The sequence below is a fragment of the Halichoerus grypus genome, chromosome 3, assembly GCF_964656455.1.
Source record: "Halichoerus grypus chromosome 3, mHalGry1.hap1.1, whole genome shotgun sequence".
Lineage (NCBI taxonomy): Eukaryota > Metazoa > Chordata > Mammalia > Carnivora > Phocidae > Halichoerus > Halichoerus grypus.
The window spans coordinates 145,583,375-145,871,732 of record NC_135714.1 but is presented as its reverse complement, the minus strand read 5'-3'; the positions used below and the strand labels follow the sequence as shown (position 1 = coordinate 145,871,732).

The following is a 288,358-nucleotide window of genomic DNA, read 5'->3' as shown; positions in this document are numbered from 1 at the left end:
CAAATGTGGTATATCCATACCATGAAATACTAGTCAGTAATAAAAAGGAACATACTACAGTTACAAGCAACATATGAATCTCTAGAGAATTATGATAAATTATTTAAAAAGCCAATCCCAAAAAGATTAGATACTGTTATGACTCCATTTACATAATATTTCAAAACAAAATTTTTAGAATGAGAGAAGAGATCATCGATGGTTGCCAGGGGTTAGGGATGGGCCAAGAGGAGGGAATGGGCATGTGAGAGATCTTTATGGTGATGGAACTAATTCTTTAGACTCTGGTGATGGATACACAAACTTGCATGAAATAAAATTATGTAGAAAAAAATACACACGTGATGAAATTGTATAGAACTAAATACACATACAAATGAGTACAAGCAAAACTGAGGAAATCTGAGTAAGATAGATGGATTGTATCAATGCCAATATCCTAGTTGTGATATTGTGTCATAGTTTTGCAAAATGCTAACATTTGGTGAAACTGGATAAAGTGTACATAGGATCTCTACTATTTCTTTCAAGTGCATGTGAATCTATAGTTATCTCAATATTTCAATTAGAAAATAGCTATTGTAACATGAATGCTACACCAAGGAATAACCCAATCAAATTTCTCAAATCCAGTGACAAAGAGAAAATATTAAAAGCAGAGGGGAAAAAAAGACATGTTACATAAAAAGGAACAAATATAAGGGTAACTGAGGAGTTCTTGTTCAAAATAATTTAGCAAGAAGATAATAGAGTAACATTTTTGAAGTACTGAAAGAACAAACTGCCAACCAAAATTCTCTGCCTAATTTCAAAATAAAAATAAAATGAAAACATTTGAGATACACAAAAGCTAAAAGAATTCATTACCAGAAGACCCATATTATAAGAAAATTAAAGGAATTCCATTAGGAAGAAGGAAAATGATACTAGATTGAAATGTTGGTCTGCACAAAATAATAAAAAGCACCATATATGGTAAATATATGAGCAAACATATGTGATTTGATTTTTTTCTTATTTAAATCTTTTTCAAAGACACACTATTTTGGGGGCGCCTGGGTGGCTCAGTCATTGGGCGTCTGCCTTCGGCTCGGGTCGTGATCTCAGGGTCCTGGGATTGAGCCCTGGGATTGGTCCACGGGAAGCCTGCTTCTCCCTCTCCCACTCCCCCTGCTTGTGTTCCCTCTCTAGCTGTGTATCTCTCTGTCAAATAAATAAATAAAATCTTAAAAAAGAAAAAAAAGACACACTATTTTCCAAAAAATAATAGCAAGGTACTGTTGTGTTTGTAACACATGTAAAAGGAAAATGCATTAAAACAATAACACAGGGAGGAGGAGCTAAGATGGCAGAGTAGTATGAGGACCCTAGGCTTGCCTCTCCCTCAAACACAGCTAGATAAATATCAAATCATTCTGAATACCCAAGAATTCAATCTGAGGACCGACAGAACAAATTGCACAACTAGATCTAGGGAGAGAAGAGGCCACACCATGGAAGGTAGGAGGTGCAAAGATGTGGTTTGGGAGAGAAATGGATCATGAGTGCTGTGGAGAGGAGGGAGTCTTGGTCACAGAGAGTGGTGAGAGAGAGGAGCACACGGGATCACACAAGGAAAACACTTCCCCAAAGCCATTGACTGAGAAAACAAGAGGAGTTTTTGCAACCAGTGGGGCTCGAAGACTGGAGTTTTAGAGGTCTCTGGCATGGCTGATATGGAGCCCTGAGGGCACTGCAGTGCTCCTGTAGAGAAGGCAGGCAAGTAACCTGGGGGCAGATGGTGCGATCTGTGGATTGCCTGAAACACACTGGGAGAGACAGTTCCCCCTTCTTGGAGCGCATCTGAGAGAGGTGGCATTGCCTCTCTGGGGACAAAGGAGCCAGTGGGTGCCATTTTCCTACCTTGGCGCTCAGCATAGACACAGAGACATCTGCTGAGAATGGCAAACCTGGACACTGGCTGTTTAGTATGCTTTGCTCCAAATCCCACACTCCTGCACTCTGGTGCAACTGCCCTTCTGGGTCAAACCTGCATCAATACCAGCACAGCAAGACCCTCCTCCAGAAGACCAGCACAGGTCCTGGCCACACCAGGTCTTTAAAGTTTGGAGTTTTAAAACCCAGCTGGCCTGGCTAGGATAGAGCCTAAAGTGCACTGAGCAGCTCCAGGCAAACAAGCAAATCTAGACACAGACAGTGTGAAAATAGCAATCTGAAAAACACCCAGGACACACAAGGGGAAATTACTCATTTTTCTGGAGGGCTTCCCTGACAGCAGCAAATACAAACTCCCCTCTCCAGGGAAAAAGGAGCTGGCTGATGCCATTTCCCGCCCCCCACCCCTCAGCATAATCTAACTTCAGTAAACAGTACTGCACCAACACTGGCTGCCTAAGCTGCTTACAGCAAGCCCTGCCTCCCTGTGCTCTGCTGGTGCTGCTTTTCTCCAGCAAGTGTGCCTGAGAACCAGTGCCACGGGCCCCTCCCCCAGAAGACCAGCACAAACCCCTGCACACACCACATCTACCGACCATAGAGTTCTGCAAAGCTTCAGCTCTAGTGAAAATAGCATCAGGTCTCTTTTAACAAGCAGACCAGAGCACACCTAGTTAAAACTCACCACACTCTGGCCAAAGTCCAAACACTCCCCACTGCAGGCAACAAGAAACTGCAGAGGGCTGACCTGAGGGATAGAGCAGCCATAACACAGTGGCAGAGTGCACGCAGCAAACATGGGAGACACTTCCTGAAGCGCCAGGCTCTGGGCAGTATATGAACTCTTCATAAAGCCATTGTTCTCAGAAGCAGAAAATGTAACAGGCTTTCTGAACACACAGAAGAAAACAGTGACCTAGACAAAATGCCAAGACAGAGGAATTCATACCAAAAGGAAGAACAAGAAAAGGTCATGGCCAAGATCTAATCATAACAGATATAAGTAATATGGCGGATCCAGAATTTAAAGCAACAATATAAGAACACTAGCTAAGCTTTAGAAAACCATAGAAAACACCAGGAATCCCTTATCACAGAGATAAAAGAGCTAAAAAACTAATCAGGCCAAAATGAAAAATGCAATAACCGAGATTTGAAACCAACTAGATGTAATGACCACAAGGGTGGAAGAAGCAGAGGAATGAATAAGTGATATAGAAGATACAGTTATGGAAAATAATGAAGCTGAACAAAAAAGGGAAAGAAAAATCTTACTACAAAAGTAGACTTGGTTACTCAATGATTCCATAAATCATAATAATATTAATATCATAGGAAACCCAGAAGAAGAGGGAAAAGGGTGAAGAAGTTTTATTCGAGGATATTATAGCTGAAAACTTCCCTAATCTGGGGAAGGAAACAGACATCTAAATCCAGGAGGCACAGAGAAATCCTCTCAAAACCAACAAAAGCAGGCCAACACCAAGACATATTGTAGTTAAATTTGGAAAATATGAAGATAAAGAAAAAATCCTAAAAGCAGCAAGACAAAAGGAAGTCCAAAACTTACAGGGGAAGACCAATAAGGCTAGCAGCAGATCTCTCCACAGAAAGTTGGCAGGCCAGAAGGGATATAAACATGATATATTCAATGTGCTGAATGGAAAAAATTTACAGCCAAGAATACTCTATCCAGCAAGGCTATCATTCAGAATCAAGGACAGATAAAGAGTTTCCCAGACAAACAAAAACTAAAGGAGTTCATGACCACTAAACCAGCCTGCAAGTAATATTAAAGGGGACTGTTTGAGTGGAAAAGAAAGACTCAAAGTGACAAACACTAGAAAGGAACAGAGAAAATCTCCAGACACAATAAAACAAGTAACACAATGGCACTAAATTCATATCTATCAATAATTACTTTGAATGTAAATGGACTAAATGCTCCAATCAAAAGACGTTGATTGATTGGAGCATTTAGTCCAATCAAAAGACATAGAGTGTCAAAACGGATTAAAAAAAAACCCCAAGACCCATCTATATGCTGCCTATAAGAGACTCATTTTAGACCTAAAGACATCGGCAGATTGAAAGTGAGGGAATGGAGAAACATTTATCGTGTAAATGGATGTCAAAAGAAAGCTGGAGTAGCAATACTTCTACCAGACAAACTAGATTTTAAACCAAAGACTGTAACAAGAGATGAAGAAGGGCACTATATCATAAAGGGGTCTATCCAACAAGAAGAACTAATAATTGCAAATATGCCCCCAACTTGGGAGCACCCAAATATATAAATCAATTAATAACAATCATAAAGGAACTCAATGGTAATAATACAATAATAGTAGGGGGCTTTAACACCCCACTTACATCAATGGACAGATCATCTAAGCAGAAAATCAACAAGGAAACTGGCTTTGAGTGACACACTCACTGTACCATATGAATTTAACAGATATATTCAGAACTTTTATCCTAAAGCTGCAGAATACACATTCTTTTTGAATGCACATGGAATATTCTCCAGGCTAGATAACACACTAGGTTACAAATCAGGCCTCAACAAATACAAAAAGATTGAGATCATACCATGCATATTTTCAGCCATAACACTATGAAACTTGAAGTCAACCACAAGAAAAAATTTGGAAAGATCACAAATACATGGATGCTAAAGAATATCCTACTAAAGAATGAGTGGGTCAACCAGAAAATTAAAGAAGAAATTAAAAAGTACATGGAAACAAATGATACTGAAAACATGATGGTCCAAAACCTTTGGCATGCAGCAAAAGTGGTCATAAGAGGGAAGTATATAGCAATACAGGCCTACCTCAAGGAACAAGAAAAATCTCAAATACTCAACCTAATCTTACAGGTAAAGGAGCCAGAAAAAGAACAAGTGAAACCTAAAGCCAGCAAGAAGAAGGGAAATAATAAAGATTAGAGCAAAAATAACTGATACAGAAACAAACAAAAAACAACAATAGAACAGATCAATGAAACCAAGAGCTTGTTCTTTGAAAAAAATTAATAAAATTGATAAACCCCAAGCCAGAATTATCAAAAAGAAAAGAGAAAGGTCCCAAATAAAATCATGAGTGACGGAGGAGAGATTGCAACCAACACCACAGAAATACAAACAATTATAAGAGAATATTATGAAAAACTACATGCCAAGAAATTGGGCAATCTGGAAGGAATGGATAAATTCCTAGAAACATATAAACTACCAAAAATGAAACAGGAAGAAATAGAAAACTTGAACAGACTGATAACCAGCAAGGAAATCTCCCAACAAACAACTCCTGGGCCAGATGGCTTCCCAGGGGAATTCTACCAAACATGTAAAGAAGAATTAATACCTGTTCTTCTGAAGCTGTTACCAAAAAATAGAAATGGAAGGCAAACTTCCAAGCTCATTCTACAAGGCCAGCGTTACCTTGATTCCAAAACTAGATGAAGACTAAACTGAAAAAGGTAACTACAGGACAATACCCTGATGAATATGGATGCAAAAATTCTCAAAGAAATACTAGCAAGTTGAATCTCAGAGTACATTAAAAGAATCATTCACCATGATCAGGTGGGATTTATTCCTGGGTTGCAAGGGTGGTTCGATATTTGCAAACCAATCAATGTGATACACCACATTAATAAAAGAAAGGATAAGAACCATATGATCTCCTCAATAGATGCAGAAAAAGCTTTTGACAATATATAGCATCCATTCTTGAGAAAAACCCTCAACAAAGTGGGGATACAGGGAACATACCTCAACATCATTAAGGCTACTTTTGAAAAATACACAGCTAATATCATCTTCAAAGGGGAAAAATTCAGAGGTTTTCCCCTACAGTCAGGACATGACTGAGATGTCCACTTTCACCACTGTTATATAATATAGTACTGGAAGTCCTAGCCTCAGAAGAGAACAAAAAGAAATAAAAGGCATACATGTCAGCAAAGAAGAAGTCAAATTTTCACTATTTGCAGATGACATGATACTCTATGTAGAAAATCTGAAAGACTCCACAAAAAAACTGCTAGAACTAATACACAAATTCAGTAAAGTTTCAGGATACAAAATCAGTGTACAGAAACCTATTGCATTTCTATATACCAATAATGAAGCAGCAGAAAGAGAAATAAAAAAAATCAGTCCCATTTATAATTGCACCAAAAACCATAAGATACCTAGGAATAAACCTAACCAAAGAAATAAAGGATCAGTGCTCTGGAAACTATAGAACACTCATGAAAGAAATTGAGGAAGACCACAAAGAAATGAAAAAACTTTCCATGCTCATGGATTGGAAGAACAAATACTGTTAAAATAGCTATGCTACCCAAAGCTATCTACACGTTTAATGCAATCCCTATCAAAATACCATCAGCTTTTTTCACAGAGCTGGAACAAACAATCCTAAAATTTGTATGGAACCAAAAAAAGACCTCAAATAACAAAAGCAATCTTGAAAAAGAAACCCCAAGCTGTTTCTTTGGGTTCAAGCTGTATTACAAAGCTGTAATCATCAAGACAGTGTGGTACTGGCCCAAAAACAGACACATAGATCGATGGAACAGAATAGAGAACCCAGAAATGGACCCATAACTCTATGGTCAACTAAACTTCAACAAAGCAGGAAAGAATATCCAATGGAAAAAAGACAGTCTCCGTGGGGAGGAGCAAGATGGCAGAGGAGTAGGAGACCTGGATTTCATCTGGTCCCAGAAATTCAGCTGGATAGGGATCAAACCATTCTGAACACCTACGAACTCAACAGGAGATTAAAGAAAAGAATAGCAACAACTCTGAACAGAAAAGCGACCACTTTCTGGAAGGTAGGACGTGCAGAGAAGTGAATCCGAGGCGATATTCGGGAGGATAGATGGCGGGGGAGGGGGCCTCCATGAGCCGCTTCTGGCAAGTGATATAGCTGTGGAGCACAAAATCAGAACTTTTAGAAGTCTGCTCCGCTAAGGGATGTCGCTCCAGTGGCTAAGCAGGGGGTGGAACCCTCGCTGGGACAGTGTGGTCTCAGGACCCTTGGGGTCACAGAAAGACCAGGGGTGCCTGAGAGTGGCAGAGCTCCCAGGTATCAGAGTGGGGAAGCTGGCTACAGAGACGGAGCCAAGGAGTGGGTTCTCAGCTCGGGGTTGCCATAAACTGTGATCCACAGCACAATTGGGCCACTGCTCTTCCAGCAAAGACCCAACAAGCAGCAGATCGGGGAGACTCCCCTTCCTCCCCCCGGGAGGAGCGGCGCGGGAGCACACCACAGGCATCTGCTGGGTTTGGAGACTCCACACGGGGTCGGGTGCCAGAGATAGAAACGCTCGGACACAGGCTGGGTAAGCACTGAGTGCGGCCAGAGACAGGGAAGATGGGAGTGGTTGACTGCTTTTCTCTGGGGGCACACTGAGGAGCGGGGCCCGAGTTCTCGGCTCCTCTGCGGCAGAGATTGGGAGGCCGCCATTTTCACTCTTGTCCTCCAAAGCTATACAGAAAGCTTGCAGGGAACAAAAGCTCCTGAGATCAAACCCAAGCAGATTACTTAGCCCGGACCAGCAAGGGTGGGGCAATTCCGCCTCCGGCAAAGACATTTGGGAACCACGGCAACAGGCCCCTCCCCCAGAAGATCAGCAAGAACAGCCAGCCAAGACCAAGTTTACCGATCAATGAGAACGGCAGAACTCCAGCGTTAGGGGAATACTGCACATAGAATTCATGGGTTTTTCCCCATGATTCTTTCGTCTTCAGTGTTAATTTTTTTTTTAACTGTCTTTTTTTTTTTAATTTTTCTTTTTCCCTTTCTCAACCAACATCTTATCAATCTCTTTTTTAAAAATCTTTTTTATTTTTCATTTTTAGAGTCATATTCTATCCCTTCATAGTAGTTACCCTTATTTTTGTATATATATATAAGTTGTTCTCTCTTTAAAATTTTGGGATACAGTTTCTTCTAACAGATCAAAATATACCCTCAATCTCTAATGTATGGCTTTGTTCTAGTCTCCTGCCTGATCACATTCTCTCCCTTTTTTTTTTTTAATCCTCTTCTTTCTTTTTTCAACCAACTTCTTATCAATTCCTTTTATAAAATCTTATATAATTTTCATCTTTACAGTCATATTCCATCCCTTCATCAAATTAACCCTTATTTTTGTACATATATGTTATTCTTTCTTTAAAATTTTGGGAGGCACTTTCATCTAACAGACCAAAATACACCCAAAATCTAGTGTGTGGCACTGATCTATGCACCAGTCTGATCATATTTATCATATTCTTTTGTTTTGTTTTGTTTTTGTTTGTTTTATCTTTTTCTTTTTCTTTTTTTTCTTTTTTCTTTCTTTCCCTTTCTTTTCCCCTGGTTTCAGGTCTTTTCTGATTTGTTTACTGTATATTTTCTGGGGACGTTACCCTGTTAGCATTTTGTTCTCTCATTCATCTATTCTCTGGACAAAATGACAAGATGGAAAAAAATCACCTCAATAAAAAGAACAAGAGGCAGTACCGACTGCCAGGGACCTAATCAATATGGACATTAGTAAGATGTTGGACCTAGAGTTCAGAATGATGATTTTAAAGATACTAGCTGGGCTTGAAAAAAGCATGGATGTTATTAGAGAAACCCTTTCTGGAGAAATAAAAGAACTAAAATCTAACCAAGTTGAAATCAAAAAGGCTATTAATGAGGTGCAATCAAAAGTGGAGGCTCTAACTGCTAGGATAACTGAGTCAGAAGACAGAATTAGTGATATAGAAGACCAAATGATGGAAAATAAAGAAGCTGAGAAAAAGAGAGATAAACAACTACTGGATCATGAGGGCAGAATTTGAGAGGTAAGTGATACCATAAGAACAAACAATATTAGAATAATCAGGATCCCAGAAGAAGAAGAAAGAGAGAGGGGCAGAAGGTATATTGGAGCAAATTATACCAGAGAACTTCCCTAATTTGGAGAAGGAAACAGGCATCAAGATCCAGGAAGCACAGAGAACCCTCCTCAAAATCAATAAAAATAGGTCAACACCCCGACATCTAATAGTAGAACTTATGAGTCTCAGAGACAAAGAGAAAATCCTGAAAGCAGCTCAGGACAAGAGATCTGTAACCTACAATGATAGAAACATTAGATTGGCAACAGACCTATCCACAGAGACCTGGCAGGCCAGAAAGGACTGGCATGATATATTCAGAGCACTAAATGAGAAAAATATGCAGCCATGAATACTATCTCCAGCTAGGCTGTCACTGAAAATAGGAGAGATAAAAAGCTTCCAGGACAAACAAAAACTAAAGGAATTTGCAAACATGAAACCAGCCCTACAAGAAATATTGAAAGGGGTCCTCTAAGCAAAGAGAGAGCCTAAAAGTAACATAGACCAGAAAGGAACAGAGACAATATACAGTAACAGGCACCTTACAGGCAATACAATGTCATTAAATTCATATCTTTCAATTCTTACCCTAAATGGAAATGGGCTAAATGCCCCAATCAAAAGATACAGGCTATCAGATTGGATAAAAAAACAAGACCCATCGATATGCTGTCTGCAAGAGACTCATTTTAGACCCAAAGACACCCCCAGATTGAAAGTGAGGGGGTGGAAAACCAATTACCATGCTAATGGACACCAAAAGAAAGCTGGGGTGGCAATCCTTATATCAGACAAATTAGATTTTAAACCAAAGACTGTAATAAGAGATGAGGAAGGACACTATATCCTACTTAAAGGATCTATCCAACAAGAAGATCTAACAACTGTAAATATCTATGCCCCTAACATGGGAGCAGCCACTTATATAAGCCAATTAATAACAAAAGCAAAGAAACATATAGACAACAATACAATAATAGTAGGGGACTTTAACAAGCCCCTCACTGAAATGGACAGATCATCTAAGCAAAAGATCAACAAGGAAATAAAGACTTTAAATGACACACTGGACCAAATGGACTTCACAGATATATTCAGAACATTCCATCCCAAAGCAGCAGAATACACATTCTTCTCTAGTGCCCATGGAACATTCTCCAGAATAGATCACATCCTACGTCACAAATCAGGTCTCAACTGGTACCAAAAGATTGGGATCATTCCTTGCATATTTTCAGACCACAATGCTTTGAAACTGGAACTCAATCACAAGAGGAAGGTCGGAAAGAACTCAAGTACATGGAGGCTAAAGAGCATCCTACTAAAGAATGAATGGGTCAACCAGAAAATTAAATAAGAATTTTAAAAAATTCATGGAAACAAATGAAAATGAAAATACAACTATTCAAAATCTTTGGGATGCAGCAAAGGCAATCCTAAGAGGAAAGTATATAGCAATACAAGCCTTTCTCAAGAAACAAGAAAGCCCTCAAATACACAACCTAACCCTACACCTAAAGGAGCTGGAGAAAGAACAGCAAATAAAGCCTAAACCCAGCAGGAGAAGAGAAATAATAAAGATCAGAGCAGAAATCAATAAAATAGAAACCAAAAGAACAGTAGAACAGATCAACAAAACTAGGAGCTGGCTCTTTGAAAGAATTAACAAGATTGATAAACCCCTGGCCAGACTTATCAAAAAGAAAAGAGAAATGACCCAAATAAATAAAATCATGAATGAAAGAGGATGGATCACAACCAACACCAAAGAAATACAAACAATTATAAGAACATATTAGGAGCAACTATATGCCACAAAATTAGATAATCTGGAAGAAATGGATGCATTCCTAGAGATGTATCAACTACCAAAACTGAACCAGGAAGAAATAGAAAACCTGAACAGACCTATAACCACTAAGGAAATTGAAGCAGTCATCAAAAATCTCCCAACAAACAAAAGCCCAGGGCCGGATGGCTTCCCAGGGGAATTCTACCAAACATTTAACATTAAGAAGAATTAATACCTATTCTTCTGAAACTGTTCCAAAAAATAGAAATGGAAGGAAAACTTCTAAACTCATTTTATGAGGCCACCACACCTTGATCCCCAAACCAGACAAAGACCCCATCAAAAAGGAGAATTACAGACCAATATCCTTGATGAACATGGATGCAAAAATTCTCACCAAAATACTAGCCAGTAGGATCCAACAGTACATTAAAAGGATTATTCACCATGACCAAGTGGGATTTATCCCTGGGCTGCAAGGTTGGTTCAACATCTGCAAATCAATCAATGTGATACAATACATTGATAAAAGAAAGAACAAGAACCATAGGATCCTCTCAATAGATGCAGAAAAAGCATTTGACAAAGTACAGCATCCTTTCTTGATCAAAATTCTTCAGAGTACAGGGATAGAGGGTACATACCTCAATATCATAAAAGCCATCTATGAAAAACCCACAGCAAATACCATTCTCAATGGGAAAAAACTGAGAGCTTTCCCCCTAAGGTCAGGAACATGGCAGGGATGTCCACTATCACCACTGCTATTCAACATAGTATTAGAAGTCCTAGCCACAGCAATCAGACAACAAAAAGAAATCAAAGGCATCCAAATCGGCAAAGAAGAAGTCAAACTCTCACTCCTTGCAGATGATATGATATTTTATGTGGAAAACCCAAAAGACACCACCCCAAAACTGCTGGAACTCATACAGGAATTCAGTAAAGTGGCAGGATAGAAAATCAATGCACAGAAATCAGTGGCATTCCTATACACCAACAAGACAGAAGAAAGAGAAATTAAGGAGTCGATCCCATTTACAATCGCACCCAAAACCATAAGATACCTAGGAATAAATCTAACCAAAGAGGCACAGAATCTGTATTCAGAAAACTCTAAAATACTCATGGAAGAAATTGAGGAAGACACAAAGAAATGGAAAAACGTTCTATGCTCATGGATTGGAAGAACAAATATTGTGAAGATGCCAATGCTACCTAGAGCAATCTACACATTCAAAGCAATCCCTATCAAAATACCATCCACTTTTTTCAAAGAAATGGAACAAATAATCCTAAAATTTGTATGGAACCAGAAAAGACCCTGAATAGCCAGAGGAATGTTGAAAAAGAAAAGCAAAGCTGGGGGCATCACAATTCCGGACTTCAAGCTCTATTACAAAGCTGTCATCATCAAGACAGTATGGTACTGGCACAAAAACAGACACATAGATCAATGGAACAGAATAGAGAGCCCAGAAATGGACCCTCAGCTCTATGGTCAACTAATCTTCAACAAAGCAGGAAAGAATGTCCAATGGAAAAAAGACAGTCTCTTCAACAAATGGTGCTGGGAAAATTGGACAGCCACATGCAGAAGAATGAAACTGGACCATTTCCTTACACCACACACAAAAATAGACTCAAAATGGTTGAAAGACCTCAATGTGAGACAGGAGTCCATCAAAATCCTAAAGGAGAACACAGGCAGCAACCTCTTCGACCTCAGCTGCAGCAACTTCTTCCTAGAGACATCGCCAAAGGCAAGGGAAGCAAGGGCAAAAATGAACTATTGGGACTTCATCAAGATAAAAAGCTTTTGCACAGCAAAAGAAACAGTCAACAAAACCAAAAGACAACCAACAGAATGGGAGAAGATACTTGCAAATGACATATCAGATAAAGGGCTAGTATCCAAAATCTATAAAGAACTTCTTAAACTCAACACCCAAAAACAAGTGATCCAGTCAAGAAATGGGCAGAAGACATGAACAGACATTTTTCCAAAGAAGACATCCAAATGGCCAACAGACACATGAAAAAGTGCTCAGCATCACTCGGCATCAGGGAAATCCAAATCAAAACCTCAATGAGATATCACCTAACACCAGTCAGAATGGCTAAAATTAACAAGTCAGGAAACGACAGATGTTGGTGGGCATGTGGAGAAAGGGGAACCCTCCTACACTGTTGGTGGGAATGCAAGCTGGTGCAGCCACTCTGGAAAACAGTATAGAGGTTCCTCAAAAAGTTGAAAATAGAGCTACCATACGATCCAGCAATTGCACTACTGGGTATTTGCCCCAGAGAGACAAATGTAGGGATCCGAAGGGGTACATGCACCCTGATGTTTAGAGCAGCAATGTCCACAATAGCGAAACTGTGGAAAGAGCCAAGATGTCCATCGAGAGACAAATGGATAAAGAAGATGTGGTATATATATACAATGGAATATTATGCAGCCATCAAAAGCAATGAGATCTTGCCATTTGCAATGATGTGGATGGAACTGGAGGGTATTATGCTGAGCGAAATAAGTCAATCAGAGAAAGACATGTATCATATGATCTCACTGATATGAGGAATTCTTAATCTCAGGAAACAAACTGAGGGTTGCTGGAAGGGTGGGGGGTGGGAGGGATGGGGTGGGTGGGTGATAGACCCTGGGGAGGGTATGTGCTATGGTGAGTGCTGTGAATTGTGTAAGACTGTTGAATCACAGACTGTGCCTCTGAAACATAATACATTATATGTTAAAAAAAAGGAAGAAGAAGATAGCAGGAGGGGAAGAATGAAGGTGGAGAATCGGAGGGGGAGACAAACCATGAGAGACTATGGACTCTGAAAAACAAACTGGGGGTTCTGGAGGGGACGGGGGTGGGGAGATGGGTTAGCCTGGTGATGGGTATTAAGGAGGGCATGTTCTGCATGGAGCACTGGGTATTATATGCAAACAATGAATCATGGAACACTACATCAAAAACGATGTAATGTATGGTGATTAACATAACATAATAATAAAAATAAATAAATAATGGGGAAAAAAAGTCTCTACAACAAATGGTGCTGGGGAAATTGGACAGTGACATGCAAAAGAATGAAACTGGACCATTGTATTACACTGTACTCAAAATAAGTTCAAAATTAATTAAAGATCTTAATGTGAGACAGGAATCCATCAAAATCCTAGAGGAGAACACAGGCAGTAACCTCTTTGACATCATCCATAGCAACTTCTTATTAGACACATCTCTGGAGGAAAGGGAAACAAAAGTGAAAATGAACTATTGGGACTTCATCAAGATAAAAAGCTTCTGCACTGTGAAGGAAACAGTCAATAAAACTAAAAGACAGCCTACAGAATGGGAGAAAACATTTTCAAAAAACATATCTGATAAAGGATTAGTATCCAAAATCTAGAAAAAACTTATACAACTCAACACCCCAAAAACAAACAGTCCAGTTAAAAAATGGGCAGCAGACATGAATAGACATTTTTCCAAAGAAGACATACAGATGGCTAACAGACACATGAAAAGATGTTCAACATCATTCATCATCAGGGAAATACAAATGAAAACCACAATGAGATATCACCTCACACCAGTCAGGATGGTTAAAATTGACAAGTTAGGAAACAACAGATGTTGGCCAGGATGTGGAGAAAGGGAAACCTTCATACACTGTCAGTGGGAATGCTAACTGGTGCAGCCACTCTGGAAAATAGTATGGAGTTTTCTCAGAAAGGTAAAAATAGAAGTATCCTATGATCCACTGAGCAATTGCACTACTGGGTATTTACCCAAAGGATAAAAAAAATATTGATTCAAAGGCACACATGCACCCCAATGTTTATAACACCATTATCAACAATAGCCAAATTATGGAAACAACCTAAGTGTCCATTGACAGATGAATGGATAAAGAAGAAGTGGTATATATACACAATGGAATATTATTCAACCATCAGAAAGAATGAAATCCTGCCATTTGCAATGACATGGTTGGAGTAGAGAATATTGTGCTAAATGAAATAAGTCAGAGAAAGACAAATACTAGATGATTTCACTCATATGTGGAATTTAAGAAATGTAACACATGAATATAGGGGGAAAAGAGACCATAAACAAACCATGAACAGACTCTTAACTATAGAGGACAAACTGAGGGTTGCAGGAAGGTAGGTGGGTGCGGGGCTGGGTTAAATGTGTGATGGGTACTAAGGAGGGCAGTTGTTGTGATGAACACTGGGTGTTGTATGTAAATGGTGAATCACTCAATACCTATACCTGAAACTAATACTACCCTGTATGTTAACTAACTGGAATTTAAATAAAAACTTGAAACAAACAATAACACAAAGGTTTGGAAGGGAGAAATGAGAGTAAACTATTATGAGTCTTGTATGTGAAGTGGGAGAATATCACTTGAAGTAGACCATGATAAATTAAAGATGTATAGTATAAATTCTAAAGAAACCGCTAAAATAGCAAAAGTAATTTCTAGCTGATCAGCCAGCAAATGGAATTGCAAAATCACTTAATCCACAAGAAGTTAAAAAAAATTTTAAAAAAGGAATAAAGGGACAAAAGAACACATAAAACAAATAGAAATCAACAAAAAAATGCTATTTTTTTAAAGATTTATTTATTTATTTTAGAGAGGGTTGGGGGAGGGGCATAGGGTAAGAGAGAAAGAATCTGAAGCATATTCTGTACTGAGTGCAGAGCCTGATGCAGGGCTCAATCCCAGCACCCTGAGATCATGACCCGAGCTAAAACCAAGAGTTGGACACTTAACTGACTGAGCCACCCAGGCACTCCACAAGATGACATTTTTAAATCTAACCACACTAATAATAAACTAAATGTAAATTACCTAAATATCCCATTTAAAAGCAGAGATTGTCAGATTGTATAAAAAGGTAATAACTATATGCTGCCTATAAGAAATCTCTTCATATATAAAGACAAAACTAAAAAGAAATATCAATGATTGTTTGAATAATCACAGAAAAAAACATTTGAGAAAATATATCACCAATTCCTAATAAAAACTAAGCAACTAGAAATACAAGGGAATTTTCTCAACTTGATAAAAGTCATCTATGAAAAACGCTATAGCAACACCATACTTGATAAAAATTTTCATGTTTCTTCCCATTTGACATTGTACTGGAGGTTCTACTTAATACAGTTAGGCAAGGAAAGAAAGTAGAAGTCATCCCAATTGGAAAGAAGAAGTAAAGCTGTCTTTATTTCAGACAACGTGATTATCTATGTAAAAACATGATAGAATCTACATAATAGTTCCTAGATTTAATAAATTAGAAAGTTTGCAGGATCAAAGGTAATACACAAAGTCAGCTCTATTCCTATATTATAGCAACAATCAGAAATTTTTTAAACTTCCATTTAAATTTCATACATTATTTGAAATAGGGATACACCTGACAAGATATGTGAAACAACTATATACCCTGAAAAGTACAAAATGTTGCAGAGAGAAATTTTAAAAGACCTAAATAACTAGATAAACTGTGAATGCAGACTATTCTCATTCCTATTCAACATTGTACTGGAGGTCTTAGTGCAATAATGTACGAAATTTTAAGTTTTGAAAAGGAATAAAATCATTATTATTCACAGATAAAATCATTATATACATAGGAAACCCAAAACATCTCAAATATATTTTTAGAATTAATAAATTATTTTAGTCAGGTTCCTAGAGATAAAGTCAATAAATTAAAATAAATTATATATATATTTTAAAGTTTTCATTCAAATTACAGTTATTTAACATACAGTGTAATATTAGTTTCAGGTATACAATATAGTGATTCAACACTTCTTTACAACACCTGGTGCTCATCACAGCAAGTGCATAAATTATATTTTTATAAATCAGCAAGAAACATTTAGAAAATGAATGGTCCCATTTATAATAGCATCAGAAATATCAAGCAACAAAATATGCTCAAACCTCCAAAGGGAAAATTGTAAGATATTATTGAGTCATTAAAGAAAGCATAAATTAATGGAGTATCATATTCATGAATTAGAAGATTCAACATTATAAAAATGTCAGTTCCTACCAAGTTAATATATTGATTCAATGCAATCACAATCTAAATCTCAAGTTCATTCTTAAATTCATATGAGAACAGGAAAGGCCAGATATAACAAAGACACTTTTGGAAATAAAAGGGTAGATGGGCTTGCTGTATCAGATATCAAGAATTATTATAAAACTATAGTGATAAAGATATGAGGCAATAGTGCAGAGGAAAATGAGTAGACCAATGGAACAGAGGAGAGAGCCCAGAAGCAGATTCATCCATTGATGGATACTTGATATGTCTTAGAAGTAGCACTTCTGGACTGTGGAGAAGTACAGTCTCTTAAATGGTGCTGGGACAATGGAGTACCTATAAAGACAAAAGAAAGAAAAGAAAGAGCAAAAGTGAGGGAAGAAAGGAAACACACTGGACTCTCACTCCATGCAAAGATCGATTCCAGGTAAAATATTAATATGAAAAGTATCAGGAAAAGATGCTGTGTTTTGTCAAATGCTTTTTCTGCATCAACTGAGAGGACCATATGGTTCTTCTCTCTCCTCTTATTAATGTGCTTATCACATTGATTGATTTGTGAATGTTGAACCACCCTTGCATCCCTGAGATAAATCCCACTTGGTCGTGGTGGATGATCCTTTCAATGTATTGTTGGACCCTATTAGCTAGGATTTTGTTGAGAATTTTGGAATCCATATTCATCAGGGATATCGGTCTGAAATTCTCCTTTTTGATGGGGTCTTTGCCTGGTTTGGGGATTAAGGTAATGCTGGCCTCATAGAATGAGTCTGGAAGCTTTCCTTCTGTTTCTATTTTTTGAAACAGCTTCAGGAGAATAGGTATTATTTCTTCTTTGAATGTTTGGTAGAATTCCTCAGGGAATCCATCAGGCCCTGGACTCTTGTTTTTTGAGAGGTTTTTGATCACTCTTCATGTATAGGGATAGAGGGAGCATTCCACAATTTCATAAAATCCATCTATGATAAACCTACAGCAAATATCATCCTCAATGGGGAAAAACTGAGAGCCTTTCGCTTAAGAGCAGGAACACAACAAGGATGCCCACTCTTGCCACTACTGTTCAAAATAGTACTAGAAATCCTAGCAACAGCAATCTGACAACAAAAAGAAATAAGAGGTATTCAAAGTGGCAGAAAAGAAGTCAAACTCTCTCTCTTCACAGATGACATGATACTTTATGTGGAAAATCCAAAAGACTCCACCCCCAAATTCCTAGAACTCATACAGCAATTCAGTAATGTGGCAGGATACAAAATCAATGCACAGAAATCAGTTGCTTTCTACACTAACAATGCAACTGTAGAAAGAGAAATTAGAGAATCAACTCCATTTACAATAGCACCAAAAACCGTAAGATACCTCGGAATAAACCTAACCAAAGAAGTAAAGGATCTATACTCTAGGAACTACAGAACACTCATGAAAGAAATTGAAGAAGACACAAAAAGATGGAAAAATATTCCATGCTTATGGATCAGAAGAATAAACATTGTGAAAATGTCTATGCTGCCCAGAGCAATCTATACCTTCAACGCCATCCGATCAAAATTCCAATGACATTTTTCAAAGCACTGGAACAATCCTAAAATTTGTATGGAATCACAAAATACACTGAATCGCCAAGGAAATGTTGAAAAAGAAAAACAAAGCTGGGGGCATCACGTTGCCCGATTTCAAGCTATATTACAAAGCCGTGATCACCAAGACAGCATGGTACTGGCATGAAAACAGACATATAGACCAATGGAACAGAATAGAGAGCCCAGATATGGACCCTCAACTCTATGGTCCAATAATCTTCAACAAAGCAGGAAAAAATATGCAATGGAAAAAAGACAGTCTTTTCAATAAATGGTGCTGGGAAAATTGGACAGCTATATACAGAAGGATGCAACTCGACCATTCTCTAGCACCATACACAAAGATAAACCCAAAATGGATGAAAGACCTCAATGTGAGACAGGAATCCATTAAAATCCTAGAGGAGAACATAGGCCATGATCCATTGTTTGCATATAACACCCAGTATGCTCCATGCAATATGTGCCCTCCTTAATACCTATCACTGGGCTAACCCATCCCCCCACCCCCCTCCCCTCTAAAACCCTGTTTGTTTCTCAGAGTTCATAGTCTCTCATGGTTCGTCTCCCCACCCTCCGATTTCCCCCCACTTCATTTTTCCCTTCCTTCTCCTAATGTCCTCCATGCTATTCCTTATGTTCCACAAATAAGTGAAACAATACGATAATTGACTTTCTCTGCTTGACTTATTTCACTTAGCATAATCTCCTCCAGGCCCATCCATGTTGATGTAAAAGTTGGGTATTCATCCTTTCTGATGGCTGAGTAATATTCCATTGTATATATGGACCACATCTTCTTTATCCATTCATCTGTTGAAGGGCATCTCGGCTCTTTCCACAGTTTGGCTATTGCAGACATTGCTTCTATGAACATTGGGGTGCATATGGCCCTTCTTTTCACTACATCTGTGTCTTTGGGGTAAATAGTAGTGCAATTGCTGGGTCACAGGGTAGCTCTATTTTTAATTTTTTGAGGAACCTCCACACTGTTTTCCAAAGTGGCTATACCAACTTGCATTCTCACCAACAGTGTAAGAGGGTTTCCCTTTCTCCACAACCTCTCCAACATTTGTTGTTTCTTGCCTTGTCAATTTTTGTCATTCTAACTGGTGTAAGGTGGTATCTCAGTGTGGTTTTGATTTGAATTTCCCTGATGGCTAATGACGATGAACATTTTTTCATATGTCTGTTAGCCATTTGTATGTCTTCTTTGGAGAAGTGTCTGTTCATGTCTTCTGCCCATTTTTTGAATGGATTATTTGTTTTTTGGGTGTTGAGTTTGAGAAGTTCTTTATAGATCTTGGAAATCAGCACTTTGTTTGTAGTGTTATTTGCAAATATCTTCTCCCATTCTGTGGGTTGCCTTTTTGTTTTGTTGACTGTTTCCTTTGCTGTGCAGAAGCTTTTTATCTTGATGAAGTCCCAAAAGTACATTTTTGCTTTTGTTTCACTAGCCTTTGGAGATGTGTCTTGAAAGAAGTTGCTGTGGTCCATGTCAAAGAGGGGAGCGGGGTGGGAGGGATGGGTTAGCCCAGTGATAGGTATTAAGGAGGGCACGTATTACATGGAGCACTGGGTGTTATATGCAAACAATGGATCATGGAACACTACATCAAAAACCAATGATGTACTGTATGGTGACTAACATAACATAATAAAATAAAATTTAAAAAATTATTAATATGAAAGGTAAAAGTAAGCTTTTCTTTTTAATTTTTTTAAATTAAAAAATTGTTTTTTAGTTTAAGGTGTAGAATTTAGTGATTAAAACTAAAGCTTTTAGAAGTGACTATCTTCTGGACCTCAGGGTGTGGAAGAATTTCTTAAGTCCAAAACCATTGACCATAAAGAAAAGATTGATATATTCAAGTATATCAACGTTAAGAGCTCATTTTTCAGAAGATACCATAATGGAAGTGAAAAGATAAGCCATAAAGATTTTTGACTAGTATTTAAATACATAAAGAGCTCCTTTATGACCAATAAAGATATGAAAAGATGATCAATCTCATTGGTAAACAAGGAAATGCAAATTAACCACAATGCAAAGTCATTACCCATAAGATTAGCAAAAATTAGATAAATCCAATTCTTGGTAATTTTGTGTGGAAAAATCAATTCTTATATGTTGTGATAGGAGTATAAACGATTTGACATTATCCTGTAGATTGTTGAAGATATGCATATCTCTTGACCAGTATTCCAGTCCTAGGTATATAACCACAGAAATGTGTGCACATGTTCACTAGGATTCATGCCCAAGAGTGTTCATTGCAGTGTTGTTCTTAGGAGCCCCAAATTGGAAACAACCCAAATATCCATCAACATTAAAATGGCTCAATTTTACTGTGTTCATATGAAGCAATATTATACAACATTCAAAAATGTGATTGAATCTTATGTCAGAGGTTTTGAATGAATTAGGCAGGGTAACAAAGAATGTACCCAATAAGATTCCATTTATTTAAAGTTTTAAACAGGCTTAGGGATGCAGTCATAAAGGGTAAAATCATAGAGAAAAACAAGAAAATAAATTATCATAAAAGGGAGGAGGTGTTGTAATTAGGAGACACAAGGGCCAGCGGTGGAGTGGTAGTTCCTGCTTGCCTCCAATATTCTAGGCAAGGGGTTCTAGGCATGTGGCCTATGAGGTGATGACAGATATTTCCTTTGCAATCATTAGATAAACTTTACAGATAAGTTTCATGCACTTTTTGCAAGAAATGCTTTTATTTTTTTTTTTTTAAGAAATGCTTTTATAAAGAGAATGCTACTCAATTTTATATTTATAATGCTACTCAATTTGTATTACTAATTCACAGTAGGAGAGTCATAATAAGAACTTTGGAAAATGCTTTGCACTCAACTATATATGGTAAACCAAACAAGGTAAACCAGTAAAGATTGTGAGGTGATCCTCCTAGATAATTAGTATACATAAATACATAGATTTCTAAAGAATTCAAGAGTACTTGAAATAAATATTCTAATTTTAAATGAGTATTAACAAAGGCAGTACCTATCCACATTAGTGCAGTTTTGTACACTTAAATGCTTCTTATCCCTTCCAGGACTATAGTCCCTGACAGATACATTCTCCATGGGGCTGCCAGCGTCCTGTAGAGAAGTTTGGTTTGCAGAATGGTAAGGAAACTTAATTGGCTTCCTGCAAGCAATGCAATATCCTAAGCCCTACTCTGAAAAGTAATTTTGACACCATCTTATATTGGTTTAAAAATACCTCACTTTGCAGAATTTTTATAATCCCATTTCATTAAAATCCCACATACTCCCTGCCCATAGACTTAACTATTGTTGTATCAACCCATTTCCCTTGAAAAACAATAACGCCATACTCTTGTGTCAGAAAGACAAGAGAAGTAAACCTGCCAATTCAGAGATATATGGCATCAGAAGTCTCATCTAGTTATTTTCTTGTGGTCTCTTGGCATCTCCTGACATGCAGCACCTCACCTCCAAGGTCACTGAGAACTTTCCTAGATGGATCTGGGTGCTTCTGAGACCCTGGCATCAAATGTAATTCATAGCCCTATAAAGCCTTCCTTAGACTTTAATCCTACATCATCTTCAGCTTCATTTCCCACAAACAACTACTGCTTCACTCTGTGTCTCAAAGAGGGAGAATCTGATCGGCCTTGAGCCTAGAATTATAAATAAGATGTTGAATACTCTCCTGTGGCCCTAGGTAGAGCATCCATCCCTGTCCAATCAACTATGATGAGGAAATGCTATATGATATGGAATATAACATGGCCATACATAATCTGCAAAAGCAGTGGGTAGGAACAGTTGGAGTACAGGGTGGGGGGAAGAGGGTAGGCAGGAAACAGATGAAGCAGATTCACAAAGACATTTTGAGTACAAGGAGGTTTTCAAGAAAGACAGTGAGTTCAATTTTTGGCTTGTTGAATTTGAGAGAAGCCAGGTGAAATTGTCCTATTGGTAGTTAGATATATTGGAGTCTGCCTTGAATGTGAGCCAAGGTCTTGGATTTGTTCTAAGGATTGCGAGGACAGTCACATGTGAGGGTATGATCATATATACTGGCTCTAGAGAAACAAATTACAGAATTAAGACCAACTTGCTCTAATCAACATTAATCATGTTCAGGCAACCAGATTTGGATAAACATACTTATGCTTGTGACTATAATGTACTAAAATACAGAATAAGTGGTTGTTTATGCTAATTAAATTTTCTTGCTGGGCATGTAGTGAGAATATCTGAATCCCAGGCTTGGTTCAGCCACTTGATTAACTCAGTTGACCTAACTCTGTTACTCAACTGCCAATTGAGATGCTCCCTGGTGGTCTAGTGGTTAGGATTCAGAGGTCTCAACTGCCAAGTGAGTCCCAGGATGATTTTATCAAAAGAGAAAATATCTGTGGGAATATTTCATAAACTGTAGCTCAGTGAAAATGTTAGCAAATTTATCTCTCTTTTAAAAAAATTGTTTAAATGCACTAAAGACCTTTGCTTTGTTCCCATTTGAACTTTTGTTTTCTGGGTATAAGACAGAGATTTTGAGGAGTTAGAGAAACATTACCTTTAGCCAGGAGCAATGAGCAATGCTATCTTTCTAAAAACATTCTCTTGGGGCGCCTGGGTGTCTCAGTCAGTTAAGCGTCTGCCTCTTGATTTTGGCTCAGGTCATGATCTCGGGATCTGGGATCAAGCCCCACGTGGGGCTCCGTGCTCACAGGGGAGTCTGCTTGAGGATTCTCTCCCTTGCCTTCTGCCCCTCCCTTCTAAATAAATAAATAAATAAATCTTTAAAAAATAAAATAAAAATATTCTCTTAAGAATTGGTATCACACAATAAGGCAGACATTGGAGCATTAACTGCTCCTTCTGAGTGCTAAGGTTTAAAAAATATATAATTCTATCTCCAGAGGGAAAAATTGTAGACCATGTTTACCTGGTAAAGGTAAATTTAATGCAAAATACAGTTTCTTAAAATTGTGTCTGATATTCTATATCAAGATTTTGAAATGTACATTTAATGGGTTAAAAACACTCTTGTAATTATTTAATTATACTTAAATCATGGTCCCCAATAATTAGAAAGGAAATCAGGCATAATGGGGTTGGTTTTTATGATAATTATAGTAATTTTGTAAATTATTCAAAAGAAATCATTTTAGAGAATTAACAATAAAATGTTGATTCTGTGTGCTGAATCATGACTCTAGGCAAGATTATGGAGTATCTTAGCTTCCAAGGTAAATTTGCTTTTGCACTTAGTTTCTTAGTTTTGGAAATTCTAAACCTTGAATGTGTCCAGGGATAGAGTAAGCAACACAGTCTTTCATTTATCAAAGCCTCACCATTAGCACTGGAACATTTTTTTTTTCTCATTTGAAAGGAATGCAGGACTCTCATGTGTATGGTTTATTTCATTTAGGAGGGAGATCATCTTCTTCCATTTCCCAAATGGCTTTAAACATTCAAATTTCACAGCCATTACCAATATTACTTTAAGGTAAATAATTGAACTTTCTTGCTAATATGGATTATCTGGTATCTGTGGCTCCAGACCAGAGTATGGTTAAAACCAATTTCAAATGATGTAGACTTGCAGAACTGCAAGAAATTAAAAAATGTGACCTGTAAATATAAAACCACCTACTGTTCTTACTTACATCCAGCAAGGGAGCACTAAGATGCACAACCTGTTTTCTAAGGTTACACGTGGTCCTTCTCAAAGATGTTAATTCTCCTATTTGATGCTTTAGCAATCTGTACTATTCACAATGGTTTTACATAGAATGATATTTTGATGTATTTGTGGGGTGACAAAGTATTCCAAGAAGATAATTTTCTACTCTTCTCATCGTTACCATGTCTTTAAACTGAAATCAGAAATAGATTAGTAAGGATGTTTAAGTTAATAGAAATCAATAACATAATTTTGAAGTACAACTGGTATTTTAAAAGGCCAACATTGATGGGTGCCTGGGTGGCTCAGACCTGCCTTCAGCTCAGGTCATGATCCCGGACAGGAAGTCTGCTTCTCCCTCTGGCCCTCCCCACTCTCATGCTCTCTCACTCTCTCTCTCAAATAAATAAATAAAATCTTAAAAAAAAAATAAATGAAAAGCCAACATTGAGAAATAAGGCTCATTATCACCACTAGGTACAGAACCTAGATATAACAGGTACTCAGTAAATCCTGTCTTTTCATACTCAAATGAAAATGGGTTGAGTCCTCATTCCAAGCACTGTGGGAAACCCAACATGCACTTTCTGGGATTTCTGGGAACATACATTTCCCCTGATCAACTCTTGACCTAATTTCCTGTTTTGATTGGTTCCAGTTTTCTTCTCTGTTTTCTTGTGATTGCCTTCTTCTTTCTCGTCCTTCCTCCTTTAATTTCTTTTTCCTCCTTCCTTCTTCAACTTTTAAAAATTTATGAAATAACTCATAAATATGGAATATATGTAATTTATAGAATTTATAAAGTATAAAAACAAAATAAACATCTATATACTCAGCTTAAGAAACAAAATGTTGTCATTATAATTAAACCCACTTTGCCCTTTCCATATCACATTACCTATTCCTCCTCCAAAGACAACCATCCTCCTGAATTTTATCATCTTTTAAATTTGCTGCTTATATGCGATCTAAAAAATGTATTGTATAGTTTCGCTTGTTTTGAATGTTTTTTTTTAATTTTTATTTTAAAATTTTATTTAAATTTTTTTGTTTAAATTCAATTTAGGTAACATGTACTGTATTATTTGTTTCGGGGTAGAATTTAGTGATTCATCAGTTGCATATAACACCCAGTGCTCATTACATCAAGTGCCCTTCTTAATGCCCATTACCCAGTTATCCCATTCCCCTACCCACCTCCCCTCCAGCAACCCTCAGTTTGTTTCATAGAGTTAAGAGTCTCTTATGATTTGCCTCCCTCTCTGTTTTCATCTTATTTTATTTTTCTTTCTCTTCCCGTATGTTCATCTGTTTTGTTTCTTAAATTCCATATATGAGTGAAATCATATGGTATTTGTCTTCCTCTGACAAATGGTATTTGTCATATATGAGTGAAATCATATGGTATTTGTCTTCCTCTGACAAATTCCATATATGAGTGAAATCATATGGTATTTGTCTTCCTCTGAATGTTCCATTGGACATTCTTTCCTGCTCTGTCAAAGATTAGTTGACCATAGAGTTGTGGGTCCATTTCTGGGTTCTCTATTCTGTTCCATTGACTTATTCCACTTAGCATAATACCCTCTAGTTCCATCCATGTCATTGCAAATGGCAAGATTTCATCCTTTTTGATGGCTGAGTAATATTCCTGTGTGTGTGTGTGTGTGTGTGTGTGTGTGTACACCACATATTCTTTATCCATTCATCTTTTGATGGACATCTGGGCTCTTTCCCTATTTTGGCTATTGTGGACATTGCTGCTATGAACTTTGGGGTGCAGGTGCCCCTTTGAATCACTGTTTGTATCCTTTGGATAAATACCTAGTAGGGCAATTCCTTGGTTGTAGAGTAGCTCTATTTTTAACCTTTTGAGGAACCTCCGTACTGTTTTCCAAAGTGGCTGCACCAGCTTGCATTACTACCAGCACAGTAAGGAAGTTCCCCTTTCTCTGCATCCTTATGAACGCCTGTTGTTTCCTGACCTGTCAATTTTAGTCATTCTGACTGGTGTGAGGTGGTATCTTATTGTGGTTTTGATTTGTATTTCCCTGATGCTGAGTGATGTTAAGCATTTTTTTCATGTGTCTGTTGCCCATTTGTATATCATCTTTGGAGAAATGTCTGTTCATGTCTTCTGCCCATTTCTTGACTGGATTATTTGTTTTTTGAGGTGTTGAGTTTGGTAAGTTCTTTATAGATTTTGGATACCGACCCTTTATCTGATATGTCATTTGCAAATATCTTCTACCATTCCATAGGTCCCCTTTTAGTTTTGTTGACTGTTTCCTTTGCTGTGCAGAAGCTTTTTATACTGATGTAGTCCCAATAGTTCATTTTTGCTTTTGTTTCCCTTGCCTTTGGAGATGTGTCTAACAAGAAGTTGCCACAGCTGAGGTCAAAGAGGTTGTTGCCTGTGTTCTCCTCTAGGATTTTGATAGATTCCTGCCTCACATTTAGGTCTTTCATCCATTTTGAGTTTATTTTTGGTACGGTATAAGAAAGTGGTCCAGTTTCATTCTTTTGCATGTGGCTGTCTAATTTTCCCAGCACCATTTGTTGCAGAGACTGTCTTTTTCCATTGGACATTCTTTCCTGCTCTGTCAAAGATTAGTTGACCATAGAGTTGTGGGTCCATTTCTGGGTTCTCTATTCTGTTCCATTGATCTATGTGTCTGTTTTTGGGCCAGTACCATACTATCTTGGTGATTACAGCTTTGCAATACAGCTTGAAGTCTGGAATTGTGATGCCTCCAGCTTTGGGTTTCTTTTTCAAGATTGTTTTGGCTATTTGAGGTCTTTTTTGGTTCCATACAAATTTTGGGATTGTTTATTCTAGCTCTGTGATAAATGCTGGTGGTATTTTGATAGGGATTGCATTAAATGTGTAGATAGCTTTGGGTAACATAGCTATTTTAACAGTATTTGTTCTTCCAATCCATGAGCATGGAATGTTTTTTCATTTCTTTGTGTCTTCCTCAATTTCTTTCATGAGTGTTCTATAGTTTTCAGAGTATAGATCCTTTTGGTTAGGTTTATTCCTAGGTATCTTATGGTTTTGGTGCTTGTTTTGGATGTTGTATAAATAATGTCATATTGTATTATTACCCTATAATTTGCTTTTAAAATTTTATATTGTATTCATGATATTCATCCATGTTGATGGAAGTGGTTGGAGTTGGTTCATTTTACCTGCTAAAAAGTATCCCAATGAGGGGTGCCTGGGTGTCTCAGTCAGTTAAGCAGCTGCCTTTGGCTCAGGTCATGATACTGGGGTCCTGAGATCAAGTCCTGCATCAGGCTCCCTGCTCAGCCAGGAGTCTGCTTCTTCCTCTCCCTCTTACCCTCCCTGTCACTCATGCTCTCTCTCTCTCACTTGCTCCCTCTCTCAAATAAATAAATAAAATCTTTTAAAATATAAATATATAAAGCATCCAAATGTATGAATATATCAATTTAATTTTCTACTGCCTATCAATGATATTTGGAATAGTCCCAGTTTTTCCTTCTATTACAAACAATGGTGCTCATATACATCTCCTGATAGATACATGTATCAAGAATTTGTAATCCTGGGATGCCTGGGTGGCTCAGTCGGTTAAGTGGCTGCCTTCAGCCTGGGTCATGATCCCAGGGTCCTGGGATCGAGTCCCACATCCGGCTCCTTGCTCAGCAGGGAGCCTGCTTCTCCCTCTCTCTCCCTCTGCTTGTGCTCTTTCTGTCAAATAAATAAAATCTTAAAAAAAAAAAAGAATTTGTAATCCTATGGAATAAGATTACTGAGTTCTAAAAATATCTCAAATTTACAAGGTAATGTCAAATTACATTCCAAAGTATTTATATCAATTCATACATTTAACAATGGTATGACTTCCTATTACACCACATGACCAATACTTACTACTATCACTCTACCCAGTCTGAAATTTTTGGCCATCCTTTCTTTTTTCTGCCCCTTTTACTTTCTCCTTTCCTTCTGGGACTCTCATTATGTGTATATTGTTGTACCAACTGTATCTGCAGTGTTCACTTTTGAAAAAATTTCACAAGTGAAAGCAAACATACAATATAGGTAGTATATCAATAACTTATAAAACTAGTATGAAGGTTAAAAGACAAAAGTAGTAAAATCAATTGTATCTGAAAAATTAAGGGATTTACAAAATAAAAAATGTGAGATATGATATATACATAAAACATGGAGGAGGAGTAAAAATGTGGTGCTTTTATAATGTATTCAATCTCAAGAAATCATCAATTTAATATAAACTACTCTATGTTTAAGATTTTATCTATGAACCTCATGACAACCATAACCCCAAAACCTATAATAGGTACACAAAAAATAAAGAGAAAGTAATCCAAGCATAACACTAAAGAAAGTCACCAATCACAAGGGAAGAGAGCAAGAGAAGAAAGGAACAGAAAAGAACTACAAGAATAACTGGAAAACAGTGAACAAAATGGTAATAAGTACATACCTATCAATAATTACTTTAAATGTAAATGGTCTAAATGACCCCAATCAATTGGGATGCCTGGGTGGCTCAGTTAGTTAAGCGTCTGCCTTCAGCTTAGGTCATGATCCCAGGGTCCTGGGATCAAGTCCCGCATCGGGCTCCTTGCTCAGCAGGGAGCCTGCTTCTCCCTCTGCCTGCTGCTCTCCCTGCTTGTGCTCTCTCTCTCTCTCTGACAAATAAATAAAATCTTAAAAAAAATAAATGCCCCAGCCAAAAGACATAGGGTGGTGGAATGGATTAAAAAAAAAACAGTGCCCATCCATATGCTGCCTACAAAAGACTCACTTGAGACCTAAGGACACATACGAATTGAAAGTGAAAGATTGGAAAAAGATATTCCATGTGGAATATTCTAAATGGAAGTGGGAAAAAAAAGGTTGGATTAGTGATACTTATATCAGGCAAAATAGATCAGGTAAGATAAGGATGTCCACTCTCACCACTTTTATTCAACATAGTACTGGAAATCCTAGCCACAGAAGTTAGACAAGAAAAAGAAATAAAAGGCATCCAGATTGAAAAGGAAGAAATAAAACTGCCACTATTTGCAGAAGACATACTACAAATAGAAAACCCTAAAGGCCCCACCAAAAAAACTACAGTAAATGAATTCAGTAAAATTGTAGGATAGAAAGCTAATATATAGAAATTTGTTGCATTTCTATACAATAATAATAAAGTAGCAGAAAGAGAAATTGAGAAGACAATCTCATTTGCAATTGCACCAAAAAGAATAAAATATCTATGAAGAAGTTTAACCAAGAAAGTGAAAGACTTATACTTTAACAACTATGAGACATTAATGGAAGAAATTGAGGAGGACACAGAGAAATGGAAAAATATAACATTCTCATGAATTGGAAGAATTAATATTGTTAAAATGTTCAGATTACCCAAAGCAACCTACAGATTCAATGCAATCCTTATCAAAATCCCAATAATTTTTTTTCAAATAACTAGGACAAATAATCCTAAAATTTTTATGGAATCTCACACACACACACACACACACACACACACACACGCACACAAAATCCAAATAGACAAAGCAATCTTGTGAAAGAACAACAAAGCTGGAGGTATCATAATCCCAGATTTCAAGATATACTACAAAGCTCTAGTAATCAAAATAGTATGGTACTAGCATAAAAATAGCAGATCAATGGAACAGAATAGAGAGCCCGGAGGGGTGCCTGGATGGCTGTTATTTGGGTGTCTGACTCTTGATCTCAGCTCAGGGTCATTAGTTCAAGCCCTACATTGAAACAAAACAACAACAACAGCAACAACAACAACAAAACATTCCCTCAAAAGAAACTCCAGGTCCAGATTGCTTAACAGATTAATTCTATCAAACATATAATAAAGAAATAATAGTAATTCTTCATAGACACTTTCAGAAAAATTGAAGAGGATGACATACTTGCCATTTCTTTTTATGAGGCCAGTATTATCCTGATACCAAAACCAATAAAAATTATAAAGAAAAAGAAGTACAGACTTAGTTTAAAAATTTATTTTTGTAAATCAAATCCAGCAATATTTAAAGGGATAATAAACCATCTTAATTTTTTTTAAAAAAGGCCAGATGATGATCTAATTAGGTACAAAGCCAAGAGCTAAGGAATGTGGCAACTTCCAGACTCTGGAAAAGGTAAGCAAAGCATCTCTAAAGCTTCCAAAAGGAATGCAGACCCACCAGTCCATTTTAGATCTCTGATCTGCATGACTATGAGATAGCAAATGAGTGTTGTTTAGGCCACTAATTTTGTGGTAATGTGTTATATTGTAAAAAAAAAAACAAAAGCTAGTATAGATTTGGGTACCTGGAAGTTGAATGCTAGCATAACAAATACCTAAAAATGTGGGAGTGACTTGAAATTAGGCAGTGAGGAGAAGCTGAAAGAATTTTGAGGAGGATGGTGGTAAAAGTCTATGTTGCTTTGAGTAGACTGTTAATAGAAATATTGATGTTAAAGATGCTACTGCTGAGAATTCAGAATGAAATGAGGAACATTATGGAGAAATCCTAAATTGCCTTAGAGGAAGCCTAAATCACCATGAGCAAACAATAGAAATGTGGACATTAAGAATGTTGCTGGTGTGAGTTCAGAAAAGAGATGAGGAACATATTATTAGAAATTGGATGATGAGAGGCCCTTGCAACATAGTGGCAGAATTTAGCAAATTGTGTCTTACAGTGATGGGAAAAGGAGAACTCATAAATAACGAACTTGGATATTTAGCTTAGGAGATTCCCAAGCCAAGTGTTGAAGGTGTTTCCTGGTTTCTTCTTTCTGCTTATAGTAAAATGTCAGAAGAAAGAGACTGAATTAGGTAAGAATCATAAAGCAAAAAGGAATTAAGACTTGGTTTAGGAAGTTCTTGTCCAGTCTAGATGGCAAAGGATGCTAAAATCCAGAGATGGCTGCTGAAAGCATGGCATAGAAAACAAAATTATGCAAGTTTGGCTTTACAACCCTTTGCTGAGACCTTGGAATGATTAAAAGGTCAGAACACAAGAGATTAAGGATGTACCTCACAGGTCTTCTCAGTGAAACCAGAGCACCTCTAGGAAGCTTAAAAGCATTGTCTCTCAGTGATCTTAGTAGAAACCAACTATAGAGAAGGTGTTATCTCAAAAAGATCTGTGAATGTAGCTCTGCCAATGTTGTGAATCTACTTGAGATCCACAGGATTCTTGGGAATTTTGTATCAGCAGAAACACTTCCTGCTTGTACTGAAAGGCAAATGTGTACAAAATGGAAGAAGTCTGTCAGATCCTGAAAATTCTACAGGAATCCTGAAAAGCTGGCTTATAAAACTACTCATCTGGGAAATAAAAAAATGACTGAAGATGGGAATGAAGAGTGCAGAGGTGGGAGCTGAGAGGTCAGATGGCAGGGCTGAGGGACATGGAAGATTACTCCCAGTCCTTGTAACCTAATCAAGGTTCTTCAGGTACAATTTGCCCACCTGGATTTCAAAACTACATTTGACCTGTGACTCCTTTTTACCTTCCAAGTTCCCCCTTTTGAACTGGAAAGTCTATAACTGTTATCCTGTTTGTCACACCATTGCATGTTGGGAGTGTTAGGGGCAGATAACTTGTCTCCTCAGTTTCATGGGTGCATAGAGAGCAAGGAATTATATCCAAAGAGTTGTACATAATAGAGCATACCCAGAGCTTCATCCACATCTGACTTAGATGATTTAGATGATAAGATTTTGGAATTTTGAACTGTTGCTATAATGGGATGAGATTTGGGGGACCATTGGATAAGAGTTAGTGTATTTTGCATGTGGGATGGACATGGATTATTGGGAGTCAGACTATGGTAGCCAGACTTCTAAGAAAGACCCTCAAAAACCCTCACCCTTATATATTCCCTTCCCCTTTGAGTGTGGGTGGAAACTGAATATAAAGAAATATTACTCTCATGGTTATTTTACATTATACAGCAAAAGAGAGATTACCCAGGTGGAGTTAATATAATCATATGAGGGGTTTTTTTGTTTGTTTTTTTTTGAGAGAGAGAGAGAGAATCTCAAGTAGGCTTCACACCCAGTGTGGAGCCCAACTTGGGGCTTGATCTCACAACCCTGAGATCATGACCTGAGCGAAATAAAGTATTGGACACTTAACCAATTGAGCCACCCAGGTGCCCCCATATGAGCCTTTTAAAAGCAGGGTTTTCCTTGGTCACAGAAAAGGAAGTCATTGAGGCTCAAAGCATGAGAAAGATTTGATGTGCTTGAAGATGAAGAGAGCCATGTGATGAGGAATAGTGGTGGCCTTCAGAAGTTGACAGTGGTGGCCAACTGACACCCAACAAGAAAATAGGGACCTCATCCTTTCAACTACAAAGAATTGAATTCTGCCAACAACCTGAATGAATTTGGAAGTGAATTATTTCCCAGAGGCCCCAAATAGGAGCCCAGTTGGGCCAACACTTTGACTTCAGCCTTGGGAGATCCTAAGCAGAAATCTAGTTGTGCTATGCCAGACTTCAGATGTAAAGATCTCTGAGATAATAAATGGATTTTGTTTCAAGTTGCTAAATTTGTAGTACTTTGTTATGCAGCAATAAAAATAATACACTATAATTCTTTATTTGTCTATTAATCTGTTTCTCCTTGCTGTTCTATCAGGTTTCATTTCATGTCTTTTGAAGTTCTATTATCAGATGCATAAACATTTAAAAATTGTTATGTCCTCTTGAAACTTGATCCCTTTTTCATAAAATGACCCTCTTTTGTTATATTTCCAAGTACTTGTTGAGTTGCTTTCTAATAGTTTTATATTATTTTTGTTATTGTTCAACTTTTATTATTTTTGAATTGCCATTATTATTTCTTTTTTGACCCATGAGTTATTTAGAATTGTGTTTTTAAATTTCTAAACTTTTTTGCTTATTTTATTTTGTTGCATTGTGGTCAGAGAATATGGTCTATATCAGGAGTTGGCAAAATTTTTCTGTAAAGAGCCAGATAGCATATAGTTTAAGCTTTGTGGGCCTATCAGTCTTTGTGCTACTATTCAACTCTGACATTGTAGTGCATTGTAGTGCAAAACAGCCATACATAAATAAATGAGCCATAAATAAATAAATAAATAAATGTTCCAATAAAACTATTCACAAAAACAGGTGGTGGGCTGGATTTGGCCCACAGACAATAGTTTTCTGAGTTTTTGCCTATATGATACCAGTTAGTTGAAATTTGTTGAGATACAGTTTTGCCTAAAAGAATGTGCATTCTGCAGACTTGAGATCAACATTCTGTATACCCAGAGGGTAAACTGTTAATTTAGTGTTACTTATCTATTATTACCTATTGATTTTTATTGATTTTCTATCAATTACTGAGAAAGATGTGTTAAAATATCCCATAATAATGGTTTTGTGCATTTCTTCTTGTAGTTTTGTCCATTTTGCTTTGTATATTTTGAAGTGATCTTATTAGCATATATCATTCCTATAAATTGAATCTTTTGTGATAATATAATAATTTTCTCTTGAGGACATACAACACAAAAAGCATACCTAGAGTTAAAGAACCTTAGTAAATTGTAAAGTAAAAAACATTCTTAGAGTAAATTCTCTCATCAGTGTTATCTCCTTGGTGTGTTAGAGTGGCTCATTCCAACTTGTGAGATCTGACTGTTAAATATTTAGGACTTTTTGAGCTGGTTGTTAAAACACTGATAACCTGAAATCAAACATGGTAAGAGTATTTACACCATAGAACTTGGCAGATACTACAAATCATATGTGCCATTATTTTAGCACACCACCGAGTCTAATCTACTCTTTAAAACTTCCATTGAATTTTTTCTCCTTTAAGTAAACTTGTTATTGGAGGAGATAAGATGGAGGAATAGTAGGGGACCTCGTTTCATCTGGTCCCTTGAATTTAGCTGAATATCTATCAAACCATTCTGAACACCCATGAATTCAGCCTGAGATGTAAGAAAAATATATCTGGAACTCTACAAGTAGAAAAGTGACTGCTTTTTGCAAGGTAGGAGGTGTGAAGACATGAACCTGCGGGGAGATACCAGAAGATAAATGGAGGGGGGCGGGACCCTCCGTAAGCTGGCTGCAGGAAAGTGATATAACCCCAGAGGGCAAAATTGGAACCCTTAGAAATCTGCTCCAGTGAGAGACATCCCTGTCTCAAGGGGGCTCAGAGGATGAAAAGGGTAGAATTCTAGGTGTGTCATTGTGGACTCAGGATCCCAGGAGTCACAGAATGAATGGGGGTGCCTGAACTGGTAAAGTGCCCAAGCAGTGGATTGGGGAAACTGGTTATGGTCAGCGAGCTCAGTAGGGGACTCTCAGCTTGGGTCACCATAAACTGTGAGCTGGGCCAGTCGGATGACCACTCTCTGGCTGAGCACCCTGAAAAGGACTGGAATGTGGGGGCTGTTTGCCATCCCCCAGGAATGGCGAAACAGGTGCACCCATGACCAGGCAATAGCTCTCAGGGTGATGGCCCTGGAAATGACAGTAGGGCAACACCCGGGACCAGTGGAGTGGGGTATGCACATGAGCCCGCAACTGCTCTCAGTCCCAAGGCACACAAGGGCAGTGACTCAGGTCCCTCGGACTCCCCCTGGGAGGATTACAGTGGGCACGCACCACAAGAGTCTGCGGAGTTCAGCACACACAAAAGTGAAGACTGTTTGTCCCAGACGGTTTACTGAAGAGGGGGGACGGCGATCTTTTGGCTCTGGGGCCGGAGATTGGGGCATGGCCATTTTCATTCTGAACCTCTAAAGAGGAGCAGAAAGCCTCCAGGGAAAAAGCTTACACTGAGCCCAGCGCCCTGGCAAGAGGCAGTGCAACTCCACCCAGGCAAAGACATCTGACAAGCAGCACAGCAGGCCCCTCCCCCAGAATACCGACTGGAGGAACAGGTGGACAACTAGTTTATGGATCCCACAAGACTGTAAAACTCCAGCGCCAGGGATAAATAGTATATTGAGTTCAAGGTTTCTTTTCTCACGATTCCTTTATCTTTCAGTCCAAAATTTTCCATTTCTTTTTTTACCTTTTACCCTTTTCAACTAGTTTCTTATTTTGCCATCTTGTTTTTAAGTTGCCTTTTAACTTTTATTTTTTACATCTACATTTTATAGATATATGCTGCATTTTAGTCCTTTGTCTGTCTCTCTCTGTCTGTCTCTCTCCTCTCTCTCTCTCTCTCTCTATATATATATTTATATATCAGTTTTGTTTTCTTTGCAAGTTTGGGATGTAATGTCTTCTAACACAGAGACCAAAATTAACTCAGGAACAAGTGGATCACCCTACTTTGTCTACCCTACAAGATTAGAGTCTCTCTCTCCCACCCCCCCAATACTTTTTTTTATTTTGTTTTTGTTTGCTTTTCTGTTGAGGTTTCTGACCAATTCAGATTTTTCTAGGGTCTATTTTGCTTGGATTGTGGTTGATATTTTGGACTCTGCTCACTCACTCACCCATTCTCCTCTGGGAAAAATGACTAGAAGGAGGAATTCACAACAAAAGAAAGAACCAGAGGTAATGTTCTCTGCCACAGAGCTAATCGATATGGATATAAGTAAGATGTCAGAGATGGAATTCAAGATAGCAATTATACAGTTAACAGCTGGGCTTGAAAAAAGCATAAAAGACAGGGCGCGTGGGTGGCTCAGTTGGTTAAGCGACTGCCTTCGGCTCAGGTCATGATCCCAGGGTCCTGGGATCGAGTCCCACATCGGGCTCCCCGCTCTGTGGGGAGCCTGCTTCTCCCTCTCCCACTCCCCCTGCTTGTGTTCCCTCTCTCGCTATGTCTCTCTCTGTCAAATAAATAAATAAAATCTTTAAAAAAAAAAAAAAGCATAAAAGACAGTAGAGAATCTCTAAGTGCAGAAATGAGATCTAAGTAGGCCAAAGTTAAAAATGCTATAACTGAGATGCAGTCTAAATTGGATGCTCTAATGGCTAGGGTGAGTGAGGGAGAAGAGAAAGTAAGTGATCTAGAAGACAGTCTGATGGAAAGGAAGGAAGTTGAGGAAAAAAGAAAGACAACCCAGAGCCCATGAAGAAAGACTTCGAAAAATTTAATGATGCCCTGAAATGAACAAATGTCAGAATTATTGGTGTGCCTGAGGGGGAAGAGAGAGAGAAAGAGGGTCAGAAAGTATATTTGAACAAATCATATCTGAGAACGTCCCTAATCTGGCAAAGGAAACAAGCATTCATGCCCAAGAGGCAGTGAGGCCCCTCCAAAAATCAATAAAAATAGACCAACACTCCAACATACAATAGTAAAACTTGCAAATTTTAGAGAAAAAGAGACTATCCTGAGAGCAGCTTGAGACTGGAGTTTCTTTATGTACAGAGGGAGGAACATCAAACTAACATCAGACCATCAGACCTATCCACAGAGACCTGGCAGGCCAGAAAGGGCTGGCATGATATATTTAGGGTACTAAATGAGAACATGCAGTCAAGAATTCTTTATCCAGCAAGGCTGTCATTCAGAATAGAAAGTCAGATAAAGAGCTTCCAGGACAGACAGAAACTGAAAGAATATGTGACCACCAAGCCAGCCCTGTAAGAAATATTAAGGGGAAACCTGTAAGAAAAGAGAGACCCCAAGAGTAACATAGACCAGAAAGAAACAATCTACAGAAACAGGGACTTTACAGGCAGTACAATGGCACTAAATTCATATCTTTCAGTAGTTACTCTGAATGTAAATGGGCTAAATGCTCCAATCAAAAGAAACAGGGTATCAGATTGGATAAAAAAGCAAGATGATCAATATGCTATCTGCAAGAGACTCATTTTAAACCCAAAGACACCTCTGAAACTGAGGGGGTGGAGAATGATATACCATGCTAATTGACCTCAAAAGAAAGCTGGGGTAGCAATCCTCATATCAGACAAACTAGATTTTAAACCAAAGACTGTAGTAAGAGATGAAGAGGGACACTATATCATAATTAAAGGGTCTAGCCAACAAGAAGATCTAGCAATTGTAAATATCTATGCCCCCAACGTGGGAGCAGCCAATTATATCAACCAATTAATAACCAAAGTAAAGAAACACATTGATAATAATACATTCAAAGTAGGGGACTTCAACACCCCACTTACAGCAATGGACAGATCATCTAAGCAGAAGGTCAACAAAGAAACAAGGGCTTTGAATGACACACAGGACCTTTGGACTTCACAAATATATACAGAACATTCCAACCTAAAACAACAGAATACTCATTCTTCTGGAGTGAGCATGGAACTTTCTCTAGAACAGATCACATAATGAGTCACAAGTCAGGTCTCAACCGATACCAAAAGATTGAGATTGTTCCCTGCATATTTTCAGACCACAATGCTTTGAAACTTGAACTCAATCACAAGACGAAATTTGGAAGGAACTCAAACACTTGGAGGTTAAAGAGCATCCTACTAAAAAATGAATGGGTCAACCAGGAAATTCAAGAATAATTTTAAAAATTCATGGATACTAATGAGAATGAAAACACATCTGTTCAAAACCTTTGGGATACAGCAAAGGTGGTCCTAAGAGGGAAGTACATTGTATAATACAAGCCTCTCTCAAAAAAATTAGAAAAATCTCAAATACACAAGCTAACCTTACACCTAAAGGACCTGGAGAAAGAACAGCAAATAAAGCCTAAAACAAGCAGGAGAAGAGAAATAATAAAGATTAGAGCTGAAATCAATGAAATAGAAGCCAGAAGAATGGTAGAACAGATCAACAAAACTAGAAGCTGATTCTTTGAAAGAATTAATAAGATTGATAAACTTCTGGCCAGACTTATCCAAAAGTAAAGAGAAAGGACCCAAATTAATAAAATCATGAATGAAAGGGGAGAGATCACAACCAACACCAAGGAAATTCAGATCATTTTAAGAACATACTATGAGCAACTATATGCCAACAAATTAGACAGTCTAGATGAAATGGATACATTCCTGGAAACTTATAAACTACCAAAACTGAAACAGGAAGAAAAAGAAAATCTAAACAGACCAATAACCAGCAAGGAAATTGAAGCAATAATCAAAAACCTCCCAACAAACAAGAGTCCAGGACTGGATGGCTTCCCAGGAGAATTCTGCCAAACATTTAAAGAAGAAATAATACCTATTCTACTGAAGCTGTTTGAAAAAATAGAAATGGAAGGAAAACTTCCAAATTTGTTCTACAAGGCCAGCATGATCCCAAACCAGACAAAGACCCCACCAAAAAGGAGAATTACAGACCAATATTCCTGATGAACATGGATGCAAAAATGCTCACCAAGATACTAGCCAGTAGGATCCAACAGTACATGAAAAGGATTATTCACCATGACCAAGTCGGATTTATACCTGGAATGCAAGGGTGGTTCAACATTCACAAATCAATCAACGTGATAAATCACATTAATAAAAGAAAAGACAAGATCCATATGGTCTTCTCAATTGATGCAGAAAAAGCATTTGACAAAATACAGCATCCTTTCTTAATTAAAACTCTTCAAAGTGTAGGGATAGAAGGAACATACTTCAATATCATAAAAGCCATCTAGGAAAAGCCCACAGTGAATATCATTCTCAATGGGGAAAAACTGAGTGCTTTTCCCTAAGGTCAGGACCATGTCAGGGATGTCCACTCTCACCACTGTTGTTCAACATAGTACTAGAAGTCCTAGCCTCAACAATCAGACAACAAAAAGAAATAAAAAGGCATTCAAATTGGCAAAGAAGAAGTCAAACTCTCTCTCTTCACAGATGACATGATGCTTTATGTGAAAAACCTAAAAGACTCCACCCCCAAGTTATTAGAACTCATACAGGAATTCAGCAAAGTGGCAGGATACAAAATCAATGCACAGAAATCAGCTGCACTTCTGTACACTAACAATGTGACTGAAGAAAGAGAAATTAAGGAATTGGTCCCATATACAATTGCACCCAAAACCATAAGATACCTAGGAATAAACCTAACCAAAGAGGTAAAGGATCAGTACTCTGAAAACTATAGAACACTCATGAAATTGAGGAAGACACAAAGAGATGGAAAAACATTCCATGCTCATGGATTGGAAGAATAAACATTGTTAAAATGTCTATGCTGGCTAGAGCAATCTATACATTCAATGCAATCCCTATCAAAACACTATCGACATTTTTCACAGAGCTGGAACAAAAATCCTAAAATTTGTATGGAAACAGAAAAGACCCCAAATAGCCAGGGGAATGTTGAAAAAGAAAACCAAAGGTGGGGGCATCACAATTCCAGACTTCAAGTTATATTACAAAGCTGTGATCATCAAGACAGCATGGTACTGGCACAAAAACAGACATAGATAAATGGAACAGAATAGAGAGCCCAGAAATGGACCCTCAACTCTATGGCCAATTAATCTTTGACAAAGCAGGAAAGAATATCCAATGGAAAAAAGACAGTATCTTCAATAAATGGTGCTGGGAAAATTGGACAGCCACATGCCAAAGAATTAAACTGGACCATTTTCTTACACCACACACAAAAATAGACTCAAAGTGGATGAAAGACCTAAATGTGAGACAGGAATCCATCAAAATCCTAGAGGAGAACACAGACAGTAACCTCTTTGACCTCGGCTGCAACTTCTTGTTAGACACATCTCTAAAGGCAAGGGAAACAAAAGCAAAAATGAACTATTGGGACTTCATCAAGATAAAAAACTTTTTCATAGCAAAGGAAACAGTCAACAAAACTAAAAGGCAACCTACAGAATGGGAGAAGATATTTGCAAATGACATAACAGATAAAGGACTGGTATCCAAGATCTATAAAGAACTTACCAAACTCAACACCCAAAAGCCAAATAATCCAGTCAAGAAATGGGCAGAAAACATGAACAGACATTTCTCCAAAGAAGACATATAAATGGCCAATAGATACATGAAAAAATGCTCAATATCACTTGGCATCAGGGAAATACAAATCAAAACTACAATGAGATACTACCTTACACCAGTTAGAATGGCTAAAATTACCAAGACAGGGAACAACAAATGTTGATGAGGATGTGGAGTAAGAAACCTCTTACAACTGTTGGTTGGAATGCAAGCTGGTGCAGCCACTCTGGAAAACAATATGGAGGTTCCTCAAGAAGTTAAAAATAGAGCTACCCTATGACCCAGCAATTGCACTACTGAGTATGTACTCCAAAGATACAGATGTAGTGAAAAGAAGGGGCACCTGCACCCAAATGTTCATAGCAGCAATGTCCACAACAGCCAAACTGTGGAAGGAGCCAAGATGTCCTTCAACAGATGAATGGATAAAGAAGATGTGGTATATATATACAATGGAATATTACTCAGCAATCAGAAAGGATGAATACCTACCATTTACATTGACGTGGATGGAACGGGAGGGTATTATGCTAAGTGAAATAAGTCGATCGGAGAAAGACAATTATCATATGGTTTCATTCATATGTGGAATATAAGAAATAGTGCAGAGGATCATAGGGGAAGGAAGGGAAAACTGAATGGGAAGAAATCAGAGAGGAAGACAAACCATGAGAGACTCTTGACCCTGGGAAACAAACTGAGGGTTGCAGAAGGGGAGGTGGGTGGGGGATGGGGTAATCGGGTGATGGGTATTAAGGAGGGCACATGCTGTGATGAGCACTGGGTGTTATATGCAACTAATGAATCATTGAACACTACATCAAAAATTAATGATGTTGGTTAACTGAATTTAAATTAATTGAATTTAAATTTTAAAAAGTAAACTAGTTATTGAAATATAAACATACATATAGAAAAGTTCCCAATCACAATTGTTCAGCTCAATTACTTTTCAAAAATATAATATACTCATGCAGCAAGCATGTAAATAGAGAACATTTCTAGTACCCCAGAATTCCCATTCTATTATTACCTCTCACAAGTAATCTCCATCTTTTCTTCCAACATCACAGATAAGTTTTTGAACTGTATATAAATAGAATCATATAGTATATACTACTCTTTTCTGTCTGACTCCTTTTGCCCAACCTGTGTTTGTAAAATTCATCCATGTTGTTGCACTTTGTTTGTTAACTTTGTTGACTTTGTTCATTCCCATTGGTGTTTTCTACTATTAAGATATTCTAGGGGCACCTGGGTGGCTCAGTCGGTTGAGTGTCTGCCTTTGGCTCAGGTCATAATCTCGGGGTCCTGGGATTGAGCCCCAGGGGTCAGGCTCCCTGCTAAGCAGGGAGTCTGCTTCTCCCTCTCTCTCTGCTGCTCCCCCTGCTTGTGTGCCTGCTCTCTCTCTCTTGCTCTCTCTCTCTCTAAAATAAATAAATAAAATCTTTCAAATATTCCACAACTTTTAAAAAAAATTTTTTATTGTTATGTTAATCACCATACATTACATCATTAGTTTTTGATGTAGTGTTCCATGATTCATTGTTTGCGTATAACACCCAGTGCTCCATGCAGAACGTGCCCTCTTTAATACCCATCACCAGGCTAACCTATCCCCCCACCTCCCTCCCCTCTAGAACCCTGTTTGTTTTTCAGAGTCCATAGTCTCTCATGGTTCGTCTCCCCCTCAGATTTCCCCCCCTTCATTCTTCCCCTCCTGCTATCTTCTTTTTTTTTTTTTTTAACATATATTGTATTATTTGTTTTAGGTACAGATCTGTGCAAGACTGTTGAATCCACAACTTTTTTTTTATCTGTTCTACTGTTTCAGTGTTTGGATGTTTAGAATAGAGCTATAGTAACCCCTTGCCTACATATCTTTTGGTGAGATATATATGAATTTCTGTTAAGTATATACCTAGAAGTGGAATTTTTGAGTCATAAAAAACATATATGTTCAGTTTTAGTAGACAGGGAAAAAAGTTTTCCAATACGGTTGTACCAATTCCTACTTCCCAGTACTCTATGTATTCCAGTTGCTCCACATCCCTGCCAAAACTTGGTTATAAATAGTTTTTAATTTTAGTTATACTATTCCTTACCTATCCAATTTCTGCTCAAGTTTCAAATATGTTTATAAGCTTAAGGATGTGTATGAACTATGGGTAGAGAGTTTGTGTGTAGATTTTGTGTGAAATTCTAGGGGAAAATTCATAATTATCTATAATTGTATAATAACTAACAATTTACATTACTGGCTTTTACATAAATTTACAGATTTAATGTTTATAACAATCCTATGAGATTGAAGGAGTTTGTTATTATCCTCATTTTATTAAAGAGGAAAGTAATGCTCAGCACATCTGTGATGTGCACAAGACCAAGGCAAAGCTAGACTCAGCTTTTCTGAGAGGTCATCCTATGCACTTTTCACTTCCCTCTCTGACTATTCATATCAATGGACTAAAGAAAAATCACATGCACCAGTAGTGCAGACAAGCTTGACTTTACCATCTGATCTATTATTAATATACATATTTTGAGTATAATGTTGATTTGCCAAGGACTCTAGATCCTCAGAATTGACCAAGATAGATTAGGAATGGTCTATATCCTGATACTTTTTATTTAACGAAAGAATCACAGGCACCTACATAAACATGATAGACTAAAACAAAACACAGAAGGAATTAGAATAGAGAATTTAATTTGGAATCATGTTGTTGAAAAATTCTACACAATTTACTCAACAAATATTTGAATGCTTTTTATGTGCTGGGCCCTGTTTTAGGTATTGGGATATAGAACTAATAAGGTAAGCTAAGTCCTACTGTTTAGAGCTTAGCTTCTAGTGGGAGTAACAGAGAATGAGCAAACAAATACAAATATAAATACTATTATAATGATCTGGGATAGCTATAATACCATTAAAAATGACAAGGAATAAATTATAATTCATAAATATTACTAAAGGTTGGCAAAGGAAAATTGCTGCATTTTTTAAAAGGCAGGGAATTCATTTTCCAATTTAAAGAACAGTCAATATGTGCAAATGGGATTCATTGTGAGGAGTGGAGAATCAAACAGATGTGGCCTGAAGCAGGCAGGACCTCTGGACAGAGGGCTGACAGAAGATGGAAACAGGTAGCTAAAGGACAGGCAAATTAATAGAGTTGGGAAAGCTAAAAAGTAAGACTGTTTTCGAACAAGAGAATCAGTCTCACTAAATAGCCTGTTCCTGGAGAAGGATGTAAAGTATCTGCCACCATAACTGCATGAGTTTTCTGTTTAGCTGAATTTAACATGTAACAGCGTCAGATTAGTGTTCCCCAAGCTGTGTATGTCACTGAGATAGGTACCAAGATATTTTCTGAGTACAAGGATGAACATTTTTCCTTCTGTGGGGAGGGGTTTTAGACTGTCTTAAATCAAGTTTGTCAGAAGCATTATCCCAAGACAAGGATTTGTGTGCAGGTGATTTATTAAGGAAGTGCCTCTGGGGGAAGCTAGCACTGAGGAAGGTGGGGTAGGATCTGCAAGGGTACAGTTGAAAGCAAAGTTTTGCAAAGGGTAGCTTCAACCTAATCTCCCAGGGGAATTCTGACAAATTGTCCAAATCCAAGGTAAGGAAAGAGGACATTCATACTCCCAAATCTCTCAGGCTTTGGTTAAATGCCACCCCAACGATAGAAATTCCCTGGTATTGGGACTCTGCATGTGTGGTCAAAGTGGCTCTGGTCTCCCCTAGGGCAATTGGTCAAAGAAAAGTCATATGTGTTGACTGTTGGAATCAAAAGCACACTGAATCCTACAGAGCACACAAAATGCTCAAAAGTGATCTGAGGGAAACACTGTCCACTACAAAAGTTGTTGGGAAAATGTAACTAGCACATCAAAGACGGAATTTAATTAATTAATTTATTTATTTATTATTATTATTATTTTTTAAGTAGGCTCCATACCCAACATGGAGCTTGAACTCACAACCCCAAGATCAAGACCTGAGCTGAGATCAAGAGTCAGATGCTTAATTGACTGAGCCACCCAGGCACCCCTGAATTTAATTTTTTAAAATGAGACATTTAAAAGAATAACATCAGATAAACAGTGGCATAGATGATACTTAAGTTAATTATTAAACTGGCATAAAGATGACTACAGTTTGGCACATGCTGGCTTGGTTATCTGTTTTCATTTATATGGTACATTCAGGTGTTGAGTTTCCATCTAGTAATGGCCACTTCAATCTTCTTTGACTTTTTCCATGCCGTCCTAACTATTCCAAGACAGTGCTAATTCCCCCAACACTGTGAATGCCTCAATGCTATGAGTACTGCAAGATTTTGCACTTCTTATATTGCATAAAAATTATTGATTTAATATTCCTTCCCTAAAGACTTTGTGAGGTTCTTAGGGCAATGACTGTGTCTTACTCATCTTTGCATTTCTAATGTCTGGCTCCATGCCTGGCTTACAGTAGGTAGTCAGTAAATGTTTGCTGAATGGATTAATAAAGAAATCCTTTATAGCCTGTGGAAACTCTAGAAAATAAATTTTATCTTCAGTATAAAGTTTGTATCTTGTATTAATTAGACAAAAGCAACTAAAATTATAAACTACCACTAGTATGCCAATAAAAGTTACTGAGCCTCATCAGATAACTTCTACATTTGGCACAGAAAAGTTCTTACCTGAAAATGGAAACTTAAAACTTTAGTTGAGAAAAGCATTCTTGATTAAGAGCACTTGATTAAAAAGAGCTCATTAAGGAAAAACAATACGATTTTTATAAGGACTAAGCTCCTTTTATCTTGCCCTGGTTTGGTTTCACGCTTCAACAAATAGCACCTTTTGGCAGTCACGGCTCCTTGCACTGCCAAATGCAGTATTTGTGGCTGGTCATGCCCTTCCTTGACGTCACTCTAGAAGAGGTCATCAGCTAATTAGCTGCATAAGCTGGTCACCATTATTGCTTCCAAACTGCAAATGGTGTAGTCTGATGGAATCACAATGACTTTTAAAAAAATGCGTTGATTTTTTTTTTTTTCTCGACAGCACAAAAATGCTTCTTAGGACCTTGAAACTTAGGACAATTATAATGGAATGTATCTGATTAAAGCTGACCTATAAATATTCAGGAGAGCAGAAAAACTTGCTTGGATAGGATGAATACTCGGCTTTTTCTCCAGATCAGACATGGGATACTTGTCTGTTTTTCAGATTTTAGCCTCTCCCTCTTCAATTCCCAACCCCCAACAGTACAGTTGACCCTTAAACAATATAGGGGTTAAGGACACCAACCCCTGCACTGTCAAAATCTGTGTATAACTTTTGACTACCCAAAAACTTAACTACTAATAGCCTATTGTTGACTGGGAGCCTTACCAATAACATAAATAGCTGATTAACACATAATTTGTATATTATATGTATTATATACTGTATTCGTACAGTAAAGTAAGCTAGAGAAAAGAGAACGTTATTAAGAAAATCATAAGCAAGAGCAAATACACGTATGGTACTCTACTGTATTTATATAAAAAAATCTGCATATAAGTGGACTCAAACAGTTCAAACCTGTGTTGTTTAAGGGCCACCTGTATATCTGCTGTTCTTCCATATACTACCTACTGCTTCTTCTCACAGACTTGGAATCTGTCTTCTAGGCTCCTGTACTCACATCTCTTTAACTTTTTTTCTCTGAATAGTCAGCACGTTCACTCAGCTCCCCACCTGCCCCCACCTTCAGGAGGTCTTGCATGTCCTGTTTTCTACTTGTGGAGACCATGCCTTTGTTTTCCAAGGAAATACCTAGTCAGTTTGGAATCTGTCATTCATATCTATGTCAATCTCTGAATGGCCAACCTTTTAATCTTTTCAGATTAAAATTGCTCAAAGAAGCAATTCTGGAGGTGCCTGGCTGGCTCAGTCGGTTAAGTGACTGACTCTTGATTTCAGCTCAGGTCATGATCTCAGGGTTGTGAGATCGAGCCCTGCGGAGCCTGCTTAAGATTCTCTCTCTCCCTCTCCCTCAGCCCCTCCCCTCCCTCTCTCTCTTAAAAAAAAAAGCAATTCTGTATGGATCCTATGCTCTATTACAGACTAGAAGGGGAAGCATCATAGAAAAGGGGAGATTAGTTCTGAAGAGGTCCCTGAGTTATAGCATACATATCTTAGATCTTATTTCCTTGTCCATTCCTCTTTCTGGGAATGAATTTACAATATAGAGCTTTTAATTTTAAAGATTTAAAATTTAAAAAGGGTCAACAAATTCATGATTTTAGCCAAAAGCTGTTACAAAATACAATATAGTCTTTAAAGTAAGGAATAAACCACAGAATAAAGCCTTGAATTGTGGGCACAGAACTTTGTAACAAAATTCTCAGATTTATTTGAAATATGTACTCACCTAATCAAAATGTCACAAGGAATAACTCACTAAGGTTGAGCTCCATATTTGGAAAAGGGACTATATTAAGTTCCCTCTGGTTTCCCTTGGGTGTCCAGCATGGCACTTCAGAAATTTGTTGAAATGAAGTTTTATTAATATTCTTGAGGCAGGTAATACAAATAAGAGGCCTCTTCAAGTCACAGACTTTTACACAAAATAGTAATATACTCTGAGGAAGTAACTCAGACTTGATGAAATTTGCTCCCAAAAGAAGTGATTTCTACCAAGTAGTTTGGTGACATAGTTCAAGTTACCTCTGTTTCCACATCTGTAAAATAGGAATGCCTTGAAGTGTTGTTGAGGTTAAATGAGATAACATATAAAAGGTGTCTGGCCCACAGTGAGCACCCACTATAGGTAAGTTTCCTTTTTTCTCCTTTCATATTGTATCTTAAATAGTCCCAATGCATGTGTGACATGGTTGCAGACACATCAACAAAACAGAACAGAGTGAAAGATAGTCCCTTTACTCAGGCACTCCAAATATAGCTACTTACTGTACTAAAATTACCCTACAACCCCTTTTTGTTAAGATTTATGCTCATTTTATGATGCTATATCCTATTAGTTAAAGACCCTTGGAGAAGTTTATGGTCCAATCTTAATATTAGAAATAGATACATTAGAAATAGATACAAGCAACTAGTTTGTGTTTTTCATGAACTATGAATTGTGTACTTGATCACATTTCTCTCTGTGCACTAGTAGAAAGCTTAGAATCAAATTTGTTGCTTAAGTTTAGCGTATAGTATAAGTATACAGAAAGTATACAGAAATTCATGGTATATATTCTTGCATTAACTTCTTTCCTATTTTATATCTCTATCAATTTTTTTCTCTTGCAACATATTTTTACCTACATTTAATTAATGTGATCTTAGTATATTATATATTTCTTTATAAGCTGTCTTAAATCCTGGAAAGAGAATAGGAGACACAGAAAAAAATGTATATATATTTATAGGTATATAGATATATCTCCAGGGGCGCCTGGGTGGCTCAGTCGTTAAGTGTCTGCCTTCAGCTCAGGTCTTGATCCCAGGGTCCTGGGATCGAGCCCTGCATCGGGCTCCCTGCTCGGCTGGGAAGCCTGCTTCTCCCTCTCCCACTCCCCCTGCTTGTGTTCCCTCTCTCGCTGTGTCTCTCTCTGTCAAAAAATAAATAAAATCTTTTTTTTAAAAAAAAAAGATATATCTCCAAAGCCTTATCAGTCGCTACAAACAGCTTCATTCTCCTCTAGTTTGGGTACACCCTTGTCCCAGTAGTTTACAACGTATTTAAGTTTCACTATTAATAGAACAAACTACATAAAATAATGTAGAAAAGGGAGAAAGAAACTTTCAACAACTGAAAAATATAAGCATATATTAATTTAGTAAAAAAAGGTAGGTGAGTATTATTCATTGTATATATTGTACAGAAAAGCTATCAAGGAAGTTGGATAAATTTTAATCAATATAGAATTTTTGTATTCTATTAAAATTTACACACATAAAAACAGACTTCAAAACTGTTCATTTCCTGTTTAATATTTGAGTAATAACTCAAATATGGTTATGACTTATCAACAGAAACATAATTCTGAGCTACAGCTTGCTCTTTTTTTTTTTTTAAAGATTTTATTTATTTATTTGACAGAGACACAGAGAGAGAGGGAACACAAGCAGGGAGAGTGGGAGCAGGAGAGGGAGAAGCAGGCTTCCCACGGAGCAGGGAGCCCGATGCAGGGCTCGATCCCAGGACCCTGGGACCATGACCTGAGCCGAAGGCAGACGCTTAACGACTGAGCCACCCAGGCGCCCCTACCTCTTGCTCTTGATAAAATGTTATGTTTTATTGGGATTTATGAATTCATTATTCTCACAGATGATTTAATTATATAGTCCTGTCTGTTTTGCATACTAGATTTCAATAAGCAGGACTTCCAGCATCACAGGTGTTCAAAACAAAGCATAAAAGCTATGGTTGAATTACATAAATAATAACTTCTTGAAGTACAAAAGCCACATATATGATACCTATCTCCTACTTGGAATAAAATAGTCAACGCTCCTTTCTAAATGTGCAAAGTAAAATTTCTTCTTAAAAATTGTCTCCAGGGGCGCCTCGGTTAAGTGCCTGACTTGGGTTCAGGTCATGATCCCAGGGTCCTGGGATCGAGCCCCACATCCGGCTCCCTGCTCCACGGGAAGCCTGCTTCTCCCTCTCCCACTCCCTCTGCTTGTGTTCCCTCTTTCGCTGTGTCTCTCTCTGTCAAATAAATAAATAAAATCTTTTAAAAAAATTGTCTACAGAATTGAATAGCATAGGGCTCTGACTTCCTTTTAAAGTACTGGAATACCAGACACATTTCTATGTCTTCTTCTAGAGAAGTATTATTGTCACACATATTTAATTTCCTTCTGTGAATAAAACAATGCACTGGAACCCCACCCTTTTTAAGATTTTATTTATTTATTTTAGAGAGAGAGAATGAGAGAGAGCATGAAAGGGGGGAGGGTCAGAGGGAGGAGCAGACTCCTTGTTGAGCAGGGAGCCTGATGGAGGACTCGATGTGGGACTCGATGCGGGACTCGATGCAGGACTCCAGGATCATGACCTGAGCCAAAGGCAGTCGCTTAACCAGCTGAGCCACCCAGGCGCCCTCACTGGAACACTTATAGGGGAAAGGTGGAGTGAACCATGAGATACATAATCTGAACACCCTCCTGTAATGGAGGAGAATGAGGGTGAATAAGATGAGATTAATTTCCCAAGGCTACACTCTAGCATCGGCAACATTACCCACAGATTTTATGAGAGAGATTCCTATTGAAATCTTGGTCAGAGATGACAATGTTTGCAGCAGGTTGGAGGACAATGTGAGGCACAGTCCCTCCATGTAGAATTTTATCCTCTCATAGACCCACTAGCCCCCCATTTCTGGCATCCTCACCCCATGGAGAATACTGTGGTCCTTGGGTTGAAATGTTATGGGCCCATAACAAGGATAACATTAGTAGTATCTTATTTTTCAGAATACAATCAAAAATTTCATGTAGAATCATTGAATTTTTGAGGTGAATGGTGACTTGGACAGCTAGTCTAGAGGTTCCCAATCTTGGTTCTCAATCTTGGCTACATAGTGGAATCAACTGAGGAGCCTCAGAAAGCACTAATGCTGCTGTGCCCCCACAGATTCTGGTTTGATTGGTTCCACGTGTGATCTGGGCATTAGGATTTGAAAAAATATCCCCAGATGATCCTAATGGACCGGGGTGGAGGGGTAGCAAGAACCTCTGATGTAGTCTGACGACTCCCCAGCTCTCCAGGTTCATATTGTAGATAAAGTGAGATGCTGAGAGTCGGAGACTTGCTCATCACCAGCTGGTTATGATAGTTAGTTTACAATTGCAATTTAGCCCTGTGTTCCTGACTAAGAAGCAGATCCAGTGAGAGAAGGTGAGATGTTCACCAGCAGCACTCCTTGGGGCTACCAGGACACTGGGAAGCATCTTGTCCTTGGTGCTCCTGGAATGACACACACGACAAGCTTCCATTATTGGATCAAGACATCTCTATGAGGTTGGCATGAATTACCCTCATTTTATAGATGATGAAATTGGTGCTCAGATAAATGTTCATAAGCCCACATATTTATATTAGATTTTATGAGAGCTTTTGAATAAAATCCTATTATAATTACCTCTAGAGTACATTCAAATTATTTTGTTTTATTATTAGAAACCATATCCCTGTCTCAGTACTTAAAATTTAACTGGTTCCCAGCCTTACTCATGAATTAAATGAAAAAAAAATTCTTAAAACGAGAAATGAATTATTGTATGAAGGGATAAACACTTTACCCTCATGATCACGTATGGTTAACAAGCCTGGGTGTTTTTTTTTTTAATGCCAATAATTTATTTGTAATGACATCCATATAAGAGGATTTTTCTTATAGTAAAATCTCATAGGAAACATAAAATCTAATGGGAAATATTGGATTAGCATGAGTAAAATGCATGAGATCATGTGTAAAAGGATCATACATAAATAACTGCATTTGTAAATCCTGTTCTGAGAGTGGGAGGTAATTATGGTTTCATTGGGAAGGCTTGTCTGAGTCAGCATTGACCTATCAGCCCATTGGCATTTGGAATCCTTTTGGCAGAATGCCCCTCTCACCACCGGATCTGTGGCCAGGGCCCCACACTGAAGCAGGGAGGGTTACAACAGAACAATGCCTTTGGTTGATGGGAGGCAGTGAGTACATTAAAAAGGGCCACCGTTGACTGTGTAATTCACAGTGACTCACATTCTGACCTCAGAGGAGACAGTCACATATTTCACACTGTTGCTTCTAACATCTTTTAAAATCATAAACCTAATGATTATTGAAAATGTGCCACTTGGGGCAGGCAGCCACTTTCTCAGCTTTCCAGTCTCCTTCCAGTTGCTGGCCAAACCCCAAAACTAGTGGGCTTGCTCCTCTTTCAGCCCCTTCAGAAGCCCCTGGCTGATGGACAGTCCCTGTGCCTACTGTGTAGGGTAACTGTAATAGGTCATAGTCTTGGAGATTTGGCAAACTACCCATAAAACCTGCTACCCCCATCCTCTGTCTTTCTATAGTAAAGGTGAGAGTAAAAGGGCATAGGAATTGTCTCTTTCACTGATATGATTGGTTTCCATAATATAACAAAATGTATTTATACATAGATATATGGATATGTAGATAGATAAACAATAGTCCTCTCTCTCAATCTCTGTATGTGTGTCCCTCTCTCTCAGCAAAGAAAAAAGATTGAAAGTAAATACATTAAGCTGATAAGCACTTTTTTGTCTCTGGGCAGCAAATGACTTTTTCCCACTTCTTTGTTACTGTGCTTTCTAAATATTTTGTGATGGGCTATTTTATTTATATTTTCAAAAATAAAACATAAAATATTTTCCTGTTAAGTATAAACCATCTTATCCCTTTGGTCTGTGGCAAATAGTCTAATTAGCTAAAGCACTAATTTACCTTAAAATCAAGAAGATGGGTTACTTAAACCCTATTTCTTCACAGATAAAATGAAGGAGCGTGTTAGCTAAGAAAGTATATTTTGAGAAAACTGAGAAGCGTAAAAAGATATTTCTGGCTATAAAGAGGCAACGTGAGGGATCCCGGTGATGATGGAAATGTTCTGCCCTGACTGTATTTATGTCAGTGTCCCAGTTGTGATACTGAACTATAGTTTTGCAAGATTCTATCACTGGGGAAAATTGAGTAAAGGATATATAGGATCTGTCTAACATCCTAGAACTGCATGTGAATCTACAATTATCTCAAAATAAAAAGTTTAATTTTAAGAAGTCCCTAAAAGGCACTGCTCAGCTATTTCTTAGATGTGTTAAAGGCAGAAAGGCCTCATCATTTTATCCATCTCAGAGTCATTCTGGAGTATATATTTAATATTCTCTCCTCATGATTTTCATGATAAAATTTTTTGTTTCATTGTTTCTTAATACTTTAGGACACAGAAATACATTTTCAAAATAACTGTGAACGACTGGAAAAGTATTCTGTCAAATGAGAACATGAATTGTTGAGAGCCAGTTCTCCCTGGCTCTTTTGCATTTCTGCATGTCTTGTGAGCAAGGCACTGACTGCTCTTTGTTCTGGATGATCTCTTCAAGGAAGTTTGTTTAGTGAACAGCCTTGGAAGATAGAGTGTCTCTTATTGCCCGTTTAAAAATATGTAGATTCCTGGGGCGCCTGGGTGGCTCAGTCGTTAAGCATCTGCCTTCGGCTCAGGTCATGATCCCGGGGTCCTGGGATCGAGCCCCGCATCGGGCTCACTGCTCGGCAGGAATCCTGCTTCTCCCACTCCCACTCCACCTGCTTGTGTTCCCTCTCTCGCTGTGTCTCTCTCTGTCAAATAAATAAAATCTTTAAAAAAATAAAAAATAAAAAATAAAAAAATAAAAATATGTAGATTCCTTAAGCTCAGAGTTCCTCTCAGTACGCAGCCCACTGTGTGAACAGGTGTCATCTGAACCTCTTGGTGTCACTCTCTAGGACTTGGGGCTCAGGGAACTACTACAAAAATGCTGATACTCAGGCTGCTTCAGTTGCTCTAAGTAATAAATTGTCCTTTGCATCTGACCCAAGTGTTTCATGTCTTCTACCAGCATCTATGAAATTGTACCAGGCTAACTTGTTAGATTGCAAGTAGGGTAAAATCTTAGACCCTTAAGAGTTCTTGACAGTCTTGGTGATGAGGCTGGGATACTGAGAGATGTGACTTGCTGGATGGGGGCCTTGTAAGCTAGTTAATGGGATCTGAAGAAAGCCCATGAGAATTGGCAGGAAGCATGCTGATGCAATTTTATGGTCAACAAGGTAATAAATGGTCTTCTGCTTTATTTCCTGATAACGAGGGGAAATTGGGAAGGGGGTTACAGATAAGAGACAGGTTCAAAGATAGCTGCCCAAATGGCAGCTCCCTGTTTGTTGCTAACTATCCTCCAAATGGAGGATTTCCTTGCCTGTCTGATGGTGAGCCTCAGGTCCACCCCATTGTACAGATGAGAATGTGAGTTGTTGTTTTAGTAAGGGGGTAATGGTTGTCCCAGATTAAAGTGAGCCATGCTCAAGTCAAAAGAGGATACAAACCCCACTATCCCAGAAAACAATGTGGCTGTGGCTGCGGAGTCAAGCGTTCCCAAGGCTGTGACAAATGGTACCAACCATGAGGGATCGCTACCTGGCAAAGAGCACTGTGAGGGCCAAAAACAATGAAGTCCATTGGATTGAGCAATGAGACACGGCCACATAGTTTGAAACTGCAAGGAAATGAAAAGCCTTGTTTAATGGACAGAGCCACTGTATTAGTCTGCTCAGGCTGGCATAACAAAAGGCCATAGACTGGGTAGCTTCAACAACAGAAGTTTATTTCTCACAATCCTAGAGGCTGAGAAGTCCAAGATCAAAGTGAGCTCTTTTCTTTGCTTGTAGATGATTGCCTTTTCACTGTGTCTTTACATGGCCTGGGGAGAAAGAAAGAGAACTCTGGTCTCTCTTCCTCATCTTATCAGGACACTAATCCCATCATGGGGGCTCCTTCCTCATGACCTTATCTAAACCCAAATATCTCCCAAGGGCCCCATCTCCAAATATCTTCACACTGGGAGTTAGGGCTTTAACATGTGAATTTGGGGGAGACACAAACATTCAGTCTATAATAGCCACTCTCTACCTTCATGTCCCCTGATTTCTTCCTCCTCCTCTGCCTCCTTTTCAATCACTTTAAGGAGAAAAACAACTAGAGGTGGTGCTTGTATATACATATAATGGAATATCACTCAGCCATAAAAAAGAATGAGATCTTGCCATTCACAACAACATGGATGGACCTACAGGATATTATGCTAAGTAAAATAATTATGCTAAGTAAAAGACAGAGAAAGACAGATACCATATGATTTCACTTATATGTGGAATCTAAAAAACAAAACAAATGAACAAACAAAAATACAGAAACAGACTCATAAATACAGAGAACAAACTGGTGGTTGTCAGAGGGCAGGTGGGGGAGATGGGCAAAATAGATGAAGGGGATTAAGAGGTACAAACCTCCAGCTATAAAAGAAATAAGTCACAGATGTGATAAGTACAGCATAGGGAATATAGTCAATAATATTGTAATAACATTGTATGGTGACAGATGGTAGCTATACTTACTGTGATGAGCACTGAGTAATGTATAGAATTGTGGAATCACTATGTCGTACACCTGAAACTAATACAACATTGTGTGTCCACTATATTTTAATAAAATAACAAGAAGAGGCCATACACTGCAGCCCAAGGATACTAGGGATTTGGGGAAAGGGAGGAACTTGAAATGCCATGGCTTTGCTGGATATGGGTGTCCAAGTTAATATCCTATCTGGTCCTGAGGGAGGAAGGGGCTCCCAATTCAACTGATGGAATTTGGACAGTGGGGAAGGGAAACTAAAGGGGTCTTGGGCCAGGGTCCTTTGGGCCGATTCAGTGGACTGTCGTTGTGGATCCACTGCCCAGTGTATCAGTGTTATTGATGTTTTACATATTGTATTGTAAATGGCCCTAAAGTCCAAAGAGGATTCTCCTGAAAGAAAAGAGCCACATTTAGAGCCACATATATGTTGCTGCTCAATCCACCTCTCTGGTCCTCCTGGGTGGTCCAACAGAACCAGTATAAAGTTCCAGGAGAGAACAGTCTTTTTTTTTTTTTTTTTTTTAAGATTTTATTTATTTATTTGAAAGAGAGAGAGAGAGCATGAGAAGGGGAGGATCAGAGGGAGAAGCAAGCTCCCCTTGAGCAGGGAGCCTGATGCGGGACTTGATCCTGGGACTCCAGGATCATGACCCGAGCCAAAGGCAGTTCCTTAACCGACTGAGCCAGCCAGGTGGCCCCAGGAGAGAACAGTCTTGATTAAAGAATTTAAAGGCAACAGTGATTCTAAGAGATGCACTATCTCAATATAATAGTCCTGCCAGGAAGAAAAGCTAACAGAAGCTGGAGACCTCCAGTAGATTGTCACCAACTAGATTCAGTTGTTGATCCCATAGCCCCAGCTGTTCCAGACATTGTGACTGTCACCGAATCCCTGGCATGGGCCGATGGCACTTGGCATGCCGTCTTGGACGTTGCTAAGGCCCTCTTTGCCGTATCACTGGCACCTAAGAATCAAGAAGAGTTCCCACACATATTGCAAGGCCTCCAATATGCATCTGCAGTATTCCTTCAGGAGTCCCTAAATTTCCTGCCACTTGCCACTGGTGGGTGGGTCAGAATTTAGTGCAAATGCCTCCACCTCTGTGTCCGAAGTTTTCATTACAGGGCTGATGTCCTGTTGGTTGGCAAGTAAGAGCATCAGTCTCAATGGTTTTGACTGTGACGTTATTATATTTCTGGCGAGAGGGTGAAGCTGATAAGCCCTGACAAAATTCAAGAGCTAGCTCACCAAGTAAAGTGTCTTAAGACTATGTGGGCAGATTTACAATGCTCAGCCACCCCAGTAGTTAGGGGAAAACTGCTGTGTCTTCAGCCCTATCACCACCACCATTGAAAGATGCCCAGATCCTTCATGGACTCTGTGAGTACAAGAGAAAGTGTGTGCCTCACTGGGTATTCAACTTGCTCCTTTATATCAGGATACTTTGGGGCCCCAACAAACAGCCTGCATTAGAAGCTGTCCACACAAGCTGTGACACACTCTCTACCTTTGGGGTATAAATCTTCGAGCTAGAAGCCCCTGTTACTGGTTATTTGGCTGGTGGCAACCTCTGGCAATAGGAGGCAGCTTCCCTCCAGTTAGCTGGTAGGGTTTTGGACTTGTCATCTGCATGACATGGTGACCACGTACACCCATTTTGAGAAGACTCTTAGCTTGCTACTGGGCTCTTGATGAAACTGAATGCCTGGCCCATGGAGGCCTCGTGACTCTCCATCCGATATTCTTATTTTTGGTTGGATCAACGTTGACTCAGTATCTAACAAGGTGGGAAGGGCCCAATGAGCCTCACTTGCCAAGTGGAAATGGTACACACAAAGACACAGTTGGCCTGGCTCCCATGGCATGTTGGCTTTACATGAAAAAATGGCAGCTATTTCTTTGGGGGAAGCATCATCCTCATGCTACCACCTGAAGCAAGCTGCTGGCTCGGTGGGGCCCTTGACTCCTAGTGCTTCCTCTAAGTGCCTGGGCCTGGTTCACTGGTGGTTTAGCCAAGCCAGGACCTGATAGCGTCCCCTGGGTTGCCGTGTCTATGCTACTTTAGCATCAGCTGTACAGGAACAGAAGCAGATGTGGTTGTTCTACTCTGAGGGCAGAAATCAAGGGCATTTTCATAACTTGGGCCAGTATTCCTCTTGATGAAACTAGTTACATTTTTACTGACTCTTGGGCTGCTGTCAATGGCTGGATGCCACTTTAAAAACTACAGACTGTCGGATTAAAGACACCTGTCTTTGGGGCTGTGGGCTGTGGAAACGAATTACAGCTGTTGATTGAACCGTCTGGGTCCTTCACATAGATGCCAACACTAAGGGCCCATTCTCTGATGAAACTAGCTGGGATCAAGCTGCCGGCTGAGGCTGCCTGGATCCCTCATCATATTGGACATGGCAGCACATCCGCCCTGTGGTACAAAGCAGAGGATTCTGTTTCTGATGCAGAGGCCACCATCACATGCCAGGCCTGGGATTCTGCCATAAGTTGACCCATTGACCTTGTGTGTGGTGAGGAAGGTCATATTATTACTTCTGTCAACTCTTGGCAGATTGAATAAGCTGAACCTTTGATCCTTCTAGGGGCAGTTGGTGAGGCCTCAGCATTATTGACACTTTTTAAGGTAATAGTATTGCTCTTGTAGTTTGAACAGCTGAGTCTGCTCACCCCACTGTGGCCCTTGGAATTTATCTGTGGCAACTTTTTGGCTTTGTGGATGAGTAAAGTCTCATGACAGTGTACCTTCTATCACAAAAACTGTTCAATAGAGGCTGATAGTCAAGATATTCAATGGACCTCCCATGCTCCCTACAACACACAGGCATCTCATATTGTTGACCAGTGGAATGGCTTCTTCAACACTCAACTCAAAAAAAGATTTCTGACTCAACCTACCTCACATCATCCAGGTTTCTACACCTGTCTAAGGCAGTTTGCTAACTGAACTGGCTTCCCCAGAGAGTGATCTTCTTCCATTGGCTGCTTTCTAGGTAAAATGATAAAAGTGGCACGGAGATCTTTTTTGAAAACTCAGGATTCTGCCCTAACCATTCTTGGGTATGGAGCATCTTTCTTTCCCCTAAGAGAAACCCTAGGTTGGCCTGGTTTGTCCACTATCTGGGTGACAGCCTGTCCAAAATGGGGCCTTGGGAATTCAAACTAAATTCTTGTTCAGATACCTGGGTTCTCTTATTGGATGGACATGTCCTAGTACATCAGGATAATGACCACTTGGTTGAGTACACTGCTCACTGAATCTCCCTATGGTAGCTCACATGGGCCAAAGTGGAGGATATAGTGGGTCTCTGTAAGATTTATAAAAATGCACTTGTTCCTCTTGCACCTAACCTTTCTAGGCAAAAGGTCTGAATGCATATAGAAGATGAGTAGAACAAGGTATAACTACTGGAATGGACACACTGATTTTGTGGTGGTAGAAACTGGGAAGGGAATACTTCAGACCTTGGAAAGTAAAAATATGAAGGAGGGAAGGACACTAATTGTCTTTATCTTTCAGAATCACCCAGAAGCTTCCCCACAAAAGAAAGTGCCCTAACACATTAAGTGCCTTCCTTTTAACTCACTGCTGGGTCTGCCAACCCCTGCCAGACAACTCTGATCAGGATTTGATCTCTATTCCCTTTAACCCTACCAAAAAGTCTAAGAAACAGCAGGGGGGAAGTTTTTAGTTTGTTCAACAGTGCCTAACACAGAGCAAGCATTAGAAAAATGTTTGTAGAAATGAACTGAAATAGAGGAGAGGGAAGATGGTGGAGGAGTTGGGGACTCTAGTTTGATCTGGTCCCTGGAATTCAGCTGGATAGCTATCAAATCATTCTGAACTCCTGTGAACTCAACCAGAGATCTAAGAAACAAATTGCTGCAATTCGACAAATAGAAAAGTGACCACTTTCTGCAAGGTAGGAGGTGCAGAGAAGTGAATCCAAGGCGATATTTGGGAGGATAGACCGAGGGGGGAGGGAGCCTCTGTCAGCCGGCTACCGGCAAGTGATAGATCAGTGGAGAGCAAAATCGGAACCTTTAGAAGTCTGCTCCATGAGGGACAACCCTGCCTGAAAGGCACTCAGTTGGTGAAGCAGGGTGGAATCCTCAGTAGGACAGTGTGGTCTCAGGATCCCTGGGGTCACAGGAAGACCTGGGGTGCCTAAGTGTGGCAGAGTTCCCAGGCATCGGAGTGGGGAAGCCAGCTTCAATCAGGGAGCCCAGGAGTGGGCTCTCAGCTCGGTTTGCCATAAACCGCAAACCACAGCACTGGTGACCACTCTCTAAGCAGGAGCCCAACAAGTTGAAGAACCTCGGGGAGACCGCCCCCTGCCCCCGGGAGGAGCAGTGTGGCTGCATGCCACAGGAGTCTGCAGGGTTTGGAGACTCAAAGCAGGCCACATACATGAGATAGAAATGCTCCTTCACAGGCCAGGTGAGCACGCAGTGCAGCAGAAACCAGGAAGACAGAAGTGACTGACAGTTTCTGTGAGGGCACACTGAGGAGTGGGGCCCCAAGCTTTCAGCTCTGAGGCTGGAGATTGGAATGCCGCCATTTTCATTCTCGTCCTCTAAAGCTGCGTGGAATGCCTTCAGGAAACAGAAGCCACAGAGAGCAAATGGGAGCCACTTGCTTAGCCTGGCCCTTGGCAAGGGCGGTGCAATTCTGCACGGGGCAAAGACACTTGAGAATCAACAACAGGCCCCTCCCCCAGAAGATCAGCAAGAACATCCAGCCAAGACCAAGTTTATGGATCATAGAGAACTGCAAAACTCCAGCGCTAGGGGAAAGTAGTATATAGAATTTGTGGTTTTCTTCTCCAGATTATTTAGTCTATCCATTTTTTTCCCCCCTATTTATATATTTATTTATTTATTTATTTTTGATGCAGTGTTCCATGATTCATTGTTTGTGTATAACACCCAGTGCTCCACGCAGAACGTGCCCTCTTTAATACCCATCACCAGGCTAACCCATCCCCCCACCCCCCTCCCCTCTAGAACCCTCAGTTTGTTTCTCAGAGTCCATAGTCTCTCATGGTTCGTCTCCCCCTCCGATTTCCCCCCCTTCATTCTTCCCCTCCTGCTATCTTCCTCTTCTTCTTTTTTTTTTTAACATATATTGTATTCTTTGTTTTAGAGGTACAGATCTGTGATTCATTAGTTTTACACAATTCACAGCACTCACCATAGCACGTATCTTCCCCAATGTCTATTGTCAGCCACTCCATCCCTCCCACCCCTAGTCTATCAATTTTAATATTTTTCTTTTTCCTTTTCAACTAATTTCTTATTTTATCAACTCTTTTTATCAGGTTTTTAAATTTTCATTTTACAATTACATTCTATCCTTTCATTGTATTTAATTTTATTTTTGTATATATACAAGTGTTTCTTTCTTTACAGTCTTGGGATGTAGTTTCTTCTAACAAACAGACCAAAGTACACCCAGAACCTAGGGTATTGCTATGTTCTGTTCACCTGTCTGATTATATTCTTTCTTTCTTTTTTTTTAAGTCTTTTTAAATTTTCATTTTTAAAGTTACATTCTATCTTTTCATTGTATTTGATTTTATTTTTGTATATGTATAAGTTTCTCTTTCTTTACAATTTTGGGATGTAATTTCTTCTAACAAACAGGCCAAAATACACCCAGAATCTAGTGTATTGCTATGTTCTCTTCACCTGTCTGATTATATTCTTTCTTCTTTCCTTCTTTCTTTTTTTTGGGGGGGTCTTTTTTAATTTCTATTTTTACAGTTACAATCTATCCTTTCATTGTATTTAATTTTATTTGTGTATACATATAAGTTTTTCTTTCTTTACAATTTTGAGATCTAGTTTTCTAACAAACAGACCAAAATATACCCAGGATCTATTGTATTGCTCTGTTTTGTTCACCTGTCTGATTATATTCTCTCCTTTCTTCTTCTTCTTCTTCTTCTTCTTCTTCTTCTTCTTCTTCTTCTTCTTCTTCTTTGTTATTGTTGTTGGTTTCTGGTCTCTTCTGATTTGTTCAGTGTATAATTCTCTGGGGTCGTTGTTGCTATTGTAGTATTTGGTTCTCTCATTTATCTATTCTTTTCTGGAAAAAATGACAAGATGGAAAAACTCACCTCAAAAAGGAGAACCAGAGGCAGTACTGACTGCCAGGGACCTAATCAGTATGGATATAAGTAAGATGTCAGAGTTAGAGTTCAGAAAAGTGATCATAAAGATATTAGCTGGGCTTGGAAAAAAGCATAGAAGACTCTAGAGAATCCCTTTCTGGAGAAATAAAAGAACTAAAGTCTAATCAGATTGAAATCAAAAAGTCTATTAATGAGATGCAATCAAAATGGAGGCCCTAACTGCTAGGATAAATGAGGCAGAAAAGAGAATTAGTGATAATAGAAGACAACACCTCAACATATAATAGTGAAGCTTGCAAATCTCAGAGATAAAGAGAAAATCCTGAAAGCAGCTAGGGACAAGAGGTCCATAACCTACAGGGATAGAAACATTAGATTGGCAGCAAACCTATTGGCAGCAAACATTAGATTGGCAGCAAACCTATCCGGGACCTGGCAGGTCAGAAAGGACTGGCATGATATATTCAGGGTGCTAAATGAGAAAAATATGCAGTCAAGAATACTTTATCCAACAAGGCTGTCTTTCAGAATGGAAGGAGAGATAAAAAGCTTCCAGGAAAACACAGAAACTGGAAGAATTTTTAATCACTAAACCAGCCCTGCAAGAAATATGAAAGGGGATCCTTTAAGGGAAGAGAGAGCCCAAGGAGATGATGTCTGAGGCCCTGTCAACCATGGTTGTCATGAATCAACTGATGTAGATTCCATTTGAGTGGCACCAACAATTATGAACTCTTTCTAGGCCACTGTGTGCATTCTTATGTGGAACCCAGGCATTAACTTGCCTCCCTCCTGGAAATATAGTGACATGCACATTAGTAGCAGTCATAAAAGGTCTTCAAGTGTTTACAGAAAACAAAAGCCCTGAAGATATCAGTTCACTTGAACTCCCTGGCCCGGACTGTTAAGGATCATAGAATTGCCCAAGACCTCCTCTGTTGCAGTTGGTAATATGTACTGCGTACTTGAGTAGTGCAGCCAAGTGGAAAGGTCAAAACAGAAAGAGTAAGCGACCTGCATTTCCAAGGTAAACCCTGATGGTTTATAGGATTTGTTCAACTTGGGCCTGGGATTTTGGTGGGTGTGGTTGAGGTTGACATTTTAATTTGGCCTCATCCTGATGCTTGGAGTCTTGTTAATAGTAACTTTAATTAAATGCTGTATGAGACAATTGAAATGGATGTGGTCTTATCCCCTGTCAGTGAGACTAATGAGCATCGCTGATGGAGTGGCTTACTCATGGGAAAATTTGCCAGAAGCCAAGATAATTGGGTTGAATGGTGGCCCCCCAAAAGACATGCCCCAGAACATGTAAATGTTAATTTTTTTTTAGAAAAAGAGTCTTTGCAGATTAATTAGGTTAAGAATCTCGAGATGAAATCATCCTGGATCATCCAGATAGTCTCTAAATCCAATGTCAAGTGTCCTTATCAGAGACACACAGAGGAGAGCCACAGAGAAAAGGAGAAGGCTGTGTGAAGATGGGGGCCAATGATGGAATGACGCAGCCACAGCTAAGGCGCACCTGGGGCCACCAGAACCTGGAAGAGGCTAAGAAGGATTTGAGCCTTTGGAGGAAATATGGTTGTGCTAACAGCTGGATTTCAGACTCCTGGCCTCTGCATGAGAATACATTTACGTTGTTTTTAGCCCCCCAGCTTGTGGTAATTTGTCAGGGTACTCTCAGGAAACTAATACAACCATGTTGAAATGAAGGTTGGAAATTACTGGGAAACATTTTTCCACGAGAAACTCCTTTTTCTGTCTATCTTGCAAGCAAGGCACTGACTGCCCTTCGTTTTGGATTATCTTTTGAAGGAATAGCCTTGGAAGATAGAGATAGTGTCTCCCTTCAGAGCAACGGGCAGGTATGATTACTGGCCCTTATAGAAAACGTGGGTCCCTAAGCTCAGGCTTTCTCCCCTGGGATGCAATCCACTGTGTGTTCAGGTGTCATCTGGCTGCTCTTCATCACCTGTGAGGATTGGGGCTTGGGGGACCAGTGCAGATACTGATATTCTGGCTACTGCTGTTACCGGGCGGAATAAATTGTCTGCTGTCTCTGGTCCCAGGAGTTTCATATCTCCTGTCAGCATCCAGGAAACTGGCGGATTAATTTGTTAGTTTGAATGTAGGTGAGTTCTCAGCATCTTCACAGTTATTGACAGATATTATTCTTAGAACTTCTGTAATTAAGCCATGAATACCTCTTTCACTCTGTCTCCACCTCCTCTGAATGCCTCATTCAATTCTATCCTGTCTCTTATAATTCTCTGAAATTATGTGAACATTATTTGTCAAAGAAGCAGATAATCTGTAAAGAGATTGATTTATTATAACATTTTATATTTTCATCAGTTAATAAAGGGGAGTAAAGAAGAGGGAAATTCTTGCTTTTGAAAATCTGCTGAGTCAAGGAGTGGAGACATTGATGAACATGTGAGCATGAACAAATTTTAGTATCTTTACAAAGTCATATGGAGTCAAGAATGCTTTAGTTAGAATATATCATCTGTACTTGTCACCTCAAATTAGATGAAAAGCTGATTCGTTGACAACTTTTCTTCAGGCAAGAGACATGTATTCCACTCCCGGGCTCCCCCACCAGCCCCAGAGAGCTGAGATAAGGAACTGTATCAGTGCATGTTGAACTTTATGAAATGACTAATTGGTGCCATTTGTGGTTAAATGTTGTCAATGCATCATATCAACAATCCTGTCATCATTCACAACAAGGAAGAGAAAGGAATAGGAAGAATGTTTTAGTTAACAAGCCTAAGCTGGTCAGAACAGGCTGGAGACAAAGTCATGAGGCTGTTTAAGCTCATCCCCACTGCCATCCACTCCTTTTCTCAGTTTGGCACCTTTCACCAGGACCTTCGGCTGCCTCCCAGCTGCCTCCAGCTGGCATCCTTGGTGCCAAAATTCTGGGGCTCCCCCAGTCCCTAACATACCGTCAAACGTATCTGTCCAGGAGTTTCCACATTGTTCCTGTTGCAAGTGAACACCACCCCCATGTATCCTACCTTGCTTTCCAATTCGGTTGCTCATGGAGAGCCCCAGAAGACCCAGGCAGGACATTATAGACTGAAAACTGTTTGCCCAAACCTGGGAAACTCTATCTTTGATGGATTGAGTTGAGAAATAAATCTCTAGGTTGTGTACACCCTGCCTTTTACTTTGAAGAAAGTAGCATCCCTGCTCAGCAATTCTCAAGGAGAAAAGAGTGGTTTCCTTGAAGTGCTCCTATATAATCTCCAAGCTAAGGACTCTAAGTTCTAGCCTAGGTCACATACCCAATTGAGGACACTTTCTGAACTGGGCAGGCCTGGGTCACAGGCCTAATCCTTTGGCCAGGGTGGCCTGTTCTTTTGGGTAGCGGATGGGTGAAGGGGTGGGGGTGGAGATCCTAGCCGGATCCAACCATAGAGGCCCACGTCCAAAGGCTTATGTAGACCCAGCTCTGATATGGTTGTGAAGAAGCTGCGTGCTTCCACATCTAGACACGTGAGGGCTTGGGGAGCTCACCACTCAATCAGTCACACAGCTGGCCTGGGTTTAGTCTGCTGATTTCTGAGCTGTTGGCCAATTTCTGATCACTAGTGTCTGGGGAAAGCACTGTGCAAGACAGACCCGATGTCAAATAATCCCGGGTCAGGTGGAACTGTGTCCCCTATCGGCCTCAAGGAGGCCAGGGCCCTTCAAGCACTGCAGTCTATTGTTTTCTGTATGTTACACGGAGCCTGTTGACAGTCATCAGGATGGCGCAGCCAATATTGGCATTCATTCTGCCACGCCTCACACCCATGCCTCTAGCAGGTATAACTCATGAATCAAAGCACTCTTTCCCACTGAGCCAGAAAGCACCTCAGAATCGTTGTCAACAAAGTTGTCCAGGCAGTCACTCCTGGTATGCGAGTTGATGTCGAGATGAGACATATTTGTTATCCCTGCACCAGGCTGTCACAAGCCAACTAATTGATGACCTGTGTTTGCCACGTCTTGGCCATGTGTGAAATTTCCAGTAGTAAAATTGCATATAGACTACACCAGAGTGAAGACCTGGGTAGCTCAGTCGGTTAAGTGTCGGACTCTTGATTTCAACTCAGGTCATGATCTTGGGGTTGTGGGATCGAACCCCGCATCAGGCTCTGGGCTCAGCAGGGAGTCTGCTTGAGATTCACTCCCTCTGCCTGTCCCCCGACTCATGGGCATGCGTGCGCTCTCTCGATCTCTCAAATAAGGAAATAAATCTTAAAAAAAAAAAACAAAAAACAGACTACATCAGATTTTGCTGAGCATTGTGAAAAAGCCTCGCTCAATAAGGCCTTGGTGAAAATGCATACTGGAATGATACACAACCTTTCAGGCACAACAGTGTTATTCAAACTAATAGATATCCAATAGATACCTCAATATTTTCTAGCAGTCAATATACATATGATCTTTCCAGATTTCCTTATTTAAGAATGAATAAACTGAAACAACAACAACATAAAATTAGGAAGAGCATGGCCCTGAAGATGCAGAGCAAATTCATACTTTAAAGGAGATTCACTACAGGAAAAATGGAAGCCAGCTTTGGAAATCAGCTTCTCTGTGATCTCAACCAATTACCAGAAAATACTAACTTTATTATTTTTTAAAGATTTTATTTATTTATTTGAGAGAGAAAACAAGCAGTGGGGAGGGGGTGAGGGAGAGAGAGAGAGAGAGAAGCAGACTCCCGGCTGAGCAGGGAGCCCCATGGGGGATTCGATCCCAGGACTAAGCAGACGCTTAGTTCACTGAGCCACCCAGGTGCCCCATGAAAATACTAACTTTAAAAAATGATATGGGAGATACAAAAGAGCAACAGATAAGGATGCAAGTTGAGACAAAATAGAGCTGGATTAAAAGAACAAACCAAAAGTAAAACATAGGAAGGCAAGAGAGAGCAGCACTGACAGTGTAAAAAACTGAATTTAGGGCACCTGGGTTGCTCAGTCCTTAAGCATCTGCCTTCGGCTCAGGTCATGATCCCAGGGTCCTGGGATCGAGTCCCACATCGGGCTCCCTGCTCAGTGGGGAGCCTTCTTCTCCCTCTGCCTGCCGCTCCCCCTGCTTGTGCTCTCTCTCTCTCTCAAAAATAATTCTTAGTCTCAGGAAATAAACAGAGGGTTGCTGGAGTGGTGGGGGGGTGGGAGGGATGGGGTGGCTGGGTGATAGACATTGGGGAGGGTCTGCGCTATGGTGAGCACTGTGAATAGTGCAAGACTGTTGAATCACAGATCTGTACCTCTGAAACAAATAATACATTATATGTTTAAAAAGAAAAAGAAGAAGAAGAAGATAGCAGGAGGGGAAGAACGAAGGGGGGGAAATCGGAGGGGGAGATGAACCATGAGAGACGATGGACTCTGAAAAACTAACTGAGGGTTCTAGAGGGGAGGGGGGTGGGGGGATGGGTTAGCCTGGTGATGGGTATTAAAGAGGGTATGTTCTGCATGGAGCACTGGGTGTTATACGCAAACAATGAATCATGGAACACTACATCAAAAACTAATGATGTAATGTATGGTGATTAACATAACATAATAATAAATAAATAAATAAATAAAATCTTTAAAAAAAAAAGAAAACTGAATTTAAAGTGTAAAACACAAATTAAGAGTTTTTCCAAAAAACATGAAGGCAGAAAGATGAAGGACACAGTGATGATTTGAACAAAACAATGAACAAACTTCAGCTAATGGATATATATATGAACCTGCACTCAGTCCAGATAGTTTTATAAATGAGTACCAAACTTTTAAGGACTCTTTATTATGTCTACACTGTCTTGGAGAATAGAAAAAAGAGAAAGTTTCCCCAACTCATCTTATGAGACTACAAAGTTTCTTCATATCAAAACCAGACCATCACAGGAAGAGAAGACAAAATTATAAGCCAGTTTTACTAATAAGCATAGGTTTTTAAAATTCTCCATAAAATGCTAGTAAATCAAATCCAGCAATGTATAAAGCAATAAGACATCATGACCAATACAAGGATGTAGGTTGTTTTAACGTAAGAAAATTAGAAAATACAACTCAACACATTATCAGATTAAAGAACATAAACCATCTCAGTAAAGCAGAAAATGCACTAGATGAAATACAGCATTCATTCATAATTTATAAAAAAAGAAATTTAGTCAACTAAGACTAGAAGGGAATTTCCTTAAAATAATGAAGATATCAATCAAAAATCTACATCACCCATAATACTTAATGTTGAAATGATAAATCTTTTCTTTTAAAACTAAAGTACAAACATGCCAAGTATCAACATCTATTCAACATTGCATTGGAGATCTTGGCTGCACAGTAAGACAAGGAAAACAATAGAAGGGCCTAGAAAGGAAGAAGCCAAACCACCATTTATCACAAATAGCATTAGTTTCTACATTGAAAATCCAAGAGAATCTACAGAAAGATTATTCAAATTTACTAAACACATTTTGTCTTATGTATGAGCATGCCCATGTGTGTCCAGCGGATCTCATGCCTTCCCTCTACCAAATATGATACCACATGTGGTACAACCAGTGGAGAATGAAAGAGATAGGGACCCTGCCTTCACAGCTTACAACTAGTGAAGGAGACAGGCAGTTAAACAAAAGGATAATAATAAAGTGAATTAAGTGTTATCATAGAGGGAGAATTTGTAGGAAGAGCCTCTAATCCTATGCAGAGAGGAAGGGGGTCAAATAAATCTTCCCCAAAGAATTGATATATGAGGTGGAATTGAAATGAAGCTGAAAAGCAATAAGGCAAAGAGCCTGGAAGAGCATTCTAGCAGAGAGTGTTGGTCAGAGATGTAGCTAGCAGAGGATGGTAAAGAAGTTCTGCACAACGGATGTGGGAAGATAGGGGGGTTGGGAACAGTCAGGCAAAGGGCCTTGGAAACCATGGTGAGTAGTGTGAGCATTATCCTAAGGGCAGTGGATGCCGTCCAGAGCTTTTGAGCAGTTTGCATTTTAGAAAAACAACTCTGGCTGCAGTGTGGCAAATGAATGAGGAGAGGGTGTGCCAGACTGAAGCTAAGGAGACTGGTTTGGAGGAGATTGCAATATTCTAGGCAAGAGACAATAGTAGTCTATGCCAAGGTAGAGGCTGAGAAGAGCTGGATAGGTTTGGGATATATTCAGAAGACAGGGTCATAGGACTAAGAGACTGGTTGGATGCAATGTGTGAGGGAGGAATGACATTCAAGTATCTTGCTAGGGTGTACCAAAGACTGGAAACAAATGCACTCAAATGTTCAAATTATCTATTAGTTGTAAACTTATGGATAATTGTTGTGTTCTTCTTTATATTCTTTCTTTCCTAGTTTTGTTTTAAATACATTTTTTGGTGGGCGCCTGCGTAGCTCAGACAGTTAAGCGTCTGCCTTCGGCTCGGGTCATGATCCCAGGATCCTGGGATCGAGCCCCACATTGGACTCCCTGATGAGCAGGGAGTCTGCTTCTCCCTCTCCTTCTGCCTGCTGCTTCCCCTGCTTGTGCTCTCTCTGTCTGTCAAATAAATAAATAAAATCTTTAAAAAAAAATTTGTTTTTAATGTATGCTCCAGAAAAATGCAGGGCCTGAACTCACAACCTTGAGATCAAGACCTAAGCTGAGGTGCACCTGGGTGGCTCAGTCAGTTAAGTGTCTGCCTTCGGCTCAGGTCATGATCCTGCGGTCCTGGGATCAAGCCCCACGTGGGGCTCCCTGCTCGGCAGGGATTCTGCTTCTCCCTCTGCCCTCCCCCTGCTTATGTGCTCCGTTTGTCTCATTCTCTCTCAAATAAATAAATAAAATCTTAAAAAAAAAAAAAAAGACCTGAGCTGAGATCAAGAGTCAAACTCAACCGAGTGAGCCACCCAGGTGCCCCATCCCAGTTTTCTATGCAGTATTTATTCCTTTCATAATCAAGAGAAGATTATGATTAACTATTTTCTTTTCTTTCTTTTTTTTTTTTAATAACTATTTTCTTGTTCCTAACATCAAATCTGTAGGACTCAGCTCTCTTCTAGGAGAACTATTATAAGGCATACTCACAGAATGATGGGTTGGCCATGTGCTATTCTCCCATATAATCTATTTTGCTTTTTATTGGTGGTTGCTGATGGCAATTTGTAATTCTGAAGGACTGCCTCGTGTGGAAGCTGGCAACTAATATGAAAAAGTGGGAAAAGCCCAAGTTTTGCAGAGACAGGGAACTCTACTGCTTACCAGTTTAGTAGTCTTGGGAAAGTCGCCTAATGTCTCTGGAAATACCACCTCTCACACTTTCAGTGTCAAGTGTAATAATGTGTGTGAAAGCACTTGTCAAACGCCATACAGACGTTAGTAGTTATGTGGCACTGTCTACAGGTAAAGTCCAAACACCTTTCCTGGGATTTTGATCCTTGAACAACTTTCCTGAAATTAACCCTCCCTTTCTGTCTTCTCACACTTCATTCTTCTGTTCAGTATTCCCCATAACTCTGCTATACTCACTCTATACTCACTTTCTCAGCTCCTTGTACATTTAGGTATTTGCAAAGAGTGAGGTGGTGGTGCACATATTTTTAAGATAATGCCTTATAGTTTAAGTGTTCATATGTCCTGGATTGTCTTTTGTCCCGGCATCTCATACATTTTACATTTATCTTGAATAACTGTGTCCTTTACTGTGCTTAGCTTTAGAAACTTTAGACCTCCTTGGTCTGCTAAATCCTGGTGGACTTTGGACTTGATCCCACGGGGCTCAGGCCTCAAACAAATGCTCTCTCTGAACTTCAGTCTACTCATCTATAAATTGGAAGTAAGAATATCCACCTTGTAGGGATGAGGAATCATATTCACAAAGTGACTGGCACATAGTAGGTGCTCAATAAATCCATACCATTATTCCAGAGGTGCTGTAGTAATCAGTCTGATGATTTTTTATTTTCAGAAAATAAGCAAAAATATATTATTGTCATCAATATGACCAGCTTTTTGGTGAAGGAGGGATATGGATTTTTTTTAAGATTTCCTTATTTATTTTAGAGAGTGAGAGAGAGAGAGCACGAGCAGGAGGGGCAGGGGAGAGGGAGAGAGAATCTCAAGCAGACTCCACGCTGAGCACTGAGCCTGACACAGTGCTCGGTCTCACAACCCTGAGATCATGACCTGAGCTGACACCAAAAGTCGGTGGCTCAAGCAACTGCACCAACCAGGGGCCCCGGGATATGGATTTATATTTAAAAAATATTTTACATATTTTTACATAATGTACAATTTTCTGTGCCCAGTCTACATAATTCTTTCATAAATTCACTAGATTAACCCAAGTAAAGGCCAACTATTCAATTAAGACAAGAAGTCTCCCAAATCTTCAGCACCCACGGAGTAAGTTATCCAATGGAAAACCTCATCCTTTCACCCATTACTCCTCTCAACCTATTTTGTGGTTCATGCTAGGTTTTCAGATGTGATGGATAAAACTCAGTGAAGCTGGGAGGAAGGAACCAGAGGAAAATTTATCCATCAAACTTCATCACTTCCGGACGTAAGATGACATACACTTTCAATTAACATGTTTCCTGGGAAAGTATATAATAAAAAAGAAGCAGGCACTGTACAAATAAATATAAACTGCTTCTTTAAAGTTATATTAAAGTTAGGTTTCACCCTTTCAAACATCCAGACTATGAGCTGGGTCTCAAAATCTTCCAAAGCTACTTCCTCCCTTGGGTAAGAAAGTGTCAATAGTAGCAGCTGCTGAGGGCTTCCAAGGGCAGGCCCAGGGATCCTCACCCCGCACCAGTCAGTCACCAAGGGAGACCAAGGACCTGGAGGTGCCAACTGACTCTTAGCGGTGGGGAAGGTCCAGGGCTGGGCTTCTGGGACAATGTGACATCTTTCAATTGGCCTTTGGGGGAAACGGACATTTTTTTGCCCTTTTCTAAGACCAGGGAGGCAAAATTCCAAAATTCCATTGACCATTGTTCCTAGAATTCTGGCAAACAATGGTATCCTGCAGGTGCTCGTGTAGCCTGCCTCGTGGGGACATTCAACCGGGAAACGGGTCCATGAACAGGACAGAACCACACAGGCACAAGCGACGTGAGGAAAACCCCAAAGAATCGGTCAACACAGACATGATCTTTCTTTTGTAAGTAGAAATGTTCCTTTGGATTTCCTTTCTCAGGGATGATTTAACTTCATCTATAATTCCTTTTTCTGTCTCTGCTTGGGCAGCCCTGTGAAAGTAAGTCAGATTAATCTACTAATATGGCCATGTTAATTGTATCCTCATAAATGGCTTTCTTGCCCATAATCTACTTGGGTAATTTCAAGAACTTATTTCCCTTTTAATTTCCTTTTCTGCTTTCTGATGTCTTCCTCTGACACTTAAAAATATATATATTATTTATTTACAAACAGGAATCGTTTGCAGATGGTTTTCTTCCCCCAGAAGAGAAATTTCCAGGATAGGCTGTAAATTAAGATAATCAGATGCGGTATTTCCCGGAGATGAATCTCAGGGCTTTAAATGTTTTAGGGACTTTACTTAGGGCTTTTAAGACCCTCCAAACTATGTCTTCATCTCACCTCTATTTTTAGGTCTCGAAGGGTGAAGACACTTGTCTATAAAAAACGAAATGGGATCCAAGAGAATTAGATGTCAGTGGGTCTCCCGGAGAGTACACCCTGTAGAACGTGAGAAAGCCAGTCACATGCGCAGGCAGTGAGTCCGAGGCCTTTTGGCTGCAATTCAAGTGAGCATATCACTGGCCTGGAGCCAGAATCATGAGCTGCAGAAACCATTTGCACTTTGGACTGATTGGAAAGTGCGGGTGGATGTTGAAGCGTGCACATACAGGTCACCTCTGCAGGCCTCGCACGCTTTCTCCTTGGAGTCCAGGATCACGTGCTCTTTTTCTTCTCATTCAGTGGACTTAGGCATATTCCCATTTCTGTGCTTCAGTTTTTAACAGAAGAATTGGCACAATTCCTCTATTCCTACACTTCACTGCCAGAGAAGTATTTGCATAGATTTCATTAATTTATGAGCTGAAAAACCATATGAACTGTTTGTAGCTCCTTGGGTGAGACATGAAGTTGAGAGGTGACATTTTATATGCAGAGTAAGTCCTCTGGTTTTGATATCTCTTTGTTTTACCGCATCGTGACGGAACAAAGGGGCAGGATTTAAAAAGCACAGGCTTTGGTGACAAGAGCAGCTCTCCTGCTTATCAACTGTGAGATGTCCGGTAAGCAGCTCCTTTGTGCTCCCCAGTTTACTGGGGACAACACAGAATTTCCCTAGGTTATTAGGAGGTCCTCCCAGTAACAATACTCGGCTGATGAGAGGCAGTCAGTAAATATTAGGTTCTTTTCCTTACCCTCAGTTTTGACCCAACAGTTCTGAAAAATGTTCTTCCAGCCCATTCATGAAACAAAAACCAAACGATCCTTTTTGTACACGAGAAATGTACAAAAGCACAAACACAATCCCCACGGTGTGCTCAGTATTATTAGGCACAGTGAAGAATATTTAAAAACTATAAAATATATAAATAATACTTAAAACTCAATAATCAAAAGGCAACCCAGTCATCCAGAATATATAAAGAACACCTACAACTCAACAACAAAAAGACAAGCAATCCAATTAAAAAATGAGCAAGAGGGGTGCCTGGGTGGCTCAGTCAGTTGGGAGTCTGACTCTTGGTTTCAGTTCAGGTCATGATCTCAGGGTCCTGAGATCGAGCCCCATGTCAGGCTCCATGCTCAGTGTGGTCTCCTTGCCCTTCTCCCTCTGCTCCTCCCCCCACGCGCTCACTCACTCTCTCTCTCTCATAAATAAATAAAACCTTAAAAAAATGGGCAAGAGAAAAGAGACGTTTCTCCAAAGAAGACAACTAATAAGCACAAGAAATGATGCTCAACTTCACTGGCCATCAGGGAAATGCAAATCATAATCACAGTGTTACCACTTCACATCTAGGATGATTATCATTAAAAAAACAGATAATGATAAGTGTTAGAAAGGATGTAGATCATACCCATACACTGCTGATGGGAATGTAAAATGGTGCAGCTATTTTGGAAAACAGTCTGGCATTTCCTCAAAAGTTTAAATATAGAGTTACTATATGACTCAGCAATCCTACTCCTAGGTATATACCCAAGAAAAATGAAAACATGTCCGCACAAAAACTTGTACATGAATCTCCATAGCACCATTATTCAAAAGACCCAGAAGTGGAAACAACCCAAATGTCCACCAGCTGATGAATGGAGAAACCAATATGGTGTACACATGTAATGGAATATTATTTACCAATAAAAATGAACTCCCAATGCCTGCTGTAACATGGACAACCCTTGAAGACATTAAAATGCAAGATATCCATAACAAAAGATTACATATTGTATAATCATATTTATATAAAATGTCTGGAGTAGATTAATCTATAGAAATAGAAAGTAGATTACTGGTTGCCTAGGGTGGGGTTGAGGGAGGTTTGAGAGTATATATTAGTTTCCTAGACGTGCCATAACAAAGAGTCACAAACTGGGGGGCTTAGAAAAACAGAAATTTATTCTCTCACAGTCCATAGTCAGTGTTGGTAGGGCCATACTCCCTCCAAAGGACCTAGGGACGAAGGTCCTCAGCACCTACAAAAGAATCCTTCCTTACCTCATCTAGCTTCTGGTTACCTGAAATCTTTGGCTTTCTTTGGTTTGTAGAAGCAGCATTCCAATCTCTGTCTCTGTCTTCACATGGACTTCTTCCCATGTGCCTGTAGCTCTGCATCCAAATTTCCCTCTCCTTATAAGGACACCAAGTCATGTTGGATTTAAGGCCCTCCCCAATCCAATGTAACCTCATCTTAACTTGATTACATCTGCAAAGACCATTTCCAATTAGGCCACATTCATAGGATCTGGGGGTTAGCACTTGAACATGTCTCTTGGGGGACACAATTCAACTCACAACTTGGAGAAATGGGGAGTGACTGCTGATGGGTACAGTGTTTCTTTTGGGGATAATGAAAATGTTCTAAAATTCATTGTGATAATGGTTGCCCAACTGTATGAAAATACTAAAAACTGTTGAATTGCACGCTTTAAGTAGGTGAATTTGTTAGGTATGAGAATTATATTTCCATAAGGCAGTTATTTAAAAGCTAAACTCTAAAACATGGTCCCTGTCCTCCTATGGTTTACAGTCAAATTAAGAAAACCAGTTTGTTCATGTGAAACAAGTGAACAACAGAAGTCACAATACAATGAAATGTCGTCATGCAGTGTGATGATCGATCTTGTAGATGCCTAGAACAGAGGATGAATGAGAGCAGCATAATCCCAGAAAGCTTCATATGGAATCTTGAAATATGAGTAGGATTTAAAATTACTTCTTGGGGATTTAGAATGGCTAAAATTCCGCCACTGCTCAGTGCTCTTTGGTCACCAGCTATTTACACGGAGGGTCTCCTCTGCTCTGAACACTCCTCCCGCACTGGCTCCCAGGGGCCCACCTCTGGCTTCTGCACTGGGCCCCAGTCCCAGGCCTTTGCGGAGCCCCCGCCCCGCCCCCGCCCAGGGGCGGGGGAGGGGGTGGACTTGGCAGAAACAGACTTCGTGTGAGTCAGTAGAGCCTGGGAAGGTGGTTTGCTGGTCATTTTAGATGCTCCTCTGGGAAGAATCAGAGAGAAGGAAATTCTCTCTGTGTAAGCGGCAGTAAGGAGCAGTCCGGGCCAGTCTCCTGCCAGTTTGTGTAAAATGTAAACTCCTGAGTCCCACTTTTAGAGAGTCTGATTAATGTGTCTGTGGAGGGGGCCGGGAATGAGCGTTTTTAACAAACACCTACAGTGATTCTCATATAGGGGTGATTTTGAGAAACATTGCAATAGAATCCCCAAGCTGAAAATCAGGATCAAAGAGAAGAAAGCATATAAAAATGGTAGCTGAAGGGGTCAATGCAGTGTCTCTAATGCAGCTTAACTTTATTTGAGGTCTTTAGCAACTCTTGCAGAAAAAGAGAAAGATGATAATTTACATAGTTCTCATTATTGGAAAGGTGAACGTGTACTCTTCCTCAGGAGAAAAGTGTTTTCCTCACACTAGATACTGAAAAATATTTTTTAGATGCAGTCTTTCCAGAAGAGATGCCCAGGCTCACTCGTAGGCTGCTTGCAGGGCTGGGCACGGAAAGGGGTGTTGGCTGGGTGGGCGCTTGTTACCAGCGACTCCGCTCTCGGGAATGCTGCAGCAGGCGCCGCGATAAAGCCAAACACAGATAAGTTCTGTTCAATAAATATTGATTTGCCATTTACCATGTGCCAGATACCGTATGAAATGCTGGTGAAACAGAGTAAGATAGCCCTGCTTCTGAGAGGCTGATGGCCAAGGAACGCCAAAGGTTGTGAGCTGAGCAGGCAGCTCACTGACAAGCGGGCAGAGTTCAAGGCTAGGAAATGAGCTCGACACTGGATGGGAGAGTTGCCTGACCCGTGAGCAGGAAGTGCCCAGCGGCTTGGATGCGTGGACAGGGGCCGGAAACTGTGCCTTTTAGGAGGGTGAGCTTTTCCAGTGGGTCCTAGCTCAGCTCACTGAACCGGGGGCCTGGCCTGGCAGGAACGTCACCAGGTCAGAGAGGGCACCCTAAGTGATGATGTCAAGTGTGACCGGTCCTCCACATGAGTTAGGTTCCAGATTAGGGGATAGGAAAAAATTACATCTAATCAAAATTCTCTTACAAAATTCCTTATATTATTCATTAAATAAAGCATACAAACACACAGCATATATACACGTATGTGGTATTTGGTAAATAGAACATGCGCAAAATACAATTTTTACTTATTTTAAGTTATACCATTTAAATAATTTCTCTTTTCCTACTCACTGTTGAAGGCTGTATGGTTGCTTCGCATAAGTTAAAATCATGTATGATGTGAAATGGATGATCTTCAATAGGATTTTTCCCTTTTTGGCAACAAATACAAAAAAAGATTCCCTATGAGTGGTACTTACAGCCATCTTCGATAAAATCTGAATGCTAAAACTGGAAGTAGGGTAATTCTAGCATTGAGTTCATGGGGTTTACAATACAGTGCTCTGTGGGCTACCTGGACTTAAGGTGGAATTTAGAGCACCTAGAATTGCTGAATTCTAGAGACTTCATCCCTGTGACATTCTCCAAATACTGCCTCTTTGCAGGGCTCTTTGTAAGAGTTCCCGGCGAGCAGTGTAACCATTTGCTGCCAGACGTCTGCGGGGCTGGTCTTCTCCATTTCTGATTCAGGTCAGTTCCTCGAGGAAAACAGAGGAGGAGATGGTAGAGATGATGTTCAAGTTTGAACATTGTGGAGCCTAACCTATATTTTTGCCGGAGGAGAAAGCTATCCCACATTCACAAAGAAGGTGGCCATACAAATATAGATTTTTCACAATAGCTCTGGGCCCACCTTAGTACTTAAATACATTTTACCCTGAAATTCTGAGTTCTTCCCCCTCAAACAAGGCAGAGACAGTTTTGGTCTAGGAAACATTTCACAATTGATGCTACTGGTTGCCCACGAAAGGTAGAGAAGACCTTCAGGAGCGGCTTGTCTGATTGTGAGCAGCATGACCGACCTCATAGAGCCGTAAGGGTAAATTAGTCATAAAATGTATTAGGTTTCGGACCCTATTTTGTCTCCTGTGTGTTTTCATTCCCTGGCTGGGTTCTGGCCTCATGTGCACCCCCTTCCCTGCCACCTGAACCTCAGCGGTTCTTGTGTCCGGGCCCTCCCTTTCAGTGCTGACAGTTCATAGTGACCTCACTTGGCTCAACAGCAGATACAGACCAGCTCCTTTGAAGGAGATCAACTATGAATGGAATTCCAAGATAGTATTGTCCCAAAGAGCTTGGATGACAGAACGTAAGTCTCAAAGATACTTTAGGCCATCGTGGAACAATTCTGTTACTTCATACTTCTTAATACAAATTTTCCATGTGCAACATTATCTTATCCTGACAACAAAGAGTAGCTCTTCATTGTGATTTGGCTTATAGAAGGGGCTGACTTTATTATGTAATTTGAGGAGATTGTGGTCTCAATTTGCTTTCATGCTTGCACGTTTTTGCCAAGTCTAAAATGTACAGTCAGGTTGGCTGCTTTTGAAGTCAGTCTGCTGGGCCAAGGCAATGGTTTGTATTTCTATGGCACCTGTTTGAGGTACTCCTGGGTCTTTACTAATAAGGTTCCTGGGGGAGTCTATTTATTTCTTTATTTATATCAGTGCAGGGCTTGAACTCGCAACCCTGAGATCAATACCTGAGCTGAGATCAAGAGTCGGACACCCAACTGACTGAGCCACACAGGCCCCCCAAGGCTACTGGGCCAATCTTAAGGCAGAGTATTTCTTGGCATATAATCCAATACATATATGAGACTAGTGCATCCCAACAGGGGTATGTCTAGGCAGAAGTGATTCAGGGTTGTTCTAAAGCTATAAGCATTTTTCTAGGTTGCCATTACTATCTCAAACACTTTGTAAAAAGGGCACGGCTCTGGTGTTCCTACAAAATAGTGAGCCCACAATGTCCATGCATTGATTTTGACAAGCTTGGAAATACCAATTTGTACTGGGCTCATTCTGAGCAGACAGAGCTCCTGAAAGCTACTAGGAGGTGGCGCATGATCCTCAGAGGTGGGGATTGCCTGTAGACCTATCTGCTTTGCACACCTCAAAGGGGAAATGTTGATGTGAATTAAATACTTGGGCACTTTTTTTTTTTTTTTCTATGTCTGCCACTAGGTCCTTTACATATCAGTTCATTGAACCTAATGATAGGATCAGATCATAGGTCAGATCAGATGATAGAACCTCTGATAGATCAGGAAACTGAGGCTCAAGAAGGTTGGCAACTTTCCTGAGGCCATATACCCAGGAGGTGGCAGAAACAGAATTCAGATCTGGGACTGTCTCCACATTACCACATCAGCCTGTCATCCTGGGAATATTATGCGAAAATTATAATCACCTTAATAATTCCTAGAAGAAACTAACGGATACAAAAATTGTGTTTTTATGTGTGTGGATACATAGATGCTTAGTGCTTGCTCTACAAATGATTTCTGTAAGGTTTTACTCAAACGAGGTGTTAGGCATGTAAAGGGGTTCAGGCCTGAATTCTACCCTTTGTTTCCCTCTCCCTCCAGGGCTGTCATAAATAGAAAGTGTGGATGTAAGAATCAGCAGTTGAATGTGGATCAGAGTGTAACATTTATATTAGTTGACAGTTTTAATATAATAAATTGTTTTCTATGAATAAATGGCTGAGTAGGATTTCCAGGAAACCATGTTGGAGAATGAGGCTTAGCACTGAAGCCTGTTGGGGTGTTCTGCTTCCTCCCTAAATCTAGACTTTTGGGGCCCACTCTGTCCACTTAGAGAGCAGCTGCCAAGAACCTCAAGCTGGCCTCGTCTTCCTAAGGGACAGAAAGGAGAGGAAGGAGGGGAGGAGGAGTACTTTACAGGTGGGGACTTGAAGTGAGAGGAGGTTACGGGCCGCCTGATGGCCAGCAGGCCCAAGAAGGCCACAGGCTGGGCACCTGGGACCTGGGACACATAATCCTGTCTTCTAGTAAGGTAGGGCCCAGGAATGCCAGACGCCCATTCACCATGTGAGCCGTCCCCTCCCCTGCCAGGGAAGGACAGCAGGTGTCCTCGCTCCATGCTCCCCTCTCAGGCAGGGAACAGCAAATCCTGTCCTCTTTGGAAACATGAACAGGGATGATAAATGTTCTTGAGCATTTGAGCTATGTCCAGAGCATAACTGAAAACCAGAAATAAACAAGCAGCCTTGAGCCAAGATGAGGTCACAGTGACAATCTTGTTATCCAAGCAACCTTCTCGGGCTCAGAGGGTTTCGGGGCCTTGCGAGTGTCTACCCAGAAGCAGGGGACATCACAGCATTCTCTCAGGATCAACTTTTCCTTAATAGTTTTTGCTATAAATTTATATTCAACTTGCTCTTAAATGTCCTTAGTTTTGGCAGTGAGATACAGTGGTCTATTGGAAAGTAGTGTCCTATTTTGTATGAAATGACTCCAAATACATTATTTTACTGCTTAGTTTCCATCAATTTGCCTAGTCTTCAAGTAGGTGTGTCCACATAGCAAACACCGTTATAGCTACTACTGGGTCACAGTAGCCAAAGCAATTTTTGTTTTTGCATTTTATTCATGTCGTGCTATAATTTTCTTTTTTTTTTTAAGATGTATGTATTTATTTTTAGAGACAGAGAGAGAGCGTGAGCGGGGGCGGGGGGAAGGGTGGGAAGAGGGAGAGAGAGAAAGAATCTCAAGCAGACTCCATGCTAAGTGAGGAGCCCAATGCAGGGCTCGATCCCAGGACCCTGAGATCATGACCTGAGCTGAAATCAGGGGTCGGTCACTTAATCACCTGAGTCACCCAGGCGCCCCATTGCATGGTGATATAATTTCCTATAATAATTGCAAATTTACATAATTCTTCTTGCCAATTTGATTCTTGAGCTCACTTTTCCAATAATACAAAGCACCGTTGTCATTCATTATTTGTATTAATTGCCATGTACATGGTGCTTACTGTGTACCAGGCACTGTTTTCTATACCGAACTCAGTCAGTCCTCCCCACAATCCTTTCAAGTACTTGCTATTATTAGCTTCACTTTACAGATGAGGAAATCAAGGCAAGTAAAATTTTGAAAATTATGATGTGTTCATATATCAAGAGATGGGGATATAGTCTATATTACACACACACACAGTCTATTTTTCCTCACTAGCCAAAAATGTGTGTGTATATGTGTGTGTGTGTATTAGATTTTATTTCCCATGTACCCCCAAACCCATGCATGCATAGACTCCCTCCTCATCAGCCTCCCCATGCACCACAAGAATGGTATATTTGCTGTAACTGAGGAACCCACTTTAACACATTGTAACCCAGAGGTCATAGTTTACATTAGGGTTCACCTTGGTGTTGGGATTTCTATGGGTCTGGACAAATGTATAATGCCATGTATCCACCATTACAGTATCATACAGAATAGTTTCACTGCCCTAAAACCCCTCCATGCTCTGCCTATTCATCGTTCTCTCTCCCTAACCCCTGGCAACCACTGATCTTTTCATTGTCTCCATAGTTTTGCCTGTTCTTGAATATCATATAGTTGGACTCATACAGTATGTAGCCTTTTTGGATGAGCTGCTTTCACCTGGTAATATTAATTTAAGGTTCTTCGTGCCTTCTCATGACTTGATAACTCATTTCTTTTTTAGCGCTGAAAAATATTTTATTATCTGGATGTACTACAGTTTATTTATCCATTTATTTACCTATCAAAGGACATTTTGGTTGCTTCCAAGTTTTGGCAATTGTGAACAAAGCTGCTATAAACCCCATGTGCAGGTTTTTGTGTGGACATGCGTTTTCAACCCCTGTGGGTAAATACCAAGGAGTGCAATTGCTGGATCACGTGGAAAGAGCACGTTTAGTGTTGTAAGAAACCACCAAACAGTCTTCTGAGGTGGCTGACCCGTTTTGCGTTCCCACCAGCAATGATTGACAGGCCCTATTGTTCCACATCCTCCACAGCATGTGGTGTTTTCAGTGTTCTGGTTTTGGACTATTCTAATAGGTGTGTAGTGGTATCTCATTGTTGTTTTAATTTGCATTTCCCTGATGACACATGATGTGAAGCATCTTTTCATATGCTTATTTGCCATCTGTATATCTTCTTTGGTGAAGTGTGTGCTAAAGTGTTTGGCTCATTTTTTAATTGAGTTGTTTGTTTTCTTATTGTTGAGCTTTAAGAGTTCCTTGTATAGTTTTCATAATAGTCCCTTATCAGATATATCTTTTGCAAATATTCTCTCCCAGTCAGTAGCTTGTCTGTCATTCTCTTAACAACATCTTTCACGGAAAAGAACTGTTTATTTTAATGAGGTCCATCTTATCCAGTCTTTCTCTCATGGATCATGCTTGGTGTTGTTGTAGCTAAAAATCATGACCAAACCCAAGGTCATTTGAATATTCTCCCGTGTTATCTTTTAGGACTTTTGTAGTTTTGCATTATACATTTAAATCTGTGATACATTTTCAGTTAATTTTTGTGAAGAGTGTAAAGTCTGAGTCCAGATAAACATTTTTATTTTTTTTGTTTCAACATCATTTGTTGGAAAGACTACCTTTGCTCCACTGTAATGCCCTTACTCCTTTGTCAAAGATCAGTTTACTAGGGGCGCCTGGGTGGCTCAGTCAGTTAAGAGTCTGCCTTTGGCTCAGGTCATGATCTCGGCTCAGGTCATGGTCCTGGGATCTAGCCCCCTATGGACTCCCTGCTCAACGGGGATCCAGCTTCTCCTGCTCCCTCTGCCCCTCCCCTGCTCGTGCATTCTCTCTCTCTCTCTCTCAAATGAATAAATAAATAAATATCTTTTTAAAAAAAGATCAGTTAACTATATTTAGGGAGGTACATTTCTGGGCCCTTTATTCTGTTCCATTGATCTCTTGGAACCTATTCTCTCAGCAATACCTCACTGTCTTAATTACCATAGCTTTATAGTAAGCCTTGAAGTTGGATGGGGTCGTCCTCTGACTTTGTTCTTTTCCTTCATGTTGTATTGACTATTCTGGGTCTTTTGCTTCTCTGCACAAACTTCAGAATCAGTTTTTAAATAGCCACAAAATAACTTGCTGGGATTTTGATTGGCATGGTGTTGAATCTATAGATCAAGTTGGGAAGAATGACACCTTGACAATATTGAGTCTTCCTATCCATGAACATGGAATATCTCTTCATTTGTTTAGTTCTTCTCTGATTTCTTTCCTCTTCTTTGATTTCTTTGAAGTTTTCCTCGTATAGATCCAGACATGTTTTGGTACTAAGGTAATGCTGGCCTCATAGAATGAGTTAGAAAATATTCCCTCTGCTTCTATGCTCAGAAGGAGATTGTAGAGAATTGATATTTCTTCCTTAAATGGTTGCTTTTTGTATGTCTTTTAATTTTTTTTGATAGCTTGGCATGATATAATGGGAAAAAGAAACTGCTGTAAATGGGCTTTTAGTAATGCAGTGGTGAGGTGTGGGAGTAGGGGAAGCATTCTGTAGTACTATTATTAGGTTTCAGTCTTTCCTGGGCTTGTGCCTCCAGCTGTGAACTTCATGTGCTTTTTGGTTGCCCCCACCCCACCCCTTAGGTGGGACAGGATGGCTAATAGTGGGCTGGAGCTGAGTATTTCCCTTCTTGCAGGTCAGTTAGCCTCTGATAAAACTCAGCAGATTACACTGTGTTTAGTTTCTCCTGAGGGCAGACCTTGTTAAGAAGAGCAGAATGCAGGCGCCTGGGTGGCTCAGTTGGTTAAGCGACTGCCTTCGGCTCAGGTCATGATCCTGGAGTCCCGGGATCGAGTCCCGCATCGGGCTCCCTGCTCAGCAGGGAGTCTGCTTCTCCCTCTCCCGCTCCCCCCTCTTGTGCTCTCTCTCTCAAATAAATAAATAAAATCTTTAAAAAAAAAAAAAAAAAGAGCAGAATGCTCTGGCATATTTCAAAATGCTTACTCCCCCGCTTTTTCTACCTGAAGCAGAGGGGCTTTTCTCTATTTCATGAGAATCTAATAGAGCTCCAGGAAGTAAGACTGACAAGATTGTGACACCTCCCCCCATCTTGTCCACACTGAGCCTTCAGCAATTTGTCAATTACAGGGATACCTCGGAGATGTTGCAGGTTTGGTTCCAGACCACCGCAATAAAGCAAATATTGGAATAAAGAAAGTCAAATGAATTTTTTGGTTTCCCAGTACATATAAAAGTTATGCTTACCCTATACCGTAGTCTGTTAAGTGTGCAATAGCATTAAGTCTAAAAAACAATCTAATAGGGACGCCTGGGTGGCTCAGTCAGTTAAGCGTCTGCCTTTGGCTCAGGTCATGATCTCAGGGTCCTGGGATCGAGTCCTGCATTGGGCTTCCTGCTCAGCGGGGAGCCTGCTTCTCCCTCTGCCTGCCAGTCCCCCTGCTTGTACTCTCTCTCTCTCTGACAAATAAATAAATAAAATCTTTTAAAAATGTAATAATTTAAAAATACTTTATTGCTAAAAAATGCTAATCATCATCTGCGCTTTAAGCCAGTCATAATCTCTCTGCTGGTGGAGGGTCTTGCCTCAATGTTTATGGCTGCCGCTGATCAGGGTGGTGATGTTGAAGACTGGGATGGTTATGGCAATTTCTTAAAATAAGACACTAATCAAGTTTGCTGCATTGATTGACTCTTCCTTTCATGAATGATTTTGCTGTAGCGTGTGATGCTGTTTGACAACACTTACCCACAGAAGAACTTTCAAAATTGGAGTCAATCCCCTTGAGCCCTGCTGCTGCTTTATCAACTAAGTTTATGTAATATTCTAAATTCTTTGTTGTTGTTTCAACAATCTTCACATCATCTTTACCAGGAATAGTTTCCATCTCAAGGAAACATTTCTTTGCTCATCCATAAGAAGCAACTCCTCATCTGTTCAAGTTTTATCATGAGTTTGCAGTAATTCAATCACATTTTTAAGTTCCACTTCTAATTCTAATGGGTTTTCTTGTTTTTGTTTTTTTGTTATTTCTGCCACATCTGCAGTTACTTCCTCCACTGAAGTTTTGAACCCCTCAAAGTCATCCACAAGGGTTAGAATCAACTTCTTCCAAACTCCTATGAATATTGATATATTGACTTCTTCCTATGAGTCATGAATGTTCTTAATGACATCCAAAATGGTGAGTTTTTCCAGAAGGCTTTCAATTGACTTTGCCTAGATCCATCAGTGGACTCACTATCCGTGGCAGCTGTAGCCTTATAAAATGTATTTCTTTCTTTTTTTTTTTTTTTAAAGATTTTATTTATTTATTTGACAGAGAGAGACACAGCGAGAGCAGGAACACAAGCAGGGGGAGCGGGAGAGGGAGAAGCAGGCTTCCCGCTGAGCAGGGAGCCCAATGTGGGACTCGATCCCAGGACCCTGGGATCATGACCTGAGCTGAAGGCAGACGCTTAACGACTGAGCCACCCAGGCGCCCATAAAATGTATTTCTTAAATAATAAGACTTAAAAGTCAAAATAGCTCCTTAATCTACAAAACAGATGTTGTGTTAGTTGGTATGAAAACAACATTAAGGGGCGCCTGGGTGGCTCAGTCGTTCAGCATCTGCCTTCAGCTCAGGTCATGATCCCAGGGTTAGCGGGAAGCCTGCCTCTCCCACTCCCCCTGCTTGTGTTCCCTCTCTTGCTGTGTCTCTTTCTGTCAAATAAATAAATAAAATCTTTAAAAAGAAAAAGAAAACAACATTAATCTTGTTGTCCATCTCTATCAGAGCTCTTGGGTGACCAGGTGCATTGCCAATAAGGAGTCATATTTGTAAAGGAATCTTTTTTTTTTTTTTGAGCAGTAGGTCTCAACAGTGGGCTTATAATATTCAGTAAACCATGTTGTAAACAGATGTGCTGTCATCCAGGTTTTGTTGGTCAATTTACAGAGCACAGAGTAGATTTCCCATAATTCTTAAGGGCCTGAGGATTTGCAAAGTGGTAAATGAGCATTGGCTTTAACTTAAAGTCACCAGCTTCATTAGCCCCTAACAAGAGAGTTAGCCTGTGCTTTGAAGGCAGGCATTGACTTCTCTCTAGCTTTGGAAGTCCTAGATGGCATCTTCTTCCAACAGAAAGCTGTTTCATCTACATGGAAAATCTGTTGTTTAGTGTAGCCATCTTCATGAAGTATCTGAGCTAGATTTTCTAGAAAGCTTGCTTCTGCATCAGCACTTGCTGCTTCACCTTGCACTTTTATGTTATGGAGCTGGCCTCTTTTCTTAAACCACACAAACCAATATCTGCCGGCTTCCAACTTTTTTCTGCAGCTTCCTCACGTCTCCCAGCCTTCCTGGAATTGAAAAGAGTAGGGCCGTACTCTGGATCAGGCTTTGGCTTAAGAGAATGTTGTGGCTGGTTTGATCTTCTATCCAGACCACTCAAACTTTCTCCACATCAGCAGTAAGAATGTGTTCGCCAGAGTAGCACATTTAATTTCCTTCAGGAACTTTCCTTTGCATTCACAATTTGGCTAACTATTTGGTGCAAAAGCCCTAGCTGTCAGCCTATCTCAACTTTCCACATGTCTTCCTCACTAAGCTTAGTCATTTCTAGCTTTCGATTTAAAGTGAGAGACCTATGACTCTTCTTTTCACTTGAACACTTGGAGGCCATTGTAGAGTTATTAATTGGCCTAATTTCAATATTGGCGTGTCTCAGAGAGTAGGGAGCCCAAGGAGTGGGAGAACGATGGGGGAAAGCCTGGTCAGTGAAGCAATCAGAACACACACACATTTATTGATTAAGTACACCATCTTATATGGGTGTGGTTCATGGGGTCCCAAAATAACTACAATAGTAACGTGAGAGATCCCTGATCACAGATCACCATAACAAATATAGTAATAATGAAAAAGTTTGAAATATTGTGAGAAATACCAAAATGTGACACAGAGACATGAAGTGAGCAAATGCTGTTGGAAAAATGGTGCTGATAGACTTGCTCAACACCAGGTTGCTACAAACCTTCCATTTGTAAAAAAAAAATATTAAAATAAAATACAGTATCTGTGAAGCACAGTGAAGTGAGGTGCGATAAAGTGAGGTCTGCCTGTGCAGTTCAGGCTTTCCTACTTTGGTGCTGGTTTCTGTGGAAGCTTTCACTGTGGATTGCTGCTCCAGTAAGTTGTGATTCTCTGTAGCCATCTGTCAGTCTCTCCAATTTTGGAGGCAGCAATGTGCCCTGTTCCCTTCTCTTACAGATCTAAGGAGAGTTGTTAATTTTTCAGTTTGTTCAACTTTTTACTTGTTGTTAGAATGGAGTGGCAACTTCCAAGCTCCTTCCATGCCAGACCAGAACCCAAAGTAGATTTCTTAGTTTGGTTTCTCTCAGCTGGAATGAGTGGAGACAGAAAAAAAGTAGGAACTCAAGGTTTGAGATGAATTCTTTTGAAATCTCAGAGGTCTGAATTTGAGCAGAAGTTATTGCATTTATTAGCCTCTAACATATATTCTCTTATCTCCAGGGTTTGGTGTGATTACAGCCTGCCCCTGGGGGTATGAATCTGAATAAGACCAACTCTCAGTAAGATCCCTGATGGGAGCAGCTCTGAATGGTCTGATCCCATCTCAAATAAAATTAACTGGAAGGAAAAAAAATTGACTGGAAAGACCTAGCTTGTCTGTCTGGTATCAGGTCTTTACATTCTTCCATTATCTTCCACACAGTATTTAATGTATGAGTATCTCCCTTCTGCAGTTCTGTCCTTCTACTCCAATTTGGCCTGATTCCTCTCCAGGCCTGCTGCCAACTAGTACTCTGGAACTTCCCTTCCCTGCACTCTGTGGTTGGACCCACCCCTTTTCAGATCCCTCATCTTCTTGTTCCTTGTTTTATTCCCTTGTTTACTTGAAAACATCTTCCCATTACTTCTTTAGAAAAATACTTGAGAAGGGTGTCTGGGTGGCTCAGTTGGTTAAGCATCTGCCTTTGGCTCAGGTCATGATCCTGGAATCCCAGGATGAGCTCCTCATCAGGCTCCCCGCTCAGCAGGGAATCTGCTTCTCCCTCTGCCTGCCCCCACCCCGCTCACATTCTCTCACTCACTCTCTCTCTCTCTAATAAATAAAATCTTATAGAAAAAGAAAAATACTTGAGAGATAGGCTTTCTGAGCGCTTGCTGTTCTGAAAATATTTTTGCCTATATTCTACATAATTGCTAGATTGGTTGGCTGCAGAGCTCTAGGATAAGACTTATTTTCCTCGTACATTCTATGAGAGCTACCTAAATGTGTACCTCAGCGGCATTCTCTGCTCTTGCAACTAAGTGTAATTGTGAACAACTTCTTGAGTGGAGCCCCAGAGGTGGGAAGGGATATGCGGGGACCCAATGTGGTTGAGAGCCTGTACTGGATGTGGACCTTGACATCCTCCAGGCCAGAGAGAGTTTGGGGCCTCAGAAAGGTACCTGTAGGCAAGGGTCAGAGCTCCAAAGTTATTGGAGAGAGCTTGGCTTATGAGATCTATAGACAAGAGGAAAGATGACAGGGAGAACAACTCAGCTGACTAGGGTGGCCAGGTTGAGCCAAAAAGAGAGACAGAGACAGAGACTGAAGGAGAGAGGGAGATACAGGACACCTAGTTAAATTTGCCATCCTCTTTTTCAATACAATTTGAATCGATATAAATTTTGAGTTTGATATAAACAATACATTTATTAGCCTCTAACATATATTCTCTTATCTCCAGGGTTTGGTGTGATTACAGCCTGCCCCTGGGGGTATGAATCTGAATAAGACCAACTCTCAGTAAGATCCCTGATGAGAGCAGCTCTCAATGGTCTGATCCCATCTCAAATAAAATTAATTGGAAGAAAAAAAATTGACTGGAAAGACCTAGATTGTCTGTCTTGTATCAGGTCTTTACATTCTTCCATTATCTTCCACACAGTATTTAATGTATGAGTATCTCCCTTCTGCAGTTCTGAAAATATTTGATATTTGAATTTGATATAAACAATGAATAAATCTTTTCGTACAAGTATGTCCCATGTAATATATTTTATCTGGCAACCCTACAGCTAACACAGCTGCCCTTGGAAGGACCTGCTGGTCTTTCTGGCCCTCAAGAGTGGCTGGTGACTTAACAGGTAAGCTAAAGCCTCCGTGTCTTTGAGGCTGGAAGAACACTGACCTTTGTAGCTGAGGAAATTAGGATGCAGGAAAGCCTGGATGAGAAACAGAGAATTTTCCAGCTGATACCTTGTCTGTCCACAGGGGCAGAGAGCACTGAGCCTTCAGTAACCCATGGGATTGCTTAAGACTTGGCCCAGGGTGAATAATACTGCAGGTAGGCAAAGTCACAACCAAGCCAGAGAGGGAAAGAATGCGCCCAGCACCCTGGATGGGCAGCTGCCAGCAAAATCGAATGGCTGGAGGAGTACATGGCAACTTGAACCAAAAAAAGCAATTAGTGCAATCAAGGGGCTCCAATTATAACATTAAACTGCTATAACTGGAGCTCAAGAACATGATTTTTGAGTTTAAAAATACAGCAGATGTATTGAAAAAGAGGATGGCAACTACTGAGAAGTGAACACAGGCCTGGAAGAACAAGTGGAAAAACCTCTCCAAACAGCAAAAATTTAAAGACAGAAACCATCAGAGCAAATCTGAGAGCCAGAAGATAGACCCAGAAGTTGCAATGTATAAATAAATAGGAATTTCAGAGGGAGAAATAGCAATCGAGAGGAGAGGCGATATTTAAACAAATAGGTGAAGAAAATCTTGCAGAGCTAAGGAAACTGTTCAGATAGAAAGGAATCTTTGAGTTCCAAGGGAAGGAGCTACAAAAAAAGGGAACAAACATGACAGATTCCAGTAAAATGGGCTAATATCAAGGATGATGACAAAGTTCTACAGTCTTCCAGATGGGAAGGACAAATCACCAAAAAAGAACCAGACTGACTTCAGATTCTTCTATCTGCAACTCTGAAATCAGAAGACAGTAGGATAATATCTACCAACAACAGTCCGTGTGGATTAAAAAACAAAACCCAACCACGTGTTCCTAAAGAAACCCACTTTGAACAAAGTGGTAGAGGTTGACATTCAGAGGACGTACAGAGATATCATCAGATAAATATAAATCAAAAGAAGCCGAGTCTGGCAATAGCAATGTTGGAACAAGCAGGACGAATGTTGATATTATGTAATGATAAAAGGCAAATTTATAGATAAGTATAACAACCATAAACCATGTTCACCAATCAATATAGAAGCTAAATATATAAAGCAAAACTATTAAGGGAATCTAGTAAAAATACAATTATAATAGGGATTTTAATATACCTTTTTCAGAATGAGTCAAATCTAACAGACAAAAAAAAAAAAAAAAATAGGAAGAGGAAATAGAATAAAACAACAAACAAATTTGACCTAAAAGATGTATGGAACATTATATCTCATAACTTTGTTTCTTTTGTATTTTAATGGAACATTTACAAACGTTAGTCTTGTCTTTGGTCCAGAATAATATCTAGAATATCTAATATCTGATTCACAAAAGTAGAGATTTTATAGGCCACATTCCCTAACTGTAATCCCAAAAAGGGGGGGGGATAAATAATGAAAAGGGGATACCCCCCAAGAAAACCCCTCTAATGACTTGGAAATTGAGAACCAACATCCCAAATAACACTTCAAAATATAAATAGTACTTAAAATATAAATAAGTATAAATAAAATATACTAAAATGTTAATAAACATATAAATACATAGTTTTATTTATTTTTTTATTTTTTTATTTTTAAAGATTTTTATTTATTTATCTGACAGAGAGAGACACAGCAAGAGAGAGAACACAAGCAGGGGGAGTGGGAGAGGGAGAAGCAGGCTTTCCACTGAGCAGGGAGCCCGATGCGGGGCTCGATCCCAGGACCCTGAGATCATGACCTGAGCCGAAGGCAGACGCTTAACGACTGAGCCACCCAGGCGCCCCAATACATAGTTTTATATAAATAAATAATATGTAAATAAAACTGAAATTACCCAAACTATCTACAAAACAATAATGGAGAAAACCTCATACCAAAACATATATGACACAGCTCAAACTATTCCTACTGGAAGTGCTTTATTATTAAAGAAAGCAGAGAAAAGTAAATTTAAAACTCAGTCTAAGAAATTGGAAGAAGAACAGCAAAATAAACCAAAGAAAAACTTGAAAGAGTGAATAAAGACAGAAAATAATGAATAGAAAACAAATAACGTAGGAGGCGCCTGGGTGGCTCAGTCCCTTAAGTGTGGGACTCTTGATTTCTCCTCAGCTCATGATCTCAGTGTCCTGGGATGAGCCCCACGCCCAGGCGGCTTGAGGATTCTCTTCCTCTCCTTCTGCCCCTCCCCCTGTTCACGTGTGCACGCACACTCTCTCTCTAAAATAAATAAATAGATCTTTCGGGAAAAAAAATAAACACATAAAGTAGAAAAGATAAGTACATCTCAAAGTGGATTCTTATGACAGACTCCCCTAAATAGATCAAGTCCCAGCCTGCAGAAGGAAAATGCAAAGAGAGCTAATGAACAACGGTGTAACAACAGGCTTATTGACTTCGCCTGGCTGACGAGGGTGCAGTCAGGAAATAGCTTTGTGTTCTCCCACCACTGCCTCACACATTTTTCCCCAGAAATATTTCCTTGCTCTTGGTGGCATTACCGCTAGACCCTATGACTTTTCACCCACTCTGGAGTCTAAAAACAGTCACATGTTCAGATATTTTGTAGTTGGATCCAGCCTAAATGAAAAGTATCTCAGTATCTCTGCCCATTCAGTGATTTTCCAGTCTTCCCAGCTCAGGTCTGATTCACTGCTTTGTAGACCACGGTGAGGAAGGGGTGTGAGTGCCCGTATTATCTACGCCCACTCCCCACAAGCCTCCTCTGGCGTTGGGACCGGGCGTGTGTGGAGGGGAAGGATGAGCCCCCACCATCTATACTATTTCTTTTGTTGGTCATAAGCCCTCTTCCTGACACATTTTCAAATTCTGCTTCTTCCGTGGTGTGCAGCACATGACCTTGGGAGATTTCCCTTGGACACCTCCGCACCTGCACTGGTTTTCCCTGGAGCCAGCTGATGCACTTGCCGGCTGACCTCTGCAGCACTCCAGGCGTCCTAGTCCCTGCCCTCTGCCCTCTGCCCTCCTCCCTCTGCCTTTTGTTTTTGTGGGTTTTTTTTTTTTTTAATTTTGTTTTGGAATTCAATTCACCCTGGCAAGCAGCCCTCTTTCTAGGATTCAGTTCAAGATGACCCAAGCCCTGCTACCTAATGGTACTATGAAAAGAACATAAGCATGCTTTGCTGTCAGATGGCGGAAATACCATTGCAGCACGTCTCTCTGCCCTGTTGTGGGGACTGCTGTAGGCCACCTGCCTCCTCCAGACTCTTCAAGGAGAAAGCTCTAGTGTTATATTCACAGGTGAGCCTCACACTTCAGGAGACACAAGTCAAGCTCTCCTAACACCCCTCCTGGGCTCTGCTCTGCCCCCACGGCCAGCAAGAGAAATGCCAGCCTCCTTTCTATCAAACATCAGTTCCTACAAATACATTTCTTTTTTTAAAAGATTTAATATTTGACAGAGAGAGAGAAAGAGAGAGAGAGAGAGCACAAGCAAGGGGAGCAGGAGAGGGAGAAGCAGGCTCCCCACTGAGCAGAGAGCCAGATGCGGGGCTCGATCCCAGAACCCTGGGATCATGACCTGAGCTGAAGGCAGATGCTTAACCCACGGAGCCACCCAGGCGCCCCCCTACAAATATATTTCTTAAAGCTTGCTTCACTTGGTTTGTGGTAGGAAGTGAAGGAAACGAGAGCATTCCTCAGCATTCCCATATAGGCTAGCAACTTCTGCCCAGTGGATTCTCTTCAATCCCACTTTTGAGTTTCTATTTTTCTCTCTTATCAGCTGGAGGAGTATGTTGAAGTAAGTGATGCTACACAACCGGCCATAGGGAATTAAATGGTTAATCTCATGCTATAATAGAAAAGATCTAATGGGGAAAGGAGGGCTGCCATGCAGGAGAGCAGTCCAGAAAGAAGTATCAGAATCTGGGCAGGGTGAAGGTGTCCCCATGGAGGGGTGGCCTGGGGTGAATTGTCAGAGACCAAGCAGGGAAGTGTGTGTCTGAATGGAAGGATTCAGAGGAGATATCCTAGTGTAGGATGTCAGGTCACAAGCAAGGTGAGGAGGGCCTCTGCATAGAAGGATATCATGGTGCAGGGTATCAGAACATTTGGGGTGAGGAAGTGGCCCTCACAGGGGGTTGGCCTGGCCCTAAAAACCTAGGCTAGGTAGGGAGGGTATCCTGTGTGGGGGGGAGCAGGATGGCAGAGCAGAGGTGGAGTGAGAGGATTTTTTTTTCAAGGAGGAAGTGCCAGCATAGAGTTACAGGAGATTGATTATATATAGGATTGATCAAAGAAGTAAACGTACTAAGGGAAATGGGAATCAGGGGTAGTTATAAATAAGGAAAGGGAGAAAATACAATCAGCCCTGCAGTACTGATTGAAATTGGAAGTATCTTGAAATCAGGGATTTCAATATATATAGCTATAGAAATAAATATGGATGCAAATGTGTGTGTGTGTGTTCCTTATCGGTCCACTGAGAAGGTCTGAGGCAGAGATACTCCACAAGCGATGAGCACAGCAGTACTAGGATCTTAATTTCTGAAAACTATTCTTCACTGAAAGGAGCCAGAGCTCCTTGGAGAAATGAGATTCTAGGACTAAGCAGAGTAAGTTCAAAAGGAACCTGGAACATCTTATGGTGCCAAAAAGCGAGGAGATGCTCAAAGAAATTGGGGTTATAACAAAAAGATACAGAAGCCAGCTTGAAGAGATGCCCACAAATCTGGGGCAAATTAAGCACCAAAACAACTAATGATGGAAATGCAAATAATCCTTTGAATGAAACTGCAAACTATGAGAATATATATATATATTCATATACATATGAGTGCATTGAAAGTTTAATAAGAGAATATTAAACTTAATCTCAAAACACTCCCTAAGAAAATAGGACAGAGAGAAAATGTAACTTTACAGTGCAGAAGACTGAAAGACACTATCTTAAACAAGTTATCAAATTGGACAACACCAGAAACAAATTGTGTGCCACATGATCGGATGCCTCGAGAGGAACACAGCATCCCTTCTGTAGATTTTTTCCCAGAGGTGCATAATCTGAGTCTAATAATAAAGAATAGTTTCAAACCCACATTATACAAAATAGCCTATAATCTTCTAAAGAATCCAGGAATGAGAAGTTATTTCCAAGTTGAAGGAGATTAAAGAGGTATGATAGCTAGGTGCAATGCGGGATTCTGGACTAGATGGATTTTTGCTTCAAAGGAAATTATTGAAGATTGTTATTATTGTTATTATTATTGACAAAACTTACTGGTCGTACTGTATGATTGTCAATGTCCCCATTTTGATGGTTATGCTGTGGTTATGCAGGAAAATGTCTGTGAGGGGATGGGGCATCATGTTGGCAACTTACTCTCAGATGATTCAGGAAAATGAAAGTTCTTGATATGTTTACTTGCAACTTTTCTGTAAATTTGAGATTGTTCCAAAAATTTTTTAAAGATTTATTTATTTAGGGGCGCCTGGGTGGCTCAGTTGGTTAAGCGACTGCCTTCGGCTCAGGTCATGATCCTGGAGTCCCTGGATCGAGTCCCGCATCGGGCTCCCTGCTCGGCAGGGAGCCTGCTTCTCCCTCTGACCCTCCCCCCTCTCATGTGCTCTCTCTCTCTCTCTCATTCTGTCTCAAATAAATAAATAAAATCTTTAAAAAAAAAAAAAGATTTATTTATTTATTTGAGGGAGGAGAGGCAGAGGGGGAGGGAGAGAATTTTCAAGCAGATTGCCTGCTGAGCATGGAGACTGATGTGGGGCTCAATTTCAACGACCCATGGGATCATGACCTGAGCTGAAACCAAGAGTTGATGCTCAACCGACTGAGCCACCCAGGTGCCCTAAGATTGTTTCAAAAATATTTTTTTAAGATTTTATCTATTTATTTGACAGGGGGAGAGAGAGAGAGAGAGAGCACAAGCAGGGGGAGCGGCAGGCAGAGGGAGAAGCAGGCTCCCCACTGAGCAAGGAGCCTGAAGCGGGGCTTCATCCCAGGACCCTGCTGAAGGCAGATGCTTAGCCGACTGAGCCACACAGGTGCCCCCTCAAAAAATTTTTCTTTTTTTTAATTTAAAGTTATGGAGAAGTGAAAAGACTACCAATTGGGAAAAATACTAACAATGCCAATGTCAGAGAAGTAGCTAATATCTTTAACATACAAAGGGCTCTTATTAAACTGATAAGATAAAGACTAACAAACTCAAATAGGAGAAAATCAACATGTGAATGATAAATAAAAGGAGGTTACGTTAGTCGGTTGTCAGGGACATGCAATTTAAAATTTAACTAAATAGCATAAGACACCTATCAAAATGGTAACAATTTTAAAAAGTGGGCAGAAAGGGTGATTTGAGGATGTGGAATGAGTATTTTCATACGTTGATGGTAGAAATCTAAATTGTTAAGTGTTCATGGAATTAATCTTGGCAATATCTGTTAAGAATAGGCATTCCGTTGCAACTAGTAGATAAATAAATTCTGTAGATTTAATGCACAATATAGTGATTATAGTCAACAATACTGTATTATAAACTTCAAAGTTACCAAGAGACTAGATCTTAACTGTTATCTACACAAAAAGAAATGATAATTACATGACATGATAAAGCTATCATGATAGAGCTATACTAGATAAATGTGTCAAACCAACACCTCAGACTTACACTCAGACTTGATTCTATCTCAATAAAAACATTTTTTATAGTACATTCCCCGTGACCCAGAAATTCCATCCTAGGGAATCCATTCTCTACATAAGGACACAGAAACAAGAATGTTTATTGCAGCTCTGTTTCTAATTGCAGAAGAAAAAATAGTGAATTAATCAGGAACTATTAATAAGAAAATGATTGGGACACAACTATTCCAAGGAAAACTATGCAATATAAGGAATGTTAGTTCTATGCCTGTTGACTAAAAGGGAGTCCTACATTATATTTTTTTAGAGACAAAAAGCAAGATGCAGAGAAATATATAGGATAAAATCCTATTTTTTGAACAAAGTTAACATCCCAATATATGTCTATATATTTTATATATGGTTACTTGAGCCTGTAGAAAGAGAAGAAGCATACCTACATATATACCATATATTGGTTTGGGAGAAGGGGTGGATGCAGATAAGGAGAAGATGAACTTTGATGGTATTGCTCCATTTTGAGCAATTTCTATTGCTCTACAGATAAGTCTTACCATCTGGGTTAATTGATTACTGAGATGCTAGCAGTCTGGTAAATTAATTTTTACCAAAAATTTCCACTATTGTGGAAAGAGTAAGAAGTCATAGTCCGAAGATCTATTGCCAGGCCCCAGCTGAGAAGGCTGGAATCTGAAAAAATGAGCCGTTGGAAGAAGGACGAGGGACTAACATGCTCAGAAGAAAATCTCTGAGAACTGAGCACAGGAAATGATTATTTACCAAAAGTGGTGGGGAGGTGGTGAGGGGGAGAGGAAGACTCCCAACGTGAGAGTGAAACACCAGAGCATATCGCAGGCCAGGAAGGTGTAAAGACTTTGGATTACTTCTAATGGTTAGAATCACGCAAGGGGAAGATGAAGATGGGTGTGGAGCTTGCTGTAGCTCAGAGAAGTGAAGCTGCTGACAGAGCCGGTGTGGTTGGGGTGGCCCCTGGTCTGCTCTTCCTCCCACATGGCACTTCCAACCCCTCACCACTAAAAGATTTGGGCAGCTCCTAGGGGCACCTGGGTGGCTCAGTAGGTTAAGCATCTGACTTCGGCTCAGGTCATGATCCCAGGGTCCTGGGATTGAGCCATGTTGGGCTCCCTGCTCAGTGGGGGGGCGGGGGGTCCTGCTTGTCCCTCTGCCCCTCCTCTCCTCATGCTCTCACTCTCTCTCTCCCCCCCTGCTCTCTCTCTCTCTTTATTTATTTATTTTTAAAGATCTATAAGACAGAGAAAGAGAGAGAACACAAGCAGGCGGAGCAGCAGAGGGGGAGGGAGAAGCAGGCTCCCTGCCAAGCAGAGAGCCCGATGTGGGGCTCGATCCCAGGACCCCAGGATCATGACCTGAGCTGAAGGCAGCCACTTCACCAACTGAGCCACCAGGCATCCCTGTATTCTCTCTTTTAATCAAGCTTCACAACACCCAATGAGGTAGGTATCACTATCTCCCTTCTACAGATGATGAAACTAAGGCTGATAGAAGTTAATTAACTTTCTTAAAGTCACGTAAGTAAAAATTCCCAGGGCCAAGACTCAAACCCAAGCCTATCTGACTCCACAGTTAATTATTCTGTTTGTACAAAAACCAATATTTATAATGATGGCCTGGAGTCATCCTGAAATGTTAATTTCCAGTGCCTTTTATTTCAAAACTCAGGGAAACTTAAACTATATTTCAAATATTTTCAGCCAAATAAAACTGGGTTTTCCAGAGTGACCCATTCTTCAAGGATTCTGGATAGCTGAAGCTTTAACTGTACTTTGCAGCTTCTTACTAGACTTCAGTAATTATAGCTCTACAAATTGATTGAAATTGAGTTGCAAATAAAATTTTTATGAAATGCTATAAAATATATTGGTTGTAAATTTTGAGTACAACATAAATTTTATCTATTGCATTTCCTTGCAAACTTCATTTAAAAAAAAAAGCCTTCTAAATGTTTTTGGCAGGATTTTTTTCTAAAAAATTCTTCAATATGGACTTTTTCTTGGCAATCCATCTGATTTCCTGAAGTTCCTGCTGAGTATAAACTTACTATGTAAACATAAAACTTGATTTCCCCCAGTAAAAGCATCAACCATTTGCAAATGCCAATAGGCTTTATAAGCAATTTGCAGCTTGTGAGTAAGGTCATCCTCTTTTTCCATATTTTCTCTAATGCTTGTAGTATGGGCCACAGAACCCTTAGTAAGGGTATTTGTGAATTCTTCTTTGCTTCAAGGCCTGACCTTTTGACTAAACATTCCTTTATTTTCCTGAGGTAAAGAATCTGATTTAAAAACTCTAGCCAGCTTACCTGATCACATTTCCTCTAATATGTCAACTTAGCCATAACTGCTTTGAACATCTAACCTTTCCTTAACCCCCGTCACATTCATACAACTACACATAACAATATATACAGTTCCTTTTCATTTATCAAAAGAAAGAATCCTTGGGGAATAAAGATTTGACAGCTCCTGTTACAAGATAATTGTAATACTTAAAAAAAAAAATAGAGAGAGAGAGAGAGATGAGACAGATGGTGTACACTGGAGACATGTGGAAGTTTGCTTGAAAAATAGCTTCAGAAATTCAATTGAGACTGAGAAGAAATTATGCAAATTATCATTTTTGCATAAAGGCATCATAGAAAACAATGAAATTATCTTCATCTTTAGTCTTCCACAATCTTGTAGAAGAGAAAAACGTCAACTGGACTGATACCATCTTGGTTTCCTATTTTTAAAAAACTTAAAACTTAAAACTTAAACTCTATAACAGCTCATTTTGAATTACAGAGAAAAAAGATTGTTTTGAGTGTGATGATTAAAAACATTATCTTCTACATCGCTACACTTAGGTCTAATTCATTAACATCAACCATTAATACATTTTTTGATGAGTCATTCAGTACTTTTCTTGTATCATAGGTAATTTACATGGGAATGCGTTATAATAAATTTATTGTATTTCATCAAATTAAGTTCAGTGGCATAAACTGATGATGGAAATTTAACTTTAAAAATTATGTTTATTACTTTAACAAATTTTTCTATTTTTTTTTAAGATTTATTTATTTACTTTACAGACATGGGGAGGGGCAGAGGGAGAGTCTCCAGCAGACTCTGCACTGAGCACAGAGCCCGATGCTGGGCTCAATCTCACGACCTTGAGATCAAGACCCTGAGATCACTACCTGAGCCAAAACTCACTACCTGAGTCTGATTCTTAACTGACTGTGCCACCCAGGCACCCCACTTAAACAAATTTTCCAAATTGCCCCTTTAAATTTTATGTTTGCCTGATTCAGGCATGACACAAAATTTTAAAGAAAGAAAACACGTACAAGAAGCTGTAAGAATAAAATTCTAAGGAACAATGTGAAGGTTGGGGTGAACATTTTGGTGGTACAGGTTTAGGGGAATGAGGGGCAGAAAAACAGTAAGGAAATTGGTATCAGCAAAAGGAGGAAAACCACTTACTGCATTCAGGCAAATTTTCGGAAAAACGAGTTGAAGCATAGTATGATCAGTATCTAGTGTGATGATAATAATGCTTTTAAAAACATGAATAAACACATTTTATTTGGGAGCAAGGAAGAGAGAAGTGCAGGCAGTAGCTACAGACAAAAGAAAATGTTATGATGGGATCATTTCTACTCATTATGAAATCATAGAATTTGGCATGTACTTGAGTATACATGTGAATTAGGGTGGATGAATTGAGAAAGACCCACATCTTCTGCTCAGTATTATAATGAAAAACGAAACCTGGGTCATGTGTCATGAGTCTCTAGTGAATTCAAGCACATGTCCGTGTGTGTGTGTGTGTGTGTGTGTGTGTGTGTGTGTGTGTTTAAACTGGCCTATTTAAATGCATTAGAAAAGTCAAGCTTTATCTTTAAATTTGATCAGAAAAAGGTCTGAAAATTGATAAACAATCTTTAATATACAAAGATAGATTACTAAGAAAGATTATGGAATTTCATTTCCTGAAGATAGCTAGATAAAGTGATGGATATTTATCTACTCTCTTTATAATAGTTGGGTTAGGTAAAGTTTGCTTAGAAGCAAAAAAGACCACTTGAAGGCTTAAAATTTTAGAATGATAATGGAATTTGACAAGAGAAAGTATTTTTTAATAGAAAGGAATAAATCCTATTATGTTTTCCTCATTCAGGTTAAATTTTTCTTTGTCCTTGGGTCAGAAAATATTAGGGGCATCTAGTTTTCAGGCATGTTTTCACTGAAGTTTAACAGTATTGAGCTGTTAAACTTCTGAGGCTTGATGTAGGTGACCCTCATCACGTTTGGGGTCTTAGGGCAACCTGGAGCCAGCCATGTGTATTTCTTTGGGCAGACTAATATTTTGGCTCCCCTTTAAACTCATTCTTTAAAAATCTGTCCAGTATGGGGCACCTGTTGGCTCATCCAGTTAGGTGTCTGCCTTCGGCTCAGGTCATGATCCCAGGGTCCTGGGATCGAGCCCCACATCAGGCTCCCTACTCAGCAGGGAGTCTGCTTCTCTCTCTGCCCCTCTCCCCCACTTGTGCTCTCTCTCTCTCAAAGAAATAAGTAAAATCTTCAAAAAATTAAAAAAATTTAAAAATATCTGTCCAGTATTTATTAAGAGGAGACAGCAGCACTGCATGGTGAAGTGGGCAGTGAAGGGGGGGACAGACTGGAATGAATGGAGGTGGAAATACTCAATGGCTCTTCTGTTGTCCCCAGAAAACCAGCAATGGCTCCAAGCTCCCATATCCTTCTCAACAACACCAAAGCTCTAGAGGGCCCTGTAGAGATGAGTTTCCTTAGTCAATGCCCAGGATACCTCCCTTTTAATGTGCCTCTGGGTGACAGTAGGTTAGCATTTCTCAGATTGTTGTCCCAGCATCACATACATTAGAATCACCTGATTCTTGAACCCCTGCTAGACCTACTAAGTGAGAATCTCTAGCAACGAGACTAGGATGTCTGCATTTTTAATGAGCGTTCTAGGTGATTCTGACTGCACTAAACCTCAAGAACCACTCCCTGAAGGCCAGGTTAGAATTAGAGTCAGCTTAGAGCACTGCAGCCCTCCCCAGGTATTCCACTGTCGAATAGTTCCTCAAATATTCAGACCTGTTTCATGAAGGCTGGAGGAAGATTCAGTTCAGTTACCTCCCACTCATCAGTCTTTCTCCCTAGCATCCATCCTGATTGAACTGAAATCTTCAGGGAGTGTCTATAAATACTCCATCTGCTCAGATTTTCTGCCAGACAGTAGAGTTTGCACCACCTTCCCACTACTGAGGACAAAAATAACTTCTTTGGGCTTGCCTGACTCTAACTGATAAAAGCCCCTTTTCCTGACAACTAAGGTGCTTCAGGACCACTTGGCTCTTCACAAGAGGAATCCATTGCCCTTAGATGTCCTTTATGCAGTTAGGATGGGGATACATTTTTAATACTGGAAAGAACCTTAGAGATAATCCAGTTATGTGGGAAAAGGTGCAGATGTACATAGAAAAGGAGACTGGAAATAAACATTTTATTGAACCCCACTATGTGCCATAAAAGCGCTGAACTAGATTTTTCAATGAGTGTTGTCATTAAATTTTTATGATAAGCTTTCAAAGTAGATAGCATTATATGCATTTGTATAGATAAGGAAGTTGAAACAGAAAATTAAGGAAATTTGCAAAGTCATTTAGTTAACAGGTAGTGGATCCAGGATTGAATCTAGATTCTAATAAAACATACATATATTTTATTATATAATATATATGTTACATATAATATTATATATATATTATTTATATATTGAGAGAGAGAGAGAGAATGGGAGAGAGTGGGCATTCGCTGCGTGAGTTGGGGGGAGGGGTAGTGGGAGAGGGAGAGAGAGAATCTTAAGCAGGTTCTACACCCAGCACAGAGCTGGCTCTACATGGGGCTCAATCTCATGACCCTGAGTTCATGACCCGAGCTGAAATCAAGAACACTTAATCGACTGAGCCACCCAGGTGCCCCTCTAATAAAAATAATATTAACCATCATTTATTAAGCACTTACCATGTGTTGGGCATAGTTCCAAGCATTCTATTTCTATTAACTTATGTAAAATCTCAACAAAACTGCTGAGGCAGGTAGTAGTTTTAGGCCCATTTTACAGGGGAAACTCAGGCACAGAAGGCTAGAAACTTGCCTGAAGTTTACCCAGTTAGTAGATGGAGAATTCTTTGATTCCAAAGCTCTCTCCAGAATCAAGTACTCTGGAGAGACTGAAAGCAGGGAGAGTATTTACTGTTCAAGTAGAAGATAAACAGTTCTGAAATAAGGACTGGGAGAAGGGGCAGATTTAAAAAGCACTTCTGATGATCTCTGGATCATTATTCTGTGGGGAAGGGAGCAGAGGGAAAAGGAGGGACTGGAGATAACTCTGAATTCTCCGGCTTGCTTGGCGAATGAAGTAGATGGTGACTAAGACTTGGAATGAAGACAAACTGGCATTGCATTTATGTTCTGTGTTACATAGCTGGTATTTAGCTTTTTCTGCAGCTTAACTGAGAAGAGAATCATGTGTCTTCATCTTCTACATAAAAACTTATTGACTGATAGATTATAAGAAAGACTCTCAGTGGAATTTGGAACATTGCCTGATTTCCTATGTGTGGGGCAGTGAAGCACTAAGTATGTAGCTTTAGGATGGTAATACATATAATTCTATACTTGATTACTTCTTTATTTGTGAATCATTCACTGGTACCCACCATGGGTTGGCTGTCCAGGCTACAGTGGTAAAGACAGACCCAGTTCATGTCTTCAGGGAGCTTATATTCAGGTGAGGGAGATAGGCAATAAATAAGGAATCAAAAAATGAGATGCTGAACAGTACTATGAAGAAGACAAAGTGCTGTGGTCGAGCATGATGATGTAGGGGCCAAGTGACACGGGAGCTCATTAGATGGGGAAGGTGCTTGATTTTTATTCCAGGTATGATAGAAAGAAATTGATGAGGTTTGAGAAAGGGTGTAACATGATCTGTTATGCGTTTTTTGTATCTTGCTCTGGGTGTCACTACATTCAGGGCAAGACTGTGGGGACAGGAGTGGAAACAGAGAAGCTGGTTAGGAGCGCCAGAGGCAAAGAGCGATGGTGGCTTGAATAAAGGTGCAATGGAAATATTTTGGGGATAGCTGGCCGAGTTGTTGATGAAGAGGGATGGAGAGGAAAAGGGAGAAATCAAAGATGACCCCTAGGTTTCTAGTTTAAACAACTGGGTAAATAGTGCTTGCATTTCCCAATGTCACAGCAGCTGGGGGCTGGTTAAGTTTTGAAGGAAAATGATGATCAGACACATGTATGAATATGCATGTGTAAGCATGATCCGAAAGCTTACAAAAGAGTGCTCTAGTCTGGGAATTTAAAAGGCTGATTTATGTCATAACATTATCACTAAAAGCAATAACTGCTTTACACCCCATTTTTTCCCATCTGCAAATGGGGACGATTATATCTATCTTTACTGCTTCAGACGGATGCCTAGAAGATAAATGAGATAACATATATGAAAGTACTTTGAAGTCTTGGGAGGATCAGAACTGTATTAAGCCAAGCTATCATTACTGTGTATAGGGTGTGTTTATATTTTTCTTGTATCTACTCAAAGTCACAGGGGCCATACGCATATCATGCTTACATTCTTCATGTTCAATTCCCAGAAATGATAAGATGAACATGTTTCTCTTTCCCCAACTCTTCCTTCCCCTATAGGATTATCTTGAGAGGATTTTGCAAGTATTAGTGTTTTCTCAAACTTTTCAAAGACCGTGGGAAGGAAGGATTTTGCCCAGTATAACGCTGCCAGGGTAATTTTTGGCAGATAACAATAATGAGATCTTTCTTTAATAGAGATGTACAGATTACAAAGAACCAACACATTATTTCATTGACTTTTCCAAGAACGCTCTAAGAAAGGTATTATTTTTTCACCATTTGACAGAAGAAAGATGGCTCATGAGTTTAATTTGCCTAAAACTTGGTTTCTACGGTTAGAGTAATTAAGGCTAATAGAAGAGCTGTGTTCTACAAAATATAGTGAACTAGTACCAGGGACATTCAAAGAACTGCAGCCATGTGCCAGGTACTATTCATGGGATGTGTGTGGGGGCTCCTTTGATCACTTCAGTCTTGGACACACTGTCTTCAGTTCTTTGGTAATGGGTGTGACTACTGATTTTCTTGCCTAGTTCCATGAGCTGCACCATTCCACCCATGACCTTATATACTGTTCTCCGTAAAAACAAAAAACCAAAATAAGAACAAAACAAAACAAAAATTGTCCCTTACTCTCCAGAGTAATTCCATGATTAACAGTGTCCTCTTTCCCCGGGAACAGTTATAGTACACTTGGTTTTGCCCGAGGCGTTTTGTAAGAAAGAGTACTTGGAATCCAGAGACCTGAGGTTGAGTCTTGGTTCAACATGACTGATTGTGTGACGTGGGGATGAAATGAACCTCTTTGAACTTCAGTTTTAAAAACCGTACACTACATATACTCATATTTATCTGTTTACTGACTATAGTCTTCCAGTGAGCCCCACTTTCATCTGCACAGGTCCAGATACAGAAGTATATAGGCTAAGTTGTCACTTTCAGAGTGCCTTATTTGTAGATTATTGGATTAAAAATTCTCCATGCTGTTCTCAGCCCAAATGCATGTGTATTTGCTCACTTCTAAGTGGGCTGTTATTTCTGGTATTCACACAATATGACTCTCAGCATCTTAATCTATTTAGAACCAAGCTAAGGAGGGATGAGGTCTGAGACTGCAGTTAAGGATTGAATTAATGGATGTAGAATGTTTAGCACATACAGTGAATGGTCGATAATAACTGTTATCATTTTTTCCTTACTTAGGCTATCTCATTGGTCTTGAATAGTTAAGCTGTGGCCTGGGTGGAGACTAGAGAATAATCTGGCTCCCCTTCAGAATGTTACCCTGCTTGCTGGCCAGGCAGGGGTTTCTTGCATAATATCTTTAGCCCCTCTTATTTTCATATATAGTTTCTGCACACCTTTGAGGAGGGTATTTGGGATAACTTTTTGTAAGTTGATGGGAAATGCAAATAAAATTATGATAACTTTGAGATAATGACGAAATTTTAATTTGTTTTCCCCTCTGAATCGAGCCTGAAAAACAAACCTCAAAACCTGTGGACATGTTTTTCAAAACTACATTTCAGAGTTTACAGGTGTGCGCCTGCGGCAACCGAAACAAAGATTAAGTGATGTTATGGCTGCCTCCCAGGCTCAGATAAAAGAGGCGCTTCTCAGCTAGCTCCACGGTGCCAGCTCACCTGGGGTCAGACTTTGAGTTTTCCCCATTTAGGGCAGGTATAACAGCAAATCCCCACAACCGTTTTCCTCGCCTCTCTCCCCTCCCATTTTGAGTTTCTGGATCAGCAATCCTTCCAGCTGGCTCAGGTTTGTGCCCCGGGGAGGCAGCGTGATGTCTGGGTGCGGGCGGCGGCGGGCCGAGAATGGGCGGGTGGACAGCTGCCCTGGGACTGTTTCCACGCTGATCCAACATGCTTCTCTCAGACCTAGGGGTAATAACACTTAACTCTCGCTCTACCAAGTGTCTCCGCAGGCCTGGGCGAACAGATGCAGAGGAAAGTGGGATCAGTTCCCGCCAGGGCTGCTCCCGCCCTTTCCCCGGCCCCGGCCCCGGCCCCTCCCGCGCCGCGGCGGGTCCCGCCCCGAGTCGTGCGTCCGGGGCCGCCGGGCACCACTGGGCAGGAGGAGGGCGCAGCCGGCCCCTGCCCCGTGGCGCCTTCCTTCTTCCCTCCGCCGCCACTCCCAACGCTCTCCTCCTCCGGTTGCTTCATTTTTCAGGCGTGTTTCCCTCCGGGGGAGGCGTGTGCCCCCAAACCATCCATCTCCCTCGCTCCTGGGGACCCCGCTTCCTGGACTCTCGGCTCTCGCAGCGCCCCCTCAGGCTGCCGCCCCCATCGCGCCCCCGGGGGCGGGCGGGGACCGCGCGCAGGTACCTCAGCGCCAGGAGGAAGGCGCTCCAGCCCCGCAGTTCCCGGAGGTGCCGCGCCCGCTCCGGGGGGAGGCGCTGTGGTGCGGGGCCGCCCCTTCGCGCCCCGGGCGCCCGCAGCTGCTCGGCCTCCTCCTCCTCCTCTTCCTCCGCCCTCCTCGGCTGGGAAAGTGGGAGGTGGCGGCGGCGGCGTGTGTATGTGTGTGTATGTGCGCGCGCGTGAGGGGGGCAGCAGAGAGGAGTCTCCGGGTGCCGCCGCGGCGTCAGAGGCACTGCGAGCGGCGGGCGCGGCGGGGCCGCATCTGCATCGGTCTCCGCCGCCGCTGCGGGGCCGCGAACAAAGAGGAGGAGCCGAGGCGCGAGGTAGGGCGCGGGGCCGCGCGGGGAGCCGCCGCGGGCAGACCCTCGCGGCCGAGGAGGAGGTGGTCGGGGCGCCCCCCTCCTCTCCGCGCTGGTCCGTCCCTCAGTCTCTCCACCCTCGGGTCCCCCTGGGCCCGGAGCCGGGACGGTGCAGTGGCCTCGCTGCCTTCTCCCGGCAGGAAGCTGCCTGGGCTCCGTGCCGCGTTCTCCCGGGGCGCAGCCCAGCACTCCCTGCTCTCAGATGGCTCGGTCTCTCTGGGGACTCCCGCCTCATCTCTGAGGCGTCATACATGTTTCCCGAAAGGTGGCACTTTGTGGGGCTGACTTTCCCAAGTTAAGGCTGCGGATTTATTTTTAAGTCCTTGAAAACTTCCAGCAGTCGTTCGGGGGGGATTTATGTGCCTGGCCTGACCCAAAGGGTGGCGGAGAGGAGGCCGTTGAATGAGATCCCCGTTCCGGCACCGCCCGGGCAGCAGCCCCAGCCTGGGACCCTCCCCTGCCCCTTGTCGCCGACACCTGGCTCCGGGGTGTGTCTGCGGCGAGCGGCCGCCGCGCCTCCCTGCGGATCTGGGAGTACCTGAGCTTGGCAGCGTAGGAGAGGGGCGCAGCCCTGGGGCTCCCCGCTCCCCGACTCTGTCAAGGAAAGCTGTTAATGCTTCCATCGAAATCTTTTTACCCTTTTTCTTCTAGGCATTTACATTTACATTTATTTTGGTGGTAGGGGAGAGCGGCGCAGTCACAGGTTTAAATGGTTTTTCCTGAATGGCCCCATTTTCATATCATGCTCACAGTTTTCAGTCCAGCATTCCATTCTCAAATTCTTTTGGTGATAATTTTGCCAGATTTTCTGAATGGGATTAGGACAAGCTGTTCAGAAATCCGTTTCAGAGTTTGTCAACCACTGCCCTGAAGGGTGCTTTTATATTTCAGCTGCTTTCAAACAAATCTTTAGTTGTGTCCATTAGAATTGTCAACCTTGGCTCGTTTTGGTTGGGCAAGATTGAACAGTTCTATTTTTAAGGCCAGCGAAGAAACATATGTATTTAATATTGGGATCATTTACCACAAGTGATCGCATGAGGCATGGTTTCTTAAACACTAAAGTAGCTTAAAGATTGGGAAGTTTGTTGGGTTTAAAAGTAATTTCAGGTAGAGGAAGCTTTCAGTTGCTTCTGTTCAGCTTTTCGTGTGAGTTGAGGACTTTATTAAGGCAGGCAATATCACTTTGAGAGCTGAAGAAATCATGAGATCTTTATTGCATTTCATAAATCCATTTTATTGCAGGAATTCTGCATAGTACTTGATAGCTATTTCTGCACAGTGAACTCTTAGATATCTTTAGGGACTAATTTTGAATTGTTTAAAAAGCCCATTTTGTTTTTAATTGTTGACTTTGGAGTTCAGGAACCACATTCCAAAGCAAAGCTGCACTATTCAGAGGAAGCACTTTTGTGTACTTTTTGGTTCTTGGCTCCTCTGTGAACCTTTTCCCCCAAATAACAAGACTAATTTTCTGTCTTCTCTCCTCCCCCCTCCCACATTACTCCAGAGCAAAGTCTGAAATGGATGTTACATGAATCACTTTAAGGGATGCACACAACTATGAACATTTCTGAAGCTTTTTTCTCAGTAAACTAGATAAAGATGGATGAATCTGCCTTGCTGGATCTTCTGGAGTGTCCTGTGTGTCTAGAGCGGCTTGACGCTTCGGCAAAAGTCTTGCCTTGCCAGCATACGTTTTGCAAACGATGTTTGCTGGGGATTGTAGGTTCCCGAAATGAACTCAGATGTCCCGAGTGCAGGACTCTTGTTGGCTCGGGTGTTGAGGAGCTTCCAAGTAACATCCTGCTGGTCAGACTTCTGGATGGCATCAAGCAGAGGCCTTGGAAACCTGGCCCTGGTGGGGGCAGTGGGACGAACTGCACAAATGCATTAAGGGCGCAGAGTAGCTCTGTGGCTAATTGCAGCTCAAAAGATTTGCAGAGCTCCCAGGGCGGACAGCAGCCACGGGTGCAAGCTTGGAGTCCCCCAGTGAGGGTGAGTAGCCTGCAGAAGCAGTTTGGTGAATAACGGTGGTGAAAACTACATTTTTTTCTTTATGCTTTAGCTTGATACTTTCTAAATCAGTTCATTGCTAAAGAAGCCACACTGGAACAGATAGGAAATTATGCCTCAGGATTTTTTTTTCCTCCTTTTGGAATGAGAGTGGATATAAATAACAAATTTTTGTTTCTAAAAATGCTCTCCAGATAGTCTCTGTTACCTTTTAAGATAAATTTTGGGAAACAGGTAGCAATTATTCACTGAAATCTAAAACGAAGTAGTTTTTTGGTGCCCTTTTAAAATGGAAATTTGGTGTGATTTTTCCCTTTTTCATGGAGTTGGGAGAACCATAATTAGGTATGTATGTGTACATATATATGTTATAAATATGTATGTGGGTGAATCATAAGTAGGAAATTCAACCTTAATTTTTATGGTGCATTGAACCATTCTAGCCATTCTCTTGGTTTTATGAATGCATAGCACAGAATTTACTGGTTGGAGGAATTCTTAACAAATCATGGCCACAGGTAGCTGAGTTTCGTTGCTGTAGCAACGAAATGTCATTTAGGACTACAGTGTAACAGAATCTAGCTTTATGTTGGGTTTTGCAGGGAGTGAAATGAAATGTTTCCATCAAAATGATTTTTCTTGGGTTTTGGGTTTGGGCTGAAATAATTTTAAATGCAGCTAAATATTTGGACAGTTACCATATTTTAAATTCTTAGAAGGTAAGGTATTCTGAATAAATCTATATTATGTTGTGGGTAATGGCATTCCAGTAAGACACATTTTTCTCATTTTTGTAAAAATAAAAAGTAGGTATGGGCATCAGATAATTAAAACAATTTCATTTTTGTTGGAAGAAACAATTTCGATAATTGGCCAAACTGATAAAATATATTTTTAAAGAACAGTTAATTTGGATAAGAATTTTTTTTTCCCCAAATATTCATGGTAAACACTCAAAACTGACTTCTTTCATTTAGTGTTAGAACAGCCATTGGGATAGCATTAGATAGTATAAATTCACAGGTGTGAATATCAGAGGCTGTACCATTCCCTGGCTTCTTTCTCAAACTCATCTTTTAAAATGATACAAAGTATTTATATCACTAGACCTAAAATAGGAAAGGGTTTTATTTACTAGGAAACAATTTCTTTACTGGGCTATCAGGCTTATTTTGAGTTGTATTTCATTTTTTTTTTTTTTTTTTAAAGATAGTGAGAACTTTGGGTTAAGGTGGTTTTCTTTGCATATTTGAAGCCCACATATTTGTGAGGTTGGTCTGCTTAGCAGACCAGTTTTCTTGGATTTCCTTTCTTTTATGGAGTTTACTGGTGCATTGACTAGTGTATAGAGTCACTAATATTTTAATCTCACAACCAGTGATCAAGTTGGTCATTTCTGAGACACCTAACCCAGGTCCACTTAGCTTAATGAGGGAGTAGATTTGCTTCTTTGGAGATTTTGTTTCCTTGTTAATTAGACTAGAGACGTTGTAGCTTCTGGCTATGAATGGCAGTATCTTAGTTGTTGACACATTGCTTTACCTGTTATGAGGAATGCATTGAATGTTTGATTACTGACAAAAAGGAATTTAAGAAAAGGGCTCAAGTTTCAACCTAATGTCCTTTGAATTTTAAGTTTTCTTTCTAACATAAAAATTGACTATGTAATGCTGTAATGTTCATTTATTTCAACTGCTAAGCTTTCAAAATTGAGCTTCATTTTTCTTGGGTAAATTATTTTGAGATTTTGATCATGTTACTGTTATTTTTCTGGCTTATATGAGTTCCTAATTTGCTGCATGTTTTTTCTTTAGCATGAGGAAAATTATTCACTGAGAATCCCTGGTGAACTTGAGCCTTATAACTTGGATAAAATAGTTGAGGTTAATAAAACAGAAAATGATGTCTGTTATTTTAGGGGGTGGGGAGGCACAGAGAGCAGAGACAAAACAAGAAACAAAATTACTCAGCAATCTGAGTTCATGCAAATGTTGCAGTACTTATAAAAATAGCAGTTTTAATTTCTCATTAGTAGTTACTGGTAACTTTTGCTTTCAAGTATTCAAAACAACCAGGGTTGCACAAATAGTCCAGGTACCTGAAAGATAAGTACATCTCAGAAAATACTCCTTTTAAAAAAGAAATCTATAACATACAGACATGTGGAGGTTGTAATGCACTCCTTTGGACACTTTCCTGAGGTGAGTGACCATAATAAATTCCAAACATGCATTCTCCTCTCTTAGATGTTCTGACACAACCAAGTGGTGCATGAGCCTGTTTCCACATGTTGCATAAAGCTGAAAGTGATAACATGTGGAATATTGCTTCAGTGTATTAGTTATGTTCTATATTCCATTAGATTGTGACCATGTGGCTTCCTCATGCATTTAGCCGAGGTAGATTTGAGTGTTATCAGCAGATACGAACATTTCCAATGTGTGACACAGATCTTGTTCCCAGAATTTTAGTGTTTCCTGCCTAATATTAAGGAGAAAATGAAAAAGTGTTGGATTGGAGTCACCATGGGAATCCATCAGTTCTTTACCCCGTGTAAAGAATTCCTGTTGGTTTTAGGCCAAAGTTGAGCAGTGGAATGAGCCACAGGGAGAGGGGGACTGCAGATATCTGTTTATAGGGACTAAAAATACCCGCAGAAGATAGATAATATATAAAAAAATATAATATACATGCAAAATTCCATATGGAAAACATGTTTAAATAATTTCGACAGAATTATGACATAGTAGAACAGTTAAATTTCTGCTTTCTATGAATGGTTCCATTGGTTCAAGATCTATTCATATCTGTGCACCTATCTGTCTAGAAATTATTAATGATCTCACACTGCTTCTATCTCAAAGTGAGTTTATTCAGCAAAAATAAATCCACATAACCACGGATTTACACTAATTCCCACTTCGTTTATTCTTTCCTTTAGCTAACAAGTATTTATTGAGCACTTACTGGGTGCCAGGCACTACTCTAGCTGCTTGGTAGGTAATGATGGATAAACCAGATACAGCTTCCATTTACGAACTTATGAGTATGTGTCCATCTTGGGGGAGAGACACACATTAATAACATAATAACAATGCAAGTATGTAATTAAACTTGGTAAGTGTTATGACAGAAAGCTAGGAGAGAGGATAGGAGAACGGCCTGTGTTTAGTGTGAGGGTAAATGTGTGTGTGTATGTGTGTGGTATCTTCAAAAGCTTCCTTGAGAACAGCATTTGAGCTGAGATCTTAAGGATAAAATTATATTAATTAGTTGAGAGAGGGCTGGGAAGGTGAAGGAGCAGGATAAGAGTATTCCAGTGGCCTTGATCTGTAGTGGGACAGGGTATGGATCCTGTGAAGAACCGATGGAAGGTGAAGGTGGACTGAACATGGGACAGGGATGGTGAGCTGAATGAGGCCTCAAGTGCAGTAATGTACAAGGCGTCCAGAGCCACCACAGGCCACATGGGGTTAAGGGCCAGATGAATGGTAGAGCTAGAAAGTACTCTGCATTTGGGATTAGAAAGATGAATCATTAGGACTGAGCAATCATCAGGGCTCAGAACGGAAATGGGAGTTTGGTGTCAAAGGACTGAGAGAGAAAGGGAACTCTAGATTTGGGGGGAACAGGTGAAATTTCCTTCTGCAAGTGTAGAGTATGCTTTTGTTTCTCCATAGCTACACTCACAGCTCCTTTCTCTCCCTTTCCCTGTTGCTGACTATTATGGGCTGAATTGTGCCTCTGCACCCCCATTCATAAGATGAAGTCGTTTCCCCTAGTACCTCAGAATGTGACTGTGTTTGGGGAATAGCGACTTTAAAGAGGTGATTAAGGTCAAATGAGGTCATATGGTGGGCCCTGATCCACAGTGTGACTGGTATTTTTTTTTTTTTTTTTTTTTTTTTGAGAGAGAGCGAGAAGTAGGGAGAGGCAGAGGGAGAGAGAATCCTAAACAGGCTTCATGCCCAGCATGGAGTCCAACATGAGGCTTGATCTCATGACCCTGAGATTATGACCTGAGCCAAAACCAAGAGTTGGACGGACAGTGAACCCACTGAGCCACCCAGGTGCCCCATGATTGGTATTCTTATAAGAAGAGGGGATTAGGACACAGAGACCCAGAAGGAAGACCATATGAAGACACACAAAGGTGGATATCTGCAAACTAAGAAGAGAGGCTTCCAGAAGAACACAACCCTGCTGACACCTTGATCTTAGACTTCTAGCCTCCAAAACTGATGAAATAAGTATTTGTTGTTACAGCCAGTCAATCTGTTATGGCAGCCCTAGCAAACTAACACACTACTGTGGATGTACTCCTCAAGGTCAGCCCCTTGAATGGCCTCAGTCCACTGCCAGTCCCTTCAGTCCTGGTTTCCCCAAAGACCTGCAAGTGGTCCAGTCCTCTGGATGTGTAATAACTCTGAGAAGTTCTCTGGTCCCTCCATCCCCCTCAACTGCCCGAGTGGCCTGGTATAGTTTTGCAAAATAGACAATAAACCAGAAACACAGAAAATTTTAGGTTGAGAGAAGGAAGCGTCAGGAGGAGAGAACGGTTCGTACTACTCGTTTATCTCTCGGGTTCTTCTGTAAGTGGAGTTTGGAGAGGGTGCTTTCCTGGGCATCATGGTGTCTGAGGCATTACCCAAAGGAGAGGTGGCAGAAAGAGAATTGAAGGAAGGGTAGGGGAGAAAGTCAGGTCTACAGTGTGGCTCCGGGTAGGGTGTGAGAAACTACTGCTATGAATTGCCCCATTGGCCATCTTTAACCTCCAGTCAGTGAACAGGTACCTGTGGAGAATTTTTTTCTGGCTCAGTTCTGTGCTATGATCTGACCTAGGACAGAGGTGGCTTTAATGCATGTTTCTGTTGAAAAAGAGTTTACCTTATGGGGAGGTAAAACACAGGAAACAACAAATAAGGCAGCATCGAGTGAAGCATCAAGCTATTGGTTAAGAAATGGAATAAGTCTCTGTAGTGTAGTTTGTGTATTGTGGCTCCTGGAGTAAGTGTCTGGTCAAAGAGTGGAATGAGTGTGGATTAGGAGGGACAGGGCAGGACATGCTACCCTTCAGTGGGAGACTCAGTCCAACACTGACATAGGAATTGATGTCTTCATTTGGTGGTTTGGATGAGGGAGGCGTCTGGCTGTCTCTGAATGGCTGAGTTAAAATAGAAAACTGTTTGTTTTTGCCAAACAATGTCTGTTGCAGAAATTATTGACTTCTTTTATTTATCATTTCATTCTTGACCCCTGCTTTGGTCCTTATGTTCATCCTATCCCTGGCTTGACTTTATTCCTGAGTCAGGCTCAATGTCTAGGGTTCAAGGCTCAGATTTGGGATTGGGATAGAAGGCTGGGATGGAGATGAGCCTGCCATGCATACTGATTAGTAATTAAAAAAAGAAATGCCTAATGACTCTTTTTTATATTACACAAAGTATGGGACCATGATCATGTAAATCTCACAACAACCCTCGGGTTAAGTACTATTATTATTTAAAAAGTTAAAAAGAATGTGAATTTCAAAATGAGTTCCTAAAAACATTCTGGTGGTAAAAAAAAATTCAATAATGTAGATGTATAATATGAAGTGTGTATGTCATTCTACATCTCTTCATATACATTTGTGTGTGTATACATATAGTTTGTTTTTTTACATAAATGGAATTTCATGCTCTGTGATCTGATGATGTGATAGTTCATTTAATATATCTGGGAAACCTTTTCATGTCTGAGCACATCTATCTGTCTCATTAAAAACACCCACAGCTGTTTATTGAGGTATAATATACATGCAGAGAAGTGCACCTATTTTAAGTGAACAACCCATTGAATTATCATGCTTCATTCTTTTTAAATGACTAGGATTTTTCTCCCTATTTTAAAAATTAAGGTAGTACATGCTCATAGTAAGAAACTTAATGGTGGATAAGGATGTAGAGGAGAAAATCAAGACTTCTAATCTCCCCATTCTTAATCTCCAGGAATGACTACCATGAAGAGGTTTTTTTTGTGTATGTTTTTTTTTCCCCAGGAAAAAAATTAATAGAAATAGAATGACATTATATGTGCTCTTCTGCAATTTGAGGTTTTCTGTTTAATATATCTTTCATAGCTTTCCATATCTACTGTCACTGATGTATAAGAGGGCATTCTGTACTATCATTCTCATTTTAGGGATGTGGAAAGGATGTCAGAAAGAGGCTGAATAACTTGTTCTAGGTCTCCTAGCTAGAAAGTGATGGAGATAGGGTTCCACCCTCGCCTGTCTGATCCCAAGAGCTTCCTTCCCTTACCCACACTGTACTTAAGTGACAGACATTCTTCCTGGGTGCTCGTGCTGCTTATAACAGAGACAGCTTTTAAGTGGAGGTTCTTGTGTTCTTACTGTCCTTGCTGTGTTCACTGTTGTTGTTTTAAAGGGACAAATGAAGCTCCTTTACAGTGACAGTAGACCAGGAAACCAGACCTTCTTTAGCTTGGTGCATGGGAGGAGTGTGGTTTGGAGGTCAGAGGTTGTGGCCTCCAGTTCCAGTGCTGCCATCAACCGGCTGTTTGGCTTTTCTGGGCTTCATTTCTTTAGCACAGAACTGCAGAACCTTAGGTCCTCACGCTCCATGCAAGGAGTCGGGGGGGAAGGATTGGTGAGTTTGGTTCATCTTGCACTTTTCAAAACCCTTTGTGGTATCTGGCATATAGTACACGCTCAAAAAGAGATTTGTTGAATGAATGTTTATTAGTTTCCTGGAGCTGCTATAGCAAAGTACCACAAACTGGGTGGCTTAGAACAACAGAAGTTTATTTTCTCACAATTCTGGAGGCCAGTCTGAAATCAGGATATTGGCAGAGCCAGGCTCTTTCTGAACCTTTCAGGGGAGAATCCTTCCTTGCCTCTTCCTAGCTTCTGGTGGTTCTGGCAGTCCTTGGTGTTCCTTGGCTTGTAGATACAGCACTCCAGTCTTTGCCTCCATAATCACATTCCTTCCCAGTGTGTCTTGTCCAAATTTCCCTCTTCTTATGAGGACACAGTAATTGGATTAGGGCCTACCCTAAACTAATATGACTCCATTTTAACTTGATTACATCAGCTAGACTCTATTTCCAAATAAGGCCACATTCACAGGTATTGGGGGTTAGAACCTGAACATATATTTTTAGGGGACACAATTCAACCCATAACAATTGAATGAATGGAGGAATGAATGGTTGAGTGATGTGAATTCTAATCACCTTCTAAGGATCCTAGCTGTACATTTTCTCAACAACTTATTTGTCCTTAACCCCTTTCTTTGTGTTGTTTCCTCACCATCTATAAAAATGGGTTAACACTTCCTCTACCGATTAATAGGTTGCCTTGTGGATAAATGCAAGAATTGATGTGCAACCATTTTGAAAATTATAAAGTCCATGTAAATGGATGTATTATTATTAGTATCATTACTATAAAAATGATCAGTCTTCCTCACAAGGAATATAATATCATTTCTATTTGGGTGACAAGAACCAAATAATTGAGAAGAAATTTAAAAGATCACCAAACGAATATAGAGCTATGCAAAAGGAGGACTTGAGCTCAGTTGTTTTGGTCCCTTCCCTGTGAGAAACAACCTGATGAATGTTCATTCTCTCTGGCTACCCCTGGGAGGTTCTTTGCCCGTTTTCCCCATTTTGATTACCATTCCCTCAGCCCTTATTTCTCCTGTGGCTGATTGAAAGAGAGGAAGGGAAGGGGAGGTTATTCTGTTGTTGCTGGCTGAACAGAGAAAGGGAGGAAAATGAGATAAAATCTACTTTTGCTTTAGTCCTAAGCCCTTGCTGTTCTTCCTGTTCTCTGAAAAGCCTCACCTCTGCCGCTGGTTCTCTGGCTTCAGCCCCTCGACCCAGCTCCAGCCTCTGCCGGTGTAGAACTTCTGTAGTTTGTTCACTTTTCTGCCTTCTAGCCACCTTGTATTGTTCTGTCATGCAACCGTGGTCTGCGTTTTCCAAGTGGCTAAGAGGGGGGAAATGGGAGAGGTGTTGGAACAGGAAGGGGGAAAAGGAGAGCAAGGACTCCTGTGCCATTCCGTTTCCTTCCTTGAATTGTTTTTCCAGGTTGCATTCACAGATTGCTCATTTTGCCCCATAATTAGTCTCTGGGCTGGGGAAAAGGAAAATTAAAAATAGATACAAAAAAGGTAGGGGCAATCTGTTAATACCTACCTCCACTTCACCCTTCCAAGAGTCCCTGGCTCCTCTTTGCGTACCTCTATTCCTTAACTGTCCTCCTCTGCTGGGAAGAATGCTGGCTTTTCCCTACCACAGTCAGGCACTCACTCTGTTTATTAATCCATACCCTCTCCAGTCTGTTGCATTAATATGGTTTAAGTAAACCTGAGACAATACATGAAAAGCCTTTTTCATTTTAAGGTCAAAAGACAGATGACTTTGTAGTTCACTTTCTAGCGGGATTCTTTATGAGGATCCACAATAGTAGAGCAACGTAGTATACATAGTACAGTATAATAAGAATACTTGTGATAGAAATATTATGTATAGTAACATAGTATAGTGAGGAACTCCGATATCAAATCAGATGTCAAGTCAGGCAAGCCTCTTTCTTTTACATAGCAACATAGTGTAGTGAGGTGTACTTGTGATGGAAATAGTACACTTGGAAACAGCTTTGCTAGTAAGGCTTCCTCACTGTGGAACTTAGACCCCTCACCCTCCCAGAGCTTTTATCAGAAAGAATGTGTCTATCTCTCCACCTTTTTCTTTTTTTTTTTTAAATTTCAGAGACCTGGAAAGTAGTAACCTTAAAAAAGAAAAATTCTGAACCCCAGTCACCCTTCCTGTGGTCTTGCAATCCTTTGCAGTGTATGTGCCTGCCAATGCTTAGTCAAGAGGATGGTAACAGTTGCTTCATGAATGGTGACATATGGGTATCTGTAAACACAGCCATGTTAAAGATAAATGTGTGAGTGGGCTCTTCCGGGGTAGCAGGGAAGGGAGTGGAGGTGCCATTTCAAATGGTTGACAGTAGCAGTAAGGTAGTAGACCATTTGAGTTGTGAAACGTGGATAAAAGGGAGCAGTAGGAGGATGTGCAAATGAATTTTTAAGTTCTATTAAATATAGTGCAGAAAGGCAAGGACTGTCAAGTTTGAACATTTTTCTGTTAGCCTAAGGAAATAAAAAATTCCTTATTTTTTGCAAGAAAAAATCCCTTAGAAACAGTCTATTTTTATTGTTTATAATGTTCAATGAATAAACAGGAGTGGATTTTCATTATTTTAAGATGTAGTGAGTAGCCCTAAGCAATGAAGAATTATACAGAAATAAAATAGAAGGTTATTATAGGGTGCTCCATATCTAGTTTTAATTATGTGAGGGTTGCCCTACCCCCCCATAAAACAGTAGCAAGTAGAGTAAGAATATCAGTGTGGGATACCAATACCCCTGGTATCTGTATAAGATTCTTGGAAGTGTATTTGAGCCCTAATGTTTAAAAGTTGAACATTGATTTGTTATAAGGAGATACAATTCCTCTAGAGCTAAAAACATATGTACACTCCTAATTACATAACTACTTAGTTTTTAAAGAATTTTAAAAGTCCTTTAACACATAGATGAAATATTACATGTAAAAAATTAAATTTCAAACACATTTTTATTTGCTGAGCTTATTCAAGTGACATGTAGTTAGCAAATCTCAGTTTTTCCCGTTAAGCGTGTGTTTCATTTATTTATTTATTTATTTATTTATTTAAAGATTTTATTTATTTATTTGACAGAGAGAGACACAGCGAGAGAGGGAACACAAGCAGGGGGAGCGGGAGAGGGAGAAGCAGGCTTCCCGCGGAGCAGGGAGCCCGATGCGGGGCTCTATCCCAGGACCCTGGGATCATGACCTGAGCCAAAGGCAGACACTTAACGACTGAGCCACCCAGGCTCCCCAAGCGTGTCTTTTAAGCACACTTTTGATGAATTGTTTCTAGTATTTCATATGTTTTTACTTTTTTCCTCCACAGTTGAACACAGCTGGAGAGCTTAAGTCTATAGGCTAAATATTTTCGCCATTCTTGATGGGCCTAATTATTTTCATTCAGCATTATGTATTTCATATGATACTATGTGCTGGAATTAACACTTTCATTTTTCTCTCTTCTGTTCATTTTTATAAAACAAGTCTGGAACATTAGACGATATTAAAAACCTGAATTCTATTGTACAAAGACAGTGATGCAGCTGAAATTAGTGTGTTAATTGAAAGGCACCATCGTGTGACAGCTCGAAATGTCTATATATTCCAAGAAAGTCCTATTCCAATGTCAAAAAGTATTGGGTGTCAATGTAGGAGTATGAAAATGTGTGCTATGTAGAAGTTGGGGATCACCTCCTACATAGTGGCAAGAATGATGGAGTCCTGGTTTCTACTCCTGGCTGTATGACTTTATGTGGGTGATTTCTCTTTTATAGGCCGTGGTTTCCTTTTGTAAAATGAGGGCTTGTCTGATATCCAAGTTCTTTTGCTTCCCTGACTTTTTGAAATTATTATGCTAGCAAAGGCCACTTTGACATTGAACGTGAAAAACAAACTGAGGTTGGTGTCTGGCTATCATCTTGGTGCGATGAGGTGAAAGGTGCCTCTCAGAGTCACCCATGGACACCAGACTCTAATATCCCCTGAGAAGCCCACGCTTCAGGCTGCCACAGGAACCTTCAGAGGAACTGCTGGATAATCTGGGAGTTGAGATGTGAGGCAGAACAGAAAAGCAAGGACGGTGTAGGGAGCCTGATTTGGGATCAGGCTGCACGGAGGGCTGGTTTGCTTGATGGGCCTCTTCTCCCTGGAATGATCTGCCTCTGTTATGCCTGAATATTTACCTTCATGTGGTCGTCACACCGCCTAAAATTCTGACAGTTGGAGATTGTCCACGTATTAAAATGTTCTGCTCGTTGGGAGGGTATGAAATCATCGAAATATGTTGCTTTTCCCATTCTTACTGACTTGAGAACACCTGCTCTGATGGACAGGATTCTTTATGCTGCAAGGGGGAGATGGAAGTAACTGAGCTTCTTTGAGGTCAGACAAGCCTGGATGAAGGGAGTGCAGTGAGGGGCTTATGTGGGGTGACCATGTAATTTATCCTCTACACTTTTGAGCGTGAAGGGATGCTTTTGATAATTTTGCAGAGTCAACGGGGGTAAACTGGGTCTGTCTGGGGCAAACAAGGCCATATGGTCATCCTAGCTGAGGGCAGTGTGAGCAAGCCCAGGAAATAGAAGAAAGTTTCATCAAGTATGGGGAAGATGCCAAAGAATACAGAAGCTCTTTCAGACATTTTCAGGCAAAATGCAAGAGAATTGATTTCTTCCTCTGAATGCTTCTTTCTGTGGGCCCTGTGGTTTTTGCTGGAGAGAAAATGTGATGTAGTAGGAAAGGCAGGGGATATAGCATTAGGCAGACCTTCCTCTATTCTTTGTTATCTGTGTGGCTCTTGGGCATGTTACCTCATTAGCCTGATTTCTTCATTTGTAAAATGATGCAGATCTGCTTTCCAGGGTTGTGAGGATTGTATGAGATAAAGAATGTTAAGTGTCTAGGACCTAGTTAGACATTCAGTAAATGTTAGTACCTTCTGTTTTTTCTCTTTCCAGAGATTAGAACGTTTAGTACCTTATATCAGTTATACTGTAAAATAACCTGTGTGTGTTTGTGTGTGTGCGTGTGCGTGCGTGTGTATGTGTCTGTGTGTGTGTGTGTATACATGCACCCGAGTGCACGTGCATGTGGGCGTATGTAGTCTGGTCATTTAATTAATCCACAGTTACAATGTTAATGCCACAGGAGATTTTGTTCTCTTTTCAACAGACAGACTTTAGGTACACAAGCTGTTCATCAATTAGTGCCTGCACATGATGCTAAATATCTGGTTTAAGTCCTGCTTCTACCACTAACTGTGGTGTGACACTGGTTCTCGGGGGCCTCATCTGTGAAAGGAGATGGTGAGCAACATTATCTCTCATACCTCTTCCTGTTCTCTCATCGTATAAGAGACCCAGCCGGTGGAATTCATTGTATGTTAGACCATCTGTGACTGTTTTCATTGCCTGCCTGCCTTCCTTCCTGCCTTCATTCTTGTTGTGGGGAAAATAATAGTTCAAATAATTTAGAATACTGATCTTTGATTTTGTTCTTTGCTATAGTATTAAAAAGACTTAGATCTCTAAAACTTCTGTAAGGGAAACTAGCTGTGCTTTGTAGTGCAGATTTTGTGCAGTGCACTAATTTTTAAAAATTATTGTTAGGAAGGATTTTTATGCCCTCACACGGGTCCTTTAATGCCACTGTTGGATAGAATGTGTGTGTGTTTTATTCCTTTGTGGCTGATTTTTGTTTACCATTCCTACCCTTTCCTGTCCCTCTTCCATAGAGCATCAAGATTATGTTCCTTAAATAGATATTACTGGTCCGTTTAATCATGTTTTCATTATTTTTATACCTCCTATCTAGAGCAACTCATTGCTGTTTTTATGTGATTAGAGCCATCTCTGACTAAATAAATCCCTTTCTGTAACTGATAACTTTCTGATGAATTTTTAAAATGCTGCAACAGTGAAGAGCCTTGCTATGCTTCAACTTTAAGCAAGTTTGTATGTTTTTTTTAATGAAGCTTCTATTTATAGTTAAAATATTCACTTCCTGAGTTCGAAGGGTAAAAAAGGACACTGAGTGAACATTTTATGAAGATGGTCATCTACTGCATTTAAAAAACCTCTTGTAAAGGGCATTTCAAAAGCTGGTTGGTAACTTATTCCTGTGACTTGCAAGTTTCATCGCCAGGAAGTTCCTTCTTTTGTATCAAATACGAATCCCTGTCCTTGCAATTTAATCACATTCTTCTAGTCTCGTCCTTAATGGAAAAGAAGTGTTCCCTTGTATACGCTCCTTCATAACCTTGCAGGCAGTTGTGCAGCCAGACCTCCTCCCTTAGCCATCTTTTATCTGTCCTAAGTAACTGCATTTCCTTTACATGTCCTCTTAGGACTCATTTCCTAACATTTTAATCATTTTAGTCGTTCTCCTTTGGATGCTGTCCAACTTCTGCTCATCTTGCTTGGGTTCAGGTCCAGAATAGCTCTTAGCGTGGTAATAAAGTTCTGAATAGATCATCATGCTGCGGCAGGCTATCACATGATCCTCCTGAGCATGCTGCTTGTTTTTACTTCCTGATGCTATGGATCTTTAAAAATAACTCACTGTATTGCTGATTCATACTTTGCCTAGACCCTCAGAGTTTCTTTTATATGAATTTGCTTTCCCCCTATCCTTATATGAGTGGTTAGTTTTTACTACCTTTCTAATTAAACTGCCTCCTGTTGTTTCGATAATCCTTATGGTAGCATCAGCAATTTGCAGCAATCAACAGGAACAGAAAAGTGTCAATCCAAAATGCTATCTCTTTAATAGGTATTTGTAATTAAATGGATGCTTGTTCTTAAACACATATATAACCTGTTTATCCTCTGTCCCCATTTGATATTTGATTGTTCTCTAATTAATTGTGTTTTAGTTTTGTCTCCTGAACCAAGTTGTAAGTAACTTGAGAGCAGGAACTCTTGTGTTTTATATCTCTTTTCTGTTCTTTACTGTTGAAAATTAGGTGTTCAGTTCAGTAAGTACATCTTGATGGGGTTGATAGATTCTTCGCATTCCAGAATCCCAAAGTCCACTTGAACACATTCACATCTTCATAAGAGAGACTGCCTAACCACATGTATATTTTTGGTGCCCTTAATCATATTCAGTTCTCCATTATTTAAGTCAGCAATGAAAGTATAAATACCAAAGGCTGGGTAAACCCTCATGAAACTTGGCTGTAATTGGATCCTGAATAACAGTTCACTTGAGGGTGGCCCTTGAAACATTTGTGTTACACCCACCATGGTGGTCTGGAAATCATGTTTTCCTAGTTTATTAGAAAGAATGTTCTGCTGAATTGAATCAGAAGCCTTACAAAAGTTAAAATATGTGATCTGTTATCTCCTATCCCCCAGGCACCTCATCGTTCTGACATAGAGGAAAATGAAATGAATCTAATAGGAATTAGCTATCCAACAGTCATGTTGATCTTTACCAAACACCTTGTGATTTCTCTGCTTGCATATCTACTTTTGGAATTCAAACATTACATGTAATAAAGGCCTATGTTTTGATGCAGATTATCTATATACTAAGTAATATCTGTGGTAGGTAATCCTATGGATGGTAGGAAGCACAGGTAATGATGTGGTTTGAAATAGCACCTCCACATTCTAATTCCCGTAAGAGGCAATGTGCACATTCAAAATAAAATTCTTGAGAATGAAGTGGGCGGGTGGGGGGGGGGGTAGAGGAAGGCAGTTAGAAGAATAAATTAGCCACAAGTGACTCTTTCCAATTCTCAAATTATAGGACCCCAGGCAGGTCAGATATCTGCAAGTCTGATATTCTGTGATTGCTAATGTAGCAAATAGTTAACTATAATGCATGGAAATACCTCAAGTTATTATTACTTCTCTCAGGAGGCTAAGCTATGTGATAACCTACCAATAAGTAACACTAGATCCACCTAACATTTCATTATAGATGAAAGAGAATGGCATATCTCGAGGAATGGCGCGTTAGGAAGGCTTGGTAACTTTAGAAATGTGTCACGCTGTGGTTTTTAGGTATGCAGTGAATGAAGAGCCTTGTGTGGAAGGGGTAAAAATGCTCTGTGAATACTTATTATGTAAATTTGTGTGTGTTGCTAGGTTTATGTACGTTTCTTCTTTGTGATCCCAGCTTTCCTTATTTCCCGGACTGAGAAGCAAGTTTATTTTTCACATTAACCTGATATATAAATTGGTCAGCCCCCACTGGTGGCTTTTTTCTCCTTCCAATTTAGTGGTGTCAGGTCAGTATCTGGGCAGGTGGTACCCATCATTAGCAATTAGCTAGTGTCTTGTCTGTAAATGCAGCCATGCTCTAAGCCACCCAGCCCTTCTGTGACTGGGGTTTTTTGACCAGTTTGGGATTTATTTAACGTTGCTTAGTTTACTGATATATGTTGAAATTGAAAATGTATGAAAACAGAGATTGTGTTTAATGCATGCATGTTATCAGTCATTTGGTACACATTTCTTCTCTGTACCTGGAGTGAAAGGTCACCATTTCTTGGCACTTTTATCAGACATACTGGGATATTAAGCCAAAGAATAGAATAGGTGGGTTAAAGATAGATTGAGGACAAAGTTGATTTATAGTTTGATACTTAATATCAATTTTCCTAGTCAGTCGAGTGTCATCTGACAGGTATGCTGAGTTGCTAATTATTGGCAGCCATGTACTGAATAATACCGTCTGCATAGGTGGGGAGTAATTAGATCGCAATGATATATCTGTAGCTTTAGGATGAAAATAGTAGCAATTTTAGTTTGGCCCCCAAATCACTTTTACATGGTCATGAAATCATTTTAAGAGCTGATCTGGGACATCTGGATAGCTCAGTTGGTTAAGCGTCTACCTTCGGCTCAGGTCATGATCCCAGGGTCCTGGGATTGAGTCCCGCATCGGGCTCCTTGCTCAGCAGGAAGCCTGCTTTTCCCTCCACCTGCCGCTCCCCCTGCTTGTGCTCTCTCTCTCTGACAAATAAAAATCTTAAAAAAAAAAAAGAACTGATCTTATGGAACAATGTATATCTGGATTCAAGAAAATAAATTCTTGACTACCTGACCTTAAGGGAAAATATGTAACAAGATGTTTTGTGATCTTGAGTGAACTAATCAGTTGAGTGAACTAATGAACTTGAGTAAACAAATATTTTAGTAACTCTGTTCTGTTTGTTGCATCTAGGTTAGCAATGAATGAATTCATTTTGTTCTAAAATAACTTGTTTTGCGTTGATATCACTGTTTGAAAAAGTAAGCTATAATAAATTTCATAAGCTGGAAAACTCAGCATGCCTTAAAATGTGAAAATGCCAGGCTTCCTTTTATATACTGAAACATGGGGTTAATTGCCTTTATTTTCGACATCTTACAAAGTTCTTGAGTCTCTGGACAGCATACCAGAGTCCTTATTTCTGTGGATATGCAATGTATCATTTACAGTCTCCAGCTGATAAATACCCTTATTTGGCACAAACACATATGATCAAAGGTGATCTGAATAGTATACAGGTTTGATTAATGAATACACTAGGCTTTTCCTTAAGGTTTGAACAAAGAATGGTATCACAAACAGTTTTGTTAATAAAATAAATAGAGGTTAAAGATTGGAACTGTTTCTAGTAGACTGTGCAGCCCTAAATCATTCAAAAGTAATGAAGCAGTTTTCTGAAACAGATTGTGTTTCCTTATGAAGGAAGCCACCTTTGTTCCATGTCACTGATGCATTCTTTATAGGTGAGGTCACTCTGCATTGCTGATATCTTTTTCCTTTCATAAAAGGGAGATGTGGACCGCTCCCAGTGCATTCCATTTCTCACAGTCCATAAAATAAGGCTTAAATGTACCTGTCCATTAAAAGCTTTTGAAGGACGAAAGCCAACCTCAGAGGCTTTGTGAACCATGAATTGACAATAAAAGACAGTATGCTTCTGTTTTTCAAATAGCCTGTTTAAGGACAAAAGAACTATTCACTCCTACATGACTTTCATGTAGTTATAATAAAAGATAGGAGGATGGTCATCTTGTTTTGTGCATGATTTTAAGGCTGCTTAAGTGAGATTATTTGAAATCATAGTTTTCAATTATTCAAACTAATAAAGTCACTGAGAGGGATGTGTGGTATAAAGTATATAAACATCTTTATGTCTGTTTCTTTAGACAGAATTAAATTTAAGAAGTTAGCTCCTCAACCCCCACAAAATCTAAAGGGTTAAAGCGTTTACAGAGTATCAGGTTAAGCTTTAACTCTTGAAATAGTCTAACTAATCTTCTTCCTCTTCTACCTGTGTCTCCTAGAGTTCCCTTAACATCTCAGTATGAGGTGACACTCTCTTTCTCAAAACTATATAATGGCCCCTTAGACTGAAACAGTATAACTGAGCCATGTCTTTTCCTCCACCTTATCTTTTAAGCTTATATATTTTGCTTCAGCCATACAAGTTTTCTATTTATCAAACCATCAAGACCTGGGGCCATTTGTACCAAGACCTGGGCCATTTGTACCTGGGGCCATTTGGAACCTGGAAGGAAGGTCTGCTTTTACCCAGATTTCAGGATGGCTTGCTTCTTTACTTAAGTTTGATTTCTTCTCAGATGTTACATCCTTGGAAGGGTCTTCTCTGATCGTCATATCCAATCTTCTAGTCTGATAGATTTATTTTTCCTTATAGCACTTATGTCCACTTAAAATTTTATATTTGTTTACTTTGTCCTCCCCCACTTCACACTACCCCCAATAGTAAGCTCTATGAGGGCCAGGACTTTGCGTAAATTTACCACTGTCGTTATACCCAGCAGCTAGAACACTGCCTGGTACAAAGTAGGCCCTTGGTAAGAATTTTTTTTTTCTCCCTCGGTAAGAATTTATTTAACAAATCAGTGAATGAGTTTTACTTGATGTATGGTGGCCTTAATAACTCTGCAAACTTCATGTTGAAAAAATAATGGCAAATGGGAATCAGGTGTTTAAGTTAGAACTGAAAAGTTTTATAGATGAGTGAATTAAAGTGTCATATTGGCTTATTTCGTAATTCATTTTGTATTTTGTTTTATGAAGGTAAATGTGGAATGATTTAAAAAATAATCTTGCTCTGAGTCTTTTTATTTCCAGTCCAAGAGATAAGCAACATGATTTCAAACTATAGCACTATCTGTTTTTAGCTTTTAGAAATGAATACACACCCTTGATAACTGAAGTGTCAGTGTACTTTAGTACTCGTACTTTTAAAGCTACCCGGAACACCAGATAATGAGGGCATGGAAAGGAGCACTGTGTTTTTCATATATTTCTGCAAATTCCTATGCTTAACATATTCTTTAGAAGAGAAGTGACATTGTTTTCTGTACCTAAAACTGTTTAAGGAGTGGGTGGAAACACCTATTAATCTTGGCTGTGTCGTGACTTGAGAATATTTCCTCATAGGATGTTGGGGAGATTCAAATTAGCCTACAGGTATCCATTTTTTTCCTTTGCAAAATAATACTACCGAATTGTGGGTTGATTCTGTTGATTAATATCAACAGAATGAGCCTGTTGATTAATATCAAAAATAAAGTTCTTTTTTCTAATCTAATCATGGCTATGTGCATTATATATAAAATTCACTTAAGTGTCTCTGTAGACACTTATAAAAATGATCACAGTCACCTGTTTCACCAGTTACTGTCCTTAAATCTGCAGTTTTTTCTAGCTTATTGACATGGAGTCCTTGCTGAAAACGTATTTTTCCCGTTGTTGCCCTGTGTGCATCCGATAGAGGAATGGATCTTTGTATTTCTTTTCACTAACAGATAATTCTGTGTTTTACCATCTATTGGTACTTGGTCTGCTTTCCACTTAGAATTAGAGATTGTCCCTCCTCCCCACTAATGATTCTGGGGCAGTTCTGCAAGGTCGCTGTACATGGGCCCATTCTCCAGACTCCAGCTTGCACCTGCAGTCTTGCCTCACATGACCAGGCTGTACCCTGTGTTAATCGCCATCCGCTGAATCAGGTACACACCCCTAATGTTGCTGTGTATTGGCCACCATTCATTCCCTCAGTAAATATTTACTTGGGAGAAGATCTTTGAGCTATAGTTTGACCACCTCTCCTGTTCACCCACTGTGGACTCTGTCTAAACTATCAAGCTTGTTTTTTTTTCTCTCTTCACTTTTTTTGTTTGCCTCTTTTTATCCCTCTCTGTTATCCATTCTCAAATTGGAGACTCAGATACTCAAAGTCTTTGTTTTATAGCCATCCCTGTTTTCCCAGTGAGCACATCATGCCTTAATATCCTTTTTAAAGTTCCTTGACTACATTTGACTTATGGTAGAAAAACTAGTGAAGAGTAAAGCACATGGTAAAAGGAGGCATTAATAGTATACGTCTCAATTTTTCTGCAAAATGGAACTTTATCTCCGTCTACCTTTCCTTGTTAGAGGAAGAGCTGTGAAATTATTAAAGTTTTTCTACAGCAGTCTTACAGGATTGTCATATTTACCAGGGATTATTTTATAGATGAAAAAATTTGAATTGGCTTTTAGTTTCAGAGTAAAATAATTGCTAGTTTAAATGACTTACATTAGTCGATCAGACCTAGTTAACATAAGTTTGTATCTCTTAAAATAAGAGTTGAAAAATTAAATTTGTTCTTTGGTAATTTGATTTGTAGGAAGTGGGGAACAAAGGATTCCAAACAGGGCTTTTAAAATCAGTTCTAATTAATCGTGCGTGCAGATGCATCAGGGAAGATTGGGAGGCAATTAGTATAATTATGTTTAAAATACAGTTGCATGCTTAAATAGATAATCACACCCTTAGGCCTGCCTATCTTTTTCTACTTTCTCCTTTAGGCACGTAGTGAATTTTTTGGCCATTAAGCATGACCTTGGCAGTGTCTGTGGAGCAGAACAGAGTGACAGAATGCAGATGAGCACGATTGCACATTCTCCTTGCTCAGAGTTTGATACTTCAGTGATAACACCTGCACAGCACACCTAGCTAGAACGATTAAACCATACGAGGGAAAACTTACGTTCTCTAGCTAACTGCTCCCCTCCACCACTGCCAAATCTTATTATTGGAAAGCTGAGCTCTCTTTATGAAATCTTTTTTTTTGTATTCCAATTTGGAGTAAACTACAGCTGAGTCCTCTTCGGAGTGTTATGAAATAATTTGAGTTTCAGAGTAAAACTTGAATAAGTAGCACCTTGCCTAACCGCATACCATTTGCATGACTCAGTTACAGGCGAGGTGGAGGGGCCAGTAGAAGTGCCTTCTGGGTTTCTGAAGTGTTTTCGTACCTCTCAGGTCTTCAGCTGCTGCTGCTTACAATGGATGTGACACCGTGACAAAACTTTTTCTTTTCAACTTCAGCAGTTGGTATCTGTACAGGTGAATGAACAGAGATGTTTTTCCTGCCTTTCATTACAAACTCATGTGACCATTTTTCTCTTCAGTAGATTCGGTTTTATTGGAAGAATCTTTCGAAGGTGGTCTTGTATAAATACTCCCCTATTGCCCTTCCTTTGGTTTCTGGTAGCATTAAACATGATTTATAAATTGCATTTTCATTTTATAGGCTGTCCTGCAGTTACAAGACTACAGTCTTTATTACCAACCTACCACAGCGATTTTGCTTTTTCTTTCAGCTGCATTTGCTGTATTTCTGACCATATTATTTGTAGCAGAAACTGAGGTCTACTATCATTGCTATGTTTATAACTGGACTGTGTGGTTTTCTCCACGTAGGCAAAAACAGGATCTGGAGGATGGATAGCTAGTGTTGTTAGGCCAGTTGGAGCTTTGCTTTCTGGACTGTTTTTGCTAAGCCTGCTGTGAGAACACAGCTTACTTCATCTGTGGCTATCAAAGTATAACGGAGTTAGGTGAATGATAGGCAAACTTAGATGGAGATTTGAAACATGGACATTTGAATATGTAGATTTTTAAAAAAATAATCTGTTAGGGTAGCTTTTATATTAATTAATTAATTAATTAATTATGTTCAGTTAGCCAGCATATAGTACATCATAAGTTTTTGATGTAGTGTTCAACAATTCATTAGTTGCGTATAACACCCAGTGCTCATCACAACACGTGCCCTCCTTAATGCCCATCACCCGGTTACCCCATCCCCCCACCCCCTCCCTTCTGTAACCCTCAGTTTGTTTCCCGGAGTCCAGAGTCTCTCATGGTTTGTCTCCCTCTCTGATTTAGCTTATTGGTTAATATGGCTTGTGTTCTGACTCGAGTATGAGCCATCGTTAGGGCCTTCGGTTCACATTTCATGCATAGACACAGGCTTCAACCAAAGTAGATTTGTTCAGAGGGGACCATGCCATTTTACTTCTTCCCTTGAGGTTACCCTGTGAGAGTTGGTAGTTAAAGTTGTGTTTGAGAAGTTTATTCTTCCTTTAATCTTTGAAACAAACTACTCTTCTTAACGGTAAACATAAAGCAGGTTGTTTTAAAATTTAGACCAATTTAGGAATTTGGTTTATAATAGGTAAATGCATTCTTTTAGCAGATATTTGATGCTAATCATGATACCTTATGATGGAATAGCTGCTTATAGTATACAGGTAAGTTTACTGTAGTGTATTTATCTCTTTGCATTAAGTGATTTATATATGTAACCTGTGTTTTTCATAACCTTTACTAAACACTGGGTGACTTACACTTTAAGTTTTTTACAGTTTCAGTATCTCTTTTCATGCTGAGTCTTATGTACCACCCTCTTTGTTTCTTATTAATAAGATGTTAAACAGTAGTACAATTTAAAGATATTAAAGGGATTAGGAGGTTATAACAACAGAATTGAAAACCATTGACTAAGTTTAGAAAAGCTTAGTGCTGCAGGGTTGTCCTTGTGTCTTGGTTAAATTTATGCAACTCAAAAAAACCACCATTATTCTGTCCTTTATAGTATTTTATTAGATATCCTTCACATACATATCAGCTTATCTTAAACATTTCCATGTGCATTTTGGGTAGTTAGGACACTGGATTTCGCGTGTCTTTCTCCTTCAAGTAATGCTGGTTATAGTTAGATGAATTTAAATTTATTAACTTACGGTCTCGGAAAATTTAGATTGATTGACATTCTGGCATTAGCAGTATAGTGTATTCTTGAGTGCACAAAAAGATGTATTGTGAAACTCTAGAATTGGGTAGAAAGAGATCATCTGTGTAGTGGCTTCAAAAAAACTGGGAAGAGCTTTTACAAAAGCAGCAGGAAGTACTTACTGAATCAGCACTGGTCCATTGTGTGGAGGGGTTTGCAGATTTCTAATTAAGCCACTGAATACTTACAGTCCTCAATTCACATGGAAAAATTTTAAAATGGTGGTGAGACGCGTGTACGTTCGTGTGTTTGACTAGGGCAGCTGCTTGTAATGACTTGACAGTGAAAATTAAAAAAAAATAATGTGTGTGCAAACAGCAAGAAAAATTGAAATAGCGTGTCTTAAAAAAAAAAAAGTAGAACAACCACCAAAAAGTCACTCCATGTAATTTCGAGATCAGACAAAGGGATGGCCAGAGCATAATAGGAGCATGTAGAAGCCTGTTGCTAAATCAGAAATGAACAGGAATGCAGTTCAAAACCTCATTTACTACTCTTTAGTCTGTTGCCCTAGAGACAGACTTAACATATTGACTTTGGCAACTCCAGAGTAGCCTGCCATGTCTGCAGTTATTTAAGTGAAAATCTGAATTTGTGACTTAAAAATATAAGTTTACTGTAGTCAGTGCAACCAATTACATTTGTGGTTGGTGGGAATTTCCAGGAGTTTCTAAGTCATCTTAAGGAAAATAATGAAATAAATAGATCAAATAAAGAATTCTGATTCTAAAAAGTTCAAATAGGAAAACACAGTAAATGAAAGCAAGACTTGTTGAGACTGATTTAAATTTCAGGCACCATCTCACTTTATAGCATGAATGAGGTAACTGGAGAACATAGATAACAAAATTAATAGTCAAGGGAGTGCATAAAATATTGTTCGAAGATTAAAATGAGAGAGTTAGCCTAGAATGATCAAGATCCCATCCAGTTCTAATTTTAAACGATTCCTTAGAGCAAGTGAGCTTTTCAGCTTTCTCTTACACCAACTCTGCTATGCCTTGCCTTCTGGCATTCTTATTATTCTGGAGTTGCAGTGAAAATGACATTTAAAAGATTTTCCTTGAAAAACACTAATCCAACTAGGGATTGTTTAAAAAGTGTCAAATGAAAAAAAAAGTCATGGAGTTGGAAGAAGGGGCTTGGAGACTGCACAGCTGTAATGGAAATGAATTCTCTTCCCTGCAGTGCTATTTTTCAAGACCACCTGCATCAGAAGCACCAGGGTGCTTATTTAAAATGCAGATTCCTGGTCCCAACCCAGAACCACTGATTTTGATTTCCTGGGGCTGGGACACAGGAATCTGTATTTTGAACAAGTTCTTGTACACACTTAATGTTTGAGGGAAACCAAAATGTAAATGCAAATCTTAGGTATTAAGCCACACAGATTAATGTTTCAAATCTCTCTTTCCTCTGAGTATGATTTTAGAAGTGATATTTCATCCTAAAAATATTGCTTAATAGAAAAAGATTACATAGATGCTAGAATTTGGGCCACTGCACAAGTGATGCCTGTGTGGGGAGAAAAGTTTTCATGGAGAGCAGATTTAGGTTTGTGATTAAATCACAAATCAGATTAATGATTGAAATGGTTTTAGGCAGAATATTTTCCCTTTGGGGAGAGTGACAGAATCATTTAGCACTATAATTTTTACTCTTCTGTTAAAAAAAAGTATTCTAATTGAAATAGAAAAATATTTGATTAAGAATCAAATTCCTCCTTTCCTACCAAAGGATCCTATTTATAACTTTTTTGACATTTAAGCATTATTGTTCATATTTATCATCTTCAGATTTTATTCATTTTTTTAAAGATTTTATTCATTTATTTGAGCGAGAGAACACATGAGCCAGAGGGGAGGGGAAGAGGGAGAGGGAGGGGAGAAACAGACTCCCAGCTGAGTAGGGAGCCCGATCCCAGGACCTTGGGATCATGACCTGAGCCAAAGGCAGACACTTAACTGACTGGGCCACTCCAGCGCCCCTTCAGATTTTATTCAAAATATGAATGACTGAAACAAATGACCTGAAACTTTATCTCATATTTTTTTAAAAACAGTTTTTGCTGCTGTGCTCTCTGCTGTTTAACTACCTGGTTAGCAGACTTGGGGACTTCAGCCGTAAGGGCAGAGAAGGCCAGTTGACTTTGCCAAGGGTCAGAGGGCCTTGTAGGAGGGAATTAGCTCCCATATCCTTGGAAGTGCAGTATGTATTCAATAACTACCCTACCTGGTCAAGTTGCCCAAATGACATTTCAGCAGGATCTCAGTCTGTGCCTTTGATTTTTCACTTTAGAAAGATAGCCACCTTCTTCTTTTGGTTGTTTAGATGCATTCCTGGAGCAGCTGAACTTGGGCCCTACTCCAGGATGTGCTGGTTTTCTCAGGGTCCGCTCAGGTGGAGCTCAGGTGTGCCCCTGTTGGCAATGAGTCTGTGCCAAAACACATCTCATTTGCTCAGATGCATTCCAGCCCTTCTCAGTGCCTAAGGCCTTTACTGTATTTAAAACACAAACAGAACCCGCACAAATCAGGTCAACATTTCTATATAGAATTGGAGGTGAGGTTCACTACCTATTTGCTGAAGGGTGAGTTTGTTGTAGAAAATCTATTCAAGCCCCTTCTAAATAGTAGTTAGCATGTATTTCCTGTGTTTATTTGAATGTTTAAACTTGGTCCGTTTCACAGACTTGAGTAGGGGCATTGATTTAAATTTTTTAGCCCCTAGTAAACCTTTAAAGAGAAGCCTTCACTTCTTTCTTTTTCTTTTTTTTTTTTTTAAGATTTTATTTATTTATTTGACAGAGAGAAAGAGAGAGAGAGCGAGTGAGAGAGAGCACGCACAAGCAGGGGGAGAGGCAGAGGGAGAAGCAGGCTCCCCGCTGAGCAGGGAGCCCGATGTGGGGCTCGATCCCAGGACCCCAGGATCATGACCTGAGCTGAAGGCTTCACCAACTGAGCCACCCAGGCGCCCTGCCTTGAGAAGTTTTAATTGACTTTGAAAAGTTGCTTGTCTTAGGAGTCCACTCTTGGATATTCCAATGTCTACTTTGGGTTTGTGCTTTGTAAATCTTACTGTAGATCTTAATGATTTTTAAAGAAGAGTTTTTCATTGATAGGTTTTTTGTTATAATTTACAGTTAATTAATTAATGGCAGTTATTCTGAGTACTTCTCAAATGATGTACTCATTTCATTTGTATAGGATTTTTGATGAGGTGGACATTGCTAAAGCTTGAATGGTTAAAAGTTTTAAAACTTTGACTGTCTTTTAATTTATTTGGAAATCTCTGAACAGTTATTTAATAAAAACACGTATATACACATTGATTGAGGAGCAGTGACTAGTTCCAGGTTTGATCCTTACAGATGTCTGTTTTGTTTTCTGAACAACACTTGCGGCTCACAGCTCACTTCATTAACCTCTCATTATTTCCGTCTATGCTTGATTTCTTAAACATCAGCTTTTTTTCTGCTTGCTGCTTATATGCTTGGCCTGCATTATATCCTTCATGGTTTAACAGAGATATGCGATGGTAACAAAAATACTCCCTTTATACAAAGTGGGTAGATTTAAAACCTTTCTTACTGGCATAATCTTGGCTGAAACAGCGATCCACATATGGTTGTGAAAAGGCTAAAATTCCACATGGAGGAAGGAGGTAAATAAGAAGAAAAATCAGTGAAGTATTACTTAAGTGAGCAAATGTATCTAGTATGGTCTAGTGTAAGAACTGACCAAGGCCAGTGCTGAGCAGGTAAGCTGTATTTTTGAGAGTGCTTGCGAGGTCCATGTGGTATCTTGAAACCGGAAAAGGGCGAGGGAGGAAGAGAAAGAAAGAGTAAGCTTGGAAATTATTTACCTGTCAATTTTTATGCCTGAGACAGTTAAATAGATAGCTTAAACATCTAATAGGAAGAAAGGAATGGGGGGAGCTATAAATGCTGCTTCTGAGTAATGGGGGGCAGAGCTAAACATGAGGCAGGAGGGACTAGAAGGAAGATGGTATCGTCAAAGAGTTCTTCACGGGACTCTGTTACCACAGCCAGAATGTCTTCACGATGGAAGTGAATGTTCCCTAAACTAGTGAGCCTATCAGAATTTTTATTTAGTGGTCGGATGATGGGAAGAATAAACCCTGGGAGCATAGCTGGCTGAGTTGTGCCAGAATAAAGGAGGCAATGACTTGTTTCTTGTGAAAGGAGCACAGAGCTGATTCTTGGCCTTTGTGCTGTCAGATCTGATCTTGAGAAAGTCATTTCACCCTGATAGACAACAGTCCATCATTCTCAGCTTCTTCTCCCTCACGAGCGGCTATTAGGACAGAGCTGTAGGAATGTACTGTGTGTTAGGAACCCAAGTGTCCCAGAGATTCATGGTGTTGGTAAAATGGGGAGGCAGCAGAGACTCTATGGCAGCTTAATATTCTGGCTTTTTCTCAGTGATGAAGATGGATTATGGGCTGTACCATTTTGCCAGGGCCAGAGTTCCCCACAACCTTCCACACTAGGACCCCTCGCAGGCTCCCTTGCCCCTGCTGAGGGGGTTATGAGTTTTACCTGTGCAGGCTGGACTTGGGTTGCTGTCTCAATTCTGGACAAGCTTGGAGATTACACTCCAGCCTCAACTTTTTTTTTTTTTTTTAATTCCAGCCTCAGTATTGTCATTTCTTACCATTCACATTGTCAAAAAAATTTCAGTGTCTGAGCATTTTTCTAGAGGCACCCTGGAATGGTGGCCAAGCGCTTATAGAGGTTGTGTGGTCCTGTTAGCTTATCTTCCTGTCCTTATCTTCAGTCTCAGTCAGAGTGTTGTTTTAGCTTCCAATCTTCTAGTTCCCAGAAGAGGAAGTTTCTACTACTTCTGCATTTCTTCTCCTTGACCTTTGACATAAGTCTAGAGTATCCAGAAACCTTTGGCATTTTTCTGTTTTCTTTCTTCTGACTTTGTGAGAAGAATTCTGTGTGTACATGAATTTTTTTTTTTTTCTGGGAAGAGAGTCCATACACTTTCCTCAGACTTTCCTAGGGCTCCATAACCCCAAAATGTTAAGAACCACAGATCTCAAGTAAGCTTCTTATTTTCTGATTAACGCTGTGGGGTATTCTCTCTCTGCAGTCTTATTACTAATTCCTTATCAGTAATATATATCCATCTGACCTTCACTATTTTGTATTCTCTTGCTGACCTTTCTGATCTCAGGTCATTCTTCCTTAATTTTTTAAAATTATTATTTAAAAAAATTATTATTATTTTTTTCTTAGGGAGAGAGAGGGGTGGGGCAAAGGGAGAAGGAGAGGGAGAGAGAGAATCTTAAGCAGGCTTCATGCCCAGCCTGGAGCCTGATGGGGGGCTTGATCTCACCACACTGAGATCATGACCTGAGCCGAAATCAAGTCAGACACTTAACCGACGAACCACCCAGGTGCCCCACTCTTCCTTAATTTTTTAAAAGCTCTATAATTTGCCACAACCAAGCTTCCTGGATTTCATCACTCTACCTGTGACTTAGCTGGATGTATCATTCCCTTCCACTAGCCACATTCAGGGCTTTCTAATTCATATTTGCATTAAAAAATATCCACATACACATTTTATTATAGCAGCCCCCTGACTAGATTATTTTTTAGTAGAGTAGGATATTTTTTCAGTATGTAAATGTGGTTCTTCACTACCTTTAAGAAAGTCTTCCTCTATTTCCTTCACCAAAATTATGTCTAATAAATACGTCAGAATCATGTAGTTATAGCATGCTAGTTGTTGATATGGGCAATCATCTTAGGGGCAAGTACAACCATTTCCCCTCTTAAAATCAGTTTTAATTATCTCCTGAGTAAATAAAAAAGTACCTGGTGAAACTTGTCTTTGAGTGATTATGCTCTTTACGATGTTTCATGATTCTAAGCATGACCCTCTTCCTAGTCAGATCACCTTTACTGTGTGACTAGGAACATTCCAAATTGGTTTTCCACATCATACCACTTTTTTTCTATCTGCTTATTCTATCCCTAGCAACTTGATGTCAGGTGCTGGTTCATTAGTAGACATTACTGTGCATGTCACACAGCCAGATGGCACCACATTTTTGGCTCCTTCTGATGAATCTCTTTCTAGTTGGCTGGCAAATTAAATCTGTTCATTGAGACGGGTATGTGTGTGTGTATGGGTTTATTTATATGTGTGTTACTGGCAGAGGATGGGGCAGAAGCAAAAGTTGGGCTGGTTAAATACAATCATCTATTTTCCTTATTTTTCCTTTTTCATGTTCAAAATACAAAAGTATTTTGTAGCAAGTGGATCATGGGCTTTATTATTCAGTTTTTATGCCTATCAGTCAGTTATTTGTTAGCTTTTGGGTCTGTATGTTTAGCATTTTATTATTGGAATAATAAGAAACAATATTTGTATTTACATAGCCATTCCCCATATTGTAAAGCCCTGTGACCACAGTGACAATATAAGTTAGCTTGCATAAAGTATCTAGGGTAAATAGTGGGTATTTACTATATGCCAGGCAATGTTTTGGGCCCTTTTTTAATTCTTACAACACTATAAGGTAGTTGCTATTATTATCTCTATCTTACAGATGAGGTAATAAACGCAGAGAGGTTAAGTAACTTGTTTAAGATCACACATCTAAAAGTAACTATTATTTATTTATTTTTTTTTTTAAAGATTTTATTTATTTGTGAGAGAGAGAATGAGAGACAGAGAGCATGAGAGGGAGGAGGGTCAGAGGGAGAAGCAGACTCCCCGCTGAGCAGGGAGCCTGATGTGGGACTCGATCCCGGGACTCCAGGATCATGACCTGAGCCGAAGGCAGTCGCTTAACCAACTGAGCCACCCAGGCGCCCCTAAAAGTAACTATTATTTAGAATAGGTTAAGTTTTGGGGGGCCTGGGTGGCTCAGTCAGTTAAGCGTCTGACTCTTGGTTTCTGCTCAGGTCATGATCTCGGGGTCGCGGGGTGGAGCGCTGCATCGTGCTTCAGGCTCAGCAGGGAGTCTGCTTGAGAGTCTCTCTCTGCCACTCCCTACCCTGCCCCCTGCATTCGCTCGCTCTCTGTTTCTCAAATAAATAATCTAAAAAAAAAATAGGTTAAGCTTTGGTACAGTAATAGACAACCCTCAAATTTGAGAGGCTCAACACAGCAAAGACTTACTTTTCACTCATGATGCATGGCCAACGTGGGGTCCCAGGGGGCTCTCCTCATTGTAGTTACTGAGAGACCCAAGCTGACAAAGGCTCTGTCTAAACTCATACTTTTAGGAAGGCAACGGGGAGTCGAGCTCTGGCTCTTAAAGTTACCTGAAGTGACACATTTTACTTCTGCTCGCATCTCATTGTCCAAACCAAGTCACTCGGCCGTGACTCCATTTAAAGGAGGTAGGGAAGTGCAGGCCTGCCATGTGCCCAGAGGGAGAAGAGAATTGGAGTGTTTGTGAACAGCCCTAAAACAATGATCACAGTGATGGAGCCAGGACTGGAAACCAGGCAGCCAGGCTGTAGAGGCTGTTACATTACTATAGCACAGTGACTGTAACTGTAAGAAAATACACGACAGCTATCCCGAGGCATGTATTGTCTAGAATACTTTTGTCACTTAGGATGCAGAGGAAATATCATTGAAAGAAATTAAGTAAACTTTGGATAATATGCTCGTTATTATATGATTTATAATTATTAATACGACATGCTAGTGTATGAGATGGAGTATAGCATAATAGGTGAGAACATGGATTCTGAGTTAGGCTGCTTGGATTACGGTGACAGCTCTGTCAGATTACCTGTGTGACGTTGGGCAAGTTGCTTAACCTCTCTGTTTAATTGCTTCATATTTAAATGGGAAAAGTAGTAGCACCTGTCATACAGAGTTATTGTATCATTGAAGGGGATTTTTAAAATTGCGTGTGTGTGTGTGGTGCTGTTAGAATAGTAAGTATGAAATACATAATAAATGTTGAATAGATGCTACCTACAGTTTTTTATGATTTTTGTCATGCTACAGAGTAAACGGCATCTCTAAAAACTTAACCAAAAACAAAATAGTTTAATGACTAGGTTCGTCTGTAAGGATATCACTGTGTTATGTAAGCCAGATTATCATAGTGCTTGGGTACTGTTTAATGTTTAAATGTTTTCATTTGTATTCTTCAAGAATTAGAGCAGTGTTGTACTAAGTCTTATTTCCACAGTAGGATTATAGGTGGAATCCTGTTTTAAGAATATCAGCATAAAAGAACTTGTTGATTTGATTATTAAAAATATCTGTGCCCAGCAAACCTAATACGTTTGGCAAGATCTGGAGACATTTGTCATATTGGACTGGGGGAGATGCCAATCTAGTGTCTCAAGGCCAAAGATCCTGATAAACATCCTACAGCGCACAAGACAGCCACCCTCTCCAACCAAGAATTATCAGACCCAAATGTCAAAAGTGGCAAGGTTGAAAAACCCTGACCTGAAAACAGAAATCAATATACCATGGATTGCTCTAAGTAGAAAGAATCCTTAGGAGTGCAGGTAGATTCCTGTTGTGGTAAATACCATTGTAATGACCTACTGGAAATAGTGTGAGGTTATTTCCAAACATTGCCAAGCAGCTCATTCTAGCAAAGGTGTGCTGTGAGGTATAGCAATGTCTATTAAATGAGAAGTCTACTCTTAGAAATGTGTTAATTTATCCCCATGAAAGGAGCTATTAGGATATCTCTGTATAGATGTAAAAAGTGTTCTTCACCAAAAGTGATATTCTTTAACTACCATGGCGGTATATTTGAAGAGTTTTGTGTTGATTTGCTTCCTGGGAGAACTGGAAGACTGTGGTACTTGATCTGAGATTATATTCTAGATCAGGGTGTCTCAGCTTTGAACCATGGACATTTTGGGCTAGATAATCCTTTTTTGTGAGGGTTTGTTTGTAGGATATTTAGCAGCATCCCTGAAATCTACCCATTAGATGCCAGTAGCAAAATCCTCCCTATCCCCTTCATCTGACAAGTAGGGACAATGAAAAATTTGGCATTGCCAGATATTCCCTGGTGGGATGCACCCAATGAAGAACCTCTGTTCTAGAGTAATTGGGGCGAGGACATTGCTTTCTCAGAAGTGTTCAGGTTGACTAGATGGACAGGTTTAGAAGAGTGAGGTAGGAATGGGAGAAAACAAAAACAAAAAAACCCGCAAACCAGGAATACTTTTCAGCTTTAGGAATATATAGAGAATCAGAATGATAGTTGGAGAAGATTTCAGAGTACAGGATGGGGAGAGGCAGATGGTAACTAGCAGGGACAGAAGATGTTTTATAGTGGCTCTGGGGCAGGGGTCAAAATAGAGAAATTGAAGGGGAAGGAAGACCCTCAGACTTACCTAAAAGCTAGATTTTCAATTACATCCCTTAATGAAATGTCAGCTTGTAAGGGCAGAGCTGACAAGTATGAAAGAGTAATGGTTCTGCGAAATAATGGGGTAGAGGGAGGTGGTTTGCTGATTAAGTTGCTCATTATCTGGAGGCTGTGAAGAAAATCAGTCAGTGAATTATGGTGGTGAAATATAACTTTTATTTTTCCAGAAGCCAAACCACTCACCCCCACAAAAGAACCTAAAGTAACCAGGTTTGTTTTTCCATGACTTACAGTGACAGTTCTTGTTTATCAACGAGTTGATGCAATAAAATATAATGCAGTGAGTTAATAGATTTAAAGCATTTAGAAGAGTACCTGTCCCATGGTAACCTTTTCATACTGTTATCATCAGCTGTTCAAATGAAGACCATGAATCATCCTATTCAATATGGTTTTAATTTTAAATTATTTTATTATAATAGTGCTTTGAAAATTGGTAATTCTTCTGTGCTATATAGCCTATGTGTTAACCTTACAGAAAATCAGAATAGTAAATTAGCCAGAACATCCCATTTACCAACTATTCTGAGGAAACCAGCCTTTTGTTATTATAATCTGCTGCCTTTTAAGACTTAATATTTACAACCAGGCAGTTTTCACCTTTGATCAGAGTTGTAGATTATATGATGTTCAGAGTTTATGGATTCAACTAAAGCCCTGCTTAATTGTTTGATGGGCATGAACCTTATTTGGGGGTTTGTGCACATCACTGAAGAAGGGTAAAAAATATCTAGTGGTAGCCAATTTTCAGGACTAAAGTGCAGTTTATAAAAATTTACTGAATCAACTTCTTTTTTACAGCTCTCGTGTGTGTACTATGCAGTTTCATTCAGAAAGTATCGGATTAGTCAACTCCAGTTCGTTTGCCCCAGCTAAACCAGGTTGACTATAACTCTGTGATATAACCATAGTTTGCCTTTTAAGTTCACGGGGTTGAGGAGAGAGGTTCAGTGGAATGAGAAGACCTGGATTCCAGGAGCCTCTTAGTTGTTATTTTATCATCATTATGTGACCTTGATCTTCGTGAAGCTGTTTCCAACATTAAATATGGGAGTAATAAAGCCCACTCCCCACAAAGTTTTTGTAAGAGTGTTCTAATTTTGAAGGCACTGGGAAAATCATGAAGCCTGTTGACTCGGTCTACCTATTTTTTTTTTTTTTCTAGTTTCTACTTCTATTATTTTATTCTCCACATTGCCACAGTGATCTTTCCCGACTGTGGATCTGAACCCCTGTTTACCTGTTTAAATCGCTTCAGAGCCCTCTATTGTACAGAGAATACAGTCCAGAACTGTTAGCACAGTCTAAAAGAGCCTGTTGGGTTTCACATCCACTTACTCTCACCTCATAGGGCCTCACTAGAGCCCTCACTTGCTCTCCGGGATATAAACCACTCTAAGCAGTTCTTGCACGTCTGCCTTTGTGCAAGCCATCCTTCTACCTGCAATGCCTTTCCTCCCTTTTTTCCCCTGATAGCTCCCTGGCCTAGCACTCTCACCCCTCCACAAGGATGTCAGGCCCTTCTTTTTGCCAATACTGTGCTGTAGATATATTTCCATTCTGGAATTTTTTAAACTGTTGAAATCTTTTTGTTCACTTTTCTTCTAGACTAACAAGTTTTTAAAGACAGGACCTGATACTAATATATCTTTATATTTCTAATGTCTGAAATAGTGCTCGATATGTAGTAGATATTTACATATGCTTGAAAGAATCAATCATCGAAGAGAGATGGTTCAGGCAGAAGTAGAAAAAGGCATTGGTTGTTCAGGACTCTGATGGGAACAGTAATGGATAGTTGGTGGTTACAGAGAGTTGGCAGAGGTGCAAGTATCCTGTCACAGCTTTGGGCAAAAACTAATGTTGGCGATTTAGATAGAATCTTGAGAAATTTGTTTTCCTTTTTATTTATGAATAACAAATTTAGGGCAACAAACATGGTCATATAGAGTGTAGTAAAAACAACAGTAATAGAGTAACAAGACCTCTTCGTTGAGTGCCACGTGCCAGTGCTGTTCTAACTGCTTGGCATATTTTAACTCAGTTAATTCTCAAAACAGCCCCACGAGATAGGTGTCGTTATCCTCTCCCTTACATAAATGAAGCAGGGTGGGCACAGAGAGAGTAAGGAAGCCTGGGGCCCACAGCTGCTGCGAGGCAGAACGGGATCTCATCCCAAGCCCCAGAGCGTGTGGTCTTCATGCTGTATCTTATCATCCCACAGGATCAGGACACTCAATGATCACAGACATTGTTTTTCAACTATTGAGTCTCGTGTATTGTAGATCCCATTTTTATAGAATTTTAAAAAAGGGGAGTCGGTAGTATTTGAGTAGTTAATACTTAACATTTTAAGATTAAAGTTGAAATTTTATTTTAGATTGAAATAATTCTAAAATTTTATTGAAAAACAAGGTGAAAACCATTTGGAAGAAATTTCCTGTCCCTTTAAAATTAACCCCAATTTGGGGCGCCTGAGTGGCTCAGTCGTTAAGCGTCTGCCTTCGGCTCAGGTCATGATCCCAGGGTCCTGGGATCGAGCCCCGCATCGGGCTCCCTGCTCGGTGGGAAGCCTGCTTCTCCCTCTCCCACTCCCCCTGCTTGTGTTCCTGCTCTCGCTGTGTCTCTCTCTGTCAAATAAATAAATAAAATCTTTAAAAAAAATAAAAATAAAATAAAATTAACCCCAATTTATTTTAATTTTTTATTAACTCAGTGAATGAAGGAAAAAAACCTTTGAAGTGCCTTTTATGAATCTGTTGCGTATATGGAGTGGATGGAACATCCGCGGGTCTATTTGAGGGCCAGCATTTTGAAGGAGATACATTTTGACTATTTATAAACATGGTATGGTCTGTTTAGACTTGGATCATTTAAAGTCATGTTGAGTTAAACATTATTTCTTTTAAATGACCCATCCATATAAATACAATTAGAGACTGCAATACATTTGTGTTGTTTCAAGTAAATCTTAATCATAGTTGCAATTTGGCATTGATTCTACATTTAATATTTATACATATATTTCATAAACTCTCATGAGCTAAACTGGGGTTGGTTTTGTTCCCAGTTGTGTTGAGAATGCTCTGAGTGCTCAATAAGTAATATTCTGTGGAGATACTCTCTACATCAGTATTGTCTTCTCACTTTCCTGCCTCAGCCCAGGATATTTATAGCAGTGTTATGAAAACTTTCTGAAAGCAGGTTGAACAAAGTTAGATGTTTCAGTGTTTTGGGACTTAAGAGTTTTAAAAAGTTAATGTGCATTGTGACCCTCCCAAAGGGGGGCCATGGCATACAAACTTTTCTAAATACATATATAAAATATATATGATCACAGAATAGGGTTTTTTGTTTTGTTTTGTTTTTTAGAGGTATACTGATTTACATTACCAAGTGTTCATGTAACACAGTTTGGGCAACAAAAAAGTCATGTATTTTAGAATAGACTATTACTATTTAAATTGCTGTTTTGAAGATTCAGAAATTGTTCCCTTGATCCTCATCTAAAGAAAGTGGCTATGTTGTATACCTGAAACTGGTATAACATTGTATGTCAACTGTGCTTCAATAATAAAAATTTTTTAAAATGTGGCCAACAGAAGTATTAGAGAATTGATTTGAATATGACAAAGGAACCATTCTTAATTAAATTCAAATACTTTAACCATTTTATTTAAGTCTCTTCACTTAATAGAATTGTAAAGATGAGTCCATTTTCCCACAACTAAAGTTGGAATTAAAATGTCATGATTTATTTTTATTGGAAAGCACTGACAGTTGAGAAGGAGTTCAGATATCTTTGGGTAACTGAATGGAGACCTTGAGAATTTCTGGAAAAACTCACTCTTTTGAGATAAAGTAAAATTAACTTAACAGAAGTGTAGCCATAGGTCAGCATAGCAGAATGAATTACAACTATGGACAGGAGCCTTAGGACCTTTTCTAGAATAAGCCTAAAATGAGATCATAGTAGGTATTAAACTTTGTGAACCTAAAAGAGTTATTTGTTGGGGTTATTGTGCTTTTGCTATCCTATTTTTTAATCAAAGTAAGGTATTTTCTGGTTTATACTCTTTAAACCATCTGTTATTTCTTTCAAGAACATTCTTTTTTTAATAAAATTTTAACACTACAAAGCTATAGATGTTTTGGAACTATTTAGCAGAGTTAGTCTAGAATTCATAAAGTAGAACAGAGAAATCTAAAGAATTTTGTGTGTGTTGTGGATATGGTGTATGTCTGTGTGTCTGTATAAAAAGGTAAAATAGTATGTGTATTAATGGATGATTACAAATTGTGGCAGGCAGGATAATGCCCCTCTCCCCCAAAGATGTCCACATCCTAATCCTTGGAACCTGTGAATATGTCCTACTTGGCAAAGGGGAATTAAGATGGTTAATCAGCTGACTTTGAGATGAGAAGATTCTAGATTATCCAGATGGGTCCAATGTAATCACAAGGGCCTTTAGAAGAGGGAGAGGGAAGCAGAGTTAATGCTAGGTGAGAAAGACTCAATGCTCTGCTGCTGGCTTGGAAGATGGAAGAAGGGCCTGTGAGCCAAAGAATGCGGGCAACCTCTATAAAGCTGGGAAAGGCAAGAAAATGGATTCTTCCCTGACGCCTCCGGGAAGGAATGGAGTCCTGCTGACACCTTGATTTTAGCCCAGTGAGACCCATTTTAGACTTTGGACCTCCAGAACTGTAACTTAATAAATTTGTGTTATTTTAGTCCATGAGGTTTGCAGTAATTTGTTACAGCAAACATAGGAAGCTAATGCATATGTATACTGTAATCTGTTTGGGTGGCTCCCTGTGTTTGAAGACCACTTGATTTTATAGCCTGTATTTTCTAGCGCAGAGTTTTAGAAGATACACATTTAGTGTATATATGTATTCAATGACGAAGTGCTTACTGCTCAGGGAAACAGTTTGAAAAGTAGAGTAGTGAAACAACTTATTGAAGATTAAAATTGGAATGCATTATGTTACTTTTATAGGAAATAAAATCTTTAATAAAGTTCACATCAGGCATTTGGGATTCAAAATCACTTCATGACTCCAGAATTTTTGGAGTTCCCTTCATTTACTCTTGTGGCATTATTTTTTCAAAGTTTTCCTTAAGAATTTTCTGAGATGAGGTATTTGGGGATGCAATTAGATTCTGCTCAAGTATCCAGACACAGTATGTTTCCAGTGGGAGAATGTATGGTAGCCATCCCATTGCCCTTTGACATACTTCTTAAAGGTGGCTCGGTTTATCTTGGTGACATGTTCTGCTTCCTGGGGATATGGTCTCTCTACTCTCAAGTTGTTTCCAGTCCACTGGTGGAGAAAGGCACATGAAGAGAGTAATTATAGATTAATATGGGAGTATAGTAAAATAAATAATGCATGGATGTTATGGAACACCCAGGGATCCCAGCTACCCCTGCCAAAGGTTGTTTCAGAATATAAAATGCTAATTCAGATTTAGGAAGAAACATTATGCTGCTCTGGGCTCCATTACAAGTTGTAGAGCCTAAATTCCAACTTGACACCTGACACCTGTTAAGAAAACCACATACTTTTGTAGCCATGGATGATCTCCATGAATCATTTTGCTGTGTACCTATCAGTGAAAGATGAAATATTTGGTGACAGATACAGTTTTTTCGACAGGAACATTTTAAAAATATGTGAAATAGGGAGTAGTTTGTTTATCATCTGCCGTGTCAGATCTTTTTAGTGTTTAATAAATTAAGAGTTCTTTGAAAATAGGTTATTGATTGATGATACAGTCTAGTGAATTTTTAATTTTTTCCTATTGTTATTTTGTAATTGGAATTAACTGAACTCTCAATTCATTTTTTATGTGTTTTTAAAACTAGTTTGGTAATTGAGGTAGTACAACTTAGGTTTAGAATTGGGGTAATTAATGCTGTTTTAACTCATTCAGGATGTCACCCATTCATAGTTATTATAAGACTTTAGCTTCACTGGTAATTTTGGCAAAATGTATAAAATATATTTACAAAGATACATTTTCATTATCTCCAGAAGTTTCCTATAAAATTGATGGTACATCATGGGCAATTACTTAAAAAGCTCCTGATCTAAGGACCGTTGCTTCTGGCTTGTGCTTTTTCTGTACTTTCATTTTTGGGGGGAGGGGTAGTTAAATGAGGTTAGCATGAGCTATGGTTGATTATCTCATTAATTACTTAGCTTATCTTTGTATTCTATTCTTTCCTGCTCCTTTTTTAATCAAGCTCTATCAGATTTTTTCTCATTATAGCACTCTATATATTTTGCTTTTCAGTGTTATGGAATGGTGGTATTATGGTGACTGGGAAAAAACTTGATGTATAGACACAACTACAGTAAAAAGAATTTTTTTGATTTAGAATTTGAAACTGGATTGTAAATGTCAAGTGATTGAGAAAGACAAACCAAGTAGGAGTTTAAATGAATTTCAGAAACAAAATATCCTGTTTTATATATAGCATGCTAAGCGTTGTCTGGAAGGTTATTCTTCATTCATTTACCAAAGATACTTAACCACCCACCTCTTTCATTCATGTCAGGTACACTAAACAAAAGAGACAAACTGTGAGTCACAACATTTGGTTGTTCTGGTGTCACGACATTAACTAGAATAGTGGCATTAGTCAGAATATTGATTCTTCTAGAGTGATTATTGGAAGTGTGGTGCTATCTGTAGCTTTATTCCTTGTCTCATGAGTCACCTCAGAGCTTCACATACTGTTAACGCCAGTCTGTTACGTGCAGAGGGGCTGTCAGCAACATGGCGGCCACCATGGGTCACAGGCCTGACCGTTTTCCCTTGTTTGCCGAGGAAGAACTGTCCCTTCTCTCCAAGGCTGCCTCTCTGCCCACCTCTTCTGTTCTCTTATTCCTTAGTAGATGGTGTCATCCTGCAATTTTAGTCTCTCCCTTTGCACTGGAATTCTTCTCTTTAAGCTCCTTAACTTAATTCTAAGACGCATACACACACGTGCACTCACACAATCTCCTCTCAACTCTGCTCAAGCTACCACCCCTCTTATGTCCTTCCTTTTATAAGCACACCTTGACAAATAGTGTACTCTCATCTATGTTTCCTAGACTGACTCGCTTTCGTTAGCACTTTGCAGTCACTTTCTCTCTCTCTCGTTGAAACTGCACTCTTGGCAGTTCCTGACTCTTCTTAGTCACAAAACCCTTTGGCTTTTTCTCAGTCTTTATCCCCCCTTTACATCCGTGCATTCGACCTTCTTGTACACAGCTGCGTTCTTGAAACTGCATCTTCCTTTTCTCTCATCACCACATTCTGTACCCACGGTTTTCTCTGCCGACCTTCCCTCTGGTGGTGGTGCTGTTTCAGACTTGTGACTTTAGTGGTCACCATCTTGCTGATGACTCCCAAATAGTGATCTCCAGTCCTAACTGGTGCTTGAGCTCTGGTCCCACATAGTCAGCTGACTTTCCTACTTGTGAGGTTGGTCAGCACTCAAACCCAATATATCTGAAGCTGATGCTGGACATAACTCCTTTTCTTCTGAAACCCTCTCCTCTTTCTCCATGATGCCCAGCTTTATTCATGGCCCTGTCATCCCTCTGTCACCCAGCGTGAAATCTGAGGGTCAGCCAGTCATTAACTATCACTGCCTTTGTCTCTGTGATGTCTTTTGGATTCACTAGTGCAGAGCCTGCTCCCTTTACCCCTAAGGATGCTGGAACTGGCCTCACTCTCTGACTGGTCTCCTTCTTTTCAGTTTCTCCTTTTCCCATTTAGTCTGTACACTGCTATTGGATTACTCTGTGGAAAGCATGGAGCGCTTCTTCGGCGCTCTGTTGCCTACAGAATGAGACTACATATCTTGGGCTAGCTCTCTAGGTCCTCAATGATCTCGTCTCGGTTTCCCACTCCAACCTCATCTTTGACTTCCCCTCTTCAGTATTCTGCTTCAACTGGGTGAAGCCACATCAGGCAGATTCTGATGGCTCTGTCAACAAAGTGCCCCTGATCTTGCTACTTTTCGGCATCTCCATGATAATGACCCCAGTCCAAGCTGTCACAATCTCCTGGATGACTGTAGTAGCCTTGTACCTGGTTACTATGGAGCTACTTTGGTCTCCTAGACTCACTTTTTTATACAGTAGACAAAGACATCTTTTCAAGATGAAATTCAGATCACAGCTCTATAAAAAGAGACAACATGCTATTTCCTATGTTCCCAACTCTCTAGTGGCTTCTCACTTACACTCAACAAAATCTTATCAACTATTTGTGACAACAGAGCCACGTAGGATCTGGCTCAGTGGTTCTCAGTGGGAGATACTGCTCCCTTTTTGTCACCTGTAGGAGTGTTTAGAAATAAGTGATGATTTCTTCTATCGTTACAAGGGTGGTGCTATTGGCATTCAGTGCCTCAAAGACCATGATGCTGAATGGAAACAAGACCACATTATCCTGTCCCAAATGACAATAGTGCTCTTATTGAGAAATACTCATTCTCACCTCACTTACCTTTCCAGAAGTATTTCCTACCTTTTCTCTGCTTCATTTATTCTACTTTAGACACACGGGTCTTCTTGCTAGTCTTAGATAATGCCAAAGTGTTCTGCCTCAGGGCCTTTGCACATGCTTTCCCCACATCTTTCCTCTGTTTGAATCATTTATTTTCTCACTTGATTCAGGTCTTTGCTCACATACCACCTCATTGATGACCTGTATAGAAATCCCCCTAAGTCACTGTGCCCTTACCCTGATTTATTTTTCTTCTTTATACTTATCACTGTCTGACATTAACTTTTATATTATTTGTGGATCTGTTTGTTCATCTCCTCCACTGGAAAGTGAGGTCCATGAGAGCAGTCTTATTTACAGTGCATCCTCAGCACCTGGAATAGTGACTGTGTATAATGTATAGTGTAATAGTGTAGTGTTCAGTAAACATTTGTGGACAGAGTGATTTTTAGATATGAATCACTTTAGGATATGGAGTAGAATAAGTTTGAGATACAAATTGACAGAATGAGCAGATATTATACACTTGCCAGCCTCATGCTGTGGTGTCTCCTCTTTGCTCACCTATTTAGAGTATATTTTATTTGTATCTCCGATTCCTACCCATCCTTGGAGGGTCTGTTTCATCTGTCATCTCTTTCATGATCCCTTCTCTGATCTTGCCAGCTCCTCAGAACTCTAGTAGAACTTTATGGCTCTTATTGTGTGTGCTGATTTCTGTTATTTGTTTATGTTTCTGTGTCCCTTGTTTGTCCACGCTCAGTGTCCATTTCAACCTACACTCCCTGTGTGCTGAGCACAGCACCTTGCAATGGGTGTCTGTTATCCATCAGTTGAATAGGTGTCCTTTTGTGTCTGCCTGGGAGAAAGGGCCTCCCTTGACATTTTATGCCTGGACAACCCTGGAGCAATGCCATAAGGGAGTCTGCATGTTGGAGGACTGACACCACTTGGGAAGAAAAGTGGAGGCAGTATTGTGTGTGCTTCATCTTTGTGAAGAGCTGCAGCTGGGCAAACTGCGTGAGGCATGACACTGCACCTCTCAAAAACTCACAGGAGTATAGGGATGCTGTCCACACAGGCTTCATAATCCGCTCAGAGCTTTTCATTTGAGGCAAAATTTTCTCGGCTGAACTCCTGTATTAGAGGTATGGTAGGGAGCAGGACAGAGTATGGGGAATAAACATGTTCTATAAAAGTTAAGTGTCACAAAGTAGAGAGTTGTTAATGTGAGTTCTTTCTCACTTTTAGTTATAAAATGCATTTTAGAAGGTGAAAGATTAACAAGGGAAGCAATAAACTGACTGAAATGTGTCCTCAGATTACGATTCCACTTTTATTGAGGCAGAGTTTGTTATTATTTTGTTATGGTATTTATCTAGCAATGTGGTTAATTTAGAGTTAAAGTCTATTATCTTAAATCCCTGTTAGGAAGGTGTCAAAATGTACAGAACAGCCAATGATTTATAATTTATTAATTGCAACATTGCTGACTTTGCAGTATAGTATGTTTTGCCGTGGGAAGAAAATAAGTCAACCTTAAAAAAACAAGCAAATGGATTGAATATATATTATTATCACATAGTAGACATCTACACTTGATAATATTACAAGGAAAAATTAGTAGTATTTTTTCAGTGGATGAGGGGAGAATGCTTACTTTATTTTTTTTTTAAAGATTTATTGAGAGTGAGAGTCGGGGGAGGGGCAGAGGGAGAAGGAGAGAAGCAGACTCCCCACTGAGCATGGAGCCCAACAAGGGGCTTGATCCCACCCTGAGATCATGATCTGAGCCAAAATCAAGAGTCGGATGCTCAACCAACTGAGCCACCCAGGTGCCCTGGAAGGCTTACTTTTAGAAGGATGAATTATGTAGCTCCGTTACTGAACTCTGTTCACCCACTAAGCACTAGGGTTATGCTTTAATTTAGCAGTTCACTCTCAGAAACTTAGGATCCCTTTCAAAAAGGCTATCAGAATTGTAGATATTATGTGAAAGAAGAATTTTAAAATTCATGGGAAATTTTAGGGAGTAACAGATGAAGTGTTGTGTCGTCTTGAATCTAACAGCTACATTCTTTTACTGCCTTTAATTGTAGATTATAAGGTATGTTACAAGGAGTAGAGTGTTTATCTGTTAAAATGACATGCTACCATGGCAAAGGTTTTAGCCTAATGCATGTATCTGATTGAACCCTGTTCTCCCAGTGTTCATGTTTTCTAAATTTTCCCAGAACAGAGTTGTTAGTATAGCTGATTATGGTAAATCTTAAGTTATACACTGTTTTTCTTTGATGGAGATCAAAGTAGCAATTTGGGCAATTTTTGAGTTTTATTTTTGTGGAAACTAGTTCTTAAAAGTGCTTCCAAATCTGTGTCTGCAGGATGGAGACTCAGCTGGCTGACTGTCTATCACACTTTGTAGGAAAGACCTGGTATTTTTGAATTTCAGATGCTTCTCAGAGTTCTGTTTATAAACATTGTCAGAAGCAGAGAGTGTTAGGAATCTTCCACTTGAAAGAAAAATGACAAAAAGAATAAAATCATTACTTGACTTGCCTGTGGTTTCATGCTCAGCCTCTCATCTTAATGCCATTGAGGATTACTCTTGCTCACTAGAGAGCACAGAATGATGTGTCAGCAAACTGAAAACAGTATAAAATGTAGTGTGTGCCTCTCATTTCTGATTAACCACTTGAGACCTTTTGGTATTAAAGTTAAGTTGTGTTCAAACTATTTTGACATGTGATGTTCAAAGTACTTTTAACTGAACCAGAATTATTTGCCAAACTTCTGCCTTTAAGGCAGATTTTACCTGTGACTGACCTTCAGTCCCATTAATTTTAACAATAATCAAAACCTCTGCAATGACTTTGTTCTTGAAAATTATAAATACTAACCTCATAAAATGTATGGATTTGTAGATTCTCACTCCAGATTGCATTTTCATGTAATTTCAAGTTTCTCTGTGCATTACTTACCAATAAATAACAGGAGGTTGTTAGTATATTCAAGCTTTGTGTTGCAAGATGGTGAACTCTAGGGAGTTGTGGGTCAGTTGTTTGATTGAGGAGTCCAGTGTAGTGAAAGCTAATCCCCCTGGAGCTGGGTGCCCAGATGCCCAGGCTTCCGGAAGGTGGGCAGGACTGCGGATTGCTAAAATTGCCAAAGGCCAGAAGATGGCTGCTCTTGGAACAAAGCAAGTTTCCCATCCCAACATCTGCCCCACTCCTCAACACACCCTTGCCAAAATATGCTCTCTAAAAGTACTAGAGAAAGGGAAATTTATCCTGTGGAAGAGAGGATCAAACAGAAGTTCATTCGGTTCATTTATTTTTGACTGAGGAAAGCTAGTGTAAATATTTAATCATAGAACTTGTGAAATGACATGTATTTAAAATGAAATATATTCTTCATCAGTCTTCATGTGAAGAGTTAGCTAGCTGTGGACACCACTTGACGTTTCTCTTCCAGTTACAATTATAAGAAGTTCATAGGAAAGAAAGCAAATTATGTCAGTCTTAATTTCATTATTAAAACAGTAAAATTATGCAGTTTATAACACAAAACTATTTCCTGCATTAGTTACTTTTCTCTTAGTTATAAATAGGCCATGCAGTAGGGGGCATGCTGGTAGACAGATGATTCACTTTGGCTGATTTGAAGTAATTTTAGTATTTCTTTGAAGCATAAACCAAAAGTTTCTCCTTTCTCTTTTCTTCTTTCCTCCCTTCTGTCTTTCCCCTAAGTTAGATTACACAGGCTAACTTGAATTGATTGCATGGTTGTTAGTTGTTAATAACAAACTGTCTATTCAAGGATCATTTTAGTCAGCCAAGACAAAATACAAATCTGGGAATAAGAAGTATAACATATAAGTGAATAAAATGATTTTACATGGGATGACAAGTAAACAATTGATTCTGATGATTGGTTGATAAGGAAAAATGGTAGAGGGGCACAAATGAAGAAATAGTCTCACCTTTAAAGTTTGTAGACCCCTGGTTCCACCAGCAGGAATGCATGAGCAGTGTTCTTGAGTTTGGGCTCTTTTGAGTAATCACAGCAGCGGTCTGCTGGCCCTTTGCCTGCAAATAGGCCTAAAGGAAACAGAAAACAGAAGACAAAGAAGAACAAACACAAGCTGCCCCTTATACACATCCTTCAAATATTTGGTAAGGGATTTCGGAGGAGAGTACATTAGTTTTTTTTAGCAGACAATCTTTGGTAACATTGAAATAGTTTCTCTTAGGAAGAAAAACTTGAAAATAACGCAGTGGCTCCTTTATTTGACATTGGTTAGGAAATAAGGTGTTCTCAGGGATGAGTATTTAATCTAACTGGAATTTATTATGTGAGATACCAGAACTCTTTTTCTTTTCTTGTAATTTTTATTAAATCTTTCCTTCCATACGTCAAGGGCTCCCTACATCGGCTGAACAAAGGCTACACGGTTTAGATTAACCCTTCCCTGAGGGTTTAGGATTACCGTTACACTTCTTGTTGAACTGTGACTCAACACAGTCCAGAGTCTGTTTCTTTGTCTTTTGTAGAGGTCAGGCTGTCAGTTACCACCTCTTCCATGTTGTTAGGCTTGCATCTGTCAGCTACTCCTTCTAATTTTTTCTGAGCTGAGAGATCAGACAACTAGGTTACTGTGAAGTCTCTGTTACATAAGGAAGGGTTATTAAGGAGTTTGAGTATAGAGGCTTTGTGATAAGTTGTATTTGGATGGGGTAATCATGCTTCTGTGTTCAGTGGCTATATTTTAGAGGGTAGATCTGTCAAAAGTCCGACTTCCAAATAGTATAAATTACAATGTTTTTAAAGTACCTTGAAAGAACTCCTAATTACCTGAAGCAATATTTTACTTCTAGATGACCTTTACTTAACATTTTTTATTCATAGAAGCTTCCTTCAATAAATTAATTAATTCATATAGTTTTTAGGCACAACACTACCTACTTTGCAGACCTACAAATTCATTTCAATGTTAGCTTCAGCCAGCTATAACTAGGCAGTGAATGTGGCTCTGATTCTTAAATTATCAATAAATGACTGACTTTATCTGCATTTTATGTCATGGTGGTGTTCCCTTTTGGTCCTTGCTCTGCAGCCTTTCCTCCCTGTGTTGAGTGGCTAATCCCCCATACCCAGGCTCCTGGTCCCAGCTCCAAGGAAATGGGTAAAAGGAGTTTCAGTTCAGGCCAGAGACTTATATGGGGGGAGGGTGAAATATATTAGTTAAATATTTTAGATAATAAAAGGTATGCCCCCCTAAATGTGTGTGTATATGTATATATGTATGTTTGTGTATTTACACAGTTAAACATGGCTGTATTAAACTTGATTCTGATGCAAACCCTGTCTCCTGCTTATTCTTGCTATGGATAAATGCATTCACATTTGAATTACAGTTGACCTTTAAGCAACATGGGTTTGAACTGTGCAGGTCCACTTACATGTGAATTTTAAAAAAAATAAATACAATACAGCACTGTAAATGTATTTTCTCTTCCTTATGATTTTCTTAATAGCATTTTGTTCTCTAGCTTACTTTATTGTAAAAATACAGTATATAATATGTATAACATACAAAATATGTGTTAGTTGACCATTTACATTATTGGTAAGGAATCTGGTCAAGAGTAGGCTATAAATAGTTAAGTTTCTGGGGAGTCAAAAGGTTAATGCAGATTTTCAACCGCACGGGGGTCACTGCCTTATTTTCCATGTTGTTCAAGAGTTAGCTGTAATTTCTTGTTGGAAGTTCAATCTATAGACTATTCTTTGTACAGTGGTGATTTAGAGGATCATAGGAAGTTTTTTAGGGAAATTGAAGAGACCGAATATTTTTGATCAGTGATGCTAGAAAACATTTTTCCCAAATTTTTGAAAATTTTCTTTTTATTATAGTAAAATACGTATAACATAAAATTTACTATTTTAAAGTATACAGTTTTATGGCATTAAGTACATTTATACTGTTATATATCTGTCTACATAGCTTCTCATCTTCCCCAGCTGAAACTCTACACGTGAAATAGTAACTCCCTATACCCTGTCCCCATGACCAGGCTGGTGTTTTATTCCTCACCATCAGGTTGCCCCTAATGTTCATCTCACTGCGGTCTTGTGGCTTTATCCTTTGTCTGGAACCCCTGGTTTAGTAAGCCCTCCAGGTTTGGACTTTGCCTTTTTGTCTCTAGTACTTCTTCCCCTTTCAACTACCACTGAGCTCTGGACAAATATCCTGGGCCTTTTTGCTGACTGACTTTGTCTGATTTTGTTAGCCATCTACCCTGATTTCCTGTTTCTCTGATTCACCACCTGGTAATAAACATTCCTGATGGAACGCCTGGGTGGCTCAGTTAGTTAACCGTCTGGCTTTTGATTTCGGCTGAGGTCATGATTTCAGGGTCCTGGGGTTGAGCCCTGTGTCCCGCTCTAAGCTCAGTGTGGAGTCTGCTTGAGGATTCTCTCCCTCTTATGCTCCCCCACTCGCATGTGTGCACTCTCTCTCAAATAAATAAATAAATCTTCAAAAGACAGAACATTCCTAATGGCAACAGCTTTGTTGGATCATTTCTCTGTTGCCCAGCTGTTGGCTTTGGTGTTTTGCCTGATGGCTTCTAGACTTCCTCCCAGGTTGTTCTGTTCTTCCTACAACTGCCTTTACTTGCCTTGGTCCTGTCCAGCCTGCCCAACTCATAGTGGTTAACCAAGCCTTGCCTGACTGTTGTAAGAAACAATACAGGCAGATTTTAAATTCTAAAGTAGCCTTTTTTATTGAAGACTATTGGAAGTCTACTCTACAAGTACTAAATGGTACTTTACTTTAATATAACATGTAACATTGAAAAATGAAACACCAAATGAATTTTGTTTACCGAAAATGTAAATAGCAGGAAAATACTGAAGACTGTTAGCCAGCTTTCTAGAAATAATTATTGAGTTAGCAATTAATGGATAATACAAAAGGGATGGAAGAATAATTCCCATTAATAAATTTGACTACATGTTTAAGAAATCTGTATTAAATCAAGTTATGAAGATATTTTCCTATGTTTTTGTGTGTTGCTATTTATTGCTGTGTAACAAACTGTCACTAAATCTGGATGTCTTAAAACAACATCTTATTATTATAATTCTTAGATTGGTTAGGCTTAACCGTGCAGTTGTTCTGTTCCATGTGCTATCTGCTAGGGTTACCTGACTGAGGCTGGAACATCCAAGATAGCTGCACCCTCAGCAGATGCTGCTTTGGCCTTTCTCTCTTTACATAGTCTCTCAGGCTAGTCTAGCTTCTTTTCATGGTGGCAGTGTGCCAGCATGGTTTTTATTTACTTTTTATTCTAATATTTTTTAAACTTTGTTCCTAACTTAATTAGTTTACTGTTAACTCCTTTAAATAGTTAAATACACCTAAGTAATTAATTGTTATATATAGTTTATGCATGTGTGCGTGTGTTTATCTAGAAAGCTAGAGAATAGAATTTTTGCTTAGAATAAGTGGGCAGTTACACTGTTTTGCCCATGTAGATATAATTTTCAAATGAATTTCCCTCATGAGCTATTTCTAAATATTAGAGTGTAATATGGGTTTTTTTTTTTAAGATTTTATTCATTTATTTGACAGAGAGAGACACAGTGAGAGAGGAAACACAGGCAGGGGGAGCGGGAGAGGGAGAAGCAGGCATACCGCTGAGCGGGGAGCCCAATGCGGGGCTCGATCCCAGGACCCTAGGATCATGACCTGAGCCGAAGGCAGACCCTTAATGACTGAACCACCCAGGCCCCCCCCCTTTTTTTAAAGATTTATCCATTTATTTGAGAGAGAGTGAGCCGGGGTGGGGGGCAGAGGGAGAGGGAGAGAAGCAGACTTCCTGCTGAATGCACAGCCCAATCTGGGGCTGGATCTCACGACCCCAAGACCATGACCAGAGCCTAAACCAAGAGTTGGATACCCACCTGGCTGAACCACCCAGGCGCCCCCAACATAAGAAGAAAGCATTTCTTGTTTCTGAACAGACATTTTTATACTTCATAGTAGTCATTGCATAGATCTTATTTACACTCACAATAACAGCGACTATGTAAGAGCAGTCACAGGAAACTTTACCTAAAAAATAAAATATTTCAAATACTGGTAGGAAACAATGAGAAATACCTGGGTATTTTTTATTTCAGGAATCATGAAGATAAATGCTGAAATAGTTTTTAAATGGTTAAATGTCTTAATTTTAAACATTATAATTTCAAACTTTCCTAAACCTTTTATAGAATATGGACTTTTAAAGATTCTTTATTATTTGCCTGCCTTAGAAATAATGAATTAGACATATAGCTAATAAATAACAACATATACTACATTACTTGACTATTAGAAAACAAGTAAGTATGCCACATATTGATAGATAATAACTCTGTGAATTTTATGTTTCTGAGAGAAATAAAATGCAACTTTCATAATAGACAAATGATGTAATTAAATAGGAAATCTAAGTAAGGCTAAATCTATTAAAGAAATTGAATCAATAATTAATAACCTTCCAAAACAGAAAGCACCAGGCTCAAGTGGCTTCACTGATAAATTCTAACAACTATTTAGGAAAAATTATATCAATTCTCCACATTCTCTTTAAGAGGAGAAATAGAGGAGATCCTTTCTAACTCATTCTAGGAGGCCAGGATTACTCTAATACCAAAATCAGATAAAGACATTATAAGAAAAGAAAACTATAGACTAATATCTCTCATGAACATAGATGCAAACATCCTCAACAAAATATTAGCAAATTGAATCCAACAATGTATAAAAAGAATTATACGCCATGACCAAGTGGGATTTTTTCCTAGGTATGCAAGTCTGTCTGGTTCAGCATTCAAAAATGAATTAATGTAATCCATCACATCAACAAGCTTAAGCAAAAAAGTAACATGACTATCAATATATGCAGAAAAAGAACATTTGACAAAATCCAATGCCTGTTCATTATAAAACTCTCATTAAACTAGGAACTTCCTCAGCTTGTTAAATAACATCTACAAAAACGCTATGGCTAACATTATACTTAATGGTGAGAAACTGGAGGCTTTCCCAGTAAGATCAGGTACAAGGCAAGGATATCTCCTCTCACAGCTCCTTTTCAACATTATACTGGAAGTCCTAGCTAATGCAGTAAGACAAGAAAAGGAAGTAGAATGTATACAGATTGGGAAGGAAGTAATGAAAATGTCTTTGTTCACTAGATGACATGATTGTCTATTTAGAAAATCCTAAAGAATTGACAAAGAACTCCTAGAACTAATAAGCAATTATAGCAAGGTTGCAGGCTATAAGCTTAATATACAAAAATCAATTGCTTTCCTATATACCAGCAATGCACAAGTGGAATTCAAAATTAAAAACAATAGTATTTGCATTAGGGCCTCCAAAAATTAAATACTTACATATAAATCTAACAATATATGTACAAGATGTATATGGTGTTAGGGTATAAAACAGATCATAAGTTAATATCACTTTGAGAAGCCCTCTCTATGAGAGTGGACTCAGGAGTGGTGTCCATCTAGATGGCGACTTGGCAGCACGATTTTGTGCCAGCTTCATTGACATCTGACAATTCCCTAATACACATGGACATAAAACTTATAAATGCTTTCATCCACCAACACACATACATTTGTTATCTAGGCTTTAATTGTTTGTGGAGCTTTCCCCCTTTATGAAAAATAGTGCACAAGGCCTTCATTCAAATTGAAGGAACTCACTAAGAACAGTTTGACCTAACTCCTCATTCACGGTAGACAGTGCTGATGAGATAACCTGCTTATTCTGAGTTCTCCAGTGAATGGTTGCAGCATGGTGATCTTGGATTTAGTTCCTTAGAGAGGGGGTCAAAATACCAAGCTTTGTTCACTAATGGACAATAGATTAGAGACTTTTTTTTTAAGATTTTATTTATTTATTTGACAGAGAGAGATACAGTGAGAGAGGGCACACAGCAGGGGGAGTGAGAGAGGGAAAAGCAGGCTTCCCGCGGAGCAGGGAGCCCGATGTGGGGCTCGATCCCAGGACCCTGGGACCATAACCTGAGCCAAAGGCAGACGCTTAATGACTGAGCCGCCCAGGTGCTCCGATTAGAGACTTTTTATGGGACTTTCAATTTAAGGGTATAAGTGTTTTGTCTTTTGTTCTTACTTACATTGTCCTGTGAAAATAAATAATTCTGTTTTAACGAAAGTGGGTTTTTTTTTTGAGCACATAACTTTGAAGCGGCATCACCAAAAAAATAATTATGCAAAGTTGTGCATGCTATTATGAAAAGAGATAGTTTTTATAAACTAGGTAAATGCAATTTTATTTCAGTGGCATTTTTAAAGTTATTATTTTAAACACCCCATTAGGCTTAGACCTCTTTTGGAAATAATAAACTAAAGCATATTGTTTCATTATAATTTGTGAAATTAACATTTGCTTCAATTTTTGCATCATGCTATAAATAATCATAAGTTAAAACATATCTAGAGTATGAGCCAAGTAGTCACATAAAATGTTTTGTCTTGGTGTGAATTAGAAGGTAAAGTTTACAGTTTTCAAATATAAATGATCTTTGTGGTTTGGAGATGGAAATAAACAGCAAGGCAAAGAGGAGCAGGAGGGGAAGGCAAGAGGGAAGTAAAGGATACGATGGCAAAAGACTCCTACAAGATGACGATGCAAGGGAAAGGTATTAGTGAGGGAGGAAGGCAGGAAGGGACCGATCAAGAATGCAGAGATCTGAGGACAATGATAAGGCATGAAGAAAGGTAAACATTTAATGTCTGTTGAGAGCCATGAATCATGTTAGCATTAACTACTACAGTACAGTATTATCTATTATGTCCATTTTGCAGATAAGAAAACTTGAGTATCTTATGTTACAGTGTGAGTTAGTGGTAGAACTAGGATTCGAACTCATATTATTAAATTTTTCTGGTAATATTTACTGACCCTCATGATAGGCTAAGCTTGATATTAAGAATACTACAGTTACAAGGGAGATGTTAAATAATTAATATAATATATAATACAGTATAAATTAACCTTATGCCATATATATATGGTATATATATATATATATAATATGTGTAAAATATAAATTAATCTTATACCATTAAGTATTTAAGCTGTCCTCAGCTTAAATTCCAGTGGGACAGGCAGACAAGTAACTATACAGGTTCAATGCAGGTGATAAATGCTGTAGGTAGGGGAATGAATTCAGTAGGAGAATTCAGGCTGAAAACACCTCACACAGACTTGGCATCAGGGAAAGCTTCTGGATGAAGTGGATTCTTATTTGAGAACTGAAGGATGAATTGACAATGACCACTCTCCTCTCCTATAACAAACTGCTGCTTCTTATTTTGTTTGGTGTGTTTTTCATCTTTTTCCTCATTTCTGGTTTTTTTTTTTTTTTTCAATCCTTTGCTTATTTTTCAACCACAGAAACTCAAGTTTTGAGAAAAAGTTTCATATCTTTATTTATGTCTGGGGATTTATGCATGGTTGAGGCTCTCAGCCTACTTCTTGGCTTTGTGTCCCTTGGGTTACAAATGACTTGGAATGAATGTTGGGCAACTTACTAGGAGCGGGACCTGAATGAAGGAGGTAGATAAGCCTGATACAGCTTCAGGGTAGATGTATGATGCTTGATTCAAAACTCTGTATCATTTCCTTTTGTCCTTGGGGTGCTAGGACAGGGTGAAATTGGTATAACTAAGATGGCCAGTAGTCATTTACTGGTCTCCTAGGTTATGTGTATTTGATTTAATAGGAATGAAAATAGTTATTTACTGGGGCTCCTGGGTGGCTCAGTCATTAGGCACCTGCCTTTGGCTCAGGTCCTGGGGATCAAGCCCCACATCACGCGGGGAGTCTGCTTCTCCCTCTCCCTCTGCCTGCAGCTCCCCCTGCTTGTGCACATGCGCTCTCTCTGACAAATAAAGAAAATCTTAAAAAAAAAATAAATAAAATAGTTATTTACTAAATGATTAGGAAAGAAACATTTGGTGTGATAGCAGTTGTTCAAGTTTTTTTTTTTAAACAACAAAATAGATGTGTGTGTACCCATTTTTTTTTTTTTTTAGAAACTTTGGTGTCTTACTAAAAAGAAGCTTATAGCTTTATGGTATTAAAATGTATTTTTCATCTTTTTCTTTCACCTACCTAGTGATTAACTATTTCCTTTATTAAGAGTTTCTGTAGGAATATAAGTAAAAGTGAGAAGGAAAAAATGAGAGCACAATGGGTTTCAGTGGGTAACAAAAGGATGAATGGAATTCCTATAGAAGATAAAGTGGGTGGAAGGGCAAAGGTCATTTAAACTCTGGGCAGAAACTGCTAATACTTTGGGACAGACAGCAGGGATATGGATGGAGGGCTAGTGAAGGAATGCAGTTCCCTTTTAGGAAAACAAAACAAAACTGGAGGCCTTAAATAAGTAAGGCAGAGCTAAATCTTTACATGTTTAAATAAAATTATTTTACTTTAGTATGTTTCTTTGTATCTGTTGTATACTGGCAGACAGGAAAACCTGGCAAAGCAGACTAGAGGCTATCCTGACCCGGTTTTGTTTGGGTTTCTGCCCAGACCCTGCTCCTCTCTTTGTGCAGAATCTGCTCACCCCCACTGACACCCCATGGTGTTGTCATTAGGCCTGTGATCTGAGTCTAGCCCTGCAGGGAGGGTTGCTCCTGTGAGTGCCCTTTGGAAAGTGGCACCTGTATAAACAACCCCATCTTCTGTTGTCCCCTGTTGCATCTTGGTGGTTTTTGACACAGTAGACAAGCAGTTAAGGGAGCTTTCTAAACAAGTGTCCTCCACAGAGGTAGAGCTGCTGGAACTGGCCTAGCCACCACAGTCTACTGTTGGGTTTATCTTCCCAGCCGAGCTCACAGCAGCCAGAAGCTGGAGGGCTGAGCTTCAAGAGTGCAAAAGACCACTGTGGAGCTGACCACATATATGGACAGAGCTCTGAGATTTTTAAAAGTTCTTTCCTGGGGTAGTTGATTCAGAGGCTAGAGTCTAATCCTAAACGACTTTAGTATATTGTGGTGACTTATTTTAAAATGTAAGCATTTTGGTTTAGCAGATGGCATAATATCCAGAAGTTAGCAGGTCTCATTTCTTTTTAGATTACTGCCCCATTTACTTTGTCCCTAACTTGTTTATTCATTTCCCATTGGTAAGATGACAACAGTAAACACCATTTTCTTATATCTTCTGTGGCTTGGTGCCTCTTCTGCTGCATACCCCATAAAGATTGGACTGTTGATATTCCCAGGGTATCCCAAGAGCTGGAGCCTGAGATTCTCAGTACCGGTTTCCTTCATTGTCCGAAAGTAGAGTGTTCCTATGAAACTGTTTGTAGGCCAAAATGGCGCAAAGTGAAGAAGCAAATACTATTAATTTACTTGGGAAAGTTTTTGAGCATTCAGAGGCCCCAGAAGTAACCTCTCTCAGGCTTTTCTGATACCTTAGGACACATCTTGCTAACGGATGCACAGAATAAATTGAGATAAAGCACAGATGCTCACAGACACGTTCAAAGCTATAGAGCTTGGTGCTGAGTTGCTAAATGTAGTTCCAGGGGAAGGAGCTTGGGGACGACCCCTCTGGCTGCACGAGGCGCATGCTGCCTCTGTAACTACTGGTTGTAAAACAAATGATGAATGCTGTTTTCGCTTTTTGCCTTTTTTTCATAAGAGCAAAAATCCTTTTGGGATTTCTTTCAAGTTCCCTGGAGCAGGTACAGGTTTCCCCTGCTGTCCAAAGGTAGAGAGTTCCTATGAAACCTTTCATAAGTCAAAATGGCTTATAGTGAAGAAGCAATTACCATTTTGTAAAAGTGAATCTTCCTCAGATTTCTTTTGGTTAGCAAAAACAGGTGGTAATGTAGGTCCTTTGTAAAAGCGAAGTGGTGTAAGGTGAACTTTCAGAATGTAGGGGATACCCGTATAACTTAGCTTTATAGCAACTTTGTGGAGCTTTGCAAATGGCATGTTCTCTTGAAGAGTTCTGATATATTCAAGAGTATTCTTTAGAACCAATGTTCTTAGTTCCTTGAAATTACTCATCTGATAGACTGTAGGTGCTATATGTAAGCTTTTTAGGTTGCTGTGTTTGCTGCATTCCAGAATTCCATTGCTGTTTATTCCATTTAAAGACATTAATTAAGGGGCACCTGGCTGGCTCAGTCAGAGGAACATGAGACTCTTGATCTTGGGGTCATGAGTTCCAGCCCCAGGTTGGGTGTAGAGATTACTTAAATAAATAAACTTTAAAAAAATAAAGACATTAATTTAAAAATGTACTTATTGTACTTGTGTTGGTGGATAGGAGAAGAACCAATTATAAAAGGCCCCAAATTCTAAGCTTGTTAAAATGTAAATGTCCCTAATGAGCTGGAATGAGGCGGTTTTGCCAAAGGGGATCTGAGAACATCTTTGGGCATGGCTGACTTGTTTTCTTAAGTCAGGATATGAGTTTCTCGTGTGTGTGTGTGTGTGTGTGTGTGTGTGTGTGTGTGTGTATGTGTGTGTGTGTTGTTAAGAAATATTTTAAATATCCTTGGTGTTCTCTTTCCTTTCCTTGAGTCAGAAAAATTTTACTCGGTGTCAATACGGAATGTAGGCAAATTTCAAGAAAGGGAAAGATAGAAATTTATTAGTCCAGTTACGGAGATCATTATGTCTGGTTAAGGGCTCCTCTCAGAGTTACTGCCAAGTAAAAAAATATGCTGGAAGATTATTCTGACAGGTATTTGTCAACACTTTAATGAGATCAAATGGCTTAAAAATAACCCAATGCTCAATGCTGCACTATGCCCCTCAGTTTAGGGCATTATATTTAACATGCCTGGAGGTTGGCCTGCATTTTTAGGTGATTTGATCTTATTTTTACAAAATCATAATTAGTAATATAAAAGAGACAATGCATGGGAGATTTTGCCATGCTTCTTATTGTCTTATCAGTGGTATTACAAAATAAAAATTAGTTTTCATCAAGAAATCTGACAAGTCATTTCTGCTTCTCCAAAGCCCTACATGTGGTGTTAATTTTGACCTGATTCATAGGTCTTCTGATACCCTAACACACAAAAAGTGTGTGTAAAATAGCTAGACTTACTGGCATTAGCTTTCTCGCAGCTCTTGCCAACAAAGAAATACTATGTACTAAATTTGAATCTGGTTTCAAAACAAATGTCAAAATTTTAAAACACTGGATTTACTGGAACATAAAGAACGTATTTAATGAAGCGATTTCTCTTGACTGCCTTGTTACTCTGTCAGCATATGCAGTAATCCACGTTGCTAGTAAATTTCCATTTTAATATATGATTCCTATCTTTCCTTCATTCACTAATGACTGACTGAGATAGAGAATGGAAATTCAGCCTTCTTATAAAATCTTTTAATTAGCACATTGACTTCTTCATACTATAAATTGCTTCAAATTCCAGAAACAAAGTAAATATGAGCCCAGACTCTTCAGAGGGGAGAAGTCGCTATCTGTGATAAGTAGGCAAGATTCAGTCGTATTTGTGTCAGTTAGGTATATATTAAATACCCATCTTCACACTCTAATTGTTTTTATCATTGTAGAATCTTAAACTTGGTATACTTTGGGAAATTTTTAGGTTTGAGGGTTGTTGGAGGATAGAGACAATATATTAACATAAAAATATGCTGTTCTGATTTTGAGGATAATAAAGCCTTTGACAGGGAATAAGGTAATTTAATGAAATTATGTGCTAGAAGTTTTATTGAATTAGTTTGATTAAAAGAAACTGTACACCTCAAAATTAGAAGAAACAACAGTATTCAGGACCTTTAGAAAAGCAGACGGAGAATAGTATTACAGTCATTGGAAACTAATTCTCTATTTTATCATATTCTGTGTGGAATTTGTTTTGCCTTACTTCATCTTATTTAATAGCCTACCATGAAGTTTTACTTATCCCTTGAGTTTCTTTTTTCCTCAGGGTTTAAATAGGGAGGAGAAGTTAGAATGAGGGAGAGAGAGAGATTACTGGTAACTTTTGAATCCCTCTGAGTGCCAAGATTATGCCAGCCACTTTCTTCACAGTAGTCTTTTGGGATAAAAACTGTCTTAATTCCTGTTTTGCAAAAAGTAACTGTTCAAGATCACACAGCTAGTTAGTGGTGCAACTAGACTTTAAACCCTATCAGTTTAGCACCAAGCTCTGTGTTCTTTCTTCTGCAGTGTGCTTCTAAATGTATGATTTCATAGAATCACAGATTGCTGGTACTTCTCAGGGAGTCTGGAGAACAGATCAGAAGAGTTACCTCTTGACTAGAATTCAGGGGGGAAAATGCAGATTATTCAATCATCCATTTAACAGATATTTTTATTTGCCAGATACTGTTTTAGATGTATCCTCAACCAAACAGGCAAAATAGCTTACTTTTTTTTACATCATTTAGCTACAATTTATACATTAATAGAAGAGACCTCTTATTTCTGGTAGGAACTGTTGAGCAATTAGAACAACTCCAGGGTATATTTATATTGAAGGAACTACAAACAAAATGTTTTGCGCTATGAGTTAATACTCTCTGATGCACTTTATATATATAGCAACTATGTTAATATGTGACATAACTGGAAAGTACTAAATACAACATTTCTTTAGGTGTGTTCTGTGGGGTATTTGGTTAAATCATTTTGGAAAATGCTTGGTTAAATATAACAAGATTTCTTTACTCCAGAACTTCTTAGAGTCCTTAATATGCTAATGTGCATTGTCAGTCTTGTGCAGTATTTCCCCAAACTTATAGACCTTTTTTTCTAAGAGCTGTCTAGCCCAAATAGTGTTCAGGAGAACTTACAGTACTGTCATGATATAGAATGCTATGTGTTCCTCCTTTACTCTTTTTTTCTTTCCTGCTCAGAAAGCACCTAATTGTGTCTTTCAAGGTTCCTTTTGTTGAAGATCACGTCAGCATTTCTAATGGTAAATATATTAATCCTTAGGTGCAAAGATTAAATATCTGATGACAACAATATATGTAAGGAGCTCATTTGTCATAAACTGCTTCTCTGCTTGTCATGAAGTTGCTAGGTAAAATTATTATGTTATTTCTTTAGAAATAGACACTTACACAGGCCTGGAATTAACTGATACTTTGGTTTTTGAAGGTAGGTATTTACTACCATTGTGTTTTCAGAGGTTCAGACAATTGTCACTATACTTTAAACCCAAGTAATAATTATAAGCTGGCTGCAAGATGAAGACTTTTATTCATTTTTAAATTACCCTTTAAAAAGAACCACATCCCTCCTTCAGATGAGTTGGTAAAATGAAATAGTACTGCCCACTCTGGACTCCCATTTTTCATCTACACAGAGACTCACTGTTTGAGGTTGTTAAATGGGTACTCTATTTGCCTAGATGTGTGGGCACGAAAGAAAATAGAGGGCTGAGCTTCAAGGTTGATCTTATACAAGGAACCAGCCTCCTGCAGAGGGAGGTAAGCATTAAACTGAAGAAGCAGGGTAAAGAAACAGTTTTTGTTAGGGCCATAGTGCAAACACTGTTCTTTACGGTCCCAGCACTCAAGCACCGTGTGGCACAAAGTAGGTACTCAGTAAATATTTGCCGAATGACTAAAACAGTAACTTCTTTCATTCTGTATCCTGAGGTTATGGTTCTGGGGAACTCAAGATCTTTTCTTTTTTAGGTTAACATTTGCTTGGTTTTATGCTTAAGTGTTTTGTATATATTGTCTCATTTAATTCTTACAACAACTGAATGAGGTACTTTCCCGTTTTACAGATGTGTAAACTGAAGTTTGAGAACATTAGATACTGTGCCCAAAGACCCTTATTTCATAACTAGTGGAGCCTAGAATGAATCCAAGTAGGTGGATGCTGGTACTTGTAGTTTTAACCAGTATCCTGTGCTACTAGGTTTCTCTACTTGCCTCTGTGGTGATTATAGATGGGATTTCAGTTCTTATTCCCAGAACTTTTAATAGTCAAGTGTTTTATTTACATTGGAAAGAAGAAAAATCAATGTATGATTCTGACTGGGAAAGAAGAGCTGCAGGGAAAGCCAGGAGTGTTTTCTCTGTGACATCACAGGAAGTTACCATGGAAATGATTATGGTATTATGAATACAGAATTATAACCTTGAATGGGAAATAAGCTGCCTAAGGAGATGAACGCTGAGAAATAGCAAAGTTGTTGTCATGACAGTGCCTTTCAGGTTTTAGATGAACAAATTTAGCAACATGAGGTCTAAATGCCTAGTCCCTCTCAGCATTCCCAAAACATCAGTGTTAAATTATTCTTTTAACTCTCCCTGGTTTTGTTACTACTTTTGGAACTTGTTGAAAGTAAAATAATTCCCATGTGTGCATATGTGTTTTTAGTTTAGCAAATATTGTTGGTTTTTTTTTTTTGTTTTTTTTTTTCTGACTCCTCCCTGCCTAGCTTCCTCTAATTCCTTCTTCAAGATACTCCCAGTGGAGGTAAACTGTTTCCTGATTTTTGCATCAACACATTCCCTGTAGAGTATGTTAGCACTGGTATTTGTTAATTGTTAAAGCCAACTCTGGCAGTTGGATGGAGGGGGTGTAGTTAAAAAACAGTTATTTTTCCAATAGCAAGTTTAATTTCAAATTTCATCGTTTCAGGAAATGTAATCCTTTCCAAAAAATGCTTGTTTAAAAAACATTGGTCATGTACTTTAAACTTAGTCAAAGAAAATTGGAAGTGGTGACAGTGCTCATCATCTTAATTTCTTTGTATTTGGAATCCTTTAGTGTTTTTATTTATTTAACTAATATTGTGTCTGACTTGCTCCAGGGCACCCTGAAGACTACTGTTCTCTTATTGCCATCATTTTGCTTTGAAAGGACTGATGATTCTCGACAGGAACTTCATAGTTGTTCTGGCCCCTTAAGCTCTAGAAACTTGACAATTTACTTGCTTCAGTTAGCACCACAGATTACTCTGGGGTCCAAAATCTCTTTCTTTCCAATCTATTCTGGGATCTGAAGTATTTTCCTAATCTGTGATTAGGAGGAGACTAGTGAGTAACAGTGGAGCTTTCTTTTCAATGAAAGGGAATTTAAAAATGGTAAAAGGAACACAGAGAGAGTTGAATTGGGCACAGGTTATGTGCTAGTGTTATCAGTCAAGCTTGACACATATGAAAGACTGTGTCGGGTATGTGTGTTATGAAGCTTACATATGTAGACTGGTGAACCTACCACCCAACTTAAGAGTCAGAACATTACCAGTACCAGGGAGGTTATTTATATGTTCATTCACTGTCCCATTCCTCTTCCAGTTTGTGTTTAACATTCACTTGTCTTGTAAAAAGAGAGTTGTGTAGTTTACCACAGAAAGACAAATAGTTTTGAAGAAGTAGTAACATATAAGCTGTAGCAATTTGTTTTTTTCATTCAATATCGTGCTTCTTATTCATCCATGTTGTTGTGAGCTGTGGTTCATTCTTACTGACAGTCAAGCTTGACACGTGAATTTCTTTTCCGGTCTTTACTTTGACTTATGGCTTATTTAGAAATGTTTGAAAATTTTCCCAACATATGGAGATTTTAAATTTATTTTTGTATTATTGATTTCTGACTTAATCGCTTTGTGATTTGGGAATGTGGTCTATATAATACCTATTCTTGGAAATCCATTGACACTTCTGTTGTGGCTTAGCAATTACAAAATTTTTGAAAATGGGTATGTGAAAATAGTACGTACTCTCATTATTTGGTGCACTGCGTGTGTTCACTATATTGAACATTTTTGGGGATCTCCTACTACATGATAGGTTTATTAATTTCTCCTGTGTTTATTAAATTTTGCTCTATACATATTTGAGGCTATTTTAATAGGTGTATAGATAGAATTGTTATACCTTCCTGTTAAATTTTTATCATTATGTAGATGCTCTCTTTATTTAATTTTTTTGTTTTGTTTTGAAGCTCATTTTAAAAATGATATTAATATATTTTAACATCATTTATATAGGTTAATATTTGCCTGGTATATTTTTCCATGTTTTCAGTCTTTCATGTCTTTATGTTTTAGGTATGTCTCTGGTATTGCTGGATTTTATTACTATTTTAAAATGCAGTTGGTTGGGCATCCGACTTTTGATTTCCATTTGGGTCATGATCTCAGGGTCATGGGATTGAGCCCTGTGTGGGGCTCTGTGCTTAGCAGGGAGTCTGCTTGGGATTCTCTCTCTCCCTCTGTCCCCCCCTCAAATAAATAAATAAATCTTTAAAAAAAAAATAAAATGCATTATAACAATCTAATGTTTAACTGGCAGATTTACATTTATTATGATTGCGATATATTTGATGTTACCACCATCTTACCTTATATTTTGTCTCACTTTTTAGACTTTCTCTTCTCTATTTTATTGTCCTTTTTTAATTGGTTGAATTTTGTTTCCTTATTCCACTGTGCTATACCTCTGGCTTAGAAGCTATAACAAGACTCCCAGCTGACCTCTTAAACTTATATCCTCTTCTTATTCTTGAGTATAGTACTCAACTACATTTCCCGTCCTCCCTTGCTATTAAATATTACCATGTGATTGAGGTCTAGCCAATGGAATTTGAACAGAAGTGATGTGTGCCATTTTGGGGCCAAGACTTTTAAGAGTGCCTGAACCTCATCCATATGCTTTTTCATCTCTGGTTTCTGGATACAGAAGATGATGATACTCAAGGATTGGTGGAGTCATAGGATGGAAAGAACCTGAGACTTTGAATCTCTGTGTGGGGGAAAACCACTTGCCAACCAAACATGAACCTGTTTTGAGAAATACTGTGCTAAGCCAGTGAAATCTGGGTGATTTGTTATGGTAGCTGGTATGTTCTTGAGTAATGTAGAAGTTGTACACTGTTTTTATTCTTTTAGTGATTCCCTTGTCCATATATAACTAGCAGAGTCCAAAGTTAAACCTGATTTTAAACCCCTCCCCCATAATACAAGGGTCTTAGTACACAATTCCAGTTGCCTCCCTCCTATCCTACATGCTCTTTTTTTAACCCTAGACGTTATAATTGTTTTGCTTTGCCTTCATTTTACCATTTTATTTCCTTGCTTTCTTTTTTTTTTTTCACTCAGACTTGCTTTCTAGAGTCATTTTCCTTCTTGAAGTATGTTCTTTAGAAGTTCTAGTGCTTAAAACTCTACTGGTAATAAATCCTCTTAGTTTTTACCTGTCTGAATATGTCTTTATTTTTCTCTTGTTCTTTTAAGTCTAGGTTGATGGCTATTTTATGTAAACACTTCAAAGATATTTTCATGAACTTTGGCCTTTATTTCTTTTGAAATCTGTTTTGAGCCTAATTGTCATCCTTTGTTAGATGTTCTACCTTTTTCTCTTTTAAAGTTTTATCTTTCTCCTTGATGTTCTGCAGTTTGATTATAATGTATCTAGGTGTGATTTCTTTTTATTTATCCCCTTAGTATTCATTTTGTTTAATGTATTTATTTACACATTTTAAAGATTTGGACAAATTGGATTCCAAAAAAGGTCAATCATTTGATTAATTTCCATAGAGAATGCATTATTTTTCATATAAATTTATTTGCAAATATACAAATCAAGATACATGTGTTAGTATGTATATATTATACTGAACATGATATAAAAAGTAGGAGCAAAAACAAATATATGTATTTTTTTGTATAATTTTTTTTGGACATTTACCAAGGTGCATAATATCAAATACACATTTATACTGACCAGTCCTATGGAAAATTATAGCACATAAAAAAGTTAAGAACCTGGTGACAACATTCTTCTCTATGTAGATTATATGCAATGCAGAAGAAAAGCTTTATTATTAATATAACCAGGAGTGTTAAAAATAATCATTTGCCTGTTTTCTAAGAATTAGGCCTTTATTTGTGGTTTAAAGTGTTGAAAGCTACAGTAACCTGACAATTTCTGATTATAGAGACCAAGTGAAAGGTGGAGACAGAGGACCATGTTGTGGACCTTTCCATAATGTAATTTACCTTTTGCTCCAGCCCCAAAACATTGCTTTCTAGAAAGGGTGGAAACTCTTATTAATGCAATAATTTTGGACCAATTGATTTTTCTAAAGCACTATTATGAAACTTTTTCATTTCTTCTGTCAAAGGAGAACATTCTGATTTTGAGGGTCACTTAGTATTTAATAGTCCATTCATGTGTATCAATTGTATTATACAGCAAAGAAAACAGTTGAAACAACTGAAACTTTTAATATTTCCTTTTGATCAGTGTCCTGTAGTCAAGTGCCAACTTTTAGTCATATTTTAAAAGGATATAATATTTAACCAAAAATTGCTTGGAGAAATTTTATCATTTATTCATTGTAAAAGTACTAGGTCCGTTTAATTTCTGATTTTAATACAGAATGTTAATAATTTTATATTGAAAGGGTTATTCCCATTCCCACCATTGCAGATGTAGTTTGCTCTTTATAAAACATAATACAGCAAGCATAGTTATTCTAGGGTGGGGGCCTTTGTATAGTTAAAAATAGAAGTGATAGAATTATAGATCGTTTTTCTTTTACCTTTTTTTGTTGTTGTTGTTTTCCTTAACAATGAAAATTTAGTTCCACACAATCCTGGAAACTAGAAATACAAGACCAAGGTGTTAGTAGGGTTGGTTTCTTCTGAGGGCCTCTCTCCTTGGCTTATATTTGGCTGACTTTGGGCATCTTCACTTGGTCTTCCCTCTGTGTCATCTTTTACTTGAGTGTTGTTTTGTTTTACTTTGAGTGTTTCTTTCTCAGTATTTTTAAAGTAAAATAGTCAAAACTATTTAAAGGACTTAAAAAGTAGAGTTGGATAAAACTAAAGCAATAGTAGACAAATTCATGGGTTAATATATGGTTAGACTTTGAGGAGATACAGTAAGGGAACAGCTTGTTAAATAAAATACAGGGCCAGGGTAGTGGACTAGGTAATTTAGGTTAACCCTCCTGCTGAGGAAAATTGGAAAAGTAAGTCAAAACATAAAAAGGTCTTCTTGGAACAACTAAGATGTCTTTCAGTAGGTAAATGGATAAAAATAGACCCTGGTACATCCAAGCATTAGAATATTATTCAGGGCTAAAAAGAAACAGGCTCTCAAGCCATGAAAAGACATGAAGAATCTTAAATGTATATTGCTAAGTGAAAGAATCCAATCTTAAAAGCTTACTTACTACATGATTACAACTATATGACATTCTAGAAAAGGCAAAACTATAGAGACAGTAAAATGATTATTGGTTGTCAGAGAGTGAAGGATGGGGGAGGATGAATGGGCAGAGCAGTAAGGATATTTAAGGCCATAAAAATACTCTGTATGATACTGTAATGGTAGATACATGTCCTTGTATATTTATCCAAACCTATGAAATGTACAATGCCAAGAGTGAACCATAATGTAAACTATGGACTCTGGGTGATTATGATATGTAAATGTAGGTTCTCAGTTGTAATAAATGTACCACGCTGGTGGGGGAAACTATGCATGTGTCAGGGTAAGAGGGCTTATGGGAAATCGCTGTACCTTCCTCTCAGTTATGTTGTGAACTTAAAAATTAAGTTTGTGAACTCTAAAAAATTAAGTCTTTAAATTAAAAAAAAACAATCTGCTTGGAGGCATTGGGGAGGTAATAAGATAGTGAAGATTATGGGGCCAGATCAGGGAGAATCGAGGCCCAGCTTCTAATCATCTTGTTTCCTGGAATTAGATTAAGGTGACCCCACAGTACTAGTCCCACAAGTATCTGGCAGAAACAAGTTTAAATCCCCTCTACAAGAATATAACATCCTAGTCCTCGAATTATTTTTACTAACAATTTTGCAAAAACAGTGTCTGACAATCAAAATAAACACTTGAGGAAGAAGGACAAACATTAGCAAAACCTAGAAAAACAAGAGCAATAGAAAAATGCATAGAAGTTTTATATATTGGTGTTATTAGAATCAGACTTTAAAATTATTATGTTTACTATTTTCAAGAAAAGATAAGAATTCAAGAGAACTGGAAAGTATAAATAAGAACCAAATGGAAATTCTAGAACTGGAAATTACAATAACCAAAATGAACAACTCAGCAGATAGATTTAACAACAGATTAGATATAACCAAAGACAGAATTAGCAAAATAGGTTAAAGAAAATATGCAAAATAAAACACAGAGCAAAAGGATGAAAAATAGAGAAGAGAGGTTAAAAGACATAAAGGATGTGGGGAGTAGTTTTGATACACTTGTAATTGGAATCTTAGAAGGTAGGAGAGAACTAAAACAGCGATATTTGAATAGAAAATGGTTCAGAACTTTATAACTGATAAATAACCTCTATTTGCAAATTTAAGAAATCCTATAAACTCCAAGGATAAATGAAAAGAAATGCATACCTAGACATATGGTTGTAAAACTGATGAGAACAGAAATTAAGAGATCTTAAAAGCAACCAGAGAAAAAAAGACAAATTACTTCTCAAGGAGCTACACTTAAACCAACACCTGATTTCTTAGCAGAGACAGTGGAGTCAGAGGCAATGGGATGGTATCTTTATTATTATTATTTTTAAAATTTTTATTTAAATTCTAGTTAGTTAACATACACTGCAATATTGGTTTCAGGAGTAGAATTCAGTGGTTCATCCCTTACATACAACACCCAGTGCTCATCATAACAAGTCCCCCACCCCTTACCCATCACCCATCCAGCCCACTCCCCACCCACTTCCCTCTATCAACCCTCAGTTTGTTCTCTATTGTTAAGAGTCTCCTTCTTTCTCTTTTTTTTCTTTCCCTTCCCCTATGTTCATCTGTTTTGTTGCTTAAATTCTACATATGAGTGAAATTATATGGTATTTGTCATTCTCTGAATGACATATTTCACTTAGCATAATACACTTTAGCTCCAACCATGTCATTGCAAATAGCAAAATTTCAATCTTTTTGATGGATGAATAATATTCCATTGTGTATATGTGTATATATATCTGTATATATACCACATCTTCTTTATCCATTCATCAGTCAGTGGACACTTGGGCTCTTTCCATAGTTTGGCTATTGTTGATAATGCTGCTATCAACATCTGGGTACATGTATCCCTTTGAATCAGTATTTTTGTATCCTTCGGGTAAATACGTAGTAGGGAAATTGCTGGGTCATAGGGTATTCTATTTTTAACTTTTTGAGGAACCTCCATACTGTTTTCCAGAGTGGCTGCATTGGTTTGCATTGGGATGATATCTTTAAGCTGTGGAAAGAAAATAACTGCCAATTTAGAGTTCTTGGCACAACAAAAATATTCCTTGAGTCTGAGGGTGAAATAAAGACATTTTCAGACAAATGAAACTTGAAAGACTTTGTTACCAACAGATTTTAGCCAAGGAGAATAATAAAGGGTGTTATTTAGGAAGTAGAAAAATTCTCCCAGATGGTCAGAAATTCAACTTTAAATGACTATGATTAGATTAGACTATGATTAGGTTAGAGAAATCTAATAACTTGTACTGAATAAAATAGTAATAATGTCTTTTGGTTTTAAAATATACAGAGAGTTGGGCGCCTGGGTGGCTCAGTTGGTTAAGCAACTGCCTTCAGCTCAGGTCATGATCGTGGAGTCCTGGGATCGAGTCCCACGTTGGGCTCCCTGCCCAGTGGGGAGTCTGCTTCTCCCTCTGACCCGCCTCTCATGCTCTCTCTCTCTCTCTCAAATAAATAAAATCTTTTTGAAAAAAGATTTCTAAAATATACAGAGAGTTAAAACACATGACAAATAGGTTTTTGAAAAGGTGCTCAACAAAATTTGTTACAGGGAAATGGGAGATACACCTACACTGAGATACCACTACACTTCGCAGGTGTGGCAAGGATATGGGCTAACTGGAGCTTTCAGAAACTACTGGTGGAGAACATGAATTGGTCCACCCACTTTAGGAAAGTGGGATAATGTGCAGACATTTATGATAAACATGCCCTGTGATCCAGCTTAACAGAAATGCATATAAAAATACATTAAATAATGTTCATAACAGAGCCATTCATAATAACTAAAACCTGGAAAGAACTCCAATGTTCACCAAGATTAGATGGACAAATTGTATATTCATACAGTAGAATACACATCAATGAAAAGGAATGAACTAACAACTACATGTAACCACCTGGGTAAATTTCACGAACATGGAGCAAAAGAAGCTGGGCATAAAAGAATACAAGACTGCACAATTCACTTAAATAGCGTCTTAAAAAGACAAAATGGAACCACAGTGTCAAAGGATGCATACTTAGGCAAAAGGATGGTGGTTGCCTTTTGGGAAAGGGAGGAGCTAGTTATTAGTAGGATCATGAGGGAGGCTTCTAGGTTCTGGCAAGTTCTATATCTTGACCCTGGTAATGGTTATGTGAGTGTTTTTCCTTTGTGATAAATCTGAACTGCACATTTTGTTTTGTGCATGTTTCTGTGAATATTTCACACAAAAAAATGTTAAAATGAATACTTATACAATTTTCAAACCATACAGAAGAAATTTTAGATGAAGAACTATTTTAACTTCCTGTTATCCAGGCGTGTGTCTGTCACTGTTTGTCTCTCTTTAAAAAAATATTTTGGAGGTCCTCTTGGTATAATTTTTTAGCAGCTCTCATGCTAGCCATCAGGAGCATGCTAGTCCCCTTTTACAACTCTGGCCCAAATATTAACAAAATCCCTCTTGGTGTTAGCATAGCTGAAAAAAAGATTTTACCAAATATCCAAGGAAGAAAAGGCAGAAAAAATATGAGTAATAACAAAGGAATATAAACCTGAAAAACAGTCTCGTTTGTTCAGGTTTTGAATCTAACAACAGCTAATTTATTCCCAAAGCTCATAGAACCTGTCCTTTTCCATCGCTGAGAGAGTGTCTATTAACTTCTAAACAGAGACCTCATATTCCGTTCCAGTTCCTCGGCCAATGGACCTATTCTTCAGGTGACTGGCAGGGCTATGAGGTGAGACCCTCCTTCCTCATTGTATCGATGGAGTGATGCATTCCCTGACAGGGTTTACACTGTAATAATTACTCAGCCATGCAGTGAGCCAAGCATCCTTAGTAATAGGGCAAAGTCTCCTTATTTGTCCCAGAGGGAACAATTTTGGAATGACAGTTTTAACTTGCAGACTTAATATCTGTATATATTGAAGTAGAACATAACAGCCCTGGAATAGCTACAGGCACTTATTTATGTTTAAAAGAAAAAATATGCCCCAAATAACTCTCTGGGGGTGGAGTCCTTGCGCTTTGTCTGTTGGAGGCTGACACATCTGCAGTGTTCTGCTGAAACTTAAAACTTAAACCTAAACTTAGCTGGGGGGAGGGGAGAAGAAGAAAAAAGGGCTGACATGCACTGAGTATAGCCAACTTCTGTAGATTTGGTGCTTTGCATGCTACCACCGCCCCTTTCAGCCCCACAGCGCTCAAACGAAGAAAGTGAACATCAGGGAAGTCAGGCAGCTTGCCTAAGAGCAAACAGCTAAGCATGGTGGAGCAGGTCCCAAAGCTTGTTCTTTTCCTGTGCATCCTACCTTCTTTAACAATGTAGGGAAATACTGATTTTCTTTTTAACCTAGGGTATTGCACTAATGACCCTGGAAACAAAAAATTTGTGAAAATCTGTAAAAGAATCTCTGGAAGGAGATAGCAATAATGTACTTGCCTTCCTACCCAGTTCTTTCCCTGCCCTAATGCCAACCTTATTTGGATTTTCATGTCCAGAGCTGTGATGAGGAGTAAGAAAAAATTCATGCTAACTCACCATGACTTCTGCTCTGTGTGGCCCCACATGGCACCCACCGAAATGTATTACCAGATCTTTAAAAGAGAGTGTTTTAATGGGACTAAAATAGCAACAAAATATTAACACTAGGGGGTGATGACTTTACTGCTTTATGACTGACTTATTTGACTAATTGCAGAGAGGTCCTTTCTGAATTGATATAAATAGTTTGGGAACTGCGTTCACTGTTGTGATACAGGTTTGCTTTGTTCTGGGGGCACTTGAATGTAGCATCAATAACAATAGAATGGTAAAAACCACAATGTGTTCATCTTAGACATTTAAAAAGCTTCTACCTGAACTGGTACGAGTCTCTTCAGAGTAACTGTATAAGCCAAAGCTATCTTTACAAGAATGAGACTGGTATTTGTATCCCCAGAAATTTTCATTTTCAGTGTGTATATGCGTGTGTGTGTGTGTGTGTGTGTGTGTGTGTGTGTGTGTATTTTTTCTTTTCCACTGTAGCTAACTTCTTAAAAATGTCAAGGTGATTACATAATTTCATTGAAAAAGTCAGTTACAACTGGTACATTGATAAACTATTTCCTTAGTGATGCAACCACCAAAATATTGGAGAAGAAAAGAGCATGTGTTTAACACTCCCTGCTGAAAGCTTGAAGCACATACAAAAAATTGAGATAGGGAGTATGGAAGAAATTATTTTGCCAGTTTTGTCCACTTCTGCACAAAGCTTTTCATTTAAAATTTATTGAACTGTGGCAGGCAGGTTGAAATTATTAAATAAGCCAGAAAAGCGGTAAAGATTTTGAGTATGTCGATGTTTTTAGATGTGGGCTTTTATTCCATCAGGTTTTCAGTGAATTATAATGATTACAACTACTTTTTCATTATTTTTTGTACCATAAATAAGGGAAGGGTTTTCAGAAATGATTAGAGAAAAACAGTGTATTGTTCTTCAGTAGTCATACTGTTAGAATAACAAGTTTGTACATTGCCTTTCATTTTTGTAGTTGGATTTCGCTCTTAACAACAATCTAAGGGCAAAGAACTGCCTGAAGGTATGAACACCGGTGTTTACAATGAGAGTGATGAAGGAAGTGTGAAGATTGTGTTGTTAATACTAAGTAGGAATTTGCCCCCGTGTTATATATCTTTGCTGCGTTAGTATTTCGCTTGAAGAATGAACGGTTGTGGGAAAGCTCCTTTTCTCTATCTAAGCATGCCTTTCAGCCAAAGATACTACATTAGTTTCCTAGGGCTACTGCAACAAGTTACCACAAACTGGGTAGCTTAAAACAATTTTCTTACAGTTCTGTAGGTAAGAAGTCTGAAATCAAGGTGTTGGCAGGGCCATGCTCCCTCAGAAGGCTCTTGGGGAGAATCTTTTCTTCTGTCTTCCTAGCTTCTGGTGATTGCCAGCAATCGGTGGTGTTTTTCAGCCTGCACCTTCCTTACTCCCAAGTCGGCCTCTGATATCACACAGCCTCCTTCCCTCTGTCTGTGTCTCACTGTGCCTTCACATGACCTTCATAGAAGCAGCCATTGGACTTAGAGCCCACAAGAATCCAGGATGACCTCATTTTAACAAATTACATCTGCAAAGACCCTATTTCCAAATAAGGTCATTTCTGAGGTTCCAGGTGGGCATGAAATTTTGGACTGTTTAACCCAATACAGGCATACCTTATTTTGCATTTCATTTTACTGCAAGTCACAGATACTATATTTTTTATAAATGGAAGGTATGAGACAGCCCTGTGTTGAGGAAGCCCGTTGGTGTCATTTTTCCAACAGCATTTGCTCACTTTGCATCTGTGTATCACATTTTGGTAATTCTCACAATATTTCAAACATTTTCATTATTATTATATTTGAATTGCTTCAAGCTCATGGTAAAACTTTAAAGGATAAGGAGTTGCTTCTTATGGGTGAGCAAACAAAGTGGTTCCTTGAGATGGAAAACTACTGGTGAAGATGCTGTAAAGATTGTTGCAATGACAACAAAAGATTTAGACTGTTACATAAACTTACTTGGTAAAGCGATGGCAGGGTTTGAGAGGATTGACTCCAATTTGGAAAGTTCTCTGGGTAAAATGCTATCAGATAGCATTGCATGGTACAGAGAAATCATTCATGAAAGGCAGAGTGAATTGTTGCAGCAAAACTTCATTGTTGTCTTATTTTAAGAAATTGCCACAGTCACCCCAGCCTTCAGCAACCACCAATCTGAACAGTCTGCAGCCATCAACACTGAGGCAAGACCCTCTAGCAGCAGGAGGATTAAGGCTTGCTGAAAACTCTGATGATGGTTAGCAATTTTTAGCAATAAAGTATTTTTTAAAGATTTTATTTATTAGAGAGCAAGTGAGAGAGAGAGCATGAGCCGGGGCGGGGGGCGGGGGAAGGAGGAGCAGAGGGAGAGGGAGAAGCAGACTCCCCACTGAACAGAAAGCCTGAGGGCTCTGGAATCATGACCTGAGCCAAAGGCAGATGCTTAACCCACTCAGCCACCCAGGCGCCTCGCAATAAAGTCTTTTTAAATTAACGTATGTTCATTGTTTTTTAGATATAATGCTATTACATGATTAATAGACTACAGTATAGTATAACATAACTTTTATATGCACTAAAACCAAAAAGTTTATTTGACTGGCTTTACTGCAGTGCTTATTTTGTTGTGGTGGGCTGGAACCAAACCTGCAGTGTCTCCAAGGTATACGTGTACAGGTAACCTTCCTTATTTGTTCTGAAACATATTTACTTCATTTTACTGATACCTTACTTATATCTAGTATTAACTTGCTTAAAAATTTAATTTATAGGGGTGCCTGGGTGGCTCAGTCGTTAAGCATCTGCCTTCGGCTCAGGTCATGATCCCAGGGTCCTGGGATCAAGCCCCGCATCAGGCTCCCTGCTTCGTGGGAAGCGTGCTTCTCCTTCTCCCACTCCCCCTGCTTGTGTTCCTGCTTTCGCTCTCTCTCTCTTTCTGTCAAATAAGTAAATAAAATCTTAAAAAAAAATTTAATTTATAGTCTACAGATGCCTGATTAGATAACTAGTATTTTTTTTTTTTAAGATTTATTTATTTATTTGAGTGAGAGAGCATGAGTGGGAGGGGCAGAGAGGGAGAGCGAGAGAGAGAATCCCAAGCAGACTCCGGCTCCATGTGGAACCCCATGCAGGGCTCGATATCACAAACCTGAGATCATGACCTGAGCTGAAACCAAGAGTTGAATGCTCAACTGACTGCGCCACCCAGGTGCCCCTAGATAATTATTGTTTTTAATAAGCTTTGACTACTTTGTTATACCTAAACACTGCTCTTGTGAGTTGCTTGTCGACTAGGAGGGAGAGAGAGATCGAGAGACTTGTTGTAGTAGGTCTATATGAAACAAGCTCATTTAAATCTTTTAACCATAAACTAGAAAAATAGTTGCTAGTAGCCCTAATAGTTTAAAAAATACCAAAAGCAATCTTTTTCTGTAAAGCAGAGATCTTGAGGTTTTATAGAGAATCTTAATTTACCTTGGAGTGGAGATGGTAGAAACTGAATTTAAAGGACAGATTCTTTTTTTTCCCCTTAAAAATTTTTTTTAAAATTCCAGTAGTTAACATACAGTGATATATTAGTTTCTGGTGTACAATATAGTGATTCACCAACTCTATACATTACTCAGTGCTCATCATGATAAGCATACTCTTTCCCCTTCACCTGTTTCACCCATCACCACATGAACCTCCCCTCTAGTAGCCACCAGTTCTCTGTAGATAAGCATCTGGTTTTTGGTTTGTGTGTTTTTTCTTTGTTGTCTGTTTCTTAAATTCCACATATGAGTGAAATCATATAGTATTTGTCTTTCTTTGACTGACTGATTTCATTAGCATTATACCCTCTAGACCTATCCATGTTGTTGAAAATGGCAAGATGGCTTCTTTTTTATGGTGGAGTAATATTCCTCTGGGTGTTTTTGTATGCGTGTGTTTACCATATGTTCTTTATCCATTCGTCTATCAATGGACATTTGGGCAGCCTCCATAATTTGCTGTTGTAAATACTGCAATAAACATAGGGGTGCATATATTTTTTTGAATTAGTGTTTTCATATTCTTTGGCCAAATACCCAGTAGTGGAATTACTGGATCATATGGTAGTTCTATTTTTAATTTTTTGAGGAACCTCCATACTGTTTTCCACAGTGGCTACTCCACTTTGCATTTGTATCAACAGTGCATGAGGGTTCCTTTTTCTCCATATCCTCACCAACCTTTTCTTGTTTCTTGTGTTTTTTATTATAGACATTGTGACAGGTGTGAAGTGATATCTCATTGTGGTTTTGTTTTGCATTTCCCTGATATGGGGTGATGTAGAACATCTTTTCATGTGTCTGTTGGCCATCTGGATGTCTTTGGAGAAATGTCTATTCATGTCTTCTGCCAATTTTTTTCTTTGTTTTTTTGGGTGTTGAGTTATATAACTTCTTTATGTATTTTGGATACTAACCCTTTATAGGCTATGTCATTTGTAAATATCTTCTCCCATTCAGTAGGTTGTCTTTTAGTTTTGTTGGTTTTTCCTTTCCTGTGCAGAAGCTTTTTATTTTGATGTAGTCCCAATAGTTTGTTTTTGCTTTTTTGTTTCTTGCCTATGGAAACATATCTAGAAAAATGTTACTACAGCTGATGTCAAAGAAATTACTACCTGTGCTGTCTTCTAGGATTTTTATGGTTTGAGGTCTCACATTTAGGTCCTTAATCCATTTTGAGTTTATTTTTGTGTATGGTGTAAGAAAATGTTCCAGTTTCATTCTTCTTCTTCTTTTTTAAAGATTTATTTATTGAGAGAGAGAGAGAGTGCACACAAGCGAGGGGTGGGAGGGGCAGAGGGAGAGAGAATCCTCAAGCAGACTCCCTACACCCTGAGATCATGACCTGAGCTGAAATCAAGAGCCAGTCGCCCCCCATTTTCATTCTTTTACATGTTATCCCAACACCATTTGTTGAAGAGACTTTCTTTGAAGGACAGATTCTTACTGATAGGATATTTTAATAGTCAAGAAAATGTTTGTATCTATGGACATATTTTTATTATTAACCTTGGCATTTTCTAAAGAATGTTTTGGAATATGTGAAGTAAAGGGATCCTTTTAAAACAGTAAGTGTAATTTTCATTATTTCATTATTTCATGCACCTAAAGGAAGATGATACTTTATAATGGAATCAGAAAAAAAAAGATTTGATTTAAACAAACATTTTATAGTCAGTCTTTGAGAAGAAATAACTTCAGTTTTATAAAGTGAGATACCTAAACTGCCTAAACAAATTACTAACAATAAGTTTGGGCACCTTTCAGCCACTACTCTAAAGTTAAATACTTAGAAAATAGCACAATCATTACTCATGTTGGAAGAGGGAATCATTTCTTTACTTGCAGTAAATTTTCTATATAACCTGCAGTGTTCTCTAAATCTTTTAGCTCTGTAACATTACTCTTACCTTAATAGTTAAATAAAATGACTTGAGCCCCCATCTCATACATTTTGGGAAGTCCATTGTCCACCCCAGTGTTTCTGAAGATCTTGGGGAGGTGGGCAGTGGAGAGTAACGTTGATGGAGGTGTGTGTGCAGGAAGCTTGTGACGTGCATTTTTCTGGTCCCTGTAACCTTGGAATCCTGCTCCCATTGGGTTCTGATTACTCTGTATACATACTTCTCAGCTGTGATTTGTTGCCCTTTCTCAGACCTTTTTGCCTTAACCAGGGGAATAAAAGTCCCCCTCCCTCATCCTCAAAGCACAATTTGTCCAAACCTGTTGTGTATAACAGATTCTACTGAACGCTTGGGTGGATAGAGGAGGCTGAATGAGGACATAGTTTAAAATGGACAATTTAACACCTTCAAGTTCCTATCACTCCTAAAACCTACGGCTTGAGGCTGTGGCTGTGACATTGGCTCATCCCCCACCCCACCCCCTTCCTAGACCCATCTTTCCCCTACTCTGGGGCGGCTTTATCCTGTCCTCCCCCTCCCCCCCAGTTCCCTCCTGGATGAGCAGAGCCTGGACAGCTGTCCAATTCTTCTTACCTAATTATGTAGAATAAGTCAACTCTTCTTTATCTCTCTTCTTTCCTGTCCACACCAGCTTTGAGGCTGGGTGTTAGCAGTTGGTAATCACTTTTTAACTAAAATATTTGCTTAAAAGAAAAGTATTTAACATTCCTTAATAGTAATTTTTTTCTGTGCAGCTAAAGAAATCAGCTGAGACTGCAATTCACTCTTAAAAATTTGAGAATTCTTTTCTTTCTCTCTACTATATTTAGACTATTTCAACAGTTTGAGAAAGAGTCCAAGGTTACCATTTCATCCTGCCATTCTTTCTCTCCTGGCAGTTGTCCCTGAATTCAGTTGTGGGCCCTCAGACTGCAGAGACTATCTTTCTTGTTCATTTTATTCTTAATTTCTAGTTCAGTGCTTGGCATGTGGTAGGTACCTAATAAATATTTGTGGGATGAAAGAACAACCTCTGTATACATAAGGAAGGAAATCTTGAAATTCCCATTAAGTCTTGTTCCTTTCAATTAAAACCTCATCCTAGGAAACAGATAACACAAATAACATACTTGTAAGATATTTGGAATACAGAGGCTTTTTTCCTGGTGGTCTTGTGACATCACTATTTGAAACCTAAGGTGAGGCACAAAGAATTTGAGTCAGGAAAGTAAACTATCTTGGAGATAATCCTTCACATGTATCATCTTGTCCACTGTTGTCCGTTTTCTACTGCTGAGTCCAGTTTAGTTTTAGGTAATGCTATTCAAGTATAATTTAGATTGTATACCCTAGGGCACAGACTTTGTCTTGACGTATTCCACGCACAGCCAATGTGCAAAAAATAACAAAACTCTCTTACCTCAGATGATTGGGAAGTTAGGAATCTTTTCTCTACTAGCCTTCTTCATACAGAGACAGGCATCTTCTTTTCAGTCTCATAGTAATTAGTGGTTGCTGCAGATTGCATTTAAAGGTCATGAGGTTTAGCTCTCTTCAGAATGTTACTACATTGTTAAACTTGAATGGCTCAAACGAGAAAGGATAGCTCTCCTCATGGGAGGCTCAGGAAAGTGAAGTAAGTTGTGATGAAGTGAGGTAGCCTGGATTCAAGCCCAGGTCTGACTGGCTTCACAGCCCATGTTGATTACACGCTGCTCCATGGCTTCCCCATCTGGTTTTCTAGAATCTTCAAGCATGGAAGGTCAGATCTGCTTTTTGATATGTGCCTGTGTGATATGCCCTGGTATTGTGGATGGAGTTAGAAACACCTTAAAATTTAGAGTTGAACAAAGTGTGTTGCTGTAAAGCATTCAGTAGATAATTTGCCTTGAAAATATAGACAATCCTGCAGGAGATCCTCCTGCTATATCAAATGGATTTCAGAGGTTGGGGATGTAGGTTCACAGCTTGCTGATGGGGTGCCCTTGAGGTCTGGTACCTTCTGTGAATGAATTTCTTTTAGTCACTAAGGATTGTTCATGCTCCCCAGCCTCCTTACTTCTACATCCCAGGTAACAGATTTAGGCAAAAAGAGTGACATAAGCTATTACTGCTTTTTAAAAACAAACAAACCTTCCTGTTAGCCTTGCTGATGGAAACAGTCTGTCAGCTTTATCTTTGTAGTCTCATAAACTTCATGATTTTATGGAAATAACAAGTCTCTTTCCTACATTCCTATTATCTTAGCAAAGGCTTCCAACAAGCAGGCATGTTCTAACTCATTTGTTTCTTGTTGATATTTTTTTTTAAAACTTCAGCAATTATTAAAAAGTCTTGAAAAAAAACCACTAACAGCCACCTTTCTTCTCTTATGATACAAAAAGCAATTATTTACATACTATTTCATAGTGTACTCTCTTTAAGAAAACAGAGTAAGCATCCTAATATCTGGACAGTGTATTGTTATTCTTTATCCTTGATCACTTTGCCTCCTTGAAGTCCTATTTAAAAACAAAAATTCAGCTGAGTTAATTTAAAGATCATATTGGCTTTATTTAATGATTCACGAATGGGGCAGCATCCCATCTAGTAAATAGAAGCTCCACCACGGTATAGAAAAGGAAAAGTTTGTAAAGGCAGAAAGAGGGTGGAAAAAGGAAATTTTTAGCAAAGAATGCATTGTTTCAGGCAAAGTCACCCACCCTCCTAAGGGGAATTGAAAAGGTCTTTTGGGCAGATGACCTCACTGATGCTGACCAGGTAATCCCAGGTTGGCTGCTTAAAGGTTACATTCCTGGGAGAAGTTGAAGCTGCAATTAGGTTAGGTATTAAATCTTAGTTTGCTTATGTGGGGCTTAGCACAGATGACTCCATTTTGGGCCTGTTGTCTCTTTGTAAAAAATTGCTCCCTTTTGTTCAGACTCAGCTTAACTGAGAGATGTGATCAAAATTTAAGGCAGTAGCACCACTCTCAGCTACTGTTCTGTAGTTCTTACAACTTTTGTTGATCCTTTGTGTGGTCTTCACAGGCCATGACATTTTTTGCTTAATCTCTGTGATAGGCCATGACTTTAGGTTCACAGTTTTTAAGTTGATCATTTTCTTCATTCATTTTCTGACATTCCAGTTTTAGGGAGATCATTTGCTTGACAGTTAGCAGCTGTGAACGTGCATTGACAGGTTTTGAGAGAATACAGTGCACCCGGGAAATTACTATGATTATTATAAGCAGGATAATTCCTAGTGTTTGGAGTATACTTTGGATCCATGGTCCCCAAGACCCAAACCAATCAAAATCAAGTAAGTCATAGAAAGACTCCATTGAAGGAGTCCTCCTTTTAAGCCAAGTGGCCTGCTCACTGATCTTATGTGACTGAGTTTCAATTTCTCCAGAAGTTTTAATCCAGGTGCAGTAGGTAGTATTGACTACAACACAGACACCTCTTTGCTCAGCTAAAGGGTAGTTAGGGGCCATTCTATTATCAAGAACAACTTTGGCCAGAGAGTCTAATGATTTTGATTAGGCAGCTATTGTCTTAGCAGTAGTTTCTGCAGTGTTTTCAAGAGTTAAGCAGAGGTTTCTAATCACAGCCTCATTTACATTTACTCCTAACCAGGGATATAGGGCTTTACCAAAGGAACTGAATCCTGAATCATAAAAGCCTTCTAGTAGATTCTTTCTGCCTTGACAATGTAAATTCAGGGGAGTTGACTAATGACCTGTAATAGTTAGGGGCACAGTTAGATAGCCTAAGAGGCACTGCCCAGTTGTATGCCAGCCATCTTGGCATTCATAGGCCCAAGGAGAATGACAACCACCACAGACAAAGATAAATCCTGTCAGGGCACAAACTACTTCTATTAAGGTGGTACTTTTTTTTTTTTAATATTTTATTTATTTATTTGATAGAGGCAGACACAGCGAGAGAGGGAACACAAGCATGGGGAGTGGGAGAGGGAGAAGCAGGTTTCCGCTGAGCAGGGAGCCTGATGCGGAGCTCGATCCTCATGACCTGAGCCGAAGGCAGAGGCTTAATGACTGAGCCACCCAGGCACCCCAAGGTGGTACTTTTAATGGACATATTGGAGTTTTTGATGACAAATCCAGCAGTCTGAAAGGCAAAGTTTCCCCATCTTAGCAGTGGCCTAAGAAATCTGTATGACGGTATTATCTTTCCAGGTAATGTCAGAGTAAAGGAAAGAAAGAAAAGAAGAAGGGGTTTTATGTTTAAAGTATGAAGTTTTGGGGTGCCTAGGTGGCTCAGTTAAGCATCTGCCTCCGGCTCAGATCATGATCCAGGGTCCTGGGATCGAGCCCCGCGCTGGGCTCCCTGCTCAGCGGGGAGTCTGCTTCTCCCTCTCCCTCTGCCGCTCCCCATTTTGTGTGCTCTCTGTCTGTCAAATAAATAAATAAAATCTTTAAAAAAAAAAAGTATGAAGTTTTGACCTGGTATCTTGGCAGGAAGCAGTCTACCTCACTGTCAGCTACTTCTCTTCCTAGTCAATTTGATTTGGAGGTCTCCAGCTCTTGTACATGACCAGATGATAAATGGAGCCTTATTTATCTGTGAAATGTATACCTGAGGTTCAAGTCCCTGAAGTTTGGCTGCCATCTGGGTGGTAAGGAGGCTCTGGTGTAGTTCCAAGGAGATTGAAGGGCAGTCTTAGTTCTTAGTGATTCCAAATCAGAAGGCTGAGAGAGAATTGGAAACATTTGTTTGGTGAGTTGTAGCCAGGTATTTAAGGAAACTAGAAGAATTTAGGATCTAGTCCAGTTTATGGGTATATAGCAAAATCTCAAAGAATCTAATATAGACAAAGATACAAATATAATTTTTTTCTTTATAGTAATCCTCATTTTTCTCCCAAGGATAATCACAATAAAACTAATTTGTTTGCATTATACTTGGCCTGGTTATTTACACAAGTATAGCAAGAGTAGTAATTGACCATGTAAGCCTCCTTTTATGATTGCTTTGTAAGCGAGAACCTTGTAAACAAGGTACCAGGCCAATTTTTTAAAAAGGCTTTATTAGTTCTGTAAAGTCAGACTGACTTCTTTAAAACTGTCTGGTCATATCTGAGTCTACACATCTCTCTCTCAAATACGGTATTCTAGTCAAAGCCTTGGTGATATAAGCAATGTTTCCAATTGGGTTTTGTTACAAGGAGAACAGATTCTTACTGAACTTATGCAAATAACTAACTGTATTGCTATGGAAAGAATACTCAAGAGTTTCTGAATTCTGGAGGGATCAGGTAAGGAGAAAAAGTAAATATTTCATCTTTGTTCACAAAGGCATCTTTTACCAAAATGTTGATAGCTTAGGAAAAAGAGGAAAAGGTTTCCTAAGATCTGGAAAAACAAAATATTAGAGAATCAGAAATGTTTCAAACAATAAGTCCTAAAAATGATTATCTTCCTCTTCAATTTATTTAGTACCATGGAATTAATACTTGTTTGGCTTGAATCCAGTTTTTTCATTAGTTCTGGAAATTCGTATCCAGTTCAGTTTTATGATCTTAAAGTTATCAGAAACCATGTTCTAGGCTTTCCATCCATGAGTGTCCTTGAAAATGAAACACTTTTGCAAAAGTATTAGAGTGAAACAGTAACTGTAAGTAAATGACAAAAGACTTAACAATGGGTATGATTAAAGACCTGATGGAAAGTTCATTACAATGCAGCTGACAAAGCAGTTTGGTTATTTCAGTGATAACACTGAATGGTAACATTTCAAGATACAAACTAGAATTACAAGTAACAACATACCAGGACATATCAGTTTCTTACAATTTCTGAAACACATATTAATAACATATCTACACAAATATAATCTAAGAAGGTTTATTATCACTTATTTGACAATGCTTCCCATGTAATTTAACAAACCAAATAAACCTAATTTGTGTAACATCTCTCTTTTTATAAGAGGGAACAAATCTTTTGAGACATAACAGGGGCCCTCTAGAAAATCCTGAAGTTAATTTGAGGTCAGAAAGATGAGTTTGACTTGTGGGAAGTTTGTCAAAAATATCAAAAGGTTTTAAAACACCAAGTCACTGTGAAACAATACTTAGTTATTCATTTAACCATAGTGACAATTAAAGACTTTGAAGGCAAATATAGAAAGTTAGTTTTTAAAAACCTTAGCTCTTTTAATAAAGAAGACTCAGCCTTCTTAAGTAGTCGAAGACCTGATAAAGACAGAAAATTATTTTGAGAAGACACAAAATCTTTGTTTTCTAGGCAGATGACTTAAAAGGTAAAGAAAAACCTTTTACAGTCTCTTATCAAGAGTAGAGAAAACCAAATTCTAATTTTGCAGTGGTTTACTTTTGATATTAAAATTCATATAACTTAATTAATTTTATTCTAATCTTAGCCAGCTTGACCACACATTAAAATTTCTTTTCCATAAACCTACGACTTTTTTACATTTTGATTTTGTCCTGTTTTCCTCTTTACCATTTTGAAATAATTATCCTCTTTAGAACAAGATTGCTTTATTTTCCCTCCAACAAAAATGCATTTTCATTTCTCATACCTCCTTTTACTGAAAACACATATTCTACTTCCCTTGCATTTGGAGATATTTTCCTTATTTCTTTTTTTTTTTTTTTTTTTTTTTTAAGATTTTATTTATTTATTTGATAGAGACACAGCGAGAGAGGGAACACAATCAGGGGGAGTGGGAGAGAGAGAAGCAGGCTTCCCGCTGAGCAGGGAGCCCGATGTGGGGCTCGATCCCAGGACCCTGGGATCATGACCTGAGCCGAAGGCAGACGCTTAACGACTGAGCCACCCAGGCGCCCCTATTTTCCTTATTTCTAGTGGCTTTAATTACATATGTTAGAATTTTTAACCCTTAAAAACCTTAATTGTTAGTGAAAATAAAGAAACAGTTATGAGCTGTCTTTTATATTAGCTTTCTTTGGCTTGGCAAATTTATAAATACCTTTTATAATTTCTGGAAATACATGTTTTCTAATAGTAAATTCTTCAGCATGGCACAAAACATGTTTTCTTATTTGGAAATGATCTGGATATTTAATGAATTTAACTTAACTCATCATTTAACTTAATTTAGCAAAACTTTAAGGCTTTAGGTTACCAAAAAAACTGAGGGAAAGTATTTGAAGTTTGCTAAAAACCACTTTTATTCCACTTAACATCTATTTACTTTTTCTTAACAATTATATTTAAACTACCCACAAAAACTTCATGAGACATTAGACAAAATCAGCCACATGCCAAGCTGTTTTTCTTGCTGACAAATTCTGTAAGAGATAAAATGAACTTACTTGATTGGTAAACCCAGGTAGAATATAAGTTGTATGTCGGTATTATATTTTATGCTGGTAACTCAGAAGACATGCCTATTTTAATTAAACCAAACTCAAACTAGTTTTTACTTGTCAAAGATTAACCCGGATCAGTAAAACTGATAAGTAGTTGGGTTTGTTTCTGTTGTATTCTTGAGAATTTTTATGAATACTTAATTTATATAAGCATTTAATTTTCTTTAAGACACATAAATAGAGGTCTTTTACAAATTAATTTTGGCAGTACCATCTGGAGGTAGAAAGTATCACACATATATAATACATATATCTAAACAGACATAAACATACAGACAAATGCAAACAGAGACCTTATAGTTGCAGAATTCAGAACACTTAAGATATCCCGTTAAGTTCCAAATGACTTTTCCCTCTTTTGTTTTTCTTTTGATAAGAATTACTTCTCTGAAGTGTGTACTTTAACATTTACATCTCAAAGGCACAGGGAAGAATGCAGGTTACAAGAATTTTAAGATAAATGGGGAAGGTTTGGGGATTGGTAAAAAGGTGGAATTTGAGTTGCTTCTACAGTTGCATTTGTAATTTTGAAAAGATTTGTAAGATAAAGACAGTTGCTCTCAATTCCTCGAGGGCTTGCAACTTAAATGACCTGATAGGTAGATCCACCCATAAATCATTTTACAAGGGCTTTGGGTGGTTTTTCTTCTACTCTGGGTACAAAGTTTTATTTTAGCTTAGGGATGAAGGCTTGAAAGGTTTTTTCTATGAGGTTCTGCACTTGGCCAGTTCTTCACCACAGAACTACTTTAGTTTTTAGCTGGGACAAACAGTAAATATTTTTGGCAGTATTGAATAACCCCTTGGACACAAGACATGTCCCCAAAGAGGATGCAAGGGAGATTTTATTTTCCTCTTTCTACTGGGTACTACCACAGAGATTCAGGAAAGAGGCTGGTAAGAATTCTCACCTTTAGCCAGCTTCTGCCAGTTTTCCCAGGATTCCACCTACAGGCTCTGAGTGATGTTTAAAGGGGGTGTAGCTCCGGTATCTAGAATTTGGCAAGGTTTTTCATTAATTTTTAATTTCCCTTGGCTGGTTAGAGAATAACATAGCAGTTTCCCAGAAAATCCCTCAGAGTCTCATCAACTCTGGGAGGAGTCCACATGGGCTCCTTTGAGGGTAGATATGAGGACATTTGAGTCGATGTTGAAAAATTTGTATAGGCCCTTTGAGGACAATCTCTTTTCCGGTGTCCCAGATGATTACAACTGAGACAGCAATCCCTGGGTCATTGTTTTCATGATGGACTCCTAGGAGAATGCGACAGAGGTGTTTTAGGTGGCTGGCCTTGGAACTGTTGTGGCTATAAAGCTAATGGTTTGGCAAGCTTTTGTTTATAGTCTTGTGTCTTTAGACTTTCATTAGCTTTCTGCAGTGAATTTTTTAATGAAGCTATTTCAGAATCTTAACGCTTTTTGAAAGCTTCTACATACCAACGAAAATAGGTATCCCATTCTGTTTGATATGGGATCCCTTAATTTCGGCTACCCATCTTAAGTCAATCTTTTCTAATTGGAATGTTGCCCATAATGGCCATTGTAATTCTAAGTTGACTTTAGTAAGATTTTGTCATTTTTGTAGATATTTACAGCTTCTAGGACTGCAGTTCTTAGACATAAAATAAGCAGGTGTGCCAAAAGATGGCACATTAAGTGGATTTTGAGGATCTCATTTTTATTACTATTACTACTACTACTACTACTGCTACTACTACTATTACTACTATTACTACTACTATTTTTTTAGCTAGGCCTTTGGGTCTCTCCCAGCCAAATTAATACCTAAAAGGGATATGTCATGGGGTTCAGAACGGTGTGATGCTTTACAGTATGCCTTGTTGCATGGAAATTTTCTTGAGCCTGGTGGGTGACCTAGTGTCAATCTAACTTGCTCCATGACCAACTTATCCTAACATGGGAGTTTTTGAATTAGGTGGCAAGGGCTCTGTCATCCGTTAAGTGCTTGACCTATGTTCACCAACTTTGTGGCTTTTTGACTTCCAAGATTCTCATTAGCAATTAGCCTTTGTCTATACAAAACAAGACAAACAAACATGTGCATCTTAACACACCAGCAATAACCAAGAGGTATTACTGCATACTGGCCAAGAGAAGGCTGTGCACACCACCAGCAATTCTCACTGGATTAAATCAGCAGCTCCAGTAAGTGGGGACTGTGGACTGGAACTGGGGAAAGAGATTACAAACAACTGGTAAATTGCTGACTGAACTGTTACAGGTGGAAAGTCTGCATTGTGTGAATGGGGGGTCTTGGTCCTTGGATTCTGCATGAGAAGATTTACATGGGGATCCACTCTAATAAATACAGCCAGAAGGAAAGTAGCAAGCACAAAGCAGTTTATTAAAGCGAAGGTACACTCTCTAGGTGGGAGAGTGGGCAGATTCCTTGGGGTGGAACCAGCCCTAGGGTTGTTTTGGGATTGGATATTTGTTGTGTCTCTCTGGGCTGGGAGGAGCTGTGCTGTTCCGTGGGGGTGGTCTCTAATGGAGGCTGTTTCCAGTCATTTGGGGGATTCCCCCCACGGGTTGGGAGGGGGAATTTTTGACCCTACAAGGCATGGCAGCCTCTCTCCATCAAGGGGCCTGTACCCACAATGCAAATGTATTATAATGAGTCTAGGGGTTACCCTGGGGCAGAGGTAGAAGAGGACAGCACATGCTCCACACCTGTGGCCCTTGATCTGTCAGCCCCAAGGTCTTGGAAGTCACAAGGTCAGGATGTTGTGCTCCCAGGCTTTTAATGTATAGCTTATTTATCACTGTTCTTGCCTCCAGTTCATGTCTCAGTCATTCCCCTTTAAGGACTTGGGACTCTGCCTCAGGACATTCCTTCCACGGCTCAGGTCTAGCTTCTGCCTAACAGAACCAAGGGCAAGGACTTGGGTTCTGGATGACATTGTCTGACAGCTCAGACTGGCCTAATAAGCCCTGGATTGGAAAGCTAATTAGATTGGGAGCTCAAAACAAAGAGAGCAGAGCTCAGAACTAAGAACTCAGCCATGGCCCTCAGAAATGGCGAGAAAGACAGTGAATTCAAAAGGGTTTGTGGGGTATCATGCCTATATTTCTCCTTGTCCCTGAATACTGTCAGAAGTTCACTTCAGATCCCACCACTGCCACCAAATCTGTTAAAAAACAAAAATTCAGCTGAGTAAATTTAAAGATCAAATTGGCTTTATTCAATGGTTCATGAATCAAGCAGCATCCCACCCAGCAAATAGAAGACAAACAAACAAGCTGAGCCACAGAAAAGGAAAGATTTTTAAGGGTGTAAAGGGGATAGAAAAGAAAATTAATAGCAAAGAGTGCATTGTTTCAGGCAAAGTCACCCTCCTAACCAGGGGAATAGGAGGGGTCTATTGGACAGATTACTTCATGATGCTAATCAGATAATTCCAGGTTGACTGGTTAAAAGGTACATTCCTGGGAGAGGCTGAAGGTTCAGTTAGGTTAGGTATTAAGTCTTGGTTTGCTCACATGAGGTTTAACACAAATGACTCCATTTGGGGCCTGTTGTCTCTTTTTTGCAATAGAACCAACTGTTAAGAGAGGCAAGAAGGAAATAATGGTCATTAACAGGGTGCTGAAGTAATCATTCACGTTCAGAAAAAAATTTTCCATAAGCCCTTTGTAAGTCACATTAGAGCAAGATTGGATTTAAAAATCCCAAAATTATGATAGAGACTAATAAATTGTCTCTTTTATTTTAAACTGTACAGGTTAGTTTTTATGTTGTGTTAGTTTCCATACTCTCAGAGTCTCCATAATAATATTTTTGAGGAATTTTGAATTTTCTAGGTAATATTTGGATATTAAGAATACTTTGAAGAGAGAAAATATTTTGGCATTCTTGATTATATGTGTGTTGAAACATGTATACATTCTATACTATAACCTTGTGTACAAGCCACTGCTCAGTGGATGATCTTTTTGGTCATGTTCTTTTGGAAATGATGGTGTTTTATACAATCATTGATGATTTGGTTATAAAAATCAGCTATTTCTAACAAATCAGTTGTAATATTTTTTTTGTTTATAGAGTTGGAGTAAGATACAACTAACTTGAAAGTTACAAAATCATATATTTGAATTTTCCAGAATAATCTCTATTTCAGATAGTCTACTCCATTCTCTCACATAAGCAACAAAAAACTTCATTTATTCAGTCAACAAAAATTATATAAGCACTTAACTCATGCCAGGTACATTTTTAGGCACTGAAGATACAGCAGTAAATAAAACAAATATGGTCCTTTTCCTCACTTTAATAGAAGAGATACAGTATACAGCAAAAAGAATAGATACCTAATAGGTCATATATAAATATGCATGGATAGATATGAATTAGACTGTAAACACCATAAAGAAAAATGTAGCAGAGTAAGGGGATTTAGAGAGTGGTAGAAACAGAAATGTGAGATCATTTTTTTGTCAGGCCATGCATCTTAATTTTTAGTTTATCATCAGCCATCAGCAGTGGCTTTTTGCAGTAGGGTTGGTGAAGCCCTGAGGGGAGAGGTGAACTCACTCAGGACCCTGAGACCACTTGTAGGAATGGCCATTTGGGAGACAACCTCATTTTTATTGGCTCCAAGGGCTGAAGAAGTTGGAAGTCTCAACTGTTGTGGCCTCGTGCTGGTCTCCATTCTGCTCTTCTCTGGCACCACAGTCTTAGAAAAAAGAGAATGAAAGGATAAGAGTAACAGCTTCAAGGGGCGCCTGGGTGGCTCAGTCATTAAACGTCTGCCTTCAGCTCAGGTCATGATCCCAGGATCCTGGGATCGAGCCCCACATCGGGCTCCCTGCTCTGCGGGAAGCCTGCTTCTCCCTCTCCCACTCTCCCTGCTTGTGTTCCCTCTCTTGCCGTGTCTCTGTCTGTCAAATAAATAAATAAAATCTTAAAAAAAAAAAAAAAAGAATAACAGCTTCAAAAGGACAGAGTGGGCAAGACACTATATTTTGAGGATGGAAAGTTTCAGTTACACAAGATGAATAAGAGATCTGCTGTATTAGATTGTACCTACAGATAACAATACTGTAATGTACCCTGTAAAATGTGCTAAGAGGGTAGATTGCATATTAAAGAGTTCTTACCACAATAAAATACAACGGAAAATAAAGTAAAAATTGGACAAGAAAAGGATTTAGATTTATATGAATGTAGTAGATAGTTACGCACATGATATAGAGTGTTGTGGGGACTTTTACACACTCAAAAATCATCAGACTGCCTCAGATTTCACCATTATTTTCATTTCTTTGATACCTAAATGATCTTATTAATCTTCAGGAGACTTCTCTTAAAAGGGTTTTCCAAAGTGAGTGTTTGCTAAAAGAATTTTGGATATGAGACATATGGAGAGAGGAATGACATGAAGATTAGGTACCAACCAAATAAGGGAGGAAAGAACATGATAAATTACACGGAAAGGTCATTATTTTCAATATGGCTCCCTGGATGAAACACGAGCCCCAGCCCTCTCTCTTTTTGCCCTTACCCTGGAACAGTGGTGGGAGGAACAGACCTACTGAGGAATGCTCATCCAGCAAGGTTTTGTGGTTTCATTGCAGCAGGGGAGAAAAGATACTGCAATTCTGTTTTTCTGTAAAACAAAAGGAGTGGAAGAGATGATTTCTAAACTTCCTTCCAGATTTAATAGGTCCTAGGACTGTGGTCTTAAATAATTGTAAGGAAATACTTGGCGTTTCAATGGAAGGATTGAGCATTTCTGTACAGTATGTGTAAGAACGCTCAGAATACTGTATGTGATTTTCCTGAGTACCTGGGTTGGGCTACATTTCAGATTTAATTTACTTCACTAAGAAAGAATACAGCACCCTTCATTCCCTAGCGTGAACGCATGATTAAAGAGAAAAGAAAGGGTCACTGGCAGGTGAAACTCTTCCTCTGGCTAGTGAGGGGAATGCTAATAGGTGCCCGAGACATCTGAGATTTTTTTTTTAAGTATTTGTTTGTTTAGGTTAGAGTTTATTTTTTTTTTTTTTTTTTAAAGATTTTATTTATTTATTTGAGAGAGAGAGAATGAGAGACAGAGAGCATGAGAGGGAGGAGGGTCAGAGGGAGAAGCAGACTCCCTGCCGAGCAGGGAGCCCGATGCGGGACTCGATCCTGGGACTCCAGGATCATGACCTGAGCCGAAGGCAGTCGCTTAACCAACTGAGCCACCCAGGCGCCCCAAGTTTAGGTTAGAGTTTAAAAAGTTGAATAATAAAACCGGAAGTATTGGGTTTAGGTTGTGGGTGTTGGTTTTTTTGTTTTTTTGGGTTTTTTTTTTGGTGGGGGGAGTTAAAGTTTATAAAGTTGAAGAGTAAAAGTGTCTTGAGTTTGATTTATGTATACACTAATATGATGTATATTAGTATTTGTTTCCTATATCACAATATATATGTGGTGCTTTTACTGAATCTTACTCAAGTAGGCAACAACAAAAGGCTGAACCAACTAAATAAAAACAAAAACAAAAACAAATGGGGTGTTGGGGACCAGATCCCGGATGGACTAGACTCCCCTTGTTTACTCTGTGTTTGTCTGCATACTAAGTGTTCATTTCTTTTCTTTTTCTGTTTTTGCTTTGAAGCTTAGCACAAATGTAGCTGGTGATGGGCAATTCACTAGACTAGTTAAAATTCCTCTGGTTGTGGCAGTGTGTTAAGCTGTAGTGTTATTGTTGTAACTGGCTAATTATGTAATGTCAACAATTCAATGAGGTGGAGGATCAGTATTTATACAAGCGGGACTTGGAACACGAGCCTTTAGCCTTTCTGGTTTGGGCACATTTTTCTCATCTGCAGGTTTTCAGTTTAACTCCTTTTTTTTTTTTCTTTCCCACACTACTTTATTCTTCATGGGTAATCCCTTCCCAAATCGAGACACATTAAGTTGGAAATTGGAAAGGAAAGAATCAGTTAAGGCTTGAGTCTCATTTTGCTGCATTTCCTTCTTTTGCCTTTGCTGTTATGCAGATGGTCTGGCTTTGGTTGTTCAGCACTAGAACTACAAATTTTCCTTTTCATTCTGCTGGCCCCTCCCCTCAGTGGATGTGGCCAAGATTTATGCAGGTTTCCTTTGCATTAAATTTAAGGTATCTTATATATTCACACCTTCCTGTAAGAAGCTTATTGCGGAATGGAAATCTAAGGGATTTGCATTCACACTGTAATCTACCGTGATTACTGAGGCTGCTGGTATGACTTAGTGGGTGGAATATGTCTTAGGAAAAAAATACATAATTCTGACAAGATGCTTTTTGAAAAGTCCCAACCAGCTGTTTCAAGTAGAACACTGTAAAATTTATTCAAAGTCCATTTTGTTTCCCTTGGAAGCAAATGTAGTTCAAAGAATGAGCTCAAGTAAACAGTGAAATTTAACTGACTTGAAGTTCGTGCAGTGTTGTCTTTGTATAGGGCTTTCAGCAGCTTTCTTTTCTGTTGTCAAGCAGTGTACCAGTCTACTGAACTTATCCTTGTATAACCTGAGGAGTGTGGGAAGTTCCTCAAAGAGAGATGTGAGGCCTGTCCCATGTGGCCTTGGACGTTGGACTGGCCAAGGGATGGGAATGTTGAATATAGAGTCACATAGTGAATTAGTTTATCTTGGCTGTAACAAATTACCATAAATTTAGTTACTTAAAACAACAGAACTTTATTATCTTACAGTTTTGTAGGTCAGAAGTCTAACACAGATCTCACTGGGCTGAAATCAAGGCGAAGGCAAGGCTGTTTTGTTTTCTGGATGCTCTAGGAGAGGATCTGTTTCCTTGCCTTTTCCACTGTCTAGAGGGCACACAATGTCCCTTGGCTTGTGGGCTTCCTCCATCTTCATAGGCAGCATGATGCATCTCTCTGCATTAGCGTTCATAGCCAGCAGTGTTCTTTCATAGTCACATCTGCCTCTGACTCTGAACTCAGCTGGGAATGTTTTCTGATTTTAAAGACCTTATGACTACTTCTAGCCCAACTAGATAATCGAGGATAACCTGCCCATCTCAAGGTTCTTAACTTCATCACATTTGCGAAGTTTCTTTTGCCATTAAAGTAACATCTTGTCAGGTTTTAGGGTCTTGGTTTTGCTACTTACTAGCTGTGTGACTTTTGGGCAGTTCAGTTCACCTTCCTGTCCTGATGTGTGGGGGTTGGACTAAATAATCTTTAAGGTCCCTTTCAGCCCCAACGTCCTTTGAGTTGATGCCTCAAAATAGGGTTAGGTTCATAATTTCTAATTTTTTTTTTTTTAACTCTCAAGGATGTCGTCTGTGAAAATCAAGGCCTTAGCACCTTTATCTATCAGCCTCGTAAGTGATTATTTATTTGTATGTGTGCTCACATTATACTTACACATACGTGATGTTTTCCATTCAAATATATAGGGAACTGCATATATGAACTACATATAGGATCTTTTCTCTTTTAACCCCTTAATTCCATGAAAATCTGTTTACATATATGTAAGCAACTTTAAAATTAGAGATATTTTAGGGGCGCCTCTGTGGCTCACTTGGTTAAGCATTTGACTCTTGACCTCAGGGTCATCAGTTCAAGTTCCGCTTTGGGCTCCATGCTGGACATGGAGCCTACATTAAAAAAAAAATAATATATATATATGTGTATATATATATATATATATATATACATATACATATATATATATATATACACATATACATATATATATAGAGAGAGAGCAATTTTAAAACATTTGAGTATTTATTTTTAAAATGGTAGATAACCCCATTAACAACACATAGTTAAAATGTCTCATTGTAAAATTATTAACGTGAAAGATACTAGACTAATCCTTTTAGTGATACAGACATATACAATGGATTGTGATTGTTCTTTCTTGTTTATTTAATAAACTTTCATTGCATATACAGATTGTGTGTTCATTAAAATCAGTGTGGGGATCTTTCGGTGCTTAATTTTATAACTTCTCTGTGTTTCTGTTCTTGCAAATGTTGTCCTTTACTTAGATGAATCTCTTATTAATTAGAGGATGAAGAATGTCTTCTTTGGCACAAGTGGGTATTTATAAAGTAAAGATTTTTAGGGTACAAGCTGAGGAAATCTTTAGGAAAAGATCTATGTTTTTTTAAAGAATTTAAAATTGGAGGACAAAGAGATAAGCAAAAGTGAATATACTTGCATCTACCTTGTGTTCAGGGTTGACAAAGGATGACAGAACATCCCTTACTTATTTTATAATAATTGAATTACACACAAGTGCTGTACTTAAAGATGGCTTATCGTTCTTTCAAATGTAACTAGCTAACACTGCTTTCAAGAGTTGTAAACATTACCATTCCGTGTTCTTTGCTATATTTAGATAGAAAAGGAAACACATATTGTTGATTAGTGCTGAGAAGAAAAAGGGGCCTCTGAGCCCCCACCCAAATTTGCTGTTCTCTGGGCAGCATGCTGACAGCGGGTTAGCCAGCCTCCACATGAATACTTGCAATTGACCAGGAAGGAGCTCATTATTAGAAAAAATACTTCTTTACATTGAAAATTATTTTGGCCCATCGCAACTTCCCTCTGTTATTCTAGTTTTAGGTTCTAGAACTATAAAGAATAATATTGCTCCATATGTCAACCCTTTGAGTGTTTAAGGACTACGCCCAGTTGATGAATATGTGCTCTGGAATGAAACCTCATCACCTACTAAATGTGTAACATTGAGTAGGTTACACAACCTCGCTGGGCCTCGGTTTCCAGAGCTATTAAATGGGAATAATAATGATAGCCTACCACACAGACGTATCGTTTGTGTGAATGTATGATGGCACATTGAGGATGTTCGGCAACTACCAACTATTACTATCTTCACTTTCTAGGATTTTTTTCAAGTCTTCTAAGTCCTTTAGACAAATGTTCTCTAACATGATTTCTAACCATTCACCTTTCTAAAGATCATGTTACTAATATTCCTCTTAAATTGGGATACATAGAACTGAACAAGATTCTGTAGATATTGTTGATCAGTCAGGACATGGAAGGCCCATTTCTTTCTCTGCATCTCATATGCAGGCTAATGTTCTAGTGAATTTTGACACTAGCCATGTAGCCATGTTACTTGTGGCTTATATTGAGCTTGTAGATAGCACCAATCCTTGAGTCTTTTTCATTCAATCTGCTGTTAGGGCAGTCTTTTGTAGTTTCCTATACCTGTGCTAGTGTTTTTAAGCAATGAAATACACTAGTGAATGTTCATCCTAGGAAATACTTGCTTTGCTTGGTCCATATTTCTCATTGATGAAAATCTTTCAAAAATCATTATTTCTCTCATCCATTATATTAGCTGGCTAGCTCTCCCTTCTAGTTTTGTGTCACTGGCAAATTAATCGTGCCTAAATGCCTTCATTCAAATTATTACTAAAAATACTAGACATCCCAAAGGATGGACAGTTACAAAGCTTTGGGGCACATCACAGAGCCCTCCATCCAGGTTACTTTCTGTTGACTCATTTATTGATTTTACCAGTGTCAGGTTACTTACAGACTGTGGCGTTTAAACAACAGACATTTATTTCTCATAATTTTGGAGGCTGGGAAGTCCAAGGTCAAGGTTCTGACATATTTGTTTCTTGGTAACACCTGCTTCCTGGCTTGTAAATGGCCACCTTGTTCCTGTGTGCTCACATGGCTTTTCCTTGGTGCACATATGTGGAGAGAGGAAGGGAAAGGAAACTCTGGTGTTTCCTCTTTTGAGAGCACAAACCTACCAGGAGAACTCTACCCTTATGACCTCATCTAAACCCAGTTGCCTCCAAATGCCATCACATTGGAGATTATAGCTTCCACGTATGAATTTTGGAGAGGACATAAACTTTCTGTTCATAACAACCAACAGGCATTAGAGTGCCTACAACTTGCTAGGGATGGACATAGGACTACGATCCTCTTGAACAAGATAAGCTGTGTTTTAGAGCTTATGTTCTAATGTTTTTGGGTGGGGAGGAGGAGACAATAAACAAGCCAACAAAGGAATGACTAGTATAACTTCAGAAATGCCATGAAGAAGATGAGCATGGTAGAAAGAGTAGGGTGAGGACATTATGATGGATGCTGGTTGTGTGAGGCTATTTGGAGATAGTTAGGGAAGGCTTTTCTGAGGTGACATTGGAGTAGAGACCTGAGCAATGTGCAGAAGTAAGCCTGTAAAGAATATTGTAGGTGTAAGGAAAAACAAAGAGAAAGATCCTGAGGCAGAAAAGAGCCTGTAGTAGTCATGAGCAGCAACAAGGTTAGGAGTTGGAGGTTAGCAGGAGTTGGAGGTTAGAGGGAAAGAAGTTGGTTAAAGGTAAGTAGGGGCTAAATGATGCAAAGCTCTGGAGGCCATGGGAGGGAGTTTGTATTTTATTGTAAGTAGACGAGAAAGCCATTGGGAACTTAACAGACAAGAGAGTATAGACATCAAATTCTAGGGGTTCAAGAGTGGCAATATAGAGGTAGTGTTATTTTGGCTTAGGTTGGTTGTAGAAATAGAAGTTGTAAGAAATGTACCGGTTTAGGATATATTTTGAAGGTAGAGCCAGAAGGATTACTGATGAATTGGCTGTAGAATATGAAAGAATGGAAACAGAGGCATCATGGTGAGTCTCAATGGTTGGACCAGAGCAGCTACCTGAATGGTGGGGCCATTTACCAAGATAGGAAAAAGTGGTAGAGGATCAGGTTTTGGTGCAGGCAGGTGGAAATCAAGAGGTCTATTTTAGACAAGTCAACTTGGAGACATCTACTAGACATTGAACAGGAGATGTGAAGTAGGCACTTGGAGCTCAGGGGAGAAGTTGTAGCCAAGATAAGGTCTGAGAGACATCAATGTGTAGACAACAGGTCTTAGCCCTTTATATGAGAACCATGAAGGAGCTTTTAAAAAAACCTGTATTTCTGACCCAACCCTGGAAATTTTTGTTTTATTGGTTTGAGGTGGGGCTTTACATAACTTTAAAAGAAGAAGAAAACTCCCTAGTTGATCCAAATATGCAGCCAGGGTTGGTCATGGCTGGCATAAATGGTTTTAAAAGAAGGGAATAGATAAGATCAGCTTGGGAGTAAACTTAAAAGAGAACAACTGTCAGAAGATTGAATCCTGGGGCACCTGAGGAAGAAGAATAAGCAAGGAGATGGGGAAGGTAACTGATCCCTGATTCCCATGCTGCTCAAAGTATGGTTCCTGGACCAGCAACATCACCATTGCTATCTCCTGGGAGCTGTTAGAAATGCAGACTCTAGCCCTACCCAGACCTACTGAATCAGAATTGCATATAACAGGAACACATTTATAAGCTTGAAAATAAAGTTTGAAAAGCACCTGTTTTGATTTGTAATCAGGATAGGGCTTGCACCAAGTATGAATCCATTCACTAGTTCATCATTTCTCTCACTTAGGGAAAATTAAAATGGAAGTATAATGCTATATCCTTAAAGTCAGATTGGTGGTGGTGGGAGCTGCCCTTATGTTTCTAAAACACTTTGTGAGAAAGAGAGAAATGGCTTTATTTTAAACATTTCAAAATCTTGTCTCTGATTAATCAAGTTTTTTTGACTGTGGTTCTAAGAATTCATATACTATCAACTCATACCCCTCCCATACACTTAAAAGCAGCTTATGAATGATAAGATAACTGGTAGTTAGGATCATATGCTGACTTCTTAAGTTTGCATGAGAAATAGGTATTTTTGAAGGTGACATGTCAAGTGACTTCCATGTATTTCACAAGTTTAGTAAACTAACCCATTTGGAGCTGAGGGAGGAAGGTATTATGCTTTTATTTTCTCCAAAGCTAACATGCTTAACTCTCCAAGCCCCATGATCTACAGCATGTCAGGAGCACAGCTCCTAGACATAAACTCTCAAGGTGAAATCACATTGATTAGTTGAATCACCAGGTCTTACAGAAGGGGGCAATATGACTGTGGAGACAATTTATGTCTTTTTTTAAAAAAAAACAATTTGTCATATTTTATCCATTTGCTCTTCTTTTATAGCCATAAAGAAAATTAGCACAGCAAACCAAAAAGTCTGTATTTTTGTAAGAGATGGAATTTGAATAACAAAGGAGATAGTGGGGATTTTACTGATGTTGTATTGATACTGCATTAAAGTGACAGAGTCAATTATTTAGTGCAACTGAATATCCTAATCAGTAATAGGAGTAACTGGGAGTGGGAGTAGGGGATGTATATTTAGGGCCTACCTAGCTTTTCTTTTCATTTTCATTTAAAGGTGACTTGTGGTTGCTTAAGAATATATAGGAGGCTTTGATTGCATTTAAAATGCTTTATTTCTCAAGTTAGGTGTGGGTACAGGGCTATCTTTTATAGTATCCATCTTCTTTGCATGTCTGAATATTTAATAAACAAGATAATTAAAATTTACAGTTGACTACATTAGAATTTTACACACTACATTCCTTTTTCTTATGTACTTATTTTTAAAGTTATACCTGTTCATGATAGAAAATACATAACCACACGAAGAGTCTAAAATAAAAAATTAAAGTGTCCCTTCTCTCATGCCCTCATCTTGCTTTCCAGAGGTAAGGGCTTATACTGTTATCTGATGTTTAGTTCTCCTACTGGTTTCATGTACAGCCTCAAAGAATAAATTTCTTTTTCTTGATTTCTTAGCCTTTGACAATATCAATTTCAGATACCAACTGATAAAATTGAGATTACTTCCATCTACTTCCCATCTCTCCTTCCCTAACTCTTGATTTTTGTTTGTTTTTTATATTATCAGGGTTTATAACATTCTATTATGTGGCTGTACTTAATTCTTCTTTTCTATGTTTGGAGATTGATTCTATAAATTGAAACGCCATAAAAACATTGTTTGTGGTATTGTGATTATATAAACATTATTCACTGCACTGTGGTTGGGTCCATTAAAAAGGAAACATAACCTGTATCACCAGATCCTGCCTCAATGCAAGTAGGATGAATCCAGCTTCTAAGTCTAATAGATTCTCCTTAAATTTCTTTTCCATTTTCTTCATGTCTTTTAGATCATGTTTAGCCATCCGTGTTTCTTGTATCACGTATCTTCTCTCTACAAGTCTTCTGTGTTTTTTTGGGGGGTAGGATGGGAGATACCTCCTTGAACTTTTTTTTAAAGATTTATGTATTTATTTATTTAGAGAGCAAGGGGGAAGGGGCAGAGAGTTGCAAGCAGACTCCATGCTGAGCATACGACCCTGAGATCATGACCCGAGCTGAGACCAAGAGTTGGATGCCTAACCAACTGTGCCATCCAGGTGCCTCTGAACTTTTTTTTTTTTTTTAACTACACAGGGAATAAAACTTTCTGAGACTTTGTATGTTCAAGAGTATCTTTCTTTTGTCCACACACATATTTATTTAACAGCTTAGCTGGCTAAATTTTTCTAAATCATGTTCCCTTAGAAATTCAAAGGCATCGCTCTTTCATTTTCTTTTATCCAATATTGCTGCCAAGAATTCAGATCCTAGTTCCGAAATGGTAAACTATTTTGCCCTAAATCTTTTAGACTCTTTTCCTTGTCTTTTGAATTTTGCAAGGTAATGAGATGTGTCGAAATACGATATTTTTTTTTCCTTATTAACCCTGCTTGGTATTTGATGAGATTGTTAAACTCAGATCTTGGATATCTTTAGCTTATGAAACTTTTCTTCCATTCCTGTTATTTCTTTCATTATTCTCCTCCCCCTTAATGTGTTTTTTCTTCATGATTCTCACTTTAGACTGGTATCAGACTTTTAGAGCTATCTTTCATATCTCTTAAATTTTTGGTTATCTTTCACCTCTATCTTTTTTCTGTATGTTTTGGGATATGTACTTGACTTCAAGAGGATGGTTACTATCTTGGTCTTTAGCCCTGCCCCATATATTTTTTAATGCAGACATTGAAATTTTTCTGATTCCACTTGCTTTCATTCTTCTAGAAATTCCTAAAGTTTTCTGGTATGCTAACGGTTGCTTTCCCTATTTTCTAGAACTGCTGTGGTTTTATTTTTTTAAAATACTTTTTGTTATTTCAGTATGACTGTGGAAAAGGAGGTCATTCAAGCAATTAAAAGCATGGGTTTAGCCCACCATTGCAAAATACTGCCTTGATGTAAGTCTCTTTCTTTGATTTCTTTGCTTAGGTCAGATAAAATAACAAAAATACAAGTAGACATGCAATTCAGTGCCCTGACCTTCTGCTTGACTGGTACATACAGGCAGTTACCATGTGGGCCACTCTACTAATTTTCTAAGCAGAATTCCTTGGAGTAGAACACCAGACACAGACTGCCAACTTGAATAGAGGGTGCAAGATAGGAAGCGGAGAAGCTTCCTCCTCTTTCTTAGAATTACGTAGTTGATGAGAAGAAGAATTGCCTAGAGGGAGGGACTGATCTAATTTATTTCAATAAATATGTTTACTATCTATAAGATACGTTATTAGGCTCTGCAGGTGATCTGAGAAGGGATGAGAGACCATCCCTGCCCTCAAAGTGTTTTGAGTCTTGTAGCATTATTAGTAAAGTACTCAAATATATGTGATAAAAGGTACAATAAAGCCAACAGAGAACAAACAAAGGTTTTCGTAAACAAAACCTTCTGAGGCTGAAAAGGAAAATATATATCGATATTGGACAATAAGGGAGGGACTTGGGAAATATGATGTTTGAATTGTGTCTTGAAGGCTGGATGGACTTCTCACAAGTGGACATGCAATCTGGGGAAGGGGGCTTTTTGGGTGGAGGGAATGGTAGAGAAAAGTCCCAGAGGTTGGGTGAAAAAAGGATCATATTTAGGGAACTAGAGGGAATCTAGTTTGGTTAGACTATTAGATACTTGTTGGAGAGGAGTGTGAGGTATTTGAGAAGATAGTTTGGGGTCAGACTGTGGGCATCTTAAGTGCCAGAGAGAAGGGTTTGAACTAAATTTGCTAGAAATGGAATTAGGAAAAGGTTGATCAGACAGATGATTTGGTAAAAGCTGTATTTTAAGAAGATGAATCTGGCAGATTTCTGTAAGATGGAATGAAGTAAGAGGCCGCCAGAAAGCAGTCATCCAACGAGCTGATTCTGTGCCATGTGTTGGGCTGTCAGGATACAGAGATGAACGCTATCCAGACCCTGCCCTCAAGTTACTCCCATCCTGGTGCACATGAAGAACTAGCTGTTTTACCCAAAGAAACATTTAGTTAGACAATTTTTTAAAAACATACAGGTGTAGTATTTTATATTAGTAGATGTATTTTATTTTAAGATTTTATTTATTTATTTGACAGAGAGAGAGAGATTGAGAGCGAGAAAGCACAAGCAGGGGGTGTGGCAGGCAGATGGAGAGGGAGAAGCAGGCCTCCCCGCTGAGCAGAGAGCCTGATGTGGGACTCGATCCCATGACCCTGGGATCATGACCTGAGCCAAAGGCAGATGCTTAACCAACTGAGCCACCCAGGTGCCCCTATGTTAGTTGATATTTTAAAACTGTAATTTAATTTGTTGCCAATGGCTATCTCAGATGATCAATTTCTCATTATCTCAAATTTTCTATTACAAATATAGCTTGAATGATCTTTTATCTTCTTTGTGCAGTATGTATTAAAGGCTTATTGAAAGTAGTCTTGGATGCACACATATGGACTCTGCACTTAATTTTTATATTCTTTGCTATATATTTAATCACCTAGAAATATAAAAAACAATATATCATTTTTATATAATGGTTCATTTTGGTTGAAAATATCTGTAATTCATATCCTGCTGTTTAATTATTTAGGGGAAATAGAAGAGTTGGATTTGGGCTTCTCTGTGTTGGATTAGTTAGTAAATCTTTCCCCTTAAGTTTCTCTTATTTCATATTTTTAGTAATCAATATACTTAAATTGAAATTGTTTTTAGAGGGGAGCTTCAATAAACTACTTGTTTTAAAATAATTATGTTTGTAAAATTATCCATTGCAAATATTTTTTTCTTCACAGTAGTATTTCTTGTGCAGTCCTATGATAAGAAATTATATAGCAAAAGCAATTTGCATTTTCTAGTAACCCTCATTTAAGTATTGCAGAATATTTACAGGTATTTTTAAAGTATCATTTTATAACAGACTTAATCAAAGGTAAAAGAGTTTTGTTGACAGAACTCTAAGATTGTCTCTATATTCAGTTAATACTTTAAAATTTTTTGAAAGCCAAAATTCCAAAGCATATGCATAGATAGGGTTTTTTTTCTTTTAATGAAGACTTAATTATGTTTTAAAGATCTTGATTCTACCCTATGGGTTTCACAGGATTGGTTTTATATCCTTGTAATAGATTTATTTCAAAGTAAGAGGATATTATCCTGCAGTAATTACTCAGTCTTCACTATGTAAACTTCATATTAATTAACTGGCAGAACACTCCTATGGAGAGTAGTAACAGTAATACACAGTAATATTATGTCTTACTTTTTTTTTTTTTTTTTAAAGATTTTATTTATTTATTTGACAGAGAGAGAGCGAGAGCAGGAACACAAGCAGGGGGAGCGGGAGAGGGAGAAGCAGGTTTCCCGCCGAGCAAGGAGCCCGATGTGGGGCTCGATCCCAGGACCCTGGGATCATGACCTGAGCCAAAGGCAGACGCTGAACGACTGAGCCACCCAGGCGCCCCTATGTCTTACTTTTTGACATAAACAAAAATAATGAGATAAAAGTGACCTGGTGTGCCTGACCACAGCTGAGCTTGCCTCTACTTTTGTTAATATTGCAACAGGTTGTGATAGATTTTGGAGTTTGAGGCTGGCTTGATTGGATTTCTACAAGCTAATTCATATTCTCATTTTGTTTTTCCAAATGTCCCCTCCCAGCTCACTCTCCCATACCTTAGTACTTTCTTTATTCTTGAGATTCCACTCCTAAAAAAGAAACAAATGACAAAATCATCAAGAATTAAATTATTCTTTCAAATGGTCTGATTGCCAAAGAAATCATAGCATTACTAGAGATCACGTGTCATAATCTTTGCTCATTTGCCTTTGGGCAGAACAAAACTTGTGAGACTGTCCTATCTTTTAAGTCTCCAGTGAAAGAGATACCATAATCCATTGCAATATTTAACAACCCTCACTGTCAGGAAATTCTTTTATCCAACTTAAATAATGCATGCATCAATTGAAGCCTTTATTTTTTTCTTTAGTGAATATGAAGCCCACTTACTTATCTTATGTAACACCATTTCGTTGTATTTGAATACTTACTTTAATACTGACCCACTGATACATCTCACTTTCTGCAGCTTTTCCTTCATATTTTCCAACACTTTTATCTTCTACGCCACTCCCCACGGAACACGATGCAGCTCTCTGTTCACTTTGTTTATGGGATTCAGAATGTAACCTGGACATCTAGTGAGCACTGACTGGTACAAAGTGCCGGGTCAGATTATAGCAGAGACCCTACATTACATACACATACTCTGTACATTGGTGATGAATTTCCTTTTCGAAAAGTTGCCATCTTTCTAGGCACTAATCTCCATACCTCTGGACTTCAGATTTCTTGTTTTGCCATTTTCTTGATTGCCATAAGTTGTTATTCACTGTGATACTTTTGTATCTTTTCCTCCATGTGCATACATGGTCACATATTTGTTATATGTGGTTATTTCTCATTTTTTTTTCTAAGTGCTGCTACTGGTTTATTTTTTATATATTTTAATATTGAGATAAAATTTACATATGTGAATTGCAGTTCTTAAGTGTACAGTTTAATATGTTTTGACACATTTGTATACCTAGATAATCAACATCCCATTCAAAATATGAATCTATCTCTAATCTCAGAAATTTTCATCACGCACCCTTCCATTCATTCCCCAACCCCTATAGACCACTACTGTTCTGATTTCTATTACAGTAGGTTGGTTTTACTTATTCTGGAAGTCATATAAAGTGTAATTATATAGTATTTTGATTTTTTTTCACTCATGTGTATCAGTAATTTTTTTTTATAACTAAGGATTTCATTATTCTCTTGTTGATGGACATTTGGTTTTCAGTTTTTGGTATTATGAAGAGTGCTGCATTGAGAGTTTCTGTTATGGTCTTTGTGTGGACATATGTCTTCATTTCTTGGTTAATACCTAGGATTAGAATTGTTAGGTCATAGAGTAGGTGTATGAATAACTTGATAAGAAATTGTCAGTTTTCCAAAGTGGTTTTACCATTTTTAGACTTCCACTACCAGTGTATCTGAGTTCTGTTTGCTCTGTATCTTTGACAACATTTTCTGTTGTCAGTCTTTTTCTTTTTTTTTTTTTAAGATTTATTTATTTGAGAGAGAGTGAGTGAGTGAGTGGAAGGAGGGGCAAGAGGAAAGTTGAGAGAGAATCCCAAGCAGACTCGGTGCTGAGCTCAGAGCCCGACACAGGGCTCAATCCCACAACCCATGGGATCATGACCTGAGCCAAAACCAAGAGTCTCATGCTCAACCAACTCAGCCACCTAGGCAACCTGTTGTCAGTGTTTTTAATTTTAATCATTTTAATGGTTGTGAAAGAATATCTCATTGTGGTTTTATTTTGCATTTCTCTGATGACTAATGACGTTAAATACCTTTACATGGCTATGTAGTAACTTCCTTTTTGAATTATATCTTCAGGGGCGCCTGGGTGGCTCAGTTGTTAAGCCTCTGCCTTCGGCTCAGGTCATGATCCCAGGGTCCTGGGATCGAGCCCCGCATCGGGCTCCCCGCTCTGCGGGAAGCCTGCTTCTCCCTCCCCCACTCCCCCTGCTTGTGTTCCTTCTCTCGCCGTGTCTCTCTCTGTCAAATAAATAAATAAAATCTTAAAAAAAAAAAAAAAAAGAATTATATCTTCAAATCTTGTTTGTTTTTAAATTGCATTGTTTGTTGTTGATTTATAGAAGTTCTTTATATTTACAGATTAAAATCCTTTGTCAGTTATATATATTGCAAATATATTTTCCTTTGTGTGGCTTGCATTTTTATTTTTTTTAATTGTCGTTTGATGGACAGAATTTTTTGATTTTGATGAAGTCCAATTAATAAATTTTTATGGTTAATTTTTTTTTTAACCTACCTAATCTCTAAGATAATCTGTGCTTTCTTCTGGAAAACTTAGTTTTAACTTTTACGTTTGGTTTTGGGATTCATCTCAAATTAATTTGTGTGTGTGATGTGAGGTAGGAGTCAAGACTCATTTTTTCCCCATGTGGGCTTTTAATTATCCAAGAACCATCTGTTAAAAAGACTTTCTTTTCTTAAATTGAATTGCCTTGGCACTTTTGTCTAATTGCCCATATATGTGTGGGTTTTTATCTCGATGTTATTTTAACTCTGAAACTATGAACTATCTTTCATATATAATATCATGTCTAAATTTTATGAGCATCTCTCTCTGGGATATTAATGAAAACACTGGACAAAAAATAAAAAATCTAAAACCAGGCCGTTGAATTAGATTGAGGCCTTACCTGACCTTTCTATTTAATATTAAGAACCTGCTCCCACACACCCCCTGCCTCTGTATTTTTGACTCTCCCTACCTTTCTGGGTTTCTGTAAGGATTAGGCAAGGGCCATGCAGAGTTCTGATACACGGTCATTCTTCTCCATCTAGTCCCACGCCCCCACAGGCAGGTGGGAGGTTTAGGAAAGGACAGGGGCAGATTCATGCCAGGAATCAAACTGTTTTTCAAATAGACAGAAACTTGACCTTTTACCAGGAAACATCCCTCATCTTGCCGTGAGTCCCCAAGATGATAGCTCAAGTTACTGCAGAGAATTTTCCCAATAACTTTTCCTCCTCTTTGCAAAAATATATTGTAATTATTAAACGTGATGAAACAGAAAACTAATATTCAGGGCAATGAGTGACATAAATTTCCTGCATTTTATTTCTGTGACTGCATTCTCAATAGCTGTCTTCCCTTAGAGAAATTCAGTAAGATTTGTTTTCTTTAATGATTTGTCTGTCAGTTGGATACTCCCTTTTTAAGGCCAGCCAAGAAAAAAAGCTATATATCAACTACGTGACTATTTCCTCATAACCACCAGATGAGTTTGAAAGGAAAATATTTGTTTGCTGTGGTTTGCTATGTAATTTGTTTCACATTTTTCAGATGCCAGCATTTTGCTTAGTACAAACTCAACTGCCCATTTCCAGAATGGATCATGTTTTTAGTCATGTTTCCAGGGCACATTGAAGTGGACACCAGTTAGACTCGTTCACATTCCCCCAGGTTTTTCTGTGGCACCTTCGTGTGCTCCAGGTTTCCCAGCAGCCTTCAGAAACAGGGAATGAAATTCTTTCCTCAGTATTCCTGCTCCTCCCATGTCTCAGTGTCAAGCGCCCACCATACGCTGTGTTCCATAGGGGGCACTGAAGACAGTTTCACAAGGATGGGCTCACGGGCTGCCATTCATGAGGAGTACCAGAGGCACGGAAATATGTGAGTGCATATGTTGTGCAATACATTTAAGCTGGGGAGCCTGCTATCCACAGAATTGTCTTTTAAGTTGCTTTTCCTTTAGATACGGTATTTTTTACACTTAGCCATCCATATCATAGACCTCAGCCTAGAGATAAATTCATTTTTTAAATTTATTTATCCACCAAGAATTTATTCGCAGACGCTGAGGTTGTAGGTGCTCATGATCTAAAGATGGGTAACACATCGTCCCAGATCTCCAGGAGATTACAGTCTGGTAGGGGAAACAGGTTGTAAACTGAGTGAGATGAAAGCCATAGTAACAGGATGAGTAAGACATGCTGGAGGAGCACAAGAACAGCACTTTCTCCAGATTTGGGGCAGGGAAGGTTAGGAGACTCTTCCGCAAGGAGGTAGTGCCTGCACTGGGTCCTTAAGAACAGGTGGCCCCTACATCTGGGAAACAGAATCTGTCCTGTTGACCTGCACCAGAATGTATCTCTGATCTGGCCTTATTTACATCTGATTTCAAACAACAGAAGCAGTCATGCTAGATACGATAAAAATAGAAGTGAAATAAATGCAGTGTAATTACCAACTGTAGCTCTGTCAAGATGTATGTGTATAAGTGCTGGGGACTCTCCATGTAGGAAGGTGGACAGAGAGATGGGCTGCTTTTGAAGAATTTTGATGAAGGAGTATCTTAGTCCATTTGGGCTGCTATAATAAAATGTCACAGACTGGGAAGCTTATAAACAACAGAAATTATTTCTCACAGTTCTGGAGGCTGGAAGTCCAAGATCAGGGAGCCAGCATGGTTGCATTCTGGTGAAGGCCCTCTTCCTGGTTCATGGCTGGTGCCTGCTCACTGTAGCCTCACAGGACAGAGTAGCTAGGGAGCTCTGGGAGCTCTCTTTTATAAATGCACTAATCCCATTCATGAGGGCTCCACCCATAAAACCTAAGCACCTCTCAGGGGCCCCACCTTCTAACACCATCACCTTTGATGGTTAGGATTTCAGCAGTGAAATCTGGGGGGACACAGATGTTCAGACAATAGCCAGAGGGGATGGCCTGTTGGAGGTTGGAGGTGATGACCACAGACTGGTTTACTTGCTGACAGTGGAAAACATGAAGTGGAACAGTCATTGCAAAGGGGGGGGCCATAAAGCTGATGGTTTAGGACACCAATTTGATTGGAGAGATAATTGGGAATTGTTTCCAGATTTTAAAGACACAGGTGATATGGATAAGATCATGTTGCAGGAATTATTCTTGCTACTGTGGTTATATTCTGCTTGTTCTCTTCCTACCTCTCAAATTCTTAGGGTTTTTTTTTTTAATCCCCTAAATCTAGATATTTCCTAAGCCATGTGCTTTAGTCCACTTCTCTCCCTGTAACAGTGCTTTTCAAACTGTGCTCTTGAGTGCCCCTGTGGGCACTCCTGGCAAGTAGGAGAGGGGAGCCATGGTGGCCCTGATTCCACCCCACGGGGTTGTATTTATCTATTCTCTATACTGCAGTTCCTAGAAAAAAAATTAAGTCTCCTCTATCATTTTTTTCTTAAGTTTGGAAAACTCTGCTCTTTATTTTCTCTCTGGGTGTTTGAACGTGATCTTTTGACCTCAACTTATTTCATTCTGTATTTACATTTGATTAAGTATTGATTAAATAAATGATTATGTATTATCACTTGTTTAAGTAACAGTGAGAATACTGCCCAGGGAAAGCTGCTACTTTGTCTCCTCTCCTTTTAACCTTGGGTTTTTGTTTGTTTGTTTTTTTTTCTCCCTCCACCTTTCCCCTAAACCATTAATATTATTAAAACAACAAGGCTGAAAGCTATAACTGGCTGATTGCCGTTTAGTCATGAGTCAGGATAGAAACTCCGTAAGGGCTTATGGGTTGGGTTGTAGGAGCCGAGGGTGAGGAGAAGGAGCATGTAAGAGTGTATGGAGTGTAAGCAGGAGCTGGGTGCACAGGGCACAAAGCTGGCCTCAGTCAGCCCACTTTCTGAGGCAGGTTGGTACCGGAACCACGTCAGGAGTAGAGGAGAAGGACAGGCAGCCTGCAAAGAGTCTACTTAAGGAAAAAGCTGGAGAAAATGAGCATGCAAGAGGACAGTAAAACAGTAAAATAAGGACAAAAAGACAAGAAAAGTGAATGAAGAAAACATGTATTTCTTCATTTTTGTTTATTCACAACTGCCATCCTCAAAGTGCTGGTAGATATGATTACAGTTAGTCTGATGAGAAGATTTTATGTGACAAACTTGGGGTGGATAGCAGATAGTAGCTTAAGAAAGTGATCACCAGATAAAATGCCCCAGTACAGTGCTCTCCACAAATAAATTTTAAAGGAAAGAATGAATAAAAAGATGGGCTATATCATGGGATTATGGGATTCTCAGTCTCTACTGCTTTGGAAAAATAACTTGTAATACTGGATGTTTGCTATATTGAAATTGAAATATTTCAAGTGATGGTCCAATAATATTTGAGTAATAATCCAACCTAGACATCTTGAGAGTAATACTTAAGACTTATTAACTATTAAAAAATCAGTATTATTATGAAATACTATTGGTACATTCTGATAGATTTTCACTTTGTAGGGAAAAGCCAACATGTATTTTGTTGTACAAAGGACAGTTTGTTTATTTACTTATAAAAATATTTTATTTATTCATTTGAGAAAGAGAGAGAGAGGGAGAGATATCAAGAGAAAGCATGAGCTGGGGGGAAGAGGGAGAAGCAGGCTCCCAGCTGAGCAGGAACCCCAATGCGGGGCTCCACCCCAGGACCCTGAGATCATGACCTGAACTGAAGGCAGATGCTTAACTGACTGAGCCACCCAGGCACCCCTACAAAGGACATTTTAAAAAATCCTTTTCTGAACCCATTTTGCTACTTACTACTCTGTGTGTAGTACTTCCTATTATTGTAATTTCATTGTGCTTCAGTTCTTCTGGAAAGTTTTTGAAAGTCAAGTAGAAATCAGCCATAGTTTGTGGCCATTTAGATATAACTAAATTATTAAATTATACACACTGTGGTGCTGTTCCTACGGCAAGAGTATCTTCCAGATACTCTTTTTAGTAGGTCATTGAATCTTTTTTACTTTATGGAGCAGTAAGAAATGCATGAAGAGATTTGAATTTAAGGAGGCTGTCTTGCATGTATATCTGGGCATTGGCATTTAGAGTCTATAAAATAAATTGGCAGTGAATGTTTTATTTACCTGTCAGAATCTCAGCTACATCATCAAGTAGTACTTTGCCAGATATATTGGAATGCACTTGATGATACAAAAATGGAGTGTAGAGTGTTTAATCAAAAATATTTGTGTGCAGGTCTCATAAGGATTTTAATGTCATATTAAATATCTGTATACATAATGTAGAAGCAAAATTACTTGAAGAGTAAAACTGGCCAACTGTCATATTTATTCCTTTTCATATGAGCAAAGTAGTCCCTATTTGTTGAAATGTATTTCAGATTAAGAATTGTTATAATAGCTCACCTGTCTAAATTGCCAAGGTTTTTGATAAAGGTGGCAGCATGAATGACAGCTGCAAACCCAAGGTTAGACTGCAGAGTCAGTTTCTCTCTGGCTTTCTCTCCTTTTAAGCCTCCCTTTCATGTGTAGCCAAGTGAAATGTAAGCTCTGCGGATCCTCAGGGGCCTTGGCCTGATGAGAGGATACAGAAGAAAGGCAGCAGTTTGGAAAGCCTGCCGAAGGCACGGAGGGCAAAGGGCCCGGGCGATGACATGACTCCCAGACCTTTCTAAGGAGATGAATGAGAAGGCAGTGCCTCTGTGGGCCCCGGACGTATTTTACCCACAAGAGAAGTCCGAGGCTATCAGACCAATTGTTTTGGCTTTATCCTTCAGATGTTGCAAAAGGAAAATGCATTCTTTTATGGCTCTTCCAAGTCGTTTGGCCATTTATCCTTAATCATCTGCAGTCTGTGTGGGAATAAGCCTTTAAAAGATCACTGAACTTTGCTTGATTTGAAATCAGAGTAGAATTCATTTTATTTAATGTGGGAAACCTTCATTTGAGAAACTTGACACAAACTGGCTTTTTAGCCTCTTAGAATTTAATTGAAAAAGAACACCATAGAAAAACACAGCCAGATGCACAAATGTCTGCTCGTGGATTAGATTGCCATAAGCTTTATGATTCTTTCTCTGTGGTTATTGATCATTGAAATAGCCTTAGCAGTCAAGATTTAGCAAATCAGTGTGAATTAATAATTTTAGGTTGCAGTCTCAGAGATGTGACTAGGCTAACCATAATGTATATCACTGTTTTAAGTTTTATCCTTGCCATTCATTGTATTAAGAATGTGTGATGATTTTAGGAATACTTAATAGATTTGCTTTGCTGGAGAAGTTAATAAGTTCATTGGGCCACTGGTGTGTGGAAGTGATCTGTGAAGAAATAAATTCCTTCAGTTCCCACATAAGCATGTCACAAAAGAACCATACTGTGTTTTTTGGGGAATTTTACAGATCTCTTCAAGGAGCAGTTCAGAGTGGTTTCTAAGAGTGCTAAATGTGTATCTTAGTGCATGGATTTGGCTGGCATGGATTTGGACAGAGTGGGCCAAACAGAGCTAATTGAGGTGGGGGAAAAATCGAGAGAACAGGCCATAATGGTGAATAGAGTTATTTGTCACCGAGTTTGTAATAGGATTTTCAATTAATTCATGCAGGCTTCCAATGCCTTACATTAGCCCTGTCAAGATGAACTACAGCCACATCTAAAATGCCATCCCCTATTAAACCGTGCATGTCAGTGAATTTGTAATTTCTTCTGTTGAACCAGAAGATGAATGGATTTCACTTAGAAAACAAATGTGTGCTTCAGAAATGCACATTTCGAAATCCCAGTACTTCCTAGGAGGAACATTCTTTGCATTGCTATACAGTGAATATGTATTAAAAATGTAATTGCTATGTGAATTCATCCAAAAGGAAAAGCATCCAGCTGCATAGAGACGAATACATTTTCAGGTGCTGTGTTTCACTGGTGAGCAAGGCTTTTCATACTGGGCAGTGATGATGATGATAATAGTTCACGCATGTAGCACTTCCTAACTGCTGGGCCTTTTGTAGTGGTTTACATACATTAACTCACTAAATCCTCACAACAAGCCAAAGAAATTGAGGCACAGAGAGGTTAACTTTCTCAAGGTCACACAGGTAGTAAGTGGCTGAGCTGGGATTCAAACCCAGACATTCTGGCTTCTGGAGTCTGTATTTCCAACCTTACCTGAAACTCCCTGATCATTGTCCCATCAGCTATGTTCCAAGAGTTGGTTTATTACAGTACTTGTCAGTTCTCTGTCTCTGGCTTGATCACTCTTGCCCTCTTTCATAGTGATATTTGTTTCTGTGTTTATTTACTGTTATTTCCTCAAACCTATCTTGGGAAATATTGTTATATTATGATAACCAGACTTCCAGAAATAGGTAATAAAGTAGAGTGTGCAGTGAGGCATCTCTGTGAGAGTAGACAAAAATTAGAATCATTCCACAGAGTTGGACACTGAAGGGAATATGACTAAAGTTCACAGGATTGTGAGGCGCCAGAGTTCCTGATGGACATTTCCCTTCTGCAGAAACCAAAGGGCACAGCAGAATTGTTTATAAGATTAGGCCATGGCCGGATAACAGGAGTCATGCCTTCATAGGCAAGATCTTAAGGCAGGGTCCAAAAGTCAGAGGGCACATGAGGGTTGTCAGAACTTCTGGAAGGCTCAGCTCCTGCCTCCTCAGGATATTGGCCTCTCGAGCAGCCCTCATTAACCAAACGCAACATCACATGGATCAAGCCAACACAAGATGACTGCCAATAGCATTTTGAGAGCCAAGAATTGGCTATTCCTCTTAAGCCAAACAAAAATATTTAACAAAAAAAGTTTGGCTTAGGAGTAGGCCAGACTCTAAATCTCTGACTAGAAACCAAAGTAATTTTTTTTTTTTTTTATTTGACAGAGAGAGACACAGCGAGAGAAGGAACACAAGCAGGGGGAGTGGGAGAGGGAGAAGCAGGCTTCCCGCAGAGCGGGGAGCCCGATGCGGGACTCGATCCCAGGACCCTGGGATCATGACCTGAGCCGAAGGCAGATGCTTAATGACTGAGCCACCCAGGCACCCCCAAAGTAATTTTTAAAAACTATATTATGAAGTTCTGTTGCCTCTGGGGTATAAAACTTCGATCCATTTTTTGGGGGGCTTGGGGAGATGGAAGAGCCCAGGGAGAGGGCAGTACTATGAGTAGTGCTTCCTATTTACTTCATTAGAAAGATTAGGCTGTAAAAAATTTTTCAAGTAGTTTAGGCCTGTGCTTTGCACATAGCTGTCAGCCTGACCCCATTCTGTCCATTTCCTACTCTAATGCCTGACACTTGCTTCTTACCACGGCCATCTGTATTTCAGACCTGTGAGGGCTTGTCATTCATTGCCTGATGGACATAGCAGTTGAACCTCTTTACATGTTATTCAAGACCCTCCATGAGTTAGCTTTTGCCTACTTCTACACTTTATATTCCATAATTCCTCTCCATGAACACTGCATTCTTTATAAAACGCCAGTCCCTTTGCACAGCATGCTCGTGTCTTTGCTGGTGCTGTCCCCTCTGCTTTGAATGCCTCACTTTTCTCTTTTATTCTTCCACTCCAGCTTTGCCTGGCTAACTCCTGTGTTTCCTTGAAGACTTGGCTCATGTGTCATCACTTCCTCCCGGAAGGGTTTCATTTTCCCACCCACTAAACTCCAGAGACCTGCATGCTATGTTGAGTTGATTTTGACTAAAAAATATAATACAGTTAAATTTTCAGACATTTTTGGACCATCCTTTAATTAAAAACTCATCTCTTTCCTTAAGGGTATACCTCAGTTACCTTGTGCCAAAGCGTTGTACAACTACGAAGGGAAAGAGCCTGGAGACCTTAAATTCAGCAAAGGTGACATCATCATTTTGCGGCGACAAGTGGATGAAAATTGGTATCATGGGGAAGTCAACGGGATCCATGGCTTTTTCCCCACCAATTTTGTGCAGATTATCAAACCGTTACCTCAGCCCCCACCTCAGTGCAAAGCACTTTATGACTTTGAAGTGAAAGACAAGGAAGCAGACAAAGATTGCCTTCCATTTGCAAAGGTAAATTTAGAATGAGATTTTCTGTTTGTCAACTCTTCCTTTGGACCTGGATACACAGGAATATGGCTTGTATTTTCTTTTGTAAAAAGATAAAATAGTTTTAGTATTTCACTGTGCTTTTAAAAATACCTGGAAGCAGTTTTCTTAAAGTCATAAAAAAATAATTTTGTGCATAGGCTGTTCTTATATGAAAGATAATTTTGGTTGATGTTCTGTTTGTTATCATTTTCATATTTAGAGCCTAAATGCAATTCTAAGCCACTTTACAGGGTGCGTGTGCCACTCAGGGATTTTAATTTACTGAATTATGAATAACAAAATGAAACATCATTATTTCCTTATTTTATACATAAATTTCTCTGCTGAAAGCACACAGGGGTATATCTACTGAATTGATAAAACGCTTTAGAACTTTAAGTAGATAAACACAATACTGTTTTTTTAAAAAAGAAAAGCAGTAGGATATGCATTTAAATGGGCATTTGGTATATTATCAGAGAGAACATGAGAAGAGCCTGAGGATCAATCTAACACAGAAGCTCAAGAGCCTGGGATGGGTAGCATTTGAAGTTGTAAAAAGCAGCGAGCCCCTGTATAGAGGGAGTACATAGTTTTACAACTGCCTGAAAGGACCAACTTGATTGATAATGGCCACTTAGTTTGTGACAACATTGGATTCATGTACTAAAGACATGTCGTAGCATTTTAATTCATGTACTCTTAAAACTTGGGCGGCCCCTTTATTGAAAAGGAAAATTAAATGACGAGCTTAACGTGGGATCAAGTAGACTAATGTTTGCTCTTTCTTCAGGATGATGTTCTGACTGTGATCCGTAGAGTGGATGAAAACTGGGCCGAAGGAATGCTGGCAGACAAAATAGGAATATTTCCAATTTCATATGTTGAGGTAAGTTAATCTGTAGAAAATTCAATCATGGTAGTACTCAGCTTAGTAAACAAATCTTACTTATGCATTTTGGGTATTAAGATGTCCTCCCAGGGGCATCTGGCTGGCTCAGTCGGTAGAGCATGCGACTCTTAATCTCAAGGTCATTGGGCGTGGAGCCTACTTAAAAAAAATTTTTTTTTAGTTAAAATTTTTTTTAATTAAGAAAAAAGAAGCCCTCGCAATCATTTTGCAATATATACACAGAGCAAATCATTAGGTTGTACACCTTAAACAAATACAATGTTATGTGTCAATTATATCACAATAAAACTGGGGTAAAAAAAAGAAAGACAAAAACTCAGCCTACAGAAGAAGGAGGAGGAGGAGGAGGAGGAAGAGGAGGAGGAGAAGAAGAAATCGTCTTCACCACACAAAGCACCAGGAATGCCCTGTTCCAGATCACTGGATGGATTAGGAAGAATTGCTCCATCCTGCCTACAATTACTGAAGACTCTGAAATGTTTGAAACTCTTCACTGTGTCCCCCTGCTAAAAGCATTCCTGTGTCTTGTTAAATGTTACTGTATGCTTCCTATCAGTACCTATATTGTTTCCAGGTGTTCTATTCCATTTGCCAACTTTGGGAACAGAAGGTTGATAAGTTCTGAGTAAGGTGGGAGGTGAGTGTATGATTGTTTACTTATTTCTTTTCATTATCTGCCACATCATCAGAACTAGAACGGTGATTTGCAGAGTAGGCCTCTAATAAACATGACGTAAAAGAATGAATATTCCCCCACGTTATACCAGCAATACCTTAGTCCCTCCCCTCCCCTCCTCCCTTTTTAATCAGCTTTACTCAGGAAGGTTATGGCCAGCCTGATTCAACGAAGTCTTTATAGAGAGTATGGTTCTCTTAAAGAATAACACAAATTAAAAATGAAATAGGATGTTACAATTTATTGTAACATTACATTATAAGCCTGCATTACATCATATGTCATAAATATTCATGTCCTTTAGTCATAAGAATTTCTTGCTGAAAACAAATTGAAGGCATTTTTAAAGAATGAAACACAGTGCAAACAACGATACAAAGTTAGCTGAGGTCACAGAAGGATTCTAGAAGAAGTGAGTTCTTAGTGGATGTCTGTGTGATGGATAAATAAACGTTAACCAAGAGTAATAGAAGAGGTGCATTTTTATGGCAAGGAGAACATCCATGCAGGAAGACTGGCATGTGCAAGAGCCAAAAAGTAAGAGAGAACAGGTTGTTTGGGGAAATTAAAAGTAATTCTGTCGTTTAAGATATCAAAGCATGTATCTTAAGCATGTAAAAAAGAAAAACCTCCATTACTTATTTTTCCATCTTTTTATCTGAGGCATTTGTTTTGGCATGATTTTGAAAACTAAAATGACAAATCCTGTCATTGTAGTTAAAGTTTTCATTAAAAATCAGTTTGACTACCGTATGCCCATGGAAAAATAATTCAAACCATGTATGAGCCTTGATTTTTATCCATATGTTCCTATTTATTGAAACATTTTTTTCTCCTTTGAAAGTAAACAACAGAAGAAAAATTCCTAACTCTCGGGCAATCCTTCCTGTATATTATTTTTATATTCTAGCTGTGGGTCATGGAAAATTACAAGCATTTCCAAGTATTTGAATAGTTACACTGAAAAGCATGGGTAAGCACGAGATTAGTAATGAAAGCTTGTCTTTACTTGTTAGGTATTATCAATATTACATGCCAATACTTGGTTTGTGATGCATGAAAAAGGATTGCTATACTTTTTTGTTATTGAGCAGGTGTAGAATTGTGCAGATAGGCGTAAAAGATCCACCCCTGGCAAATCCAGAGTCATTTTGAGTCACTCAGGTCATTAGGATTATTTATTCTAACTTAAGTTGGAAAGATAAACTTCTGCCCAAGTGGAAGGTATTTTCATTCTTCTGCCTCCTTTCTTTCAAATGAATATTTTTCTCATTTGAACCAGAATTTTGCCAGTTGAGACGGGATAAACAAATCATCTATCTCTAAGAGACTATAAACATTTCTTTGATGTCAGGCCATCAGATTGAAGTTTCTGGTAGGAGCAGAGCATCTGGGGATTAGTAACACCTGGTTTAGCCTTCAGGGGAATTGGGGGGCGGATTTCAATAGCAACCTATCAAAACTCAACTATTTAAATAAAGTATAGACTGTGTTACAAGGCAGTCTTAGATGGGGTAAAGCTAACTATAAGGAATCAAAAACTGAGCCTTTTTCCTGAAATGGTCTTTCTCTTGCTCTGACCCATTTAGGGTCCAGACTATCCCCAGTATAAAAACAGGCTGTGTTATAAAAAGCCAGGTGTAAAACATTCTCTTGTATCTTATAAATATACATTTAAGTCTCCATGATTGTTAGGTGCTTTTGCTTTTTTCACAGTGCTCCAAAAACTGTTACCTTCCCCCCTCCCCCAGATGTTCTGAGAGGATCAAATGTATAACATATTTTGAAGGGTCTGGCACTGCTGTGTTTTATGCATAGTGGTTTGGAGCTCAGATTAGACTGTAATCCAGAATATGGCAGAGTATAGTAATGATCAAATAAAAGAATCTCACTACTACATATAATGAAAGAAATGAGTTCAGAATTGAATTCTGAGTCTCAGAGTGACATCTTTGATCTCCACAGGCCTGTCAGCAGAAGCGGGAACTCCCCCTCAACTCCTGCTGGTTGGCTTTGCTAATGGAAATGCTCAAGGAACTTGGTTGTGGCAGAAACTCTACACAGAATGGGCTTAGGGATAGGATTGTGGACCTGGAGTAGAATCACGGGGTCAGAGGTTCAGCTGTGGAATTAGGGGGTGGGATAAATTGAAAGGAGCTGAGTATTAGAGGTGGGTAAAGAGAATTGAGTGGGAGGATTGAGACATTGAGAAATAGAAATGCTGCTGGAATAGTTTACCCTTCCTTCTTGTCTTCTTTCTCTTTTTCTTCTCCCTTAACATCCCATAACTGTGTAGTACAATCTGCACCTATATTAGAATAAGGTAATAAAACTGTGGTGTGGTATAGCCACAAACAAATGACCTTTTATTAAAGTACAAAATTCTTCACGGTTTGAACAGAGTGGGAGCCTCTGGTTAAGGAGAATGAGTAGGGCAAAGAATGGCTGTATAAGTGGCCTTGATTTCTTCCCTTGGAGCCTTTGTTTAAGCTCCTAAGATTGAGGTTGAGCTGTAGAGGTTGTGGATTCTCTTCTGCTTAGACAGGATCTGCCTAGACTTGAGGAAGCTGGAAATTTGGAAGGGGCAGGGGTTTCTTAGGGAAATCTGAGGAATTCTTGAAGACACCATGCCAGGATATGTATAAAAGGGTGTATTTGTCAAGGACTGAATGCAGTATAAAAAAGAAATCAGTAGCTTTCTTCTTTATTTGTTCAAAAATACCACTCTTCTGCAAAATAGGATGGAAGACTTGAACAATGTCATTAATTCAGAGCTGAGTCATTCAAGTTTAGCAGTCGTTTGAACAAGTATGACAGGATTCTTAGCAAGCAAAAAAGTTTGAATGAAGTAAATGCTAAATATGGGATTTGGGATGTTTTCAACCATTGTGCATTGTAGGTTCTGGTGAACTATAAATTTTTATTAATTTTATCATTTTATTTTGATTCTTAGTCATTCATTGCAAATATCACTTGCCAAGTTTTTTTTAACAGCAGCAAAAAAATTATTTAGCAACCTGCTCCTCTGCTATATAGATGTAATATAAAAATAAACATTCCTTATGTGCAGATGTAATGAAGTAGGTATGGCCCAATAGACAACTATGCTTACTCCTTAATTACTGCCAGAAAGAAGGGCTATGTTTCTCATTTTTTAGATCTCTGTCACTTCTTCTGACAGACTTTTCCTCACCACCTTATCTAAAGTAGTTCCTCCTTTGCCAGTTGCTTTACCTTCCACACCTGGTGGTGTGATTGTGAGGAAAAACTCGTACTCTGAATCCAGATGGCTGGGATTCAAGTCTTTGCTCTACCACTAAGTGTCTAAGTGACTTTGGTCCTCGTCTCTTCATTTGTACAATAGAACTACTTCATACGGTGGGTTAATTCCAAGATACTTAAAAGCAGTGCTGTAGTGCCTAGTCAGGGCTGTTTAAGTGATAGCTATGATTATTATTCCCATTGTTATTATTCCTTTATAGCATTTTATATTCTCTTCAACTATTTTGAGTTACTTGTTGATGTGGTTACTGTCTCCCTGCTCCTATTAGGAAGTGAGCTCCTAAGGGTAGCACCTTATCTTCTTTCTGGTTTACCTTGGTCCCTTGAGGTCCTTGTATAGCACCTGCCCATTATAGGCTCTCAATAAATATTAGCTCTAAGAATGAATAAACATTGTGCAAGACTGTTGAATCTCAGATCTGTACCTCTGAAACAATGCAATATATGTTAAGAAAGAAAAAAAGAAGAAGAATGTAGCAGGAGGGGAAGAATGAAGGGGGGGAAATCGGAGGGGGAGAAGAACCATGAGAGACGATGGACTCTGAAAAACAAACTGAGGGTTCTAGAGGGGAGGGGGGTGGGAGGATGGGTTAGCCTGGTGATGGGTATTGAGGAGGGCACGTTCTGCATGGAGCACTGGGTGTTATGCACAAACAATGAATCATGGAACACTATATCTAAAACTAATGATGTAATGTATGGGGATTAACATAACAATAAAAAAATTTAAAAAAAAAAAGAATGAGTGAACAACCTAACAACCTTTAGAGTGAAAGGTTTTAAACCAAAACCAGATTGGTTTTTAGATGTTGACAAGTTTTACATTTTTCAGCTAATACTCCCATCTTTCACTACCTAGGCATCTAGTTCATCATTGATTTATCTTAGTGTTATTTCAGGAAGTTCCATTTCTCAACGCCTAAAAGGTCTGTTGTGTGACCTTAGTGAGATTTTTTTTCTTTTTAATTAATGAGGTTGGGTGAGTATTTGGTTGTGCCTACTTTAGAATTTTTCCAGACCAAATAATGGTAACTGTATTCTGTGGATTAGATCTTGAAGCCTTTACTGATTATTTATCTCTAATATACAGATGACTCCCTAGTACTTTCTGAGATGAATTTTCACCTGCTTAGGATTATTTCTTTGGCTCCCTTGAGGAGAGCTGGGTGACCTTATTGTCAAGGTTCTTCATTTTTTAAAATAACATTATTGGGTTATAAGTGCTATACAATAAGCTGCACATATTTAAAGTATACAATTTGATGAGCTGTTATTTGCTGTTTTCAACTTTTAGGAGAAAACCACAGGCAAATCTCGGGAGATGTTGGCTAGGGAAGAGAATTAAGTGTTATCAGCCTTAACAGGGAAAAATCATATGTGCCGGTCTCAGAAAGCACAAGTGGCCTTAAGGACAGGAGTGCTAGCTTTCTCTTCTACAGATTCAGGGAATTGGGAGATATCATCTGTGCTCCAGGAAATAAGAGGTAGAGATTTAGGTACATAGTTGGAAGTTGCCAAGGTGACTGACCCTTGAAGGAACTCAGAATAGCAATAACTTTCTTTCTTAACCTAAAGCCTTTGCTCCAGAGAATAATAAGAGCAGAAGACCAAAATAATAGTCTTTTTTATTAGAGAGAGAGAGAGAAAGGAGAGAGGGGAATGCGGGGAGGGGCAGAGGGAGAGGGAAAGAGAGAATCTTTTTTTTTTTTTTTTAATTTTATTTATTTATTTGACAGAGAGAGAGCGAGAGCAGGAACACAAGCAGGGGGAGTGGGAGAGGAAGAAGCAGGCTTCCTGCTGAGCAGGGAGCCCAATGTGGGACTCGATCCCAGGATCCTGGGATCATGACCTGAGCCGAAGGCAGACGCTTAACGACTGAGCCACCCAGGCGCCCAGGAAAGAGAGAATCTTAAGTAGTCTCCAGACCCAGTGCATGAGCCCCACCTGGGGCTCGATCTCACAACCCTAAGATCATGACCTGAACCAAAATAGAGTCAGACGCTTAACAGACTGAGCCACCTAGGTACCTCCAAAATAGTAGTTCTTGATTATTAATCTTGGCTTAATAATCAGAGTTGATTGAGCAGTTTAAGAAAATATTGTATCATCTGTCTTTTTCAGTGTATTCTTTTCTTTTGAAATTACAAAGTAAAATGTTCAATTAATTGAAAAATTTTTTTAAGATTTTATTTATTTATTTGACAGAGAGAGAGAAAACAAGGAGGGAGAGCTGCAGGCAGAGGGAGAGGGAGAAGCAGGGAGGGCTCAGCAGGGAGCCCAATGCCAGGCTCAATCCCAGGACCTTGAGATCATGATCTGAGCTGAAGGCAGATGCTTAACTGACTGAGCCACTCAGGCACCCCTGAAATCATTTTTAATAAAAGAAATGTAGAGGGGCGCCTGGGTGGCTCAGTTGGTTAAGCGACTGCCTTCGGCTCAGGTCATCATCCTGGAGTCCCGGGATCGAGTCCCGCATCGGGCTCCCTGCTCAGCAGGGAGTCTGCTTCTCCCTCTGACCCTCCCCCCCCTCATGCTCTCTGTCTCATTCTCTCTCTCTCAAATAAATAAATAAAATCTTTAAAAAAAAAAGAAATGTAGGAAAATTGGGGGGAGGTTGGAGAAAATAACTATATTGCTTCACATCCAAATTTCCCCTTTAATTCTGAAGTAATTTAATTTTTATAAAAGAAACTTAGAGAAACTGTTGGAAAGTCAGAGAGGAAGAATTACTATGTTGCTTACCACACTTCTTCCTTCAGTTCTGAAGTAAATTAATTTTTCAAATGAAATTTAGAGATATTGTTGAGAAATCAATAAGGGAGAATTCTGTTGCTTAGCATCATACTTTTGTCGATAGAGAAATGCAGCAAGACTGAAGGGCACACCAGAGGCTTTTATTTGGGGTCTGAGAACTGCAATTCAAGAGACACAGATTCGAGGAGGAATTGAAAATGTGTTCCAAAGTGGGGAGAAAAGAGAAGGGCTTTTAAATGCAAGAGGGGATTTCCAGTAAAGCCACATAAATTGTTTGTCAAGATTTATGATTGGTGCTGACAGGTTGAAGCTATTCTTATCTGTACATGATTGGTTGCTAAGGGCTATCACTAAGCAAAAAGTCCATTTGTAAGTAAAAGAAAAAAGTTCATTTCTCTTGAAACGGCAGAGTTGCAGCTGGTGCCCCAGGACGCTTGTGGTTTGGCAGTGACCTGTATTTTAAAGCTTACCTTTTCTTTCAGGTGGGGACATGCAATAAGCCTTGCTTCCTTAATGGCCTCCTGGCTCCATTTTAAATAGCTCTCCTAGCAAGCCTGACTCCATTTTGATGCTTCTTTCACATTTCTCCCCTTTGATTGAGATCTTTCCTTGGAAAGATTTGGTGATCAGCTAGTAGGTCATCCAACATTAGTATAGGCATCCTCAGCTCTAGGAAGGCTCATTCTTAGAAAGTCACATCCCACAGAGAAAGGAAAGTAGAGGTAGGGTGATTGGTATGTTTGAGGAGAGCTTATGACCACATTTGCACAACAGGGAGGTTTTCAGGAGACAAGGCTTAGGCATTGTCCTCACTTGAGCAGTTTATCAAATTTATGATAGGAGTATCAAGAAGTCCAAGTGAGTAGGCTTGGCCTATCGTTTGGAGTTTTCGAGCAATAATTTTGGTTCCCTGAATCATGGTACAACATTGAGAAAGGCAAAGAGTTAATAGTTGCACTAAAACAAAGAATGAATAGATTAATAAAACAATGAGTAATATTATTTGTCGTCCCTTTCTTAGGATGGTCCCCATCCCAGTTGGAAACCAGCTGAATAAATATGGAAATCTAAGGTTAAACCAGCTTGTTATTCCAGGGGAATGAGTTCCTTTTAGGGATTTGGTGAGTTTGAAAAGCTTAGTTGAATCCAGGTGCAACAGGAAGTGTTTGTGATAGCACAGACCCCTCCTTGGGTATTCAATAGGTAGTCTAAAGCTATGTGGTTGTCAAGGACCACCCAGGAAGGAAAATCTAAAGATTTCTTTTGAGCCCTAATGACTCTAGCAGTTGATCTGCCCATTCTTTTTATAGTTTGGGATAGGTGTCATATCATGTATTTGTTCCATGCAGTTCCTATCCCAGCCAGGAGCTAAAAATTCCACCAAACTGGGCTGTTTCTGAAGGGTTGACCCCTCCAGCGAGGTCACAGGCTTGAGAGTGGCCACACCTGTTGTCCTCATATACAGAGGGATCTTCATCAGGGTAATCCTCAATTATATTAAGGACTCTCTTTTGTCTTCCTGGTTTCTGGGAACCTTGAGTTATTCATTTAAGAATTGTGAGTGGAGTTGTTAAATAACCCAGGAGACATTGTCCAGGGAGTCTTCAACTATCTAAACAATTGAATGTCTATGGTTTATTTTTATATGCACAGACAAATATGTGTCCTGAAGGTACACAAAGTACACCTGCCAGTGTCTGGTTATTTATAGATTCGTTTACCAGTATGGAAGAAGGCATATGATCAAACCAGGGATCTGTATGTAGGTTAACGTAATTATTTTTTCAGGCATTGAGTGGCTTGTTTGCCCAGCCTGTAGATCTCATTTCTAGTTGCGAAAAGGTGTTAAGCAGAGGGCCAGGGCAAGATATACTAGGAGGATATTTATTGTTGAGTGAAACCATTGATAAAGGAGAGTTCATGGATATTATAGGTACTTCTTCAGATAGGAGGAACCTCAAAGCATGGGGGATTTGTTTTGCCTGGCAGCAAAACTATTTTGACACGGTAAGTGGAGCTTGAAGGCGTTGTTTGATTTATGGTGCAATTCAGAAGGGATGAAAAATTATTAACAGGTATAACAAAGGGATCAGCTGTTTTACCATGGTTGGTAAGGGGCTGATGATGACATATCCAGCAATCAGATAAGTTTCTTGCTTTGGCCATAGTATGGGATAACCAAATAAGGGTACTTTTATGCCAAGTTTCCCTGTTGGCTGAGGACAAAATGAGTAGGATTAGGGGAATCATCTTTGGATATAGTAAAATCAGAACTCTTTAAACAGAGTTAAACAATTGAAACCAGGAGGAATAAGAAGAAATTAAGCAGAGTGCAGTTATTGCTGTAAAAAGGAGTAGGATACCAAATATTTCATGAATGTTCATTGGCTAAAGAGTTTAATATACAGGCCTGGTCCAGATTCTTGGAAAGCAGTCTACACCAGGTGTCATTTGCTTCTAATCCTGGCTGGGTGGTCTTCAAGGTGGTCTTGTGTTCTCTGGAGACTTTTAATTTGAGGTCCCCAAAGGCTGGGCATGACCATTCAGGAGTTTATGCCCTTTTAAAATTAATCCATGAGTCAATACCCTTGAGTTTAGCATCACAAGGATTGGTTAATAATTTGGTATGGTCCTTTCTATTGGAGCTGTAAGGTATCTTCGTGGAGATGATGTTTCCAATAAACATAATCACCAAGTTGGAGGTCATGGTAATGTATGTCTTTTTCTCCTGGGAGCATGCTGTGAAAAGATTGCTCTATGAGCTATATGTTAATTTTGAGGGCTTTTATGAGTTCCTTGCAGTAGATTAAAAGGTCTTCTTTTAACAAAAGTGGTTTGTACATTCCATCATCTAGCCTCATAGGTCTGCCAGTGATCATTTCAAAGAGTGACAACCTGCTTTTTCCTGTAGGTGTGGACCTAAAGTTGAGAGGCTCTTTAAAGGATTCTGTGCGTCTTGCCAGTTGATTTTTTATAATCCTATTTGTACATTCCACCAGTCCTGAGGACTGGGGTTGGTAAGCTCACAATGAAAGTGTAGGATGGGCCAGATTTTACAGATTGAATTACCTGACCAGTGAAATGGAAACCTCTGTCATTATGGAGCTCTGAGGGAATTCCCCAAGCAAAAATACTTTTTTTCTAATAATATTTTGCCTACTGATGAGGCTGTGGCTCTGTGGCATGGAAATGCTTCTACCCAATGAGAAAATATACAGATGATTACCCGTACAAATTTGTATCCCTAAGAAGGCAGCAACTGGATGAAGTCTATTTGCCATAAAACAAAGGGACCTGAGGGTAAGGGGAAATGTCCCATAGAGGTATGAATGAGTTTTCTAGGGTTATGTTTTGGACAAATTTGACATTTCTGGTATACTTGGGAAGGAGATTTGAGATAGGGCTTCCAGTAGTACTGTTTTCCCCATAAGATCATTATGTCAGTGTTCCAATCAGTTAAGTCATGGGTATATTTATTGTTAATACAGGGGGGACTGGCCATCCATTTGGACCTATCCATAAATTGTTTTTTGGTTTATTTTATTTTTTTAAAAAAGATTTATTTATTTATTTGAGAGAGAGAGAGAGATAGTGAGAGAGAGCACGAGCAGAGGGGGAGAGGGAGAAGTGGGCTCCCTACTTCCCAGGGCCCTGGGATCATGACCTGAGCCGAAGGCAGACACTTAATGACTGAGCCACCCAGGCGCCCCGCTTTTTGTTTTAAATTTGCATCCTTGTTCAACACATTTTTTCTTATTTTGTTGGGCAGCCAAATGTGCTGTTAGAAGTCCATCATATCAATAAAGGACTCAGCCAAGGTTAAGGATGTCCTGATTATATTAGGGGGTGAATTGAGGGCTGCTCTCTTGGCAGCTGCATCAGCCAAATGCTTTCTCTTACTTTCTTCTGTATTTGCCATAGAGTGTGTAGGAGTTTTTATAGGCTAGAAGTTTAGGTAATTGAATGGCTTCTTAAAGGTTTAAAACACAAGTGCTATTTATTTTTTATCTTTTGTCCAGAGGAGGTCAGAAAACCTCTTTGTTTCCAAAGTATTACAAAGTCATGGGTAACACCAAAGGCATATTGACTGCCAGTATAAATATTGGCAGTTTTATTTTGACTAAGACACAAGCTCAAGCTAATGCATGAAGTTCTGCCTGTTGGGTGGAAGTTGCTTGGGGCATTGAGTCAGCTTCAGTTGTTCCATTTAAGGAAACAATTATGTAACCAGCCTGATATTGACTTGTTTCATCTTTTAGGTAGGATCCATCAGAAAACCAAATTAATTCAGTATTTTCAAGAGGGGTTTCCTGTAAATCAATTCAAGGAGTCAGCAGTTGGTCTGTCAGTGTCAGTCATGAGGAAGTTCATTTGTAGGCAAAGGAAGAATAGCAGTGTTTCATGTATTGTAGCGAGCAATAGTAACATACAAAGGGGATAGTATAAAAATTTCACAGGAGGTTAGTCTGCTTGTGGATAGATGTTGAGTGTGATGGGACTTAAGCAGGGCTTCCGCCCAGTGAGGTGTATGTAGTCAGCGGTGAACTATTTCTTCTACATGTGGTAAAAGGTTAGTGGTGGCAGCAATTGCTTGCATGCATGGAAGGAAGCCTTTGGCCACTGGGTCTAGTTGTTGACTATAGTACCCAATGGGTCAGTGCTGGCCTCCATGTCATTGGATTAAAATGCCCACTGCATTTCTCTCTTTTATGAACAAAAAGGAAGAAGTGTAATCAATAGTTAGGATGCCACAGGGCAGGAAGGTTGTGTAGGCTGCTCTTTATCTTATTAAAGGCTTTCTGTGATCCTGCTGCCCATGTAAAGGTTTCTGCTTGGTCAGCTTATGAAGGGAATATAAAGGCTGAGCCATAGCAGAGAAATTTAGAATACAATTTCTACAATATCCTACCAACCCTAAAAATCCTCTGAGTTGTCTTTGGAAAAGTCAAGATAGCTTGAATTCTATTGGGATCCAGAGAAGGCTATGGTTAGTGATCAAATGTCCCAGACACTTAACTTGGGATTTACAGAATTAAAGGTTTTCTTTAGATACTTTGTGTCCCCTTTTTTGCTAGTTCTTGAAGGAGGTGGAGACTGTTTTTGAGAGATGCCTCTCCAGAAGTTGAACACAGGAGAAGTCATGTACATATTGTAGAAGGGAGGACTGATATGGAAACTCTTTATTGGTGATGTCTGTCTTTAAGTTTTGAGAAAAGTAGGTTGGACTCTCAGTGTAACCCTGAGACATTACTGTCCAAGTGTGTTGTTGTCCTCTCAAATGAAAGCAAATAGGAACTGGCTTCTGGAATTGATACGAATACTGAAAAGGGCACTACAGAAATATATAACTGTAAAGAATTTACTTTCTGGTGGTATGGCTTAGAGCAAGGTGGGAGGATTAGGCACAACTGGGTGTGGAGGTATAACTGTGTTGCTTATTGCTCTCAGATCTTGGACAAACCTCCATCCCCTTCCATGAGGTTTTTGGACAGGATAGGAGTGTTTCAAGGACTTGTATGAGAAACAGTGAGACTTTGCTTAACATATTCCTCAATAATGGGCTTAATTCCTTGAGTAGCCTCTGCATTTAATTGGTGAATATTAGGCAGGGGCTTATTTTCATCAATTTATATTTTTATCGGTAGTACATAATGAATGCAGCCAATATCAGTTACATTTTTAGACCATAATTCAGGTAGAATGAGGACTGAGTGTGGCTCCAGTGTCTCTCAGAGCTTTAGTTACCTCATTCCCAATGGGTAAGTCTATTTTCCCCAGGGAGTTAGTCAAAAGCATGGGGAAAATCCCCTTTTGATCCTTGGAGCATCCCTATTGTTGGGAGTATTTAGGTTGGAATCCCTGGGAGGAATTACGGCTTCAGAGGCTATTGGTCTTATAGGAGCCTCTTACGTGGTAAACAAAACTTTTTCCAGTGTCTGGGCTTTTTACAGTAGTAGCAGATGCCTTTAAGGGATGGCTTGCCTGGTAGATTTTGGAAGGCAAGTTTGGTTGTTAAGTGTTGTGTTTGTAAGATCACTATTTGGGTGGCTTGAATCTGGGTACTTAAAACTTGGGTGGCTTTTTTCTTTGGATCATCTGGCTAATTGTTCAGGCAGGTTGACTAGCCTGTGAGGATCCATAGTGGCTCAGTTAAGCTGCTTAGGTTAAACAAGTGTGCTTAGTTAGTTCTTCATTGAACCTGTTCAGGAAGGTTGAGTTAAAAAGGGTGGACATTTCATAATTAATTGAATCTAGACAAGAATATTGTTTTTATTTATTTATTTATTTTAAAGATTTTATTTATTTATTTGAGACAGAGAGAATGAGAGAGAGAGAGCACATGAGAGGGGGTAGGGTCAGAGGGAGAAGCAGGCTCCCTGCTGAGCAGGGAGCCCGATGCGGGACTCGATCCAGGGACTCCAGGATCATGACCTGAGCTGAAGGCAGTCGCCTAACCAACTGAGCCACCCAGGCGCCCAAGAATATTGTTTTTAGATTCTTTCAGGGAGAGTAATCATAAACATCTTCATTAGGTTTTGAGTACCTTGTTGAATCTTTTTCCAGTCAATAGTTCTAGGAAAAAGTTTAGGAATCTCATTATAAAGTTTTTTTGCTAGTTTGAGAACATTCGATTGGTCACTTGCTCTCCACTTACTGAAATTCTCAAGAGGATTTTTCTAATTTACTATGTCCATCCATTCTTTAGCTCTACATTCACCAATGAGCATGTGAATCAGTTGGTAAAGACTGGAGTAACCTAGCTGTTAAGTTTGCATCGCTAGGTTAAATTCCTTCGCAAAGCTTATAGGATTATATTTAGGATCCGGGAACTCTTTAGTAATAGCTCGGAGTTCTGGTTTTGTCCAAGGAGTACAGGTCACAGATGGGGGGTCCCTGAACCACCTTCATTAGGTTTAACCTTAAAGGGAGTGGCAAAAGCTGGTGGCTCAGGATCTGAGTCATTATTGCAAGGAAGTTCAGCTAGTGAAGGATAGAGAGGTGGTGGGCAAGCAGGAAGAGGAACAGAGGGAATACAAGCAGAGACGACAGATGAGCCTTTGGAAGACTCCTCCAGTTTAGAAAGTCTCTGAGACAGCTCAGAATTAGCCTTGGTTAATTTCAAGTTAGCATTCTGCAAGGAAGCAGTTTTGGAAGTAATTATGCATTTAGAGGCCTTGAAATATCAATGAAAATAAGCTTCCCACTTAGGCTGTTTTATCTTAAACCTCTTTCAGTTGGCTGCACAGATAAACCAATTTAGGAATTTCAGAAGAGCCCCAGTAGGCCAGTTCAATTGTAAGTTATCCTGAGTAATGGCCAGTCAGCATGACAAACATTTGCAGGACAAAGTTCCATAGTTTTTATATATAAAACCAGCAAGAGTTCCAGAAAGAGACTGAGCTACCCATTTTAACAGACTGTGTGCTCACCAGAGACAAAACAGGAAATCTTACAAAGGCTGGCAACATAGGACACCCAAACAGAGCCTGAACCTCAACTGAGTTGGGAGGTTCTGGACCAAGAGGACTATTACTGCAACCCGAAAACACTGAGGAGATGACAGAGCACAGTGGACTCTTGTAGGGCATTGAAAGTGTATTTTGAAGTGGGGAGAAAAGAAGAGGGCTTAGGCAAAGTGAGGATTTCCAATAGAGCCACAAAAATTGTCAAGAATTATAATTGATGCTGAAAAACTGAAGCTATTCTTATCTCTATATGATTAGTTGCTAAAGGCTATCACTAAGCAAAAGGTCTAAAAGAAAAAAGTTCATTTCTCTTGAAACGGCAGAGTTGCAGCTGATACTCCAGGATGCTTATGGTTTGGCAGTGACCTATATTTTAAAGTTCATCTTTTTTTTCGGGTGGGGATATGCATAAGCCTTGCTTCCTTAATGGCATCCTGGCTGCATTTTAAATAGCTCTCCTAGCAATACCTGCTTCGTTTTGATGTTTCCTTCACACTTTTAATTTTTAATTCTGATAACGGAACACATTGCAGTAATACCTTTCTTTTTTTTAGCACTGTGGGCTCGGTCTCATTGTGCATGTTTTCTTATCAGCTTGATACAATAATTGTTGTCTAGGAAAAAAACAAAAACAAAAATAATTGTTGCCTTTTGTTCTGCCACAATGATAGAGGGAAAAATGAGCACTGGTTTCTGAATTTCTAAAGGCAAAAGAGGGTCTCCTCTGGAGTCCAAGAAGAACTGCTTAATATAGATGGCTAGAGGCAACTTAACTAGACTCAGTCTGACAAAGAGGCCTTTAAATTAGATAAAGAACTAAATATTTAAGACAGTTTATGCTCCATCTATTATTCAGCAGCCTCTTTCTAATTTAAGAGTTTCCTTTTTGTTTTCTATCAGGAAAACACTCAGGGAGCTGAGATTCTAAAGATCGGTTAATGTTTATTGAATTCTCACTGCATAAATGGACGGTTTCCAGTACTCTGAGTAGCTTTAAAGAACATAAAAATGCAGGTCTCCTGTAGTGCCTTCATCAGAGGCTGAGGATAATGACCAACTCATGTCTAACATCCACAATGATTCCGCATGGGACCCTTAAATTATTAGGGGGCCACATCCCCCTAGACATACCCAGGGCCCTCACTAAGTTGATCTACTGATTGTTCCTGGAAAGCATGCCTTAGAATTGCTGCCTTTACAGCTCATCTGGGATATTTCTTTGTCCAACTATCTGTAGAAAGTTGACCCTTTCTTCAAGGTCCAGATGAATACTGTCATTTCTCTTGAAGTCCTTCTTTTCTAATTCTCCTCTGCAGAAATAGAACAGAACAGAACAGCCTCCTCCTTGTTTCGAACTTCTATGATACTCAGTTCGTACCATTATAGATATGGCACATGCTAAGAGTATAATTACATGTGTAGATGATTTAATGTTTTCCTGTGTCCTTGGGAGCCACATCTTACATAAAGAATATTTTTAATGATTTTATTTCAGTAATATAATCACATTGTGGAAAAGTTGGAAAGGAAACAAATAACCCTTAGTCCCATCACATATAATTTTGATAAATACCTTTCCATTTTTTCCCCTTATGCTTTAATGATACTACACACATGATTTTGCCATTCTTTACATTCTTATAGTACTACTAATCATCAGGTTTTTTGACTACATAATAAACATTCTGGTAGCTAAAATCATAATATAGCTAATTTTTCCCCCTCTTTTAAACTAAAGTGTCTTGTTTAGGGACACACAGCCAGTAATTGAGAAGTGAATTGTGGTCCGTATTCTGCTGTCCATTGCTGCCCCACACTTCTGCCCTGCACTAGCCTTCCAGCACCTGTAATACTAGTGTTCCTAATACTGGTACAGAACCACTGTTATTAGCAAGCTTTGCTTAAAAAGTATTTAGGACATTTTGATTTTTCATCAAGAATAATGACGGCCTTTCAAATTCTAACACCTAAAAAGTTAATTTTCAGAAATGACTCATTATTCAACAGTTTCAAATACCTGAGGTTGCCTTTTTTAAAAGAAAAACCACAAGTTAATTAAAACCATCATACTTTAAGGCCTTTTAAATGTGATTATTATTTATTAAAGTTTTACTGTATTATTGTACACATCCTAAATTTGGAAGTCACTAAGGCTTTAAGAAGCAAAATAGATTGATTTTAATTAACCAAGGGTTAAGTCCCTTCTTGTATCCTGAAGAAGATTGAATGAATGTTCTATATTCTTCTGCACATTTGTGTGCGTGTGTGGTGTGTAAGTGGCATGAACAGAAGCATCCTGATTATTAAAGCACTGGGAACAAGCTTCTCTAGAATGAAATCGAATGTATTTCTGGAAAATTTTTTCTAAGTGTTGTAAAACAGTATTCCTTTTAAAATAGTGTTTAATGGATGCCTGAGTGGCTCAGTCGGTTAAGCGTCTGCCTTCGGCTCAGGTCATGATCCCGGGGTCCTGGGATTGAGTCCTGCATCGGGCTCCATGCTCCGCGGGGAGTCTGCTTCTCTCTCTCTCTCTCTTTCTTTCTCTGTCTCTCATGAATAAATAAATAAAATCTTTAAAAAAACAGTGTTTAGCGGCAGTGCACCTATTAGGCTTCACATGTGTGAAGGAAAAATTTCTCTATATGCTGAGGAGAAGGAAGATCTTAAACAAAAGTGCAAAGTCATGATGGTCAATATTCTCGGTATTTTTCTGTGTAAGATTCCTTCTTGGTGATTAGCCTTCCTCCCTACCCCTTCTCACCTCCCACTGCTTCACACATTCACACACACGCACACACACACACACACACACACACACACACACACACACTCTCTTCAGGTACGGGCAGGAGAAATATTTGTTCACTGGTTTATTAACTGATTACGTATCACTATGGAATTTCTGTCCGTGTGTCATTTGACACTGACAGATTTTTACTTAGAAATTAATGACAATTGCATATTCTTAACCTCCTGATACATATTCCAGATGTAGTATTACAACATCTGGTAATGAGGTCCTTGAAAATGAAATGTGTCATTGGATTGTATCCTTTTGGTTTATAGACGTTTCTTATTTGTGGTGTGCTTTTGGTGAACAAATACCAAATAGAGACACACACAAACCTAGTGTATTGTTAGAGTCATAAGCACAGAGAACTGAACTGAGCCCAACTTTTAAATTATCCATTGGTCTCTCTCCTTGGCCTCATGATAAGATTATAGATCTGTTGCTTCAGAAATAACAGGTATGACTGCCTCTTTAGCGTTAACCTTCAGGGTAGAGCTTTCCTCTCTCTCTAAATCCTTCTGCATATGTGCCGCTCACATTCCTCCTGCCCCCTCCTCCCCCCCATCTTGGTGGATGAAGTGTTTCTCTTACTTGGCAGTTTCTCTCTCCTCCTCCCAGGCCTTTCATTCTCCAGGAACTTGGTCACATCATGTACATTTTTTCTGTTTTGCATTTTAGTTACTTGCTTTCCCCTCTGTCTCCCCCTTAATGTAGGAAAATGAGCAGCTTTTTGCTCACCTCAAAACTCTTTTCCTTGACTGCATTCCCTTCAAGTTATGGTTCTACCTCTTTCCTTCCTTTCCCTGCCAAAATTCTCCCAAGAATCACTTACACCTGCTCAGTGCCTGTTTTCTGATTACCTGCAATTAGCCTTTGGCTACTTCAGTCCCTGAAACTGCCCTCCCAGCTGCCAACTAACTGCCTTTTCTTAGCTCTAATTTGTTGTTTTATCCTTCCAGTGACATCTACCACTATTTTTTCTTTTCTTCCCCCCCCCCCCCATGGTATTAACCATTACAACCACCATTCTTAATCTTCCTGAAACTCCTTGCCTTTTTCATTTCTGGGGTATTGGTTGGTTGGTTGGTTGGTCTGGGAAACTTTGCAAGGTCCTTCTGTAGCCTGAAATGCTGAGAGCCTTTTGCTTTTCCTCCTACCTTTGGTATCTTCCGTACTTTTTCTTCCCTAGGTCAGAGAATGCCAACTAGTGTGACCCCACAGGACTTTCATGCTTGGCTTGCAGAGTGGGTTTGTTTTAATTCTTAAGATACAAAAATCAGGAGATTTTACATAGGCCTAAATTTCTAGCTTTCCTTTAAAAAAAAAAATCAGCTGACACCAGCAAGCGGCTGCCTCTTGAGAGAGGACCCACACTCCCCAGGGCACCATAGAGTCCACTGTTTCCTGTTGGTCTCTGTCTGGCCTTCACTCATTGACCTCACCTGCCCTAGCTCTGTTGACATGTGAATTTTGCACCTCCTACTCTTAATATTAGAAATCCATCATGCTATTTCCAAGGTCTCTTTTCTCACAAGTCAGAGGAAGCGTGTCTGTGTGTCCCCCTTTCCCCTAAACAGTACTGTGCCAGGCTTATTATAGTCACTCAAAACAAAACAAAACAAAACAAAACAAAACTGAACGAGCTCCATTAGGTTTGATTGTGGTTACCGTGGATCTGAGGGCTCTAGCTTGACAAAGAGGTCTCTGCCTCTGAGTATTTTGAATGGGGTATTTTTGTTTTGGGTTGAGAAAAGGTATCAGTACTTTATATAGGAATAAAACTTTACAGATCGTTAAGTCCAACTTCATGTTAAATATAGCACATAGGAGACACACACAAAATAAAGGACTTGCCCAGGGCAACAGAGCAAGTGAAGGATCAGCTGGGATCCCTCCGTGAATAGTGAGAATAACCTGAGCTTTACATGTTACAGAGCACTTAACCTGTACTCATTTTTACTGGGGGTATGCAGACTGATTTCACCTTCCCCATTTTATACAGCTAAGGAAACAAGCCATAGAATTTAAATGGTCTACCCAAGGTTACTTGGCCAGTAAAGAGAGACCTGACTCCAACTCAGACCTTTCAACTTTACGTTCCCAGCTTTTCCTATGGTTTTCTGGAACGATCCTTATTCAGCTCACTAAGCTAAAATTGTTTTTAGGCTTTCAATGAAGTGAACACTACATTTGTCCTTTATATTTCAGAATCAGAAACCTGAAAAAGAAAATTCTAGTTTATTTATTTTTTAACAGTTGGGGCCAGCAGAGGTGAAGATGATGAAAATAAGCAAGGAACTAAGTAGCTGATGTCTCACCTTCCTAACCTAGTGCAGTGGGGCAGTTACTTTGAAAATCCTTTTCCCTTGGTGGGACATCATAAAGGTTGTATTGAGTCTGTGTTCCTCACTGCCCTGCTGCGTAAAGGAGTAACACGTGTTACTAGCGAACTGTTTCAGGGCCCAGGAGGCTTCAGGAATGTGGGCCAAGGGAGGTCAGGGGAGAAGTTTCAGTCCTCCTTTCTCAGTTCAGCAAATTCATTGTGCTTAATGAGCCTCAAGAGACAGCCACCTTGGGTGCAGTTCCTCTCCCCTCAGAAATCCCTGAGAGTCTAGAGCTGTGCTATTATGTACGCATAGCTACTGAGCACTTGAAATGTGTCCATCCACACTGGGATGTGCTATAAGTATACAATACACACTGGATTTTTTAAAAAATGTAATTATTTCAATAATTTTTTTTATTCTTAAAATTTTTATTTTATTTATTTTCTAAGTATTTATTTTAGAGAGAGTGCGTGCGTGTAAGAGAGCGAGGAGAAGCAGAGGGAAAGGGACAAGCAGACTCCGTGCTAAGCACAGATCCTGGCATGGGGCTCTATCCCATGACCCTGAGATCATGACTTGAGCTGAAATCAAGTCAGAGGCTCAGCTGACTGAGCCACCCAGGCACCCCTATTTTAGTAATTTTTTTATGTTGATTACATGTTGAGTGATAATATCTTGGATAAATTGGATTAAAAGATATATTATTAAAATAATTTTACCTGTTATCTTTTCAAATGTGGCTATGAAAATTTTAAAATTATACACGCGGCTCATATTATACTTCAGTTGGACAGTGCTGGTGTAGAGAGCTTGATAGTTCTAAGAGAGTGACATTTTTATTCTTTCAACAAATATTTACAGAGTCCTAAAAGGAGCTGTTGGCTGAGGGAGGCTTTGAGATCAATTTAAAAAGACTCCTTAGTAATCCCTTCAGTCTTTCTAATTATTCCTTTTTTGTGGGGGAGTCTTCTATTATAAATGAAGACTGAGCTTGCTTTTGTATTTGGATCATCCAAAACCAAATATCTTGTTACCTAAATGCAGGGAAGAATAAAAGACTAATGGAAATACAAATTCCTCATTACCATTATGTAAAAACATTTTGCAAAGGAGTATAATGTGAGGCAAAATACTTTTGTTTCTGCTAAGAGGAGGCAAATGGCATGAATTTAGATCCTGTAGCATTTGTTCACTGGTATTATTTAAAGTGTCTAACTCTCTGGGGAAGGAACACTGGACCTAACACTGCAGAACACTAAAGTATCTTTTTAAAACATGGCTTTATGAAGGTGCATTTCAAACCAGTGAGGAAAAGGTGTACTGTTAGGTAACAGTGATGGGTCAGCTCCTGAGCCATGTGGAAAAAACATGGTGCTATCCTCACCTTACTCTTTACACAAATGTACACATGGTTTGAAGACTGAGATGTAAAAAGAAAGAAAGAAAAAAAAGGAAGGAAGGAAAGAAGGAGCCATAAAAATACTAGGAAAAAAATGATTTTCTTTTCTAAAATAATGGGATACAATTTTTAAAGCATAGTAAATTGAGGGGCGCCTGGCTGGCCAGTCAGTGGAACATCTGATTCTTAATCTCAGGGTTGTGAGTCTGAGCCCCATATTGGGTGCAGAGATTACTTAAAAATAAAATCTTCAGGGGCACCTGGGTGGCTCATTCGGTTAAGTGTCTGACTCTTGATTTTGGCTCAGGTCATGACCTCAGATTGTAAGATCAAACCCTTCATTGGGCTCCATGCTGGTTGTGAAGCCTGCTTGGGATTCTCTCTCTCCCTCTGCCCCCCAATCTCCCACTCACATGTGCGCCCCCACTCTCTCTTTCTCAAAAAAATAAATAAAATGTCTAAAAACATAAAATCTTTTAAAAATTAAATAAAGCGTGGTAAATTGAGATGACATAATGGAAAAGATTGATAAATTTTGCACATAAAATAAAAAGGTACGTATAAAAAACATATCAAGTTAACAAATTGGAACAATATTTCTAATTTGATGGATATATATGTATATATATACATACACACATATTATATTAAAGAATGGTTTATATAACATATGAAGAACAGTTATAGATCTATAAGAAAAATAGTAGCAACCCAACAGAAAAGTGGCTAAAGTATGGTAATAAGCAAGTCCTAGAGAAAAAAAAAATAGATGTTTAATCTCATTAACAAATAGAGAAATACAAATTAAAACTATAGTATAATATAGTTTGTTCCCTCTCCAACTAATATTTTTTAAATGATTGATAATACCTAATACTGTTAACAATGTGAGGAAACAGAGACTTTTTAATAGACTGTTGGAGGTACACCTTCAATTTACACAATGTATATGTCCAATATATTGCAGTAAAAAATACAACGTTGGAGGTGATGAAAATTGACACCTTTTTGGAGCACAGTTCAGCAATATCCTTCAAAAGTGTTTTAAGCCTATACTTTGATCTAACAAGTTCACTTTTAGGAGTTCACCTGTGCATATGCCTGCACAAGCATGCCAAGATACATTAAATGAGGACGTCTCTATATAATGAAATACCATGCTGTCCATCTGTCTCTATTGATACAGAAATATGTTCATGAGATGCTGTTATACAAGAGAGTAGTATATACTACTTGGTTTCATTTGTGTTAAAAATTAATAAAATAGATGCACATTTAACAGTGTCTACATAGAAAATATATGGAAGGAGGGCACCTGGGTGGCTCAGTTGGTTAAGCCACTGCCTTCGGCTCAGGTCATGATCCTGGAGTCCTGGGATCGAGTCCTGCATCGGGCTCCCTGCTCAGCAGGGAGTCTGCTTCTCCCTCTGACCCTCCCCCTTCTCATGCTCTCTCTCTATCTCATTCTCTCTCTCAAATAAATAAAATCTTTAAAAAAAAAAAAAAGAAAATATATGGAAGGATATGTTCTAAACTGTTAAGCTTGGATACATCTGGGAAATGAGTTGAGGGGAGACAGATGTGGGAAACTGGCTGAGGCTTTTCACTTTTTTACTTCATATTATTCTGTACTATTTCCTTTGTAGAAATAATGAACATATGTTACTTTTATACCATGTTTTTAAAAGTTTCTTTGCCTTTCTTAAAAAACCTATTATGTTCAAGGGACAGCTTAGTGGATTGTGAATTAGAATAGGCTCCTTCCTCAGACCTACTGTTTATATTCTCTGGTGCTAAAAAACTGGACTGATTCATCTGTAAAGCTTCCTATCAAATAGTGACTATTGAACTAAGTTTTCATTAAAAAATTTTTTTCTCTTTAAAAAATGTAAGTTCCATCTTTTAAAAAGGTCATATTCTCCTTAGCAAAGAACACAGCTATGCAACACACACAGATTATTTTGATATTTCTTAAGCTGCCTTGTTATTATTTTTATTATCAATATTTTGTCAGTGTTTCCTTTCTCATACTTATTTATACTTCTGATAATACTCCATCTAAATTTTAGAGTTTCCCAAAAACGGATATTACGGTTTTAAGAGATTAACAAATCCCATTTGTCCCTGCTTGAGCTCCAGTGTACTGAATTTTACCTTGTAGGTAACCTAGGTCTCATCAGATATTCCTTACCAAGTGCTTGGAAGAAGGTATATTAGGATACAAATTTATTTTGCAGGTGATAAGTGCACTTCTAAACTTAAAGGTCATGGTTAGATAAATGTCACAGAAAGCCTACACTAGTGAGCTCAAACAAACGTTTATAAATGAATGTTATCAAAATTCCATTAAAAGCCGTCAGATCCTTGCTTTCCTGTTGTTACTGAAGGTTAAGTTACACTTACAATAAAAGTCTCTTTAAGTTTCTGCCCAATTTACTTAATGCCTCTACCAAATAGTCTTGACTTTGTGATTTTCTTTGGGACTTATAAAGGCAGCAGATAGCATTTTTTAGTACTAACCTCTGCTGCTTCAGAAGTCCAAAGTAATTTTAAATTATGGCAGCATTCTGCTAACAAATATGACTGCCCGTGTGTAAAAATGAAATGCGGGAAAAATATAATAGGTGATTTAGAGGAATAGAAATGAAAGATGTGAAATAGAAAAGTGAATTATATCTGTTTAAAGTGAGATAATGCATTACACATGTGGAGAGCTAAAAGAGACAAAAAAGATGATTGGCTCCAGCTTCCTCGTTTTATGGATGAGGACCAGAACTGTTGTCTTTGGTCTGCAGTTCACTGGTTCCCACCATACCATGATGTGTCTGCCTGTATGCACGTACTTCTGCATGTAGATTTATTTTTCTAAACATGCCAACTGTGTGGCCCAGCAGTTCAGCACTTCCACTCCTAGGCATATATCCAGTATCCAGATGAGTGCTATGTCCACCAAAAAATACAAGATTATTCATGGCAGCATTGTTCTTTTTTTTTTTTTTTAAGATTTTTATCATTATTGTTATTAATTAGAGAGAGAGAGCACAAGCACGAGGAGGGGCAGAGGGAGAGGGAGAAGCAGACTCTCCTCTGAGCAGGGAGCCCAATGTGGGGCTCAGTCCCAGGACCCTGGCATCATGACCTGAGCTGAAGGCAGACGCTTAACCGACTGAGCCACCTAGACACCCCCCCTTTTTTTTAAAAAAGATCTTATTATTTATTTATTTTTATTTATTTTTTTTTTTTTTAAAGATTTTATTTATTTATTTGAGAGAGAGAATGAGAGAGAGAGAGCACATGAGAGGGGGGAGGGTCAGAGGGAGAAGCAGACTCCCCGCTGAGCAGGGAGCCCGATGCGGGACTCGATCCTGGGTCTCCAGGATCATGACCTGAGCCGAAGGCAGTCGCTTAACCAACTGAGCCACCCAGGCGCCCCATCTTATTATTTATTTTTTGAGAGCAAGTGAGAGAGATCACAGAAGGAGAGGGAGAACTAGACTCGCCACTGAGTGGAGAGCCCAGTGTGGGGCTCGATCCCAGGACCCCAAGATCATGACTTGAGCTAAAGGCAGATGCTTAACTGACTGAGCCACCCACGCATCCCGGCAGCATTGCTCTTAATAGCCAAAATGTATAGGACGGAAGGAGAAAGGGAAGGAGAGGAGAGAGAAGGGGAAAGAAGGGGACCCCAAATATAAATCAGCAATAGAATGCATAAGTAAATTGTAGTGTATCTGCACAATGGAATATTGCATAGCACTTAAAAAAAAAGACTGAATCATAGAGCCAGATGGATAAATCTCAAAAAGTATATTGTTGAATGAAAGAAGCAAGACAGGAAAATACAGACCGCATGTGTTATTTATATGTCTGTTTTTAGATCTCTAGCACCCAGCACATTATCCAGCATGTGACATGTGATCAATGTGTATTTGTTTTAATGGAAAATATGTGATACAGAAAAAGATATGAGGGAAGCACCCAGTATTTTTATAATGAGAAAAACAGCAGGAAATATAGGGAACAATACTTTATTTCTTATGTTTATTCCAGAACACAGCATACAGAAACCTAAAATTTTAATACAATATTAACTGTAACCGACACTTGGCTACATAAGAACAGGACTAGACTATGGTAATATTTCAGACTGTTTCAAAGCAGACATGACTAATGGAACCTATGATTTGATCCCAGGATTAATTTAACTAAGATATCAAGTAGATGTGATAGTTTTTTCAATTCCTATTTTTGGCCTTAATGAGGAGGAAGTCTTCTCAGCTCCTTCCCTATTTCTTACTCAACGCAACATGAGGTCTCAGTTAACTGGTCAGATTCCAGCGTATAGATTAAGTCATGCTTTGAGGACTTGTGCCTTGGGATCTAAATGAGCTTATATTAGAAGGCATTTTCTGACTCCTTTTCTTCTGGCATTGCTGAAGTTTGGGCCACTCTCACTGTAGTAATAAAACATTACATTTCTTCCTTTGGGCATCTGGTCTTCTTGGGGACCACCAGAGGGTGAGATGGCTAGACCAAGGTAGGATTTGTAAATTCTGTGTCTCTTGGTCAAATGCCATTCTAATGTTATAATAAGGCCACCCTTTAATATAAGTACCTCATTTCTTCATTCCTAAACACATAACACAGAGTCCTTACAGTCCTCTTTCTCCTGCCATTGATACTTCAGGCATTGATAGGTGTTAATGGTGGCATGACTGCCTATTATTCTTGAAAGTTTATCATGTGGAAAAAAATCCTTGAAGTCTGAAGGAGATGCATGCTCATGTTTGAAAAAGATGTATCCTACTAATTGTAGATCAGACAGGCCAGATGAATTCAAGGCCCTGGGGAGCCACAGGAACAAATTGTTAATCAATTTGCAATCATCTATAGAAGCCCTGGCTACTGAGCTGCAATTAGTACAGCTCTGTGAGCGGCCAGTTGTGCCGGGGCAAGTTCACTTTGTTAAATATTGACTGACAGGATTTCCGTTCTTTCAGTAGGACGTTCTCATCCACAGGGTGAGGAGACATGGTCCTAACCATTTAGGTGGGTGGAAAATAGCATTTGGTGATGGTATTTTATCTAAGGGCACTTGTGAAGAGCTGACCATGGAAAGCTGAGATGAGAAAATCCCTATTATCCTTAATATTTACCTACATTACCTTTTTAAGAAGTCTATTATTTTTCATCTTAATTTTTTTTTTATGAGAGGTTAACTGCTCAGTGATTTCCTATTTTACTGTAATATCTAGTTAAGTTCTGTACAGCTTGTTATTATTGCAGCTTTCTGGAAACATTTTATTATACCTCAGGGAAAACAAATTTTGTGTTCCTTCCTTTCTTGCTGGTGTTACCAGCCCGGTGCGCAGCTTTTGACGCCTTGGACCCTTTATAGTCAGAAAACTTTTCAAATAGACAAGTTGGCTTGCCAATAGAACTTGGACTTCATGTTTTACCCCCTTATGATTTTAAACTGTCAGCACGTATGAAAAGAACTGATGCAATGACATGACAAACAGATTATCAAGAATGTCTACCAACTTTTTTGTGAACTTCTCCCCAAATTCACTGAAGCAGGAGGTTAATTTATGTGGCAGTGCATGAGTTAACATATAATGGTTTCATTCTTTGTTGTCTTGCCCATTTTTACCAAACCCAAAAGTTGCCCCTTCAGTGTTCACTTGTGCTCTGAGCAAATACCCGGCCATTATCAGGCAACAGAGTATTCAGTCAGACAAATGCACCCTTTTAATTGTTCTTCTTTAGATTTCATCAGTGAGCTGAAACGAATCTTCATTTGTTACAACTGGCAAATTTTAAAATTAGATATTCTGAAAATTCTTGGGGAAATTTTTTTTTTTTTTTACCTTGTTGGTCTTGAATTAGAATGGTTTATTCTTGATTTAACATCTCTTGGTGACAAATATAATGAAATCCCAGTATTGAGATAAAAGACATCTCACGTGGAAGAAAAGGCATACTTGCACATGCAAACTCTAAAGCAGTGATGTTCAGTTTTAGATAAAAGCTGGTTGAAAATAAATCTCAGCGCGTCCTTGAGAATTGTGTAACCGTCTTGTGTCGATTTCTTGCTTTGCAGTTTAACTCGGCTGCTAAGCAGCTGATAGAATGGGATAAGCCTCCTGTGCCAGGAGCTGATGCTGGAGAATGTACTTCGGCAGCAGCCCCGAGCAGCAATGCCCCAAAGCACTCTGACACCAAGAAGAACACCAAAAAGCGCCACTCCTTCACGTCTCTCACTATGGCCAGCAAATCTTCCCAGGCACCCCAGAACCGCCACTCCATGGAGATCAGTCCTCCCGTCCTCATCAGCTCCAGTAACCCCACGGCTGCTGCGCGAATCAGCGAGCTGTCTGGGCTTTCCTGCAGTGCCCCTTCTCAGGTAAATCCTATAGAGGTGTGAAAAGAGCTCGGGCACAAAGTGATCTACCCACAAACATGTTTGTTCACCAGCTGAAAAATACAGTTTATTTTTGCCTTCAGAAGAGAATAGCTTTCCTAAAAAAAAAAAAGGAAAATAGTAGCTTTCCTGGGAAGTAAAGCCTTTCTTCATTCTGTAGGTAGAAAAATGGAGAAGAGAAAACTAACCCAAAACTACTCAGTCATTTTCAAAGGAAGGATCAGAAATGACAAAATGATTTAGATTCAGTCATTTTCAAAGGAAGGATCAGAAATGACAAAATGATTTAGATAATGCTTAGTTTCAAGCAACTGCTCAGTGTTACAGAACCTTGTCACAAGGCTGCTTTGGGAGATCTTGCCAACTAAAATTTTATCTTCATCCAAACTGAAGATGCTATGGTTGAAACTCATAGTTGACCGTTGCCTGCATCTGTGTGACTTACCCTGATATTTAGGCTTCCCAGTAAGAGGTATAGAGGAAAAAAAGGACATGAAGAAACATTTAATTTAAATTATAATGGACTCTGAGAAACAAACTGAGGGTTCTAGAGGGGAGGGGGGTGGGGGGATGGGTTAGCCTGGTGACGGGTATTAAAGAGGGTATGTTCTGCATGGAACACTGGGTGTTATGCACAAACAATGAATCATGGAACACTACATCTAAAACTAATGATGTAATGTATGGGGATTAACATAACAATAAAATTAAAAAAAATAAAAACCTCATTAGTTCATCAAGGCTTTGGACTATCTTAAGAAATAGCTGCACATTAGGGCGCCTGGGTGGCTCAGTTGGTTAAGCGACTGCCTTCGGCTCAGGTCATGATCCCAGGGTCCTGGGATCGAGTCCCACATCGGGCTCCCTGCTCTGCGGGGAGCCTGCTTCTCCCTCTCCCACTCCCCCTGCTTGTGTTCCCTCTCTCGCTATGTCTCTCTCTGTCAAATAAATAAATAAAATCTTTAAAAAAAAAAAAAAGAAAGAAATAGCTGCACATTATTCTTGTGTTAATGATTGGAAACATGCATTCACTCAGCAGGCATTTATTGGTCGCCTTATTTTTAGACCCTTCTAGGCACCATGTATACTGTGATAATGAGCTATAGGACTTCCCCATGTTAGGCCTCAATTCTGGACTGCAAAATGAGCCCACTAAAGTGGCTCTGCCTTAGTCACAGGGCTGCTGTAATTATCCAATTAGATGATGACCATATTTTTCCTCAACCCAAAGGTCAGAGAGCCCTGTCCAAAACATCCTGTCGCAGTGGGAGAAATTTCTTTCAGGTGTCGTATTTAGTTTTTAAAATTCATGCAGATTTTACATTCTACTTTATAATATAGATGTAGTTTAAAAAAAAAAAATCAATTATTTTCCTTTAAAGAAACAAAGAAACAAACACACACAGTCCTGGTCCTCAGAAAGTTTACAGTTAATTAAAGTGCCTGTTTTGGACCACAGAATAAAAATTTACAACACAGTTTTTGGTATTCCTTGCCAATGTTATTAAAAGTTATTTTCTCTCAGCCTCATTTATTTGACCCCGCTCCCTTAGATTCATCTGGCATGTTGTGAGGTAAATGCATTCATTTTCTGAACGGGATTGTGGTTGGTGTTTTTTAGGTGGTGGGGGAATGTTGATCTTATGAGGGAACTAGGCTACACAGACATACCCCACTAGAACATAAGTGTGATGAGGGGAAAGGTCTTTGTTTTGTTCACCAATATATCCCAAATGTCTGACATAAACACTCAGTAAATATTTATTGAATGAATGAATCTCTTGAAAAATGGGTAAAGAGGAGAACTGTTACTTTACATGTAACTATCCCTATGTGAAAAATAGACATGGATTATAGATTGCAGTAAGAAGTACCAAGTGAGGTTACTCTGGAAAGGCTCAAAAGATTTTTGAATAAGGTTCTGACAGAGGTGGCTAGTAATGATGGCCATTCACTACGAGAAAATTGAATCATTTGAGTTTTTTATTTTGCGACCTAGCAACATTTGCACAATGATGTTTTGTTAAAATAAATGGTAAGTTTCTGGTAAGAACAGTGGCAACTCAGAATAGGAATAGCTTTAAAAGAATAAACGGTAATCTTTTGGCATTAGAGAATATTAAAAGAGAAAGGAGGATAAACCTAGCATTTATATCTTTTGTAGAGAACTCAGCCGTCAGGTGCGAGCATGTCTGACGCTGCCACACCAGAGCTGGGAATGAAGACGATAAAAATAGAGCTATTTTTGTTTTGGTTGCAGTAGCTTCGGAAACAAGGCTTTCTGTGTTCCATTAAAACAGTTTCCCCTTCAACCATTCCACCCCTCCTCCCATATTCTAATACATTCTGTTTTAGGTGGGAATGTGTTGCCTCAGGGAGAAGTTATTTCAAGAAGCCGATGGGAGATGTTTCAAGTGCTGCCTGGCTTCCCCAGCCCAGGTTTACAGAAAATACTACTTGTCTAGTGTACTGTGTACATTGGAAGGAACCACAGTCCATAATAAAGCAATGATGATGTGTAACATAGGTGACAGGCAAACATTCTGTTAACCGTGGAGATCGGTGTATATGGAAAGATGGCTCATGGGAGACTTTAAAATAGGACTGTCCTTTTCTTTGCCCCGCAAAGGACCAAGCAGGAGATTTGACTCCTCCTGCTCTGGCCCGTTTTTTTTTTTTTTTTTTTTCCCCTTCCTTTCCTTTCCTTTCCTTTTTTCTTTCCTTTCCCTTCCTTCCTTCCTTCCTTCCTTCCTTCCTTCCTCAATGCTGAGAAAAAGGATATTTTATTATCTTGACTTGGCCCATTTTCTCTCTTGCTTTTCCTTAATTAGGTTTGGTTCCACTTAGAAAATCTGCAGTAAGGAGCCCAAAGAAGTGAGTTTTCATTTTCCTCTCACCTGACTGGAATCTACATATAGGCAGTCAGTGCTGGTGTGATGGCGCTTTTCAGCTCACCTTTCCATCATATGGGTAGAACCTTATCCTTATGTTTCTATATAGAATTTACAGATCTCTCCAGGACATCCAAACTGTAGGCAACAGGATGGGGAAATGGGACAGAAGAAAGGAGCAAGGGGCTTGCTTGCTATTATATTTGGTGACTATTGAGTAAAGGCTGAACTTTCAAATACATAAATTGGAAGATTTTTTATGGACTGTGCTGTCCAGGTGAGTCACCAAAACAAATATGCACAGATGTCTGTAACTGACATCTGTAAAAGCATATGATGCTATAAGTAAGACATTTTGTTTCCTCCTCTGGCCTCTGCTAGCTGGAAGAATGCTTCCTAATATTAAGTGTTTTTGTGGCATTTTTGTATCGCCGATGGCTTCAGGGGAGCCAGAGGTGCGCCCACTCATTTCCATTTGCTTTCCCCACCTCTTTCCCTCTCCACAGAGCCCTTTCTCGTGGGGGAGCCCAAACTAATTTGCCATTCCATGAGGAAAAGAGAACGGTAGAAAGTCAATTTTTCCCAATTCAGGGCATTTATTCTGGACATGCTCACCCTCAGCCAATTTACTTCTGCTGCTGCTGCTTAGTCATTCTTGGGTGACTTTGATCTGTTTTTACTCCAGGGTTAGGAGTGGCCCTGTGTTGGCTGGTGCCTGCAGGAGTCTCAGTGTTCACTGTTCCGCTCCCATGTCCATGATGGCGGACACCTTGGAGGGCCTCTGGTCCAACTCCCAAGACAATAAACTCATTAGCAGTTAACTATCTCGACTCCCAGCCTGTGGCTTTTAGAGAAACATCAGTCAGTCATGAGATCTCTCTTAGATATTTGTAGGGTCAGGCCCAGGAAGCTGTATTTTGGTGTTTTTTTCTACCCCAAAGATTCTATGATAATGGCGTGCACTTGGAAGTGAGCTTCATTGTATCTTCTCAGAAAGACTCCCTCTTTTATGTGGTGTCAACTTACAAATGTCCTTGGGGTATGTATTTAAACAGATTTATTGGTTAAAACAGCTATAGGCCATTGGATTTTATGCTAGGATGAAAAATCAGTGTGCTTCCCATTAGAAATTGACTGGAAATAGACTTTGGTTCATAGGAGAGACAAAAAAATGAGGGTTTGGGGAGAAACTCTTGTGAGGTCATCCCTTAGATCTGCTTAGTTTAAGCCTTTGGTCCAATCAGTGTATGAGCTAACAGGTACAGATGTGATTTTAAAAGGGTGTGGATTCCATGTATAACACAGATTTATTTGTGGAAATAAATTGTGTGCTGTGATGCTGATTATCCTGCCCTTGGTAAGGCCTAACCCAGCAGGGAAACTCAAAGTTTCCTTCAGGCTTCTGGGAACTAATCTCAGGAGCTTTTCTTTGTCTTGATAATCTTTTTCTTAACATAGGGGAATTGAGGGAACTATGTTTGGGATTAAGTTTTGTTTTGTTTTTTTAAGAATTTTTTTTTTTTTAATTTGACAGAGAGAGACAGCGAGAGAGGGAACACAAGCAGGGGGAGTGGGAGAGGGAGAAGCAGGCCTCCCGCTGAGCAGGGAGCCCGATGCGGGGCTCGATCCCAGGACCCTGGGATCATGACCTGAGCCAAAGGCAGACGCTTAATGACTGAGCCACCCAGGCGCCCCGGGATTAAGTTTTATTACAAAAGGCCTGGCATTGTTGGTGTATCATTGTTTCCTTGGGGGAACAAGGTACCAGCCAACCACATTCCTTTAATAATGGAGGAAAAACATCCCAGTTGTGTGGGAACCTACACACCTACTTCTGCAGCATCAAGTAATGATGGCATTCTGTGTTGGACCTGATATTCAACATGAGTGAAATTGATCGAATAACTGAACACAGGCAATGAAATGACCTGAATAACTCAATTTCTTTCTAGTAAATTAATCTTGGATAGTATCAAGGATAAGACACCTTTTGAAAACAGCTAATTTGGCTTGACATTGTTCCTTTAAAGGTTTTATAAATAATTACCTGCTCTAGGCATGTCTAGGCAGCTGCATTTTAATTATGCATCCCCACTGAAAAGTAGAAGTCATGAAAAATGATCCCGAGAATAACAAAATACCTTAAGCACTTCACATAGATTTACATATTGATAGACAGGTGAGTATTCAGCCTCAACCTACCTTAACAGGATCTTCAGGGAAATTGCTAGTGGGCTAGTCAAGCACGAGACTAACCATCTGAAAGGTCAGTTTGGTTCACAGTGGCATCCCAAGTGAAGCAGTGTGTTATTGTGAAAGCCAACAGCAGTTGAATTCTGTATGAAAACCATCGCAGTGGCCAGTATTTGGCATGTGACCGCCCAGTGTCGAATACAGATTAGGTAATCAGTAAATGTAGATTGAATAAACTTAAAGAGCTTTTGCCTTCCCCAAATAGAAACGACAGATACATATATTTTTTAAATTGTGACTTGCCTCCCCAAGGTTTAGCCAGTACAATCTGTTGTATTAAATGGAGTTGTCTTTTAATTAACTTTTTTTTCCTCTTGGCAGGTTCATATAAGTACCACCGGGTTAATTGTGACCCCACCCCCCAGCAGTCCAGTGACAACTGGCCCCTCGTTCACTTTCCCGTCGGATGTTCCTTACCCAGCTGCCCTTGGAGTGAGTACAGCTTCTCCATCTCTGTTTCTCTCTCAGGTATTTAGTCCCATTAATCTGGCACACCCCACCGCCTAACACCTGCAGTTTACATTGACACTTGTTAGGTGGGGGTGGATCGCTTTCATCTGTTATCTCTGTTCATCTCACAGAAAAAATGAGAAAGTCTCTTGCCTACAGCCTGCATAATTTTTAACAGTGAGGATCAGTGGCCTGAAGCCATTAGAAGACTTCTATAAAATCCTTTTAATTTTCATTAATGTTCAGCCTGATTTCCCGAAGGCTTAACCGAACATTTCTTTTTCATTTCTTTTCAGTTTCTAGACTTCACTTACTTCTTACAAAGACACCTTTATAGAAATACTGAGGAAATCAGGATCCCAAAAGCTAAACAGTTTGCTTTGAGTCACAGGATGAGTCGATTCCAAATCTCTCCATTTATGATTCACCTTTTGGTTTCCCGTCTTCCACTATGATAGCTGCAGCTATGCTCCCTTGGAATCCTCCCTCAGATTGTGTTGATTTTCCTTCTGAAGACATCGCATCCTAAAGAGTCTAAACACTAATTGCTTTACAACATCCTCACGGGAGAAATTAATAGGAGAAATTAGGGCAGCCAAGGGAGATAGATACAAAGAATAACACTATGGAGAGAAAAAAGGGAAGAAGAAACAAGCAAATTCAACCTTACGTAGCAGAAACACAGTAGTTTAAATCCCTGTTTCCTGAAATTGCAGGCACATGAACTACAAGGAACCGGCAATTGTGAGACATCTTTCATCCAGGCCAATGCCTTGCTTATGCTTTCAGACTGTTTCTTTCAGTGCTGAGTCGAATGAGAATAGAAAAGATAGATCCCTGCATCAGATCTCCCCAGCGGGCCCCAGCCCTGCAAATCGCTTTAGAGTCTCACCTAGCTGTGATGCTCTCAGAGAAACAGTGTGGCCCAGTGATGGGAATACAGACCTGAGCTGAAAGCCCAGCTCAGCCACTTACTTGTTTACATGACCATGAAAAGTTACTCAACCTCTTTAAGCTTCAGTATCCCTACCTGTAAAATGAAACTAATACTATCTACTTTGGAGAATCCGCACCATGCCTAGAATGTAGTAGGGATGACTATTCCTGATCTCGTTATTGGTCTCGATTGAGGACTGTTGCAAGGTGGGCCTGTGACACGTGCCGCTGGTTGGCTCTCAGAATGCCTTGGAGGGCCTGGTTCATTGTGTTACGGTTTCTCTGCTCTCTGTACCAGGAATAGTGAGGCTTCTAGGCAGCTGGTTTGTTTTTAGGTTGTGGATTTTATATATGTTGTAAAGATTATGTTTCCTTCTGCTAGAATGCTAGAGCCAAATCTGTACCCCGCCCCGACCTAGGACCTCACGACATATTAGCACATTAGTCAAGATGTTGGCTCCATCTAGTTTTATTGTCCTCATTTTCCTTTTGCCTCATTTTACTTTGAAACAAGGTGGGATATAAATAAATGTGGAGTTAGTACCTAGCTTGACTTAGACCTTAGAAAACTTTTTATAGAGTCAAGCATGTTCTTGTATTTAAATGGAAGTTAATAATGTTCTGGTTAGAGGTTAAAGTTGTATTTTTTTTTTTTATTTCCAGAACGATTACACTACCTTGATAGTACCACTGTTTGGTGCAGGAAAAGTTGTGTTGATTCTTCTGGGGAGAAGATGAAATTCAGTTAACTTTTATTGAAATGTGGTTTCCATGAGATTCTGTTAGCTCCGGGTGTTTTGACCAGAGCCAAGTTCCATAATCATCCTGCCCTCTTATCTCCAGAGAAGACTCTCTCCTTTCCTTCCTTCCCACCCCAATACATACACAACCAGTTGATATTTCCATTTCCAGATGATTACATGGAAAAATTCTAGCATAATTTCTTAAGAGAAAAAGGCTGCTTTTTCTGATCTTAGAAAAATTAATTAGTGGAAAAGACAGAGCTGGCTGAATTTCAGCCCTTGTGGGCTGAAAATTTTACAGTGTAGTAAATGGCCAGTTGCTCTTAGCTGGAGGCACACTCTAGGGCAAATCAATGAGACCGGTCACAAGAGAGCATGAATATACAAAAATTAATTTACATTCAACCATTTCATCCTAGGATTATATAAGAAAGCCTGCATGTTAAGCAAGAGGAAGGTTTATTAAACAGTATGTCTACTTTGCCAATTCCATTTAATGAAAAACTAATTATAAACAGACCTGTCTGTCATCCCAGGAGATGTCTAGATCTCAAAGTCCCTGGTAGGGACTGGCAGCAATGTTTTGAATTTAATATGTTAAGTTAAAGTGGGGGAAAAAAATCTCAGTAGCATGTACCCTCTGTATCTTACATTAATCATGGCAAGTATCCTATTTAAAATTTGAAATATTTTCAAAGAATTTGAGCACAATCACAGCAATAATATGCAGCTTGGTAGAGAGAAAACGATGCTTTTCATGGTGTGGATTTATTAGGTAACAAATGCCAACACTAGAGTAGGAAATGAAATTATTTCTAGTATTTTTATCATGAATTGAGACTTTCTAATCTTTTACGCAGAATGAAGTTAGGAGCATATTGTCCTATACATTTCACATGTAACAGTTAAAATGTTAGATCTCTAATATTAGGAGCAAAACTAGCATTATATCTATCTAATTCAGACATCAGGCTATTAATAGTAGTGAGGGTTTTTTTTTCCAACTAATTTTGTGAAGGGAGAAAGATGAGGATCTGTATTAGTCTCATATTTTCTGCACAAGGGCAGAAGAACTCTTAAATGAGTGATTAAGAAGCCCCAATCCCCTGTACCAGCTGAGAGGTGTTTAGCTGCAAGATGTCACAGTTAGGCAGGCCAGTAAAGACCAAGCTGTGGCCAGCTTATAGACCGACTGCATTCCAAAAATGCATAACCCTAACTAAAAAAATTTTACACATACACACATGGTGTGTCTGTGCGTGTATTTAGAGAAGCAAATTAAATGATGTCAGGTTCTCAGAATAGCCAACATGTAATTAGTCCATTGGAGCCCATGGTGGAAGGCTCAGCAGGACTCACTGCTATCGACAGGATCAGGGAAGGGCTCTGGAAGTCGGGGAATGGAACTGCCAATGTCAATAGTTTGAGAGGTACAAGTTGAGCCCTTGGAATTGGTGGGAGTTCTGAAAATCAGGATTAGAATATGGCCAGAACGTTCCCAGCAACAACAGAAAAGGACTCCAGCATCTCAGGAGCCAAGGCCTCTTGATCCATATCATGTTGTCCTAAGAGAGGTAGAAGCACAGAACGTTTTCTCATTTGTGAAAAGCTCACTGAGGATCTGTTAACTTCTGTCTGCAAAGCTGGGTGACAGCAATACAAGATGAGTAAAACAGTGTTCTGAGTTCACAGTCTCATGTATCATAACAACAGCTTCTCTTTATTGGGCTTCTGCTGTGCTTCAGGGTACTGGGAAAGACAGCTTTACCTAAACTATTTCTAATTATAACTCCATCTCACAGATTGGGTATATTAAGGCATAGAGACCTTATGTAATTTATACAAAGCCAATTAATATCAGAGATATCTCTTCTTATGAATCAAATGTAGAACAAGAGATCTATAATTTGTGAGGGAAATTCCATTCCTGGAGAGATTTTTTAAAAGTGCCAAATTCTTAATTACATCTTCCCCTTTAGACATCATCTAAGCATCTATTTCTAGTATTTTTTAAATATATTCTTTAATTTTATTTCTTTTTCTTCATAGCTGTACCCACAACTGACTGGCTTCATTCCATTGAGCATCCAGTTGAGACTTAAGAGTTGGGACCTTCCATCTTTATCTTAATTTTATTGAATTCTGACACCTAAGGGTTTTTTTTTAATCACTAGTGTCAGTATTTCCACTTTTCTACTTCCTACTCATTGTCATAAAATAAAGCAAACTATTCACATAATTGCACAAACCCTGCTCTACACAGACAGTAATGCTGCTGAAATTGCTAACACTCCTGACTTGAGGGAGCATAACGACACAGCAGCTTGAACTGTTTCTCCATCAGCCTATATACATGCATCTGGGTTCAGTACCCAGAGAGGCTATTTAGAGATGTTGATGTGTAGGGTTGAAAGTGGGTTGACTGGAAATCAGATGTTGAGAAAAAAAAAAAAAAAGATTCTGGCATTGGGGGATATTACATGGTATTTGCCCAAGGGACCGAGAAATGCCCAAAGTCTATCCTGCCAGTCACTTTTCTACCCTGGGAGATAGAAATGGATGTGAGGGAAATACACACCTAAAGGACAATTGGAAAGAAAATGAATCCTTTATTGTCAGTTGAACTTATGCCCCAAACTCCAAAGCACTTTACCAGCAAAGCACTTTACTGGTAAGGTGGCCTGCAGCCCATGGCCCGGCTTAAAACCTAATGGATCTTGTCACCTATCTTTAGCCAAATCCAGACCTAACCACTCTTCGGTCGCATGAAAGGGCAAAAAGAGGAGAGAGCACTGGAGTGGAGTGGTATCACACCCACACACTTCAACTTTTCACTCACAATGTGCACTAGCAAATGTGGCTTCTCTGGCTTAGAATCCAGCCCTTTCAGAAAGGACACTTTGCTGGGGTTCATTCTAACATAGGAGGGAAATCAAGGACTGCCGTAAGACACTGAGCCAAGATTAGAATCTATGTTTTTCTGACCCCAAAGCCCACGCTCCTTCTACAGTGTAAAGCTGATGCTGCTTTCAAGGTCAGTAGGGTGAGGGGACAGAACAGAACCCGGACGTGGCAAAGTGTGATCATTTCACATTAGCGGACCACTGTCCTGTTTTTAAGCTAAATGTTATTCAGAAATAGCAATTCTTGCCTCAGACCATTACCACAGACTGTGAACAGAAGATCTGAATCTATAGAAACACAAGGAGGAAGCTCATTTTTAATGAATATCAGAATAACATCCCATTTTCTACATTAGTATTTCTGTGGTCTGGCCCATAGTTCTAGACAACTTTACTTTGATAATACAGACCTGCTGCCTTTCCATAAAATAAAACTCAAGTGATGAGCGCTTAAGCTATTAATTTAGTATGCAATGTCTAGTGAAAATGGCATTTAAGTGTGGGATTTGGTTCTGAACAATATTAAGCTAACAAAATATGAGCAAAATGTGATCTCTACTTCTTGCAGGCCCATAGATTTTTTTCTTTTTCTTTTTTTTTTTTTTGCTGCTGGTGGAGAGTGTGTCTTGGCCTCTGGTGCCTGCTCTGGCCTGGACTATAAAATAATAAGCAGGTCTCCAGGTCAGCTCTGGGTGAATGAAAGGCTGTGGTTTGCTCTGTAGAAATTTCAGGTCTTGCAGGATAGCAAACTGCCTGAAGCACAACACGCAGTGGATTACCTTTTGAACTTCCACATCACCAGATTATTTCAGTTTAAGTTGTTTATAAAGCAACCCACAGTACTTCCTAGTCAGTCACAGCTCTGGACTCACCCGAGCCCTATCATTTTACCAACCCCAGAGGGCTGAACAACATCTAGGAATCTGATTTTAATCAGACTCTCTCTCTTGGTCTTTGTGTGCTTATATACCGAGTACATGTGCACACACATATGCACATTTCCCCCAAAGATATGTAACCCAACATTGGGGGGAAAAAAAATCTGTCCAATTTTATTAAGACTGTTTCAACCACAAAATAGAGAGAAATAACTGCATTTTCTCTCAAGCACAACCTTTGGGATCTTTCAGAATATCCTCTTCTAAGCCATATCTCCAATGACTTCTAACTAACTCTTTGTGAAAGGGATGTACATGAAACATTTGTTTACTGTATTTTTTAACTGTAAGAGCTGACCTTTTTTTTACATTTTGTTAACAGAATGTGACATGTTTTTATCAGGTCCGTAGATGTTTTTTTGCCTTTTTCTTCTTAGGGCTAATTTAGTACAGCCTCTGTTTTAATAAAGTTAAGATATAACAGACAATTTTAATTTCCTTTCCTCTTGAAAATAGAATTCTACTCAGATTGTGAAATGGAGGTTTTTGCTTCTGGGCCTTAGGTACTATTTTAAGTAATTTCCAGGAGCAGTTCTCATTGGGCTCCTTGTTGAGCATGTGCACTGGCCTTCCTCCTTCCCACAGCCACGCTCTTTGGAGATTGGGCTTCGGAAGATTTCAGTGGAAATCATTTGAGTGGTAATTTTACAGTGTCCATATATTACCCGGTGTACAGTCTAGACGTTTTATCTTGCCCGACAAGCTACCAATGTGTTGTTATTACCAGTGAACTGCCCGGGTCATGTGTGCTGAGTGTTTTACCAGGATTATCTTTGTTTCTCTCTCCTTTGTCACTGGGAGGAGCCCGAATGGAGTGAATGCTTGACCTCCTGGTCAAAGGTTTTGAGGACTCTAAGCCCCAGCGCATGCAATTCTAGAGTTGTAGCAAATCTTAAGACTGCCATATTTTGTATGGAGAGTGTGAGTAACGTTCATGCAGTTCTAACTCTCTGAACTGGCCTCTGCCTTGTCCAGGTTAGCACTCTGTAAGCAGCTCTGCGCCTCATTTATTTCTGCACTGAATGTTCCACAACACCTTCAGCTTCGGTATGGGAAAAATCCTTCTCCAAAGTCACTTCAGCAAAAAATTAAATATAATGTGTGAAACGGTTGCCACATATGTCTAGAATTCTGAAATTTTTTTCTACTTAGTTTATTGTGTTTCTGGAACTATGTACATTAACAGGCAGATGAAGCAAATGTTGATGAGATGTGAATTTTTATTTCACGAAATAGAAACAAAGTGACTGTTACGAACTATATTTAGAGATCATTGGGTTTTTCGTATTTATACGCTGATGTGTGAAAGCCATTTATGCTTTCCTAGGTGCATTCTTTAGTTTTCTTATTTCTCTTTTAATTCAGTTTTTACATCTAGTGGTTCAAAGATTTGGGAAGGCCGAGGTGGGGGTCCAGGGAAGTCTTTGTGTGCCTGTTTTCCCAGGAGTTTCAGTATACAGACCCTGAAGAATCATCTGGGGTTTATAGATCAGAAAGTAACAATTGCTCCATTGATTTTCAAAAGGCATGGAATCCTGTAGGCAGAACCCCATTAGGCTGTGCCCATAAAGGAACCAGCAGCTTTTCACTGGTGTACTTGTTAAAGATTACCAGCCTTGATAGTACTAAATTTCAAAAGCTGGCAAAGTTAAGAAAAGAATAAGCAAAAGTAGCAACAATAGCCCAGTGATTGTGGCTTGCTATTGTTTGGGCTTTTTGGAAACCAGGCATCAAAGGAAATTTTCTTCTGAAGGAATGGTTTGAGATATAGTGCAGCTGAATTGTTCTGTGTTGTGTTTAAGTTACAAGTTACAGAAACAATCACAAATTAATTCCTAGCAAGCAGTGTGACATTATAGCTGCCCGCTTGAAAAGCGTTGGGGTTCTTATCCAGGTCTATACTGAAAAATGTTATTAATCTTAAAATTACATGCTGTTGTTCCATTTTTTTCTTTCCCTCTTCCCCAGTGTCATTACTTACTGTTTGCTAAAAAAGTTGCTGTGGTTCTAAGATCTTAAAGGAGAACAAGGGATGAGTTTTTTTTTAAAAGGAGGCTTTCTTCCAAGGTAGCCTGCTGGTTCTGCTCCCTGTGGATTCCATTCAGGTCTTTTCCTGTGGATTCCTGATTCCTCTTCCCTCCCACCTTCCATAAAAGATGTAAATAAATAAATCATTCATTCTTCTTCTCTCTCTCTCTCTCTGTCCTCATACCAGACGATGAATCCTCCTCTTCCACCGCCCCCTTCACTGTCCTCCACACCTCCGGGCGCTGCTGCTGGAATGGGACTGAGGCCCACAGCGGGACCCGCAGACCAGATTGCACATTTACGGCCTCAGACTCGCCCCAGTGTGTAAGTGAGGGTGTCATTTATTACTGCTTTAAAGTTCATTTCAGACTAAGCCCAAACAGCAGAGGTAGAGAAACACCTTTCTGATGGGAGCCGGTGACAGGCTTATGGCTCACCAAAGTGGTTTGTGTTCTGCAAACTTACACCCAGTCGTGCATATAACTAGGAAACTGCTGAAACAAAATGGGTCCAACACATGAGCTTGCTAGGGAGCCATTCTGCTAAGTGAAGGCCTTTTACAGTTTAGGGAAACGTAGTGTTCGCTTCTTCATAATACTATGTGTACATGGAGCCATCTTTTTGTATAAGTCCTGTTTGAGCATTTTGTCTCCAATTTCATTCCTTGCATTAGGATACTAAGGAACAGGAAGGTATTCCACACAAATCAGATCTAGAGGGAGTGTGCATGTGAAAAGCTGTAAGTCCCCAGCATTAAGTATCCAGAAAAGTCTCATTGTCTCATTGTCTTGTTCAACGCTTACCAATGGCAGAATACAGCTAGATTTTTGTGGCTCCTACATTGTGTGATTTTATACGTGGAACACTTTAGAGCCCTGGTTAAAACAAACAAACAAACAAACCACTATTGGTTAGTGTTGCCTGCCTGGTTTCCATATGTTGGTGGCACAGTCACCTTGCATTGTGGGGTGGTTTTGCACTCTATGATCTGGGCTTTTTTTCCTTTTGACTTTTTCAAATTCAGTATTTTTCCTGCTGAGCATACAAAAGCAGGTGCAACCCAAGCCTCTAGGTTCAGCTTGTGTGTGGAAGGCAGCGCGTTGTGCCTCCCAGTGGGATTTCGTGCCATATGTCCTCATTCAGGGCTACTTCCCACATCTAACAAGTGCCATTTGAAGAGCTCAAGTTTCCCAGTGGGTCCCTAATCCCCAGCAGCAGGTTAGGCACTTTGGGAAGCTGCATAATTCTTTCACACCCCACAAATACCATTTGGTGGGATAGTCACCTTCACACTGGGGGGACCAGGTTGGCAGTTCTTAATCAGGAAGGCGTCTGTCTTTTAAATGTAGGCCACTAAACCTCTTTCAATGGAAAATTACCAATGCTACTTACAGGTTAGAGGATTATATTTTCTGTTTACATCTGTATGGAATATTCAAGACTTTGTACCAAGGAAGAGTTTTTGTGCATCCTGGGGTTTATCTGTTACTCAGCCTGAAATCACATACTCTTTTCTATTCTAGGTATGTTGCTATATATCCATACACTCCCCGGAAAGAGGACGAGCTGGAGCTGAGGAAAGGGGAGATGTTTTTAGTGTTTGAGCGTTGCCAGGACGGCTGGTTCAAAGGGACATCGATGCATACCAGCAAGATAGGGGTTTTCCCTGGCAATTATGTGGCACCAGTCACAAGGTATGGTTTTAAGTAAATGGTTTACTAAGTTCTAAACAGAGAAGCTTTGTTCTTTTCCATGGTTTTCAGCCTATCCAAGATTCCTTCTCACACTATAATTGCCTGTTACATAGCCAAGATTTTAAAAATTCATATCTATACTTGCTGAAATCCCTTCTAACTCTAAAATTCTTAGCTTACTTTTCACATGAGTATATGTGAAATTGTATGTTTCTACCAATATATGTACTGGGTTTTAAGTTATTTGTTTGAAGTTATATGTCAGAGGATCCAACTATACCAATTTTCAACACTTTTCTGCTCAAAAATAAAAAATATCATGTTTAGTATAAACAAAAGCTATATTATTAACATGTTTACATAACACTTACTATATGCCAGGCAGGCAGATTTCGAAATGCATATTACACATAATAACCCTTGAGTCCTTAAGCAACTTGTTGATGTAGTTGCTATTATTATCCCCACTTAATAGATGAGAAAACAGAGGCACAGAGAGATTAAATAACTTGTCTGAGATCGCACAGTGAAGGAGTGCTTAAACCTAGGTGTCTGGCTCTATATTTATTCCAATAGTTTGGTGATTACCTTGGAATTCTGGCAATTAATTTCTATAATATAGTCAGAAATAAAATTCCTTAAATATGACATTGATCCTTCATCCCTCTCAAAAAGGGTGATTTTGCTCCTCAAGGGAATCTGTCAATGTCTCAACACAGTTTTGATTGTTACTCTGGAGGATGTGGGAGGACGTTGCTATTGGCATGTGGTGCACAGAAGCCAAGGATGCTGCTAAATGTCCTATAGTACACAGCACAACCTCCTACCAAAGGGAATTGTCTGACCCAAAATGTCCCTCAGGTTGAAAAACCCTATTATAGGATAATAGGAAGTAAGAGCTTTATGTTTACAAGATTTTCTTTCCTTTTTTTTTTCTCCCAAAATTTATTTAAAGATAGTCCACCTTCTTGTCACTGAGGAAAGTAGCCTTGGAAACTGAATGGAAAGACCTATAATGGCATTGAGGGAGCCCCAGGTTTTAGCTACTGGGCTTTTAATAAATGGTCCAGGTTTAGCTCTGTTAAATCATTCCTCAAACACCCTGATTTTAAATAAATGGCTTAATGAACTGACATGTTTGTCAGCTGTTGGCCTTGATTTATAGGTTGGCCAGCAGCCTAATCAAATGAAAATCACTATTGTTGCAGATGGTGACAGAATGTTAGCTTTAATTTGACTTGCAGATTTTTAATCAATATAAACCATCTTTTCTGTATATGTTAAAATCTACATTCAGGATCCAGAAGATGGCAGATAGACTTGCCCTGGTGAGAAAAAAAACAAACAAAAAACCACCACAACAACTGAGGGAAATAAAACAAACCAAACCACAACAAAGACTAAGCTAATGAAGGAAAGCATTTTCATAACCTTCAAAAACAAATTATTAAAAGTCTCTGGAGAGATGCTTACTTACAATAAATTCTGTTATTTATCATCGTAAATAATAAGGATGTTGGAGTTAATGAAGTATTCTACTTAGTAGAAAGCTACTTTATATAGAATTGTTTAAATGAATTTAGAATATAAAAAAAAATACATGACACAAAACTACATTGAACCTAATTTAATTTAATTCAACCTGTAAATGTTCCTTTAGAGCTGTCTGTATCTGGAGGAATGTAAAAGAACCTTTTCACATGGGCCTGCTATCAAGGAACTTTTACTGAATCAGGAGTATTTACTAAAGAATTTACATGGTAAAAATAATACATTTTGTCATCAAGGACCATAGAAAGAAGAAATTCACATGAAACAATAAAATCATAAGGTCTTAAGCCTAAAACTTAGGCAAGGCTTCTTGAAAAGAAGAGATCTGTGCTGGACCTTGAAACATACATGAGATTAAGACATATCAAGAGAGGCCAGAGAGAATATTCCAAGAGTGTGTGCATATGTGTATGTGCACATGCATGCACGTACACAGGTCCTTGTGTGATGCAGACCTGGGGGCAAGCAGGGAGAAGGGCAAAAAACATGAGCAAAGCTCTGAAAAAGGAGCGAAACTGCTAATGTTATTAGCAGCGATAACAAATAAATCAACTTCTTTGATGGCTGAAGCAGAAGAATCCAGGGCCTTAAAGACAGTGGAGGTGTTGAGCCTTGATATGGAAAGCTGAACCCAGTAACCGCATATTTTTGAGCAAAATACGACATGTAATTTTCTGTGACTCACAATATATTTCCAGACCTTTCTCTCCCTCAGGGCCATCTTTACTTTGAATTTGTGATTCTTACATTTTGTAGAAATAATTCCATTCATTCTTTAAAATGTTCTGTCTCAAAGCCCTCAGTCATTTTTCTTGCCTTTAATTGTTCTCTCCCCCGTTTTGCTGATGGATTGGGCTTTCTGTCTCTGTTTCTGTGTTGGCAGGACCGTGACAAATGCTTCCCAAGCTAAAGTCCCTATGTCTACTGCTGGTCAGACAAGTCGAGGGGTGACTATGGTCAGTCCTTCCACTGCAGGAGGGCCTGCCCAGAAGCTCCAGGGAAATGGTATGGCCGGGAGTCCCAGTGTTGTCCCCACAGCCGTGGTGTCAGCAGCTCACATCCAGACTAGTCCTCAGGCTAAGGTCTTGTTGCACATGACCGGGCAGATGACAGTCAACCAGGCCCGCAATGCTGTGAGGACAGGTAAGGAGGAGACCAGACTGGAAAGTACCCGGAAAGGGGTGCTTGCCTCATACCAGCTCTTCTGTAACGCTGTAGAGAAAAGCAGATGTCGTGTTACAGTAATGAAGAACATTAGGAAATAAAGCAGGCACAGTCTAGTCAGGGGTACTTCACATCTGCTTATTTTGGCTAAGCCTGCCCCGCACATTAATTCAAGCCTGATCTACAGATCGAAAGTCTGAAAGAAATTAGGCTGATCCTAAGAATGTCGATAGGACTTGAAAATATGACTTCTGCAGTCCAGACTGTAGGAGCTCAGATCTCACTGCCGTCAGCCGCGTGACCACAACATCGTACTCCGCTAACCAGTGTGCTGATTATTTCTGATGAACTTAATCTCAAGTCTATTTTAAACCTAATGGGATCTTAAATGACTTTCTTCTTTCTGTAGCATTGAAAACCTACCCAAGGGTCTTGGGTAACAGTGGTGGGGTAAACTTGTAAATTCTATCATAAAAACCAAAAGAAGGAAAATGGTTAGTAAGAAAAGGGAGAAAAATTTTGATTGATGGATGGATTGATTGAAAAGAGAATCATTTTAAAAAGGACTGGAGGCCAACCTAATCTGACACTCTAGAGTACCATCAAAGACAGGCTGTGTCCATAAATCCGTGGAAAGACCTTCTCTCTAACTGAACAGCCTGGGGTTATAGCTAAGTTTCCAAGCTCTCTACAGACTAAAGAGCTGATCTGGAAGGAAAACAGCATCTAGGGACCCAGCTAAGATTAAGTGCTTTTAAACCAGCATACATCCATTATTTACTGTAAAAATGCAATAGCAGCCTTTCATTATGGGCTGAGGTACGGAAATGACTCATATTTTGGTGAGTAGCGTCTATCAGAAAGGCCAATTTTGCTGTTTTCTCTCCTGTCATCTACTAGTTGCAGCACATAACCAAGAACGCCCTACAGCAGCGGTGACACCCATCCAGGTACAGAACGCCGCCTGCCTGGGCCCTGCATCTGTGGGCCTGCCCCATCATCCCTTGGCCTCCCCACAACTTCCACCTCCAGTGGCAGGCCCTGCCACCCACGTGGCTGCTGTTAATATGGGTCGAGTCAGTGCCCCTCTGGCATGTGCTGCGGCTGCTTCACTGACCTCTTCAAACATCACCACCGCCTCTCTGGAGACCGAGCCCGGTGGCCGGGCGGTGACCATTCTTCCTGGACTCCCCACCTCTCCTGACAGTGCTTCATTGGCCTGTGGGAACAGTTCAGCAACCAAGCCAGACAAGGATATTAAAGTAAGACCAACGTCCTGTTCCTCTGCTTATGTTGTGTCCCATCCTTTCTAACTAATGAAAGGACTCGTTGTTCAACAATCCTTCAAATGCTTACCATGTGTGAGTCACCATGCCAGGTGCTCGATTCATGATTCTCTGCATTGAAACACCCACTAGTTGCCAGGCCTTGTATTGTATGTTTAGGGAGACCACAGTGAATAAGACTTAGTCACTTCTCATGCAGCTTACATCTCATGGAAGAATTTCCTTTCCCCTTTAGTTACTCATTCTTTCATGATTGTGCTGTCCTTAAGTCTTCCTATTCAGTCAGTTCTACAAAAAAATATTTAATATACAAAAGGGTTGAAATTGTTGATCAGAAGTGTTAATTGTGGGTTTATTTTTTCTACAGCATATTGGATTATAATCAGCATGGATGGTTTTCCTCTTGACTTGAAATATGGGTGAAAAATTATTTTCTACATTCCTAGATCTTTAAAAAAATCTCATTTGGGGCTGAATTTCAAAGAAAAAAATAAATGGAAAGCTGTGTTTGAAAGACTAACCTATGGTTGGGTTTGGAGACAGGTGGTTGGAGGCAAGGGAAATTGATGGTGAGTAACTATGAACAGAAATCAAAGAGTGATAATAAAGTCTGGATAATTGTATTATAATCAAATGTAGTAGCAACCTGAGGAAAATCTGGTATTTTCCTCAGTATTTTGTGCATTTTCTCCTAAAGTTCTAGCCCAGTTCTGGGAAGCTCTAGGGTAATCATAAACTCTTAGCCACCTGGTTCAGTGGTAATGTATGTCGCTCTATTTAAATGGTTAGGTAAGCCTATAAATAGGGGTTTATAAGGAAATAAACTTTACAGCCTACTAAAAAGTTAATATTTAATTGTTGGGTTACTCTTAGCGTTTGTGAAAAGGATTGGTATCTGTTCAGTGTTTATAATTAACTACATTAAACTTGTACTCAAGCTGACATGTTCAACTTTGTCAGGATCTTTAAAGAATTGTTTTGTAGTTTAGAATTTAAGGTTTCGGGACAGTCAGTCACTGAGAACAGGGACTCTTCAGCTCTTGCCCTCCCAGGAAAGAATTCATTGAATCACAAGCTTGAAAGGGACTTGTGCCAAAGAGAATAATGGCTCCCCAGAGATGTCCACATCTTAAGCCCTGAAAGGAGAATATGTTTCCTTAATGGCAAAAGGGATTTTATAAAGGTCTTGAGATGAGGGGATAATTCTACCTTATCTGGGTGGGCCCCATATAACCACATGGATCTTCCTGAAAGGGAGGCAGGAGGATTGGGTCCAGAGGAGATGTGACATTAGAAGCAGAGATTAGAGTGATTCAAGGAGGGAGCCACAAGCCAAGAAATGCAAGCAGCTTCTTCTAGAATCTGGAAAAGGCAAGGAAACAGATTCTTCCCTAGGGCTTCTGTAAGGGATGTAGCCCTGCTGACACCTTAATTTTAGGACCTGATTTTTACCATGAAGTTTGTGATAATTTGTTACAGCAGCAACTAATACAGCACCTAACGGGTTATCCTCTTGAGTCCCCATCCTTGACAGATGGTCACTGGCCTCTGTTTGGACACCCTCATTGACCATGAGTGCCCTAGCTCCAGTGTGTCCCATGCCATTTTCTTTATTTGAGGGGCTACATAGAAATTGTTGATCTTCTTTCTGTATGATGCCTTGACTTATTTCAGAGTTATCTTCTTTTTTAAGGCTATACTCCTGAAGTTTTTGTCACTACTACTTATGTCACAGATTATAAATTTTCCTGAATGTTCCAGATCCACCAGGGAGACTTCTCCTGGTTAATATAAAATCAATAATTTCATGATTAATATGACTGGAGTGTCATTTAGTCTACATTCCTCCATCAGGTCTACAAGGATATCATGGGAGAACTTATCAGATGCCTGTCAAAATCCAGATGTCTTTTACATTCCCATCCAAACTATTCCCCAGTCCCCCATCATTTTAGCTGTTACTCATGTTAGCAAGTGTGTCCTAGAGGAGTCTCCTCCTCCATGACTCATTTCCTTTCATTTACTACATCATTCTAGAATTTTCCAGACAGTCTGCAAAGTGCATTGTTGTCTTCTTTTTGAAAATTAGGATTACACATGCCCTTCTTGCCCTGAACCTGAACCTGATCTCAGGTTCACCAGGATCTGTCAAAGATTATTTGGTTGCATTTTAGCTGTTAATTTTCTGTGTATGCTGGGGTGAATTCATCCTGGCAAGTAATTATTGGATCTCTAAATCCCAGTCTCTTCACCCATTTCCCTCTTATCAAGGTTTATTCATTCTTTCTAGTCTAAAGATTATCCTTCCCTTTCTTCACATCTTCTGAGACCCACCATCCATCTCAAACAGGAGGCCTGTATCTTTCCTGTTCTTCTGATTTCAAACATAACTTTAAGGCTACCCCCCCCTTTTTTTCAAGTTTAAGCTGTTATGGGCCATGATATGTTCTTTCTTATGGTCCCTTCTCTTGATCTTTTTGTACCGAGTCCTTTAAAAATTTGAGCCCATTAGGCCGCTCTCTGGGGGATCACATTACTGTCTTTAGATGCCTCCACATTTTCATCTGCTCAGATAATTTGCAGTTGTATGGTTAGAATTAAGTTCTGGAGAGCCCTCCCATTCCTCTTGAAGTATCTTTCCTTTTGAGTTTCAGGTCATGCATATATTTTTTTTGAACTTTTAAAATCAGTTATTTTAAACTTCAGAGTTCAAATCTGACTAGCCAACTTTGGGTGCTTACTTCGAAGTTTTCAGTATTTCTGCTTCACCAGCTGAACCTTTCCACCCCCTACTGGTCTCTACCATTCCCCCAGTTGATCAGAATTAGATCCAAAGTGAGATTAAATTATCAACAATTCAAGGAAAAAGTACATCAGAGATTCTAAGTGTATAGAGACCCTAGTTTTAGTTGAGACTTCCAGCAGATATCTAGGTATTTGAGTCTCCTTGTTATCTCTATCTGCTTTCATTATTTTGTGATCAGCATCATCCATTTACTTAAATTCTTTAGATAGTGTGTGGTGTGTCCTCCAAATGATAGCTTGTCGAGTGCCCTGTCCTTTTCTCTATACATAAATGTCCGTAGTGAGCTACCACTGGTGTTCCATAGTAGACATATAACTTTTTGATGTGCACATAGGACTATTACAGCTCCTCGCCTAACTAAGCTTTTCCTTTTGAACAATATTTTATTTGGAAGTCTTATCTCAAATGTGTTTTTGTCCTTGACTTAAAAAAAACAAAATAGTTTTTGTCCCTGTAGCTAATTTTGTCTGGTAACTGCGTTCTGTGGTTTGATAAATAAGCATCTGAAACTCTGCAGTATATTTCCAAACATTATCTCAGTTATTTCTTGTTTGAAATCCTGGGCCTTTCTGCCATTGTTATTCTTTTTTCTATGGGATCCCTCGCATCTTCTACAGTTATCAGTTTAACAGCTTTATCTGGACATTTTTCTAACTGCATGTTCAGTTTAAAGGCTTCATTATTTGATCAGCTAGTCTCCAGGCAGATGAGTTTCCCAGTCCTTATGAGATACTCCTATGTGTTTGTGTGTGTGTTTTATTGTGTTTTCTTATTATAAAAAAATTTTAAATAGACATTTATTTAGAAGTGAGAGAAAAATCTAAATATCCAAATAGAAAACCTAAATATGATCCAAGATTTCAAAGACAGCCATTAATACTATGGTGTATATCTACTTTTTCCCCCTCATATACCAAAATACAGTAAATATTATTTTGGTATGTTATGCTTTTATCCAGAAAATAAAATCTTTTTTTCCAGCACCAATTATGTAATTGACTGTTCTTGTATTTTCTAAGTTTTATTAGAAGACAAACTGATACATACTAAAAATTCTAAGTTTATTTGAGGAAAAACGTATTCAAATCAGGCAGTGCCAAACTGGAAGTGCTTAGGAGCGCTCTACCAACAGGAGCCAGGGGTAAGAATTATGTAGAGGACACATCAAAGCAGAGCAGGGAGGTTATTTGATTGGCTATAGTTTAAGTGGTTGCCTTGTTTGGGAAAGCCCAGTTGGCTGTTTGTGATTGGTTATCCTTAGGTTTTGATTTCTTAACCTGGAGGTGTTTACAGATTTAGGTTTTGGTTTGCTAACGGAGGCTGCTAGGACATTAAAATCACCTCAGTCCTAATAGCCTCTAATTGAATCTCTAATGGTTTAATTAATTTAACAGTTTAACCCTCACACAGAGAAAGAAAAGAAACCATCTCTGAGGCCCCACTTTACTTCATGTGCTTCCATTTTCTTCCCCTACCTTCATGGTGTAAGTCTTCTCTGACATTGTCATTTATTCCCATATCAATCAGCAGTAGGTGTTGGTTCTCATGCCCTCTGGCATATTCTAGATTTTTTCCTAAAAGATAACATTTCTAAAAGTGGCCCACAAAAGATCAACATTTAGTGCCTCAAATGTCCCACCCCCAAAGTCCTAGTGACTCCCTCCCTGAAGTAGCCATAGGTCTTCTTCAAACAGTCTGCTGTTTGAGGACCTTTGCTCTTAATTCTTGGTTTTCTTAAGCAGAGGGTTCATCTAGTTTTTAAATACCCATTTTCAGGGTGCCTGGTTGGTTCAGTCAGTAGAGCATACGACTGTTGATCTTGGGGTTGTAAGTTGGTGTGGAGATTACTTAAAAATAAAATTTTTAAAAAGTCAGTACCTGTTTTCTTCTGTTCTGAACACTTGTCCCAGAGTTCCTGCTGATCACTTTCTTTGCTAATATGATTTTCCTTCCTCCCAGTTCTTATTTCACTGTCAAAAACAAGTTGGTCTGTGAGCTTCGCCACTTCATTCCATGTTAAGTGATCAGAGTCCCACTCCTGCCCCTGCCAACAGCTGGGATCCGGGTCTGGACAGTGCAGATGTGCACACAGTTCCATACAGAGTGACCCTTATGATGTGCAGCCCTCAGGCAAACATATCTGCTCTTATCGCTCCATCGAGTAGATGTGCTTCTAGAGATGTTGCCTCTGCTGAACTCTCAGAAGAGCAAAGGCTAGGTTCAAGTCCCACTTCCACCCCTTACTAGCAGTGTGATTTTAGGCAGCCTTAGAGAGGTATAGGCAATGAGAATAATACTGGTTCCTGTCACATCAGCTGGGTGTTAGGAATAAATGTGGAAATCCTTATAAAAGCATTTAACAAGATTCTTGAACCTAGTGGTGTTTAATCATCTCTAAAATTTCACATGGCCTTTCCCTCTCTCTCTGCACTTCTTTAAAAAGGGCTTTTCTGAGCCTCCCATCTCAGATAACACCCCCGATCAATCACTCTCCCCTTACCCTGCTTTATTTTTCTGCAGAGCGCCTGTTCTACAGCAGTGTTAATGTCTCTGCTAGAGAATGTGAACTCCTTGTTGTCTTGTTCACTATTGTATTCCCAGAGCCTAGCACATTATTGGTTCATATTCAACACTCAGTAAATATTTGTTAAAGGAATGAGTGATTATTATTAGACAATCATATGAATTAAGCTTCTGAGATCCCTTATAGTGACTGATTTTTGGGAATATGACTGTGTAGATTTTTGATGACAATGGCCCGGAAGACTATTTATCTCTTGCTACTTTCTTTGTACATCTGAGGGCAAGGAGAGGAATAAAGAAGACTCAGTGGGTAGAATGTGGTTAACTTTATGAGTTCCTCAAATGGAATTTATTTTTGCTTGGGAAGGAGAACTTGAGGTCTCCCATATTATATTCATCCTCTGTGATATGACTAATAGAAAGTTATTTAGGTGATGCTCAGAAATTATTTTTATATATAAAAATTACTCTCTCTCATCATCTGGTAATTATTTTCTGGCCCAAATAGTTCTTTTTTGTATGAGTTGTGGTTTTAAATCATCAGATCTGGGCGCCTGGGTGGCTCAGATGGTTAAGCGTCTGCCTTCGGCTCAGGTCATGATCCCAGCGTCCTGGGATCGAGTCCCGCATTGGGCTCTCTGCTCCGTGGGAGCCTGCTTCTCCCTCTGACTCTCTCTCTCTCTCTGTCTCTCATGAATAAATAAATAAAATCTTAAAAAAAAATTAAATAAATAAATAAATAAATAAATCATCAGATCTTCTGAAGAGAAAATTATGAGTATAAAAACATTATTCCATCTAGGAATAATTTCTTGGAAAACCCACAGGAGAATTGTTAAGGTTCATGTTAAAAGATAATGTCCCTTTTTCATGCATGCTAACACTACATTTAAAAAATTGCTTTGCTGAAGTGTAGTCTTTATTAATTCATCTATAGTTTTCATTTCTGCTATTGGATTTTGAAAAAAACAAAGGTGCCCTTAGATGATAAGTGTCTGTGTTTGCAAAATTCTCTCTCCAGTGGCACACTGTTCTGCTAATGTAGAAAACATCAGAATATGATATCAAAAGCACAGTTCGGTGGAACTAGGGCAGCATCTTTTCCATGTTAGCACCCCCACCCCGTACCCCCACACCCTGCCACAACACCTAATCTTCTGCCTTCTGCTCCGTGGGTAGTCGGCATCAGCTGATGATGATAACACATCCCTTAGAAGTCATTAAAGCAAGCTGTATTTAATGTGCTTAATCATTTTAGATGAACCAAGTCATCCTTCTTCTTAATCACTTTAGAGGCTGTTCCCTGAGCTCCATTCAGTTAACTGAATTTTTCTGAGTGCCCAGAACTGAGCTTTTAAGAAACATCTGTAGCTGTGTCTTGCTGAGATTGTAATTTATCACTGGACTTGATGTTCTCAGTGGATCTGTCCGGGTCCAGGGATTAGAGTGTGCTTTCTTACATCATAGCAGGAATAGCTGGAAGTTGTGGCCGACTGCCCCCGCCCCCTTAGAAGTGTAGACGTTATTCTTTCTCAGCTCATTTGTCGGCCCTCCAGACCTCAGGCTCCCTTAAAGAAGTGTGGCAGCAGCTTTGGCAGGCATTTGGTCAGCCCACTTCTTTGGCCACTGTATAAAGGGAAATCTTTATCTCCACGGGATTTAGGAATTGCAAAATGTCCTTAGGGCCTTAGCCCTGGGGCTAGCTCAGTCTTTCCCTTCCTCCCACCTGTCTCCTCTTTCAGTCTTGGCCTCTCAGCTCAGTAGGTGCACCTCTGCACTAGGCACTGGGTGGATGAGATACAGGCACTCAAGCAGGTAGTCCAAGTGTGCAGGGTCCTTTAGTGGAATGTATTAATAGCCCTTTGGAAAATGAGAAGTTAAAGGAATGAAGGAAAAGCCTGAAAGGTGAGTTAAGGCTAGGCCCTGAAGAAAAATGCAGAAGAATCTTCCTCAGGCTAGGATGGGGAGAAGGGGGTGGGGATCAATTGATTGGTTCTGCTCATCTGCAGCCTGAGTTGAGCTGTACAGAAATGAGTTCAGTGCTCCCCACCATCCTTCCCTGTCCTCTGTTTCTAACCCATGGCTTAGTTCGTACTCTGAACAGTATTTCGTAAATGGGGCCTGCAGTTTCCTGGGATGCTTTTTCCCTGGAATGCTTTTTCATCATCTGGTTAAATCATTACTTTTGTCTCTTCTTTTTTCTGCCATTCTGTCTCTAATGGAACTGTGTTATTATGGATTCAGACCGTTTTCCCCAAGGGATTTTTACTGAGTATGAACTAACTCATATTCTCAAGAAAAATTCCTCAGTGTTCTGTCTTTGGGTGGGCCCCTCATAATTCTATTTCCCTTTTAGTGGACCTTAATGATTCTAGTTTGAGTTTGTCTATAGAGTTTTCTAAAGAATTATTTCTCTATGAAATGTTTAATTTTCAAGCAATGTTTCCATTCAGATGACTTTATGATGTCATTGACATCTTAGTAAAATGATGTAAAATGATTATTTTCTATGCTTGATCATCAGAAAGAACATAGACACAGGTTTTGGAAATGAAGAAAAGTTAGCTCTAGATCTGGTTTTCCTAGCAGAGCAAAGAATGAAAGTGTCAAAACAGACAAAGTTTCAAGAGATGGTTTTTGTGGAGTAGGATTGCTGGAAAAAAAATTCTTTTCTACATTTGCCTGCAAAGCGACATAAAAATGTTTTTGATTATACTGAAGCTTTATATAAAATCTTGTGGAGTTTTGGCTTGTGGAGATTGTTGCACAATAGAAATGGTTTGACTCCTGTCATTATTGGCTTACTAAATTTCCTCAAGGTGGTGACATGTGAGAACTGTTTTAGTCTTAACCCTGATCAAGACATCACTACCTGTAAGTGGTAAGAATCAAGTCTGGGTGGCTCAGTCAGTTAAGCATCTGCCTTCAGCTCAGGTCATGATCCCAGGGTTCTGGGATCGAGCCCTGCATTGGGCTCTCTGCTCAGCGGGGAGCCTGCTTCTGCCTCTGCCTGCTGCTCCCACTGCTTGTGCACTCTCGCTCGCAATCTCTCTCTCTGACAAATGAATATAAAAAAGCTAAAAAAAATAGAATCAAGTCTGTGGAGAGTAAAATGCTATAATGTTTAATTCAGCATGTAAGAATTAGAGGTAAGATAGTCATAATTTCAAGAAATTAAGTCCATAATCAGAAATTTCCATTTTGTCATAAAATGTCTACTTCTGCCTTCACCAAGCCTGGTATGTGACTTGGTGAGTTTTTGTTTTACTTCTTTTTTATCTGTCTGTTCTACCTCAGCAGAAGATAGTGATGAACATTGGAGTGTCCAAAACAAGCAAAAACAGGCAGGCAGAAAGGGAGAAGAAAGTGAGACAAAAGGTTGGGTTAACATCATACAGGATTTGGGAGCTAGATCACAAATAACCAAATATCCGCAGAAATAAATTGTAAAAGATCAAACCAGGGGCGCCTGGCTGCCTCAGTGGGTAGAGCATGCGACCGTTGATCTCGGGGTTGTGAATTACAGCCCTGTGTTGGGTGTAGAGGTACTTAAAAATCTTTAAAAAAAAAAATCAAACCAGAAATCAAAACTGTAACACCCTATCGCGATTACAATAACAACAGTACCGTCCGTCTCCAATTAATGTACCTTTTTTTTTTTCTAGAAAGAAAAAAAGGGTTTGTTGAAGTTGCTTTCTAGCGCCTCCACCAAACGTAAGCCCCGAGCCTCTCCTCCAGCCTCACCCACCCTGGAAGTGGAGCTTGGTGGCGGCGAGTTGCCTCTGCAGGGAGCAGTGGGTCCTGAGCCGCCGCTAGGGGGCGCCCACGGCAGGGTCGGCTCCTGCCCCACAGACGGGGACTGCCCGGCAGCCGCTGTGGCCCAGGACGCTCTTCATCGGAAGACCGGCTCTCAGGACTCCGCCGTTCCCATCGCTCCGCCGCCTCGACAGCCATGTTCCTCCCTGGGCCCTGTCATGAATGAGTCTAGGCCTGTGGTTTGTGAGAGGTGAGTTCACTGTTGCTCCCGGAGAAAACGAAGAAATGCCTAGCAAGCTTTATGCTGGAGTATTTGTTCTGACATCGAGATACTTTTCCACAACCCCCAAAATGTTTTTAACTGAATTTGTAGTAACCGTCAAGCTCTGGCTCTCTTTTACCATTTGCTGTGTTTCTTCCATGGGTTAGGCCTCCAGCCCTCTTTGTGTTTGTTTTCTCCAGACAACCACTCCAGAATTGTATCCAGATGAAACTTGTTAATCCCTGGAACTTGGTTCACATCTTCCTTCTTCTTGCTGCTCTTCCATTGCCCGCAGCTGCTCCCTCGGTTTATCCTTTGCGTTTTTTATTAGACGTTGACATCATTACCTGCTAGTTGTCCAGGAGATTCTGCCAACTAAGAGAATTCTCTTTATTCTTCCTGAGTTAGGAGAGTGTGGCTCGGTTCTCAGAGACCTGACTCCCCTCCTGGCACAGTGACTTGGTTCGGTTCCGCTTGGAACTAGGAGCCCTGTTTTAGTGATTCTGGCCTTGAGTAATGATTACAGATGGGAGATCTGTTTGATACAACCAGTGGGGTTCTAGGAGTTACACTGGGAAAAACTATGTATGTAGTAAGACAGATATCTGCTAGGATCACATGAATTTAAAAAGCACTGTTGGTGGGCCAGGAAAACATCATGAAGTACACTAAAAATAGCGGACACTTTATACATAATGCATAAATAGATAAACATTTATTTTTAAAAGTGCCATCAGTTTTATTGTTTCTGTAAGCTTTATTCCCTTTCTACCTGCATTTTATAAATAAAGCAAATTTCTAATTTGTGGAGGTATTGCATTTTGGGTAGCATTTTCAGTTACTGATTTGAAGTCTGACTATAAAATGTTACACTTTAAAAAGACTTAAATTAACCTCAAGTCTGTATTTCAGATGAACATTTGTGCCCACCAAAATTTGAGGACTTCATTCATATAATTGGGGGGGCATACCTTTTTACCAAAAAATAAACTGGAAAAGAATAAACTTCAAACAACCTACATGCACTAAGTACAAAGTACACAGTTTATTATGTATTTTCATAGTTTGGTGAAATAATTTTTTGTAGTTCTAATCCTTATAGAACCAGTTTTGAAATGAGACATTACCTTAAAAAGTGTTCCTCCTCCACAAATAAAATCATTCTATCTTTCCCCTCATCTACTGTGCTCCTCATAAAGCTTTGAAATTTCGTCCTGCATCCACTTAATCCTTTATTCTGAGAGTCAACCTTTTTTCCTGCAGTATTACTCCGCTTTCCAGGGATAGGGCCTTCTGTCCCTGGAGTTAGTCCAGGGACTTGTTTACTTTCTTTTGGTCACAAAGGCTCCTTCTTTCCTTCCCACCCCCAGGCATTGATCTGCAGTTTTTCCTTCGTGCCCTGAGACTCTCTCCTCTTTTCCCTGTCATTTGTGGTGTTTATGTGACTGTTCTGATAGTTCATTTTGCCCAGCCTCTCCCTAGGCACCGGCTCTGGCACTGCTGCCTCCCTCCCCCATTATGCATTCCTTTTCAGTTGCCAGATGTCCTCAATCTCTGTGGCTTCTGCATTCTGGCCCTTTCCTCTTAGAGGAGCTCATTTCTAACAGCAGGATCCTGCTGTTCAGTGCATCTGAAAAGGAGAAATCGCTAATGCAGACAGGTGATGGTGGTTCAGGGAGCAGGGGGATGCATATCAGATAGGGAACATGGAGAATTTAATGACGGAACAGATGGGCACGGGCACTCTGGAATGTTCTGGCAGGTTTTTCAAATAACCATTTCAGTTTTTACAAGTGGAAAGGGGGTCTTTGGAGAAGATTTCTGCTCAAGTTTATATTTTTATAATCCATATGTTCAGTGGAATATTAAATATAATAGCCAACCTGACCAACCTTTCACAGTCCCTTTGCCTTCATACAATGATGGTGATAGTATTTATTTAACTTGTATTCTTAGGTCTGCCTGACTATAAAAACAATAGGGGAAATGTGTGGAAACAAGTAGTATAGGAAAACAACTTATGATCCACTGGGAATGAAATTTTTTGGTTAGTAGAAAGCTACCAAGTATATCATTTAGGGATTATCTGTTTTGATATTTCAAAATTTTTAACAATAAAAAGTACTTATTGCTAAAAATGAAGGGAAGAATAACTTTCACATCAGTATGATTCAGAAAGTATTTCAGGATCTTAGATTCCTTGATTCGCAATGTAAATATCAACAGCTCCTGCCCTGGCAGAGTGCAGAAGCCTTGGATTCTTCTGGTAGAATTTTTACTGATAGAATTTCGTAGAGGTAGTTCTCATTATATACTGTTGGTACAGTATGAGATAGGATTCCCCCAAAGATTATAATGAGAGCAAGCATAAAATTTCCCCTCAAACCGTGACTCTGTCCCATAAATCTAAAGTAAAAGAATGTGAGTAGGGCAGCCAGTGCCTTCAATGGAAAGAAGCATTCACGTGACATAAAGACTTAAGCAATCTCACAGTAAGAAAGGATGAACCTTGAGGTGTGTTGACAGGTCTTGGTGTCAGCGGAGACAATTCTCTGAGGAACAAAAGGATCCTTTTTTGTCACAGAGGCTGAGGAAAACAAGCAAGCAATGCTCTATCCTGGAGGCAGAAGATGTATAACTGATGACAGCAGAAATAATAGAACAGGTATCTTAGGCTCTATTTTAGGTAATGGAGAAAAAATAATTAGGATATAGTGAAGAGAAAATAGAAACAAAATATTTCAGAAGGGATGGCAATAAAAGAAAGTATATGTGACAGGCTTTTCTTTCTTTTTTTTTTTTTCTCTTCTGAAAAAGAATAGATAAGGGCTTAAGGAGACACCGCACATCATCTCTGTGTGTATTTTGAAGCTTAGGAATTAAACTGATAACCACATACCTATAAACCCATCTCCTAAATTGGAAAAGAACCAATGATCTTTGATCAGGGATTAAACTAGAACACTTGGAAACACACAAATTGGATAGAGATAGATTTACAGAAAGTCAGTCGGGTTTAACTAGCATGATTAATTTGAGTTAGTGACAATGAACCCACTGGGTGAAGCAATGGATATAATTTACTTGGACTTCAAGCAAAGCTACAAAGCGAGCTAGTATGGTTTTGTCAGTGAAATACTTAATTGGATATTAGATTGCTGTAGCAACTGGCAGAAAGCAGTGCAGGTTACTTACCCAGACCAGGGTGATGGGCAGAATGCCTCCCAGAGCCACAAGGGGTCCAATTTAGGCTGTACCAGGAGAGATTAGAAATAACAACAAAAATGTATGAATTACAGAGACTGCAAGAGAGGCCAGAAAAATAAAGGAAATAGAAAATTTATACAAATAAAAGATTGCAAGTGCTCATTTAGGTGGAAGACTGAACATCATAGCCCAAGCCAGGAAGATTGGCAATGGGGTATCAGTAGAGCTTCTTTGTATAGCAAACCTCTGTTTCTTGAATTCCACCCTGGTAACTGTCACAAAAACTGAAGGTCACAAAGCCAGCAAGAGGCAGAAGCCCATTCAGGGCCAAGACTGTGAGCCATGCCATATACCTCATACATATTTGTCCTATTGTGTGTGGCTTATTTCACTTAGCATAATATTCTCAAGGTCCTTCCATGTTTTAGTGTTTGTCAAATTACAGTCCTTTTTAGGGAGCTTTGCACCTTTTAAAAAATAGTTTTACTATACATTGTGCCTTTTCTTTTGTCATTCAACATGCTTATTAAGAATTATCACAGGGTCACCTGGGTGGTTCAGTTGGTTAAGTGTCTGACTCTTGATTTCGGCTCAGGTAATGATCTCTGGGTCATGAGATCGAGCCCCACATTGGGCTCCACACTGAGCATGGAGTCTGCTTAAGATTCTCTCTCTCCCAGGGCACCTGGGTGGCTCAGTCGTTAAGCGTCTGCCTTCGGCTCAGGTCACGATCCCACGGTCCTGGGATCGAGCCCCGCATCGGGCTCCCTGCTCAGCGGGAAGCCTGCTTCTCCCTCTCCCACTCCCCCTGCTTGTGTTCCCTCTCTCACTGTGTCTCTCTCTGTCAAATAAATAAATAAAATCTTTAAAAAAAAAAAAAAAGATTCTCTCTCTCCCTCTCCTGCCCCTCACCCCCATTTACATTCTCTCAAAAAAAAAAAAAGACATTATCATTAACTATGCTAAGTGGTAAGAGGCATTTAAAGTGAATTTACATCCTCTCACCCCTCAAGCAGCTTAGGGTCTGAGAAAATAAATGAGACAGGGATGCAGATGGTAACAATGCAATATACACTGCACTAAGTGCCGTAAGAAATGTACATGAGGCCTCTGGGATCTGAGCAAGCATGAAATTACTTCCAGCCATGGGGCTAGAGAAGATTTTGCAGGGGCAAATTGGAGCCAGGCGGTGGGAGGCTGATCAGGTGTGGATGGGCAGAGGTGTCATCACAGGGAGTTCCCAATGGAAGGAACCACATGAGCCAAGGAGTGGAGAGGTAAAAGCCATATATGGTGGGCACATTCAGGTTTAGAGGCGTGTTTGGTACCTTCATGGAGATCATTGTAAGTATAGATAGAGAGATGGAGGTCAGATCATTGAGGGCTTTACATACCAGGCTGAGGATTAACCTTATTCACAGGCGTTGGAAGCCAGTAGTGATTTTTGAGCATTAGATAACTACAAGTAGAGTTGTGGGGCACCTGGGTGGCTCAGTGGTTAAGCGTCTGCCTTTGGCTCAGGTCATGATCCCGGAGTCCTGGGATCGAGCCCCACATCAGGCTCCCTGCTCCTACTCTTTCTCTCTCGTTCACTCGCTCTCTCTCTCAAGTAAATAAGTAAAATCTTAAAAAAAAAAAACAAGTACAGTTGCCAGTTAAGAGTCTGTCAGTTCTGTGTAGACATGGAATAGGGGCAGAAGAGATGGAGGCAGGGAGGACAGGTACATTATTTGACCAGGTGGAAGGTTCACATGAGTTTGTCCACCAGGATGGTGGCAGTGACAATGAAGAGGAGTAGATGGGTACAGATTTTGAAAGTGGGATTAGCAGGTCCCATGGGAGGTTATGGGAGAGGGGTCTTCAACTCCTGAGGTTCAGAACTTCCCCAAATAAAGACAAGCATAATCCAAGTAGGGCAGAGGGTGGAGGAACAGATGTGAAGGGCCTCTGCAGCTGTGCCTTACAGCTGTCTGTTGGTCTGTAAACATTCTACTTTCCATGCCTGAGATAGTTGGCCAGTTGTGCCCAGAATTTGGCCTTAAGAGTCTATGTTAGAAATCTGTGTGCAAACTACCTCACAAGGCTCGAGGCCAGGATCAGAGCTGGAAGATTTCTAAGTGGAGTCTGTTACCGCTGCACCTGGTAGTCTTCATACAATCAGGACTGTGTCACAGTTTCCATTATGCACATGGTTTCTCGTTCCACCCCCAGAGGTTTATAACCTAGCAATGAAAATTTGCTCCCACTGGGAACTTGGCAGGAAGATTATGTTCTTAGCCCAGCAGCAGTTCTAGTTCAAAAAATTTTGACAAAATTGGTTTAGTGCATTTTATAAAATGCAAATACTAATCTAATTCACTTCAAGTTTTTCAAGAACCATTTTTGTTCCATTTTACCTTTAAGGCAGCTCACAGAGAACCGATGGGGAATACATTTCATGAGAGATCTACTCTGAATGCAATTTGAGTCACTTGTATGCTTCTTTCCAGACTTACAAAGCTTTGCTCAAATTTTAACTTGCCCCAAATGGCAACTTGTTACATTGCTTTTTACATGAATTTTTAGCATGTTGGCATCATACTTGAGAAATCTTTTCATCTGGATCCCTTCCTTCAGATAAGTCTATGATGAAATTATTTGTCCCGCTTTTAAAGATAGCAGAGAGGGAATTCCAAAACCTAACTTTATCATTCTCAAGTGTCAAGTCTCATTACCAGGCAGTTCTTTAGGCTGTGGCCTGAGTCTGTTTCCTGGGTAGAGATGGCCAGTGACTTCCTGGCCCATCCTTCACCCCCTCGAAGCACCAGAACCCTGCCTGCTTTTGCCTAAGCCATATGATCCCAGTGGGAGCTAGAATTTGGGAGTATAAACTCTGTAACAGACAGCGTGCTAAGAGCATCACACTTACAATCTTACTCCATTACATGACAGTACCTGTTTAAGTTACAGCAATCTCTTTCTACAGATAAGGAAGCTGAGATTGAGAGAGCAGAGATAATTAGCCCAAAGTTAAGCTACTCCAAATGACCTTTAAGGCTAAAGCAACCCCTAGCCCAGAGCTTCACACACAGTGCCTTTGCGCACAGTGCCATGCCTCCTCCCTCAGTTCATGCTTGATTGGAACCCTGAACCTTGTGGGTTCAACATGTTAATCCATGTTTGAATTAACTGAAACTTTCTTAGAAATAATAAGTCAACCTCCATGCTATACCTTTGCTTCAGACCTTGGAGGATAATTTGGTTCATGTGCCCAAAGTAGCTCAGGAACGGTTTGGGCAGTCACTTGACTTTTGTAGAGATGCTTTTTCTTTCTTTTTTTTTTTTTTTAGAGTAATAGTCTGGGGCTCTTGCTGTGATCCTTCTTAATGAGAGTCAGTTCAGGTTTTTATGAGATGGAGATTGGTGAAGCTAGCAATCTTCTGAAAGGACTGGGCTCTAATGGGTTTCATAGTTTAGGGGCAGTTCTATAGAATTTGTTATGACTATCATTATTTAAGCCATATTATTCTTTACTTATAGTCAAGAGTGGGTCCTGTGAGGCTGTAAACTTATTTTCTGACTTTAAGAACCAAACAAAAATAGAAACTCAAAATCACCTTTATGACTGAATAGTGCATAACAGCAAATGGAGAAAGATGTTCACATTTTTTAATTAACTATTGCCGTGTGACAAATTACCCCTAAAATTGAGTGGCTTAAAACAACAATAAACATTTGTTACCCCACAGCCTCTGTGGGTTGGGAACTTGGGAGTGGCTTATCTGGATGGTTCCAGCTTGGGCTATTTCCTGAGGTTGCAGTCCATCTAGATATCAGCCTCAGCTGTAGTCATCTAAATGCTTGACCAGGGCTGGGGGACTCTTTTTCAAGTGACTCTTTCACATCACTATTGGCTAGTTAGTTGGCTTTTAGAAAGAGACCTCAGTTAGGGGCTCCTGGGTGGCTCAGTCAGCTGAGCATCCAACTCTTGGTTTTGGCTCAGGTCGTGAATTCACAGTTGTGGATCCATGCTCAGTGGGGAGTTTGCTTCAGATTCTGTCTCCCTCTCCCTCTGCCCCTCCATCTCTCTCTAATAAATAAAATCAAAGGAAGAGAGGGAGGGAGGGAGGGAGGGAGGGAGGGAGGAAGGAAGGAAGCAAAGAAAGAAAAGAAAAGAAATAAAAGAGACCTATTACCCACCATGTGATCCTCTCCATAGGGATGTAGTTTTTTCAAAACATTGCAGCTAATTTTCCCCAGAGTGCATGATCCAAGAGAAACTAATGTAGAAGCCACAATGCCTTTTATGATCTAGCCTCAGAAATCACAGTTACTTTCACAGTATTTTATTGGTCACACATATCATCCCTGTGCATTGTGGGAGGAGATCACACAAGAGTATGAATACCAGGAGGCAACGGTCACTGGGGCCATCTTTGAGGTTGGCTACCATACACCACCTTTTCCCCCCTTTGATTAGGAAAAGCAAGAGAGAAGTAAAGGAGAGCAGTAGTGCTGGAAAAATAGAAAGATAAAAGGATATGGGGCACAAAACCTCAATCTGTCTTCCATGGCTGTTAATCATAATTTTGCAGAAGGAGACTAAGGAGAAAGGAAGAGGGGAGATAGATAGTATTAAACCAACAAGGCTTCTGGGGGTTTTAAGTGATAATTAAACCTTTTCCCACTAATATCAGAGTTGAAAACCAATAGAGAAAGAGACAGTTATCAGACTAATGGAGATCAGAATGTCAACCTCATTACTGGTGGTGGTAGATTGAATTTGTGGCTATGGTCCTCCCCTCCCTGTCTAGACCTTAGGACAGCCTGCCCAAGGGAGAATTTGGGTATATAAGGCAGATGAACTTCCTTAGAATTGCTGCCTCATCCATGTCGAGCCCCAACGTGTAAGGGACACAGAGAGAAAGACTTCCAGACCCACTTCTAGAAGGCAGGCCTGACCCCTGACCATTCCATGCTTCCAGTGTGGAAGCAGAGGCAGAGCAGAACCCACTCAGCCTGGAGGCAGGTAGTTCAGAGAGGACTGAACCCACCTATTCAACTGCTTCTCCTACTCACCAATCAAATAAATTCACTCCTTTCTTCTTGGAGAAGATGGAAGGACAGGGCATTTCCTGCTAGGAAATGGAATAAAATTTTTGCTATGGGAGGGCACAAGAATAGCTTTCCCTGTAAAGGTCATTCAAACCAGTCTAGGTCATCGATAGCGAGCTGTTAAACATCCAAACTCTATTAAAACCTAGTCTCTACAAAACAGAGAAAAGTTGTATTTTGAGTTGTTTTACGAATGTTAGAAACAAACTTATGTTACTTCTTATACTGTTTATGTTTAAAGCTGTTTTAGACCAGTAGTACACCTTTTTTTTTTTTTTTTTTTACTACTGTGACTGACTTTAACTAAAATATATCTCTTTTTTTCTAGGCACAGGGTGGTAGTTTCCTATCCTCCTCAGAGTGAGGCAGAACTTGAACTGAAAGAAGGAGATATTGTGTTTGTTCATAAAAAGCGAGAAGATGGCTGGTTCAAAGGCACATTACAACGTAATGGGAAAACTGGCCTTTTCCCAGGAAGCTTTGTGGAAAACATCTGAGGACACTAACATTGAGAAGGCTGAAAGTCACATCACACAACAAAATAGCACAAAGCAATTTAATGGAAAGAGCACATTTGTGGACTTCCAGATGGTCAGGAGATGAGCAAAGGATTGGTGTGCAACCCCAGTGCCCCCAGCACAGTTAGGCCAGCCAACAGCGTGAAGAAGGCGTGTGTGTGTGTGTGTGTGTGTGTGTGTGTGTGTGTGTGTGTGTGTGTATATGTATGTATGTGGGTCCTGTCACTCTGGATTCTGATGTGTAAGGTGTGCCTTGTACTGTCTGATTTACTATACAGAAAAACCTTTTTTAAAAAGATATATAGCTAAAATGGACAATTGTTTACAAGGCTTAACTAATTTATTTGCTTTTTTAAACTTGAATTTTTCTTGTAATAGATAAATTCTTTGGATTTTGATTTTAAGAAATTATTAATTTATGAAATGATAGCTAAGGAGAAGCTGGATTATCTCCTGTTGAGAGCAAGAGATTCTTTTTGACATAGAATGAGCCCCTCCCCCCCCAACCTGTGTTACTTTTTTGCTTCTTTAAGCCAGAAATGCCAGTTCTCTAATTTGGTTTTCCTCTTTGGGAAACCAAAACATATAACTGAATCAGAATCAATAAAGGCCTGGGGTAGGGAGACAGAAACTTGAGAGAAAAGAAGTTAGCGACTCCCTGTCTTTCTGGTTTGGTCAGGAATCACCCTTAAGACCTAGTCCTCAATATAATTTTGTGGGTTTTTAATTTCCCTAGAATGAAGTCAGTGAAGTGATAAGAAAAAATAAAGCACAACCCTTGAACAAAAATGTATTCAGAAATATATTTAGTTTTATAACAGAAGGAGCTCAATTCATTGGTTGGAAATTGGGAAAATTGAAGTTGTACTCCTGTCTGAGAATGGCTATGAAATGTAATCGCCATTTTTACGCCAAGTGATCTGCATGCCCAGGACACAATAAAACGTTTGTGCGATTGTGGTGGTTAAGTGATGCCCTCGTGCTTAAGTCAAAGGCTATAAGAAACACTGTGAAAAGTTTACATTCATCCATTGTGATTCTTTTCCCACCATCTTGCATGTGTTACTGGATTCCCACAGTAATATAGACTGTGCATGTTGTGTATATTTCATTGCAATTTCCTGTTGAGGTTAGTTTGGGCTCAGAAGTGACCAGTGCAGGAGGTGTAAAATAAACAATGTTCTTTTCGCTCCTGACCAAGGTCTCTGGGTGTACTCCCTCCCTCCCTGGCTAAGGCATCCATCAGCCATTATACAAGTCATTAGTGAAAATGTTCCTTTCTGTCCTCCCAGCTGACTGATATAAAGGATGAGCCAGGAGACTGCTCCTGTGACAGTCCCCTTGCGGCTCTGGGAGGCCTTGCACCAGTGAAAGTGCCCACACCTTACAACTGCGGCAGGATCCAGCTGTGCCCATCTTTTTATATCCATTCTTTGATGTCATTGACCTCTTTTCCCCATTACATTCCGGTGCCACGCAGTTGTGGGTCTGGGTAGTCCTAAAAGCAAAAGGAGGGAAGACAGCCTGGTAGTGAATGAAATTGTTGCTACAGTTTTCTTGTGAAAAAACAAAAAACAAAAAAACAAAAAAAAACTTTTTCATTTTTTACTCTAAGAATTACAACTGGGAAATAGAAACGTGAACTGAAAAGTCTTCTTGCAATAGCAAGAGGTTTCATGGTCTTAAAAAGATATTATGTGGTTGAAAATGAAATCATTCCTAAATTAACCTTTTTTTTTTTTTATAAAACACTGTACATTATGTTCCTGTGTGTTGAATTTTTAAAAAAATACTTTACTTGGATATTCATGTAATATATAAAGGTTTGGTGAAATGAACTTTAGTTAGAAAAAAAGCTGACATCAGCTTTCATCTGTGTAAGTTGACACCAATGTGTCATAATATTCTTTATTTTGGGAAATTAGTGTATTTTATAAAAATTTTAAAAAGTAAAAAGACTACTACAGCTTAAGATAATTTTTTACCTGTCTTTTCTCCATATTTCAAGCTATGTGATTGAAGTACCTCTGTTAATAGTTTCCTGCTATGAAGTTGGTTAAAATTTCATCTGTTAATAGATCACTTAGATAATATAATGTATGGGTTTTCTATTGGTTTTTTGGAGACAGTAGATGGAGATTTTGTAACAAGGGCTTGTTACACAGCGATATGGCAATGATAAAATTGCAATTTATCATTCCTTTTCATGTTAATAATTTGAAGACTGGAGAAAAGGTTCAAGATTAAAATTCGATGTTCAATCGTTATGTGTCCCTTGCGTTAATTCTTAAAATTTTTCTTTTTTCCTTTTTTTTAACCTGAGATACATTTGATGTAATTTCTACTTCATAAAAATTCTTTGCATATACCTCAAACAGAAGATGTCTGCAGTAATCAATTTAGTGGTTACAATACATTTTACCGCTCCAACTAACAAACCTTCTTTGGTTAGTTCCCCAAGAAGCTTAAAGTCTTCTTAAAAGAGCCTGTGGAGTTTTATCACTTCTGCTTCCCTCTCCCCCTTCATGGCAACTAAAATGTCTGGTGGCCACTAGAAGTTGTTTCTTAGCCACAGGAAGAAGTACTAGACCTATAACCCAACTGTATGATAACCAGTAGGTCTCAGCAAAGCATGGGAACATCATCTTTAGACTATGATTTTACTCTTTCATGGAATGCCAACAAGTTATAACGTCAGAATTCAAGTTTGGAAAATGCTTTTAATAGATGTTAGGCTAAGTTGTTGAGTGTATCCATATGAAATTTTTTTAAAATTTGTTTGAACCAATTAAGCTATGTCCTTATCGAGGTAGCATCCTATTGAAATTATTCCTTTCCAAGAGAAAGAATTTGCCAAGCTACCAAAGTAATGGAGAGGATATTTAGAAAAGAGATTAGCCAATGTCCAGGCTTAGCAAGGCCTTGCCCTTCACTAACTCCTGTGAACTGCAGACTACAATGGGATATGCTCTGGTATATATGGATATATCTAATGGGACTTTGCTCTGTTCCTGGGAATAATTACCATCAGAGACAATAAGAAGCTACTGGAGTGGTAATCAGCCAATATGAACTGGGACAGTTTGAAAATACTCTGATTTACAAATGAATGTTTCTTTTATTCATTTTGTGTTTCTTATTAATAACTTTCTGGCTTGGCTTGTTTCAATTTCCATTTCGGAAACACCACCTTGGTCTCACTCAGGGCAAATTCTTATTGCACTGCAATGATCCAGACATCCAATAATCATGTTGAAGGGACCTGCAATTCACATTAATCTTTGAGCCACCATTCAATACTATTATTATATGGCAACACTAATTTAGTGATACTGTTAAGTCTCCAAAGACAACAGAACTATCCCTACTGGTAATCAGTGAGCCAGATGTCACTGCTATTGCTTCCAACTTAAATAAGAAATTTGGTTCCAGAAGGCTTTGACCTTGAGTTGAATATTTCAAGGTCTTAATCCTTGTAAAAGTACTAGAAAAAAACATGACAGATTTCAGAGTGAGAAGGCTTTCCTAAATATGACTCAAAAATCAGAAGCCATGGGGTGCCTGGGTGGCTCAGTTGGTTGAGCGGCTGCCTTCGGCTCAGGTCATGATCCTGGAGTCCTGGGATCGAGTCCCGCATCAGGCTCCCTGCTCAGCAGGAAGTCTGCTTATCCCTCTGACCCTACCCCCTCTCATGTACTCGCTCTCTCTCATTCTCTCTCTCTCAAATAAGTAAAATCTTTAAAAAAAAAATCAGAAGCCATAAAAAAGAAAACATTGATACCTTCAACTACAGAAAAAGTTTTATCTCCATGACACAACACCATAATCAAAGTCAAAAGAAAACAATTCGGAAAAAGGTATTTAACTCCTGTAACAAAGAGAATTTCCTTTATATATAAAGAGCTCCCACAATAAGAAGAAAAGCCCAAAAGTAAAATTGACCAAGGATTTGTGACAGAAACTGCCAAATGCCTCCCAATATTCATTTTCCAATTCTCCCTTTTTAACTGATATCTGGGCAATGTGCTCAGTTAACTGCATCCAGTTTTTCTCGGATGCAGCCATGTTACTAAGTTGTTGAAATACAAGCTAAAGTGTTAAAGGAGACTTCTGGTAAGTTTTCTTAAAAGGGTATACACCCTTTAGCCATTTTGCTTTTCCTTCTTCCAGCTGCAATGTAGACTTGATGACTGGTACTCTAGCAACTGTTGAACCATAAGATGACTTTTAAGAGGGAAGCCACATTTTAATGTGGTAGAGGAGAAAAAAAGAAGGAGCTTGAGACCCTGATACACTTGTGGCCTTCATGCCAGCCCAAACTACTCATCTTTAGAGATGATTTATGTGAGAATAAGTCCCTTGAGTGTAAGCCACTGCAGGCTGATCTTACCCATAACCAACCTGATACCAATAAACTGACAGTTCAGGGGTGCCTGGCTGGCTCAGTCAAGACAGTACGCGGCTCCTGATCTCAGGTCCCATGTTGGGCATAGAGCTTACTTTTAAAAATAAATAAAAGGGGCGCCTGGGTGGCGTCAGGGTCCTGGGATTGAGCCCCACATCGGGCTCCCTGCTCCGCGGGAAGCCTGCTTCTCCCTCTCCCACTCCCCCTGCTTGTGTTCCCTTTCTCGCTGTGTCTCTCTCTGTCAAATAAATAAATAAAATCTTTAAAAAATAAACAAATAAAAATAAATAAAAAAGGGACGCCTGGGTGGCTCAGTCTGTTAAGCATCCGACTTGATTTCAGCTCAGGTCATGATCTCGGGGTTGTGAGATCGAGCCCTGTGTCATGCTCCACACGTGTCATGCTCCACACTCAGTGGGGAGTCTGCTGGAGATTCTCTCTCTCCCTCCCCCCGTCCCTCCCCTGCTCTCTCTCTCTCTCTAAAAATAAATAAATGAATAGTTTATCAAAAGAAATTCAAATATATTAAAAGATGTTCTACTTCTTTCCTAATGTAGATGCACATTAACAACAGTGAAATATGTTTCATCTGTAAAATTGGAAACTTTAAAAACTTACGTATCACTGTGTTGGCAAAGTGAGGAACACTTAATATTTTGCTAATGAGAATGTAATTTGATAAAATATCTAGGGAGAGCTATCTAGAAAATATCAAAATTTTAAATGCATTTACCCATTCTACTTCTAAGAATTTGTCTTCCAGGTATATCTATTTATCAAGTGTAAAACGACTATACCATATTCATTGCAGCATTGTTTATACAAGTAAAATACTGGAAACAACCTAAATGTCCATCAATAGGAAACTGGGTTGAAATCTACTATAATAGCAATACTACATAACCATGAAAAGAATGGGGAAGTCTTTTAATCTTGGATATTGTATCATCTCTGAAATATATAGTTAAACAAAAAAGACAGAGTATACTACCATGTGGGAAAAAGGAGGGGAAAGACGATATATAGTACATCTATTAGCTTGTGTATATAGCATCTGCAGAAGGATGTACAAGAAATCAGAATGGTGTTTGCCTTCACCATTGAAGATGGGACCTATACTAATTTACAGTAAGTCTCTCATCAGAACGAGATAGAAAAAACTAAAGCCCCAGGCTTCAATGGAAGCCATATACAGTTGACCCTGAACAACACAAGTTTGAACTGTGCAGGTCCATTTAAACATGGACTTGTTCTCAATAAGTACAGTATAATACTGCAAATATATTTTTTCTTCCTCATGATTTTATTTTCTCTAGCCTACTTTATTGTAAGAATACAGTATATAACATATGACATACAAAATATGTGTTATTTACATTATCTGTAAGATTTCTGGTCAACAATAGGCTATTAGTACTTAAGTTTTGGGGGAGTCAAAATTTATATGCTGATTTTTTTACTGTGTGGGGCACCGGTGCCCCAACCCCAATGTTGTTCAAGAGTCAGCTGTATTGGAAGAGAGAATGAGGAAAGGAGGAGACAAGCATTAAAAAAATTTTAGGAAAATTTGATCTCTAAAATTAAGTTGGAAAGCAAGGAATACCCACTTTATTTATTTATTTATTTTATTTGAGAGAGAGAGAGAGCATGAGGTGGGAGGCGGGTCAGAGGGAGAAGCAGACTCCCCACTGAACAGGGAGCCCTATGCGGGACCCGATCCCAGGTCTCCAGGACCACGACCTGAGCCGAAGGCAGTCGCCCAACCAACTGAGCCACCCAGGCGCCCCAAGGAATACCCACTTTAGTGAGAATGATTCATCATTTTACTACTGAGTTCAAGAGCAGACAGAAAAAGGATATCATTTAGAGAGAGCCATCCCACATTTCTACTCCTTTGTTCAGAGCACATTATCTTCAAGAGCCTAGGAGACCTCAGAGGTTGATTTTCCACATAGGATTGACTTTTATTCTTCTGCCATTACTTTGAGAAATTGAGAACCAATGGACTTTTTTTAGAGTACAATGGATCCCATGAGAAAGACCTTACAAAATAAACTGGATACACAACAAGGTCAATAATTAGATTCTACCAGTGCATCTGCATATACTTCCAAGATTCAGAACTCATGGCAGACTTGCCATGGTACAAAAAGAAGGAAAAGTATCAACAAAAGTTGAATGTTACAGTGCAGCCTTCCAGACTTTGATCTTGTCTAAGGACAAATATGAAACAAGGCAGGCCTTTTGCTGGTGGTTGTCCCTCCTGTGTGTCCCGGTATGAAAACTGCTACAGGGGTCCTTAGCGATTCTAGGCAGGCATACTACCTAAATGTCCACAGAAGGAGATTCAGATATTCAACACTTGGCTCATCATTCAGGTAGCTGAAGATGAGACAGCAAGAGCAATGGTGATATGCTTGGCAAACTTGAACTCACAGGCCTCACCCAGCCCTGTTGGTTCATGCAGATTCACGAGGTCTTTAGCCTTAATCTTCTCAGGGGAGCTATGTAAGCAAGAGGATGATCAGCAAAAACAAAACGAAACAAAACAAAAAATACACAACAACCAAAAAACAAAAAACCACCAAGGTCTCCCTCCCAGAGCAGAAAGTGTTTGATCAAGTAAGATGTAAAATTCAGAGTCCTTTCTGGCACTATGGCTACCTCAGCTTTCTCCAGCTGTTTCTGCAGCTTTTCAAGTTGACCTTCCAAGGAATTCAATTCTTTTTGAAGGTGGAGCCTCTGAAAGACCCATTATCGAAAGAGATCCATCTGCCACACTCAGCGGGCCATTAAATGACAAGACCTAAATGGTAACTGAAGTGGTCTAATGGCAGCTTAAAAAAATTACCTTTGAGCTGCTATATAAGTGTTTGGCCATTCTGAATATATATATGTGAGCGTAGGTGAGAAATTCATCAAAATTTATTTTCTAGTTCAGCACTGACTCATAGAACTTGTGCTCCAAAAAGTGATGGAGAGTTTTAGTTTTTTTAATGTTTTATTTTATTTTTAAACTGTAGATGTTATTTATTTATTTTTTTTAATACCTATCATCCGGGTAGAGTTTTAGTTTTTTTATCTGCACTGTCCAATATGGTAGCCACTTGTGGCTACTGAACCCTTCAAATGTGGCTACTGTGAAGTGAATCTCTGATTTAATTTAATTTAAAGTAGCCACATATGGCTAATGGCTACCATATTAGGAAGTGCAGTTTTAGAAAATAGCTATTTTTTTTTTTTTTTAAGATTTTATTTTTTTTATTTGACAGAGAGAGACACAGCAAGAGAAGGAACACAAGCAAGGGGAGTGAGAGAGGGAGAAGCAGGCTTCCTGATGAGCAGGGAGCCCGATGCAGGGCTCGATCCCAGGACCCCGAGATCATGACCTCAGCCGAAGGCAGACACTTAACGGCTAAGCCACCCAGGCGCCGGAAAATAGCTATTTTTAAATGATCAGACCAAAAATATGTAAAAACAAAAATGTGGCCTTGCTATACCATATCCAGCTTCTCATTTGGAGGCACCAATTTATAAGTTAAGGATCACAGAACTGGATTCTAACAAAGAAACCCTCCCCAAGATATGTGAAAACATCTTAACTTTGAGCAATAGAGATTCTTTAATTTTGAGTACTTTTTTCCTCCCTCTGCCCTCCAAAAAATAAAGAAGTTAAAGAAGAGAATTTGGGGATCCTACTGAAGCTTTTTGGTGTGGCCAAGAAGACCAGTGCCTTCCATGCAAGCAGAGATCCCGTCATCCTTCAAAGGGCAGGCCTC

The 288,358-nt window shown here is 39.3% G+C and overlaps 1 protein-coding gene and 1 long non-coding RNA gene across 5 annotated transcripts; one reads left to right on the top strand and one right to left on the bottom strand.

Moving 5' to 3' along the window:
- Positions 1–102,799: 102,799 nt before the first annotated feature.
- On the bottom strand, positions 102,800–103,802 carry LOC144381392 (uncharacterized). The gene is made up of 2 exons (XR_013446562.1): positions 103,708–103,802; positions 102,800–103,260 (listed from the first exon to the last, which is right to left on the bottom strand). It is a non-coding gene; the product is annotated as an uncharacterized LOC144381392 (long non-coding RNA).
- Positions 103,789–282,439, top strand: SH3RF1 (SH3 domain containing ring finger 1). 4 transcript variants are annotated; one of them, XM_036087549.2, is made up of 12 exons: positions 103,927–104,063; positions 105,610–106,097; positions 214,846–215,121; positions 215,933–216,028; positions 242,851–243,153; positions 248,637–248,747; positions 256,501–256,637; positions 257,837–258,007; positions 260,442–260,701; positions 261,623–261,984; positions 271,003–271,343; positions 279,985–282,439. In XM_036087549.2, the coding sequence occupies exons 2-12, from the start codon at positions 105,705–105,707 to the stop codon at positions 280,151–280,153; spliced, it is 2,619 nt and encodes an 872-aa protein (XP_035943442.1). In that variant the 5' UTR covers positions 103,927–104,063; positions 105,610–105,704; the 3' UTR covers positions 280,154–282,439. The 4 variants fall into 4 exon arrangements, with proteins under 4 accessions (XP_077925551.1, XP_035943442.1, XP_035943441.1 ...); XM_036087548.2 differs by having other exon boundaries at positions 248,637–248,783; XM_078069425.1 differs by lacking the exon at positions 105,610–106,097 and having other exon boundaries at positions 103,789–104,063; positions 248,637–248,783.
- The last annotated feature ends 5,919 nt before the right edge of the window (positions 282,440–288,358 follow it).

What these genes read in the sequence shown, in the direction of transcription:
- SH3RF1 (XM_036087548.2), top strand. Translation starts at nt 105,705, where the DNA reads ATGGATGAATCTGCCTTGCTGGATCTTCTGGAGTGTCCTGTGTGTCTA. An exon ending in ATTGCCTTCCATTTGCAAAG is followed by an intron (nt 215,122 to 215,932) that starts GTAAATTTAGAA and finishes CTCTTTCTTCAG; the next exon opens with GATGATGTTCTGACTGTGAT. An exon ending in AGCCAGACAAGGATATTAAA is followed by an intron (nt 261,985 to 271,002) that starts GTAAGACCAACG and finishes TTTTTTTTCTAG; the next exon opens with AAAGAAAAAAAGGGTTTGTT.